General features: G+C 37.6%; 5 protein-coding genes and 2 long non-coding RNA genes across 31 annotated transcripts; 3 read left to right on the top strand and 4 right to left on the bottom strand.

Moving 5' to 3' along the window:
• The first annotated feature begins 7,962 nt into the window (after nt 1-7,962).
• On the top strand, nt 7,963-28,554 carry LOC139977090 (uncharacterized). The gene is made up of 5 exons (XM_071986129.1): nt 7,963-8,186; nt 14,491-14,575; nt 15,095-15,197; nt 16,304-16,400; nt 20,559-28,554. Exons 1-5 carry the CDS (start codon nt 8,048-8,050, stop codon nt 26,327-26,329), a joined length of 6,195 nt encoding a protein of 2,064 aa, XP_071842230.1. The 5' UTR covers nt 7,963-8,047; the 3' UTR covers nt 26,330-28,554.
• A 5,191-nt stretch (nt 28,555-33,745) lies between these two features.
• LOC139977089 (zinc finger protein ZPR1-like) lies at nt 33,746-41,664 on the bottom strand. Its single transcript, XM_071986128.1, has 11 exons — nt 41,491-41,664; nt 40,842-41,003; nt 40,190-40,280; nt 39,840-39,910; nt 39,187-39,264; nt 38,645-38,767; nt 38,162-38,336; nt 37,252-37,412; nt 36,526-36,726; nt 35,420-35,485; nt 33,746-34,072 (listed from the first exon to the last, which is right to left on the bottom strand). The coding sequence occupies exons 1-11, from the start codon at nt 41,602-41,604 to the stop codon at nt 33,962-33,964; spliced, it is 1,353 nt and encodes a 450-aa protein (XP_071842229.1). The 5' UTR covers nt 41,605-41,664; the 3' UTR covers nt 33,746-33,961.
• Nucleotides 41,665-48,118: 6,454 nt separating this feature from the next.
• LOC139977088 (mevalonate kinase-like) lies at nt 48,119-51,214 on the bottom strand. 3 transcript variants are annotated; one of them, XM_071986125.1, is made up of 2 exons: nt 50,942-51,214; nt 48,119-49,396 (listed from the first exon to the last, which is right to left on the bottom strand). In XM_071986125.1, the coding sequence occupies exons 1-2, from the start codon at nt 50,953-50,955 to the stop codon at nt 48,163-48,165; spliced, it is 1,248 nt and encodes a 415-aa protein (XP_071842226.1). In that variant the 5' UTR covers nt 50,956-51,214; the 3' UTR covers nt 48,119-48,162. The 3 variants fall into 3 exon arrangements, with proteins under 3 accessions (XP_071842226.1, XP_071842228.1, XP_071842227.1); XM_071986127.1 differs by having other exon boundaries at nt 48,120-49,396; nt 50,891-51,213; XM_071986126.1 differs by having other exon boundaries at nt 48,124-49,396; nt 50,711-51,212.
• Nucleotides 51,215-58,210: 6,996 nt separating this feature from the next.
• LOC139977086 (signal recognition particle subunit SRP68-like) lies at nt 58,211-71,071 on the top strand. 11 transcript variants are annotated; one of them, XM_071986124.1, is made up of 6 exons: nt 58,214-58,446; nt 61,218-61,320; nt 61,583-61,751; nt 62,743-62,893; nt 68,629-68,707; nt 69,908-71,071. In XM_071986124.1, exons 3-6 carry the CDS (start codon nt 61,695-61,697, stop codon nt 69,915-69,917), a joined length of 297 nt encoding a protein of 98 aa, XP_071842225.1. In that variant the 5' UTR covers nt 58,214-58,446; nt 61,218-61,320; nt 61,583-61,694; the 3' UTR covers nt 69,918-71,071. The 11 variants fall into 11 exon arrangements, 2 of the variants coding, with proteins under 2 accessions (XP_071842224.1, XP_071842225.1); XR_011796423.1 differs by lacking the exon at nt 69,908-71,071 and adding an exon at nt 63,750-63,963 and having other exon boundaries at nt 58,226-58,446; nt 62,771-62,893; nt 68,629-69,901; XR_011796422.1 differs by lacking the exon at nt 69,908-71,071 and adding an exon at nt 63,750-63,963 and having other exon boundaries at nt 58,227-58,446; nt 61,583-61,777; nt 62,771-62,893; nt 68,629-69,901.
• An 8,577-nt stretch (nt 71,072-79,648) lies between these two features.
• Nucleotides 79,649-256,968, bottom strand: LOC139977083 (rho guanine nucleotide exchange factor 11-like). Of its 13 annotated transcripts, none has more exons than XM_071986119.1 (40): nt 256,790-256,968; nt 234,362-234,456; nt 224,979-225,092; nt 222,284-222,333; nt 181,390-181,447; nt 180,411-180,544; nt 178,318-178,398; nt 177,301-177,435; nt 176,959-177,015; nt 176,156-176,371; nt 166,650-166,751; nt 162,776-162,928; nt 161,658-161,678; nt 152,272-152,379; nt 151,337-151,435; nt 150,233-150,278; nt 149,372-149,606; nt 147,894-148,050; nt 142,953-142,979; nt 137,377-137,488; nt 135,104-135,247; nt 133,802-133,891; nt 133,364-133,557; nt 131,739-131,785; nt 127,255-127,290; nt 114,862-114,939; nt 108,071-108,231; nt 104,355-104,581; nt 102,895-103,020; nt 101,751-101,868; nt 101,100-101,272; nt 99,875-99,953; nt 99,356-99,550; nt 98,261-98,486; nt 97,311-97,458; nt 95,809-95,887; nt 95,219-95,289; nt 92,586-93,645; nt 90,429-90,503; nt 83,309-83,445 (listed from the first exon to the last, which is right to left on the bottom strand). In XM_071986119.1, the coding sequence occupies exons 2-39, from the start codon at nt 234,393-234,395 to the stop codon at nt 90,436-90,438; spliced, it is 5,259 nt and encodes a 1,752-aa protein (XP_071842220.1). In that variant the 5' UTR covers nt 234,396-234,456; nt 256,790-256,968; the 3' UTR covers nt 83,309-83,445; nt 90,429-90,435. The 13 variants fall into 13 exon arrangements, with proteins under 13 accessions (XP_071842209.1, XP_071842210.1, XP_071842212.1 ...); XM_071986120.1 differs by lacking the exon at nt 90,429-90,503 and adding an exon at nt 86,830-86,869 and having other exon boundaries at nt 83,326-83,445; XM_071986108.1 differs by lacking the exon at nt 90,429-90,503 and having other exon boundaries at nt 79,649-83,445; nt 256,790-256,967.
• On the bottom strand, nt 114,940-124,588 carry LOC139977085 (uncharacterized). The gene is made up of 2 exons (XR_011796418.1): nt 122,080-124,588; nt 114,940-116,950 (listed from the first exon to the last, which is right to left on the bottom strand). It is a non-coding gene; the product is annotated as an uncharacterized lncRNA (long non-coding RNA).
• LOC139977614 (uncharacterized) lies at nt 217,550-220,707 on the top strand. The gene is made up of 2 exons (XR_011796612.1): nt 217,550-218,510; nt 219,068-220,707. It is a non-coding gene; the product is annotated as an uncharacterized lncRNA (long non-coding RNA).
• Nucleotides 256,969-270,095: the final 13,127 nt, after the last annotated feature.

The raw sequence follows: 270,095 nt of genomic DNA, 5'->3' as shown, positions 1-270,095 counted from the left end.
TTTCTAAAGGCGGGAACTGAAAAGGGGGAAGGGGTTAGTTTCTATTGTTCATTTGAACCTCTCCTCTAGTCATTTACGCGACATGTCCGTATTTCCAACAGAACTCAGAGCATCTCAACTGACATTGTACCTTAGATGGTGAGAAAATTTGCATACAAATGTTAGCACAGCGTAGGTGCTAGAGTCATTCCGGATTATATAGCTTAATTGAATTTTCAATTCAATTTCAATTTCTTTATTCCAGTATAAATGATAACATTTATAAATAGGACACATAAAAAAAGTGATACATAAAAGACGTAAACATGTACAAAAATGAAAGCATGAACAAAAACAAGAAATAAGATAGAGGAATAGAAGTTTTAAAGATTAAGGATTAAAAGTATTATAACAGAGATTCTAAGAACCCATTTTGAATATAAATGGCTGCTCTGTAGATAAATGAGTTCTTAAAAAGCATAATTCTAAAAGATGGCAAGATAGTAGGATTACGTAGATTGTACTTGCTGGTTCTATTGCACAGAGAGATCCGAACTCGGAGTGAAATGGGTGATCTTTAGAACTATGTATATTCTTAGCTAGTCTTATGAATTCAGCTAATTGTTTGTATAATGTTCCTAATTGTTTGAAGTATAGCTAATTGTTTGTTTTGTCAATGACAGATACAGATTTAGGACAATTATCCTTGTACATTAGTATTGAACCAGCTAGAAACATATATTAGGCAAATCAAGCAGTGTCGAGTGCCAGGTAGGACACAATGGACAATTACCATATCAATGTGTTTTATCGCATTTCACGTATACAACACTGTGCGCGTCCCCCGAACACGCAAATCCCGTTCGATGGAAAACTGCACAGACATGAACTTTGGGGAGCGCTCGTGTGATGTCGTACATGACTGATATTACTCAATACATGGATTTTCATGTGCACCCAAGTGTACACTACTGATTAGAGGGAAAAAACAATATAAAAATGAAAGTTTCAACATAGGGACCTGGATGAATTTCCATGTCATGTATTTGCAATAGGATTGAACTTTTGACCACGCGTTGTTTAATCAAAACTGTCTGGATTGACATAGTACATGGCTGACTGAATACATCATAGTGTAAACTAACCAATGATATCGTTTCTTTTACATTTCTGACACTCCTACATAGGGACCTAGTCAGATTAAAACCCTTGCAATAAAAACGCTCCAAAAATGACTATTCATAGATCACGCGCAATCCTCCATGTAGTTGTAGCAGTATACTATAACGTGGAGTAGCATGCGCTCGCATTGAATACCCGTCCACAGTGCATGTGCGTTCGTTTACGTAGGTGTGCGCGCGCTTGGTATCACTATCGCGTACGTACATGTATACATATGCAAACGCACAGGCCCTAACCATTCAACCAATCGGGATATAGAATGAGGCAACATATACATTATTCATTGGGTTGGCTTGACTTTTGACAGCTGTGAAATGGACAGTGGAAATGCGATTCTACCATTGAAACAAATTGATATGGCCCTCTTCCTCCTTTCCAATTGAAATTCCATGTATCCATTAGTATATATAATCAAAATGGGAATAAATTGGTCGTTATCCCATATTTACCCAGAACCCCAAATTCACATCGGTCAGGTAGCCAGTGCTGTATCCCCTCCCCCCCCCCCCCGTATGTACCCCTAATCCACCGGGCCCTTCCTCAGTATGTCACCACGACTCAGCTGATACCTTACTCGACGAATGCGATATATGGCTTTTTATAGCGCTATGCACGAAAACTAAGACACGAAATTTGAGCAGGTATACATATCGGTACGTACTATAGTACACAAGGCGACACAATGTGAAAAGACGGAAATCATGGTCAAAATGCCGTCCGTAGTCCTTATGCGACCTAGGGGGGGGGGGGGGTTAGACGCCGGCCGGCGTAAATATCTACAAAACCCTTTAAATTCTAGCCTCCGAATCCTTTCATCGCCCACCACCAGAAATGCATATGAAGCCTACCACCACTCATCGCCTCCCTTAAGATATTTTCCATTGCTGTCATCACGTTTCTCTCCGACCCGGCCCACAAAATCTCAATTTTTGTCAGTTCAATCAACCACGCAGTCTAAATTTTACCAGACGATGGGCTTTCGCCCCAAGCTCTCTGAAGCGCCTGACAAATCGTATCGTAGTTTGTCCCTTGTAGATTCTGTTACTTGTCATTCAGCCTCTGAAGAGGGTCCTGCTAGGATCGAAACGTCAGGCCCATATACTTTTACACAGAATGCGTAAGCATTAGAAATATGACTGTATAGGTTGCTTACTATCTTGTAAAATTCCAGTGATACAATTTGTTTATATGCAAGAAAAAAGAGCTTATACCAGTTGTATATTCATGATCAATCATAGAAAGTGGCATATTGATCAGATAGTAATGTGCACATTTAAACAGTTTTCAAACAGCTTTCAACAGCATCATTTCAAACTCAAGTGCAGCGGGTAAAGTTTGAGGAAAGCACTGTGTGTTGAATAGTGTACAGTGTGTGTTCGACATTTCTAAACGTTATAAGAGTGTAAGTTTTCTAAAAGCTATTCTTTAATTTCATGCAGCATTTTCCCAACCTTCAAGGTGCACATGATTTCGCATGCACCCTGATGTTTACTGCTGTTTATATGAACGTTATTAAAGTATTGATTTGATGTGTGCGTATATACGGTATCTATATGTGTGCGTGTATGGTTGGTAACCATATGCGTGGGGGTTAGCGTGTATGGGCGGGAGTGTGCGTATGTGTGTGTTTCTATTTATGGGCGCATGTGTGCAATGCGTGAATGGATACAACATGTATTCTACAGTTGAAAGTTAATGGTTATTGACAGGATATGATATTGTAGCTGTAACACACATAATAAGAAACAAATGATCTCTAATTGACGAAAGCATGTTTTAATTTCATTAAATTTCACGACTTTCTTTTATGTCCATTAGTATTATACTAATGTGTATAATATCTTGACGGTTGTTGGATTCTGCGTTATTGTTGCTTTGTATGGTTCATTTTAAATTTTACACTAGTTGAAGTTCCTTTTAGTGCTATATGGAGCTTCAATTGTAAAAAGTGATTTCTGGAAAATGTGGTTTCAAACAACGAATAGACAAAATAAAGGCTATATGATCAGCGTTAAATTATTTCATAAACTATATAAACATCTGCTTGTATTTGTTTACTTTTATTTATGGGTGTTTGTTTATCAAGTTAACCATTCAGCAAGAGATGTGTAATCATTTCCTTGTTATTGTTATTGTTTATGGTAAACCATAGTTATTTTTCCTAGTAAAACAATATTTCATCAGTCATTACATGTGTACAAAGTGCTGTAGCAAGTGCACCAACTGAGAGAGAAATTTTAAATTTCTTTGCGGTCAAGTAAACCTAAAAAAATGGTTAAAAACAGGGAAGGAAAAAGACTTTAAACATTAGTGAACCATTTACCATTCTGATAAAAAATATACTGTAGTTAAGTAGAGAGAAAACGATATTCGGTTGCAGCAACGATTTATGGGAACTTTAACCAGAAAACTCGCTTAATTGAACTGGTTTGAGATCAAAGTCATGCAGTAAACTTGCAATGAGAAAACAACCCGATTTGGTTGCAGCAACTCTTCACTTTTTTGGGGGGAAAACGTTTACCTTTTGTTTTTACAGTGTGGGCTCATTCACACACCTCCACCCTACTGGCAGACAGACAGTGTGTGTGTGTGAGTGAGTGTGTGTGGGATGTCTTACCATACGTGTGAGAGCTAAGTTAATACCCACCCCCCCCCCCCAAATAGTTCTTCAGAGAAAAGCAAAAGAATTCCCCCGAATATCTGTCTGAACATCCGTCTGTAGAATATACATATCTAGTGCATATAGTCCTACACGTGAAATGGTGTGTTACTACTCCTCACGGCTAAGGTATAGAGATTTATATTTACTGGCATTATACTTGGTGTCCATAGGTTACAGGAAAATACTATTGTATAAATGTCCTCTTCACAAACTTGTTCATGTACCTCAAATTCAGACTCTAAACCATGTTTTATGTAATCGTGCATCGCCCCCCCCCCCCCCAACCCCAAAACAAATCCCCACCGTTCGTCATGATGATTATTTTATATTAATTTGACCATCTCTTAGAAGTAGGAGGATGACAGTGAAGGTGTTCTTCTGACTCACTACTCCTCTGAATGTCAACAGAAAGCTCCAGGAAATGAATTCAGGAAACTTTTAGTAATTTCAGCAAGCTGGCGTTTTGCAACTCTACCTGCCCATACGAATTGCTCTGCTGTCATAGTAACAAGAACATGAAACGTCTGAGCACAGATACATCATACACAAATAAGCGTGAGAGCCATAGATACATGTATGTGTTATATGAAATATATGTGGCTCAGTGTAAACTCCAGAAGAGGGCGCTCTATTATAATATCAATCAGCGACATATCTCTATACACGGCTCTTATACCAAAGTTTGGTTTGTCATGTTAGTAATACTAATAGTACGGAAGCGTAGAAGGGACATTGCATTGACGCGTTACCAACTTGACAAAACGACAATTATCTGCAAATTGACGAGTTGACGAGATGGTAACGTGACAAAATTCAGAAAATTGACGTTTTGACGAGATAACGGATCTCGTCAATGCAACAATTTTCTGCAAATTGACGAGTTGCACACTTACTACCATCTCGAAAAGATGACAAAATTCAGAAAATTGTCGTTTTGACGAGATAACGGATCTCGTCAATGCATCAATTTTCTGAATTTTGTCATCTTGTCGAGATGGTAGTAACTGTGCAACTCGTCAATTTGCAGAAAATTGATGCATTGACGAGATCCGTTAACTCGTCAAAACGTCAATTTTCTGAATTTTGTCGTTTTGTCGAGATGGTAGTAAGTGTGCAACTCGTCAATTTGCAGAAAATTGTTGCATTGACGAGATCCGTTATCTCGACAACTCGTCAATTTGCAGAAAGTTGTCGATTTGTCAAGTTGGTAACTCGTCAATGCAATGTCTCTTCTACGCTTCCGTATAATAGTAACTTATGTATCAATTGAATATATAGTTTTGCTATATCTTGTGTTGTTTACGTACATTGGCGAAACCATGAGGAGACGTAAGGTCATTGAAATCCACTCCAATGTAGGGTGTTTGTGGGCTTTCACAAATAGTCTTTTAGAGATAAATAATAATACCCATAACTATAACAATAATAATAATAATAATATGTTTCACTTATAAGTGAGGTATATTTCGACTATTATATCTATATATTTAATTCAGACGTAAGTTGTGCAAATAACTTATTTCATTTTGCTTGTGTTGGGTTGAAAAGGATGAATGCCTACCCCACCGATCCCACGTTAATACCACTTGATTAGCGTGTCCAATAGCTTGGGTATAAAGTGCGAGGAAATAAGGTAGGTCTACAAACCTCTTTTACTCCACTTCGGCAGGTTTCGATGTTGAAATATTATAACAAATACTACTGTATCACTCGCCTAGACTAGTAAAACTTCATATGAAATTTCGAAACAAAAAACGATGATTCTTAAAACTTTCTCGAGACGATTTTTCGCATATGATATTTAAAGTACCGTACTTAAAATGTGTATTTATGTAAATAAGTTAATGCTAAGATTCGGATTAAGTTGATAACATCACTGACATCGCTCAATAACATTCACTTGTCGAAAAGAGGGGTGGGGGGGGGGGATCTGAAAGGGTCCTTTGTATATATTTCTGATTACCGTTGCAATCTGATTACCGTTGCAACCGTTAAAATAAATACAGGGAAAGTTTGATTCAACATGTTCACCAAACGGAAATTCCTTTTTTTAAAAGTGGTTTTCCTGTTGCTGACATGCAGTATGACACTTGAAGGGGAAATCAAATAGATTATACATTGCCACAGTGAAAACAACATATCTATATCAGTTATGTGACATCATCTTGAAATGTTCTTCGAAAGTTTAGACTTTCCTTTTCTAATATTTATATATTGAACTGAGGGGTTTTCTTGCATTCCGTGGAATGGAATGTAGGCTGATGTTTACTTCCCCCTCTACAGGTACCGCAACCACAATTAGAGTAGTGTTCATCCGCTCGAAAGGTTAACCATTGTCAGAGAAAAGAGGTAAAAGTACCTAAGGTAAAGCTTGTTTAAGCATATTATCAGTTACCATCATTGTTTGTTCTGCCTTTATATACAAGAGCATAATTTAAAGTACAGATAGTGTGAAGATAGGGACGATCGAATGTGATATAAACCATTTTATAAAATCTTGGTTAAATGTTGACATTACTCCGAGCGAGCAGATGGAAGGGTGGGGTTCAATATGCTAAACTTGCTCCTCTTCTAGCTCAAAATCTAAACGGTCATGATGGAAGTTTGCAAGTGCCATGATAGGCCAAGATCTCAGTTATCATGTGGTGGGTACGGAGGATATATCAGTTGAACACTTCTATCTGTGCTTTGACAGGTCTTGAAAGTGACGAGTTTAGTGTGTAAGTCAATGGAACAATTAATTGTGGTGCGAGAACTACAATGTGCCGGGTCGTGGCGAGGTCACTAAATACGGTAAAAAACTGAGTGTCAAATCACGTTACCCCCCGGAATACACCTTCAAATGAAGCACATGAAAATGTCAGGTCCAGTGGCGTGGTATGAACGCTATGAGTTCCCCTCCCTCCTCCCCCCCCCCCCATATGATAACTAATGGCTTGGGCTATCAAATCATATTCAACGTTTGTCTTCATAACCGTTTAGATTTTGAGCTAGAAGAGTTAAAACTTTAGCATAGTGCTCCCGGATCCATCTGTCAGCGCTCGCTGCGGAATCTTCATGCTTCACCAAAGAATTTTCTAAAATGCTTTAAATCACCGTCAATCCTTCAGATTTTTGGACCATCAGTAGCTTATTTCATCTTCTCCAATATCCAAACATCAAAATGAGTGATCATCACTCAGAAAATGGCCCCAAAAAACCAATACGTATTGGCAGTTTTGGGCTATTTTCCTACAATTTCAAGCGGGTGTGCACTGCTCTAATTGTAGTGTTATACCTATATAAGCACTCAAAACGTTTTTCAGTGCCAAGTAATATATAAATTTTCTGCTTTGAACTTAACCGAAGAAAATGTTGGAGATAGTTTGATCTTAGCTCCCAATCAACCCACCCCCAGATAGTGGGTGTGTGATTTGACTTACGGTAGAGCGGGTGGATGGGGGGGGGGGGGGGAGACCTACACATGTACCTCAAACTGAATGAAAATAATTTAATTATCCTCTGTGCCTTCCCTCCCGGCGTACCTCAAGTACCTTAGCGATAAACAATAGGACAATTGCATTTTATCACAAATGAAATGTTGATACTTGTTGTTACCCATAAAGTGCAATTTCAGTTACTAAGTAAAGAAAGGGCAGCCATTTGGGACCTTTTAAAAATAAAATAACAAAGTAATTTTTCTTCTCACAAACTTAATATTAGTATTGCTTTGTGCGTTAACACTGTTCAGAGTTAACTGCCATCAACACAAAACGAAACAGAAACCCAAGTGAAAGTAAAATATTTCACTTCCGCATAGAGCAGAATCAGGTACTTTCCTTCAACGTGATAAACTGTATATGTGTTTTATTTTGGTGGTTACTGTGCATTACCGGTGACTCCGTTATAAGATGTAGAGAAAATCGTTGGGTTTGTTCCTCCTTCCCACTTTCAGCCCTACAAATTCTGCACTCCCCTTACCCCTCACAAAAAAAAGTACCATTCATTTCCGATTTTAGCCGATACTCCCACACAACTTCATCGTTATACTAGAGCTCCCATAATAATAACGAACAGCTACTGAAGAGTGCAATGCAACTGTGTACACGTCCAAATATGTGGAACCCCGCCCTCTATTTGAACTTTCAGTCAAGGTCACAATAGGGTCATTGTGATTTTAACAAACATGGCGCTACTGTAAGCTAAAAAAGCGCAGGATTAACTCAACTGTGCGACACTATTTACATGGAAAATCAACAAAATGATATCGCAGTCGGTACAGGGATGAACGTAATTAACAATCAGAATTTATTTGAGAGATATCAAAAAGACACAGATATGACAGAGGCGATCCAACAAGGGACAAATGTAGATACCAGCGAAGGTTTGTATCCTAGTGTTATAAGTCCCTTGACAAGTCAGTGTTAGGTTCACGACAACAATGGGATGAAATGATTTTCTGACCCCAATCTGTTTCATTTTGCTTATTAATATATCAATGTGATGTTATACTACGCCTTGCCTGATTCAGACATCGGCTACATTTACATTTACGCAGTTGTTTTGTTGTACAAGCGTAATGGCCGTATGTGACAAAAAGCTTGCACAGTTACTGAATTATATTAGTACTAAGCTATAGGCCTATTTTGGCAAAGTAGGTGTAGGCTATAGTTAAACTATAGGCCTAATTTAAAGGCTAGGCCAACTCAGACTAAGCCTTGGGAGGCCTAACAAATATGTAAGACCTACTTAAGACTTAAATTATCAGATACCAGTTGGGCTCAGGCACCTGGATACTACATTCTACCATTGGCTAGAATAGATCATGTTAGAATATTCCTACAAAAGTAAATGGAATAGGGCCTACTAAGTACTAGGATCAAGACATGGGTCTCTCCCATTTGTACACACTTACTGACTTGGTATAGGCCTAAGCTATAAACTAGAGGAACCTTTAAAGCTGGCCTATACATTCACCGTCAGTTTGTCATTATCCAGGTACTGCATATTTTTTTACGTTCAGTGCTTTCTCTGCATCATCGTTGTAGCATTAGTAGCTCAATGGTTGGCCTTGCTTAGGCAATAGCAGCAGTATACATAACGCCAAGAACTTAGCATAGCCTAGGCCCTGTAATACAAAAGGGTGATTGCTTTTTTGCTTAAAATCTCAGTGGATCCAGAAGAAATATATATATATCCACAGGCCTCTGCTTGCCATGAGAAAATGAAGAAAATGCTTATTTTGTTTCTGAATTTGATCAAAATGGTGGCCAAATGCCTAATATTACATATAAGAGACATCTCAAACCCATTTCATTTCCTTTTCATAAAATTTAAGTCAAAACCTTTCAAGTTAAGGCAATCAAATGATGGTGTTTTTCATCTACTGGAAGTTTGATCAAAATACTTTTCTCTTCTTATGATAAATTTTGCAAGTTAAGAAATTCATTCAGAAATGCTTTCTTTCTTAGCTCAAAATGTTGTTGAGTCTGGTCATCTATTGCAGTGCTTATTTTAGTTATACAAATCTATCCATTTACTGTAGGTTTATAATGAGTTAGTTGCAGCTTGAAATTTGAACTAAACTAGATTTAAAATTACATACAGATGCACCACACATTTCATCATTACATTTTTTGAGACAGGTTGTGTTCTAAAAGCAAACTGAATGTATCTTGAAAGCTGTGTACTGTACATAGCCATGTGGTGATTTTCTCTTCATAGCAAGTTGATTTTTAATTTCAGCTAAATTATCCCCTGAGGCTAGGCTAAGTAATATCATACTATATGTTAACCAAGAAACAGTTTTGTTCTCTATCAGAAAATATTTTAAAAAATCAACATTAAGTAGTTAAAGGTCCCCTGCGAATTTTACTGTTGGTGTTAACTTTTGTACCTACCGTACAACAGGCCTAGTTTTTACAGTTTGACCCAAGGTTTAGTTTTCAAATTTGGCCTTGCATGGTCCCTAGGTCCAGGCCATGTCACTATTGTTTGGTTCTGTAGCTAAAACAGTTGCCCTCTCCTGTTTAAAGTTTGCATTTCATTTACAGTTTGACCCAAGGTTTAGTTTTCAAATTTGGCCTTGCAATGGTCCCTACTGTAGGTCCAGGCCATGTCACTATTGTTTGGTTCTGTAGTTAAAACAGTTGCCCTCTCCTGTTTAAAGTTTGCATTTCATTACTCCATCAGAGTTGTTGCAGTGTACATGCTGTAATATACTGTATACCAAGGTTTCCCTACCATTATCTCCCCCCCCCCACGAACCCCCTGTGGATGTCAGAGTTGTCCACGAACCCCCAACTATTCGAGACAAGATCTGAGTCATAATTATACTATAATACGCATTACAGTGCTTTGTAAAAGATCAAGTATCACATGCACGGTACTATATGGCAACATATATGCATATGGGCCTGAAAGAGTTTGTCGATAGACCTGTACGACTTTTTTATATGGCATATCAGATGTTAGCTCCTCATGTCCTAAACAGATAATCACAAACACAAAACAATTCATCTTACAAATTAAATTTTTTACTTCTCAAATGAGGTTTATAATGAGTCAGAGCCTTTGGTGGAAAGGAAAGGATTTTTAAAATAAATTTTATTTTTTACTGGTAACAATTTTAACAAAATTATTTCAGAGACAGACAGATAATTGTGACTATTATCCTATCGGTTCTTCTTTAATTACGGTCCAGAAAGATACATTTTATTAAATATTAAATCATATTGTAAGATACTGTAAGTAGAAAACAAAGAGTTCACTTCACAGCAAGCAATGAAAAGAGAAACCCCTTGAATGTAGGAAAAGATGGGTCTCGATTATTTTTTATATGAACAGCACTTCAAAAGGGGAAATAACATGTCGTTGTAGCACAACATTTTGTCAACTGACTTTTTGCCAAGAATTATCAGGTTCTCACTCTGTGTTGAGACTGTTACATCATGTCCATAGCTGCTACATTAGACTTGACAGAACCATTCAGCTTGATTCAAGAAAAGCTGTAATAAAATAAAACTTTCATAAACTTAAGTGTACACAACATTAATATTTCCTAAAAAAGAGACCTCTTCTGGCTTAGCAACCATAATTTTATTAATATAGCAACAACATATCATATGCAGGATGGATATATGTATTGATGAATGCTAGCTGGACGGACGAATATTGTGATGTTTCTTTTCACTGTATAAAGTTATTGGAGATGGCCCATTGACTAAACTGAATGTGGGGCAATCTTGTATTAATAGTGTTGCGTTTACTGAATAGGCTAATAGTCTGTGCATTGTCTGCTTATAAAATATGGTATTTTAAAAGTGGTTTTGAAAGAGGAATCGCAAGATATGTCCTATATTGATTTTGTAGCAGTGATTTTATATACAAAAAACAGCTAGACTAATGCCGACCCACGAGACTAATGCTGACCCACGAGGCTAGATGTAAGGCTATACCGGTACTGTGGAATACTCATAGGGTTGCATTACTTTCCGTGATCATGAAAAACCGGAGGTGCTTGATGATTTCGAAATGATTAATGAAGTAACATTTGGAATAGTTAGAAGGAGTTCATTATTTAGTTGACTTTGTTTTCTGTGATTATATCAGTTATTTTTTTGTGACTTTTAGCAATTGGGATTGAGTGCGGTTATCACAAATTTGTGACCAGAACTTATGAACATCGCAACGTGTGCGATGCATTCGTGGAGTTGAGCAGCAATTGCTCCATTTTGCTTTCCATTTTGCAATGCGATACCGGGGAAATGGAACCCTGCATACAGGTAGACTGTTTAAAGTTTTACTAACTCTTCATACACATCTACCTGCGACTACATTATGTAGAAGATACATGCAAAGAAGATACTATAGAAGTAGACAGTGTTGATGTACTTGAACTAGAATCAACATCATGTATGATTATATTTAAATTTGGATAAAAGCATATTTTGCATTTATGGTATGTTGTACCTTCTTGAAAGAATAGCTTCAGGTATAGACTCATTAGTTACTGTCAGATCTATCTGTAATCTATAGAACTTTGAATACAGTACCTGTGTGTGATTTGGCGGTACAATACATAGCTGGACAGAGTACTGTAAACTGGACTGGTACTGTATAAACAGGACCGGTAAAGCTTTGCAGTGTTCTAGGACTTGCCATACTAGTGTGGTACAATAAGACTACATAGTCATTGTGCCACTTGATTTCACTCGTAATACTGTAATCAAACATTGAATCATTGGGGACTGTAAGCAAATAGTTCCTATATTACCTGTATGTTAGTCCTATGTGGTCGCACTGAAATTGAAAGTTATCAACAAGGAGCACATTAGTGTAATATACAGCTATTTGTACAACATAGACAGGACTCATCACTTCCATCAGGGAAACATCACTTTCATATTTGGGTCAATAGATGATGGAACCATGCTGGTCAACTGCATCGCCAAAGCCCATAAGAGTGTCTTTGAGAAACGACCATTAAAAGAGTATATAATATATCTCAAAAGCAGTACATAGGAATTGAATGCAAATTTCACCAGAATGTTTAGATTATGTTCCTCTATAACATATCAAAACAGAAATTATGACCTGGACTATTCTTTTAAACACGTGTGGACTAACTTGTCATAATAAAAGACATCAACTAACATCATAAGCAATGCAAAAATGATTCAATTCCTAATGTAGGTATCTTGGCCCCTGATAACCTATTGACGTACAGTACTAATGTTTACAGATCTTATACTTTAAGCCAACAGAATGAGATGGCTCAGCAGAAGGTGGGCGGGGGGGGGGGGTGGAGGTGGGAGCGGTAGGGGGAGAAGGGTGCATACACATGAACCCATCAATCAACTATAATCGTACAAGCCCTGCACTTCATTTAAAAAGAACAGCACAATTTAGAGCATGATTAATCCATAAGTAAATCCGATATAAATTTGTGCAATACTCCCCGTTTGGGCTCCTCAAATCGGCAGAAATCCTCAGACAGTCAAATCAGATGTACATTGGCCTCAGAATTTTTGTCTTGGTAAGAATTTAGTCAAGCCTCACAATCAGTATACATGTACTAAAATCATAACCGTATCCTGTACCCCTAGAGGCTAAAAGGGAATCTTACGACAGGTCGTTTCATTGTCTGGAGCATCGAGTGTTAGTCAGGAAAAAGTAGGGAAAAGTATTCTTGACAGGAGCCAAATTCTATTTTTCTATTTTTTATGATTATTTTTTTTTATCAAGGCGAATTGACAATAACACAGTACAATTTGATACTTGTTTAAAGAGTACAGTTGAATAAGGTGTTAACGCAATCTGACTTTTTGTAAAGCTTCACGCTACAGTAGTTACAGTACAGTATCTCTCTGACATGCATCAGGGATTCTTTGTAGAGATATATAAGTATAATATAAAAATAATATATTTGGTTTTAGTATAGGTTCTGTTTCCTTGAAGGTTCTTTCAACATGTTCAATTCATGGCGATTAGGTGTAAAAATGTTCTAATTTTTCTTTCTTTCTAGCGTGTATCTTGATGAGTGTCAGCTTGCAGCCTTAGTTTCACGTTCTCTTTCTTTCTTGTTCAGCTTGTATTTTTCTTGCCTCTTTTGCCCTCTATAAAGGTACCGAAAACAACCAATTAAATGCGTGAAGTAATGAGTCACTGTTATCTCCATGATGCCATGGTGGATGTAATGATTTTCGTTCTTTTGAACTAAAATTTTGCCTGAGTTTTGGCATAGTTAGACAAGAGCAACTTACAGTTTTGCTTGTGTTGGGTTCAAGCCCGAGACAGAAACTGGCTATACGGTACTACTTATACCCCCTAATGCCGAATTCCAATACTCTGTGCAACAATACATTATTAAACAATGCTTAAGGATGCACAAAACCATTGGCTAAATAATTGGCATCCAATTAACTCAACACGGAAAGCAATCAATAAAATACTTGAGGAGGGGGGGGGAGGGTTTCGTGTTGTGACAACATGTTTGCAAGTGTTGAAAATATAAGTCCTTTTGTGTGAGTGTCAGGCCTTCACCTAGTTGTCGTTCTATGTGACTAAACTAGTATTGAGTCTGTATTTTAGCAAGAATATGACCCTTGACATGGCATGACAGTTATTAACATGCAATGCAATTATCAGAATTTTAACTTTGTTCCGATCTACAGTGTATTTTAGGTATTATACAGTAGACGAGGCAATTCTTAATGGTAGACCAGATGTCCAAATCTCTGTTCTGACAACCAGAAGCAGAGTTGTCGATCGTCCAGAGGATGACTTCGTCTCCTTCTTATTCTCCTCCTCCTCCTCCTCCTCCTCCTCCTCCTCCTCCTCCTCCTCCTCCTCCTCCTCCTCCTCCTCCTCCTCCTGCTCCTCCTCCTCCTCCTCCTTCTCCTCCTCCTCCTCCTCCTCCTCCTCCTGCTTCCTCTCATTCTGCTTCCTCTTCGATAAGGCACTGCAGAGCGACAGTGCTGCAGTTGTCAGGGTTAGTTCGTACCTTGTAAATTTATACCTGAACCAGGTAAGCTTTTGGGATATATCCTGTTGTTGCGACACAAAGCTTTATCAATTGATGTTCTGTCTGTGTTGCACTTGTGTACTTGAATGATAAGATATTAATATTGAGAGCTAGCTACACACTCACTTTAACTGTCTTGTTTTTTTGTTTTTGTTTTCTTCAGACCAATCAGTGCAATTAAATGCTATGACCATCCGGGCGAGTGGCTCCAAGGCATCTGAAGGAGACAAGAATGATGGCCATGTCCCGTAAGGATTCTTTCATCTTAGTTGTTTAATATTTTTTGCTGTTTTATGATGTTCAATCTATTTATGGCAATGTCCAGTAAGGATTCTTTCATCATTGTTACTTAATATATTTGCTGTTTATCATGTTGAATCTAGTGATGGGGAATGTCTACCCTGGGAACTCTGGGGATCTCTGCATGAAGGAACTGTGATAATATAATCAGCAGTTATTTTTACCACGCTTAAGCGACCACAAACGTGGGAGAAACCCGCAAGGGCTTATGGATTACAACTTACACGTCGGTGGCTTCCAATTCAACATTTTAACTCAAATTTGGAATCTTTTCAATTTAGAAAGTCATTTCAGATGGGAAAACCGTAGATTGCTCTTGGATGAAAAACCCACCTTACTATGACCCGGCCGGGAATCGAATCCCGAACCTCCCGATTGCTAAGCCTCATTGCTTGAAATGCCACCGCCTTTATCCACTCGGCCACAGCACCAGTCAATAATAACATGCTTTGCTGTTAATCTTTCAGGTCGCAGACAAAAACCAAAGCTGAGAAAGTTCGGAAGATGAAAATAAATGAGAACATCGATAGGTTTCTTGTCCTACTTCCAAATGACCCGAAAATAAAAATGGTGAGTAGGAAAAATATGAGATTTGCCAGAAATCAAATTCACGCCTCTCTTATCTGTCTCCATTCTACATATATGCACTCAACTCTACCTAGCCTACAAAAGTTGGTAACATTTTAGAACTGCTCCCACCCCTCACCCCCCCCTCCCCCTTCTGACCTACTTCATAGTCAATTTCCATTCTCAAAGTTTACAAAGTTCTGCATTAGATTTGAGTGCATTTATGTACAATGGAGACAGGTACAGTTATGAGAGGCATGAAGGAAATACCCAAACCAGTACATTTTGGGCAGTCCCAAGGTAAAGAATATTTTCTGTGTGACAAAAATTTAAATCACAAATTAGTCAGTACTTGAAAATCTTACATTTCACAGAACACATCTGATGCGTAAGCAGCACAGGCATTGACAGGGGTAGACTCACTGACACCTGTCAAATGTCTGCAAAATCGTGTGAAAGCTTCCAAGAAACATTTTGCACATGTTATGTTCGATTTATAGATTACGAGTGCCGACATATATTGTCTACAGTAGCAGCAAAGTATTTGTAAACATTACATATATATATTCATAACTTTGAACAAAACACCATGCTCTCCCCCTCCCCCCCCCTCCCCGCCCCAATGAGATGGAACTTAGGATGTACAGGTACCATGTGATCTTGGGAAAGCATTAGATCAAAAACTTTGTTGGGCCACTACCAAAAATGTTTGGAGGTCCAGGTTACAAACAAAAATGTTACTATGTGTGGAAAATTCCCCTACTTTATTGGGGTTCATAAAGGAATTTTTTTGGATTATTACAATGCTCAACTTTTGATGGGGGAGGGATCTTGATAGGACAGATGATGAACTTGTCTCATGATGATCAGTAAAACAAAAACAAAAATTCTCTGATTGTGGCAGTAATTTTGGCACCATGGGGTTACAGCGATGGTGGGCAGGTACCTGGTACAAACACTTCAGTAATTTCAGCATGAGGGACAGGTAGTTGACTTTTATCATATTGATAGTGACAGTACTGGTGAATGGAAGGTACTGTCATCTGTGTGTTACTGATCCACAGATTAATTAATTTATGCAAATTATCTTCCCTCTTTTGCCTTTGCAGAGTAAAAATCAAATTCTCGAGGCCACATACGAGTACTTAGAAGACCTTCAAGAAAAATGCCAGCGTTACCATAACATGGACACCCAATCCATTCATCGTGAGTTTTCATTTTTTGATTCCTTGCTTGGGAATATTGTGATATTGGGTAATGACATACAACGCTTTGATATTTCACTGAGCAAGGAACTATAGTACTCGTTGGGCTGTTATTTTCCTTTTTTTTCAAATTCAACTAATATACTGTATTTCTCCAAATTCAAACAATACAAGTACCCATCATAATTGTGACTTGGATCTTTTCATCAGACCAAATGTGAGCATTGTTTGCTTGGATTCGATCCTCATTATTCCCCAGTGAAAATAACTGAAGACACACTTTTATTACAAGTTCTTATTTTAGCAACATTCAGGGCATTATGTATATTGTTATATAAACAAAGAAACTCTTCTTTCACTATTTAATATACAAATAGCAGAGATGTATACATAGCAGTTTAACAAACTCCGGAGTTTTCGTTTCGATAAATATCTCTTTGGCAGCATTTAAAAATCTCTGGAAAACTCCATTGTTACCTTCATTCTTCTAAAATTTGTAAGCTTTAATTAAGTCTGATAAACCACAGCTTTGCAATAATTTCTCACTTCTCGACTTTGTCAACATAATAACTGATTCCTGGTATCTTCCTTAATATGATGCCGCATTAGTCAGTAGATAATGTAATCCTCTTCGTTATGGTGGGTACAAGTTCGTGAATATTAAACATGTATGGCTTACCACGCAACGAACATGTTCAGGCATCGGAACCACTAAACGTTTTCATTTTCTGAGTATGAATTGTTCTACATGGTTTTGTCCCAATATTTGTTTTGCTACTGTACTAAGATGTGTCTTCCAATGTTTCTTTTTGCATTATATTCAGTGGTAATATAAAATAGTTTAACTCATCAACACACCATGTAGTGTTTAGGATATTTTCGTCCGAAATGTTAAGTTGCCATCATAATTTACATCCCCCCCCCAAAAAAAATATATATATTCAATGTTCGTTGCAGGCTGTAAATTATCGTTGTGAAGTCATAGCTTATCATTTGCACCGTTTCCATTCAATATCCTAAACTGGTGGACATATTATTTTCCAAGGATTGATATTTTGTAACTACATTCTGTAACTACATTCAGTGCAAAATAAAGTGATATATATGCAACCTGCTGCACAAGAGAAGGGAATAATTGATTTAATGTACATCTTATTTAAACTGTTAGCAAGTTAGAAAAGTGTGTCAATATTGCGAGAGTGCATAACAGGGGGGGGGGGGCAAAATTGTTTAATATTAGTGGTCTTGTCCGGTGGATGTGACTGTGTCAGTTATTCTGTCTATTGAACTTTCACATTAGCACTGTACCTAGATGTACACACTACTATATCCGTACAGTATACAGTACAGGACTATCTTTGATCTTCCTGACATGGGACTTTCCCTCCTCCTCCACCATCCTATTTCAGTAATTCTACACATGTACAGTAGTGTTCATTCCAGTTTCAATTAGATTACCGGATGTACACAGTGCATTAGTTACAGTGCATTGCCCTCCAAACAATGGCTTTCATAGTGGTATTTGCAGTACACTGTTAGACAAAAGAGCATTTGCATTGTAGCATGGCACTTTTCTGGGTTACTAGTTTTCCCTCTTGTTGTTTACTGGTTTACAATACAATTTTTACAATTAACCATGTACAGTATAGCCTACAGTACTCTATGTTGTGCATTTGTACGACTATAAATGTATTAAACCATGTAAAACATGTACTTGGAAACCTTCTGGACCCCGGTCCAGGGAGAGTGTTCTAAATGACAGTGCTGTTAGAGGGTTTTGTACCTAAAGCCAACACTGAGGGCTGTACAGTATCTCCTGCTCATAACATCATGATGTATTGTGTAGAAAAGCCTATAGATGTCCTTGGAAACAGTCTCACTAATAGATCATAAAGTTTTTGCAATTAATTTCTCTGGTATTTATCTTAAAACCATTGTAAGAGAGTAATATGTAGTGCTCAGAATTCACACAAACTAAGTCTGAAATTTGCATAAAAAAAGGTGAAAACATTATTTATGTACAGCTAGTTTTTGTATAATGTCTTTCTGGTACAATGTTAGCTGACAAATGTCTGTTTTTCTTTGGCGTTAGTGCAAAACTTCACATCCAGTGGGATTCATGGATGTCGCATGAACAGTATAATGTACATTCAATCTAGTTGAGCTTCCTTTATTGATTCATGTTTGGTTGTTGGGTTTTGCCTGATCACTGTCTGTTCCATGCAGACAAGTAGGCAGATTATAGCCAATTTGCTGAATAATATCCTGTATATATCTATATATGGTACAGAGTATGATCAATGCATGCACTCAACATATTTACTGTTAGTTTTTAAGTACCTCATTTTTTCCCCGTCTGCGGTGTGACATTTTGCACCAGAACTTGATCACATGGTACATAGTGCATTGCGTTAATATGGTAGAATGTTACAACAAGGTGAATTTGTTACAAAGATGTAAGGAATAATAATTAATGCTCTCTGATCCATGACCACATGAGTATTAAAACTTACAGTGCTGTTTCATCATTACAATCATGTGGATGGTTGTTAGATTTAAACAACCATCTAGAAGTCTTTGAATAATTAAAGCTCTCTAATCATGACCATTTGAGTATTAAAACCTTCAGTGCTGTGTTATAATAATCTAGCATTTTGATGTCTACTGAACATGAAAAGCGCATAGACATTGAATTTAATGAAGCAAATAATTGTTATTGATATGAAACTCTGACAAATGTCTGATCATACTGTACTGTAGAGCTCCATCCACTTTTCCGACTACATCATTGTTTGTTTCTTTGGGCAAGCTAACAGTACATGTCACTAACAATTAAGTCAAAAATAGTTACTGCACAGATACTGTAGTACTGTAGGTACAGTATCACAAATATAAAACTGAATGTAATATTCTACCTTTTTTCACAAATTATGAGGTAAAGTGGTCAAATGCCTTATTTATTTTTTCTGTTGATTTACATAAATGACAAAAGTCACATGCAATGAGATTCATGTGCTTCTATATCTATGTTCAAGTTTTCAGTTACTGTATTGTATGTACAGTACTATGCAAGCTTCATCTACTACAGTACTTGATGTGATTTCTGTGATGTATCGCTGTCTGTTGAAATTGTTGGGAAAACTGTAGGCAGTTTTTGGAGATATTTCATATACATTGATGCACTCAACATTTATAAACTGTGGTTAGTTTAAGTACTGTACCTCATACCCAGCCTAAATTACAGTACTTTAATACTCAGTGCAATCAGTAGCTAATCATGGCATTAATGCCATGTATGGAACAAGGTCGGCAAGTTCGATAGAAGACACAAAGGAAAAAACGCAGGAATGATTGAGGAATTCTAGGTTAGGTCTTGCAAAATGTTCATCCAGTTAATTTTATTCTTTTCGAGTAAAATTGCTGTTTTTGGGGGGGGGGGGGTTCCAAAAGAGAAGGGCTCTGATATGAAAGTAAACAACATGTGTGCAGGCTAGCTCTAACTTACTACACCTCAACTTCTACACTCTCTATTGGGTCAAAGTAACGATACGTAACAATGCTGTAAATAATTGTTTCGGTCATGATGTCAAGGTGTGTACCTTGATAACCGACTGGAACTTGTTATTTACTTCGCTCCTCTCTTACCTGTCTCCTGCTACACTAACACTACTACACTAGTGTATTAGGAGACAGGTTAGTATGACCCTTGTATGTAAGAGATCTATAGTACTCTACTGTTAGTCCTCACTGTGTCATGAAGGGATCTGCTGATGACTTGTATTGTATTTTTTTTAGATCCTCCTGCAAGCAGGAACTTGCGAAGAAGCCATCATTGGCTTATCAAAGCCGCAAGCTGACCAAAGTCAGTCTTTAATATTCATATTTAACATCCATGATTATGAATTGTCAATTGTCACCAACTCTGTAACTGGACGACATACATTAATCTTGGAGTGACTCAAACATGGGACCTTATGATTGAAAGGCACCAGTGTTAACCACTGAGCTAACACTCCTAACTTGACTTGACAACAGCTTTTTTTTATCTGTGGTGTTGGTGTTGGCTATCATTTTGTGTATTCTTTGGCATGTTCGTACTTTAACTTTCAATGTCTGTAAGTTTCAAAGTCTTCTTTTTCCCTTTTTTTTTTCTCATCAGAAGAACGAATCAGTGACCTGCTGGCAGAGAACGACAGACTTAAAAAGGAGAACGAGTGCTTTCTTGAGATCTTCCGAACTTTGAACATCCAACCGAATGGGCTTCTAGAGATGAACCATCAACTGAAGAACGTTGCTAAAAGAGATAATGAAAAATTGGCCCAGAATCTACTTTCACCGACCCAAACCTTCAACCAAAATATGAGTGTGATGATAAGCCCACCTGGACAACCCTGTGACCCAGTGCCCCCTATCAGCCAGTTCACTGGGTCCAGCCTGCTCAGTCCAACCATCGTCAATGGCAACTTAGTATTGCCTCAGACCACAGATGGCTTTACCCTCGGTAATGGTTGCATGGACAAGAAGGACTCTGAAGTGGCTGCCAAAAATGAGTTGGACAGTCAACAAGCAGACGATATGGAGCAGGTACTTCAGGAGATTATGGAAGCCACAAACACCACACCATCGCTCATGAAGCAAGAAGAGGAAGATTTGTCGACAGATGGCGGTGGTGACATCAAGAACTCTGTAAACAACCCTGCCTCAGTTACTCTGACATCTTCAAGTCAAGCATTTGTGAATGTTTCCACACATCAACCGTCTGTCACTGCCAATGAAGCACAGCCAAAGTTGACTTCTGCTGCCACTACACCTGCAACCATGGTTACCCAGTCCCTCAGTGGACCTATCACTACTACAGCTGGGTCTGGTATCGTCACGACCGCTGGACAACCTGTCATGTTGGGACAGCCAACCACAAGTGTTTCTTCCGGCATGAGGGTTTCCGTACCGCCAGTAACCACTGTCTCTGCCAGCCAACCAAACCTCATGTTCCAGCAGCAGGGCCAGACTTTACTACTTTCCCTACCAGGAAGACCAGGCCTCATACCCGTTAAGATTGCTCCTCCAGTTCAGAAATCTAGCCAGCCAGTTCTATTGCCAAATCAGGGTCAGTGTGGAAGCTTAGCCAGACAGCTCAACACCAGCACTCAGAAGCGTAGACCTCTGAAGATCAAGGAGCAAGGGAAAGACTCAACAGGGCAAAGGTCTGCAGCCTCAACCGTGACTTTGCAACCACAAGTACTGCAGTCTGGACCCACAGGGCAGCAAACCATGACGGTTCGGTTGCCAGTCGGTGCCAACCAACAGTCTGGTAATGTAATGTGGAATTCGGGCCAGATGGTCATGCAACAAACTTTACAGCAGCCTGTAGTGATCAACACCCCAGGAGGTGGCCAACAAACAGTGCTAATGCCACTTCACTTTCAACAGCCAGTGGTACAGCAACCTCAACAGATGGTTTACATACAGCAAAATGGACAGTTGATACCTGTTGTAGTAAATCCTCCCCAGCAGCAAGTGGTTTCCAACCCTGTTATTGTTAATTCTGTCCAGCAGCAGAGCCAACCGATTCAAGTTCAAGCTGCTACCAGCAGTCAAACGACCATTTCAACCATTTCAACCAACTCAACTCCCTTTACTCAACCAAGCACAAGTGTTGAGTCTACTACACAAGGGGAAGGCCAAACTTTACAGCAGTTCATGCCTAGTCAAGATAGTGAAAGTACCAATGTCAGCAGTTCCTTACAATCCAGTTTGTCCAATTCAAGTCAGGCGAGTAAAGTGCCAACTGTTAATCGGAATGAAACCATTGGTTCTGTACCAAGGGAGACTCTTAACATTGATCGAGATTGTCTGCCAAACATGAAACAGTCCTTGACGTCCAATAACCAGCATCACTTTGACACAGGATTGGGTTTCGATGGAAAGTTGAGAGGTGTCGATCAACATGAGGATAACGCAGATCCTAACGATATCTTAGCACAGGCTGCGGAGCACATCTTTACCCCTGGTGGCGGTGGAGATGCCGTTCAGCACGTTGAGGGCCACCTTGGTATGGACAGCAGTTCTGCTCAAGAAGAGAATAACTCACACAGCAAACGTAAAAAGAAGAAAAAGAAGAAAGAAAAGGAGAAAGATAAGGAAAGGGGGAAAGAATCCAAGAAGAAGAGTAAGAAAGTTAAGAAACGGAACCACGAGGAAGATATGCAAGTTGAGATGAGCGTGCCTAAAGACAATAACTTCAGTGCCTCTAATAACCAAGCTCTTTTCGAGAGGCTCTTACAAGAAACTGAGCAGACCACTCTTGAGAATGATGCTGTCAGTGGTAGAGTGAGGCCAGAAGAGGAGACCAGTAGTACTCATGTTCCAGTCGATGTTTCACAGGGTGAATTCCTCCCCGAGTATCCTCTCCGGCCTCCCATTCCACAGGATGGCGGAGACAAACTTGTCAGTGAAGCCAACATGGTAAACTCAGTCAGTTCCATCAGTCAAGATCAAGCTGGAGATACCAATGATATCCTTAGTAATTCGATGAACTTCATAGGTCTTCCTACCTTAGCTGAGGAGAGTGACCAGCAGAGCCAGGAGAGAGGACCTGAATCTGAAAAAGAGGAACAGACGGGGAGACTTAACTTTGCACCCATGCATAGCAATGAACAGGCCAAGGTCCAGATGGAAGGAAGTGAGTTAACTGCCATTAATAACGGTGGTCAAGGTGACGATGATGATGACACAGAGGCCCACGCCTTCAGCCCTGCAGAGTCATTTGATCCTGAAACAGAAGTAGGAAAACAGTCACCATTTGAAGAGGTTCCAATCCCGTCATCTGAATCAGTAATACCCAAGTCCAACTTAGACGGACATGCGGGTTACCCTGCCGACAGGCAATCCGACTACCAGAAGGAGAAGACACCACCGCCTGCATATCCTACAGCTGTCAACAAGTCTGTGAATAAGGGATCGTCGGGCAAACCATCACCGGCAGCAGCAGTAGAAGGCAGAGATTCCTCGCAGGTGTTTGATATCCTCTCGCAGCCCTGGTTGACTCAATCTACCGCCGCATCATCTCAAAGCCTTGGAAACGTGGCCAGTGTCCTTCCTCAGAGGACAAACACCTCCGATCATTCTCAGAATCAGAATATAATGTCTTACGGTAATGTGAGTGGCTATCCGAGACATTCAGAGTCACAAGTATTTGACAGTGCCATCTCTAGTAGCCATTCTGTACCTCAGCCTCCTCCTGTGAACTTGTCCAATTTATACAAGCCCGTAGGGACCACAGAACCCCAGCTTTCACGTCCTAATTTCAACTTTTACTCCAGCGCTCCTTCCCAGAAGTCAGCCAGTGAAGCTCCTGCCAAGGGCCCAGTAGAGACAGTTCCATTTGAGCCCTTGGGTGTGTCAGTTAGCAGTGCGGGTGTTTTACCGACAGCAGGGAGGAATTTTATCCCTCAAGCGTCCGGTGGCACTCCAATGAGAGCTCTAGAAAAACCACCTCCCAACAAGTCTTTCACAAAAGCTAACATCCATCGCACCCTGACTTCGTTTGATAAGCTCGAATCGGAGAAAGAAGAGAAATGGGCGAGAGAGAAAGAGAAAGCAAAACTTGTCAAAGATGTCCCAAAGCCTCCTCAAAAGAAACCTGAAGTAGTGATCGAGGGAGAGGAGGACGGTGATCTCGTAGGCCATCGAGCACTGGATAAAGAACTGGTCAACAAATTCCCCTGGCTCGCCGATGAAGAGGAGGAAAAGGCCGCTAAAGACAACATGGGAAAGACACAACGAAACCCGACACCGTTTAATGTTCAAAGCATGGCACAGAGTTCAGCGCAGAGCTATAAAAGAAAACGGCAGGAAAAGACCACGGGTGCCGCAGGTGGCAAAGAGGCAAAGGTTGGGAAGACAAATCCTCAACAGGGAGATGGAGGGCCGTGGAATCTGTGGAATCCTTCCTTTTCCAAAGCCAACGAGAAACCTAGGAACGATCCGTCCCTGGAAGAGGTGACGATAATCAGGGAGCTGAAGGAACCTTTGAGTGAGAAACCACAGACAACATCCAGAGCACCCAAAAGTATTCCTCTGACTGATCAAACTTTGTCAGGGCTGGCAGAATTTAGTCAGAAGGGGAAAAGGAAAGCACCGCAAACAGTACCTGCACCGCCTCAACAGAACCTTGTCAAAAGTACCACAGATTTGGGTGGTGGAAAGGACACTAACCAACCAGTACAATCTACCTTAGAAAGTGCCCTTACCAGCTCCCTTCAGACACTACCTGCTTACCCTAACACGCAGGCACATCATATTCAGGTCTCAGAGGCTCTGAGCACTCCCTTCTCTCAATACAACGCCACAATATTTTCGTCAGACACATCTCAGGCCAGCACAAAACCATTTGTGACCAAGGCTTCTCTCCAGTCACCTTTCTCTAAGGTATCTCCTATGGACAGCAATGCACCAGCCTTGACTGCTGCCCAAGAGAGAGACCAGAGCAGTGCAGGAGATATTTTCCAGAGTCCCGATAGCTTAGATTTCTTTTTCGATAAGGATCAGTCCGATCTGTCCGAAAACATGGTCGATAGTCTCCAGCCTGAGCAAACTCCTGCCCTGGGCAAGCAATCATCTATGCAAACGATGCGAGCCTCACCATTCGAACAGGTGCCTGTGTCGAGCCCGTATGGACAGCAGAGCCATATGAGCGCAAATTTGAACAGGCAGCTCAGTCAAGTAACCCAGAGGATATCTACTCCTCAAACATCAACGAGACCTGCTTCTCAGCCCAGTTCCATGGGTGTGAAGAGACCTAGCAATCAGTTAGCAATGCAACCTGGCCACCCAAAGAGACACCAGAAGGATTCAGATCTCTTCCGAGGAAGCCCGATGTCCGATAGGAACCACATGGGAAGCCCAGAGACAGCGACCGGCCCCTATGGCTCACCTATGATGCCTACTGCTGACCAGCAGTCGTCTGGGCCTGGTGAGAGGCCATTCAGGTATCAACAAGGCGTGCAAGGGTTCTCGGGTCATCCCAATGTGTCCGGTATGCAGCCCGCTTACACCCTACCTAGAGGGGAGCAAGTTCCTCCGAAGAAGTCAAAGACGATGCTAGGACCAGATAGGAATCCTGAAATTGGTGATGTTGGGCAGTCATGGTCCAACCAGGGCGTCAGTCCAATGAGCCAGGGATCGAGTCGGAGTAATGCTAGACATCCCGACCGTACCTCCCAGCCCACAACATTCATCTCAGATATGCCATCCCCATCGGTACCCAGTGGATTCAGCCAAAACGACGTCTCTTCCAACCCGGGAAACGGTGGCCTAATATCAAGTTTGTCTCCCACCAGGCACCTCAGGCCCAATGAACTTCCAACTTATCTGCCTTCACTTCCGGTCCGAAATCCAATATTGACAAGTCCTCCATACCCCGGGAAGGGAAACTCAACGAGGGAACCGGAGATTTCATTTGAGAGTATGTTCACATCTTCGAGGTCAAATTCGTTACCTCTGAATGTGCCGCACAACTATTCAGTTTTCCCCGACCATCCTGCCCACAACTCTGGTCTTTCAACCGTCAAGCACGGACACGTGAGTCACGTGGGCAACTCGACGGGACATTTTAATTTCAGTAACATTTTCAACGACGTCCCTGTCAGTTCCTCGCAGGGCCATGCAAATCCTAGCTCGTCCCTCAACCACACTCTACACCCAGCCATGCACCTTGGAAACCCTCTCCAGTCTCCAGCGGATGAGGCGTTGACCCGAGGAGGGGTAAACCAGAGGCACAGAAACCAACAGCTTGGTAACACGGCTATGAGACTGGATCACCTATTTAGTCAAAATCCTTCGGTTGAAGGCAGGGGTAACTTCCCAATGGGAGTTGCCACTATGGGGGTACCAACCCACCCTTTTGTACCTGGTATGCCACCATATTAAAGTAACACAGAAGTTTGATATAGCAAATGGCATCTAGATTAATAGACATCTGTTGAAAATGTGTCCGCAACTCTTCAAGCATTCTCTAATTACCTCAAACCGGCAGCCGCAGCTTGAGTTTTGCCATATCTTGCAGTAAAGTCATATCTGGTGGAATTCTTTCTTTTTTGTAAATTTACCACTAGACAAAAATGGCAATACTCACCCTAGCACAGCATATCCGTTCAAATGTACGGCAGAATGTCTTGTCAATTTGTTAACGAAAGGAAGACAATTTTAAGTTTGTCCAACTTTGTTCTTGGACTTGCCTGAAATATCAGCTAGTACTAATAGTTGCTCAAATCATTGTGATGTAAGGTTACCAGAATCTTCAGGTTCTGAATATATTTCAGTTTTATGGATGTACCTCTTTGTGCATTAGCAATATGCCACTTCATATGTTGTTACCCAGTTAGCCTGTAGCGTAATTAAGTATAATGTTATAGATATTCAATAAACCTACAGATCTAACTTACAGCACAAAATTAAACTTGATATGTTGTAGAATGCTAACAACTACTTCCAGCAGTCCAGGTTGTATTTATATAACACTTTGAATTTTTTTTTTGGGGGGGGGGGGGAAATGATCCTTTAAACAGTTGAGGTTCATCAGGTTAAGTGACTGGACTATGTAGTCTATTAATACTGCACTAAGGAACTGTTATCATCATCCGGTTAGCCTTAAAGGATGGGTGGGGACTTGCTCAAGAAATGTTACTGGCACTACCAAATAAAATTGAGAAATGACCCTTTTAAATAGTTGAGGTGCAAAAGTGATTTTGGTATGTTATAGACCGCTAACAACTACTTCCAACAGACCAGGTTGTAATTCTATAAAACCTTTAAGTTTGGGGGGAATGACACTTTAAACAGTTCAACATTTCCCCCTTTCTTTTTTATGTTTTTAATTTTTTATCTATAACATATCAAGACAAAATTCTTCCTACAAGTTATCCTTTAATGACGAGTTTCTGTGAATTTCTGGTAGTATTTCTGGTAGTATGCTACAAAGGGGGGGGGGGGGGGGGAGGTGATATGTACTTTGATATTATGACTTTAATTATTTAAGATTCAACCATCTAATCCATTATTTGTCATATGTTTTGTGTAGGATATCAGACAATAGTTAAATATAATGTTAACAGATGTTTCTGGCAGTTTTGTTTTTGCCATCACATCTGGAGAATAAGGTTAGGGGTTCTGACAGTTTAGAAAGGGGTGTGAGTGGGGTGTGAGGAAACCGTGATACTGTACGGAAGAGGTTGGTTGTGATTGATAGACGTGTTATAATCAATATGCTAGGTTTGTGCCTTATTGAGTTTGTTCAGACTTCCAAGAAGTAACTTTAAATATTTTAGCAGCTGAAAGCCTGTTTCCATTTTAAGGCCAACTTCATTTGATAAAGTTTGAAAGTTTTATGCCCTCACCCCCCCCCCCTCCCCCTTTCCCAAAACTCTTCCATATTAGATAGAATCCAGCGCAATCAGCTCAGAGTTATGAATGTACAAAATAAAACCTGGATAGTCCAGCTGTTGCATTGCTCTGTGATAGGATTAAACATGGCATTGTATAAAAAAAAACTGAAAAATTGACCCCAAAAAAATTCAGCTCGGGAAAGCTGCTTTAAAGGAGACACAAACCCAACCAATCATCAATGATCTCTGTTGTAGATATAAATTGCAAACACCTAAGGAAAATCTGGTTCCATTTAGCAGAAATAACAGATTGAATGATCCTTCACACACAATGGCAAAAGACTTTATCAAGTATAAACATGACAGGTGGCAGGTGTTAATATAATATGGCAGGTGTTAATGTCAACCCTGCTGGCATTTTACCTTGAAAATATTCAAAGAAAAGAAAAACTTAAAGAGGTTCCCTGAACCTAGTGGCACTGTGACATCACAGATTTACAAATGGCAGCTCCCAGACATGACTTTTAAACTAGAATAACTCCCAAACGAAGCAAGACGTTTCTGAACTGTTGGGGGTGGGTGGGCGGGGGTGCTGGGGGGAGTTGTTCATGACAGATCTGTCAGAAGTCAACAATACCTGATGGTTAGATTTGAGTCATTTTTAAAGAAGTTTGGTGTGTGTGTGATGAAGGCAGTTTGCCAATGTTCTTTCAGATTGTATGTAAGTAACATGTTTGCCAGGTTTGCAAAACCCCCTCCCTCCCTCCCTCCCTCCCTCCCTCTCTCTTAATTTCCCTCTCAGGGTTGAGGAAGGAGTGAGATGTCATTTAGATGATGAGTTTTAATGAACTCATGCAGATTTTTCTTTCAACCAATGCAGTGTCAATTTCCCCTGATTTGGGGAATGATCTGTGACAATTATAAATTATATTGTTTTAAATTGGGTTCACTTGGTTGAAACAAGCAAAGGTTATCAACGTTATCATGTGAATGTCATTTTCTGACAATTTTCTTTTTATGAAATGTATACAAAAATATTTATGAAATCATTAATGACTGGAGTCACAAGATTTGTAATCGGACACTCTGGTATCGTAAACAGAACACATGTTCTGCAGTTGTCTGAAAGTCTCGCCCACAGTCATTCCGAAAGACATCATTTGAGCTGCTCTGGTTAAAATATGCACTGTAATCAGAAAAACGAAATGACAATGTGTCGTCATGGGTTGGATTGCTGGCTATGGGAGTAGTGCAATGTTTGAAGGAAAGTAAGGCTCAATTCTGGTTCCAACCCTTTGAAAAGATCTGTTCTATTTGCAGAAAATGTTAAACATGTTATGACATTACATAGTTGTGAGAGAATGAGGGATAGGGGGCATGGAGAGAGGGGTAGGGGGCATGGAGGGGGTGGGGGCATGGAGGGAGGGGGTGGGGCATGGAGGGAGGGAGGGGGTAGGGACATGGAGGAAGGGGATAGGGGGTTTGAAGACAAAATAATAGAAACTGAAAATAGACCCGACTAGTATAAATATTCATGGTGTATGAACTGATTATGTATTCGTAAAATAATCTATAGATCAATATATATTGCAAGAACTGATAGAGAATGGTATATTTTCAGAATTTAGTAATAAAGTATCATGCCTTTGCAAAATGTTTTTTTTTTCCTGATTTGGAAGGATCCTATGATGTTCCATTGAATTATGAGATCCATTTGTGTTCTGTTTGTGTAGTAGGATCATCAAAAGTCTCACCACAATATGGAACCCCTAATTTTAAGACAAAGATGCCTTTGTTTTTTTTCCTATTTCATGGTGTAATAAATCTTTCATTGGACAAGCTTGTCTACCGTGCGTGTTTACTATGATATCTTCGTTACCAGCGATAAGTAGATACAAAACTATCCCAGCAATTGTCTTATTAAATGTATGGGGCATATTTTCAAAGATTGAAATATTTCTTCGCTAAACATAGAGCTACAAAAGTCAAAGGAGAAACTGTATAAAATAAATTGTAAAACTAGAAGAAGTTAAAAGAGTCTGCCAGTATTATATATTTTTGTGTGTATGTTTGAATGATGATAATTTTCCAGTATTTGTTGATTCTGTCTCTCACAGCTCTTTAAGTAAATTGTCTGCAGGTTTAAAGGGAATGTGTGATAGGCTTGGTGCCTGCAGCAGTATAGCAGCCTCCAATGAGACTAGTTGCTATTACAGAGTCAAAGAGTCACTTTAAGCACTGCCATTTGTGTAATGCATCTTCTCATTGTTGTTATCAAGATATTTTTGGAACGTGTTACTTTTTATTTTTTACTTTTTTTAAAAAAAAATTTGTGCTGAGGAAAGATAATTTTTTTACACATGTAATACAGTGTTTTCTGATTATAGACAGACTCTGTGTATAGCATATGCTTCGGATCAACCCTTTATCAAGTATCTTGTGGTTCAACATTTTGAGGTTGTTAATGTGACAGCATACCGGCTTATAGATTAACTGCGGACCTTGGTATTAAGAGCTATTAATATACCGTGTGACCTCCTTGGAGGATTTAGATATACAACAGAAATCAGCCTTGTTAGGATACCCTCAGCATCAATGAGAGGCTGTTTTTGTCTGTACCTCACACCACACCTGTATTAATTCCAAAGTTAACTTTTGTGGATGACATTAAAAAATCAGAATATGGTCAGTTGTATGTTAGTCACAATTTATTCTAAACTATGACTTTTTTAATTTGATCTGACTTATTACAGATTTTTGGAATATACTTAATTATTTAAATACATATTATTACCTTTACAAAATAATTTTGTTAAAAAAGTGTTTATTTTTCTTTAAAACAATTCTCGATGTTCTCTATATGTGATGCGTCGTCTGACCTTGGCATATCCACAGTTATGTCAAGCTTCCTTGTAAAAGTTCTCACTAGGCAAAGAAATTTTTTGTGCTAGAATTCTCCGAAGCCCTCAGTAACAAGTTAAATTTATGACCAAAGAACGAGTTCTGTAACAAGTCATGACTCAAGTCATCAAATTTCCAAAGTGGATTGGAACCAAATCATAAAAGTTTTTTTTTCCTCAAAGAGATCAATACATATTTGATGTGACACCACTTGAGTTAGGGAAATAACTGGTTCTCATAATGTGAGGCAAGTGATATGTTACGAACTCATGTGATAGTTACGAACTCAAGTGATATGTTACGAACTCAAGTGATATGTTACGAACTCAAGTGATATGTTACGAACTCAAGTGATATGTCACAAACTCAAGTGATATGTTACAAACTCAAGTGATGTTACGAACTCAAGTGATATGTTAGAAACTCAAGTGATATGTTAGAAACTCAAGTGATATGTTACGAACTCAAGTGATATGTTACGAACTCTGGAAAGTACAGGCAAAGAACGGTAATAAGTATAACCGCGGTTAGTCCATCCTGTCTTAAGGTTTATTCTCAAGTCCAGGTCACTTTGTTTCTTCTGAGCATAGACACAAAATAGGAAGTAGAGACATATTCCTGTTCTTTGACAAAGTCTAGTGGCTAAAAGTTTAGCATGCCAGGACATTTTAAAGAGTTCAGTATTTGGCAATCCTTCCTCTATACGGATCTTAGGTATAAGTCACCATCACCGACAATTTACGATACACCAGAAAGTGATTTCTCTTGGAATGAGTTCACCGATAGATAGCGAAGCGTATTGCTGCCATTATATTTTACAGATATTTAAAAATCAAAGAAAAATATCTTCTCTTTTTTTATTATTCATTTTGGATATTTGAAATGAGTTTTTATGTGGCAGTAGGACACTACCGTACATAGTTGACAGTGAAGAAATGAGAATTAGACATTTTTCTCAGACTGTAAGGTATTCACAATGCATTTAGCGTCGCGTCGAATACTAGGGAAGCTTTCCGTGGCAAATATTTGTCTTGACATACTCGATTAACCTCGGTGTTTGAACCTGCCCCCCTCATGTGTGACAACAAAACGGATGATAAATGTTCATTTTTCACATTTAATTTCCAAGTTTACCTCCATTATACCTGGTTCAATAGTTGGCAGCAATGCCAGCCTTAACCTGTTTGTATTCTAAGAAAAATTTATGCAGACTTGTAAATATGTTTTTTTTCTTTTTCTTTCTCTTTTGTGATTTGTGAATAACAAGATGTACAGTTACCTATACAGAATCTGTATATATATGTAAATAATCACTATTTAAGCTGCTTAACTTCCAAAATCTGGAGTACATTTTACATTTGTGTTTAATTACCATAACTCGTTAATATTCATTACGTCCTTAGTTTACTCTTGATCTTTGTAATTTTTGACACTCTCTCTCTCTCGCTCATTTGCATATCATTTTGCAGAGTTTAGCGAGTGTTCACTTTTTGTTATTTATGATGACAACGAAAATTTCCTTGTCAAAATTTTCTGATCAAAATTGTATTTGTACAAAACAAATATTATATTCCAAGGGAAGTTGAAGAAACTACGAAACTTAATCTAAAAACTGTTGTTATCTCCTTTCTAATTTTTTTGTTAAAGTTAATTATGCATTTTCTCCTAGGGACATATGTTGAATTTCGCTGCTACCTCCCCCCACCCCCAATACCCACCCCATCCCAAAATGGTCAGTGGTAGTGCTGCGACAGGGTCTGGGCACAAGAAAAATATCCGAGCCTTGATCCACGGACATTTTCAAAGGAATGAAAGCTGGGAATGGTGTTCCTCTTTTTAATAATTTGTACCCCTCCCGTCCAATTCAATTTCTCCACTCATGACAAAAATATATTTGTAATTTAGGGAAAGTTCAACCATACCATTCTGTGAACTCTTATATGAAAGGAATTTTTCTAAACTGAGTCATTCACTACACCACAGAGTCCAATAACAGATTCTAGTTTGTACATAGAATAATTTATCGAACACATGACATCTAAGAAAGGTCAGGACCATCGATAGAGAAAAAATACTGGTAAATTCATACAATTTTCTAACTAAGTCTCTTCCATTTAAGGCATTGAAGACCCGCCCCAAACCGCATGCCGCGCTCTGAAAAAGTTAACTTTCCGTTGCTTGCAAGTGAAGTTTTTCTCTTGTTGCTACAAAATGCAGACAGTAATTAAACGTGATACCTTGTTATCTTTAGCTAGACCTGAGATGTCCATGGCTGTATCATTTGTACACAGCTGTGGGTATTGACCGCAGCTGTATGTACTGACTGAACACTAGTGTCTAATTACCGACGGTAGCAAGCTGTGTGTGTATTTTCTGGGATTGATGGTGGTGTCTAACACTTCTGTTACACCTCGTTTGAAACTAGGTCAGATTACCGGCATTAGATGATTTCTTTTTGCGAGTGTCTTCACACCCTTTAATGTGATAGTAATTGGTAATTCTTGTAACCATGGAGATCAGATCATCATGAATATTAAACAGTAAACCTGAACATATCCAATGAGTCCTATGTCACTGTCATGGCGAATATCTTATGTACGTAATACAAAGAATATAAACAAGTTATATTTATGGTGTGTATCTGTCCGAGGTCTCGGGCACTCTTTATTATTATATCTGGTCATGTTACACCCTTTAAACAAGTATGTTCCTAGCCAAACATTCTAAATGGTGATATATTTCAGCTATTTCAATTAATGAAATATATTATCTTTCTTTCTTACAAATGGTTCAACATTTTCAACTCCTTGGCAAAGCTGCACAACAAGTATACCACTGTCTAAGACTACTAGTGTTTTACAGTTAAATGTTAAGCTTCCATATTCTTTATACATTAAAACTGCACATTCTAAGGGAGGTATCTTAAGGGGGTCTCCTATGGGAGTCAATTTTTTCCAATATATTTATGGAAAAGATTTTAATTCCCCCACAAATTTGAAAGAGTGGGACTGAGCCCGCCACCTCCTCCCCCCCCCCCCCCCAGGCTTCCCTGCCTGGATCCAAGCCCTGTATTTAATCTACTTGATTTTTTCTACAACAATTTTGACAGCTCTTAACAATTGAGTTAATAGCAGTTCAATTCAGTATCATACAGCCCCAATGAAGTTTATATTCACCCTGCTGCAAATCAGGTGACCAAAACCAACAAATTTTTGCTTCTGGTTACCTTAACTTTTAAACACATAGATATAATACATGGTCTCATTTTCGACTGGTGTTAATAGTTTTCTGTCCGCATGTCGTTCAGCCCCAGTTCTTCGTTTTGTTCTTCTGTTCTCTCATATTCCTCTATCGTCATCTCAGGGTCCGGCTCGGGAGCGTATAAATTCTGGCAAGAGAGATATGAGAGGTACGGTAATGTCTTTCTGGAACTTACTACCAACAATTCTTTACGGAAGCTTATTCTGTCGACTTTCTTTGATAAAAGCAAAACCCTAAAACAAGTCGACGATCATTTGTAATGATGGAAGGCAAAGGTCATACAATCCAAGGAGGTCAAAGGAACAAATTTGTGCAAAACTGTCACAAACTCCTAAACCATAAGACAGTTGGTAACAGCTGGGGAATCTCGAAACAAGTGATGCATTTGGTTCCTCAGATGAAACTTACACTTTTGCGGACAATGTGCGGACGGATGGCAAATGGGATATCGTATGTAATGTAATATCGTAATGTATCGCATCAATCACATGGGATATGTCGGGTTACCACATGTCCCCACTTTTCCAGACATGTACTCTCTTTATTCTCTTACAAGATCAAGGGCTTCCAAATGAATTGCCAGTATTGCCTGCATTGTCCAGATTTTTCTGCACTGTCCAGATTTTCCGTAAAATCGCAGATGAAATTATCTCACAGCCAAATGTCACCAGCATTGGCCATAGAAAAGAGCTAGCTTACCTTCAAATCATATCAATGCATAACAGATCATTTACATAACATATCAAAATATATGTTATGTGTTATCAAAATCACATCAAATACTTATTACTACAAAAACACTATGAAATATGCCATCGTCATGACTTAAAGGCATTGAAGACTCGCCCCAAACCTTGTGCCGTGCTCTGAAAAGTTAACTTTCCGTTGCTTGCAAATGACGTTTTCTTCTTGTCGCTACAAAATGCAGACAGTAATGAAACGTGATACCTTGTTATCTTTTATATAGACCTGAGACGTCCACGCTGCTATGTACACTGCAGTGTTGTGGGTATTGACCGTAGCTGTATGTATTGACAGTACACTAGTGTCTAATTACCGACAGTAGCAAGTGTGTGTATTTTCTGGGATCGATGGTGGTGTCTAACACTTCTGTTACACCTCATTCGAAACTAGGTCAGATTACCGGCATGAGAGGTTTCTTTGTGCGCGATTCTTCACACCCTTTAACCAATGTTTTTAAGACAGAATTAATTGCAGCGCTGCATCTTGATCTGCCACTAACTTCAACTTTCTGTTAGCAGTAACATGATCACACAGCGACAAAAATATCACCATTATACATGCAGAAAACCCTTTACTTAACTTCAGATTGGGAGGATCATGTCAAAAGTAGAATACTGAGGGGGGCTGCAGCATGATGCAGCAAGGCTGCATATGAAATTTGCAGTATGGTTATAAAAAACCCACAGACACATATATGAGAAAAGTGACTGTAATTATGACATCACCCTACCTGTAGGTAACTGTTCCCTGCTGGATCGTCTAATATGATTGTGACTTGCATCTTTGATGCTAATATCTGAAACCAAAACAGTTTGAGTGGTAAGTTACAAATATTTAATCATTAGAATCAAATGCAAGCTAATTGACCTCTGACATTTACCATACAGTACATTTTACTTCCGACTGAGCTTGGAGGTCAATAACCACTACTTAAAACTATGAACTTCATACAGAGATAATGAATTCTTTGAAGCTTTCGAAAGATATATATAGCATCTAAAAACAAACCAATTGGTTGAATTATCAAATTTTGAATCAATGAAATCAATTAGTGGTTATAATCTTTCGGTTGTTAATAATTATGTCCTGGCAATATTGTTACTTTTTACTAAATATTGTTTAATATCCAGTTTGAACTACTAGAAGGTTTTCCCACTTGTCGTTGAGTTCACATCATTATACTGGTATATTGTAGAGCACATATGAATATTCTTGATGATGATTTCAAGTTCCTCCCTCCCCCCCCTCCCTCCTCCAATTATCCACACCTTTGCTTGCTAATATCCATAGGCAAGCTTCTAATATAAAAATAGAAATTGTAGTTAGTTGGAAAATCCAGAGCAGTGAAGAAACTTCCAGCCTCCACCAGGATTCTAACCCGGGCCTCCAGCTTTATATGCAGACACCCTAACCAACAAGGCTATGTATGCTGATTGTATGTCCAGAGGTTCGAAACCCATAAGGAAGGTCGTAATTCCACTGTAGGCGTTTGGCACCTGTATCCAACAATACTAGTTCTGTTTTGGTTACATATTTTGCCTTCACTAGAGATCAAACATGATGCTAACCAACTCGAAATCATTTGTGATTCCTAAAGCTCTCAAATTGATACTTTGAAGAGACTCTGTTAAATGAAATGGAAATAACGACACATATATATAAATATGCCAAGGAAAATTTGCTTCCTTTCTTCAAAACTTGCACTTTCCTTCAGATGGCATGAAACTGTTAAATGTTTGCTTTTATATGGTGATAGTTAAGTGGCATACATGAGCACGCCTGTATGTGAAGTAACAATTTCTTAAAGCACATCTGCATATTCATGAGGAGGCTCACCTGGTCAAGCTTGTCTGTGAATTCATTGACTTTTCTCTTCCGATCTTCCCTTGCGCTGTCACCGGACGTGAACGGTTGTCCCAGATTAAAATTCTCCTTGATGGAAGTGATCATGCCCTCCACTGTCGTGAATTTGCCGGCATCGGAGCTCATGTAGTATTCAAACTCCAGCTCGGGAATCCTAAACCCACAGGTCTCCGACTGCCACGGGCAAAGAATGATGTGGATGTAAATATGTAGTTGAAATAGGCAACTCTATAAATAGAAAACTGAGGAGATACCCTAAAGATACCTTTATCATTCTTCTTACAATCTTTCTCCTCCTCCTTACCCCTCCTCCTTACCTCTCCCCCTCTGTTGCCTCCCCCCCCACCCCACACACAAACACACAACCCATAATCTCCATTCCCCTTGAAAATACATAATGCAATAGTTTTCAAAATTATCAAGTGTTGGTCCATCAAATGAGATTGCAAATGATCACCTGGTTACCATAGCGATCGCCAGCACCACTCCATTCAATTAAAATGTACAGTTTAGGTAGCTAAGCGAACCTTTGATTTCAGAATGAGGGGGGTCAACATCAATATTGTTATGTTTTCGGGGAAAGAATGATGGACAGCTTATATTAAAATTAACAAATGTAAACAATTCCAGCCCTTAAATTAGCCTCTTCATCTTGTGATGATTCTGAGCCAAACTTAACTCTATTTCTCTCGAGTTTACCTTGAGAATATCCCTGTTCAAGTCACTGGGATCGGTTATTCTCAGCGTGATTTTCTTTCCCTTGGGTTCCACTCCCGATCCAGATTTCACCTCATTGGACTTACAGCCGCAGTGCTCGCAGTTTAACGACATCAGAATTATTTCCTTGAAGAACGGAATATCTTTAAAAAGAAATTATTAAGGAAATCTGAATACAGGAGAGAAGTCAACTTTTTCCAAGTAGGGTTGCCTCGTCAAAGTTTACATTGGAGAAACATGAGTTCCGGGGCTAGGAGACAAGATACTTTAAGGGAAAAAGGTGATATTACCCTTTATTTTAAAGTAGTGGGGGGGGGGGGGGGTGAAGTATGATGTTTCTCTTTCAACTATGTATACATGGCTAGACACTTTGCCATTGCTACATTAGCAATTCAAAGTCTTGAAATGTTGTAGATAAAATACGATTGTGGAAATCTTTACTTTTGATTGGTGAGGAATGTGTCAGTCTCTTGCATGCTAGAGTAAGCACAGTTGTTAACTAATTGCCCAGTCGAGTGAGTATAAGTAGCTCCTTGGTCAGTGCAGAACTTCGTACCTTATGTTACTTGGAATGATCAGCATCCCATTCATTCAATTTGCTGGGGAGCATTTTAGATGGTCATTGACCACATCCAAATAAAACGTAACAATTTTTTTCCCCGCCAAAACACTTTTGTGTATGGTACTGGTCACATGCGAAGCGAAAACCAAATAACAGTGGAAATTAGGCCGCCCTCCGTCAGTATTTGAAATGACACTCATCAAGTCAAGCTAATGTTATGTCTTTGTTTGGGATTTTAATATCGATATCATATATTGAATGTATGTGTGTTGAAATTAATTTGCAAGGCTTTCTTTTACTAAAACTCTGTCTCCACTATATAAAGGATACCAACAACTTTCATGCGTGACTCAGTTGGACTGTTGCAGTTCGAGCAATTCACTTGAAAAGTCAAGACCTCGTCTTTAGATACTGCAGCGCCCTCTGTTTGTTCAGCATCTTGGCGATCGCCGGCATTGCTCTGGTTTGAACCGGCCGCTCCAGACGGTTCTTCATAGGTGGAAGGCTGTTGGAAGAACAAACACACGTCTCTGCATCATGCATGCTATTAAGTGCAGCGAGATGTAAAATACTCATACCGTAACATTCTAACCTCTCTGCGGACCAATAAAATTCTTAGGATATGGCAATCAAGGTGATGTTAGCTTACGTTTACGATCTAGAGAAAACACTGTTAACAAACTTCTCATCTCAGCAGCCACACCTCATCACTGCTTCTCTTTGATCAGTTTTGAGGTTTAACAATCTAAGCTTCTTTACATTGAACTTCATGCTGTATCATTTCCCTACACCCCAAACCTCCCAACCACTTACCACAATTCCCAGTTGTTGGTCCAATTCAGGGGTCCGTTTGTAGGTCAGGACTGTCATTGCTGGGTCCACTGCAGGGGCAACCGGATTCTCAATAAAGCTGTTCCCAGTAGGGTCATCTAGAACCTGGTGTTAAACAGAATAAAAAGCAAAAGCAGATGAAAATCTTTGTTTTTTTCTTTTAAAATGAGAACATGTACACAAAATTTTCAAATTTTGACTACTGCTGGCTCCATGCAAACTGCAATGTCTTTGCACTTATGTGGATCAACATATCGCAGTATGAAGTTCATATAAAGATTTACTATTGCAGGTATTGTGCCTACAAGTTTTCAGACTTTGACCTCTGTTGAACTCTGACCTTCACAAAAACGATAAGGTAATTGCACTCATTAAAGTGGATCTGCATATCGAGTATGAAGTTTGATATCACCACCATTTACTTTTAGAGTTATCATGATTACAACCGATCAACATCGCTTAGATTTACTTTGACTTTCAGAAAGGAATCACAAATGGATATATAGTATTGATCTGTATCTTACCACTGTGAACGGAGGCTTCAGTGAGCTCAGCTTCTGAATAAACTCATCGATCTTGGTTGCCATCTCTGGATGTTGAATCTGGTGAATCAATGAAGAGAATCAGACAGTTACCCCTTTGAGGAAATGAGAAATATAGAGCGTTAGGGAGAGAAGAGGAGACTCAGTAAGATAAATTGTTGACATGAAAGTCATGGTACGGAGAGCCTTGTGGCTCTGAATGGGTACAAATCTTGGTTTCATCCCCCAACATGAACTGCTGGTACTTGTATGACTGTTATGTCACATTAGCATACTATACAAATCCTGTAGAGAGTAATGTTGAAAGTAAAGTAGGCCTACGCCAGTACTAAGTCAGGTCACATAATCTGTTTTGTAAGCTATAGTTCTCCTAGTTGCATAATTTGAAATATTGTATACATATTTATATCTTCATCTTCTTTTTTTTAATATCAGAAAATACTCTAGTGTTAACATATTGTGTATATATCACTTTTCAGGTTTGTAATTTTTTTTCCTTTTTTTCTCCTGTGATGAAAATGGTATGATTCGGTGTACAATAAATGCTATACATGTATCATTACATTCGTACCGTATTATATGAAATGGAACTAAGCAAAGGATTGTGATGAATTGCTCCATATAAATTAACTCACCCTCCTAAGCGGTTGATCTTGCTCCAGGCCCTCCACAGCTCGAGATATCAGGCCTTCGATGGTGGTGAACACTATTCCAAACAAACATTAAATATATTATGAAATGTTACGATGAATAATTTCCGTATTAGATGAAAATGTGTGTGTTATATGAGCAACAAATTTATCTAAGTATTCAAACTAAATGGAGCTTAATGGATATAACTGAATATTTATGTATATATCTGGATATTAATGTTAATAACTGATTCTTTAATGGTTAACTGTTCCTGATTTTACTCTGTAAAAGGTTTTACTACATATGTAGTATTCTTCATGTCAAAAAATGGATAATTATGTAATTTGCTCACCTCCCTTCTGAGAATTTGCTGGAATTTCAAAATCAAGTTCTGGGAAAACCACAGAAGCAGAGTCAGACTTGACTACTTGTCGACTCATATCCTGAAAACAAAGAAATAATCTAAAAGTCTAGAGATCATTGAAATAACGGCCTGATGAAAGATCACAAATTAATTACTCAAATATGTAAAACAATATTTCATTTATCTATTTGGGAACTATTCTTTTCACATGACTGGAAGAACCAATTAAATAGTTCCACTAGCAATAAAAAATACAAATGGGTGATACAAATGGGTGAAAAAATTTGGGTTTAGTGGACACTGCATCTAGGTTAATAATCAAATTGATGGTGTGCAGAAGGCCAAAAAGATCTCCATGACAATATTTAAATCAACTTGTCCCAGCCTACTGTATATATGCAAGCACACTTTTTTGTTACAGCTTTTTGTCTTCCTATGATGCAGATTTCTGTTGGAACACTCAAATTATCTTCAGCAATCCTTCGAGAGCAAAAAATGTCTATAGGCTGAGAAGCCCTCATATTACACCCCTTCACCAATATACATCTATTGTTCATTAACTTAAAAAAAAAATTACAGGTATTTACACCATACCAGGCTGCCTTTTACAACAAAACGCTATACTACCATGCATACAAACCTTTTCTGTTTTGATCTCTACTGTGTATTTAATGCCTTTGTCTTGGATAGCTCCACCAGGTTGCACTTCATTGTTTTTGTATCCGCAGTGAGGACAATCAAAAGAGGATATGATGACGTCTTTGAAGAATGGAATCTTGGTCAGAAGCAGTCTAGTTGTACCCTACAATGATGGGATGATGGGAAATGTGTTATGCTGATGAGATGTTAGATCTTTCACAGGCACAACTGCAGAATACAATGAAACTAGCAAACTTATCCATGTTGCCAGCTATACTGGCTCCTCTGTCAGCACAGAGTGGAAGGATTGTCAATGTCAGATTGAGAGAGGGCAATCCAGCGGGGCCATTGAGCTAGCTAACCTTGGATTAGAATATTTTTATCAAACAAATCCAGTACAAAATGCCAATATGTGAAAAATCCACCTGCTAACGTAGCCATTTCTTATTTCAATGAAAATTTATACAAAATTTTAACAAAGTAATCTGTTTAAAATAGACAGACGGAAAGAAACAGCGCGACTGCAGTCAGGCATCTCGACCTTTTGGGCCGATCTAAACACATACATTTCGCAAAACTACTACCTGTGTTGAACTTATTATGAACTCAATACGCAAGAAGAAAACATGATCAGCAGAAATGATACTCACATCTTCATGACAATTCATACACATGCTTTCCAATTCCGTTGCTTCCTGGTCTTCGAACCTATCTGCAGAGAGATCCCGGAAAAGTGGGACGTTTCCGTACGGTTGATCAGTCATCTTCGTAGGTTCTTATTTCTACACTTATCTACTAAAGGAACGTGTTGTGTTTTTAACTGTTGAAAAGCTGCCGACGTAATGACGTCATACATGATCAATGTATTGCCCTTTCTGATAAGCATTATAAGTATGTTATTCTGGAAGGAACATTATCACTTTTAATAAACTTGTGGTCCATTTGTCATTATTTAAGGACATAAGCAAATAAAGGAATGGTTTTCGGATGGTTCTTACATTTAGCCAAGCACTGTATGTTTCTCTGATAAAGAAGTCAATTCTTGAAGGTTGTGCAATGTCGAAAACTAAAATGGTTGCCGGTACATTCTAGAATTTTCTGCATCGTATCGTACTTATTGTCCAACGACCGCCGCAGATTTCCTGACCATAAAAATATTCGCCCACAGGAAAAATATCGATCACACGAAATGTACCATATCGCCTTCACTTTGCACTCTCCCCGCCCAGTTGTTATTAGGAAGCAGGCAAAATTCCTTCTCATGCATTGTCACCATGATTGTATACTTCGGATCATATAAACAAATTGGGATTTTTTTCACCTTCTCCTCCGTTCCCTTAGCCAACACTTGGAGCCTGCATTTGGATGGAAGATGAGAGTGATGCGGCAGGCTAATTGACAGAGACGTTGAGACACAAAAAACAGTCAGAAAGCAGACACCATGCCAACTATTAGTTTAGTTTAGTTTAGTTTAGTTTAGTAGAAAAAAGGATCAGGAGGGACACTTAAGTCCCCATCAAGGACCCTATAAAGAGAGGGAAAAAAACTGAAGACACAAACACTCAGACCCGATTACAATGCTTAAAGTGCTTGTCCAAAGCATTCTTAAACCCATTGACACTACTTGCAAGTACAACTTTCTCAGGCAAACTATTCCACTCATTCACAACCCTATTAGAAAAAAAGTTATGCCGAATATTAATCCTACTATGCGACTTTTGAAGTTTAAGACAATGACCTCTAGTACAACTACTGTTTGACATGAAAAAGTCGGTAAAGGATAAATTGTCGAAACCATACACAATCTTGAAAACCTGGATCAAGTCCCCACGTAACCTCCTAAGCTCCAGTGTGGTGAGATTCAACAGTTGTAACCGCCTATAATAAGGAACCCTCTTTAAGGAACTAATCATCCTAGTAGCCCTCCTCTGGACCTTTTCAAGTACTTCCTTATCCTTAGCAAAATAAGGGTTCCAAGCCTGCACAGCATACTCCAGATGAGGCCTAACCAACTGCTTATAAAGCCTAACTACGATGTCCTCTTTCAGAAAACTGAAGTTCCTCTTGATCATACCTAAAACCCTATTACCTCTTTTAGCAGCTTCAAGACAATGTTTGGAAGGTTGCAGAGACGAGTCAATGTAGATACCTAGGTCTCTTTCAACAGAGACCTCCTGTAACTCCACACCATCTAGATTGTACGTAAACTTTTGGTTACTACTACCAATGTGCATTACCTTACATTTATCAATATTAAAAAGCATTTGCCACCCCTGAGACCAGGAAAAAATCTTATCTAAATCCGCTTGAAATTTCTCAGAATCGCTTTTGGAAGAGACCTCAGAATACAATTTGGTGTCATCAGCAAACTTCTTAGCTGTACACAAAATATCTCCGTCGATGTCATTTATATAGGCAACAAACAACAGGGGACCTAATACAGACCCTTGTGGAACCCCACTAGTAACGTTCTGCCAAGAAGAAGCACAGCCATTAATTACCACCCTCTGTTCCCTATTACCAAGCCAATTCCCGATCCAAGACAGTAAATTCCCTATGACACCCATGCTCTTCAGCCTAAGTAAAAGACGCTGGTGGGGAACTTTATCAAAGGCCTTCTGGAAATCCAGGAACACAACATCTACAGACATCTGCCTATTTAGTGAGCTTGTTACATCTTCCATAAACTCAAGGATATTAGTGAGACAAGACCTTTTTTGACAAAAGCCATGCTGAGACTCTCTGATCAAAGACTGACTGCTGAAGTGACAGACCAAAGACTTTTTAACAATAGACTCCATGACCTTACAAACTACACTAGTGAGACTAACGGGCCTATAATTACAGGGCTTAGTCTTATCACCCTTCTTGAAAATTGGGGTAATATTAGCACATCTCCAGTCCCTAGGAACATAACCTTCATCCATAAATTTACTAAAAATCAACGAGAGTGGAACGCAGAAATAGTGTGCAAAAGTCTTCAACAAATACGGATGGATTGCATCCGGTCCAGAAGCTTTAGAAACATTTAGACGAAGCAGCTCCTTTAAGACAACGTCATCCGAAAATAAGACCGTATCCAGTTTAGGCCTATCACTGCCCCCCTGAAAATCTGGAATACTACTCGTATCTTCCCTTGTGAAAACCGACACAAAATAGTCGTTCAAAAGATCTGCAAGATCCTGACTATCAGTAACTATCTTATCAGCCTGTGGTGCTCTAAGGGAAACAATTGCATCTTTAACTTTCTGCTTAGACCTGACATAAGAAAAGAAGGCCTTTGGGTTATCCTTAATTTTTAGGGCGATGCTTTTTTCGAAATTCAATTTTGCATCAGAGACTAAGCATTCTACTTTCAGCTGATGAATTTTAAACTTGGCCAAAAGAGATTCAGATTTAGTCCTCCTAAACAACTTCCACATTCTACGTTTTTGCCTAATTGCACATCTAACTTTCTTATTCATCCAGTGAGGCATACTGCTTTTACGACGACGATTCTTCCACGGAACATGATTTTCCATAATGACCTTTAATTTATCAGCAAAACAAATCCAAGACTGAGAAGCACTCATATCACTAAACAAATTAATCCAATCTGTACCCTTTAGTAAAGTTTCAATTGCCTCTGTATCTGATCTCGAAAAATCAGGGACTTTTTCCTTGCTAATAGAACTTACGACCTTACAAACAACATCAAAAGCTAGTATATCATGATCACTAGTTCCTAGTTTTCCTAGACCGGTCAAATCAACAACATTGCTTGGATTAGAACTCAAAACAAGATCCAGGATGTTATCCCCCCTAGTAGGGAAAGTAACATGTTGATGTAAAAAGCAATCTTGCACAACATCTAGAAAATTACTACCTTTCCTACTACTAGAACCATCTATCCAATTAATGTCAGGAAAATTAAAGTCGCCCATTATAACAACATCACCTTTAGCAGCCTTTCTAATTGAATCAAACAGCACGACATCATTATCATCGCTGCTGTTAGGAGAGCGGTAAACAACACCTACAGTGATAACGTCCCTGGACCTCTTGGAGTTGTTTGTGGACAACTCGCACCAGACAGAATTAACAAAAGACCCTTGCAACTGAGATTTCTCAACACTTACAATGTCATCCCTAACATACAGTAAAACTCCCCCACCAACCCCATTATGAGTATCCCTTCTGTCCTGACGATACACAACATACCCCGGGTGAGAAACCTCAGCACTATCAATGTCCTCCCTTAACCAAGACTCGGTGATACCAAACACATCCGGTTTCAGATCCTCGAGAAGCACAGTAAATTCAGCAAAATTTTTACGAATACTTCTAGCATTGGTAAAGACAATCTTCAGCCTATCCCTGAAACTATGTACCTTAGCATGCCTCCTAAAGTTAGAACTATGACTATCACTTATTTTGCTCTCAAAACGCCTATAATCGCCTCCACTAGGAACATAATCCTTATCCAAACTAATTCCTGACTTCATCGCCCCCCAATTTAGTTTAAACATAGCTGTTCAACAGAGTAATTCACCATCCTACCAAACAACGAGGCCCCAGTATTAGCTAAGTGCAAACCATCCCTGGCGAACAGATCCCTTCTACCCTGGAAAGATGACCACATGTCAACAAATGTGAAGCCGAAGTCGGCACACAAACTATACAATAAACCATTCAAAGTTACAATCTTTTCTGACAGAACCTTGCTGTCAAATCTTGGCAACAAACTGCATATGACAACTTTAGCCCGAGTTGATGCTAGTCGACACATCAATTCGTGGTACCTAGACTGAATAATGTTTTGCGACTCCTTCTGCACATTGTTAGTGCCTACCTGGACTACAACCACCTCCTCATCTGACACGATTTTGTTTACCCTGTTACTGACATCCTGGATTTTAGCACCTGGCAAACATACCCTGACCCTTTTTGCTTTATCCGCCCTGCAGAACTCTCGGTCTACATACCGTACTAATGAATCCCCACACAATACCATTCTTCCTTTCGACTTCTCCTGTCCCCACTTACCGCTGTTTACAACCACACTACCATCTCCTATCACATCACAATCACCACGCACTTCGTCCACTACTAGCCACTCACTATTTCCCTCCTGGGAGACTTCATTCCCATCATCAACATCACGCAACTCCTCCACAGGTAACACGTCAAAACCATTACAAGTTGGAACAACCTCGCAACAATCCCTTTCAGCAACTGCACTACTCACAGCCCTACTATTCCCGACTTCCGTCCATACACAACTACAGCTTTTCAATAGCTCCTCTAATTCCTTAAGTTTCACACACTTATCGCAAACAAACACAATAGCTTCACTAGATGCTGATTTAAAATCACATTCCAAGCCAGAAATCTCAAACTCAATCCACATATTACACGCATCACAGCAGACTAAACGATCAGGCACAGCCATAACGAAAATACTAAGTCAAAGAAAAAAAAAAACAGCGTACACAGAAAATCGAACACACGACGGGCAGCTTAGGCTAACAGAGACTGTACACTGAACGATAGGATACAATGACGCTACAGACCTAAAACTACGGACAGAACTGAAACAAGACAAAAACAGCTCACATTGAACACAATAACATGCAGAATGAAAGATACAGACAATAAATAACGAATACACTAAGGCACAGAAAACCCACGAACACAGAAAATCGATACTCACGATTAGCAGCTTAGGCTTAACAGAGACAATATACTGAACGATAGGATACACTGACGTTACAGACCTAAAACAACGGACAGCACTGAAACAAGACAAAAACAGCTCACATTGAACACAAAAACATGCAGAATGAAAGTTACAGACAATAAATAACGAATACACTAAGGCACAGAAAAACCCGCGAACGCGGAAAAACGATACTCACGATTAGCAGCTTAGGCTCAACATAGACTATACACTGTACGATAGGATACACTGACGCTACAGACCTTAAACCACGGACAGCACCGACACAAGACAAAAAACAGCACAGATTGAACAAAAAATATGCAGAATGACAGGAACAGACAAAAATAACTCCAAATAAACAACAAAACGAATCACAAGGTGTTTGATAAAAAAAAACGATCCCAAAAATCCCAAAAATGAACGAAATGCAAGAGCACCGAAAAAGTACGTGTATACGCTTCAACGACCAAAGCTACACCAATTTTGTGAAGTTAATCAATTTTGTGAAGTTATTGGAGATACACATTATTTATTTTCTTATTCCTACATTGATGAGTATTGTGTATACCATTACATGATCCAAGATGTTTCTAACACTCCACCGATCAACTTACAAGCTGAAAATTATAACAGATGTAGAAATTGATAGTCTTTAAAACAAGTCGCAAGGGCCTTTATTTTACAAATTTTACAGTAACATTGTATGTTTTGTATGTTTCTTAGATCCTCTTGCAAGCAGGAACTTGTGAATAAGCCTCTTATCAAGCCTCTTATCAAAGCTGCGAGCTGACCGAAGTCAGTCTCTTATATTCATATTTAACGTCCATGATTATAAATTGTCAACAACTCTGTAACTGGACGACATACATTAATCTTGGAGTGACTCGAACCGGGGACCTTATGATTGGAAGGCACCGGCGTTAACCACTGAGCCAACACTCCTGAATATGGGGAAATTAATATGGGAAAAAGTCAATATTCCTTTTTAAAACTCTACCCTGTCTTTGAGAACATTCACATTAGAAGTCTTCCAAAGACAAGAGACTGTGAATGAAGCCAATATATAGCTATTAGCTGATAATTTGTTTTAAAACAGACACAGATGTAAATACCACAAGTGCAGTCATAAACGGCCATATTCCTGATTCAAAGTCATTAGTATAGCCTACCATGTTAGTGTTCTCCAAGTGTTTTCAAGGATACTCTCTTCAAAGATTCTGACCCACCAAATAGTTCCTAGTTTACTGCAGAATACCTGTTCAATTAGCCAATCAAATGTCTCAGTGTGAAGAAATGCTGGTTTGGCATTAACTTAATTCTTGAAGTATGACATTGAGTACCCATTACTCTGACTTTCTATCCTATTCTGGGGGCAATACTAGTACTGAAAACAAAATGGTCAGTCCAGTCATTAACCGGAGTTATTACCACCTCGAGTGACTGAGAGTCAAGTTACTGTACCATCCTCAGAGATTGACGAGTTTATCAAAACATTATATTTTGGAGAATCAGTGATTGCTATCCATGATTCATCTGATATTACACTTACAAAGAGTCACGTTAAAGATTGGAGCAAAGTACTTATGATTCCAAACCGTTGGGATATTTACTTATAGAATATCTAAATTGTGAAATTACTTGGCAAAGAAAATCCTTGTTTTTTAACATCCTCTACATCTGGGTGATAACACACCCCTACTCCACCTATAGAAGTGATCCATGAATCATAACCAAAGTCTTTAAGCTTAGCCATGACCTTCTTCAGAGTCTCCTCTGAGAAGTCTGGTCGTACGAGGGCAAACACACAACCTCCACCCCCTGCACCCGTCAGTTTTGAGTGAATATCAAATTCGGCGGTCACAGAACAGATATGTTCGATAGTTTGGTGAGATACCCCTAAAATCTTTAAGAATGATTGATTCATGTCGATAAGCTCTTCCATCGTCTGATAAAGTTCGCAACAGTTGCTGGAGTTATCCCGACTTTCCGAAGTGACGTTTTCGATCTTCCTAAGTGAAGCGAGAACGGACTGACATCTCTGTGATATATCCTCTATGGCATTGAAGACTGGTCTGATGACTCCAGGGTATTTCTCAAGTCTGTCTTTCACTCCAGCTACCAGCACCTTGGTACTTCTAGCTACATTAGTATTGACGAGCAAAATTTTCAGACTAGGCATTTCGTCCAACGGTTCAAAAACTTTTGCTCTGTATCGTAGAGCACCTCCGGACACGCTGACAGCATTATCTATACCCGATGGGTTACCATGGATAACTCTCTCGCCTTGATAGGCCCATCTGTTGATGACCTGGTAATGACCTTTGGTCCAATCGGTCCCATCCGATGGTACAGGAATGGTACCCGAGACTAGAAGAAGTCCCGCGGCCAGGGAGGAGGAGAAGGCAGCCGAAGAGCCAAGGCCCGCACCTGTCGGCAGGTTAGATGTAGCGAGAGCTTTTAACCCTGGCAACTCTGACAAGGACTTTGATTTGAAGATACAGATGTAGAGATAGAGAAAGGCTATGACTGCTAAGTTTTTCGTGGTTACATCGTCGCTGAGACCTGCAAACTCTTTCAGACTTTCCAAAGCTACATCGTCCAGAAAAGCATCGCCGTCGTCTCCGTACTTGACAAGCGCGGAGAAAGTTTCATCCGTTGTTTTACTATCCCAAGTCCCCTGGAGATCAAGATCTGGGAAGTTCAAAGTGATTGCATCTGGAGAGGAGATCAGCTGTAAGTACGATCGTAAGTTGAGACTAGAAGCCAGGGCAGTGGTTCCATGTACAACGGCATGCTCACCGTGAAGGATTATTTTTCCTGGAGATGATGTTAGCACAGTCTTTAGATCCATTGTTCTGAAAAATGATGAAAGTTAGATTATTAAAATTAACTTAAATTACAAGCTATTATATAATAACATTTATGTAAGTAATAAATGAGATAAGTTCAATACAGCATCTTATTGAGACAGGTAGGATCACTGTGTGTACAAAAGGAATATATGTAACACTATATCTTTGAACTATTGAGAAAAAAAAACTAGGTGGTCCAGGGCAAGTAATTCAGTAGTCATATTATGTATTTAGATCCTACTGCAAGCAGGAACTCACGAAGAAGCCATCATTGGCTAATCAAAGCTGCAAGCTTACCGAAGTCAGTCTCTTACATTCATATTTAGCGTCCATGTATATGAATTGCAAATTGTCTGTAACTGGACAACATACATTAATCTTGGAGTGACTCAAACTCGGGGACCTTATAATTGAAAGGCACCAGTGTAACTACTGAGCTAACACTCCGCATTAGTACTTGTTGAATGTTCGTTTAGTTTCCCAAAGAGTGAAATTCAAATGTTATAAAACAGAACAATGCAAAATATAGGAATACAGTGCTCCAGTTGGAAATATCTATAGCTCTAGGCAGTATTCTTGCAGTAAGCTGTCATGGAAACTTCACATCTGCCAACATTCGTTGGAGTTCAAATTCCAAGTAGAAAAGTTGGAAACAATTAATTTCATTATCGATTGTAGGTAATTACAGTATGCATTGCATTTAAGTGCAAACCATGAAATATTAATTGAGAATAATAAATGCAATACTCTGGTACAAATAATTCACTGAAAACTGATAGTTGTGCTCTCACAATTTATTTCTCTGAATCTTCACTTTAATAGATTACTAAGGAAAATAGGCCTAGTATTATGTGAACTGTGCGTATGAGCTTTGATGAGGTGAATAAGGCCCCTATTTTCATGCAGACCCCAGAAAGAATTAAAGGAACAGGCATTATGTATCTTGTCTTTCCCTCAAACAGCTATAATCCATGGTACCAACAAATTGTAGCAAATCAGCACACAATAGCATATATGCCTTCGGCTTTAAACTATAGTTTCCTGGACTTTTCATATGAATTATTCACCAAGATTAGTAATTTCAAGTACATTTTCACATTTGACAATTCAAATGATCCATACTACAGGGCACATAGCCTGTTCTAACTTTATAAATTACAGGATTATAATGTTCACATTACAAGCCTAACATAGGCCTAGGCCAAACTAACTGTGGTCAGTGTCTTTCTGTCACTGCCAGAGCTACAGTAAGTGAGCATTGTTACTTCTCAAATTTATGAAGCTTGGCTAGGCCTGATTATACTGCACAAAACAAACCTTTAGTTACGCTGTAATTTTAGACGTTAGTTCCTTGCAGATCTCAGAATTGACATTTCCCACGGCGATTAATGTGTAGGCCTAACCTACAAGAGAAGAATTGGCAAGGTCTAGCCTACACTACTATGTACTAAGTAATGGGACAGTCAAAATAACCGTGGCAGTAGGTTGTGCTGGTACCCTCAATTGTGGGCTGTTTCCTATTCCACCACTCGAAATTCTCGAACATACCGTTCAGACTGCATTTGTTATGCCACAGGCCATCTGCACATAGCCTTGGCCTATCTGAGACATAACTTGCAATGAACAATATGCTTAGGCCTTCGTCTTGTAACGAACAACGAGTGACCGACTTAGCACTTTCAATTTCACACAAACTGTTTTCTCGCTTATTGGGTACTTCGATGAAATGGAACAGTTGTCAGCATGAAACTTTTATAAAAGGTATTCAGAGAGTGTAACGCTTGTAGCGTAATGAAAATGGCACGTCTATGGCAAGCACGTCTATGCCATAGAAGTCACTGTTCTGTGTTCATATCATATATATAATATAAGTTCTTATATTCTGCTCTATGGTTCATATTGATCGTGCATGTATACTTACCAGTTTGATAACAGATAGGACCCTGTATTTAACCTGGGCCTAAGAATTAGCCGATTGCAGGATCGCATTTCCATTCAATATTGGGGTGCTAAGATGTTATGTCGTCCAGGGGAGGAGTCTAATTAAGAGGAGGGGTAGCTCGATCATTTCCTTTAATTCTGGTAAAATATTGGGCGCATAGATGAGAAATGGTGCTATTTTGCAATTTTAATACAAATTTTGAAGGATTTTCTTCTTGAATTTAAGTTGCACCACAGATACGTTAAAGATTTAAGTACTGTACACCCTGAATAGCCTTTTGTAATATTCTGTCTGGACCCCGGAATTACACCACCTGATCCAACGCAACAATAAGGACAAAAACAAAGGAATTACCGATATATATATTGTTTTTATTAATTTTTGAAAAAAAATCTTTTGCCTTTAAACAAAGTCGAATAAACACTTATTAATAATGGCAATTTGGTTTCCTTGAACGACGGGTTTTCTTTTTACGCTTTTTGGTTGCTTGGCCTGTTTAGCTTGATCAGCCATTTTCCTTGCTTCGATCTCATCAGCAAGACGGTAATTACCGTCTTGCTCAGATGGGAGAGGCCTTAAGGCCTCTCCCATCTGAGCTTGTAATCTGGTGTAGTTTACTCCACCAGTAAAGTCCTGAGGGATACAAAGAACGAGAGATTTGATAATATGAAAATCACAGGTCAAGGCATTCCATTCAAAAGTTAGGCTAGGCAGTTGATATAAATTATCTTTATTTCTGGTGTATTTGACATTCAGGAATAACGAAATATACAAAATTACTGCATTAAAAAAAGGGGGGCTGGGGAATATTCGAAAATCACACATAGTGCAGTGGAATGTAACCAATGTTTTTGAAGATAAGACAATGATCAGTTTTAGAGCTTGCAAAAATTAATTACATGTCGAACTTTCCTCTATTATAAACGTTAGCATAACTCACGTGCACTCAGACAGGGTCTCATGAAACTTCAAAGGTTGATCTGTAACCGAAGACAGCCTCGTTATAGTAGCATACACATATATCGGTGAATTCCCAGCCGTCACCCTGTTGGGAAAATAATATATTGAAGTCAAAGTGGCTAGAAATAGTCATTTCCAAGTTTACCCAAAACATTTGCAACCACATCCTACTCACATGTTATCTATATAATAAATCAAAATCCAATATTTAAATTACTGCTACGTAAGAACTTTGGAGAGAGACTGAAGCCTCAAAGTAAGCTGTTGTAATCAACGTAAACGAGGGCAGCAGAGGGATATTGGCACATCCGTGCAATGTCACAAGCAACTGTTCATGAAAAGAAATAACTTGTGTGACGATTGATGAATGACAACCATAATGACTATATCTATGTTACTCTTACCTTCTTTTAGACCAACCTGCGTTCTTTAGTTGGTAAATCACCTTAATTACCGGTGAGGTCAAGGGTCAATCCATGGAAAAAACTGAGCTGCGAGTTGGTATGCATAGTAGACCTATGTCTAGTCTAAAAATGAAATGGAAAGTTTACTTTAGTATGTTGATGTTTTTAACTTACAATTTAATAACCTTTTAATTTTACCGATATGTCGGCCAGCTACATATTAAATCAGCATTAAATTGTGTTTTAATATGGATATACTACGTGTGAAAAAAATCAACAGACAAATTTGTTTTGTTCTTCTTAAAACGAAACAAAACTTTTTTTCTGTAAGCTGACGAAACTCACCACACTGGGAGCTCAGGAGGTTACGCAGTGACTTGATTCAGGTTTTCAAGATTGTGTATGGTTTTGACAATTTATCCTGCACTTACTTTTTCATGTTTGCTAATAGTAGTTGTACCAGAGGTCATTGTCTTAAACTCCAGAAGTTACAAAGTAGGATAAATATTCGGCAATTTTTTTTTTTCTAATAGGGTTGTGAATGAGTGGAACGGTTTGCCCGAGAAAGATGTACTTGTAAGTAGTGTCAATGGGTTTAAGAATGCTTTAGACAAGTACTAAGCATTGTAATAGGGTCTGAGTTTTCATGACTTCGTTTTTTTCTCTCTCTATAGGGTCCTTGATGGGGACTTCATTGTCCCTCCTGATCCTTCTGGCTACTAGACTAAACCATGGAGCTATAAACAGAAGGTCTTCCTTGCAGGCTCGTGTCGCTACCAACATATGCTCATTGATTACTATATTATTTTAAGTCGGAAACTCATCAGTCACGTCAACTCGACGGTTTGGTAGGCCGGTCGGTCGGTCGTCAATAAAGAATTATTTCCTTTCTGGTTGGCGGTTAATCGCTAACATGAAATGAAACTCGTACTTTATGAATATCCCAAATGAAATAGATAATCTCATGTAACATATCCCTGGAGTTGGCATCAATGATTGATTAACGATAGCAGTAGAGCTTTTAAGTTTAATACAGAGAGCAATAATGTCAAGGAAAGGTACTCACGTGGTCAAGGTCATTCTAAGGTCAAAGGTTGAGTGGGAAAATTTAAAGAGGCAGATTGAGGACATTCCTTTCGGTATAATCTAGTCCTTCATTATGTGGAAACGAAAACGAAAAGGTTACAGACAGGAACATTTGTATGTGTTCATATGTGTCTATAGGTTATTTCCAAGTGCTGTAAAAAGCAGGGCGCTAAACATATTGTTTCTAATGTATTGGCTATCTGTTTGTCGGGAGAAAATAGAAGCCAGTGTAACTTCAAATCAAGGGGGGTGCTAGGACAGATATGAAGCGTTCATAATGTGGTTTAAAATATCTAATTAATTTTAGATATGGGGAATACATGTTTCATGAGGCAGGGAACTGGGTCTGGGGAGGGAGTTACATTAACATCACATCCATACATTCATGCGCTCGCAATACTTTTTTAATTTACGAAAGTGTAGGAAGTTTCAAACGAATGTGGGTTAATGGCTTTTGTTGATGAATCGGTAATAATAAACTCACCAAGGTTTCAAGAGGATCTTCTGATTCAGTTGTTGTTATTATCATATGTTTGTTCATGATCGTCTTCAGATAACGAATTTGTTTCTTTTGTCGAGAACGAATATTTCCTATCAGCAAAAAACACGAATAAACAAATAAAAATATGTAGATAACATGTAAATGTATTGCTATAAAAAAAGCCTTCAATGATTAAAGTCAATGATTAAAGAAAAAAGAAGAAGAAAAGGTCAGTATATACAACAGTATATTGTATGTCTGGAATCAAGTAGATATTACCAGCCTGTTAGGTCTTGACTTTTGTCTCAGTGCTTCTCTTAATTTTACGAATGGTGTATAGCGTCATCTCGAAGGTGTATAGCGCCATCTATTTAAGGCTCTGACCCTGACTACGGGTATCATTCCGAGTACATTTAATAATTGTTGTGGATACACTAAAGTATTATCTGCAAACTACATTTGCTGATCTGCAGTTACTAACCAAGTAACCCTGGTTACCATGGGCATTTGAAATTAAGGAAATCGGTAATGAATTAACTTACTTCGTCGGATCTGGCGCCTTAGTCCTCTCAACATCCTAACCATAGTATTCTCAGAGCCGTTTCCTTGAGAAAAAGAACAAAGACAAAACATGACATTGTTCCCATATATAACAACATAGTTCACAGACGTGCAACTAAACTAAGTAGTTGCATTTCTCTTATACATTGCTAAAGATGCAACCAAGGGCTCAATTGTGCAAACAATGGCCCTGCAGGCTTCACGCGTATAGAGTAACCTTTATGAGCATTATTAACCTTTATGAGTATTATTTATACTATGCATAATCTATGGTGAAGATATTCTACTTGGTCTGTAATGTTTAAACCTAATACATTTTAATAATTCGGCATAGGCTATGCTCTAAGACAATCACTCACCGACTTCATCTCTCCATTTTTCTCGGATCCAGATGAGAATTGCCTCAACGAGAGCAATAAGCAAGATAAGAACTATAGATAATAGATCAATAAGTAGTATCATGGTTAAAGCTCTTCGAGATCAAAAACACAACTAGATCGCTTTATGTATCATATGAAGTGATTATTCAGTGCGTGGTAAGTTTACTTGTACACAAAATGAATGATTTTATCTGTGACGTAATATAGGGTGCATTTTATGCGTGAGGTAAAATAACAATCGCGTTACAGTCAATGAGCTATTTACCAGTATATATTATGTAGCGTCGATGGTACTGAACGCATGACTTTTATGCTTCTTGCACACAAACATTTGCAGCAAGTACATTTTCAAGTACGATTTTCGTAATATGATATCTTGCAGCGCGTTTGTATAGACCTATACACTTAATGATGAAGCAAACTTGCGCGTATACGCGCGTATTCGGTTACCTTGGCTGGGCCCCGTTCCACAAAGACTTACGCTTGATCTTAAGTAGTTCAGTAGTTCTTCTATGCTTCCTATCTCGGCGATTAATCGTAAAGTAATTACTTTATTTTGAGACTTAATAAAGTTAACTAATATGTAGAACGGTGCCTGGGTATAGAAATTACAATGGAAATGCTTCATTGTCTAATTACTCCCTAAACAAGCCTTTCAGTCGGTTACCCCCCCCCCCCCCCCCCCCTAGGTTTGTTCGATATCACTGTCGTTTCGAATAACACTGGATACATTTGGTAATCAAAGCGGAATTGGTGCATAACCAAACGCAACACGCTGTGCAGCACGTCATATGTAGCCGAGTTGATAGTCTCAGCTTCTATATAATATGTTGGTTGGTAGAATGTTAAACAAGTTTTCCCTTGGCCAAGACTCGTATTCCGTTTAGTTCCGCAATATTCAGGGCGCTGTACTAATTGTACAAGACTAACTCCCGCTCTTTGTTGCCTCGACTATTCCATGGTATAAGGGCGTACTATAATATGTGTAGTATCGCGTCATATTGTGAACAAAAACACGTTATATATAATATATACAGGCGCGTATCCAGGGGGGGCGTTGGGGGCGCGCGCCCCCCGGGTAAGTAAAAGTAAAAGAGGAGAGAAAAAAAAAGAGAAGAAAAATGAAAAAAAGAGAGGAAAAAAAGAGGAGGAGGAGGAGGAGGAGGAGGAGGAGGAGGAGGAGGAGGAGGAGGAGGAGGAGGAGGAGGAGGAGGAGGAGGAGGAGGAGGAGGAGGAGGAGGAGGAGGAGGAGGAAGGAAGGGAAAAGAAAAAGAAGAAAAAGGAGAAAAGGAGGGAGTAAAAGTAAAACGCCAAGACACCAGGAAGAGAAAGGGGAACAGTGACATCATTACAGCGCTGATCCCTATTATATACACAGGTAAGCCAGTGACGGATCAATGATTTCGTAAGGGGCGTGTGACTCACCCCTATCTCGTATGTTATGTATTGTACGTTTAGTGTCAACCGGTAGCAATTAAAATTGCACTTTGGACCCTCAAGGAATGAAAAACAGATATTGAAGTATATATATATATATTAAAGTGCATTCCAATTAATGGCCGCATGTCCATGGCCAAATTCTGTAGGAATGTTTTTACAATTTTAGAAAGTTACCTTTAAATTACTTCCGAATTCATTGATATGTCAGCCTATTTAACACTTTAACTTGCGCAAATCACTTACGGAATTTTAGCCTAATCTAAGGGGAAATTTGCAATGTGGCAGTTATTTGAACACAATTGGTTTCTTGTGGTATCTTAACTATTTAATTGAACTGCAGAATTTTTTTTACGTGAGGTGGGCCCTTTGCAGAAGAAAATTTGTATTGCATTGGCATTTCTTTACTCTGTGGAATGTTACAAATGTCATGTCACAAGGCACATATATAGTCTGCATCAATATACAATTCATTAGGCCCATATAGGGCCGCATTGGACCACCTATTCTTTCTATCTGGTGGGACCTATGCAGAAGAAAATTTGAATTGCAATGGCAGTTCTTTACTCTGTGGAAAGTACCTTTGGATTTGATATTGGTTTTGTGTGGTACCAACTATGATTGATCATATCCCATTTGGGGGCCCTTTTTTTAGTGTGTCTGTTGGCCCCTTTGTAGCAATAAATTTGTCTGGCATGATGATTTCAACTGTAAGATCAACCCCAACATTCCAAACCGGTTTTATGGTGGTACCTTGCATATTTAATCTGGGTCAATGCTACGACAATGGGCATTTGGGCCATATTTGGGGCGTCTGGCGGGCCCTTTGCAGCAGAAAATTTGTCTGGCATGGGCCATTCAGTACTTTGTGGCATTCATGCGTTAAGTTGACATTGGTTTCAAGTGGTACCTCGTTCGTTTGATCAAATGCATTTTTAGGGGCCCTTTTGTGGCGTCTGGCGGGCCCTTTGTAGCAGAAAATTTGTCTGGCATGATGATTTCCATAGTCTGTAAGATCAACCCGAACATTCCAAACCTGTTTTGAGTGGTACCTTGCATATTAAATCTGGGTCAATGCTACGATAATGGGCATTTGGGTCGTATTTGGGGGCGTCTGGCGGGCTCTTTGCAGCAGAAAATTTGTTTGGCATGGGCCATTCAGTACTTTGTGGCATTCATGCATTAAGTTGACATTGGTTTCAAGTGGTACCACGTTCGTTTGATCAGATGCATTTTTAGGGGCCCTTTGGGGCGTCTGGTAGGCCCTTTGCAGCAGAAAATTTGTCTGGCATGGGCCATTCAGTACTATGTGGCATTCATGCATTAAGTTGACATTGGTTTCAAGTGGTACCTCGTTCGTTTGATCAGATGCATTTTTGGGCCCCCTTTAACCGGCCCCAGGGGCCACATGCAGCAGAGGGACCACGGCAGACATCCACTTTTGGATATACTGGGTTTTTCCACAAATGTTCCAATACTCAGATATTGGTACCTGGTTCGTTTGATCAAAGTGGCTAAGGGGCTACCGGGCTTATATGTTATTCGTTAGTTTATCTTCGGTCAGACGCTGGCAGCCTGGCACACGGTCGTGGTCAAAGGTTAAGCTAAGGAGCGCGAATTATGATCTGTATATTAAAGCTCACGAAAGGTTGTACGAGCAGTGCAGTTCGCCTCCTCGCAGCCGTTGGCTAACAATTCATACGTAATTGTAATTTGTAGCCTATTCTGTATGAGGAGTAACTGCCAAAGAATGGCAGATACATTCACCAGCTCGAAGGTTGTTCATTTGTTTTGTTGAGCAAGTTAGTACTTCACATTGTTTGAGTAAGCGAGCGTGAGAAATTAGGCTAGCCTATCATATAGTAGTAAAGCTTAGGCCTAACGATAGGCTAGCTCACGTAGTCACTGGCGTGTATAGTAAGTTGGAATGCTAACCAAGGCCTAATATGATATTCAGTTAGACAATTTACGTAAGTAAAGTAAATCACTTTATATCTTCCGACAAAATACTAGACCTAACTGGTTGGGCCTAATTACTTTCTGGCTGTGGCTAGTACAGTTAGGCAAGGCCTAACTTAATTAATTGATTGTCTTTAAATTCCTAGGTACCAGAGTAGCCTATTTCGAAGAAGCAATAAACCTTGCGCAAGATCGTGATACGTGGCGGAGGTTAATCACTGAGCATGTCGGATAGACGAGACTCAACTTACTACTACTACTAGAGTAGCCTACCATTATTATTTTTAGGGGTTGAAACCAACGTTTTTCAGGGGAGGAAAGAAAGACGGCTTGGCTGTGGAAAGAATTAATTTAGGTATAGTGAAGCAACTGTACGTAGTAAATGTATCTTGTGATTTAGGAGAGTTTGGTGAAAGAAAGGAACATATTTCAAAGAGACACTTGTACACTTGTAGTAATTGAAGAAACTGGTAAATGGGAAAACAACAATTTTAGGGGAGGAACCAAAGAAGGCATAACTATAGGCTAAAGTTTCTATGCTATTTCATTCCTGCAATGAATGCCATACAAGCTAACAACCCATTACAACTATGAATTCCACGCATGTAAATTACCCCATGTTAGCATACAATCCTATGCAAACAAACCGGCCTATTCAAAAACACTTTTTATCTTCCAATCACTGAACAGTTACCCAAGTAAGGTACCTGCATGGTCACATTTTCTATTTTCCTTCATACTATCACAACTTTCTATAGCTTAGTCTACAAAGCCTACAGAACAACATTTTCCTCCCTTGAAAATAGTATTTTAGATTCCTTAACCATGTTATTTTTCACCCTTAACGTTACCTTTCTCCCTTAAATATTTTCCCTCAGTTATTCCACTTTGCCTAGCCAATATGCCTCCCATGAAAAACCTTTAGTTAACTCCCCTGAAAATGTAAGTTTCTCATGAAAAAGTACTATGATGTAGGGGAGGTAAGTTACTCAACTTTTAAGTGGGAGGAAAATAACGTTGTTAGGGGAGGGAACAAATGGCCCCAGGCTAGGCCTACCACCAAATAAAAATGGGAAAACCTAGGCTAGCCTACCAAAGCGGAGGCTAGATAGAGATGAGGACGAACTAGCCTATCCTAGGCTTCTCATACAAGCAACAGTACTTTGTAAAATGAAATTCTTAATCAATAAGGCCTAGCTCTGTGGTCTAAGTATGTTGGTGGTGGTTCAAGTATGGAAAAAACTCTCCATGCAAGCTGATGTTACCTAGCATAGGCAACTAAATTGATATACATGTATTAATTTGATCAACTAGCATAATTTTGACCTGAAGCTTAGCTTAACAGTATTGGTCCAACTCTCGGCATATCTTTATCAGATCATAAACTTCTTTTGATGCCTAAGGCATGATTTTATGGTTGGCAGAACTGTTTCACTGAAACTTTGATTATTATGAAACCGAATTCAAACTTTGCTAAGTCGACCTCTCATTGTTGAGTAATTGTCTTTAATTTGGTTTTTAATTTGAAAACATTGATTGAAAGTTGTGAGGAACACAACTCATGGTAAACACATATTAAGAGTATTGAGAGATAAGTACAATATATAGTATCTCTGTCCTTGTTGATATAGAATATTATTACACATAGGTGCTAGAAGTCATGGAAGCACATGAGGGTTTTAATATACCAATATGTTGTTGGTACTTGTGTAAGGCTGAAGAGCCAATTTTCATCATTGCTAAGTGTACATGTTGTAGCTTAAGTGTCGGTCCTTATTTCACTTGTCAAGTTTCTTGTTTCAAGAATGATGTTTATTTCAGAAATTTTTCAATTTTCCAGTTCTTCATGAATGTGCTTGCTAAGTTTGTTTAAACTAGTGTGTCCATGCTCTCAAAAATTGTTTGGCTGATGAAACGTTCTCAAAATTGTGTTCAATTCATTCCTTACTTTTGGCTTGACCATTATAGTGAACAATGTACAGCAAAGTAAGTTTTGGCATTTTGTGAAGTACTCCATATGTAGGTTTGATAGCAATGTCTAGTAAGGTTCATTAATGAGTCATATTGCAAGTATTAAAAATAAACAGGCTGTAACAAATAAATAGATCCAGTCACGGGGGTTATTATTTGTTAATACGTTGAAGAGTTTATTTCTTTCAAACTTCAACGGAGTCTTACAAGAGAAATCGAAAACGTCTTGGCTTGTAAACTTAAATCACACGATAGATATAAAAACACGTCTTGACTTTATAACAACTCTGTAATAACTGCCTCCCAATCCATTCCAAACCCTCTTTAAAGAAAACACGCACCATTCAAACAAATCACGCACTCCAAGCCATACGCACAACCGAGGCACACACAAACAATCCCAACACACTCACTCACGCACAAATGACGCGCACACCAACTCAATCACATATTGTAACACAGGCACTTAGTAACAAAAAGAGGTACAGTACAGTTTATTCATGTTTGTAAACATTCATTGGAAAGGTATCTGCATACTCAAAATGGAAGATGATCTTATGTAAAACTACTAAAAAAAACTACTAAAATTTATTTCACAACATAGGTATATATATACATATTGCTTTTATATTTGTCTTTACAGCATTGCATTGGCCACACTGATTCACAAGAAGACTCCTTGAACTGTGACTGTAACATCCTGCTGGAGGTCTGAGACATTGAAGATTCTGTAATGCTCCATTTGGGTATGCAGTTTACTATAGTACTGTAACACAGAAATATTTAAGCTCTGGTATTCGTTTCGTTTATTTCTGCCATTAAACTGCAATGATATACATTTGTTTATAGTTATATCAATGAGGCAGCAGTCAGGGTTGTTTACTGTAGGTAGTCAGGGGGAGGGAGGGGAGGAAGGGAGGGAGTGTATAAAATGAGTCTAGTTGCAATGTCTACAGTATCTGCTTTCCAATATATGAAATCTTCTTATCTTTTACAATACTGTCTCAGGTGAAAGAAGCAGATGAAGAAAATGTCAGGAAAATTGTGAGTCTTGGATGTCTGTAATGAAGCTGGCTCAGGTTAAGAACAAGTGGTTGAAAGATCATTAACTCCACCAAATATGAGAAGATCCTTCAAGCCTGTCCTCTACAGAGAGATCTGGAAGTGTTATCTGGAGGTGATTTAACAGAAATTGGAGAAAAAGTAAGATTCAAGGGAAAAGTCAGTGTGAGCCAGTATCATGAACATCAGTCTTGTCCTCTCAACAGTTGATTGTTGTCAAGATCAGTGCTAAATGTAGGAGACACGGTGCCTTAGCCTGCTGGAACCAGTCGGTATTTGGTGTGGTCTGTTTTTGTGCTAAATGTACGAAACATGGTGCCTTAGCCTGTTGGAACCAGTCGGTATTTGGTGTGTTCTTGTTTCTGTGCTAACAGGCTGAACAAGTTCCATGATATAGTTTGAACAGAGTTACACATTCCACTCATTCCAAGCAACCATGACAACATCAAAATGAACCTAATTGGTGTCTTAGTTTAGTGGCATGAGATGCTAATTAATGCAGTCTGTTTTTGTGCTAAATTATTGAGACATGGTACCTTAGTTTATTGGTATTAGTTTTTAATTAGTGTTGTCTGTTTTGTGCCAAATGTAGGAGACATTGTGTCTTAGCCTGTTTGAACCATTCGGTATGTGGTGTTGCCTGTTTTTGTGCTAAATGTGTAAGACCTCAGCCTTAGCCTATTGGAACCAGTCGGTAATTGGTGTGGTGTGTTTGTATTAAATTGATAAATTCTGCCTTAGTTATTGATATGAGTTGCTAATTAGTGTAGTCTGTTTTGTGCTAAATTAATGAAACCCGTTGCCTTAGTTTGTTGGAATGAATTTGTAATAAGTATTTTGGATGTCTTAAGTTAATAAGACATTGTACCTAGTTTGATGGAACGAGTTGGTATTTAGTGAGGTCTTTTTTGAGAGTTGTTCAAACCAGTGTCCAATAACTTTGATCTGACCATATAATTCCATTTCTTTCACAAATTGCCCCTCTAGAAGAGTACACATCTTTTGTCTCATGGCTGACAGTTTGGTTGTTAACAGGGTTTAACTTTTTAACTTTTGCTGTTACTTTGAAGAAAAGTGACTAATTTGTATTCCTCTTCTTTCATCAGAGATCTGTGGCCTATGTTGCTCAACAAGCTTGGATCCAAAATGATACCGTGAGAGGAAACGTTCTGTTTGGTAAAGATCTCAACTCCACCAAATACGAGAAAATCCTTCAAGCCTGTCCTCAACAGAGAGATCTGGAAGTGTTATCTGGAGGTGATTTAACATAAATTGGAGAAAAATGAAGTTTCAAGGGAAACATCATTGTGAGCCAGAATCATTAACATCAGTCTTGTCCTCTCAACAGCTGATTGTTGTCAAGATCAGTGCTAAATGTAGGAGACACGGTGCCTAAGCCTGTTGGAACCAGTCGGTATTTGGTGTTGTCTGTTTTTGTGCTAAACCTACGAGACACTGTGCCTTAGCCTGTTGGAACCAGTCGGTATTCGTTGTGGTCTGTTTCGTGATAAATTAAAGAGACATTGTGCCTTAGTTTGGTGAAATGAGTAGCTAATTAGTGTGGTCTGTTTGTGCTTAATTGAAGAGGAGTGCTGTGATAATTTGTTGGTAGTTAGTGTGGTGTGTTTGTATTAAATTGATAAGTTCTGCCTATGAGTTGCTAACTAGTGTGGTATGTTTTGAGCTAAATTAATGAGACCTGGTGCCTGAGTTTGTTGGAATCATTTTGTAATTAGTAATTTGGTTGTCTTAAATTTATGATTGTTGCCTTAGATTGTTGGAAAGAGTTGCCAATTAGTGTGGTCTGGGTTGTGGTAAATTAAAAAGATAGTTGATTGTTGTCAAGATCAGAAAACTCAAAGATGAGCTGATTTGATGGAAAAACACTGGGCTAGAAAGCTGCAATATATAGTCAAGGTTAGTCATAAGAAGGAAAGGTTCCTTAAAATGTAATATATATATTTACTTATGTTTCCACCAGTAAAGTTTCAATCACAGCCTAAATTTTGTTGGAATTAGTTGCTAATTAGTGTTTAATCTTTTGTGCTAAATGTACGAGACTTACTCTGAAGATAACTGGCTAATTTCTTTTGCACTACTCTCCTTTCATTAGGGATCTGAGGATTATGTTGGTGAACAGTTAGCTTTCTGACATAGCGCCACCCCATCATCCTTCACTCTATTACTTACCCGCCATTTACAAAACGTACTCGTCCTTGGATACCAACAAAACGCTACCGAGTACACTTTCATTCATAGTGTGTCCCTTCAAAAGGAGTTCCTATACTTTCCGTCCGCTGTCTTAGGCTGGAGACTAATTCTTTCTGGTAAGTGAAGTCTATGATCAATTTCATTGTATAGAAGCCATTTAAAACCCGTAGGGAGGGGCTGTTTTGCCAATATGACAACCCCTTACCCACCTATAACCGCCCCCCAGTTGAAAACCTAAACCTCTCTGATTTTGACATAGACATTAATGACTGGATCCCTGTACAAAAATAGCAGAAAAAGACAACGTCCAAACTCCGTTGAAATAAACCCATCTCCTAACTCCAAACCAACCACCAAAAAGTCCGCTCAAACAATCATTGTATCAGGAATCTTACCAGAACTATCAAAAAACCCAATAACACTTGCTAAACTAATCAATGAAGAAAACCCAAATGCCATGATCTCAAATATAAACTGTCTTCGTAGTAACGACATCCTAATCACCCCCATGACCCTAAATCTGCAAATATCCTCCTGAAACCATGGACTCAAAAGACTAAACTAGGCAACCCCAAACCAAGAATCCCCCAAAAAGTAAGACAAAGAAACTTCTCTGTAATAGCCTGTGGGATAAACCCTGAAATTCAAATCAAAGATATTGAACAAGAACTCAAAGACCAAGAATACACCCCAATACAAACTAAAAGACTCATTAGTCATGCCACAAACAATACAACTTGGAAAGTAAAAATAACGTTTGAAGAACAAGAGCCTCAACAATCCCTAATCAAACAAGTTTTCTACTTAGGATACTATAAACACAAAACAGAAGAATACCACGAACCCCCCAAATCACTCAATGTTTCAAATGTCAAGTTTTTGGACACACCCACCATACTTGCAAAAATCAAACCAGATGTCTCAGATGTGGTGAAAACCACAGAGTTAAAGACTGTCCCAAACCAAAAGAAAACACAATATGTGCCAATTGCTCAGGGACTAATGTCACCCTTTACAAAGGATGCCCAAAATTTAAAGAAGCTAAAACTGAAAATAATAACAAACAACAAGAACAAGGAAGCTACGCAAATGTAACCAATTTTACCCCTAAAATTGAAATAACAAATAAAATCGTCACTGAAAAAAAACTTAATATCGCAACCTTTGTAATTGAATTAGTACAATACACCTTCCAAAAAGCCGACATTAATATTAAATCCTACGAACTTGCCAGTAACGCCACCGTGTTAACACAAAAACACCTAAACTTAAATATCCCAGAAACTGTAATTATGGAACGTCTCCACCAACCTTCAATATTTAGCCCTCCTCAGTCACTTACATGACAAGCACACTCCCTTCTTTGGTCAAGTTCCTCCACCTAAACATCAACATATCCTTCCAAAATTAAGCCTCCTACTTAGTATATTCACCAACCACTTCCCGGATATCATTTCGTTAAGCGAAACTAAACTAAATGTGAGTTCCCAACTTAGCATCCCTGGTTACCAACTTTCAGACACGATATCTCTCGCTCTATGAAGGAGTACTTATTGCTGAAAAAAACAACCTCAAAGCCACCCTCCTCCCAAACCCAACCCAAACAAGCAATCAATCAATTGAAATTGTGCTCGAAGAGACAATAAACCTCTCCACATTATTAGCTATTAGAGTCCCCAAATGAGCCCATATCCACAATAAAAAAGTTCTAATAAAAATACAATACTACTAGGAGATCTAACTGCCCACCACATCATTTTTGGTAGCACCAAAATATCTGAAAAAGGCATATCCCTCTTAGAAAAATGTGATAAACACAACTTAACAATAATTAACCAAAATACCAAAACTAGGATAAACCCAATTAACAATAATGCTGAACTACTTGACTACGCCATAACCTAAAACCACCTTGCAACTAAAAATCATTCGATTCAAATCCAAGAAGATGACCTAATCAGTGACCAATTTCCACTCCTTTTTGAGCTAGACATAAACCTCAGTCGCATCCAAAATAATGAATTAACATATAATTACAATAAAACAGACTGGACATCATTTAAAAGGGAACTCGTAACAAATTACACTATCCCCAATTACCACAACAACAAGCTAAATTACATCGGCATATATTGTGACAGCATTGCCCAACATATCTTCAATACCTTCAAAAAACACTGCCCCTTGAAAACAAAACAGAAATCGAAAACTAAATAGGAATATTCTTACACTAATTAACTCAGACGTCACCTACATAGAACCTATATGATCTCCCCAGGTCCAACTCTAAAAACCCAAATTAACCGACTTAAAAAACAAATAAATAGACAAATATCGGCGGTCGACCAAAACCGAGTCCAAAACAAATGCGATTCAATCATTAATGACAAAAACCCAAAACACTTTTGGAAAAATTTAAAAAATATCATAAACCCATTACAACCCCAAACACAGGTAATACAGACCAATGCATTAGAGATAAAGTAGGTAACCTGATCACAAAAACTCAAAAACAAATAAAGCTTATTGAATAGTACTTGAAAACTATATTCAATATCTTAGATGGCCCTCCATACGATAACAGATTCCACCACGAAATAGACGGTACAATTATCTGTAATGCAACCAGCATTATCCCTGACTTCTAAGGATGTCTCAACAAAAACATCCCTCTACTCAAAGAAATAGATATAAACGATTGGTATAGTGCCACTAAATATGCAAAAATGCCTCCTTCCCTGGTGTTGACAACATAAATGACCTAATGCTAAAAGATTCCCCTCCGTCGGCCTCCGATATTCATAAACTCTCATATTTTCTCATGATTTAACCAACTCCTCAGACTGTGGAAATCCGCCAAAATGATTTTAAAACCAAAACTAAGTAAAGACCGCACCAAAATTCAAAACTATCGACCAATTAGTCTCCTACCAGCCTTAGGTAAGATTTTCGAAAGAATTATAGATAGCCGCACCAGAACCCACCTAGAATAAAATAATCACTTTGCCCGTATCAATCAATTCCGCGCACACAAATCTACAATAAACCAAACTTTCCGCCTTTCCGAAGAAATTTGCATCGGCTTCATAAAAAACATGATACCACTGCCCACGATACCTTGATACCGAAAAGGCTTTCGACAAAACTTGGCACAATGGCATAAGAATTAAACTACTTAACTTTAATCTCCCCTCCAATTACACCAGACTTCTTTCCTCTTTCCTTGAGTGATAGCAATGCAAAAATATGCTACAAAAACCAACAATCAAAACCTATTCCACTTCGTGCAGGAACTCCACAGGGCGCTGTTCTCAGCCCATCCCCTACACCCTATTTGTTAATGATTTGAACATCCCCCCTCTATCTAAATGCAACTATAGTCAGTACACTGAAGACATAGCCATTTGGAGCACCAGTAATAATATCTATATGACGGAACTAAATGTTAAAAAAGCAATTACACATCTCGAAAATTGGTGCTCGATGTGGAGAACAAAAATAAATCCCTCAAAATCTAACTTGGCCAATTTCTCCATAATAAACTCAAAATACCATAACCATATTTCCAAAATTAATCTTTCAACACCTCAATCACTGCTACTCCTAATACAACCTTCCTTGGTACCACTTTCGATAGCAAATTATCGTATAATCTACATTGTAACAGAACTGCAGGACGCTGCTGGTCCCAACTTAAATCCATTTAAATCCTCTCACACAAATATAACTTCCCTCCGAAAACCATTATCCAAATCTATAAATCCAAAGTAAAACCGATTCTCAGTTATGGGAGCATATCCCCGCTTACCATCTCTAATCCCAATAAACAAATTTTAAACAGAATCCACACCACAGCTTATCGACTCGCACTCAAAATCCCTACCTATATTGCTACTTGTACGTTCTCCGTGCAGGAAACACAAAATCTACTTTCACCCGACTTGAAGAATTCAACACCAAGTTATACAAAAACACCTCGAGAACGACCCTTTGATTGAACTCCCCTTGAAATACAGAGGCACAACAACTCACTACCCAAAAACTAAACCCTTTCTGTTTTCACAATTGTTACTACTTAAAGTCTCATTCCATTAAAAAAATCCTTTCCTAAATGGGTCTAGGCCCCGACTCCAAGTATACTTATATATACAGAACAAAACAAACAACTCCAACAATGACCGATTGATTAAAACATAAAGTAGCAACCACTCCCTTACCAAACAATAGAAACCGCAACCACTCCCTACCCAAACAATAGAAACCACTCAATCCTCAGTACTTAAAAAATTCCTCTCCCTTAGAAATCCCTCCCTAATTGGCTCTTCGACTCCGACCTCGGGTATGATTATGGCTATCCTGTCCAATGTAAATATATAAGACTTCATTTACCAGCAATTCCCTGACTGAACATAGACAACTTTTCCAAGAGTAAACAAAAAAAATGTCTATTCTATAAAAACAAACTTATTATCCCCTGTAGGATCTCTCGCCAGGTCGACCAGGGGTTAAACTCCTTTTGATTCGATATCAACAACAACAAAAACAAAACTTTTACTCAAATTAATAAAAAATGTTACTAATTTTATTTATTTCATTTCATATATTGATTTTTGTTCTATCTTAACATAAGTATGACATATGACATAGAAGGAGATAAGAAACAAAACTTGTGAAAAGAAGTGTACTAAAAAAAACCTATAGGGCTTGTCGGGTAGTGACACTCCCTAAAAACTTAATGTGGAAGACATCATGATTAGATTTTGGTTTCATTTAATCAATAGGTGGAGGTAGAGGAATTGGACACTCTTGCACAAGATATCAACGGCTTGAAGTACTCTGCTCAGGTGGCCTCCATTCTAGTTATGTACTTAATAATAATATAATAATAATCATAATAATAATAATAATATTCAATTTACTGTGTTTGGAAAGAAACTTTTTGCTGCTTTGGATGAAGATTAAGGATTCTTGTTTTTCAAAAGGCAAAATGCAAGATGGACTATATATGAAAGGATGAATACCAAAAAATTAAGAAAAGAAATTGGGTGGGGGGAGGGGGAATCAGGCAGAGACCATCATGTTACTACCCTGTTAATTTTGTGTAGGACCCTGGTTAATTTAAAAGGAAGAAATCCCTTTAGTACCCTTGAGTTTCTGAAAGGGTTCTTCTTTGGGATAACGGTAGAGAGACATATCGATGTTCTCTTTTAGGTCTGATCGTCAGGAAAATGCAGAATAAACTGCCGTGTCCATTTGGAACCTGGGAATTGAACCCTGCTACTGGAACAAATGTTTTCAATCAGAGCATAGACAATGATTCAGAGAAACATGGCATTTATATTAATAATGTGTTGTTTTCTTTCCCAAATTTTTCTCTTTGGTTAAACAATGAATGAAAAGATTAATTCAGTTGGAAGCAGCACCGCCCCTTTTCACCCCTTTTTTTTGGGGGGGGGGGGTGGAGAGACCTATTAGCCCTTAGGGTGTGAAAATATTACAATAGGAGTATTGTAGTGGACAGGACAGACAACAGTTATTTTTGCTCGTAGCTGAATGTATGATGTCCAGGGATCACAAGGAAGTATCAAAAGCCCTATCAAAAATGCCGTTTTTTTGTACTATCGAAATTTGTCAGAATAAAGAAATTGAAAGCCAAAATAAAAAGAGTATATCTGGCCTTGTAGACTGCGATTGAACCAGTCTCTGTCTTCTCCAAATAATAGAAAGTGGGTATCCATTTCTGTTTGTGACAGCAACAACAAAAAATGACTGCAAATTATCAAGTTTTGTAAACTTTCTCTATTCAGGGATTCAAATCTCAAATTCCACTCCAATATACCCCCCTACTTATGAACTGTCAGGTAGCTCAAGCTGACAAACTTACTACAAAGATGAGAATAGGCCTTATGTGGTTCCTAATTGAATCACATTTCTCACAATTAATTGAATTGACTTCCCCCACCTTCCGACTACTCTCACCCATAGAAAATACCCTCCACCCAAGAATACTTTAAAAAAAAGGCCATGGCTTACCAAGAACCTCTTTGCATTAATTTTCAGATTCCAGTGAACCTTCCATCAGCAAAGGAATGGCGCAACTAGGTCTGAAGGACAATCAACCGCTGGTGGAAAGGCTGGACTGGTACAACGCCAACCAGCCGGACCTTGCCGCCAAGCCCAACTTCACGGCATTCCCACCGCACTTAAAGCTGTCACTGTGCAAACCGCTCTTCTTTGACATAGTGCTGAACCATATAGAGTTTCCCTCCTTGGACGAGAAACTGAAACAGAATAAATCGGCCGTGCAGGGGGGTTTGGGTGGGTTCCTGCATGGATGGTGGAGTGGGGGTGAAAAGTAACTCTAGATTTGCCAAGATGTCGGAAAAAGGATCGAAAGATCGCGTCTCTCTGGGATCAAGTGGCATCCCCAGTGGGAATGTCAGCAGGCGAATAGGAGTGATATCTTTTACCAACCATGTTATTTTTCCTTTTCTTACTCTCTTCTTTGGTCTTCATTGTTACAGTATGTATGTGTTGGCATTATACAGTTACATGATTATATCTGCATGTATTGCATGTCGTGGTTCGGGGTACATTCAGGTGAGGCACCCACAGATTGATATATCACATTTCATAAACATCCATCATAAGACCACAGGAATGACACACGTCAGGTCAAATGGGTTAGTCCAGGTTATTTGGAACTTCAAATTGGTGTAACTCCTTTACCCTTAATCTGCGTCCGTGAGGTCTTTTGTAAACATAAGCCGGTAGTATTTGGGAGGGCTCTCACTCTTCTCCTGCGTGTGCTGTTATCATCTTTTATTTAAGTTTTATTTGATTTTATTTGTTTTTTTAGTAGAGAAAACTACACCTTGTTGCAATGCAAACACAAAGATGGGGGAAGGCCAAAAAGAAATAACACTCACTTTTTTAACGTGGCTTGGCCAAAAAAAAATTGTAGAATATTCAAAATGGGAATGGGAATTCTATATATTTTGGATTTGGTGTTTGTGTGTTAATCTTGTTTAGAGAAAAAGAAGTAAAAAACAGCATCTTTATTTGATGGGGCTTTAAAGTTTAAAAATGGGTTTCGGTTGTTGATTTCTTGGTCTACAAACATTGTGGTGCTTGACCGACTGACACTTTATTGGGATGTTAAGGTGACTGAATTTGATATTGGCAGGAGTTATGGATGGTAGTTGGAAGGACCAGGGGTGGGGGGGGGGGGAGGGTGGTGAGGCGAAGGATCGAGGAGAAATGAAAGTGAAGAGGGAGAATCTTTGAATTGAATTTTCAGTTTGCAGTAGCACAGGTTTACTGATAAGGCTTTATTTAGAGAAATTTTCAATAATGCACTCTTCGTGTATATAATTTTGGGTGTGGTAGTCGGAGCGGGGAGGGGGGGGGGTGATTGAGACGGCAATGAAAGGGAGCAACCTTTCCACATTTATGTTGTTTGTGCTATGCTAGTATCCTTTCCTTTTTCAAACTGGAGGGCAAAAATGTCAAAGTTAAGAGTTATCTAAAACTAATTCAAAATCAGATTTAGTTAATTAATGAAAGTTAAAGAAAATGATATTGATGGTAGCAGGGGTGCCATGGTATTATTGTAAACTGAATCATCGATCATCCATGGAAGGCCACCTCCTTTTTATTGGGAACCTATTGTCAAGCAAACCTATGGATTCAAGCCCTGTCTGGCTGAAGTAAGATGGGGTTATTATTTTTATCTAGGAGAAATCCATTCTTTTTCCCCTCATGTGAAAATGGTCTTCCAAATGTTTAAAAAAAAAATGTCCAAAAAGAATGTACCCGTGTGAATTGGATAGCCACCTGGTGTGAAGTAAAAGGCCATAGGGCATATCCCATATGTACATGTGACTGCTTAGCATCATTTAATAACTGCCTTCCAGGCTGATATTATAAGTAATAGAAACATTATAGAAACTGTCTGTTGTCACCCAACCATCTCAATAGTAGATGCAGGTATCACTAAGAATGTTTATGAAAGATTTATTGCATGTTTTGATTAGTATTTGATAAGAGATAACCTGTTACTGGATAGGTAGTTGAAGGGTATTAACTGTGGTGGGAGGGATGAAGAAACATCCTGTCCATGAACTGATTTGTCATTAAAAAAAAAAAGAAGTTATTTCCAAGCATCTCTTTTCTTTGTACCTTTTACTGGAGTATTGTAAAAGGAAAAGCAGAGGTTGAGTTTGAGCCAGGGACCTTGACATGCAAAAGCAAAAGTCTTTACCACTAGACCATTAGGTGGGCCTCTGGTTTCAAAAGCTTTACAAATATTTAAAGATCCTGCTGTTTGGACTTAGTCGTTTTTGTAAAAGATTTTCTCCACTACTCCCTCACCCCCAGAATAGCTAGTCAGGGGGGAGGGGTGGCGGCGAACTTCATTTGTCCCCGCGTGAACCTTGTCAGGGGTGGGGGTGGCGGCGAACTCCACTTGTCCGCGCCTTTACCTTGTCAGGGGGAGGGGGCGGCGACATCACCTTGTCCACACCTTTCCCCTGTCTCCCCTTCGGTACTCACCTTATCCACCTGTCAGGAGGAGGGGGACCGCCCGCCTTCGGGATTCACCTTATCCACTTGTCAGAACTCCTTTTGCGAATACTCACCTGGGACTTGAACCGATGCAATCCAAACCAATCGCTTACTGAACGATGGAGCTACCAATTACACCATTTCGGTTCCCTCTGGAGAAACTTCGTTTCTTATATTTATACTTCCACTCCCTCCAGAGAGTAGAAAAGTAAAAGGCTCTGCCTGGACATGAACAGCAGACATGGAGCTTGTCTGGGAATCGAACCAGAGACATGGAGTTTGTCTGTCTCTCTCCAGTCCAGAGCACTACCAACTGCGCCACTAGAACTGTTGAGAATTAATGCTCGTTTCTAATATTTAAACTTCAAAGTCCAGAATGGAATCAGTAAAAGAGCAAAAATATAAAATGCTCTGTCTGGGGTTCGAACCAGAGACATGGAGTTTGTCTGTCTCTCCAGTCCAGAGCACTACCAACTGCGCCACTAGAACTGTTGAGAATTAATGCTCGTTTCTAATATTTAAACTTCAAAGTCCAGAAAGGAATCAGTAAAAGAGCAAAAAATCAAAATGCTCTGACTGGGGATCGAACCGGAGACACAGAGTTTGGCTGTGTCTCTCCAATCCAGAGCACTACCAACTGCGCCACTAGAACTGTTGAGAATTAGTGCTCGTTTCTAATATTTAAACTTCAAAGTCCAGAATGGAAGAAGGAAAAGAACAGAAAATCAAAATGCTCTGTCTGGGGATCGAACCGGAGACATGGAGTTTGTCTGTGTCTCTCCAGTCCAGAGCACTACCAACTGCGCCACTAGAACTGTTGAGAATTAATATTCGTTTCTAATATTTAATCTTCACAACATTAGGAGGCAAATAAATAGAAAATCAAATGCATCCTCTGGTGTTTGAACTCAAGACAAGGAGTATGTCTCATTTCTTTCAGTTTATTGACAATTTCTTTGTACAAAACAATAATAAATATGCAAAATTTTACAACATAACAACTGCGCCACATTAACTGTTAATTGAGAAATGATAGGTTTTTCTAATATTTTAACTGCAAAATGAGGAAAAGAAATACCAAATAAATACATCCTCTGGGAGTTGAATTCTAGACAGAGAGTTTGTCTTACTTTTTAAGTACATAGCACTAACCACTGTAACTGTTTAGAAATAATTATTAGTTATTTGATTTGATTTATTTATTTTCACGTGCAAATATACAATGTGAAAGGAAGTCTTTCTATAAAGCATACAATAGCCTAACAATGTAAAAGACTTTGGTCAGAAAAGCATTATTTGGACAATTGCTTCCCACCTGGCAAAGACATATCCCTAACAAACAGTAATCCAGCGTCGTAAAAGCGTTTTGTCATAAACAATGGTATTATCAATTCTAATAAAATTATTGGGGATTTGCTCACCCAAGTCTTCCGAAGGTTTCTTAAAGGTAGCTAAGCTTACTCAAAACCATACAAATTTGTCCAATGAAGGTATTTTCAAATACAGGAAATATCCTGAAAATTACAACTAAAAAGCAACTCTTTACCGGACGGCGACAGAGAGGAATGAAAAAAAGGAGCTTCCAATACCCCGTGTTGGCATTATTACAATGACGCTTGACCCAAGAGGTTTTGAGAGCACCAACAAAGCTGTGAACATATATCATTTTTAAACCCCCCTTTTCAATGGGGTTAAACAAAGTAAGTCTTCTTACTTTATCAGTTTTCCCGTTCGAAATAAATCAAAAATAGTACTTTGGATCTTATCAATAAAATCTTAGGCGAAATCGATTTTGAATCGATTTTGGTCAGTTTGGGCAAAAACTGCAAATCAGGTTTTTTGCCCCCTGCACGCCCCCACACAACACCCAATTCCAAAATAAACTTCAGATTCGTAATCAGCGTGTCGCGAACTACCAGAAAAGATACACATTTATCGCTTTTGCGACAAAAAATATTCACCTCAAAGAAAAGTAAGACCGAAAAGCTTTTACGACGAACAAAGGTTATCAAACCTTTTGTTGTCCCTAAAAGTTTTTCGGTTTTCTATTGTTCCTCTGAAGTTGCAAACTGAGCGAAATAAGTGTCATAAGAGGGTGCTCGACGCATCTTGCCAGTGATACGTGATTTCAAAGCAGTCAAATCAAACCTTTGTTTGTCATCTTGAGTTTTATCTTGACATTTATGAATAAATGGGTCAGTTTTGGCAAAAACTGCAAGAGGTGCGTATCCCTTAGGCCTACGTGTTTTTTAGGTGAAAAAACATTTGTCGCAAAGGCGATAAATGTTATCTTTTCTGGTAGTTCGCGACACGCTGATTACGAATCTGAAGTTTATTTTGGAATTGGGTGTTGTGTGGGGGCGTGCAGGGGGCAAAAAACCTGATTTATGAAAAAAATAGAAATCATATAAACAAAAAGCCTTTCCCGGTCAGATAATTACACGAAATTGGTGTATAACAAAGACAAGGGTGTCTTCTACTCCACGTCTAATTTTAATGTCGATGGGTGTTTCAGAGAGGACAAGTGAGGGGCTGAAAAGAGGGGGTTTCCAAATTGTGCACTTATAAAGAACACGTATTTCTATCGGGTCCTTTGGGACCACGTTTCTCCCGAACGGAAGCAGATATGGACCTGCGAGTTGCAAATTTGGGCTCCTGAGCATCGGTTAAACCCTGTTACGTCATTTGGGCGAAATCGATTTTGGATCGATTTTTGGTCAGTTTTGGCAAAAACTGCAAATCAGGTTTTTTCCCCCACGCACCCAACCAACTTAATTAGCAATAAACAGACAAATATTGGCGGATGAACAAAACCGCGTCCAAAACCAGGCGCGTATCCAGGGGGGGGGGGGCGTTGGGGGCGCGCGCCCCACGGGTAAGAAAAATAGGAGAGAAAAAAGAGGGGGAAAAAGAGGGGGAAAAAGAGGAGGAGGAAGGAAGGGAAAAGAAAAAGAAGAAAGAGAGAAAAGGAGGGAGTAAAAGAAAAACGCCAAGACATCGGGAAGAGAACGAGGAACAGTGACATCTTTATAGCGCTGATCCCTATTACATACACAGGGTAGCCAGTGACAGATCGAGGATTTCGGAATGGACGTGCACCTCACCCTACCCCTTACACCGACAACTCCATTTTTGACGTTCCATTTTTCCTCTCTCACTAATGTATATATTATATACTATATATGGTCTATCATAACACATGTGTGTGTGTATGGACGCCTTAAATTATTGTACAACTGTGCCATGAAACCAACTGTGGCTGGTCTCGAACTCGACCGAGTCGTCGGGGAACATTACGCATTTCGGGAAGGGGGCGACCACCCCCCTACCCCCGAGCATATTTTTTTTATGATATCGCTAGTAATTTTAAAATAGAAAAAGTGTCATTTCCAGCGATCTGGGAGGAATTTTCGGACAAAATGTTTTGTACGCTTCGCGCCGACTCATGGTCGCGCTACGCTTAGATAGTTTGCCTACAGTCTTCGCCCCTCCCTTGGAAAATCCTCGCTACGCACCTGTTCGAATTTGTTAAGCAAACAGCAGATATCATATCATATCAATGAGCATGAAAATGGCGTTCCAGGGTGAACAGCTTCAAAACTGTCTGTGTGTGTAGTCAAAGGCGAGGGAGCCTAATTTGATTTGGGGAGCTGTAACGACTTGCCCGAAAAATATATAACCAATATTAATCGCGCGCTCCGCTCGCGTTCAACATGTTAATGTCAATATCATATAAGCAAGCATCGGTTATTACATCGCATGCCATCGTGTACCGTACGGTCCCTGAAAGTTGCGCAGTACACCGCGGGATGCCCATCTAAACAACGAAATGTCTTATGTAGATGGAGAAAAAGCATCTTTTACATTAGTAATGGCTAATTAGTCGGCAAAGCTTAGAACTTTATTTTAATTAGCAAGGAGGTGATTTTTTATTAATTTTCTTTAGATGTAGCTATGTCTTGCAATTTATTTTTCTTTCAGTAGGCCTATAGGTGCCCGAAAAATTCTCATCATATTGCCCGAATTTTCAGAAAAAATATTTGACGTGGGGGGGGGGGGGGGGTGGCAGCCCCCGCCTCCTACGCCTATGTGTGTAGTGTTCGGTTTCGGAAATATCTGGTATTTGTTTCATTTCCTTCAACCAAGTTTTATAATAGCCGTTATAAGAGGTTTTAATATTTGTACACCAAGAAATGAACTGTGTCTGAATTTTCGAAAATTTCCTGACCAACATTCTTCATCATATTTTCCTCTACTCGTGCAATTTTGGCCGGTCTGTTAGGAGTTCAAGGAGGTTTTTCTATATTGGTTGTCCATAGATGATTTTTTTTGTGCAACATTATGGGTATGTTTTGAAGTGAGTTTATTCACGAGAAATATGAATTTTCAAATTCTGAACAAATAATGGGCTTAAAACCTTCAAAAGTGGACTGTCGGGTATTGTGGGCCGCGCGTAGAATCACCTACAAAAGCAATGATCCACACAACACGCGATGAGGTCGAACATGATGTGTGACTGGTGACAATCTTCAAAAAGATTATGGATGGGGGAAAAAAGCTATTGGGAAATACTTGGTTCTCAGGCAAAAAGTGTACATCTGGTTCGTCATTTTCAAGCCCGAAAAGTGCCATTTCCGGTGATCTGGGGGTATCAAAACCAGAAATTTTCTTGTACGCTGCGCGCCAACCGATGGTGGCGCTCCGCTAAGATAGTAATTCGTGCCCCCCGGGTTAGAAAATCCTGGATACGCCCCTGATATAAATATATATATATATGTATATATATATATATATATATATATGAAAAGGCTGGTGGGTTTAAAGAAAATGCAAGTTTTCACAAGAACAAAATAGTGCAGGGATTTTAAGGAGCGAATGGGTTATATTTACACAGGGGTGTGTGGATCGCACAGGGTGTCTCAATGTCAGAGCAACAACAATATTTTGTCTGTCAGCAGTGCCCCATTCTCCAACAGGTAGAAGAGACAAGTGCCTAATGGCCCTCCAGGTCAAGGGGTCCTAAGATCAAGGGGCCGCTGGAAACAAGTCCAGTAAATGTACCAACTTTCTAGTTTAGGCACATTTCACAATTCTTTGCAAAACATCGTCCATTGTGAAGGCTTACCTATCTAGACCAATTTCAACAAATGCACACAAGTTCTTTGATTCTCAAAAAGGGTAGAGTTTGGGTGTGTGATATTGCTTTACCCTGGAGGATTTTAACAAAAGAAAGAACAACAAAGGATTACCATGGAGACAAAAATATTTTATTTATTTTGAAAACCAATTGTATCTTTATTTGACAGGCAAGAGGGAAAAAATGATGGGGGGGGGGGGAGAAAAAAAATTGAGAAAACAACTTTGCCTTACTTTTATCTACCCTAGATATATATATATATATATATAATTATAAATATATTTATACTAAGAATACATTTGCATGATTGACGGTCACCTTTGACCTCTTGCGGTTCCCTTCTCCAATCAGAAAAAAATTGGTACGTCCACGTGATCCGGGAAAGATGGTCTTGCTATGTCATTTTTAGTTATTTCATTTATTTTTTTTGGTTAAAAATGAAAAAGGAGAAAGAAAAAAAAAGGCATTATAAAACCAGACATGTACAGTTAATGATAGCTATAAACTCCACTGCTCGGGGCAGCTAAACTTCACATTAATATAAGAATAATATCATCACAAGGAAACTAAAAAAAAATTATACACAAAGCACTTATGTTTTCCTCTTGTTTTACCCTCCTTTTTTCTCAACTCATTTTTGCTTCTTTTATTTCTACTTTTGAAATAAGAATGAATCGTTTGAACGTTTGGTTAGCTAGGAATATGATACAGCAGTACTGTCCTTTATAAAACAAACAAACAAACACTAAAACAATACAATTTCATCCTCCCATATTCAAATTCATTTTCGTCTCTTTCTGCCTACGGTGCCGTACAAGTTTTTACAAGAAGATATCGACAGATTCACCTACGAAACCTACGTTGTTGGGGAGATTGACAGCTATTTTAAACTGCCTTAAAATTTCCAGAATGAAAAAGAAAGAAAAAAGGAGTAAATAAAATAATCCTATGAGAAGAGCAGTAGGTGTTTGTAATATAAGGTGTCTCTTAAGGGTCATCACAGAATTGGCCACAGATCTTAGCACGCTAAAAAAGGCCTTCCAGAGTATGCTACTAATTCTCTGAGTTATTCACAGAGTTTGATGAGTGCTGAAGTAGATTTAATTAATTAATTTAATTAAAAAGTTCTCTCTGAGTGGATAACTCTACTTGTAAAGTGACTGTAAACTGCTTGTTGAAGATTGAACATGCGTGATATTTTTCTGGCTTCCTAGAATATTTCTAGCAATAATGATCACCTCTAAATTTCCATAAAATTATTTTTTATTCCCCTTTTGGATCTACACTCCATCCCCTCCACCCCCCCCATCCCCAAGTTTCATCATGACTCTCCATCTTATGACCATTTCTCCACCTTCCTACTTCTCTCTCACTAATCGTCAATATACACACAATATTCTACTGTATTCCTTCCTAACATACAACCAGTGCACCAGATGGCCGGCCTATACCAGTGTCTTTCTGTCCAAAATAAACCTACCATAATACTTCAAGTAAAAACACATCTTCTATCTCACAACAGCAGTGATATCCAGGGAATGTACAAATTTGACTATCCACTGCTATTACGAAAAACCGTTTCTAAAATTTACAAATTTTGCCTACCAGTTCACTATGTGGACCGTTTCACAAATTTCAGGTCATAGAATATTGTTGGTCAGACTTGACCTTTTGTAACAAAAGGTCAAGTGGATTGATGCGAGATAACTAGCAAAGAGTCACTTATTTCCATTTTGGAATTTTTTTTTTGGTTTGTTTTTGGGTGCCACTTTTTTCTAACTTTCAAAAAAAAAAAAAAAAAAAAATTATTATTGAAAGATATCAACTGAATAGAAGAAGCTAAAACAGACCTGAGCTAAACACAAGGCAATACAGCGGTTGGATATATCTTGAATTATAAATCTTGAATATATCCTGAAATCCATTTATATGCGAGCTCTAACATACTACTACCAGCAAACCACCAAAATCCTACCATAATGGTCAGGGAGATACAATACCCTGGAAGTTATGATACTCTTTAATACCAATGGCCCAATCAAAGAACTAAATACAGAGGCTCTCTTAATGCAATCAGCTAGCCCAACTCAAAATTGGAAAATGGGCCACACATTCAGATCACCTAATGACTTTGGTTCTTTTCTTGCCACCATAAATGGTTGTCTACAAAATACTGTGAAATTATGCCTTATAAGGGCATCGTTATTTTTTTCCTCTTTTTGTTATTCATCCATCTCAAACAACTAAATGCAAGATCTCCCCCTATTCATCATACTAGGTTAATAAAAAAGAAAACCACAGATTAACAAAATATACTGGTCAACTTTGATTATCCATATACTGTTTACTATGTTGAGCTTAAAGATAAAAGCAGCACTTCTTTACTGCAGCTTTGAAAAGTTATTTACAAGATGCCAAAATAAACTCAGGCAAACATTTTAGAAGGGGATAGTGTAGTACCACGCAGCATAATATATTCCTACTAACCATGGCACTTCTTGCTAGCGGTTATAATCCACACAATTATTTTGGGCCTATTCTGTAATATATTTTAACAGCTGTTCCTACTGAAGCTATAAATAGTGTCCTGATAGTCCATGCAACACTGTTTCCGTGGTTACTCCCGTCTTCGTATGTCGTGATCACCACGGACACAATCAGATGATCACGTGTAAATACACAAAGCCAGTTTGCCTCACAACTGTAAAAATTTGAGCTGTCATTTTAAGGTAGATATTTTATAATCGTACCTGCACCAAAACCACCTTATGTGTCAGAAGTAACCACAGAAAGGAAGATAATAAGCTTTTTGGTCACAAATGCCCCCAAAAAACCCAAAACTTTACTTATAAGCTACACAGAGTTGTGACAATTTCTGTTTTAGGCACTGTGTCCAGAGTAGGCTGTTGAGGTGGCTGCAGGGGCTGCAGCCTTTTGTACTGTGCAGTTTCACACACTGGGCACTGCCAGTCTGTCGAGATCATCTCTGTTCTTTGATTATTGATTCGGCCTTGCAGTACGGTTTCCTGTTTCTTTCCTTTTATCAGCTGCTGCAGCTTTTCGTTTTTGACACAGTTGCTTTTAAATGGATAGCATTTTATAGCATCATAAAAAAAATAAGTACCTTCTAGGGCCCCATACTACAATCAATCAACATTGGTCCGCTAACACATCATACATACACCGCGTGCATGAGGCCAGTCACGTAAATCTTTCTTTTACTAAACTCTATAAGAAGAATCTTACAAATCTCCACGACCAATGACATGTAGAATACACACTAATTGACCAAACCATTTTTGGAACGATAAACACTTCATAAACTCTGACCTTATCGTGGGGGTGTAAAAACCAATCTGTTATGTATTTGGTAAAACCCTAGAATATAACTCAGAGAAACATGCTACAATATGGATGGACAGATATGTGTAAGAGACTCGTTGCTAACTAACACATGAAATTACAGGACATTTTTGTTACAGGCTCCTCCACTTTAAGGGGGGGGGGGTGGTTGAAACACTTTCTTTCTTTCTTGAAAAACTTTCAGTGAAAGCTTAAAATCGATTACGCCCAAAAATTTATGTGACAACTGTACTGTACTGGTTGGGTTTAGGCCCCTCATATACCAACCCCAGCACCATTTCCTATCTACTAATGCAGAGGACCCCCATACCCACCAAATTCCAGAACAGTCCCTAGGACAAATGTAATCTGGGGACAATTCTGAAGACAGCTATAATTCGGGGGGACGTTACTGAAGTCTGGGGACTGTCAATGGAATTCGGGGGACTTCTGGTCACCTTATCTATTGGCTAGGCTCATATCATGATTTTACACTAGAATATAACCATGTCATAAACTTGCATTTATCAGAATTTGTAGTATCAATCTTTTCAGTTTTACATAAAAAATAATTTAAAGAAAAAAATCCCGAATTACCATGACAGCCAGTTACATTTAATACATCTGATACGGAAACTTCAATAATCTTGCAGAATACCATGTTTTTGTTGCCATAATAAGAAAAAGTTGATATGTACCCTAATAGCCCTCATGATCATTATTTTGCCCATTCATCTTATATTCATCACAATAACAAAAGCAGCATTGATGACAATAATGAAAAAAAAAATATGAACTGATTTTGTAGAATGTACTGAAACCCCCCCAAAAAAAACAGGTAAAAGAAATTAAAAACATAAACTATTACAATAAAACCAATATGCAATTCGAATAACATGGTTAGAGTCATACTTGTTGTCAACATGTTTAATAAGGCGATACAAAAATTAATGTTGATATTTACCTAAAGCTTATGTTTCTTGCGGACCGTTTTTCTTTTAGTTTTGAAAAATTCTCTTAACTTGTCTTAACCAATCAGAAACATGGAATAGTTTCTTCATACTTGAGTTATTACATAATAATAGCAAAATGATAACAATGTTCAAAGATCTTTTACCCCCCCTCCCCCACCCCCTCTTCTTCCCTCTCCCCCTCCACAAAGTTTGTATGAGCACCATAGCTTTCAAAAATAAATTTAAAGATATAGTACAATTTTTGATTAAGGTAAACAGTGGTTAAAAGTTTCTTCTTCGTTTTTTTAACAGTAATTTGTTGAGAAGAGTAGCAAGGTTCTTCTACTTGTGAATCCGTCTTTGAAGAAAACAAAGATCTTCATCAGGAATAAAATAAAATGTCATGAGAAATGAAAACCTGGGATCTGAAATGAACATAGAGCTGTAACATTGTGTACTGCATAGTACTCCAAGAAAAAAAAACTTCTTTCATGCCATCTTCCCAGAGAAGGAAAGGGAAAAAAAAGAGCTTAAAACTGTGGCGTTTTCAAATTTTTGTATACTCTGAAATCTCCCCCAGCCGCCCCCCCCCCCCTCTTTATTTTTTTTAAATATAAAAAGTGAGGTCCAAGCACCGCCAGTCTAAGAGTTGCTGAGAAATCATGGCTAACAGATGGTTGGAGGAATTAAAAATTGTAAATCGGAAAAAATAAAGAAATAATCTGAAATCAATTGGAGCCAACACTAAGAAGTTTTTCTGTCCCCAAAAAAAAGTCAACGCACCAAAATCTACAGAGTGGATGCAATTTAAAACCTTCTTTTTGAAACATTAAAAAGCGATATAGTTTTTCCCCTCTCTCCGTTGAACTTTCATTTTTCCAGAGTCTCAATATTTTTTTTCTTTATACAAAAGCTAAAGTAGTACTTGTCAAATTAAACAATCTGTTCGTAATCATCTTCGCTTTCAGACTCAAAGTTCGAGCCTTCTGTGACTTGCAGCGCATCGACAAGGATCGGAGACATCTCGTCATTTTTCACCTCATTCTCTTTGTGCACCTCCTTCTCCTCCTCCTCCTCCTCTTCGCTCTTCTCCTCCACTGACCCATTTTCCTCAACAACTTCTCCCAAACTTTTCCTCTCTTCCTCTGGTTCAAACTTCTCATCTTCATTTTCGACTTTTTCCTTTTCTGTCTTCGTCTGCTCCTCATTTTCCTCATTTTCCTCAACCTCCTCCTCTTCCTCGACTACCTCAAGTACTTCCTGTTTGATCGTCGGTGCGTCTCCTCCTTCCTCCGTGGCATTCAGATTGACGTCCACGCTCTCCGTCTCCTCGGCCGGGGTGTTTGATACTTCCGGCAGATTCTCCTCGATGATGAGCTGCAAATGTACGGGGTTGTCCACGTCTGTGCCAACATCCTCGTTGTCATCCTCCATGGCATAGGAGGAGGAGGAGGAGGAGGGGGAGGACGTGGAGGGTTGGAGTTGCTTGGTGTCACCATCTTTATCCTGAGTTGGAGACTCCTTGTCACCCTCGCCCTCCAACTGTAGAAGGGTCTCCGTGGACTCCACCTGCATCGTATGATCATCACTGTCCTCAGAGTCTGCAAAATTAGGAGGCAGAAAAAATTGACATCAAAAATGTTGAACTTTTTAAAAATCAAAGAGAAATATTGATGAAAGTGCAGCACGAAATGAGAAAACAATTTTTTGGGTATATGAACAATTTTTTTTGGGAGGGGGTGGGGGGGGTGTTCCGACAACTAATACAACTCACATTTTTTTTGGGTACAAAACAGGGGTTAAAAATGTAGATTTGGCAATCTGCCGTTTCATGTAGCTACGTAAATTTGTGCGTACACTTCTCCCAATAGAGAAATAAACTTCACAATGATATAATGGGTTGGTTAAATATATGAAACCTTTTTTCTCATTAGCAACAACATTTTTAGCTAGCAATTGATGGCCATATTGAAAACCATGTTGAAAACAGTTTTAAGCATTGTAATCAGGTCTGAGTGATTGTTTTTTTCAGTTTTTTTCTCTCTCCTATAGGGTCCTTGATTGGGACATGAGTGTCCCTCCTGATCCTTTTTTTATACTAAACTTAACTACACTAAACTAACCCCCGAAGGTGTGAGATACCAATCACATCTAACAATACGACAACAGGAAACGAACTAGATTTATGCAAAGTAATATTTACAGCTGCCATGTTTAAAAAATGATCGACAGATGGATAAAGCTACCACTCTGTAATGACATCATTTTTGAATTCCTGTTTATTCCCTTTTCCTGATCTACTGATTAGTGACCCATCCATTTATTGTTTAAATCATGTTTTTACCTTCATTTTTGATAATCTTCATTTTATACAATTTGTGTACCAACAATCATAACTAAATGTGATAATTCGACAACCATTTTTCTTTTTTATTCAACACCAAAAAATATTTTATATTCATAAAAGCTGATTATATCACAATAGAATGTGTCGTCACAATAAACGATGAAAAATCAAAATCGACTGTGATGTCACATAACCTACAGTACGATGCTAATTAAACTGTGATGTCACATAAGACTGAAAGGGATGGTTGCACGATGATATAGTGTGAATTATGATATGCAAAGATTCTACGTATGTAATCTTGCTATTGGTGAAAAGCAGAGAGACACCATATTGGGTACTTTTGGATGGTGTTGTGGTCTGAATTACACATTAAATTTTTTTGTGGAATATGCCAGTTATCAGTTGGTATCAGGGTCTGAACATGAAAATCATGTTACAGAAAAGCCTGCAGGAACAGCTTTATTACAAATATTTTTGGTTTCTACTGAAAGACGGGTGATCCTAAATATTCAACACTTAGGAAGTGAGTTCTCTTGTTTATGGAAATGCACTTTCTATATCATATGTACTTACAATTAAGCCTACAACTTTCTGTGATAGTAAGCTGCCTCTACTAGGCAGTCATGAATATTCACAACTGTGATAGTAAGGTTCCTCTACTAGGCAATCATGAATATTCACAACTGTGATAGTAAGGTACCTCTAAAGGCAATCATGAATATTCACAACTATAATAGTAAGGTGCCTCTACTAGGCAATCATGAATATTCACAACTGTGATATGTAAATCATTAATGAACCGTGATACACCAAATACTTTCATTTAGACGTGTGGGAGTTTTACCCAAGGGAAGCTGTGTAAGGTTATACAACAAACAAGTGCAGACAGTAATAATGGTGATGGTTATAGAAAACAATACACCTGAATATATTACATTTGCATATTGATATTAGAATATAGGATTTGATATGCATAAAACTTGTATAATTTGCATATGACTACTAATGTAGATACAAGATCTAACACAGACAAGAGACACATAATATGGACACCACAACCACTGCTTTATTAAAGAGGGTGAAAGGGGGGGGAGGGGTGTAGGGTATGGCCATGAGGTTATCATGTGATGTATAAAGATGATTTCAGTAATTTCGTTTGGTTGAGTAATATATAAATGTCCTAAATATTGGCGATGTTAAATGTTTTCTAAAATGAATTAAATTTTCACAAATATATAAGTAGTTTTCCAAAGTAATATTCATCTATCTTTCTAAAATTGTTAGCGAATCAGCAGATTGTCTTTTCACAAAGTTGGCAGGCTGACTACCTTACAAAACAAAACAGAATAAATATAGAAACATTATCTTCACTCAAATGTTTTCATTTTTCTTCGACCATAAAATATCAAGATTTAAAGTCTGTCTAAAGTCATCATCCATTTGTAACTAAGAATCAACTAATTAATTCACTTCTTATTTAGTTTCAAAATTGAAAAAAAAATGAAGAAATAAAGAAATAAAAATAAAAATAATAAACAACAGTTTAGTACTAGTTGTTGCTTGCTACTGCTATAATATCTATTCTCATTTCTCAATGTAGGTTAAATCAGTAGACAATACCAACACATCATCAGTATTAAAATGATGCATTATCAGTGCTAGTTTGATATTAACAGTGATGAATTATATCATCAATCAATGATTCATATCATCATTTGTATCATCAATTTGTTGCAGTGAAGAGTAATATAACGGGATATCTTTATAATAAAGTGGATGAGTCGTTGCAAACCGAAAGAGACGTGTGTATGTCAGGATATTTTAGGGTCTAAGGGTGAGATATGTATCGGAAGGAAATGAATATAGGGTATTGATTGGGCCACTAAAATGAATATTCATAAATGTTATGTCAATAAAACTCATGATTTGAATGATAGAGAAGATTTGGGTCTCTGACTATAACGGCAAAAGGTATGTTTTTGAACTCTCTATTGGAATAGGCAGATTGATTAAGTGATAAAGTTGTTAAAAATGCTGATATCATATTAGATGCTTAATACTACTGAGCAAAAGAATGCATAAATAAATTGTACTACCTTAATTGCCTTGTTTTAATAGGCCTTCACATTAGAAACTCAATACAATTGGCAGATTCAATTAAATTGATTTCTTGGAAGAATAAATATCTATTTTAGAAGCCAGTTATTCCATGCTGCCTATCCTACAAAACATGCGGTGAGGTACATGTTAACATACCTCAATTAGTTATAGATCAGCAATGTATGTAAAGAGGTGTTCATACTGCCGGTGCCATTCAAAGATATCATCAAATTGAGGTATACTGAGGTATATATAGAGAAAACCTCTCATCACTACAGGAGTTTATACAATTATGTTGGTGTATAGTTGATGGTACCTCATATACCTCAAGAAAATGTTTGCACTGACATATAGATTGAGGTAGGATGAGGTATAACAGAGAATACATGCATATCATGCACATCAATGAAAATGCACTACTGAAGACAGACTGGGATGTATAAACCATGCAAGTATAGAAGCCAAATTCACATGCAGAACAGAAATTATGGTCAAATGGTTTTGGAAAAAAAAAACAAATTAAATAAAACTTTGCCTGTTGTTAGTAAGCTACATTACTCCGCATTCATTGTTGCCTATGAGAGTGCAAACAGAAAAGAAGAAAAACAATGCATTTTATTGTGGCATTACTGGTTATTGTTGTTATGCATGTAGTATATGGGTGTGGGTATGTGCACTTGTTTGTATTCTGACCGAGGACTTTAACAAAAGAATTCCAGGTCCTCGGATGTGATTTCTAAAGAATCACCACGTCCTCGAAAGAAATTCTATTGTTATGGGGTATTGTTAAGGTTAGGATACGTGGATTTGAATAATGGAAAAAACAATAGGGTCCTCGTTCTGAATGTAAAACACACCTGTGTGTGTATGTAAACACACAAATGCATACACACATATAGGGCAAGCAGTTAATCAGTATACTTGCTCCTTCGAAGTAAATTCAGTGTTTGAGAATGTGCTGATATTTTCTCCTAAATGTTCCCCCTTTTCAGTTTCATTTTCAATGATGGAAATACTGTTCATAAAAATAAATAGAAGGAGGAGTTACAAATGTCTGTGATATTTTAGAAATTAAAGTCCTTCCTGTGCTTGTTACTGAGCCATACAAGCTTCTACTGAGCCATTCACTGGGGTGTTTTTGTGTAATGTGACAATTTGTACGAAAACTTCTCCGCCCTTGCATATGAAGAGTCTTTTCTTCAGAGCTTGCAAAAAGCTTTACTATAAATGTAAAAGGAAACTTTGGGCTTGTTTAAGTCTACATTTTTATTTTAAACTATCAGTTCTGCCACATACATGTCAATGACACTGTAATTTCTGTCTTTATATGTCATGTTACATATATTTCCATTCCCCATGTTGGCAGAGAAAGATGTAGAGGTGGGGGGGGCACAGAGAAGAGGTTATGGGGGGGCTGGGGGAAGAGGATGAAGAAGGTAATAAAGAGAAGGGAATCATAAGTTACCTCCCGAAATTTGTAAATTAGATCAAATAACATTCACTGACTGCCAAATCATGTAGACCTCACTGATCACAAGTTGTTATCTCCAGTTTTGGCCCGATAACATAGCCACCTAAAAATATCAAACATTTTACCCATTCCGTGTCATGGTTTGGTTTTTGATAAGTCTGCGACTGATTTATGCAAATGAGTGAGGAGCAAACTTCTTCGTTTTAATATCATGATGCTATTTCAAGCTATAAAAAACTATGAAACCAGCCATGGGTTAATAAGGACATCAAAGGCTGTTTGGACAAAAGGCTGTTAGATTTGCAAGTAGTGCAAAAATGCATGAAATGGCGCTTGTAAACAGCACTTGTAAGGGTTAATGATACAAAACGGACACAAAACAAAAACGATGATTCAAAGAGAGAGAATGGTGAGTTGTCACAGTCACTATCATGTCACAAAGACCAGGTCACAAAGATCATGTCACAAAGACCATGTCACAAAGATCATGTCACAAAGACCATGTCACAAAGACCAGGTCACAAAGATCATGTCACAAAGATCATGTCACAAAGACCATGTCACAAAGACCAGGTCACAAAGATCATGTCACAAAGATCATGTCACAAAGACCATGTCACAAAGACCATGTCACAAAGATCATGTCACAAAGATCATGTCACAAAGACCAGGTCACAAAGATCATGTCACAAAGACCAGGTCACAAAGATAATGTCACAAAGACCAGGTCACAAAGATCATGTCACAAAGACCAGGTCACAAAGATCATGTCACAAAGACCAGGTCACAAAGATCATGTCACAAAGACCATGTCACGAAGACCGTGTCACAAAGACCGTGTCACAAAGACCAGGTCACTTTCATCCAAGCTAATAAAACTTTGTTATTTCACTAACTTGATGGAACATAAAATAAAAAAGAAACAATTTATTTATTGATTTTCTTTTTGATGTATGTAATTAATAAATACACTTTGATTGTTTGAGTCAAGAGAAATCTCAAAGCTAAGTTTCCTTTCTTAATACTACCAAGTTCCTCGCATAATCAGACTGACCGTCAAAAAAAAGCCTTGAAAACTTGAAACGAAAGAAATTTTGACAGATGGTCAACTCGAAGCAATGCTCATCTTTGGTTCTTTTCTCTCCTTTTCTACAATAAAATTGATATATATTTGTCTTTTAATATGAATCGATAAATATGGTCATGGCCTGTTCAATTATTTCATTTATTCATTACAGTCCCTGGTTGAGAAACCAGTGATAACGAAGTGAAGTAACTAATCAGCAAAAATTCATCTTTCCTTCTTAGAAACAAGAAATATTTCTCGTAACATCAAGTTCTCGGGTTTGAGAGATCGGAGTGTACAAACTTACGGCTTAGTTTTCCTAGTCACTAAGTTTTTAGAAATGATTTTTTTTTGTAAACCTCTCTTGGTTTTCACAAGTTGTTGCAACCATTCTCTGCTCTCCACATCCACAGTAAACAAAAACAAAAACAAACTACAACAAACAAACAAAAAAACAAAGAAAGTCGTTGTAGGACAAAAAAAATATTGAAATTAATCTGTGTGAGTGTGACTATATGTTTTATGGTATGTTTTTTTATGTTGCATTTCTCTTATGTTACGATCGGTGAAAGTGTATTTTATGACATGATATACCCCAAGCTGAATAAAGGCCAAGCTGGTTCAATGCCAAAATTAATCATTTTGATCAAATTGCATTATATAAATGTTAAATTATTAGTACAATGTGATATATATAGATATATATATATATATATATATATACATATGCATGAAAATCACCAACCACTTTGTGTGTTAAGGCCATATAATTTAGCAGGTAGAAAATCTTGAAAAAACGTTACTTTGTATTAAATAGCGAAAGGTGAATTATTTTTCTACTTCTGTTGGAATGGAGGAATTTGTTGTACAATTAAAACCATTGTACAAACCATGTCAAAATTTTCCATTTTTTATAAAATATTACTTTTGTCTTGTTACATGTAAATTGCAACAGAAAATGTTGATGAAAATTGCAGCTTTGCAAGATAATGCCTTTTTTCCTCAGGGAGGGCTGATTTTGGTGGGATACAGCATTGGCTATTAATACACTAGACTGACTTTCAATAGAAAACCCAGATGTTCGGGAGAGTAATGCCTTACAATTCAAATCAAATCAAAGGAAAGAAGAACAATTAAAAGAAGCTGCTTTTAGATTTAACTAGTAAAAATGTCTACGACATGACCTTTATCACAAAGGATAATGACAATGGTTCTCATAGAACAATTGTTAACAAAGGAGAACAATGGTGGCAGGCAAGACAAAAGGACACTTTGTAAGAATTCAGATCTTGACCAAATAGTCTCCAATATCCAAACGGGGCACAAAATATTAAAGCCAATAATTATCAGACATGGTTTTGTAGGGTGCTGGAAGGGGGTTAGGGTGGGGGTGGGGTGGGGGTGGGGGTGGGGAAGAGTAGGTGACACGAAGGAGCAAAGTGGTTGGTTTTTCTCATGGTTATTCGATTGTTCTGTTTATATATCTATATATAAAAGCATAATTTGGTGTTTGTTTTTTTTAAATTTCCAGCATTGAATACACAACAAGGGGTACAAAAAAAAAGGAGGATTAGGGTTACCCTGAAAGTCAACAAACCTGACAATTAAACTAGGGAAGGAGGTCCCTTCTGAACTCTCTGGAAACCTTTGATTGGTTCCAATTCCAGCCAGTCTATGAATAAAACAGCCCAAATCTTATCACTTTTATTCCAAATTAACCAAGATGAAGGAAAAGAAGAAAACTGATCCAAAATTAAGCAATGCATGGAGAAGAAAAAAACAGATTGATAAATCTGATACATAAATTAAAAAGAAAAAAAAAACACTTTAACCGTCATACTAAAATCAAAACAGTAAAGAATAAGTCTGGTTTGATATAAAAAACTACCCTCTCAACTGCCAACCATGTTAACTGATAAAATGAACCCAAATGGAAGTGCTTGCCTGTACTAACTGGATGATACCACCCTCCCCCCTTCCTCCCCTTCTCTAACATATCGTGAAACACAATATCTATGAAACAACCACCTCTGTTGCTTACTGTTTTGAGTAATATCACCATTAGTTTGCCTTTTCAAATGATAAAGGTTAAATCACCCTACTGAGTAAGAGGTGCAAGAATGTCCAGGAAAAAGAGATGAATGCAACCCCCAAAAACAAACAGAAAGTGCAGTAAGGAACATTATAGTTATGACCATCCTACCCCCCCTGTCCCGCCCCTTCCTGATATTTCTAACCTCACCAGAAAAAAACGAGTCACTGAAATTTGTAAATAGAAACTACATGCAAATGAGATTTTTGCCTTTTAATATTCAACATGGGATGGCAAAGGGCACAGTAAATCTAGCACTGTACGCCTTCTTTAAAAAATAATTGAGTTCCTATTTTTTCGAGGAGAGGGCCTTTCAATGCTGGGTGCGGACCTTTTAAACCATTCCATGCCAATCGTAATGCTACTTGCTGAAAGCAAAAAGTTAGTCACAAGCACAATTTTCTCTCTCTCTCTTTTCCTTCTTGAATTTAGGCCAAACTTACAAAGGATAAGGTGTTGTCAAAAGAGACACAGCTTGTCTTCAAGGGGTATCCCCCAACACCCCCCCCCCCACTCATAGATGAAGAATAAGAGGTTCCAGTGACCCCCAATGAGTAAAGAGCAAATATTTATTAGGTTATATTTGGGTATCAAGAGAAAGTAAAGTTCGCTATATCTTCTAATGCCAGCTCAGCCAAACATATATAGTTCGGTGGGACAATTTGTCCGAATTTCGAAACCTTCCCACTCTCCCCCCCATCCCCCCACCCCCGGCACCACCATGATCTCATCCCATCCACTGTTCTCCTTATGCTAGAAGTGAGTCATGAAGCAGGTTAAAAAGAAGACTTATTATATTTGATTTGAAAGTACAGACCTGGGTATCATTTAAAAAAAAAAAAAAAAAAAAACTTTCACATGAATTCGGTCTTTCTTTAAACCATCATCTTTGCCATGCTTGTATTAATCAACAATTCTTTGCCAATGGTCAAATTGCTATTTCTCAAAATGAGGGTGCTTATAGCTTCAAACCACAGAAGGACAATTTTTTAATCTTTTAATAGAATAGAGGGGATGCCTTTGACTAACCACTATTAAAGACCATAGAAAAGAAAACAAAATTTGGAAACTAGAAAACAACAGATTCCAATGATTTGTGTCTCTACCACCTAGCAATGTTAGTTGTCCCCGAATATTTTTCAGAAAAAAAAAGGTATTTTATTGACTCACCGGCAGCCTACAGGAACATAGTAAACAGTTAGTTTGAACAAACAGAAACAAAAGAATTTAACTCATTATTAGTACACAATTTACACATACAAAAACTATTATAAACAACCAAAAAAAAAAAATAACACATTTAAAAAAATATGCAAGTGCTTAGTCAAAGTTATCAAACAAAAATGAACAACTGATGTTATCAAAAGGGCAAGATATTTTTATTTTTTATAAGAAGAGCATTGATAATAAACAGAAGGATGGAAGTGATGTTAGGCAACTTAATGGGACAAAACTAATTCTTCATGCAGAGAAAAGTAGCTTCTTTTACTCCTCCCTTCTCAGCTCACCAAGGGACCTTGGCAATCACACTTTAATACAGCTTCCAATTCTGATAAACATTTCCTAATTTTTGCTTCTGAGGAAATCAGCAATGTGACTTAATATCATTTTGATATATATTTTTTCAATACTTTTTCAAATAATAAGGGGGGTGTATATTACCTTTTCCTTCTTGTGCCGACTGTTCCCCTCTTTCCTCGGATCCAGAGTCGGCGGAAACCATACTTGCCGGCCGACTACCACTACTACTACTGTTACTGCTGGTGGTGGTGGTCGTGGTGGAGCCGCTCTCCTCGTGTTTGGAATTCTTGCTTCTCTGTCCCTCCTCTTCCCCCTCCTCCTCTAACGTGGCCCCGCCCTCCGGCTGACTGGACCTACCGAGGTCTACGGCACTGCTACTAGAGGTATCGTCAGCGTAAGAGCTCAGAGACTCAGCGGTGCTACAACTGAAGCCTCCGGAGGTTGCAAAGTTTTCAAACTGGTGTGTGGCCGTAGGTTCGGGGGTCACTATCGGCTCGACTTCCTCGTATTTATCGAAACCGGTGCTCTCCTCGGAAGATACAAACTGTTCGGGTTCCCCGGTGTGGGACTCTGACAGGGCCCAGTAATAGTTCTCCGGCTGTCGAATGTTGTCCGGAGGTAAATCGGCGAGATGCATGGAATCCATTTTAGTGGGAAGCTCCTCAACTAATGCACTTTCTTCCTGAATACAAGATGCCCTACTCTCCTGTTCCTCCTGGTTGACAGTAGCAGAGAGTCGATCTCCATCCTCGTCACCGCTACTATTCTGCACGTGGTAAATTTGAGTGTTCGAGATTTCTGGCGCCACCTGGGCCCGCACGCTGTGTACCTGCGGCTGCAGGGTATTCTCGGAACTATCTCCGCTGTTGGAACGGTCGTCACCGGGGTCCCGCCCTTCGGTGATATCCTCGTAGTCGTGGTGATCGTTGCCATCCGATTCGTCCGTCGCACTACTGTTAGAATCGGCGGAGTACGACAACCTATTCTTCTTGGTTTTGGACTCTGGGTCGGTGTCGTTGTGGTCCAGGTCGGTTACGATAGCTTCCCTGCTATAGTTGGTCGGAGGGGGAGATTCCCCCGTGTTCTGTAACTCGTACAGCATCGCTTTTAACCTCTTCACTTCCTTCTGTTGGTTAACCTTGGCTGTTTCTTCTGATGCGAGGTCGTACTCCAGACTTCTCACTTCTCCCTCGTGAAGTTTCTGGTATCGGACAAGCAAAGACAGGAGGAAAAATTATAAAGAATTTTGACACATTATTTACCAGTTGATGATGAGATGTCATAATTTATGACAAGATAATGAATTATGAATAACCAATGGAAAGAACAATACATAAACCCTTGCACTGTGGAAGAGATTGATCAGGACTGTTGGTTAGGTTCTCAGAATTAAGGTGTGTGGTGAGTGTGTAGTTGGTGTGTGGTGAGTGTGTGAGTTTGTGGTGAGTGTGTGAGTTTGTAGTGGGTGTGTGTGCATGTTTGTAGTGGGTGTGTAGTGGGTGGGTGTGGTGAGTGTGTAGTGGTTGTGTGGTGAGTGTGCATGTTTTAGTGGGTGTGGTGAGTGTGAAGTGGGTGTGTGTGGTAAGTGTGTGGTGAGTGTGTGCGAGTTTGTGGTGAGTGTGCGTGTTTGTAGTGGGTGTATGAGCATGTTTGTAGTGGGTGTGGTGAGTGTGTAGTGGGTGGGTGTGGTGAGTGTGTGGTGAGATTTTATTGGGTGTGTGGTGAGTGTGTAGTGGGTGTTTGGTGAGTGTGTAGTGAGAATGAGTGTGTGGTGAGAGTATATTGGGTGAGTGTGTATTGGGTATGTAGTGAATATTGTAGTGTGTAGTGGGTGTGTGGTGAGTTTGTGGTGGGTGTGTGGTGAGTGTGTAATGAGTGTGTGGTGAGAGTATATTGGGTGTGTGTGTGTATTGGGTATGTAGTGAATATTGTAGTGTGTAGTGGGTGTGTGGTGAGTTTGTGGGGGGTGTGTGGCGAGTGTGTAATGAGTGTGTGGTGAGAGTATATTGGGTGAGTGTGTATTGGGTATGTAGTGAATATTGTAGTGTGTAGTGGGTGTGTGGTGAGTTTGTGGTGGGTGTGTGGTGAGTGTGTAATGAGTGTGTGGTGAGAGTATATTGGGTGAGTGTGTATTGGGTATGTAGTGAATATTGTAGTGTGTAGTGGGTGTGTGGTGAGTTTGTGGTGGGTGTGTGGTGAGTGTGTAATGAGTGTGTGGTGAGAGTATTTGGGTGTGTGTGTGTATTGGGTATGTAGTGAATATTGTAGTGTGTAGTGGGTGTGTGGTGAGTTTGTGGGGGGTGTGTGGCGAGTGTGTAATGAGTGTGTGGTGAGAGTATATTGGGTGAGTGTGTATTGGGTATGTAGTGAATATTGTAGTGTGTAGTGGGTGTGTGGTGAGTTTGTGGTGGGTGTGTGGTGAGTGTGTAATGAGTGTGTGGTGAGAGTATATTGGGTGAGTGTGTATTGGGTATGTAGTGAATATTGTAGTGTGTAGTGGGTGTGTGGTGAGTTTGTGGGGGGTGTGTGGCGAGTGTGTAATGAGTGTGTGGTGAGAGTATATTGGGTGAGTGTGTATTGGGTATGTAGTGAATATTGTAGTGTGTAGTGGGTGTGTGGTGAGTTTGTGGTGGGTGTGTGGTGAGTGTGTAATGAGTGTGTGGTGAGAGTATATTGGGTGAGTGTGTATTGGGTATGTAGTGAATATTGTAGTGTGTCGTGAGAGTGTGGTGAGTTCTCAAACCAGAAGTCGGTTCTGACGTATCGGTACTTACCTGCACTCTTTGGAATTGTTCAGATATCCTTTCTAGAGTACTAGCGACGAGTGGTTCTGAACTCTTCTCCTCTGCGGATAGACAATATTAATCAGTGAGATGGTTGTAACTCTAGAGATATGCATCAAGGTACAGACAGAGTGAAGTGAGATAACACATGTTGGAACTGATCATTGAAGAAACATAGTTCTATCATTATAAGCTAGTTCATACATTGTTGTTGGATAGCATAGAATTGCATCGAAACATTATCAATATCAATGCACTTTGCTAAATATCAAATTTTGTGAAACGGGCCCTAGAGAAGTTTATATTGACTTTGAAGTAGTGAGTATGAAAAGAAAAGAATGTGTGCAAATAACAACAAACTTGCCTTTAACATATTGACATATTAACATTGAGTACATTACTTCAATCATTTCTTAACATTCGCTAAACATTCAAAAAGGAAGTAATCATGAAATCACAGGCACTGCCGACATTGTAAATAACAGCGATAAAAAATTTACTGTCAAGGCCAATATGTCAATTTCATATAATTGGGGGGGGGGGGCGGTGGGTGCTTTATGTAACAGGTTAAAATGACTTACTAATAACTCGTTGTGCTCTAGACAACAATAGACGAATGTGCTGTGAGGTTTTACGGATGTCTGCTTCATTGCTTATATTCTGCATAGAGAAAAAAGTCACAATGAAATTAACGTTGACAATTTTCAATAAAAAAGCAAACATGTAATAAAAATATGAAAATGAGATGATTAGTCTCCAGAGAACATACAGCTTTTGTCTTCATGAAATTGCACCTTGCCAGATATTTTTCTGATAATCCTTTGCTAAAGTAATGAATGTCCAAGTTTCTCTATGGATTCTACTCTTCAACGCATTCCGTTACCATCTATTCTGACCGTCCACAAATAACGGGCGTACGGCCACCCAAACGTCTTCCAGCAAGCTCTACAGTTTTCAGAGCTTCACCACATTCTTAGCATCGATTCTGAATGGTGGAGGATTGGTGGTTTGTGGATCAGTCTTCATAGATGTTCCTGGGCCGAACAGTTAGTGGACCGTTGGTTTATTCTATAATGTGCATGAGTACAGACTAACCCTTTGCTAACCTAATGAATATTCATTTTTCTCCATGACCTCTTCATCACTCATCATCTACTGTTCATGACAACGCACCAATAAGGTCACTCTTATTTGCATGAAGACATGCATATTCATACTGTATTAACTTCATCTGCATAACTATAGATTAAAGATGTGATCATCGAAAAAAAAAAAGATATTGAAAAAATGGAAAAGTCAAAGAAGCATCTTTAAACCCCTTTTCTAGAGATTAATGTGTTTGTCGCTAATATTAATTTACACATCAGTTTTTCTTCTATTTACACTTCAATCAATTTGAAGATAAAACAGATGTACTCAAAATATGGAGGATGTGGAATGTTTTTCACAACTAATGTCTCTCCAACCCACCCCCTCCCCCAAACAGTGAAAAATATGCACAAAGCTATTTAGTAGAAACTAATCTGTTGTCACAGGATTCTTGTTAGCTATGGGAGAAAACTATGGGGAGCGGGTTTCCCTCCCTCCTTTAGTTGCAAAATGGGGTTATACTTTGCAACTTTTGAAGCAATTTTACGTTCAATATCCCCCCCCCCTTTTCCCCCACAATATCACAAATTTTCCCCCAAAAATTTCTTGCTCACACTCAATTTTTTTTGCGCTTATCCTATGGTGACCCCCCCCCCCAAACTTTTAATAACACAGATTTAAGAGACAGAACAGCTCATTTCCATATTCGACTGTACCAGACTCAAGCATTACAGCAACCACTGGAATTAAACATGTATGAAAAGGTGGTAGAGGATACGTTCAACCACTTTTACAGAAACTTATCTTAACTTTATACAAAAGCTTATGAACTCAATAGACAATAATTTTTTTGTTGTTGATATTCTCAAACCGAACTTGAACGCCTTCACAAGCCTTTACTGATCTCCCTTATCGTCAAACGCAAACCATCCCAACAATTGTATCAAATGCAATAAATACAACAACAACAACAACAAAATTCAGGTGCCCTTACTTCCTCCAGAGCAGTCTTTAGGAGGGTTGTGGCGTCTCCTTGTTCGTCTGGTGTGGTATTATTGAACGGCACTGCCGCTCTGGTGACGACTTCGGGAGTTTTGACTATCACCTTGGTAGTTTCTGCACGCTCTGCCGGAGGGTGAACACTAATAGAGAAGAGAAACATTAATAACCTCTGACCTCTGTTGCCTAGAGTCTCTATTGTCAATCAATCATATCGCAAAAATAGCCCTACATTCTCTCCCAAAACGATACCTGACAGATGAGAAATGACCTCAAAAGGATCATCGTTGGTTTGCTAAAGAACACCTGCTAACTATCTGTCCCTATCAGACACAACCACCCCCCCCCCCCCATAAAGGCATAAAGAGGTCAAACATAATAGGATAGAAATATCCTTCATGCTTAAAAGAAAAAACATATTTTACTTATAAATAGATATATATGTATATAGAAATATATATGTATGTATATATATATATATAATTGAAAATCGTAATATATATATATGTATATATATATATATATATATATATATATATATATATATATATGTATATATATATATATATGTATATATATATATATATATTAAATATATATATATATACATATATATATATACATATACATATATATATATATATATATATATATATAAATATATACATATATATATATATATATATATATATATATATATATATATATATATATATATATATATATATATATATATATTAAGATCAAGAATTAAAGTTAGAGGATCCAAGAAGGTGTACACACCATCAGGAGAGAAGACAAGCTACTCTTAACCTGTTTCAGTATTACATCTTGACTTGAGCCACAGTCACCCTACTACCATAAATAAGGATATTGTCAGAGAAGTTCAAGGGTCGGCCACCGTAACCGATAAATTCAAGGTCGTCGGCCTCCACCGTTACTTACTTTGCATCTTTGTTTTTTTCTACATCTAACTCGTTCAGGTGGTAGTCTGGCCTCTGTGGGAGATTCATGCGGTTGGTGCCCTTCCCTGATGACCTACGATTGATATTTTCCTGGGCACTACCGATCAGGTCCATCCACGTCTTCCTCTCGTTGACCGACGGGGCCACAAGCTCATAAATTTGCGGGCCTTGGTGCGACGTGCAGATTAAGAAGAAGGCTTTCTTACCTGCAGAGAGGGGGAGGAGGGAGAGAGGAGGGAGGGAGGGGGAAAACAGATGACAATTGTCATATATTATGATGACAACATTGGAAGATTAAAAGAAATTGGCTGAGAGTTGCATGAAATCCCAGAAATGTAATATCGTTGTACTCTTCAATAACAACATTCCTCCAAAGTTCGTTAGCAAACTTTTTGAGATGGAGTTTTGAAAGATGACTGATAAAATGTCGATGATAGTACATCTTACCAATTACATAAAAATAGCTTCACTATGTTCAGTTCATTCAAACTCATGCCAGAAAAGTTAAAAAAAAAAATTTGGGTATTTTTCTGATTTACTCTCACCATCCGTGTAAACATTTACTCACGAGTTACATAGCAGAATCTTTTACTCACGAGTTAATATTCACCATGTAGTATAAATAATATGCTACCAATTTGAGGACAGAGGGTTGTTTTCATCAAATCTTAAAACCATATTATATTCAATAACTGCCTCAGGCAACAGTAACAACGCAATTACTCAAAAACCTATGACTATTTGTCTTACATTCGTTTGATAATCCCTTGTCTACTAATCCCCTTACATCTATCTCTTTGTGTTCACCATGCTCATTAACCTGTCTGTATTCTGTGCGTGTTTTTGACCCGTCTGTTACTGTAACTTGTCATTTAGCCTTTGAAGAAGATCCTGCTAGGAACGAAACGTCAGGCCAACTTACTTTTACACATTCTCTTAAACAGGCTCTCTAGTGGAAATGCAGTTTGCTAAAAGTTTTATTTTATTTTGATGAAAAACAAAACAATTTTCTTTTTCTTTTTTAAGAAGGAAGGCAAAACCTCGACATCCGGTTCGTGTAATCTGGGGTACTCACTCGTAGCGACTTGGCGACATAAGGTAGTACTGAGAGTGATAATAGGACTGTGTGTATTTCTTTTGTTGTTATTTACGCTGGTCTCCCCCTGTAGTGGACCGACGGCCGACGATGTGGAATGGAACTTTAGGATAAACTTTTCGTCTTGTTTTTGCAGCAGGACGACATATTCTTCTAACAGCATGGCGTGCATTTCTGAGAATGGAAATTTTGAAAGTAACGGGAGATATGAAGATGAAAAGATACATGTAGTCTGAAGAGGGACCGGACGCAATAGAATTCACTCAAATGGCATCATTGAACGACAGGAGTCTGTTACACACAAAATGAGTCGTGGTTTGGAATGCCTTGAAATGACATCAAATACCATTCACACGGGGGAACACTATTGGTCTTATAATTCATTGAAATTTACATCTCAGGTTTGTTACAATTTTTTAATTTTTTTTTATGGAATTTCATAAGATGCACAGTCCTAAGAAAGTGACCTTGTAAAGAGGTATCGGTTGGTTAACTCACCGAGAGATTTGCTGCGACTTAGTTTCCAAATAAGAGGACTATCATAAAGCAGCTTGTGAAAGATCTGGCTAGTATTAACCTGAGGATAAATGGAGCAAAATAATCAATGAATCAATTATCAATAAATTAATCAATCAGTCAACTGATTGACCAATCATCACTCAATACATAACTTTGGTCTATCAATTGATTCATCAATCAATCATCAATCGATTGACTAATTAATCGATTGATTAAGCAATCATTCCATTGAAAAATCAATCACCAATTGATTGATTCATCAATCAATACATAGTCAATCATAGATGGAAGATACATCAATCATAGGTACTAGATAGATACATCATAGATACATCAATCATAGATACATAGTCAATCATCAATCGATTGACTAATCAATCAATCATCAATCGATTGATTCATCAATCAATACATAGTCAATCATAGATGGAAGATACATCAATCATAGTTACTAGATAGATACATCATAGATACATCAATCATAGATACATAGTCAATCATCAATCGATTGACTAATCAATCAATCATCAATCGATTGATTCATCAATCAATCATCAATCGATGATTAATCAATCCATCATCAATCGATTGAATCATAAATCAATCATCAATAGATTGATTCATCGATACATCATCAATCGGTTGATTAATCAATCAATCAATCATCAATCGATTGATTAGTCTATCAATCATCAATCAATTGATTCATGAATCAATCATCTATCAACTGATTAGTTAATCAATCATGATGATGATGATTAAAGATCAATCATTCACTGATGTCCAAAGAACTTCATATAAATTTCTCTGCCACTATGGCAGGATTTTTTTGTACATTAAGATATCACTCTGTCTTCTTTCAACACTTCCATATGTCTGGGAATGATCTGTAGAGTCACAACCTCCACAAAATTACCAATCATATCTTTGTTTACGCCAAATTTACAGCACTTAAAACTTCAGACCGATTAAATAACCGTTAGGAAGACAGCCCTATTATGTTCTCTATACCTCACCGTTATTCTTCGCTCCCGAAGAGCGGCGTGTCGGATGTAATTTCAGACGCTTGGCAAGTTTTCAAAGTTTACGAACCTTGTTCATATCGACAGAGCTACTACAGCATAGTATAAAACAATCGCACAAAGCACAAGCCAAGGTAACGCAACAAAAAGCAAAACAAGACTTGAATAGAGAGATGACAAACCTCGTCCGGATTTCCCTTGGTCACTCTTTCGTAGGGTGTAGCATCCATTTTCTTTGATATTTCATGCAATCTTTGTCTGTTGTCTGCTTCCCTTACGGCTTGATTTACATACTCTAACAAATCTTTACAGCACTGTAATGCTCTGTCTAGTTGGGCATAGTCGTCTGTGTTAGCTACAAGAGATGACAAACAAAGTTTAAAAGAGTGAATCACAAAGAGAACAGACTTTAAAAATTAATAACTTGTGGAAAAAAACAAAGGAATCATGTTAACCATGATTGACAAACTATGACAACAGGATACATGTTACTATTATACCACCTTCCACCCACCTTCACTACCCCCCCTCTCATCCACACCAACCCCCCCTTCCCTCAATCTCACAAATACAAAACCAAAAATGGTGTTGCTGTTAGATTTGTAATCAAAACATTATGTAACAAAAACAGGCACAAATTGCATCTTTACCGAGGTCATCAGACATCCATTAAAATGTGGCATATTGCGAGATTATTTTAGGTGGAGGGTAAAGATACTGTTCAAATTGGATCCTGATGGTACAGGAGAAGGTAAGGTATTAGGACAGGGTAGAAAGGGGATTGGAGGGTGGGTAGTGTGGGCGAGAGAAGGCGAAGGAGAAGAATGTCTTACGTTGTGAGTATTTAAGTAGTTGTCCTATGAAGAGAGGATATTTGGTGAGCCTTTGCATCTGTGTCGATATAATCCCTCTTAGAGGGAGTCTGCGACAAAGCGGATTAGCTTCTTGCTCCTGTGAAGAAGAGAAAAACATGACACTCCAGTCACCATGGTGATAGAACAATTTTTTCAATATCCCAGTATGGGCTCTGCTTCCTTCCCAAATAAGTGAGGAGAAAAAAACACCGTTCTCCAAACTAACGTGACCGATATTATTATAAATGAGCAGTCGTTGGACTTTCACAGGCAGAAAGATTGACTTGCCTGGCGAAACATTTAGACAACTTTCTACACGTATATTTATTTTTTCCTTTGTGGACCATGTTAACAAACTTCTCATGACCTCAACTACTGTCCTCTGCATTACAAATTTGGTATAAACCAGTCTGTTAAAGTAAACTTGGAGAGTCTCTGCAGCAAACCTTCCTAATTTCTTCCTAAAATTCAAAGTGTCAAAGGAGGGACGATCCTTCACATGTAAAGAAATGGAGAATGTAACTTACAGTCTATTGATAAAGCTATTGTTTCTCTCTGTTTTTGGGAAGGGGTGGGGGGGGGGGGTTTGACTGGATTCGAAACATTTCATCACCAGGATAGCTTTCATAACTGTACTGCTCACATGAAGAGAAGCAAAGTTTCAAACATCTTTTTTTTTTAACTTTTAACATTCTCTGGGATTAATTCTCGGATATATAGCAAAAGGGATTAATAATCATGTTACAAGTTAGGGATGATCCATCTCGATGAGGATTATACCACATCTGAGCGATTATCTTGGGATAGGACAGCAGAGATATTAAGCCCACATTTTAAGGATATTCCTACATATCAACTTGAATGTCCCACTTGCAGGGTAATCCAAGTGGTAAGTAAAAGATCATCGAAATCCTCCCCACACCCCGCGGCAATGAAAGAGTTGACATTTTAGCAAACATTTAGCCGTCAAATATACTCGTATAATATTCGAGCTGTATTTCACGTGAATCTAAAAACTTAGACCGTTTACTAGCAGAAGAAGAAGGGGGAGCAAGAGGGAGGACATTTCATAGCATACATTCCCTCCAGCTCAAACAAAAGACGAAAACGATGAGTGAATTACCGAGATAAAGGCTGCTAGTTTAGGATCTTTCCTCTGTTTGGATTTTATCATTTCAAGGCCGTGACGTTGGTTGATGCAGAACTCAGCAGAGACCATCTTCATGGCTTTACCCGCCTCGCCATCAAACTAAAAGGAAGAAAAATTGACGCAAAAAATTGAAAAAAGATGGAAGCGAATCCTCGCCAGTAATCTCTCAGTTACCGCGGTAACAGCTTATTACGTTCCTTCATGATGCACACAATCAGGACTTCACGTGAGAGCCTTGTGGTCAAGTGGTTACGACAGTGAAATTTGTGATCTAAGAATTGCAGGTTCGAGTCCTTGCCAGATTCATTACATTGTGTCCTTGGGCATGGCACTCTATCTCCATTGCCTCTCTTCACCCATTTGTATAAAACGGGGACCTGTGAGATAAACTGTCAGCTGGACGCTGTTTAGCTGCTGCCATGTGGAGGGATTGTCTCTCTATGTTTGACAGGTTATCGTTGACCAGGGTAAATATTGCTAGGCGCCTTGAGCACCGTTATCGGTGGATTTGTCTGCGCTTTATAAATCCTGAATATCAGCATCATCATTATTATTCCCATTTTTTCATTTTTTGTGAAACTGAAGAATTCAGAGTCAAAACAAACATGAGTACTCTCAACATTAGGAGGCTGCTTTCTATTTTGACAGAAAATAATTCTGCTTTTACGATTTCCACCGGCCCAACAAGTTATACCGCCTGCACTTAAAAACAAGGGTTGATAAGACTCGATAAGTTACTAGGAACTGCAAAAATAAGTGTGGGCATGAACAGGAAGGAAAATTAGAAGACTGTTCATGCAAGAATTGGTAACAGTTCCTACTTTAATTCTTCACACATGTTTGACCTTGTGCCTTCTACTGACAATGGATCCATTCCACAAAATGTTTATGCTAAAAATCACACTTTTCATCAACACAAATTTACTGGTGGTAAATCCAATATCAAAGAGTGAAATTGTGTCCAGTGAAGCTTCAATTCCTGGAATCAGAACTAAGACTGTGTCCGGGTACGATGTTATTGAAAAATTTCCAGTTGGTGTAACATCATCAATTACAGGCAGTCTGGCTGTCATGGGCTCATATATACAACGTGTACTCTAGTTTTGGTATTTGTGATAAAACTGTTGGCTTTACAGGAAGAGTTTAACAACTATGTTTCATTAAGAACAGCAGGATTTAAATCTAAAAGCTAGACCAACTTTCATGTATAAAAGACAAACACTTGCAGGGTGCAGATTTCAGTCAGTTGGTTGGACGGGGGGGGGGGAGTAGGGGGAGGAAGCTTGATAGAACTACAGAGGGGAAGAGGGGGATTGAGAAAATGACGCAATGTTGACGAGCAATTAATCAGCAGGAGGAAAAGACAACTGAAAACTTAATCGTTCAAGTCCACCAAATACGATGGGCTTAATCATGGTTTTTAAGTGACTCACCCGCTGTAGAAGTAGGTTGCCGACGTTGTGGATGACGTGGCTGGTCTTTTTATCCTTCTTCATCTGAGTGTTCAGGACGCCGTGTTCCTCCACAAGCGCAGGAAGATTCGGGAAGAGGTACATGACAGTCTCTCGCGGTAGCACTGCTTCCTGAAGCATTGGCTGGTAGAAGACTTTATCCAGGACTTTCAGGTTGCGAACGTGAGTTCTCTCGGTGTGGAAGAGTTCTGAGCGATGATGATGATGATGATGCAAAGAGAGAGAGGATTGTCAGGCTGACTTGGAAACTTGCAAGTGGGTTTTTCGGCTTAAGAAAGACTCTTATTAGAATTATTAATAGTTATGAATCATGGTGCATGTGCAGGGAACAAGAGTTAATAAGTATGCTTATCTCAGCATATATAACACCAGTATTAATGCAGCTTTTCTGTGTTGAATCTACAGATTTGTGTTTCATACTAGAATCTCTTCTCAAATTTTTCATTGCATCTTGTTTTTTTGTTTTTAAAGAACCGTTCCACTTTCACTCCATATGATCCAGAAAATGTGTGGTTTCGTTTGTATTGAATAGTCCACCTGCTCCTCCCCTTAACACATCCCCTCCCCCCAAAACGAAGAAAGCAATGAAAAAGGCAACAATAACTGAAGTATAAACCCAAAGTATCTGAGTGACAAATTTGCAAAATCAAATGAAATCATTAATTACTATTTATTAATATCCCCTGAGTTCATGAGACATTGAAGAAGGGACAGGGCAAGGGACCATCTGGAGATTGAAATTCCATTCATTTTTGAAAAAGAACAGAAAAATTTGTGTCCTTCAAATATTCCTTCCATAATTTTAGATACAGAATTGGAGCAAAGCGGCATCACTTCTACTAGACAATAGAAATTTTGAAAGCAAGCTGAATCCCTCTATTCCTACTATTCCTTCTATCTCCCAACCCCCTTTCCTACTATCTCCCAACCCCCCTCCCCTCCCCCCTCCATGCTCCATCATACCCTTCACCCAAACTGCTTATTATACAGAGAACCACAATATTTGCACAGCTAGCATACCTACTCCATTAATGCCATCTAAATATATCTAATACTGATGCCGTACAAGGTCAAACTTAAACTGGCTGCTCTAAAATTAACTTGTCATCTCTGAGGGAGGAGGCAAGAAGAATTATTAAAGCAAGACAAAAAACTTTTCATATCCTCAGCCGCCACACGAATCTAAGGACTAACACAAAGGGGAATTGTATTTCCAAGGTTACAAGATTGTCACTGTACACTGGGAGTATTTATTTTTTGTCATAGTTACCTGCCTTAGCATATAAATCAAAGCTAATTTTATTTGGGACTGACCTCCTCGACAAAATTAGGAAACGGCGAATGACTGAACCCTTGGGTAACAAGCGATCAGCACGTGTGGTAATCAATCAGGACAAGTTTTGATAACCTGTAAAAAGCTATCAAGATCGGGCGGAAGGCGTGATAAATTAACGGGAACTTTACGAGAGTACTTTCTATACATCTCTGCCGATGTCTGATCCGAGAAAGTTTCCTAGTCGTCGTAACGACGACGACGTGAAGGAACTAGATTATCCAAGGTTACGGTTTTGTGTCTGATTGGAGATGATATCATCCACGAGGGATATCTACAGGAAGTAATGTATTAAACTTCATACCAAGATGGAGAACTGTCGTAATTTAAAAACTCTAAATATTAGATGCAGCCCGGGCAAAACCAGATGCAGTAGGTGATGACGGACACCATGGATGTGGTTTCTTTTATCCGCTAATATACCCTTGCCAGTCGATGAAGAGAATATTTTTTAGTCAAATTTTTTCATCAATTTTTTTTTTTTCTCGTCTTACTTTTGTTGGTTTTTCACATACATTTTTCAATCAAAACGGAGTTTAAAAAATTAATGATATTAAATGAAAAGCAAATTATGGGTCTTGCGAGGTGTACCCATATCTAATCCTTGACATATGATAACGGTATAAATGTGATACAAACCGTTGACAATTGAAATCTATTTGAATTTAGTTTATTTATAAATAACGTGTTCTGAAATTGATCAAATCCTTTTGGGGAGAAGTGAAAACTGGACATCCAAAAAAACGATTTTTAGTCTGTTTGACACACAATTGTCTTTTGTGAACTGAACAATGCAGAACTGTCTACATGAAAGAATGAACAATGATATAAATGTTGCAAACAATTTCTAGCTGTAATTAAATGAGTAAAGTGTGAATATTTACAAAGGTTGGTCACATTGATGCAATATTACAGAACAAAGCTTATGAAGGCAGTGTATGAGGCTTTCATTAAAGTAACACGACATTGCACAACAGTTTGGTATATATTTGTCTATGTCGAATGAAACCTTCTACAAAACCCAGCAAACATTTGACTATTAAACTCTGCGATTATATATGAGTGAAATTCCTATGACGAAATGGCTGACAACACAACAAACCGACCGGCACTTTCCTAGATCTATGCCAAGTTCCAACCAAGCATAGACCATGACTCATTTTTTCTGATGCACAATTACTCTTTATTCAGTACCGAGGAAACCAAACAGCTATTCTTTCGGTTTACCGCACCAAAGACGTTCGTGACAAAGTAGATCGGTGTCGACCCATTTGCAGATATTCCACGGATTAAAGACATCGTGTGTGCAAAACACTTCTCAATTTATGACCACTTTATACCCCTGGGAGTTTCTCACAAGTTTTTGAATGTAATATGATAAAAAAATGATAAAAAAATAAACTATTTCATGTCCTCTTCCACAAAACGGATTTTAACTTTTGTCTTTTTGGGGCAAATTTTCTAGGTGGGGAAAAATTACTCAGGTAAAAGAAACAATTTAAAATAACTCATTTTATAAAATTTCCATGACTTTTCACATTTTTCCTCATGTTCGCAGCTTTTCCAGGCCTGGAAATTCAAACTTGATTTTTTTTTAATTCCATAAGTTTACCTATGAACATGGGAACTGTGTTTACTCCCCCCCTTCCCCTTCCCCCACCATAATTCATGGTGCTCTTATAACGGCATGTGAAAGTTTATGCGGGGTTAACCTAACATCTGCATGTATCTTCACATTTAATCCCATACTCTAGGCCTCCTTTGGGTGCAAATAATGTGCTTTCTGTCACTTTTTCACTACTGCATCTTCATGTATCAATATATATATATTGAGATATAAATTCAGATTGAATATTTTGGTGATCTTTATCTGGAGTGTTATGTGTGTATTTGACATTAATATTTGAGGAGGCTTCAATCCCCTTCTTCTCTCCCTACATTCAATCCTTCCCCCCCCCCCCCCTCTGCCAATCAAAGCTACTTTTTGTTAGAATTGTCTTCCCATTTAATTCTGAGGAGTGTTAGCTCAGTGGTTAACGCCGGTACCTTTCAATCATAAGGTCCCGAGTTTGAGTCACTCCAAGATAAATATATATATCGTCCAGTTGCAGAGTTGTTGACAATTGACAATTAATAATCATGGACGTTAAATATGAATCTACGAGACTGACTTCGGTCAGCTTGCGGCTTTGATAAGCCAATGAGGCTTCTTCCCAAGTTCCTGCTTGCAGGAGGATCTAAAATACATATCATGCAACCATCAATCCACAAAATAGCGAGTCTTCCCATTTTTCTCTTTCTTCCAACTCTATCAAAGCTTCCTCTGTTAATTTTGTCTCCTCACCATTAATAATTTCTTGTTTCTTGACTTCCTTCGGCTTGAGTTTCTTGACGATGTCCTTATCGACTCTCTTCTGCCAGTTGGGGGTGTCCTGCTCTGCCTCCATGTCCGAGTCATCTGTGTAGGTCCTAGTCTCCGATATAGACGATATCGACTCCTGACTCCTGAAGAAACCAGATCATAAGAGTCACGATGGGTTAATAATTATTCATTTAAAAAATTTCATACTTTTCTCACAGAAATAGAAGGGGCAAAAACTGTTCTTAAAAGAGTGGGAAGGTTTAAAATTTTAAATAGTGATTTGTCTTTTTCTGATTAGGAAGGAGTTGAACAATCATCTGGGTGTTAAGCTGATTACTACAGTCGAGCCAGCTACTCCAGTGGAAGTCAAGATTGTAGTTATTGGGATAACTCCAAGCCTGTTTGGCTTCAAATGAATGACTTGTTTAGAATGCATTAAAATCTTTGGTTTACCTACAGATGGTGTTGAAGGGAGATCCAATGGTGCTTTCTCGTTTACATGAAGTTGAAAGGAATATGTTTGGGTTGAGTTAATTAATTAATTTATGAAACAATGGATTAACATTTAGACCTGCACTGAGGGGTTCACTTTCATCAACGAGTGGCACTTTGAAGGAGCATTTCAGCTTGAGCTCATTCTTGAAGCTGACTATCATTAAAAGCCTCGGTAACTATAGGAACATTACTAGCACTCGTCTTTATTCCCCATTCTTTCCTTGAACTATAATATCTATAAACAATACTTAAATTCGGCCTGAAGTCATCGTTTAAGGTTTACGACACATAAACGTTTAAAACCTAAGCACTTTAAGGTTAAATTTGTCAATTTCTGTGACCCTGTTGCAACCTCGCACAATTTCCTCGCACCAGGCCGAATTTGTTGGTTCGATATCAACCGGCTTGTGCTATTTTTGAGGGGGAAAGAAAATTGAATTGACCTTTCCAAAAATTCCCCGGCGTTAATTTCATAATTTTTAACTCTACAGCACTCCGATAATCTAGACATATCTGTGCCGAACCTATTCTCTGAAACTTATTCCTTATTTGAACACTGCATGGCCTTATACAATATGATAAAACTGAGACTAATAATAAAAAATAAAAAAATAAAATAAAAACTAATTTGACAAAATTGAACTTGAGTCATAAGCGTATACGTGTGCATTCTGGGCTTAATCATTTCAACCGTTAAAGTCAAACACAGATTTCAAAACTGCAACATGTCATCACTAAATTACAGTATGCGACAGGAAAAAAAAACCCAAATTAATCGGACAATACGAGACCAGCACGCACAAAGTGCAAAGCGAGAAGAGGAGTATAGAATTGATTTCATCAATGCGCTCTGAAGAAACATGTCGTCTTCTTTGGTGGCCTTTATACATGACTTTGTAATCGTTGTCAAAGTAATGATCAATGATCCTTTGGAATGAAAATGGAGGGGTGCGGAGGGGGTACAGAAAAGGGGACACTACAACAATAATAGCTCTAGTTTTTCTTGTGTGTACCTCATGTACTCATCTACTATAACAATCCAACAAGAAAAACAAAACAACACAAACATGTATTACATCAAAACAAATCCTCTGCGCACCTGTATCAATATTCATTGTTTTGTTGCACCCGCTCCCCCCCCCTCACCCCATCCCCTCTGGCTATTACACATCACTGACTTGATTGTCACCTTATAAAGTTCATTTGGGATGAAATTCTGTCAGACTACTCAGCCAGGTAGAGATTGAAAAGTTTAAGGACAAGCTCTTGGCATCGGGCTGTTTACGAACATCCGTAAATCGTTGAAGCTGTCCGATTATCGGAAAGGATCTTAAAATAATGTTTGCTCAATCGTAGATCTTAAAGGAATATGTTTACCAATGAAAAGTGTTGCCTGGTGTGAAATTTATCAAATCTGAGTATTGAAACTGCAGCTGTCATTATTAACCACCCCAATCACATCCTTGTGCTCCCTCAAGATGAACCATAATGCAGATGAATATATTCCCAACTCTAGTCCCTTCCTTTGTGGGTCCTCCCCCACCCCCACCCCAACCAAACCCAACCCTTTTCTTTCTATTCCATTTGCATTATAATATCGTGCTTTCATCGATGGATATATGACACCGAATTAATATTTTGTTTTTCTTTCCGATAACCATTCAACTCTGCCATGGTGCTCGATTGTGTAACCTAATGGTACAATTTGGTTTATGTGAACGCATATACCCGCAACCCCACCCCCCCCCACCCTACCTGATGGTAGAGAAATCCCACTTAAATGTAAGTATAAATTTGAACTGAACTGAGAACACACAAACATTACCAAGACCATCAAACTGATTGATTCAACTCCAAACACCATTTTTGCTTCTTTTTGCACTAATCACTACCCTAACCTCTAGGTTTCTCTCCGAGCATGAGAGGAGAGAACCATCTCAACTTATTGATAGATGGTAGAAATCACATCAATCATTTGTATTAAATGGGTTAGGAGAAGAATCACCAATCAGCCATACGCAACAGCAATGATTACTTATTTGAATTATCAGAGCACAAAACTGACCGAACTCTTTCTCTCTGAAGGATCTGCTCAAAAGCTATAACTCATCAAATTCCATCTGTGCAGGAATTTTTTTTCTTCTCAAAAATCATTTGGAGGAGCTTTGTTAATTTTCGAAATGGAACTTTCCATCAATTCTTTTTTTTTTTTTTTTTTTCCAGGCCTGCATTTCTTACAGAAAGTGATATAAGTCATCGAATCATCCCTGTGTTAAGAGTGTCACAATGATATATGTTTATGCGTCGTCACTTGAACTTTTCTTTTCATATATTCTTCTATTTCCATTCCAATTGCCTGGAGGTAGGTTATAAGTTATGGACCAAAGAAGAAATATAAGTCAAAAAATAAACAAAGACATCGAGAAAGGGGGAATTGTTTAAAGTTAATGTTTAGTTTTGTATTCTTTCAACTGATGGGTTTTGTGACAAATGTCATAAAACATGCTTGATGATTGCTTGCATGACTAACATTTGGCTGGACATGGGAATTAAGCCTACAAAACTCCTTGTTCACATTTGCAAACAAGCGAGAAGGACCGGATTTACCCTCAAGGGTGATCAATTGCATAGGGTGAAAAACTTCCCGTACTCGGGGTGGGGGAGGGGATGGGGGGAGGGATGTGATCTCTCTTTCAGGGAAGGATCCTAAACCCCCCAAGGACGATCAACATGATTGTAGTGTGAAACACATTGTAGTCTGATGCCAATGCAGCCCAGCAGGGATTGATAAAACTTGAACTTCAATACTGTCAAAAACAACTCTGCTTGAAAAGTAATTAATTAAATAACCATTTCCAATTATTACACTACCTATGTAATTGAGGACTTCTACATACAAGTTTTACTCATTTCTAGACCTACCTAAAACATGAAAAGTACTACCTAGCCAAATCTGAGGTCAAACCCATTGATTCATTGTGGGTAAATATAAAATAATATAAAAAACATGCTAATGATGTTAATGATTTATATTTTAGACGATAGCATACAGACCCAATCTTTAATATCTGTCTTTCCCCTCGAGACAGAATTCTGAAACTATTACAGCAAATCTAGCACAGCAGGCACATGGAATTTATGCTCTAAATATATATACCAGGGAGATTAGCAAATGTCAAAGCAGGAAAGAATATTCCTAATTTATGCCTTCTCTTAATGACGTAGTAAATCAGGCTAGGCTTCATATATACACAGAAGCAAAGATCATACTAATTCATCTATGGTTTAATATGAAACATTAGAAAAAGCTACGCACGGATGAATGGGATCAAACCTACAGAGAATAAAGAACCCGATTGGATGTTTTTAAAGCGATACTGTCAAACTACTGTAAATGTTGAAAATCTTTTGTCCTAAATAAAATTCATATTTATATCCTCTGAGATATATTATATTTTAACAGGAATTTAGTAAATTTATGCGTCAAAGCAGGAAAGAATACTCAATTTATTCCTGCACTTTAGATGGCGTAGTAAATCACAGAAAGAGGGAATTAAACTATAAAACTCTTTTACGGTTTATGAAAAAAAAACCAAAACAAATAAAAAACCACAGAGGAAGAGGAGATTATGGATGGTTGTTTTAAAGCAATACTGTCATAAACCTTAATCCTTGTAAATCTGTGCCCGGCAGTCCATCCATAGTTCCATACTCACTACTTAAAGACAGATGTGAGCCTCATGAAAGTGTTGAGCATTACAGCCACAGAAAGCAGTGTTGTTAGATCATGTCCTACACAGCCCCCCCCCACCTCCCACCCCAGCGACCCTTTTTTGACTCAGTGCCTAAGAGCGACTTTTGCATATGTAATGAGGAAAAGATTGTCAGAGCAGAATATCATGACAATCAGTGTATTTTGTGGAAAGTGGAATACAGTTAATATACTGTACACCGACTAGCAAAGAGAGTAAGCTATGATCTAATATCAACATAGTGACAGCCTCACATCATGGTATAGAACTGGCTTTTAAAACAAAATGTAATCTCTCCTTCTGGACGCCTCTTATACGCCTGAATGAAAACACTACTAAGGTCATTTCATATCCTGTCCGGGATTTGTGGGAACAAAATAAAAATATGACGATTTAATCTTTGAAATCGGCGTCTACTTAGCCTTGCAAATCTGTTCTGTTTGAAGATTTCATTTCAAATAATCCTTGAGGGAATCTTAGACAGAGGTCAAAAACCTGGCTGGTTTGTAGCCTTACATAAAGAAATCTGGACTTGCCTCAAGTCTCCTGCATAAAACTGAAATTAACAATTCCACTTCACAGAAATGACACATCAATCACGAAGAAGTATGAAGTTTCTCTCCGCACCGGATTTCATTCAGTTAAGCCATTCCAATTAATAAAAGACGCACTAGGTACAATTATTACCACAGAATGACTATCCTTAATTTCCTCCTCCCTCCCAACCCCCTCCCCAACCTCCTCTCTGTTCATCTCCTACCCATTGGGTATACTTTCCATGGTGAAGTGCTATTCTTTCATAACTACCATAACATTCAATATTTCTCTCAGCTAATTTGATACACCTTAATTCACCTCAACATTTTAATTCATTAATGATTCCATTCTAATTTATAATTCATTTTCTATATTTTTTTCCAAATGTCAACTATAATGCTAAATGACAGATTGCTGGGGGAGATGCCAATGTTAAACTGTCTGCAATGTTCTTCAGAAGAGGTAGAAACAGACTCTTGTTGCTACAATCACTGGTTCTAGCCAGCGGAAAAAGCAAAATCTCTCAAAATTTAATTGCTCTTTACATCTACAAATTTCAGCTCAGTATTGCAGATGACATTTTAAGTATAAAACATTGGCCTCAATTGGAAGGGCTATCACTGGACCAAACAAGGATTGAAAAATTAAAATAACAAACTTTAATTCATTCCAAGAAAAAATATACGAAAAAATAAGAAATTCTAAGAAAATATAACTATTGCGATGACTAATTTTATTCAGAGGGTCAAGTTAAAACAGTCTTTGCAAAAAAACCTCTATAGAGTTGCAAGAAAGTGAGACATTTAATACTACACCATTTTCTCTGAGCATATGAGCACAGAATTCTGTGTGTATAGTAGGCTTGACCTATATGTACATTTATTGTGTTAGTATTGTAGGCCTAGGCTGTATCTTGATATTTATATAGTGATGACAAATCCCAACAAATACTAACATTATATTCTATGTACTATATGTATTGTTACAGTAGGTTTGACCTATATATACATTAATTGTGTTAGTATTATAGGCCTAGGCTGTCTTGATATGTATATGACAAATCTCAACAAATACTATATTTTATTACATACGTACAAACATACTAACAAATGAACAAACAAACGATGAAATGTTGCTATGAATATCAGAGAGCCAACCGATCGAGATGCATGAACATCTTCTGCAATACTGTATGTAATAAACTTTAACTTATATATTTGGCACTCAGGATAATTGTCAAAGAGCAAATTGCCTGTTTTACTTGCAGTTACAAACACAGCTGGTGGAATAATGTTGGTTAATTATCATACTTCAGTTGTATGACATATATGCCATCTCATCAGTTTGACTTGCGGATATTTCAATCTCAAAATGAGTTTAAGATTATAACAAAGCATTCATGATAATTTCCGATGTGCTATGTTTTTGTACGAGATTTTAAAATAAGGCCTATTCTTTGACAACCAAGTTGAGTCCTTCATTACTTGCTATTAACTTTTACTTTGGTGAAGAAACAAAACCAGAACATTTTTATCTAATTTTGAATGATATAATATAAAGAGAGTTAAATAAATTGATGATTATATGTCAAATATAATTACTAGTGTATAGTTTAGTATTACTCTACGATCCTCAAATCAGCTACTGCTCCATGTACCTCAGTGGAAACTCAAGTCATTTGGTCAACGATCGTTTTCTAATGCCGCTCCTACTCTTTGGAACTCACTTCCACTGCACATCAAGTCGGCACCCAACGTTAACATTTTCAAAAACAGACTCAAAACTTATCAATTTTTGACTGCCTTCCCTGAGCACTAGCGCCACTGAGCATTGGTTTTCCTCTGAATATTGGCGCTATATAAATTTGCATTTATTATTATAATAAATATTGAACCTATAAATCATACCATATGTTTGAAATATACTGACATCATGTGAAATATTTAACATATATGTTTCTGGCTTTTAAAAGTTTGTTTGGGTACTTACTTTCCAGATAAACTTGACTGCGAGCTGAGGTGGCCAGTGTGAACGGCCATGACAGAATGTGGGTCCACGTCGACATCACTGTAATGCGAAGGAGAAACAGAACGATCAAAGGTGTTGCTCTTTGTTGGCGGATCAACGGGGGATATTTTCCTACGGATCTCGATCCAACCCGTTAGGTTATACCTGCCAAATTTATTGCTGTGCTTATCATGTTTCATGGTTCGTACAATCCATGTGTGGTTGTCAGCGTGATACATAATGGCCAGGTTTATCATTGGTTAGTATCAAGCAATATATCATGAATATTCATAAAGTGATTAAAATTGAACACTCGTGTCAAAGGTCAAAGGTCATTGTCCAACTTTTTTTTCCCAACGATATAACTTTTGAGGTAAATCCAAGAATATGACTGCAAAAAAGGACATTCCTGGTATATTGAAAGACAACTGACGTAAATGGCTTACTTTACTTAAAAATTGCTTTGCACAAATTGAGATTGACAAAGCAAATTAAACATCCCAGACGAATAAACACAATGTTTGTTTCTTTTTCTTTTCCTCATTCGGGTAAAGAACAAACGACCAAAACAAAGCACAGTAATTCCCTTTATAAAATACTACATATTCTGTTCATGGTCTTTGATCCTTTTGCAACAATTTTTGACAAATATATCTCAATTTTGAACACAATTTCAAAATGAACTGCATGAGATGAGAATGAATATGAACGATGAGAATGAATCCATTTGCCGTAACGAAACACGGCAACTACTACTATGTGGTCCCTGCTTCCTATCGATAAATTAATTTAAGATATTCCCAAACAATCTGTCACGACGAGATGACATTTTCCACATAGTGAGATTAAATCCTCTACAATCCAGACTAAGATTCCTGTGCACGTCCGACTTATTCTTCCTACCGGTCGGCTGTCAGAATATCGAGATGCAAAATCGTTGCTAAAATATCAACTCCTTATCACTCCTAACGATAACATTGCACTATCTAATATCATTTCTTGTTCTTGTGCTAAATTGCTTGTAGACCGTACCGACATTCCAACCGTCTCAAAAATTCTGTTTGATTCCGATATATGGAAAAGAAAGTCTCTACTCCAAGCCATGGATGAGTGAGTAGTAAGCAAGTGGGTATAGGTGTATTGACGACGACATGCATGCATGCATGCTTGTCAGGTTTTTTCCCGATAAACGCAAACTACTGTTACAATATGAGGATCACTCTAGCACGACATCTGGTGACACTAGAAACCATCTCCGTACGGTGAATAGACACATTCTTTCGCTAATGCGAAAATAGGAAACGGCATCAGGAAGTGACATTTATCAATAAATACAGAGTGTCTGACCTTGGGGGAGATTTGTAGAATTCTGGGACTAGCACATTATCGATGTCACCAGATAGTAGCTAAAACAGACAGCCAGGAATCTTTCAAACAAGTGTGAGCCAAAGCAACGATCGCAGGAGGAAGATGCAACGGACGTGCATGCGATCAACGAGGAATTCCAGGACGAGCATCTCAATTAAATAGCGATCGTACGGGTTTGAGAAATGTAAACTATCTTTGAAGACGACAGCGACAGGATAAAGAAGGAAGAGAGAAAACCCACATGAGAAAATGACGTGTTCGGTGAGAGAGTTTAGACACACAGACAATTTCAAACAAAGAGAGAGAGAAACGAAAGATGATTAACGGATCGAGGTATTAAAAGTCGCAAAACTTGTTGCCGGTAGCGACGGAACTGTCGACGTACATACCTTCCCTCTTGCATTATTTTGCGAGGAACATTATTAGTCGCTGAACATTATTAGTCCGTGAACATTATTAGTCTGTTATACACTACGGGCCGACAGAAATGTAAAGCTTGAATCAAACGGATAAAGATTAACAATAGGAGACAAGCTAAGGCGACATCCTCCGTCGAAATCTAAGAATTGTATCGGATTTTAAACCTTCTTGCAATCCGCGAGGAGTGCGTTCAGCATTTATCGTATCAGATTGGGTGTCAAGAGCAGTCACGGTCCACGATGCTTTGAAATGACTTCAGACGAGATGTTGAATCAGAACTTCACTACCTCAGCAAAAAAAATAAATATTGAACGTGGGAATGCTTTCTTGCAACCTGGTTAAACCCGTAGCTGTTATTAAGTGTAATGAATTTCTTCTACTGGTGAGCATCATTTGCATTGTAGCAAATACTAATAGTTCGTACAGAGGAGTAAAACAACACTATTTCAGCTATTTACCATCCACCAGGATGTCATATCCGCCTGTACAAATTTTACACACAAAATCCCAAACCCAGTATTAATTATTCAATCTCTTCGAATACACTCCAAAAATTAATTTTTTCGGCTCCTAACATATTTCCTTCTTTCTTCCAAACAATATTATTTTCCTTGCAATTATTTTCCCCCACTAAAGATATATCTGCTTGACGTGTCTTTCTTAACAACAAATTTATGACACTAGGGAATCGTAATGAAAGTGCTATTTTTTTGTATAAGTTTTAAAGCTAAACACTCTCGCTTGTGATAGCATCTTATCGTCTCGGACCCATTCCAAATGAAAGATGTCACCATATTTTGAGAATTACAGAAAATTGGCTAGTGAAAGATTACAAAATGTTCTACAGATGTAATAGATCTCTCGTGAAAGAATTTACCAAGAGATGCAAAATTATCTACTATGCAAACAAGCCTCCTCTCCAAGTTGTTTCTTCGTTTTTCCAGGACAGGGCAGAACCTGTCGAATAAACACCACCCTTCTTCACGTCGATCTACGGCAAAGAACGAGTGATTTACGCTAATAAGTGCGGCTGCATTAAACAAACGCTCTCTCGACAGGAGTGTGAGCAATCAACACACTTGTCCAGGAATAAGCCAAGCATACAGCGTTGTGACTGTTAAATTTCAATAATAAAAAACACACCGGCGAGGCCGCTACGACGACGTAAAGAGTTGAGATGGAGGACGAAGGACGCATAGAGTGCTGGGAAAGCCTTAGGGGGTGGTTAAGGAGCAACGAGTTTATTTTGAGATGATTAAACGGTAGATTATTGACAAAGGGGGAATGCCTAATTCGCTGGGTATTTATTACCGTTGCTAATTTTTTATTTTACACAATTCAATTATGAATCGACAGTCTTCGGTTAAAATTAATGTCCAAGACAGTAATAAAAACTCATATTTCATATTAGGTTAGACTGGTTAAAACTCAAATCAAGCGATTAATTAAGTAATTGAGGTTCAAGCAATTGAGGTTAAACTATCTTAACTCCTAAATAATGGCTTTTCAAAATATTTTCAAACTGTTCTTTGCTTTTTGTTTTTTTGACATCTTTTTGTCAATATTCAATTTCATTTCTTCTCTTCTGCTTGTTCTGATTTGATCCCTAACTTCCTCCTACAATATAAAACTTAAGATACTTTGGTAACCCTGCACTCCCCCCCCCCACTCCCCACCCTGGCACCACCACGATACCTAATTTTCATGCGCATAGATTGATGCATGGTATCTTATACCTTTTTGAAGGGCTGTTTTCACAATTGCAGGCCATTTATTTTATTCAATTGCCTTTATTTAGATCGTTTTCTTGTATATTTTATCATAATATTATAATTTAAAAAATGGATTTACAATTAATTAAATTGACAAAAGATGTCAGGCTGCTAAACATTCACACTTGTGTATTATTGCCATATTACAAATTCTCTAAGATTATTTCTAAATATGGTAAAATTGACTATTACAAAAACCCTAGAATACCTTTAATACCTAACAATACTTTAAACATACGTTTTATTTCTTCGAGTTACAGAGTTTCATGATTAAGAGTCGATGTTCTCCACCTCTATTTTCAAATCACTTCTCTTCCCCCCAACCATTCAAATCCATAGTCCTGGATGCACCCCAAAGACCTTTCCGATGGTTCTAATTAAGAACATTCTATCAGGATAAATTATGAACACATGCCACATTCTTCATATTACGAGCAGAAATGGAAATCGTGCAAAATCCTACTGAATCTAAGCAACCGCAAGCAATCTAATTTTTGTTTACGTCGTAGACATCAAAACAAAGGCAGTCATCCATGACACAATCAACCTCACATCGTATCATTGCTTGGCAGTTGTTTAATGTAACCTAAGAGACTCAAGGAAATTAGAGACAGCTAAATTTATTCTACATCTTTAAATCATCCTCCCCTCCCCCCCCCATCATTTTTTTTTTTGGTCTTCTTTTCTAATCACTTGATACTCGTTTAAAAGTCAGAAAAAATAAAAAGAAACAGAAGTTAGGGTAAAGATTTTTAACGACTGATGCTATTTACGATTAACACCTTTGTTGAATTGGGAAAAGACGTGACGAGGGGGAACAAGGGAGAGCTAGGTTTGCTTGGTCTTTGTGTCCGGTACTATTCTGGAAGAGCATCTCTTCACAAAGACGAGTAATTACGAATGTTGTTAATGTGATTGTCCTTAAAGGTTCTTCATCCATTGAGAATAGAAAATAACAAAAATTAAATTAGACTATTGGAAAAAAAAAAAAAATGAAAATAGAGTCACTGATTACTTGTCAAGTGACATTTCTTCATTCATAAATTTCATAAAAGTTGTGTGATCCTTCCCCCCCCCTCCATTCCCCTCCCGCTAAAACAAATCGAAGCCATGGAATATTTTTATTAGCTCTTTATGTCATAAAGAGATAAAGTTCTCTTTGTGTGATAACATTAAATTAAAGATTAATTAAATATTTTTGTTTTTCTTTATTGCTGGAGGGATGCTTCGAATGGGCAAGAGAATTTGGAAACTGTCGCGTGTGATGCTTGTGTTCCAACGACTGATTCTGTGTTCTGACTTTTCTGATATTTCATCTGTTAGGAGGACAAAGCTAGGATATAATCTAATCACAATCTACAGCATGGGAAAACTTGTTAGGATACACTGCAAGTTAAAAGAGAAAAACTAAATGGAATCGAAGCAGATGGTGCGTGCATAAACCATACTCAGAGACTAATTTTTCCTTTTTACCATGAAACTCAGCAGAGAGATCAACAAACTCACAATTCCCTCCAAGTTCCAACTACCATCTCTTGCTGTTGATTTCCTTTTCACCATGTACATGTATCTTTTGCTACTACCATCACCATCCTACTCAAAAGCTGTCCATTCCATCTATTTCCCTGCCCAATTTATTCATGTGTCCCTCATCCCCTACTATACCATACCATCCTCTCAGTTGCTACCATCACATTCTCACAACCTATTTATCTTATCCATTTCATGCCCTATCTATTCATGTGTCCCTCATCCCCTACACTATCCAAGTTCCTACCATTCCTCCATAGCAATTTATGCATGAAATTCAACTTCAATTAAGATTTGGTTAAAACAGAATTACAGCCTTCTCATGAATAATTCATTTCTATGTTGTGATATGTAAATGAGCCCTGCAGACCTGATAGGATGCAGGTCATTATTCCATTACATGAATGCACTACAAATTTTCAATAACTATTAAGAATAATAATTAAAAAATATTTTTCCTGAATCTTTAAATAAAAACTTGTCGAGAATCTCTTTTAGAAAGTTTCTAATTACCATTCCATAGCACGACCATGAAAACCTCTTTTAATTCGAGCAAGTAATGGCGCTATAAGGTTCCAAAAATATTAGTCATATTTGAAGACACAGAAAGAAAGCCACTAAGTAATCAAAACAGAATCATTCCTCCATTTCATGCGTGTCTGAATATATGTTATTACATTTCGCTGCATCAAGTGACTGAGGGAACATGATACCCCAAGAGGAGTGGAAAACTTTCCACGGAATATGTAATCGTATTCTCCCTGACATGTAATAACTTTAAACTTAATCCCATGGGATTTAATAGAGGAGTAATAATCTACATTCTAATCTCCCAGGATTTACAAAATGAGAATCTTATCTCATATGAACAGAACTGAAAACTACCGTTTGGTGCGGATATGCAACGAGGTGGTACGAGAGAGAATGGACTGCATAATAGCTGTCAGCTTCCAAACCGTATGTTATGTCTAGGAACAAGAGAAACTGGATAGAGGGGGGGGGGGGGGAAACGATCTTTGCTGTGTAAATAATCATTGGTTATTTTCTGCTGCTTCTTTTGTGACTAAAATATTAAGCACAACTTATTCTGCCTTCTGGAAATTATCAATCATGTTGGTGGGATTAATAACTATGTGAAAATTTGAAAAAGAGTAACGTGTATCCCTGTTACATGAGATACCGTGGCTTATGACAGGCACCCACCCGCAAGCAAAGAAATAGCTTAATGATCAACACCAGTTAAGGGCTGGGTATCTCAATGATCAACACCACCTAAAGGCTGGATATCTCAGGGATCAACACCACCTAAAGGCTGGATATTTCAGGTATCGCCACAAGTTATTGGCTGGATATCTCAGGGATCAACACCACCTAAAGGCTGGATATTTCAGGTATCGCCACAAGTTATTGGCTGGATATCTCAGGGATCAACACCACCTAAAGGCTGGATATTTCAGGTATCAACACCAGTTAAGGGCTGGATATTTCAGGGATCGCTACAAGTTAATGGATGGATATCTCACGGATCGACACAACCTAAGGGCTGGATATCTCATGGATCAACACCACCTTAGGGTTTGATATATCAGGGATCGACACCACCTAAATGCTGGATATTTCAGGTATCGACACCAGTTAAGGGCTGGATATATCAGGGATCGACAATATTAGGGATCGCCACCACCTAAATGCTGGATATTGCAAGGATCGACACCGGTTAAGGGCTGGTTATATTAGGGATTGACACCAGCTATATCTTTGCTACAGGTACTCATCAGAAGCCAAAGTACCCTGTTTTGACCTTGAAACCCGGGGAACAAACCCTAGTGTCATTTAATCCAACCAAGAATGTTTCCATGGAAGGGGTATCAAGTGAGAGTTGACTCTTTTTTTTTTGTAAAACCACTTATTTTACATAAATTAACAACAGAAGACTGACCAGGAAATTACCAACATTTTTGAGAAAACCGACAAGAATTATTTGGCTGCATGGAACTGGATATGAATAGGTGGTCTCCGGAGTTCAGAAAGAAAGAGATATTTTGTCGTGAAAATGGGGAAAAACCAAGTTGAGTAAACAGATCATTGAACTGGACCAGCGATATACTACCTGATGCTATGGATCTGGATCTGGATATACCAAGTGGTTGCACTACGACGCAGACCATTGTGGACTTTGGGACTATCACGATCTTCCATGTCGTTTACCGAGCCACGGATCAAATCGGTCCCTTGGCATCTCTCCTTACGCAAGTCTGAGAGGCCAATGGCTTATCCAAATGTAGACGAACACTCGGAATCAACACACCCCACTCCCTACGGCCGAGTTGAACCGACTCTTCTTCTGTTCAGGAGAGCTGCTGTGTTAAGTTGTCAGTGATGCTAATGACCGACTGACGACATTTAGAACAGATGGAGAAACCTAAGAGGAACGTCCCAGGGAATAGTACCGGATCAAAATGGCTGTCGTATGCATCCTTTGTTTGCCGTGGGTAACCTCAGACCACGCTGAAGAACCACTCGTAGGTGATTATAATCCAAACCGCAGAGAGGATTCTCAACTGGGAATCGTCTGCCACGGACAATCCGACCGAGAAATGATCTTGCAAAATATGACGACAACTGTGTCTGCTTCACATGCTGCCTCTATCCATATATGTTTCCATCCATCGATCAATCAATTTTCCAGCCATTCAATGGGATTCCTTTTACAGCTGCTTTTGGCATTTTTTCCCCCCACAAATCTTTCAAAGATTAAAGCCCCACGCAGAATAGATCACAACTTTTTCTCTTTTGGTTTCAATCCGTTCAATCGGTTGGGCGAACCCTCGGAAGTCAATGCAATGTACTCGGCCGAATGTAAAATCAGATATGAGTATAAACGACCAAAAGACAATAAGTGAAACGCTAACTCACGGGATCTACGAGATATAACAGGAAGTACTTGGAACTCCATAAATGACACTGGATGAAAATTTTGGTATAACTTACAATAGGCAGAACAAAAGTCAGAAGTAACATGATACCGAAACCCAGGAAGAAGACAAAGTTTCATGGTTTATGTTTGGTGCAATCATAACCACTAAAGTTAACACAACGAAACTGAATAATGAATACTATCGCATACACATGAAGTAGAGACAAAGGTGAATAAAGTCCAACAACTGCTAAAATTTGACAGAGTCTATAACCTGTCGATCTGCTTAACTCGCAATAAAACGACGATAATCAAAATAGCTATGGAGAAATAATATTTATTAGATGAATCAGATCTTTTCAAAAAGAATCACAACTTTGGGCTTTCCAAGTATTACAGGAAAAGCAGAGACATATAATCCATGAAAAGAGTGTTGGGTTTAGCTGACCAATCACAAATCCATTACAGGTCGTGAAATTTACATAGAAAATCACAAAATTTAGGGGCAGCTGGCCAACATCGTTCTTTTCATAAGGAGAGCTTCCATACTGAGGTGCCTAAAAATCGGTAATTTGCTTCAAAAAGGTACAAACACTGACGAAGTAAAAAAGAGAGATTAATGAACTATCAAAAGGGGAAATATGTTGGATCATCATTCCTATAATAATATCTATAAATAGAAATGAAACAAATTGTAAATTAAGCATCGCATACAAACAGAGGACATTTCTGAACAGTGTACTGTGGTGTGAGAGTACTGTACTGGATGTCTGGATATCGAAACTGTTCAGAATAAACAAAACAAACAAATAAATACATAAACAAACACAAACATAAACAGACAAACAATGTCTTCTTCTGCAGTATTACTATTTATAAATATGGACCCACAAATCAATCATGTTTTGCTATTTGATTCTCTCTCACTATCTCTCTCTCCTTCCTGTGAGAGAAGGAAACCCATAAACCTTGGATGAATGACCTTTGACCTTTGATTCGGAGTGTCTATAAACAAATGTTAATGAATATGCATACAAACATCACCATACAATGAGATTTAATGTAATGGAGACTATAAAATGAGCAAGAATGAATCACTGAATAATCATAAGAACAGAACAGAAGACCATGATTAGAATATGCAAAATAGCAAGCAAATGCAAATATTATTGAATGATTAATGAGATGAGAGAGTATGGCCAGTCCAGGGTTTATTTACTGATGTTTAATCCACCATCACCTACATTGGGGGAGGGGCCATTCCCCTCGCCCCCCTTACATTTGAGAAAAAAACACGTTCACAATAATTATGAATTAGTTGGAAAATGTTACAAAATTGGTGAAATAGTCAAGGTTATTTTTATATTTCTCTTTACAGTTTCAGTATAATAAACTGTTTTTTTAAAAAATATCATTGATAATAAATCAGTTTGGTTAATCAATCAAAAAATTAAAATAAATTAACTTCAAAAATAAACTGAAAATGAAATTGGTTTCCTTGAAAGATTTTTTTTTATTTCATTTTAGACAGATGCTGAATAGTCACACCATGTGGTGTTAATTCATTTCTGAGACTTTTGAAAGGTTTTCCAATTATCCAATGGTTTGCTCTCCTACTGTAGGTATTATGAAGTACATTGTCCGAGTCTGGAAAAGTACGAAGATTCCACCCAACCACCAAGCTCTCTTTGTTTTCTTCACTATCTTCCCCTTCCCCCCACCCCCCAGACCAAAATACTTAAACTCATACTGAAATCACTCCTATTCACAACATTTATGATCTCCCCTCCTCAATGACAACAAAATTCCCCCCCTTCACATTTTCTCCATCAATTTCCTACTTAAAAAACCTAATTACACCCACCCACCCATCCCCCTCCCCCAGACCATGCCATACTTACGTATTTCCCCCTTCATCAACCCAACAAGTTCTTTACATTGAACTGAACTCATTCTATTTACATCTTCCACCCTCCCCCACCCCTCCATTGTGTGGTAACTGCACGTTACAAAAACTGAATCCTACCCTTCCCTTACATCTATTCATTCTCTCCACCAGCCCCACTCCACCCACAAACCTCAACCATCAGCTGACTAAAAAAATTTAATCTTTACCTTTCCATCGATTTCTTCACAACCCCTCATTCATAACCTCTCTAAACAACAATGTCATCTTCAAACCTACCCCACTTACTCTTCTTTTCCTTTCCCTCTAATGTCTTATACATATAACTTAATTTTTACATATTAATTCATCCCCCTCCCCTGTTCCTCTACCATTTCTATCACATTCCACCCGTATTTCTATGGCAGGCGCCGTAATCATATCATATTACGGTGCTGCGAATGACACCCGATCCAGGCACCACATGCATTGAAAAAAATTGCTTCTCCCTGCTCGGGTTACCAACAAAACAGAGAGAAGAAAAAATTAAAGGAGTGAATCTCCCCGAGGAATATTTTATCCTCTGGTCATCAACTTTGCAAACTGAATAAATTTTCTGCCAAAGATTTTCGTATCGAATTGCAGTATGGTTCTCTCTGCCACTAGGGCAGCAGACCCCAATAGGAGGGGGAGGGGTGGGATATGGCATTGTTTTAAAGCAATGATGAAATGAATTTGCACAAAATGTCTTGTTTGCAGAGGGATGATTTGTAGTCTTACATGTTGCAAACAGAAGGATGAAAATTCCTCATGACAACTATAACATGCAACACTGTGCTTGTTTGTTCAACTCTGGACTATTTTCACAGTTCCTCTATACTTTATACTGCTTTTGTCGATCGAAGCCTGAAATTTCTCGCGGAGATGAACAATCCCGAAAACAGGAAGACGACATCTCATGCCATTGTTAACTATTTTAGTCTGATTTTCGAGCGGTGCCATTGAAAGGGCACCTTCCGAGAAACACCTAACTGACTAACAGATTCCCAACACTTGTAACTGTAACATCATCATATGGAACATCCTGTTATGTCTAATCCTTAAACACTCAAAAACACACACACATAAAAACTCTAAACAAAAACAGACATGTGAAGAGATTGCATCTTTCTGTCGATCCTGCTTACCATCAGATCCAGAAAGAACAGAGACAGTGAATAAAAGAGCGGTTATAGAAATTTTGTAGAAAAAAAAAACCACACCATGCAGAAACATATTCCGATTTGAAGCTAGTCACCAGAATGACGGGAGGTGAAAAGAGATGGAACCATAGGAAAAGATCAGCACCCAGCCATAGCAGATAAATAAAAAGGAAGAAGAGTGGTTTTGCCAAGAAGTTCATGTCTACCTACGGGGTAATGACCAATCTTCACCCACACCCCCCTCCCCCCCACTCCCATCTTCCCCTAGTACCTCTACAACACAACTTGCAATCTTCTAAAATATTTAGAGGAGGATAGCAGATGACTAGTAGGCTACATTGGTTCCACTCTTAATCTCTCTCTCTCTCCTTACTCACAATAGATTGTGTTTAATAGTACCACCAATTAGATGAACAACAATCTCTTACAACTACCTTATAGTGAAGAGCTGAAGTCTATAATATAACATCCCAGATCTATAATATATTTCTACAATATGTGCACTCATATCGACACCAAACACTAGGTTCCTGAGATAGTAACATGTGGAAACATGCTAAAGGATCTTATGCACCCCACTCCCTTCCTCCTTCCCTCCCTCCTTCCCTCCCTCCCAATCCCCTATTGTAGATAATTTTACCACATCTCTTAAATCTTCAACCCATACCCACCTACACCACCATCTGGGTGCTAAAAGGGCTGACAAAGTTAGATTTGCTTGTGTTGGTAATATGTAAAGCATGGTGAAGACTCTCTGTCTTAAGCTGTTCATCCTATCTAATCCCTGTTCCCTTTATACCCACTCGACAATTAGACCAAGTGCAAAAGTGCTGACAAGGCTTAGAAGTGAGCTGTGAAAGTAGTACGCAAGGCACGATTAGGCTTCTAGAGACCCCCTCCGCCTCTGCCGACCCCCACCCCTCACCCAAAACCCAGATTCTGTTCCCATTCTCATTTCTACACTCCTATCCCTGCACTCATGAGACCCTGCCTTACCCTTCCCCTCCCCCCTCCCCTCATGAAACCTCCAACTGGCCACTGACAGGACCCTGCCTTACCCTCCCCCTCCCCCCCCAATGAAACCTCCAATTGACCACTGACAGAATGGAGTGTCTTGTTGCTTTCAGAGTATAAAATTTTTGAAGGCATGGTATGAATATTGTAAATTTGTCAGATTTAGTCCCTAATCGTGGGGGAGAGTAAAAACACAAAACCCTGGACTGGCGTGAAAATTTGGTGAGTGAACGTTAAGAAACAAAAACATGAAAATGAGAAACTTACTCCTTAGAGTGGATTGAATCGGTTTCGTTTTGGCCACTTCATGGGTTAGAAATGAGAGAGAAAAAAAAAATAAAATAAAAGGAGAAAAATGCACTCATATCATACCAACCAAAGATCAAAAGAAAAAAGCAATCAACGAAAAGAAAAAGCATTCAAAAGAATAAAACCAGAAAGAAAACTAGAGAATAGCAAAATAACTGCAAAAACATTAAAAAAGTGAAAGAAAATCAAAACCCCAGTGCAACATGCAATGAAATTTGTCTAGTTAAAGCAAAAATTGTATACATTCCAAAGTTGAGATTAAACTAAACCTGGTTTTTATTAAAGAAATATTTAAAGTTTTGAAAAGGGGAGGGGGGTGGTAGGGAAAGGAGTTGGGGGGGTAGGGTAGGAATGTCACCTCCATTTTCAAATGCAATTTGCTTCATTTTCAGATCACTGGTTGAAAAGTATTGACAAATTTCTTTCTTTCTTATATCCTATTTTTTTTTTTTTTTAAATTCATTTTTATCAAGAAATAAAACTGTGTGGATTTTTATGTCATTTCTAATGATTTTCTTAAGACAGATCAATTAGAGCTAGTTCTTATTATTGTAATTATTATTTGTTTATTCTAACTTTGTAAACTATTTATTTTTATTCTAACTTTTAATTAATAAAAATGACTTCCCTCTTGGCAACATTTCAAGTTTTGTTTTCCAACTTGGTTTTCTTTCATATCACTTATTACTTTGGACAATAGCCTTTGTTTTTTAATTTAATTTTTTGATCAAATTGTTTAATTAAAAAGTTTTTTTAATCTTAACCTTTACATTTTCTACTACCATTTTGAGAATAAGAGCTCGCGCTTCTCCCAAGAGCTGTTTGCTTCTGTGTGTGTGTGCGCCATACTTGAAAATACAACAGTATCAAATGTTTTGTTTGCTGCACATCTCTGCAGGACACATTACCATGCCAACGTCCTAACCGCTGAATCCATACATCTTTACCACACTATTCTGCTATCCTAAATCTTGACTACCATTCAGTCTCAGTCAAGAAATTTTTGAAGCAACATTTTTACTCATCAAAATTCATCTTACCCTTCAACCTTGCTCACTTTGATGTTACTCAATCATCTTTTTTTCTTCTCAGTTGTAATTTTTTCAGATTCTTTTGGACTTTTTTTCTAGCTCCTCCTTTCACATTTTCTTGCCACCTTTGCCCTTTTTTTTTTACAGATTTCTATTCGAATGGTAATCGAGCATTTATTTACCCGGTAATGACAAACGTCAAGTATCTCCTCTTTGCCGTTTTCCAACTAATCACTCACACAGTTTCAGTGCATTCTATTCATGTTACGTTAAACTGAGGCAATTGCATTTTAATCTAAGATCGTATTTCGCGGCTCGACAGATGTTGCTTATCCGTTTGCCGTGGGTTGCGTGCACTGTTTTCCGCCACGCACTTTCGACTTTGATGAACTACTCCTCGGCTCTGTTATGCCTCTCATGTCGTCAAGGTGCCAGAGGATGATGATGATGATGACAAAAGCCACTTCAGATGTTAAACAGACGGTTTTGTTTTATATCTAAATCCAACATCTTTGTCCAAACATTTCACAAAATGTTTAAAAATATCACACATATTGAACAGCTCAGTTTGTATAAAAATTGTGGTAACTAACATGTCGTCTGTGTGTCCTATAATAACATTTAATATTTCAAACTCAAGATATCATAGTATTCATCATTACAAATTATTTAAATAAATTATTACCACCCATCAGAACTTTAAAATTGTTTATTTTTGTACTTTCAGTACTAGAACCATGTTTGTGATTATTTATTGCAAGAAACTTGGTTAATGCCAAATTCAATTGAAATGTTTCACATATTTTTGGTAGGATTTAAAAATTTCCAACTCTCATTTATTCATTAATAATGAAAATCAGCAGAGATTTCATTTTATTGGGTTTTATTTTTAATTTTCTTGTGACATTCTACACTTCTTCTATTGCAACTCTTTGAAGACCAACCTAATTTCATTAAAATATATTTTACACTATTTTTCATGTTTGTGGGAGTTTTTTTTATGGCAAGATTATATAGTTTTTTTCTAAATTATTTGGCACAATTTACAATATATGGATCAGGGAGGGACAAAGCTTAAAGTACACAACAATAATCTCTGTTGTATTGACCTATACCACTATAATTCTAAGAAAGCATTCCTATACACACTCATCAAACCTCTTCAAAACAATTAGAGACTTTCAAAATGATATTCTATTGGCTGAAGTTGATTGCTTTAATAACAAAATTGCTGAAAATTTCCTGAATCTGAAGAAAACCACATCCTAAATAGCAATTTTTTTTCCGTTTTGCAATAACATTATGAAATTCTCAAATTTTGTAAACTTATCAATCTTTGTTATTCTCTATAATTTGTCAATAATTTTCCCAATGAGGAAAAGAATATTTCTATAAAAAAGATACATTTTTGATGTAAATTCTAAGTACAGAGAATGTTATTAAGCAAACATTCCATATTTACGTGGCTTCAGGGATAAATCAACAAGAAGATTATCATAGCCCAGATGTAAAGCTATCAATTGAAAAACATATGCCCAGATGACATCACAAACCCTCTACTGTAATTCAACTTGCTGTTATTGAAGGTTTCATAGCCAGTCAAATAAGGTTACGTTCAAGCAACCATATTTTTGAGTTAGGGACAAGATATCAAGATGGAGGGGTTATCAAACTAGCAGTGTGGAATATTTTTCTCTTCAATATTAATTTCACATTGTCTGTCACCAGAATACTCCTTTCAAAAACTAGTCCACCGATCTATAAGCCTATGAAAGATTTTCTTTCCTCTCAGAGTTGCATTCCATTAAAAACATACGCAGAGACCGATGCATATCACAGCTAACGCTAAATCCTCTGTTCCAATTTTGAAAGGTTTCCTATATATGATGCAATATTACAATATGTTATAATATCATGACCAGGTACTTCTTTTCCATAGGGATTAGCCATTTTGTATGATATGAGCCAAATTTAAAGATATGTTTATAAACAAGTCAACGGACACAGGTTTTTTCGTAGGCAGAACCAGTTCCATGGTATAACGCTGTATGCCCAGTAACACACTAGAGAATCATGGAGTTTTTCATATATATGAACATATATTAATATATATATATAAATATTGAAATTGTAGTGAGATGGAAAATCCAGAATAGTGGAAAAACTGGGATTTGAACCAGGGCCTCACACTTTATATGCGGACCACCCTAACCACTAGGCTATAGACGCTGATAGTACGTCCAGAGGTATCAAACAATATTAGTTCTGTTTTGGTGACATATTTTGCCTTACTTTAGGGATCAAACATGATGCTAACCAATTCGAAATAAACATATATATATATATATATGCATATATATATATTATATATATAGCTTTAGTGACAAGTATACTCATATATTATTCGTTCTACCAATTGATATCAGGTAAGTCTCATTCTGTGTTCATACCCTTTTTTGGGGTTCTACTTGTTCAGACACATGCAATGGCAAGAGCGTGTGTAGTTTGTGTACGGCTGTACATATTGAGGTTAGTAGTGTTTGCCTGATACACTGTACGGGTGTGCTACATGTGTAAGGTATGTTTGTGAAAACAAAATACAGCCTTGTCCCTTTGGTTTGTCTACAACAATCAAAGGGACAAATGGCAAATTCCTGGGGAAAAGAAGTACCTCATTATAATAATTAGATTTTAGGAAAACCACATCAAAAACTGGAAAAGAAATTTTAGGATAAATCCACTTGTTTGCTTAATGGAATGCATAATCCGAATCAACAATATTAGCTGCTCTAAATATGATAACATTTTATTTCATTTCTGTCATTATAACAATTCTTTGATGATCAAGAAATCATGAGAAGACGGGTTCTTGTCTACGTTAAAGCAAATCTCTAAGAAACAAAATGGATCCCCTCCCCTTACCCCACGCGATCCCTTACCACCCCGCTTGGCCACATTATGTTTCCCTTATACTGATACAGCCATTCCGATAATGCAAGTTTATTAGAAACAAAAACCGATGCATTCCCTCTCCAACATGCATACCAGATAATTTGAAAGTGGAAAAGAAAACCCCCCACCCAAAAAAAACAAAAAAACTGGGGCAAAATTTATGAAACCTGCTTGATAAAGTCATGCATTGGGATGAGAAGATTAAAAATAGGCTTGAGAATATTTTGTTTTATTTAAGAGAACAAAGCCCTATTGAGACAATTACCAAAAACAACACTGTTTACGATACAATTTGTTGAAACTGATATAGACATGGAAAGAAGTAAAAGGATTTCAAACACAAAACAATGCACTCACTTTGTGACTAAAACAAAACAAGAAAAAACAAGGAAAACGAAGATATGACAAAATTCAGGGAAACATAATTCTTTGAGAGGTAACCAAAAATGAAAAAATTACCTCTTGGATCTTCGGTCATGGACTCGGACTTTAGTTCTGGTTTCATTCTGAAAAGAGATAAAGATTATAAAAATTGTTCTTTTGGTCTTACATAACTATAATCTACTGCAGTGAATATGAAATTGTTTGACTTTCATATCAAAAATCTAATTATAAGACCGACTTATTCTCCTTATTTTCTTAGCGAAAATAACGTAATGTAACTTTGTGAGATCGATACAAGAAAAGGGGCCATATTTTATATTAATTATTATAATAAACTTGCTAAATGAATATTTCATGTCAAATATTAATATTTTTTTTGGGGGGGGGGGCTAGGATTTTAAAGATTTCAAACATTCTTATCAACTAAAACTTAATGATAAGCTCGATATCATTTTTGTTCTTTCTCTGGTGTTCACAAAGAGGGAGCTGTCTTTAAGGGTCCTAATGCCTGATAACCTATACTGTATACAGATCTCTGGATCAAAGTAAACCCAATCAAAAGCTCAGCACTGCCAAAGGCAACTCAAACCTGCTGTATGTATGGAACCACACACGCCTTGTGTCAAAAGCGTACTTAATCTATGAATGTATCGCACGACACAACCCTCGTTGCTATTTGAATGAGACCTGAAGCCATGCCTGGGACACATACTTTATCACGCTCTTTGCATTGAAGTAGAGTAGATCGTTTGTTACAGTGTCCTGCATATGGTATCGATCGAGCAGAAAACATCCGTTGGTCGTGGACCGAGACTTTTCCAAATAAACTGTCACGATCATATCGTTAATGGCACAAGGTGGTGTTTGATCACGCCAGGACGGAGTTAAGAGAAGAGATATGCTTGATCGAGCGTAGAGAGGTTGCAAGTATCATCTGTCAACCGCTATGATAGTCTGTGATGGCACACACCCAATTAAACGTCACCACAGAGATACGAACGTAGGATAAACGATAACCAAACACACGACCCGCAGTGAGTGGTGATTCGTTCCGTCCTTGCTACTTAGGATTTTGTTTTTTTATATCCATGAAAAAGGTTTACATGGTCAGTATTAACATAGACTGTTGTGTGAATAGTAAATGGACTAGACCAAAGAGTTACAGAGGGAGGTCAAACTAGTGAAATAGAGATTGGCAGTGGATTAGGCTGTAATGTATGAAACCATTGGTTCTTTTCTTTCTGGGGAAGTCACCCCAGATAGTGCCCGGGCACGGGAAAAAAACCCAAACAACTTGATTTGTTTCTCAGCCCCCGTCCCATTAATGAACACACACGAAGGCATCCCAACCTTACTTCTTTGGTTTTGATGTGACATGCAGAGGTCAGACCCTGTAAAACACAAACTGTTCTAATTTTGTCCGTGTTGCTGGGTACAACAAACACTAGTTTTCCGTTCCAAGATATTGCCGTCACTAATATCGGATTTACAGAAACAACCAGGTTCAGTCAAACATATGCTGTTAAACTATTCATGGGACTTTTCCAATATACACCACATACTATGGTCCAAGTTCACAAATTCAGAAAATTTAGCACATTAAAAAAAAAAAGGAAAAATAAGAAAAGAACGAACCTAAGAATCAGTTTATTGCATCATAGGCTAAACTTGCCCAAATGCTCTCTACCCCCCTTGCTTACCCTTGCCTTCAAGCTGGAGGCCCTTGCTAGGTTAACTCTTGATCCTCCTCCCTCCCCATGCTGGTTCGGAGAGGTTTCATCCCCACTCTGGGTCGAGACTCCGCTATCCGTCTGTTGAGAGCTCACAGAATAATTTTCCGGATTCTTGAACCTAGAAACAATGTTATTCACTCGTCCTGAGGACTGCAGATGTTCTATAGAGGAGACAACAAGAAGGGACAAAACAAGAAGAGAATTGGTTTGTATCTCGATTCTGACAGTGAAGAGAAACAATTATCTTCTTCTTCTTCTTCTTCTGAAGGGGCCAAAAAATGTGAAGGGGAAAAAAATGTAGGTCGGGAACATTCACTTTAGTCGTACGGGTTCTCTGAAAATATTTCTTCTGCAAAATAAATACGAAAAATGTTACAAAGTGATAAAAACTGAATGTCTGCTTACTAATTTCATCATCTTCTTCCTCTAATCGCTCCACAATGGTGGGGCTGATGGCCCCGGGTTGGGTCACCATAGATTCATCATTTTTGCTTTCTGGAGAAAATAGAAAGAACATTTGTGAACTGTACATCCAAAGCAAACTGTTTATTATTATTATGGGAATTTTTGGGACATTAATGATCCAATCTGCAGCGATAAACTGCTATCGTTTGCAATAATATAAATAAGCAGAATATATGCAATAACACTGCATCAGTTTCGTTTCTGAAGGGGACTTAGACGAGGGGAGTTAGCAGAGGGTGGAAAGAAAGAGGTGAGGGGAAGGGGAGGAAAGGGAGTGGTAAGGGGGAGGGGAGGTAAGAGAGTGGTGAGGGGAAGGGAGGAAAGGGAATGGTAAGGCGGAAGGAAGGAAAGAGAGTGGTGAGGGGAAGGGAGGAAAGGGAGTGGTAAGGGAGAGGGGAGGAAAGAGAGTGGTGAGGGAGGAATGGGAATAAGGGCGGAAGAAAGGGAGAGGTGAGGTGAGGAGAGGCAAGGGAGAGGTGAGGGGATATGAGGAAAGGTTGAGGGGAGGGGATGGAAGGGGAGGGGAGGAAAGGGAGAGGTGAGGGGATGGGAGGGGAGAGGTGAGGTGAGGGGAAGGGAGGGGTGAGGGGAGAGGTGAGGAGAGGAAAGGGAGAGGTGAGGGGAGGAATGGGAGAGGTATGGGGTGGGGAGAAAAGGGAGAGGTGAGGTGAGGGGAGGAAAGGGATAAGTGAGGGGAGCAAAGGGAGAGGTGAGGGAATGTGAGGAAAGGGTGAGGGCAGGGGATGGAAGGGGAGGGGAGCGGAGGAAAGGGAGAGGTGAGGGGAAGGGAGGAAAAGGAGAGGTGAGGGGAGCAAAGGGAGAGGTCAGGTGAGGGAAGGAAAGGGAGATGTGTGGGGAAGGAAGGTGAGGGGATGGGTAAATGGAAGAAGATGGGATGCAGGGGAGCGAGTGGAGGAGTGGTCAGGGGAGGTGAGGTGATGTAAGGGATAGGAGGTGAGGAAATGATGATAGATATGCTAGGGAACGAAAGAAGGTTAGAAAGGGAAAGGATGGATGGAAAGAGAGTTGATGTTGTGTTCATAAAACATGTACCTATATGAGGGGTATGTATCTGAGAAGGAAGTACAAATGCCTTAGATCACTAAAACAATCGAAATAAAAAAGGTTTCAAAATGAAGACAGACGACCTTCTTTATCATTTGTTTGTCTTTATACTTAATATCCTTGGCATTTTTTCACAGGAAGAGAGCGACAAACTACTACTACTATTTCTGTACTCACTATTCTGTGGTTTTTTCTTGATAGGACCTGCTGGAATCATCCCGCGGATTGCCGAGGTTCTACTACTCTTGCGGCTGGGTTTTCCTAGACAATGATCTGCCCGTCCTAGACAAACATCATTCTTGTGTATATTCAGTTCACATTCTATCACAAATAGGGAGTGAGAGAGAGAGAGAGACAGGAAAATAAATAAAAGGAACCTATTTCAAAATCCTGTTATTTTTATACATTTGTGAACCTGATGCAACCAAATAAAAAATTTCTCACTCCTTTAGGTATTCCAAAACATATCTCACCAATAGCAGAACAGGGCTTTGTAATATATGACATAGTATATATGACACAGTAATATATATATATATATATATATATATGACACAGTACAATATGACACAGAGGTTTAACCAGGAGTTCAGGTCTTCAGAGACAACTCTCTTCTTGTATTTTGGCCAAATTTTTCTTGGATTGTTAAAATACAGAGAAAATTTTCAAAGATGTTGCATAGATCTGTATCCGTGATCTTTATCTGATTATATGAATATCTCTCTCTGGCGTGAAATTACCTACGACCTTGCCATGGTCGGAAATTCGACATGCCATGGGCAGTTCCTACAAAATTGTTTTCAGGTTTTTTTTCAAACTATTCACCTGACATTGAAATAGGCTATAAATTTAAGCTCCTTTATAACACAACCTAGAAATGAACATGTCAGCTTCTTAATAACTTTAAGTTTACAACCCAGCTGTTAAAATAAAATTCATTAGATGTTTTTTAAAATTCTTTCTTTCTTTTTTGAAGGGTCATATAAACATCACGTAGCGGCTATATCTTGCCCGATTGATTTGCATAAAAGCATTCAATATTCGTCAGATACGAGCATCGATCACATGAAGCCAAACGATCTGTCCGAAATCTGACAGTCGAAAAATAAGTCCGAACGATGAATGCACAAATTACATTTGCGACAACTCTTTATTGTGAATGAAGACTAAATATCGCATCTCAGTTGTATCTGTGGCGAACTGAGAAACATCAACATCCAGCAACAGAGAATTCAACTGATTTTATCACTTTAAAATCTCATCATCAAAGATGGTCTCATTTTGTATTATCTTTCAATAGAAATCCTCCTTCAAAGTTTATATTCACATCACATGACCGATTTCACAAACGATGCCAACAAAATGCCGGTCCATGTTTCAAGGCATAATTCCGTTGTTAAAGACTAAATACATAAAACAGACGTCAAAGAAGAAGAAGTGAAAACAAGGCCCTACATCTTCTGTGAGAAGGTCAAATCGAGTCTTCCCAGTTTCGTTCTGTTATTTTCCCCGCTACTTTGCAAACCACTTTTTTCTGACCAATGATATTTTGCACAAAATGGCCGAGATATTACAAGTCCCAAGTATTAGTAATTTAAACTATAAATCCCTGCAATGAACACATATATACAAACCTGAACACGGGTGCACAAGAATTCTGCTCAGCTCTAGGTAGACATCTTTCAGATATATTCATATAGGCCTACGTATATGCTAAAAGACCTAACATTCTCTCACAGTTCTATCAAATACATCATCACACTTGGGATTTTGTGGTGTATATATATATATCTGTATAAACATTGATCCTCCTTTTGAAGGAACTTTTTGTCGCAAAGATTAAATAACTATACCAAATAGAACCACAGGCCTTACATACGTGCTAAAAGACCAAACATTCTCTCACAGTTCTATCAAATACATCATCACACTTGCCAACAATTTTCTTGGATTTTGTGCTGTATCTGTATATAAACATTGATCCTTTTGAAGGAAACTTTCTGTTGCCAAGATTAAATAACTTTACAAAGAGAACCACAGGCCTTACATACGTGCTAAAAGACCTAACATTCTCTCACAGTTCTATCAAATACATCATCACACTTGCCAACAATTTTCTTGGATTTTGTGCTGTATCTGTATATAAACATTGATCCTTTTGAAGGAAACTTTCTGTTGCAAAGATTAAATAACTTTACAAAGAGAACCAAAATAAAATAAAACTGTTAGCAAACTGCTTATCCACTAGAGAGCCTGTGTAAGAGAATGTGTAAAAGTAAGTTGGCCTGATGTTTCAATCCTAGCAGGATCTTCTTCAAAGGCTAAAAGCCTTTGAAGAAGCCTTTGAAGAAGATCCTGCTAGGATCGAAACGTCAGGCCAACTTACTTTTACACACAAAGAGAAGCACACAGAAGTGTATACGAGAAATGCATTGATGCCATGTACATACCCTGACATCGTAAGCCTTGGTTTCCTATTCCCCACAGGAGCCCTTTACAGACACCACAGAAAGCTGTGCTGGTATAGTTAGTCTCCTGAAACTGATGGCCATTCACATGCTGCTGTGGATAATAAATAACAGGATGTGGAAGATCTAAATGTGAATCTGTTCTCAGACCCATGATGACTTCCTGTATGTGTGATTCCACTGAACCTACAGACCACCATCGTTTCAACAACAGTCACAGATAGAGTGCATATGTACCCTACAACCCGGAGCCAACTTGATATAGTTATTACAGAAAGTTAATAGCTGTACTACCAGGCAGATACAGAAAATTTATATTGACTTGCTATTCGTGTAGTAGTAAAAATGTTATCCGCTATGGTTAAAAGTTGTAGTTGACGAATGAAATTTAAGATTTTACTCGTTTAGTCACAATGATACACCCCCCCCACCCCACCCCCGATTGGGTCGATATGCTACCAGAAAGATGCAAAATTCATGGATTGCAAAGATACTCAAATGGTATAGTAACCTTTGAAAGTACTACACTTGAAGATTTTTAAGATTTCAATATTTCATCACAAACGAAATTGTTTGCCACACTCAAAAATTTGATACTCAAAATTTGACAGTTTTATCCAAATAGAAGTCAAGTGTTTAAATCAGTCAGTATTACATATTACTGTACTTTGTGCCATCTGAATAAACCACCGTAAAATGTATTTCAAAAAATATTTTCTTTTATTTCACTAATAAGAACATGTCAGGGACAACGACATTACGTAAAAACCTTACAAAAACTTTGAAAATTATGACATGATAAACAGTTGCATTAATTTTGTGGGACACAATTTTTTTTAAATTAAATTTTTGGTCACTTTGCAGTGAGGGTTTTATATCCACTTATATTACATGGTTTGTTCACCCAGAGAGGCACCCAGTTACACGACAATGCCAAACACCAGCTTCTAAAGCTGAATACATTTTTGTTTTTTCATTTTCATTTCACTTCAAGAATCAAGCAAAGAGACACAAACAGTAATTAACATATCAAACAACATGCATATTCATTAATTCATTGGTAGAAATTAATAAATTTCATTTCAGATGTCAGAGTATTCACTTCCAGAGAATTTTAATGAATAGCCAGGGTATGAAAATGAGAAACCTCATTTTATTTTCCTCAATATTCCTTCTAGATTTGTCAGATAAAACTGACTTCCGTCGAAGTTCATTCGATGAAAATCATCATCAGTTCTATGGCCCACATCATTGGAAATACAAAATTAAATCCTGCAGGTTACTTTAAAAAACCAATCTGTTATCTGTAAAAGAACTCAGTCTGTCCAAAATTATTCAAATGGATATGTGAAAATAAAAAAAAAATAAAAAAAACAAGAGGGTAAAAAGGTAGAAAATTTTGGAATAAATAGTCTGAACTGTTTAAAAAAAGTGGCAAATATAATTATGGTGCTATTATTATGCGTAAAACATAAAACTCCAAAATTTTGTTATGAATGAAAACGAAATATCTCTTTGAACTTGAAGAATGTGTTCTCAGGCGATACGTAGAAAACAAGTAGGCAGAAAAATAAAAATAGTAAATAATTAAGTAAATAAGTAAATAAACTAAAAATATGGGGGAAAAGAAAATATTGAAATTTCATGATGGAATGCAGTATTGTAGTATTGGGTTTACTGTCAATTTTGGTGAATATCACCCTTTCTTCCATTAATTGCTTTTCTGTAGCTATGATTGCCCCCCAAAAAATATTGAATTTTTTCTTCTTGTAAATTTTCTTTATCTTCTGTTTTTTTTTCACATTTTATTTTAAGAGAAATATTCATATTAAACCTATCAGCCGATGATTTTAAATTCAACCACCAGTAACATTAAATAACTTATCTCATTTTTTCCCTTACTTTTTCATAGTTTTTTTTTTGATTGACGCAGATCCACCCACCTCCCTTTGAAAGAAAAACATTTGTCTCCCAAAGTGACTATTAGATCGAAAGATATATAGATGGTTTCATCAGGACATGCAGATGAGAGTCAATGATGAAATGGAAGATGATGACTAAAATCCAACTAATTAATATCTTAATTAAACAATAAACAACTAATTGAGTATTAAATTTGAACCCATTCAACCAAACTTATCTACAGTCCCCATGTACTAACTACCATATTTTGGTTCTAGCACATCTGGATGCCGAGTACATCTGACTTTCTGAATGTAGAAAGCTAACACAGGTAGGTTTATGGGTTAACAGCAAGTAACTGGGGTGGGGGGTGAGGGGGGGTTGGCTGCAGCTGGTAGTAAAGCAAATGTTGTGTGTCAACGTGAGTTTTGAGATGAAATGATTAAATGAGTACTAAAGCGCAGCGGTGAGATGAATACATGAATAACTGCAATTTAATGTGTATGTGGGTAAATACAGCATATAAAAATAAATGCAATCTTTTATGTATCTGTCCATTACTTTATGAAATAACACACCAACTTTCAACAACAAGAAACATGGACAGTATAAATATAAAGGAATTTTTAAAAAAAATTTTTAGAGCAATTAACTGTTAAAGCCCTGCATGTCAATCATTATCTATTACTAGCCATTTTACTTTGGTACATGATTATCCTTAAAACTAAAACCCCTCCAGATTAGTTTCAATTGTGAGATAATTACCAATTAACATTTTAGAACAGGAAATGAAAGTATAGGAACTTGACTACAAAAACAAACACACACACCATAACCTGGGTGTATTCAAAACACATTAATACACACCCTGAGTGTTGTAGTAAAATTCAGGAAGCAGATTCACATGTTTATCACCAGCTGAAAGCAAAAGTGTCCACCACACCCAAAATGACCTTGACTTCTATGACCTTGATACAACCTACGTTATATCAATTATCCTTAAAATTTAGTTCTTCAGTACAGGTAGTTTACTTTCTCTGTTTACAAAATCCTTGAACAGATTTTTTGATTTTACGATTAAAATAATAATGACTAGCCTTAATACAGCTCATTGTTTTAAGCTACAGTAGAAAGTGCTACTAGTTTTTGCTGATTTTATTTATATATTTTTTATTTACAGGGGTATGGGGTGGGGGGGGTCAACAATGTTGGTTAGATCTACTGTATATGCATCAGAAACTCTGAAGAGAACAGAAACTTTGACTGTCAGTAACAAGAGATCAAACTATTGAATTGACAGAAATAGCATTTGTACATTGTGTCATATGGGAAGAACAAAAAACTTATCCTAAGATTGAGGGGGGGGGGGAAATGTTTTTATAGTTTTATTGAGTGACCTGAGTTTTAAGAGATGTTGCAGTAGATCTGTTAGATAATTTGGGCTTTTCATTTGAGGATGTTTAGGAGACCTCACAACAGACTTTGGTTTATTTATTGAACTATTGCGGACACATCAGGAAAGCCTCAGACTGGATACCAGTGAGTGAATAAATGAAATGTCACATTTTGATAGAGCACAGGTGGGTAACTTATTTATGCGATTGTTTAAATAAAAAAAAGTTAATCTAAAAGACCTCACAATATCTTTTGTAGAAGCTGCCAGAAAAAAAAAATAAAAAAAGGAAAAGTTTATGGAAAATGTACTGTGTATTATTTAAGTTTCCATATTAATAATTCATTGATTACTTTTGATTCAGTCAATTGAACCATCTGATATCCATGACAAAATAGTTTGGTGCTAAAAGCATGAAACGTGCACAATTTTTTGTCGAAAAATGGACAAGATTTTGGATCAGTTGTTCTTGTGGTCAATTGTTCCAGTACTTCTAACTCTACTCTGTTATTTCGGTTTGGGAGTGGTCACACCCCCCTTCCACCACCCCCTTCCACATTCCTTCCATCACCCCCTCCCCTCTTTCCCCAGGATCTTCACTTTGATGCAGGAGTGACAGCATATTGTGTTTGCTTAATCACCGTATGTATATTAACTAAATGTTAACTCTACATTTATTGGAATCAAAACACCTCACTTTCCAACTAACATATCCAGCTATGGAGACAACCATTCCCTACTTCAGCCCACTATCAGGATGAGAAACATTCTAAGTAAACATCAAAAAGGCAAATATAATCGCCTGCATCCTGAAAATTTGTGGACAAACCTTCTATAAAAATATCGATGTGGTTGCTATTTCAAGCATGAACCACTTCCTATGTGCTTATATGCAATTGGTGTCATCATCATTGGTTGGATATGAAGACACAGATTCCTAAACACCCGGTGTCTATGAGAGTTATTTATTACAATGAACGCAGGTGTATGTATTGCATGCATGTTTTTACGTACGTACGTATTTAAGTGTGCAGGTATACAGTATGTGTCTCGTACGTATATATATATACATATATATATATATATATTATATATATATTTGTGAGTAAGTTGTCTGCATGATGGTAAGGCTTAGAACTAGAAAATCTACCACAGTGTAGAAAAAGGTCTTCGCTGGAATTTGAAAGCAGGCCCCCCCCCCCCCCCCCCACAAACTAAAGAATTAAATTTGTTTTGTACAACCTTTGTTTACAACAAGACCTGTTTAAACAAAACCAAACAGAAGGTGGTGCATATTTGAAGAAAAAAAAAATCCCCAAAAAGGTAAGAATGCATCAGATTTGATACAAGAAAAGGCAAGTGTGTAGTGTTTCAATTTTGAAAGTTTACAGAAACAAAAAGAAACTCTAAAGCGATTTATCCCTTGCCAATGGCAGTGACACTGTGCACAGCAGTGATGTGTGAAACATGACCCTATTTTGCCCCTTATTGCTAGCTTTAACAATAAACATGGAATGTCAAATGAAGGCCATTTCAATAATCAATCAAGCACAATATGAATCCATATTTTTGATATCTGACACACACACACACATCTGGACGATGCTCGACCAAATTTCGATTTATACATTTGCTTTCAGGCATTTCGAACAGTCTGATATGAAAGTGTGGCATGGTAAATAAAACAAAACGTTTTAGTGAGCTGAGTGAACTATTAATATAGCCAACAGCTTAATGGTTGAAGAACCAAAAGGATGAAAAGTAAAAAGTTGACCAATTTATTATCCCCCCTCCCCCATCCCACCCCCACCAAGAAAAAATAATAAGGATGTAAAATATCTAGGGCTGGATCTATCCAATAACCTACATGAAGTAAGTGTCAAGGCCAAGAAATAATCTTGTAGGATTTCTACTGAATAACATTCAAATATAAGAAGGGAAAAATAAAATCAGTTAGCTTGAGAAAGACAGAAAGAATAAATTTCACTTCAAAAATTTGACTACTATTGCATGCATTTATCACTTCATTCATGTTTTATTTCTACTTATTCTTCTTTTGATTGTCTTTCATTTTTTGTTTTTATTACCCTTGTATTACTGAATGACAAGAAAATGAAAGAATTTCAAAACTTGACTCTTCTTTATCTCTGTTAGTTTTGTATATATAAATAAGTTGTGATCTCCCAACTAAAGTTAGTCCATTGCAAGCTTGGTGCTAAGCAAATTACTGTTAGATGCAAATTAATAGTGAAAAAGCACCCACTTTGTTCCCTCGGCTCTGTTGAATCTTCTGCGTAGGAAGTAAACAGAAAGAAGAAGTGGACAGACCAGAGTTAAATGTTAGCGACAGAGTCCCCTTCTAGCCCGTATGGAATAATTGACATGCGAGGTAAAAATGTCATTGTATAAAAAAAAACTATTACCAACCAATACTTTGTTTAATACACTACAACCAATTGTGAAGTATACACTTCACTCTAGACCATAGACTAGATAACAGATCAGACTGCTAAATAGACTATAATCTTGACTACACAGTGGACAGTTAAATAGATTATAAAACAGATTATAGACTAGATCTGACAACACACTGTGCAATTATAGACTAGGCTACAGGATAGGCGATGAACTATACAACACACTGTGCAATAATAGACTGGGCTAAAGGCTAGGCTGTAGACTAGACAACACACTGTGCAACAGACTAGGCTACAGGATAGGTGATAGATTAGACAACACACAGTGCAATTATAAACTAAGTTTCAGGAAAGGCAATGGACTATACAACACACTGTGCAATAAAAGGGGGCTAAAGGCTAGGTTGTAGACTAGACAACACGCTGTACAACAGAGTAGTCTTGAGGATAGGTGATGAACTATACAACACGATGTGCAATAATAGAGTAGGCTACAGGCTAGGTCATAGATTAGACAACACACAGTGCAATAATAGAGTAGGCTACAGGCTAGGTCATAGATTAGACAACACACAGTGCAATAATAGAGTAGGCTACAGGCTAGGTTGTAGATTAGACAACAAACTGTACAACAGAGTAGGCTACAGGATAGGTGATAGATTAGACAACACACAGTGCAATTATAAACTAAGTTTCAGGAAAGGCAATGGACTATACAACACACTGTGCAATAAAAGGGGGCTAAAGGCTAGGTTGTAGACTAGACAACACGCTGTACAACAGAGTAGTCTTGAGGATAGGTGATGAACTATACAACATGATGTGCAATAATAGAGTAGGCTACAGGCTAGGTTGTAGATTAGACAACAAACTGTACAACAGAGTAGGCTACAGGATAGGTGATAGATTAGACAACACACAGTGCAATTATAAACTAAGTTTCAGGAAAGGCAATGGACTATACAACACACTGTGCAATAAAAGGGGGCTAAAGGCTAGGTTGTAGACTAGACAACACGCTGTACAACAGAGTAGTCTTGAGGATAGGTGATGAACTATACAACATGATGTGCAATAATAGAGTAGGCTTCAGGCTAGGTTGTAGATTATACAACAAACTGCAAAGGGATTAGGCTAGAGCATAGGAGATGGTCTATACAACACAATGTGCAATAATAGAGTAGGCTACAGGCTAGGTCATAGATTAGACAACACACAGTGCAATAATATATAGAGTAGGCTATGGCTTAAGTCGTAGATTAGATAACACACTGTACAATAGACTAGACTACAGGCTAGGACATAGATTAAACAACACACTGTGCAATAATAGATTCTGATAAAAGCTTGGTCATAGATAAGAACACGGACTAGGCTACAGGCTAGGTCATAAACTATACAAAACACTGTGCAATAGACTAGGCTACAAGGTGCCAACTATAGAATGGAGTATATACCAGACCTTGGCTACACAACAGACCAGACCATAAACAGAAGACAAGACACGGACTAGTTCATAGAGTAACTAAACAACTGAATATAGTAAATAGTGTTAAGACTAGGTTAGAATACAGACTAAATTATAACTAACACACTAGACTAGTAAAGACTGGCCTATTAATGTAAACATAGGCTAAGATATAAAGAGGACTATGACTAATTACAAACTGTCAACTGACAATATAGGCTGGCATAGAATGACTAGACCACAGACCAAGCATAAAACTAAACTTGACTAGGCTGACTTAAATAGAGACCAGACTACATTTAACAAGTTTACCCTTCAAAGTAAGGACTGACTGAAGACAGGCCTACAAAATAACCAGACCATAGACTAGTATATCGCTAAACAACAGATCATAAAACATATTAAAGACACCTGGAATGAATTGTTTCAAAAGACATGACAAAAATAGAGTTACTTAGTACTTAAGACCGTGGGAGAATAGGACACAAAAAGATGGCTCAAAATATAGGATTTGTGGTACGTGAGTTATAGCAACAACAAGAAACACCATTACAAACAAATTAAGCTCTACAGGGCAGAAAGGGATAACAATGTTCCACAATATATTTTGTACTGTCATGCAGAGGTACCAATGTTTTTAAAGATTTCTAGCTATTACAAGAAATAAATCTCTAAACTCATTGTACATTTTTCATCTAAACTCAGATCCACCCCTGCCTCTTCCCCCCACCCCCCCCCCCCCACCGCCTTCCTCCCACACCAAGGAAACTATTAACAACTGAACTATGGTACTGATTTAGTATGCATGCATGGCCACACAGGGTGCTTGGACAAGTTGACAACAAAAGTGAGACACACATGATATAAAATCACAAAGTGACTCGGGATAACTTTGGATTTTCTTCCTGGTCTAAAAGTTCACTGCACTTTAAGTGTCAAAAAAAAAATTGATAAAAGTTTAAGTAAAAGGACGGCCAAATTCTCTTCAAACTTGAAGCAAAGTACAGAAGATTCAAGACAGAATTATTTAATTCTAAGTAAGGATATTTAAAATAAAAATTTAAGATGGGGGATTCAGCCTACTGTTTTCAAAGCCCAATTTCTCATTATTGGCCTTTGGCCTTATGCTCTCATCAAAATTGAGTAGATTAATTCCAAACCCAAAGAATGTTAATACCACCGCTACAAGCATACCATGCATATATAAAAGACAAACAAATATTAGGACACAGATGGGTTGATAAAGAAGCAATTTCAAAGATTGTCAAAAATGGGATTCACTTGAAATTTTTGTTAAATATTTTCATTGTTTTCTCTCTATCCGCTAATGAAAATGTTACTTCCTTTAACACCGCAAAAATTGGCAAGCTGCAGTCTATGTTGTTACGGTACATTATAGTATATACAAGTTTGTAATTATTGAAGAAGAGATCTTTTGAAACATATTTTCCAAGTTTTAGACCCAGCTAACTAACTATTTCAAGCACCATAACTTGTGTTTTCTATAATTGCATGTTCTTTAGTTACTTGAAACTGCACACAAGTGAACCTTCGAACTAGTCAATCACCCTGCACATCAGTCTGCAAGTCCCTCAGGCCTGTTCGCAGTTTGTAGGGCGATCTCACTGGATCGTGTTTAGTAATTTAATTTGGAGGGATCGTTAAAAGGTACAGATCACGCACATTAGGACCGATATGACATCGTCCTCTCTGACAACTCTCGAGAGCACCCATTTTTAAAGTGTTGACTTGTTTTTTATATCTTGCTTTAGTTTATAATTCACTTGTACCCAGATATGTTGAAACTTTCTAAGGTAGCATTTCAGGGTCTCCTACTTGTGATAGTAGACTGTATCATGGAGTTCTATAAGTCATATACCCCTTAGACGTCAGTTTGCTCAGAAGATAAATGTTCTCAATCGTCGGTGCCAAAAGTTTTTGCATCTTTTTATTCTTACAAATTAAGATTGGCTGATGGATCTTCTGTAGTTAGATGCTTTTTATAACTATGTAGTTGCTTCATTATGATTATATTTAACCCTCCGTTCAAATCACCCACAGATTCAATTTTTTTTCTATCTTTCTTTCTCCTTTTGTTTAGGGGGGGGGGGAGTGCGGGTTGGGGTTTCAGCAATGTAGATCATATTAATGCTGTTTGAGAAGCGCAGTTGCCTGTCCGAAATTCTGAAACTATCAACAATAGGTTTGACCCAGTGCTGGTACATAACTTAAACCAGCTGCCACATAAATAACCTCAAGGGTATGCTTCATTGCGCCTCAATACGCCTAGTTGTATGAGGACCGTTAGCAGCCTTGTTCTAAATCACTTTTGAGCTGAAGAGCTATTTGATAGATTGAGGAATGGGGGGGGGGGGGAGGAAACAGGGCAAGAGGTTGGGGACCAGAGTTGGCCTGTAACATTTGAGGGAGTAGTGAGAGGTTGTGCTGACAGGTTGACAATTTCAAAGGCGATAATAAGAGTGCAACAAAGGTGTCTCGACGGGTCACAGAGAATTATCGGAATATGGAAAGACACATTCCAAGTAGAGTAAATTAAGATTATATGTCCACAGTTTACTTTATTTTAGTTAGTGAACCCACCGGTTAGACAGACCATCCGCTGGTGCACACAAGATCCTTTCCGTGCGTTAATGCTCAATGAACACCAGGCTTGTACTAAGGCTCGGACTCTCCTTATTGAGAGTTCATCAAACGAAAAAAAGCGGATTGATTTTTTTCCGTTGCATTCCTATTCGTGCTACTGGCAGCAACAGATTTACATTGCAAATTCATCAGCCAAAGGCATCACTCAGACCGTGCCAAAAGTAGGGTTGTGAAATGAGGTCTTTCGACGTGTTACAGGGTCTTTGGGTGTAATCACAACAGACAGACAGACATGATTTTGTACAAACGACATCTTCTTTTCATTTTATATAAGACATAATCCGAAGGCATCAAACACGTGATGAAGCTGGTGGAAGCAGAAGCTCTTTTACTGTTTTGTCTACTTCATAATTCGCCCAAAAAATGCGGTTCCTTAAAAATTATATTTTCTCTCGTTCTATGCTCTTCTAATTTTCGAGTAAATTTCCCGGCATTTTTTGTGAGGGAGGCAACTTCTTCGTGGTGCACATTTTGCTTAATTTTCTTAGGCATTACGATGATTGATGATGGCAGTTTAAACTAAAATTTGAATGAAATGTTGCTTCCCAAAATGTTTCATGAACTATTTTTTTTTTACTCTCCCTTTTTTTTCTTTTTCTGTCTCTCTCTTCGCTGAACATCCGACGACCTGCGTTGCATTAAAGTTTCAAATTACCTTTTTGGATGGCTTTCCCCGAGTCTTCTTGTCTTTGTTGGCAAAGCTGGGACACCTTTCCAGGGAAGAGTTTCCTTGAACTTTGACCCCTGACCGTCTCAAGAAGGTACTGAGGGCAGAGGCCAAGGCACTATTCCTGTCCTCTGGGTTCTTGATACTGGACGGGAGAAAAACAGGATCGATACAAAAATTCCAACCAAAGTCTGATTTACTGTATGTCCAAAAAATATATGCCTATGAAGGGAATCTCCCTCAAACACCCCTTAAAGGAGACGTACACCCATTAAAAAAGAGTTAAACAACTGTCGAATGGGAACGAAATACCAACCATCATCTTTAGCTTATATGCCTGAGAACTTTTTATTTTAAGCTGTAATAATTTTAAATTGTATTATTGTATGCCACATTGTGAAGTGCTTTGAAATCATTCTTTGATGTAAAGCACTATATAAGAATAAATTTATTATTATTATTACTTAACTAAAATACCTGAACTACATCAACTGTTGTTTGTGAGACTGTTTTGTATCACTGCATGAATCATGCCTGGCTGTCCACAAAAACTTAATGGCCAATGGTTAGCATGACTGAATACAATATTTCTACTCTAAACTGAATCATTAAAATATAATATTATTTAATTAAAAATAGAAATAAAGGTTTTTAAAGGGTATAGAGTATTTTTGAAACATAGCGCTGTTATTTGAATTGTTTTGAAGCTTTCGCTGGGCCTTCTGTTACCAGCAGTAGAGTGTCGGTACCACGTGCCGATCGCTACATGCAGATACAAGTCTGTTCCTAAGTCTTAAAGAAGAGATCTTATGACACATATCTGTGGTTTAGAGTCAAATTCACAGCTTTATGTACCTTTACCCTTATGTTTTATATAACATGTTTTTCTTTTAATTGCACAGGTGCAACCTCGACCAGCCGGTTGCCCAGATCTTGTGAGCGCTTTAACGGTATCGAGTTGCTTTAATGTAGAGATCTGTCTTCTGTCCTTCCCCGCACCCCACCTCCCCCAACCACAATTATTCATTTCATAAGCATTTTCACAAACGTCACATGAATTAATTCCTTTCTTACTTCAAATCACCCACAGATTCAACTTGTTTAATTCTTTCTTTATTTCTCTTTTTGTTTGGGGGGGGGGAGTGCAGGTTGGGGTTTCAGCAGAGTAGATCATATTAAAGCTGTTTGAGAAGCGCAGTTGCCTGTCCGAACTTCTGAGACTATCGACGAAATGTTTTGACCCAGAGTTGGTACATTACTTACACCAGTTGCCACATAAATAACCTCAAGCGAATGCTTCATTGCCCGTCAATACGCCTAGTTGTATGAGATCATAAGCAGCCTTGTTCTAAATCACTTATTGAGTTGAAGAGCTATTTGAGGAGAGGGGGGGGGGAAGGAAATGATGGGGAGAGAGCATTAAGCATTATCCAAAACGTCACATGAATTTATTCCTATCTACTTACTTCATTATCCTAGTGAGATGGGGCATCAGAAGCTGTTCTACTATTCCAATTTCTTGGTGCCTCTCCATACTCTCTTGGACCCACTGGTCGCCAAAGATGGACCCGAGTCCCAAAGATCTATTTCTCCTGAATTCTGCTAGAAGGTCCAACACCTCCTGGACTGCCTGGCTCTGTGCGGCCACAAACAACTGCTTCATCTTCTCATCTGTCAAGTTTGAAGCGGACATGTCGGCCTCTGATCGAGGGAATCAAATCAAATCAAAAGATATATTAAATTAAAGCAAAATACATGTGTGTAGAGCGCATTTAACTCTCCATTTCAAGCAATCCCAGAATGCCTCTTTCTGTCTGTTCTTCCTTTCAACATTCAAACTTGAAGTCAGCTCTTCGATGACTTTTCTTTTTTCCTTTCAAAATTGAGAATTTGCAAGCAGACTTTTGTAGACCGTCCAATTCTCTTGCACTCATATCTGTATATTAAGCTCATAAACCTTGCATTACACACAACGTCAACATGATTCGGTCCTAAATACAATCAAACTAACCATCAAATACAAACATAGAAACAAATTCACTCATGTACTTGCAACATTTTTGGGGAGGGGGGGGGGGGCACGCTCATCGTACCCATCTTAATTCTAGCTGTGTAATTAAGAAAAAGTCACTTATATTAAAACTTATTACTAATTCTTGACTATCATGCTCTCACTAGATAGCTCTTCTACAAGAGGAGGGGGAGGGGGAGAGGGTGGAGGGGGAGAGGGTGGAGGAGGAGGGGGAAGGAGGAGGGGGAAGGAGGAGGGGAGTGACGGACAAGGAAATAGCAGTTAGCTAGGATTTTATCCTACTCATAAAACTCACCTATATTTTCCGCAGTAGCCTTGGTAATGCCTTCTACTCGCATTGGCTGAAAAAAAGGGAGAAAAAAAAACAGAATTATAAAAGTTGATTTTATCTGCTGAATGTATATTGATATTTCACATGAAATAGAATTCCCTTTCAGAAATAACTACTACTGCCTTAAACAGACTGCTATAAATGAGTTCATTTTGGTTCACACCCCTCTCCCACCCCTCCGGGGACCCTCCCTCCCGGCTCCTACTGTCAGATTCACATGATATCGGACACTGCTTGCCATAGGGGCATATTTGGCTCCACTAATCCTTAAAAAGAATGGGAATTTCAGTGTAAAGACAATTGCTGTAACACAATACTTCATTGGTGACACAAAATCTCCCTGAAAGTGTAACCTTATGTATTGCTTGGTTGGTGGTACCTAGGAGGACAATTTCTGTGTATTTCCAATATACAAGTCCTCATATACTGAAAGCTGTATAAAGTTGTATTATACAGGCAACACTGCTGTTCAGTGTAAAAACAATTGCTGTTACACAATACTACATTGGTGACAAAATATCTCCCTGACAGTGTTACCCTATGTATTGCTTGTTGGTACTTAGGAGGACAATTTCTGTGTATTTTCCATACACTAGTCCTCTTACTCCAAAAGCTATACAAAGTTGTATTAGGCAAGGCTAATGGTAAGATACATTCTTGTTGTATCAAACAGTTGTTTTGTTGTTTTCACTTCTTTACTTTTGTTTATTCCCCTTCCTTTTCACTTTTAAGATATCTTTAATAAATTGTTATTGTTGCATTTGTTTAAATTTACATAATTGAGTTGAAAAAGCTTCAGAAAGGCTTCACACTGCAAAAGCATTTCTACCCGATCGATATATACCACTATTGTTCATATTTGCGTACAAAATCGTAAGTCTAGGCTAACAGTCTTTTCAGCGATGAATGACGACAATATTTCATAGCTCCACTTGTAACCTTGTTTTTATTCCAAATTGAATTGAAAAAGCTTCAGAAATGCTTCAAACTCAAACAGTATTTTAACCCGCTCGATACACCCTATTATCGTTCATATTTTGCACCCAAAAAGCTAAAGTCGAGCCTTACGGCGTTTTCGGCGATGAATGACGAAAAAATTTCATAACTCCACTTCTTCATTTCTTTAAGACTCCCAGCCTTGTAGTCCTCCGTGACGAGGTAGAAGAACTGCGATTCAAGAAGAGAAAGTGATAGCAATAAAGATGAAAGATGGGAAAATTGATAGAACAAGCAACAATAAGGAAATAAATAGAAACTATGCCATGATAGAAATAAAAATATGCTACATACCAAGATATCAAGGTTGATTTTATTTTCTCACTTGATTCAAATTTTTTTAACCTTTCTGCATTTTCGCAGTTGCATCTGATCCATATTTGAGATGCATTTAAAAAAAAATCTTTTCTTCTCTCTCCACCTCTCTCTAATATTCATAATGCATTATTGAGTGCAATATAAGACTGGTTGATGACATATCAAGCTGGCCCACACCCCATGCCCAACTGAACTTTAGCTACCTCAACTTGACCAACTTGGTCAAACTTGACCATTGGCAATCAGCGGTGTGTGCCAGTCCTCATCTACACCTACCAAATTATAACAAATGTTACTAATCATAGCAAAATAACTTTGCAAGTATTAGCTTTAACAATTAGTACTGGTCACTATTCAGAACACAGTATTTGTGTGTGCTAGAAAATTGTTCCATATGCCGAGGGGGTGGGAGATGGCAGATGTATGACTATGGGTCTTGACAACTTTCATAAACCCTAGGTCCCAGTCCTCATCTACATCTGCTGAATTTTAACAAATGTTACTAATCACAGCAAAATAACTTTGCATGTAAGCTTTAACAAGGACTGGTCACTATTCAAGTCGGGCTCGGATAATGTTTAGCCTGGGTCCATCCACAGTACGTCCTCACAGTACGCACTTTCGATATCAAGGGCATGTACCTTTGCCCTTTGACCTCTGTGATAAAGTACAACCCAATCCAGACTCACCATACTAGAAGGGTCACTATTGGATATTAAATAGTGCAAGAAGACCGCTAGATGTGCTGGTTTCTTCTCCAGCTCTTCCAGGCTATCGAATGGACCGTGTTCATCGTACTGCAAGAAAGAAATAAAAACCAAAAGGTAAGGATCGATGTCAAGTAATTCCCTAAAAATAATACTTCAAGGCATCCCGTTACTCGGGTCTCCCAACTGGCCTTTACTATAAATAGATTGTAAACTACCAGCAAGTTTTACGATTACAGAAAACCGATGAATCGTGCGACACGACCCGACTACAAAAGATAATTCTTGCGGATCTAACGTAATGATGTAAAAGTGTTACGTGAAGCATACACAGCGTGTATCTCTCGTGTGAAACAGGGTACGACAAGGGCAAACATTTAAATCCAAAGTCTCCATAATGGGCCATATGTGCAAAACCAAGAGATCACAAAATACACTTTTCCTTTTCACTTGCCTTCCTTTTTTTTTTTTTCGTTTTTGTTACTACCAAATTTGACTCTCATGACACTTTCATAGACGTTCACGTTTTGTTTTACAATACAGCAAATAAACGCTGACAATGTTTTAAACATTTTGGAAGTTTTAACTACAAAAATAAAACTAGAAGCATTGCTCAAAACCTGTTTAATACTTCAGTGTCAACTACTGCATTGATCATAAAATTTGAAATTTAGACATACTACAGTTTTGTCAAATATCTTTGCCATATTATGTGAACTTTGCTCTGCATACCTGTGGTAACCATATCCCATTATTCCATTGTAATTTCAAAAACCTCAAAACTAAAATTCTTCTATGAATCTCCGTTTCATGTTAGTGGTTTCATGTTTCAAGGTTTCATGTTAGTTTTTTTCTATTCCAATTGAACAACATTCATCCACCAACATGGATTTTTTTTGGTTTTGTTTTTGTTTCGTCATCCTAGATTTCTAATTCTATTTTCTAGTCAATATTTTCATTCTTTTTATGCCCTTCTGTTCCGTATCAATTTCATGTAATTTTAGCTGACTGCAAAACTTGATGGTATATCTAGACTAATATAGTCCACTGCAACATATGCTCTACAACAAAACTGAAAGTATCACTGTAACAAAGAAGATTGACTGTAACAGACAAAGAATTCAGACACAATTACAACATCAAACAAATTAAAACATAAGTCTATGGCAAATAGACAAAATACTAATGAGGTGTTCTTTAAAAAAAAAAATTGAAACGCAATAAAATTGGTTATCTTTTCCACTTAAAATGCATTGGCATATTGCCTACTAGACTTGCCAATTTGGCTGTGTCTTTATTGAGGTATATTTTGGAGTGTATAAGCCATGAATTAAATATCAAAAAAACTTCAATTCCTTCCAAACAATTATCCCAATGTAATAGATTATCTAGCAGTGATGCAACATCAAGCTACATTTATTTGGCATCTAAGATTCCTATTGTCCAAATACGAAAAAAAATGAACAATAAATTAATTTTTTCCGACAGAAAGGGAAAAAAATTTCTATCGTGAATCCAATTCTCTGTTTTTCATTTGACGTGAATATAATGTGACAATTGGGCTGGTTTTGATTTCCAAAATCACACTCGAAAATGGCTGTTATTTCTTTTTTTATTTTATCTTGCTAACCACATTACCTCATCACCAGCTAGTACCAATTAATGCATATTCATTAACTAAGTGCACCTAAAATTCATCATTTATGATGCAATTCTGCTGCAATAGCTACTTTATTGGGTTATTAATAGCAGAAATACAAGTTCTTGTTTCTATATTACATGTTTCATCAGATAAAGCCCTGTTAGTGTGGGGTTTGGCATGAATTACATGCTAAGCTAATGAAAACATTATTCAGCATTTCAAAGAAGGGTCTTTTCATCACTATGCATACTAGACAAAACATTTCCTCTAATGGGTTAGGCTAAGTATGAAGGTGTTAATACACATGTTATGCAATCAGAAATCAGGGCAGGTCACAACTTATGAATATTCACAGCCAAACATTCCATATCACAGCCAGGTTGGAGAGTTTTCTTGATACTAATACCACTCTATACTGTCCTCCCATATCATGCTTCAAAGCACTCATACTGATAGTATGAACAGTTCCTAACCTTTATCTGATTCTAATGCTAATACCAGTCTATACTGTCTATCATATCATGCTTCAAAGCACTCATACTGACAGTATGAACAGTTCCTAACATTGATCTGATTCTAATTGCTAATACCACTCTATACTGTCATCCCATATCATGCTTCAAAGCACTCATACTGACAGTATGAACAGTTCCTACCCTTTATCTGATTCTTATGCTAATACCATGCTATACTGTCCTCTCATATCATGCATCAAAGCATTCGTACTGACAGTATGAACAGTTCCTAACCTTTATCTGATTCTAATGCTAATACCAGTCTATACTGTCCTCTCATATCATGCATCAAAGCATTCGTACTGACAGTATGAACAGTTCCTAACCTTTATCTGATTCTAATGCTAATACCAGTCTATACTGTCTATCATATCATGCTTCAAAGCACTCATACTGACAGTATGAACAGTTCCTAACATTGATCTGATTCTAATTGCTAATACCACTCTATACTGTCATCCCATATCATGCTTCAAAGCACTCGTACTGACAGTATGAACAGTTCCTAACCTTTTATAATCTGACAGCTTACTTGGCTTTTATACTGTTCAGTATTGTCAGCATGAATGCTTTGAAGTTGGACATGAGAGAGCATAACAAACAAACTGTCCCAACTAGGTGACAGGTCAATATTTGAGCACTATTGGATGTGTGATACATGTACAAATCCTCTTTTGTCAATGTTATCCTACTCTATCCAGCTTGCGGAAATGACAGCAACAATACTACGTGTCCTGTGTATGAGAGAGCTGTACTTCTTACATTGTATATTGCTTTATATATAGGGTAAATAAATAATATAGTTCCCCTCTTCTTAAAGCAAGACTCAGTGCTAAACCCCATGTTTTTTGTTAGCAAACTTTTTGGGTTAGATCCGAAGGGTGAGAGTTAACGGCAGGTGGTGACTAAATTTTAGCTGTACCACAGCGTGAAGAAGAATCGCATGGTTTAATACGAAGAGTTGTGAGAATGATTATCACAGATTTGTCAAATAAACTGCCCGTGTAGAACGCACAGAAATATCTTGCTAGAACTTAAGTATCATGAAAGTGTACACTGACAGACCAAAACGACAAGGTCCATTTATGCTGCGATACCATGCATAGCTATAAAACAAGGTGGAGGGGGGGGGGGACGACCCTATCCATTCTCTATGCTCCCTTAGTCTGGGTGACACTGACATTGTTGTTAAAGTAGCCAGGACATCTCTTTCAATATCAATTAAAAATTCTCTACATTTAAATAGCGTTGCAGGTTTCTGACATTTTCATTGGAAGACCCGTCTCAAACAAGAAATCTGTGTCCAGACCCTGCCCAGATCACTATCCAAGCCTTAACTCTGACCAGCTTTGATAGAGGCAGCTTGCACCAATGGGGGCCTCCAAGAAGCTATGCTTCCATAGCTCTCTAACTCTCTCTCTATTGCTTGCCAAACTACCTTTGGTAGATCAGCCGCAAGATCTAGTTCCGGACCTATTCGGTCGATGGATTTCAAACATTTTTGTTATAATTGCCAGATAGGTTAAGTGTTAAGTTGAAGCAGCTGGTATTACATGCCATTCTAAGCAGGGGGGCTCTGTTATCGAACTGACTGGGAGCAAGTAATTATATACCAGCCTAAGTTCAAAGGCTCTAAAATACCAAAGCATTACCAAGATAATTCATTTTGAAAAAAAAATACAGGATTCACTATACTACTGTACATGGGTGAGACAATAAAAAAACACACAAAAAAACGCCACGTCTCCAACATGGGTGAGACAAAAAAAAACACAAAAAATAAATGCCAATGACTGACACGTTTCCAACATTTTCAGTAACAATGACATTCACCCCCCCCCCCCAAATAACATTTATACACAACTAAGACCAAGTCAAAACAATTTTCAAAAGCCAAAATATATATATACATATATATATATATGTATATATACATATATATATATATATATATGTATATATATATATATATATATATATATATATATATATATATATATATATATATATATATATATATATATATATATATATATATATATATATGTTACATAAAGACAAACTTAAAGCATAAAAGTAAAACTCTATAAATGTACTACTATAACATATCCAGGCACCATTTATTTTGGTTTGATTTTTTTTATCTAGTTCCCCCCCCCCCCTCTATTTTTGTTGTTGTAAGAATGACCGAGGAAATTGAAAACCTAATACTGAACCAAAAAGAAAAGGAGAGAAAAGCAAAAAAAAACACATTTTCTTTGCAACTGTGAAATTCTTCATCCTTGTACCGGATAATATTCAGCAATTCTCCAGATTAAAGTAAATAACTACTCTGATAAATCAGAAATGGATTCCTTTCACATGTGTATCTAATTTTGTTTTTCTCTAGATTCAGCAGTTTCACAAGTTCATTAAAAATCGTTGGTGAGACTAATGAGGAACTTGGTCATGAATACCTTCATCTTTAATATAAACAAATAATTATCAAATAAGTTTTCATAACTTATTTTGTATAATTCTGTCCCGGTACGTGAGGTATTGACAAGACCATATGGGAGTCACTTTATCGTTGACGGAGTCGTACGAATCCATCAGAGAAATATCACTACTTTATTAAAAGTGTAATACAAATACAGCCCTGAACTGATAGCTGTCACAAATAAATTTTCAACACAAAAATACAACAGTGACACTATTTTTTTTTATTTGAAAGACTGCCATTCCCTAGGTTTTAATGAGAAACAGGTCCCTCCACTAACTATAACACAAGTTTACCACACATTGAACCATTAAACATGAACATGGTTGAACACAACACGTACACATACTGTGTAATTTCGTGGGCTGCGGGTGGGGGTAGGGGATCCCTAAAGTGTTTTTCTTAAATCAAGGACTAATGCAAACATTTTAAAAGGAAAACAGATAACAAAGGGACCGTCTAACTTGAGAATTTAATCTGGCTGATTATTGTATCAGAAAACTTATGAAGTATACATCATTAAATCTATGTTTGCATAAAAAAATATCTTTCTTGGGTGGACAAAAAAAATAGAGAATGTCTTGTTTTCTATTCCCAGTAAGACTCGATAAATGAAACATGAAAAAGTGAAACTTTTGGAGCAAAATATCGGTATGTCCTATTTTGGTAAACACTTAAAAGCGTTATTAGGTAGCTCAGACCTCCCTGCGTAAGTTAGTTCTAAGGACACGATAAGATTTCAAGAAGTTTTTCTACGACGGTTTTGATTATGACATTTCCCCTCGTACAACTACAAAATGGAAAGGAAGTATGAAGGATACGTTTCACTACTCAAGGCAATTCTGTGTTCTTTAAAAGGGTTAAAAATCACTCTGTGATTATTCTACTTTATGTGCTAGACATCTGGCAAAATATTATTAAGTGAAACACTATGTAACTATGTACTGAGATTTTTTATATATTTGTATAGTGTATTTTTACCGAGCGTAGTGCCGAAACGAAAATACAACTTCCCCTGTAGATGAACCATAAAACGAGAACATGATTGAACACACACGGTAACTTGTTATTTTGTCTAGATTTCCAGGGGGGTGTTCCCTCAAGTGTGTTTTTCTTAGGTTCAAGGACTAATTGTAATTAAGATTAAAGGAACACAGAAAAACAAGGACTGTCTAACTTGAAAAATGAACACTGGCTGATTAATGTGTTACAAGATGTTTCACACCTCAAGACAATCTGTGTTCCTTTCAAAGGATGAAAGCTTAATTTTTCAGAAAGAAAAAAGAGAAACCACAACATTTCAGTCATCGTGAGCTTTGATAATTTCAATGTAAGTGTAATACAATGATCAGGAAACAGTGTTTGATAGCCCGTAGTGCAGGTGTAATGTAACAGCATACACAAGGTACACCCTCTCTGTACTGTAAGAAACACAGAGGTCTTCACTGGTCTGGCGCCACCAAGTTTCATTGGCTAATAAACAGGTTGGATTGCTTTATAAAAAATTTCTGGAAATTTTAAATTTTAATAGGAATGCAATAATACTGTTGTGTTGGTTCTTATTACTGTACCCAACCGACAAAACAGCTTTAATGAAAGTGTTGTACCAATAAGGAAGTAACGACTGTTTTTGAAAATGAAATGTTTGGATGTTTTGGGAGCGTTACCGACACGAATTACCAAAGGTCATGGATTGCTTACTTATTTAGAGAGAGATCACATTTATTTTAAACTTGATTAGTAACAAGAACACCTGAAGCAAACAGGATCAAATCTGAAATTGAGAGACTTCAAAGTTTTAGAAAAATAGAAAGATCTTATGTCCGCTATAAATAGATTGAAAAATTGCTAATTTCAGGATTTCAGGTGAAACTATTTTTCCTCCTTTTCTATATTTCTATACTCAAATATACTGTGTCTTATGTCCGCTAATAGACTGAAAAATTGCTAATTTCGGGGAAACTATTTTGTTTTAGGGATAGAAATCTGCAACTCCATGGAATGCCTTCTCATTTAGAGGGAGCTCACATGTACTTAAAAAACTTGATGAATAACTAGAAGACCTGAAGTAAACAGGTTAAATCTGAAGTTGAGAGACTTGAAAGTTTCAGAAAAATAGAAAGATTTTATGTGCGCTATAAATAGATTGAAAAATTGCTAATTTCAGGATTTCCGAAAAACACTATTTTGTTTTCTTCTTCTATCTTTCTATACTCAAATATTAATTAATTAAATAATTAATTAATTAATACACGAGAATATCCTGTGTAGTTCAAAAAGAGTTAGGTATCATTCTAATTGATTGTAGGGGGAGGGGGGGGGACGATTCTTCCATTCCAATAGATTGCAGGGAAAACAAATTTCTTTATGTATTTTACATTGAATCATATGACAAGTTTTTCAGCAGACCATTAAGACTGACATTCAAGAGAGAGGTGCTGGTCTGAAGAAAGTAAAAATCATTGAAAATCATTGAACATTTTTGAAAAACGCACACTGCAATAAGCCTCTTGGTTAATTAAGCCTTAGAAAAGGGAACCTTTCCAAAGAAGTTCAATAAGTATCTCTGTATTTTAAAACTTCAAACAGAACTACAGTTACTACGGAAACGCAGAAAGTAAAAAAAAAGTTTGATGACCACTCCAAAACAAATCTTGACGTAAAGCAAGAAGGAAAAAGGAAAAAAGAACATTTTCTTTTTGCCAGAGTAAAAAGAAAATAAATGTTCACAGATAGAACAAGCAAACAGATACACTCACAGCAAGACGAGAAACATAAATCTACAAGGAATTGACACACAAACGGTATCACCCACCTTATCATAATTCTGTAATGGTTCCAAAAACAAGGTAAATAATAAAAACCACAAGAAATTAGGGAAATTCAATTGAATGAGAGAAACAAATTACATATTTCTTAGAGAAAGTTTAAGTGAAAACAAGGGAATAAAAAAACCGATAAGTCCATCACATATACTCTATGTAGCATTTTCCGTTAAAAAAGTTCCCATTGGTGCTTATTTCGGTATTATCCTAAAGAAATATAAACCTTAACAGGGAAATAATGGCACAAACAGCTGACGAGCTGATTTTTTATGAAGATTGTAGCAGGAACGTTGTTCCTATGGTGCTGTCCAAATGTCAATGTGATTTGTCTAATAAAGAACACACATCATGGAGGGTTTGGACATGCAGATTTGCTTTACATAAACTGGATATCCTGACAAAATATTTCAAACTTTATTTCTATCACCAGTCGTCCCTCAAAACATCAAACAAACTTTCCCACATCGGTTCTGTGATGCAAGACAAGGAAGTCAAGTTTTATCGGTTATGATACTTCTCCACTCTTCTCTCCCCTCTCTCTCTTTCTTTCTTTTCGTACGATCGTTAACTTTTCAAAACGACGGCTTTAATGTTGATATATCACATTTTTAAAGGTTTCTAAAGTACAGTAATGACATGCCCATAGGTCATGACTCTTTGGACGTTACACCGAAAATCCTTGTGAGAAAAAAATGGTGGAATATTTTTCACAAAAAGTTTGTTTAACATTTTGTACGGTTTTACTTTGCTGGTTTGCTCATTATCATGCAGGGAGTAAGAATTACGGTTACAAGAGTATGAATAGCACAGGCAGTTTTATTGGTAGGCAAGCAGAGAGATATATATAGTACAGGCTGGATGAGATGTTGAATAAACAAGAGTTTGGAGGAGGTGAAGGGATTAGAGAATGAATGACTGTGAAGAAAGAGGATGAGGGAGGGAGGGAGTGGGGAGTGGGGGTGGGTTTGGGGTGGACTACAAGACAGCCTTCAAGATGCCTTAAACTCACACACAGAGATAACATTGATGTGTTCATTTCTATTTAATATTGTTTTATCATAATTGCAGTATATCCTTGACAATATTGTGAGCAGACTAATATGGCTAAGTACCTTGGAAGGTTTTTCAAAAGAGGAGGATTTAAAAAAAAAAAAAGAAGTTTTTGGAAGTGAATTTGATACATCTTCAACTGTACCAGATAGATATCAGATAGAGTTCATTAAGTGCCTTCCTCCCCCTCCCCAACCTTTACCTACCCCTCCACTAAACTGTATTCATCCAACTCATCTCCAACTGTCATCATGTCCTCTCACCATGTACAATTCAGAGAGGTCCCCCCATTGGAAGTACTCCCCACTAAACCAAGAATAAGGATGAAGTAAGAAAACATTTCCATATACATTTTTTACTGGTTTACAGGAAATCCAAAGCCCCCCCCCACACACCCACATATCACTTTCTTTAATTGTATTGAAGGCATGGGGGTTTATGATGGGGGATAAGGGGAGGGCTTGATTAAGCCACAAATGATCCCACCTGCCTTTCCCCTATATCCCTTACCCCGTACTACTCATGCAGGAATAACCATCAGTCACCAAAGAGGTTGCACAGATATCTTTCAAAACAATCCCTTATCACCTTGAGCAATCCCTTTGTTTGTTGTTTCCCCTACCAGTACCATTACTAATACTAATTCATGCAAGCAGTATAAATTGACTACAGCTCAACCAGGTGATAGAGGGGGTTCTACTACTAATACACGCCAGTCTGGGGTGTGTATGTTTGTGTGTTTACATGTAGGCTACATATTTCCCTGTGGTAGGATAGAGAGTAGTTATATAACAGAAAGGTAGCAGCAGCTTAAAAAAGCCAAGCAAACAAGAGACAAGGGGCAAAACGAGACTTACAGTTTGCTCGACATAGAAGACCTGTTGTTAGAAGAAATATCAAAATGCAATGTCGGGTCAAAGGTCAGAGGAGGAAAAGAGGTCACAGGTTAAAATAACATTCAAAAGAATAAAAAAAAGATGGAAAATGTCGGGCGTGACAGCGAGGGGGAAATTTAACATTTTTACAAACGAGAGCATGAAGTCAGAAGGCGAGAAGATGGGGAAAAGATCGGCGAGTCACGTTCTCATGGTGATAAGATCGTTCTTTGACAAGATGATTAGCATTTACGATTGGAATCAATGCGGTCAAGAACTAGTGCAACCAACCCAGCTGAGGATGGCCAACGGTAGAAAGAGCAAATTGCTAAAAAAATGTTACCATCTTGTTGAGAGGCAGGGGAAGGGAGGTGGCAATGGGGCAGGAAAGGGCCAAAGCAAATACAAAAGTACAATAGGTGTAAAAATTATTCATGAAACATGTTTCAAATAATTAAGTTCACTTTGCTAATACTTATCGCCTCTCCCCAACCCCCACCGCCTCCTCAATTTATAATTTATAGTAAACATCACTCACCCCTCTCATCTAAAGTTCTCTTCAGCTAACTACATAGACTTGTTCCAATCTAATAACTTTTTCATTACATGTTATTTAGTTTAAGTCGACGAGCAACGGAACAGAAATCTGACAGGGAAACTAAGTTTAATAACAAATTTGAATAAGCTCGCAAAAAATGTCTTGGCTAGATTGGGTGGGATTCTAACCAGTGACCTTGAGATTATCAGGCCCTTGGATGGTTTATATCCCCCCTCACTTTCCCCAAACTACATGAGCAACCCCACACGCCTCCACCTGGACTACCCTGTTACCAGTTCGCCCTTCAGCTAATCACAAAGATTTGTTTCTACCTAATAACTTTCTGGGGGGCGGGGGGGGGGGGCTATAAACAAACTTGTAGAGAGCAAAAATCTTCTTTTTTTTTGTTCTTTTTTTTGGGGGGGGGGGGAGAGGGGTAGAACAGGATTTGAACTACAGACCTGAGGGTTACAGGAATGGCTTGCTTTGTACTCGGAAGAGTGATTAAAGGGAATGAGAAGATTAACCGGATGTAGAGATTGATTCAAAGAAGAATACGTACTGTTTCTGGGTCCGACTGAAACTCGTCGTCCATGGCGATGATCTGCCGACTGTTAAGATACTGGTTATGATCTCCCATGGGGGCTGGGGCAAATATATTATGGGCAGTACTGGGGACTGGATTAAATAGATTCATACTTTTTGGATCTGTAGTCTGTAAAAGAGAGAGAAAAAAAAAAGACAAACGGATAAAGAAAAAGTCTTTCCTAGAAAGTCCATCTATGAGAGATTTAGCCATGAACATAGCTTTTCTGAAGGAATACGCGAGTAACTTCTTCCTCCCACCTTTGACTTTTCTTGCGGATATGGGGTTGGGAATGTTACGTGGGGAAGCTTAATCATGCTTGAAATAGAAAAATGGTAATCGATAGAATAGACGAAAAGCTGTGTTGATTTGAAATTAGAAGTCATTTTCAATTTTCAAATTATATTCTGAAAGTTTCAGCATTTTGATAACCTCATTTCATAGATACAATACCTCCCATCTACCTAGCTCTAACAACCTCGTTTCATAGATACATAATTGTTAAAGAGGGCTATACGTTTCTCCATTTTGTTTAGCAATATGCCCGTTCTTTGTTTGGCAGTTCGTCGTCAGGGTACCGGATAAATGACTCACTGCCGAAAGCCAGTGACAAAGCTAAAGATGTTTTGGCTTTATAACTTTCTTAGGCCAAAAAAACAACTCTATCATCACCCTAGGATAAAAACAACAGAACATGGAAGAGGTTCAGCCATAAATGTCAGTACTAAAACTATCAATGCCCGGTCTCAGGTATGCCAAACGAAAAAACCCCGGTCGACCCAAACCATCTCCCGCATAAACATTGTTTGCCTCTACTGCGTAGGAAATTAAAGCCGACGTGTGTGGACGAGAGTAAATTAAGAACCTTCCTGTTCTGGTGAACTCAATTGCCGAAAGTGACAAAGGAAAAACAGGGTTGTTGCATATGTGCTGACGGGGGTCATTATGTGTCAAAAGGGTGATGAGAAAATTTGTATGGTCCGAATTTAAGTAAAGAGTAGTAGACTTTGTCATAGAAATGACAGACTTAAGTTGGGAAATGGACGATATGATCAATTGTTTGGGGTTAGGCAAATACACAGCGCAAATATATTGAGTCATGACATAAACCAGCTAGAGTCAGATGTTTGTGACGTGCTTGGTATCCCTGTCACACTAAAGAATGAATACAAATGATTTCTGTGTCAAAAAAGGTAAAGCTGCAAGCCGCGTCGACATGAAAATCCTACTCAGTGAGGATGAAGCAATATCAAACAGTCGGGATTGTCTAGAGCCGCAGAAGTGCAGCCTATTTTACGAAACTGTGTGAAAATCATTGTCCCACACAGCCTGGCTGCAGCCCCCTCAGTATCCTAATTTTGACAGGGTAACTTACACACATATATATATATATATATATATATATATATATATATATATATATATATATATATATATATATATATATATATATGGTCAATTCCATGATAAGGTCAACATCATACCAAAAAATTTAAAATCATTGTACATTAAAATTGTATAAGTTTCCAATAAATAGAATACTTGTAGTTACTAAAAATAATTTCTTCACCCCAGAAACATCATTTGTTTGATTATGGGGTCGGTAATAACAAATGGTTCCCGTAGTAACTAAATTATGAAAAATACAGTGAAATTTCATTTTGTGCAGATTTGTACATATTAATCAAAGGTATCATCAGTGTTTTGGACTAATTATATTTGCTATAGCATAGTGCTCACTTAATAGCTTCAATTTTTTTTCTACATCAAGGCATTAGACAATAGTGGTGAATTGAAAACACCCTCGATTTACTGTCACGCGAGTCACAAAATTTACTGTTTTTGTTTTTTTTCTCCTTGCCTGCACAATAGTTTTACTCCAAATAATGAATATCAAGTCTTCACATAGATACCAAAAGGATTACTGAATTTTACTTTCCAGAAGATATTTAAATTTTGTGGAAAATCACCCTTTACGAATGTCACGCGAGTCACGTCACGCGAGTCACGTCAATTCAAGATAGTGTTTCTACCTATTAACTGTGTGTTGGACTAATTATATTTGCTATAGCATAGTGCTCACTTAATAGCTTCAATTTTATTTTGACATCAAGGCATTAGACAACAGTGGTAAATTGAAAACAGTAAACACCCTTGATTTACTGCCACGTGAGTCACAAAATTTACTGTTTTTGTTTTTTTTCTCCTTGCCTGCACAATAGTTTTACTCCAAATAATGAATATCACGTCTTCACATAGATACCAAAAGGATAACTGAATTTTCCTTTTCAGAAGATATTCAAATTTTGCAGAAAATCACCCTTTACGAATGTCACGCGAGTCACGTCACGCGAGTCACATCAAATCAAGATAGTGCTTCTACCTATTTACTGTGTGAAATTTGCAGGGATGTTATAGTTTGATGAATGAATCACTGATTAAAGATATCATATATGCATTCCCCTTTAATTAGGCAACTTGAATAATATGGGCACACATAATGCAACTAATTATGATAATTTCATTTGAAGTATCAGAATTTAAAATCATGAATATTTATTTGCAATATAATGCCTATTTTATCACCACATTTGGAAAGTTAGCACTTGTCTTTGATTTTTAAGTAAGATACAAAAACATAATCTATATTTGTATCTGGCAATACCATGTGCTATGACTTGACAACCTTAAGGTTTTAACTGCTCAATCATTCCCAAAATCCTATGAGCGAATGTATCTTCTCAAGTATTACACTTTTGGTTTATTCAAATATGACAAATGAGAATGGTAATTTGAATCACATTTTGATAGATGTCTTTCTTCTATAACTCTCAAATGAGTGACTTCAACAGACTAAATGTTGTTACAAATATTAATTGACAAGATATATTGCCTGAACAACTGTACTACCCGTACAGTATATTACCTACTGTCTGCAGTCATGAAGGTAACTCGGGGACATAATATCATCTGGACATTCCCAAGGGAAGTACCTTTTGGACACTTTCTAGACCAATGAATGTTATATTTCACTGTGCAAGAGCTATACCTTTGATTCACTACTGCATTTGGTCTAGAACTATCCGAAAAGTGAACTAGTCACGCGAGTCACGTTTTCTTGTCACGCGAGTCACAATACATCTTCATCGTTATTTTCATGCGTTACAACATTTTTTTCAAAGTTGCATAGCAATTGAGGTAGAGGTGTTTTTCAACTTCGGTATGATTACAAAAAGTGATTGGAAGTATTTTAATAAGACATAAGAAATCGAACATTTGTGTGTGCATTCTGATTTTTGCTAATAGTAACTGTCACGCGAGTCACGTTTAGTTTTTCGCCAATTTCACCCCCAATACTTGAGGTATAAATATTTTTTGTCTACTGTTGTAAGCATTAAGGCTTACCTTACTGACTACATGAATGCTTTTCTCCCAGGTAATTTCTTTATTTGTTTAATGATATTAAATAGAGAGGAATTTTAGTAAAAATGTCACGCGAGTCACCGTGGAATTGACCATATATATATATATATATATAAGACATCTGAAAGATTTAGGAATGACCAAGCTCAAAGTCTGCTAAATGTCTCCACTACATAAATTATTTTGGACCCAACCATAGTGTAGTTTACTTTTATTCCAAATTTCAAAAGGTCAGGTCCACCCAAAGGTCCCCCTACCCCTGAATTCGACCCCCCCCCTCCGAAACTCTTTCACTGTTACCTGTTTCGACCAGCTGTTTATTGCTCATTCAGAAATGACATACAAGCAATACTGAAATAAAAAAGTCAGTAAAAATTCTTTATTTTTTTTTTTTTGGGGGGTTTGTTGCAAAATTGAGTATTTTTACCGAGTTTCCAAAATTTTGCATTGGATCTAATGTTACGGCTCGACTCCTTCTCTCATCTCTGTCGTCCTCGTGATCCTCTGAATGCACCGGGACAGAATGAGCCTGGAGAAAAAAGAAAGAACAGGGGATTGGATGGGGTTACAAAAGCAAAGTAAAAATTGTATAAATAATGGCCTAAGACACCAAAATATATCAGCAAAATTAAACCCTTCTTTTTAACACTTTTTTTTTTTTTTAACATTTTTATATAGAGTAGGGAAGTACTGTAGTAATGGTTTTTGACATCAAATTGTCGATTAATCTGAGTGCTGACACTTGACACATGACTGTTGACACAATGCGGGGGTTTCTTTGATGTCGGTGCAAAATCGTTGTGAATTGTTCAATGACAAAAATGCTTGAATATTGTTACAACAGTTTAAGTAGCTTGTGCTCAAGACAACATAGATGTCATTGAAGGGTGTCCCAACTAAAGCTAAAGCTAAAGCTGAACACTCTACGCTTAAGAATCCGTCGGGGATTGGATGGACTCAAAAATGACTTGTTCGTATTTCGGGTGACCTTTTCGAGTGATTCTTAAGCGTCTGGCCGTGAAGACATTTTCGTGAGAGGGTGATGAAAAGAAAATTTGAAAATAACTTTTTGAAGTTAGAAAGAGCAATGTTTTTTCTCCAGAACTCGGGAGTAAAAGTCGTCTTTAATAAATTGTATCACAGACTAATCGTGTCATGGATGACGAAACGTGAAAACAAATTTAAATTATACTCTCCACAAATGAAATTTACTGCAACTTTTATGGGGGTTTATTTTGTGAATGAACTGTGGTTTTTTTCATAGAATAGGTAGTAATTTATAACTTCCAATTTATAACTTCCAATACCTGTTCAAGAGGTGTTAAACCAATGTAACAAAGATATCTTTAGAGTGACCAGAAACCAATGAATTGACAGATGAGAAGAAAGATCAAGAAAAACTTTCTGACCAAACCAGGACCAATATAAACTCAACAGGAAGTTATCAGGGTACTCTGAGGTACTCAGCAGGAAATTATCAGTGTACTCTATTATGTGGTAACAAAATATAAATTAAAATCACATAACCAGAGTCAATCGAGTTATCAGACCAAGGTTTCTTCGAGAGAGGGGGTAGTTATTACGTATCGTTCATTTCATCTTAAAACCTGTCAGTAGAGCTTGTATAGAGTATTGTCTGACCAGTTTATGCTAGTATCAAAGTCCAGACTTGGTATGTTCATAGCAAGTTCAGGCACATCTGTTACTGAACCTTGTAGGCTGCCAAGGATTGTTTCCAAAAACCTCTTTTGCTTTGTGAGCAGCAAGACATCCACAAGGAAATTAAAAATTACTTAAAAACTAGATTCATTCCAATTATCAGTATTTCTTCAATACAGATAGTATTCCATATTTCTTTTCCTTCAAAAAATGTAACTAGGTTTTTAATTAAGTCTTTTTACCAATCTATGTAAGTAGTAAGTCCAAACTTGGCACGTCCAGATTCAATTCTTACGGAAAGAAAGATATGCTGGCACATCATCCGTTCAACCATGTAAACCTCGGGGGGGGGGGGGGAAGTTTCTCATATTACTAAAGCTTTTGAAGTGATATGAATGCACAGAATAAACAATATTTCTAAAACTTTTTGGACTGTTTTTGCTTCTTCGTTTTTTCTTCCTTCTTCTTCTTGTTCTTTGTTCTTTCATTAATTGGTGATCAAGACTAAAGAGTTGGAAAGCAAAAGATACTCAAATCACAATCTGCTGTTAATAAATAACAAGTACTATCCTTGTAGACCGGGAAGTGTTAATGCAGCGACTCTCAGATCAGCAACGAGATATCATCCACACACAAACAGATTCATCTACACGGTAAGATACATTCTGTCCTTCAAACAGAAAATGAAGCCCAAAATTAATAACTTCCTGAAGGTGACAACAACATTTAACTGCAATAGACAGGTCAATACCTGTACATGTACGTTTAAGTAACAAATCAGTTCATACAATATAGACGTACTTCTTTTTATGTCGTAGAAATTTTTCAATTTGTATACATTTTGGTATTTTGTATTTCGTCTGTTGCAAAGACATTTAAGTGTTTTCTTATCAACTAAACATTTTACAATGGTGTCTATAATCAAAATGGAAAATCTGTATATTTCAATGTCTTGTGGCTCAGCAAACTATTCGGGAAGGTGGGTGGGGGGAGGGGGAAGGGAGATGGATGTGCAGCAGAAAGGGAAGGTATGTGGGAGTAGTAGAAGGGGCAGAGAAATGGACAGGGAGGGTGGCAAGGAATGGGAAAGCCTCACAAGGAAAGGAAAAGGGGGAGGACAGAGGTAGGACAGGAAAAAGAAAGTGTTAGGAGGGAGGGGAAGGGGAGTGAATGGAAGGGGGCGGTAGGGAGTTAGGGCATGCATTGGATGAACATTATAAGTTTAAGTAAACTCAGACAAAAGCTAAAAATCTTCTCAATGACTTATAAAACTAAGTTTTACTGGTTGCTACCTTTCATAAGAGTTTCTTTTCTTCCTTTATTATTATTATTATTTTTTCTTTATTTATTTATCTATTTTTATGCTAATATTCTTCATAGTTTATTTTTTCTCACTGGTATAAATTTGTGATTTTCTGTGACAAACATTTTTGTTTTTCCACAACTAGTTGAAAGATATTCCCTTTAACTTTTCAAAAGCTTTCTAAATAGTTTTTTTCCACTCAATAAAGTACTTAAAAAATATGTCAAGTTTTGTTTTAGTGGTGCACTATTAACGTCATAACAAAAAAACAGAAACTCTCTTCTCTGTTAATGACCTGTTTCATGTTAATGAGTTACCTAAATTAGTCACAAACAATAGCTGTCACAACCATTTAGGACGGTGCTTTGGGTGAAGTCACCTGAATTTAGTCTCACACATAAACTCAAAAGTAGGTTTCAACAAAGACTTGCATTTACACCTTATTTATATGGTCTAAATTATGCCTTAGATTGCACCATTCCAGGTCTATAATGTTTCTCTTTTTCAGGGACAATTACCCAAGACCAGTCTTCCTCAACCACCCCCCCTCCCTAATAAATGACAGGGTCACACCCCATCGTTTGGTCCCTGGATTTAATGGAAGATAATTGATTTTTCAGGAACCTGGTGTTTAATTTTGCAAAATTTCATTTCCCAGACCACTTCACTAAATTTACAAGTAAACATCCGCTTCAGGAACTTTTAATACAAAAGTTCTGACTCTTGTCGAGAAAACATAACAGTTACCATCTAAACAACACCTGAACATTTAATAACACATGTATACGCAACATCGGCCTTGATTCTTCATGAAAGTACTAATACAATACATCACTCTGCTGTGAAACGTTTGAGGGGTCTAGGGTGTTATTGTGTTCATGTTCTGTTGTTTGTTCTGTTTCTTTGTTATTTGTTGTTGCTTGTTTTGTTTTTGAAGGTGCCTGTTTTTTTCCCATTTATATTTTACACATCTGCACATCTACAGTATCTGCCTATAGTGTGCCATTCAGTGTGTGTACTTTATGACGGGCAAATAGCAAAACTTTCTGCTTTAAGTCATTTGACCTTTGACCTATCTAGCGGGTTTTTGTTTCTCACAAACTTTATCCTCTTCTTAACGCCAACCAATGAAAGGCAACCCGACCAAAATGTCACACTTAGCGTGACTTTAATTACTTCCCCGCAGTGTTCCCGGGAGATTTTAATTCTAGACCCACGGCAGGTTTCTTCCAAGAGGATACAATTAAAGAAACAGCCTCTCTCGTTCAATTTACCTCCGACCAGGGTTCGGCTCCGCTGGCTCTCTCTGTTAAAGTTTCTCGTTAATTTAACGAGATTAATAAAAGTTGACGAATTTCGGGAGTAAATGATACTTGCATCTACCCATTTCAAATCAGTTTTCAGCTCCCCCAAAAACCTTGGCAGGGTTTATATTTTGTGCACATAATAGGCAGTTTTCTGTTTACGTAATTAATAGGAAAGGCACATTGTGAAACAAATTGAAATACATGTGTTTTCAACCACAAATGCAACCAGAGAAGGCTTAAAAATTCTCACAGATGTATCAAAGCTGCAAACATTGAAATAATTCCCCAAAAATATAATTAACATAACAAACTGTTGACATAATTACTGGGTATAACTTATCCCGGTACCGCGTCCCAAAATGCAAAACAAGATTGTATAAATTGCTATAAATATTTAAAAAGATGTACATCTCCAGGGTTTTGTAACACAGGAAACATAATAATTTATATAATATTAGCTAGAGATCAAATTCACAGCCTCCAAAACTGTGATACAAAAGTTTAACACTTAATCATACCCTGGTAAACAGTGCTGTAAATTATCAGTGGAGGGGGACGGGTGGGGTGGGGGTGGGGGGAGGTTCTTTCATGTGTAGTGTAGATCACTTGCAATAATGTAAATGACATAACATGATACTCTACTAGATACAAAACTCATATATACTACATCACCTGCACCAACTATTAGTGCAAAGCTTACTGCAAGAGCTCTGTGTCCACTCCCAAGTCCGATGTGACCTATTTTCCTCTCTTGCCGGGAAAAGTAGAAAAAAAAGCTCAATCAGGATGTGACTCATTTCCTAACAACTTTTTTTGACAGTTTTTCTCTCTTTCCTCATTCATGTGACATTTCCAAGTCCTTTCAATTCCCTTCCAAATTTTGCATTTCCAAACAACATCTCTCATTTTTCTCTTTTTTTTCTTTTTTTTTTGGTAACATTTGATGAGCTTCCTTGACATGCAAATGTTTTTTGATGGTCAGAAAAGGTAATTAGCAATAGCAACCTAATTTGCTAGAAAATCTAATAATGGTCAGTTATGTTCCAAAACTTGTAAGAGCATTTTAAATGCCACCCTCATATGACACTCATCTACCTACCGGTTAAACCCCCCGAATATGAATATCCTTCAAATAAATGGATGTCAAGGAAAGTGTTTAAGTAAAAATTGTTGCAATCATTTTTCTTGGCAATGTAAAAAATTGGGAGGAAAGACTGTTAAACAAACTCCTCTCCTATAACTCACAAAAATGCTTGGTAAACATGCTATGCTTGCTAACAGTTGGAGTATAGTGAAGGTCCTTTCAGTGCCTGTATATATAGCCAGTTTTAATATTTGTTATATTATTTTGGTTAATACCCAAGATTAAGAAGTATTATATTGACGGATATTATGCTCTTAAATGCCCTGCAACTGAGTTCCATGCCTACAGATCATTTTCATACATTTCACGTCAGAGTGCCACGAGCTGCATTAAAAATTAATCAAAACTGCTGACTTTTCATTCCTCTTATAGTCTGCTTCCCTGCATTTCTCTTCCCTCGGGCAACAACAAACCATGAGTCATTATCACAACATTTTACTATGAGACAAAAATACTGGTTTAAAGGAAAGCAACTTAGTGCAAACATTTCAATATCTAATGCCGGAAAAAAAAAATACAATGACAAGATGAAAAAGTACTGCCTGTACTAACAGGAACCACAAACACCGATCTTGAAGTAACCACAAACCCAACCAACATCATCGCTCTAATGTGATAGAGGTAAAATTCGAAAAGTACTGCCTGTACTAACAGGATTCACAAACACCTATCTTGAAGGAGACACAAACACAACCAACATCATCGCTCTAAGTGATAGAGATAAACTTGAAAAGTACTGCCTGTACTAACAGGATTCACAAACCCTGATCTTGAAGGCGCCACAAACACAACCAATATCATCACTCTAATGTGATAGAGATGAACTTGAGAAGTACTGCCTGTACTAACAGGATTCACAAACACCGATCTTGAAGGAACCACAAACCCAACCAACATCATGGCTCTATGTGATAGAGATAAACTTGAGAAGTACTGCCTGTACTAACAGGATTCACAAACACCAATCTTGAAGTAACCACAAACCCAACCAACATCATCACTCTATGTGATAGAGATAAACTTGAAAAGTACTGCCTATACTAACAGGATTCACAAACACTGATCTTGAAGGAACCACAAACCCAACCATCATCATCACTCTATGTGATAGAGATAAACTCAAGACGTACTGCCTGTACTTACAGGATTCACAAACACTGACCTTGAAGGAACCACAAACACAACCATCATCATCACTCTATGTGATAGAGATAAACTCAAGACGTACTGCCTGTACTTACAGGATTCACAAACACTGACCTTGAAGGAACCACAAACACAACCAACATCATCACTCTAATGTGATAGAGGTAAAATTCGAAAAGTACTGCCTGTACTAACAGGATTCACAAACACCGATCTTGAAGGAACCACAAACCCAACCAACATCATCGCTCTAATGTGATAGAGGTAAAATTTGAAAAGTACTGCCTGTACTAACAGGATTCACAAACACCGATCTTGAAGGAACCACAAACACAACCAACATCATCGCTCTAATGTGATAGAGATGAACTACAAAAGTACTGCCTGTACTAACAGGATTCACAAACACCGATCTTGAAGGAGCCACAAACACAACCAACATCATCGCTCTAATGTGATAGAGGTAAAATTCGAAAAGTACTGCCTGTACTAACAGGATTCACAAGCCCTGATCTTGAAGGCGCCACAAACACAACCAACATCATCCCTCTAATGTGATAAAAAATGAACTACAAAAGTACTGCCTGTACTAACAGGATTCACAAACACCGATCTTGAAGGAGACACAAACTAAATCATCATCATCGAGCCACATGTGCCTCAATTGCATATATTTTTCTTTCTTTTCTTCTTACAATGTTTATTTTCTGTAATTGAGATTGGTTTAAATAAATCGCTGACCGTTACATATTGAACCTCTAACATGAGCTAATGAGGGCACTGGGTTTCTGTGTCAACACTGTTACTACAAATGAGAAAGTAAATGGGTTTCAGATCCTAATGGAACAATCTGAAATGACTTTCTAAATTGTAAAGATTCCACATTTTAGTTAAATTGTAGAAGCCACCCGACGTGTAAGTTGTAATCCAAAAGCCCTCGCGGGTTTCTCCCACATTTGTGGTCACTTTAAGCATCGTAAAAATAACTGCCGGTTATTATGATTATTATGGTTAACAATGATATAATGGATTCCAAAAAGTGACAGCCGCTTGACCTGTTTACACCTCTCTAGAGGGGGTGGGGCGGTGGGGGGGTTGTCTATCTTCACAAATAGCTCAGTCATAAAAGCTAAGGATGATGGTTGTGTGAGATGGGTTTTTTTGGGTATCTCCTTTTAGAACTCTCTGACAAAGGCCTCAGTTAAAGAGTTGGTCAAGCTAACTAAAACTTAAGTTCAAAAAGACTTAATTTACAACTTTTATGGACTGATATGCTGTATTTATTAGAAAACTACATTATCCAAAACAGTTGGACTGCCTTAACAACTGCACTACAAGAAAATTACTCAAACGTGCTTTGTCATTTCCATTTATAATGGCATGTTTCAATTCTGGTTTTAGACGCACTGCAAATTATGGTAAATGCGTACTCCTACAACTCTGATACAGTTCCATACACAACATACATTAATGTTGCTACAATTTTAAGTGTATTTTCAGTGTAGCGCAAAAGGCTGCCTGTGCAAATAAAAAATAAAAATAAAAAAAACCTCTCTCTGTTAAGTAGATTACTGTTTCATATGATTTTATGGTAATCTAGACAATTTTTGTTATTGATCTGTTTTTTTCTCTATATTACCCTATTCCAACTTGTAATACAATATAGAAATTGGATGATCAAAAATCAAAGGCAGGGAAAAAAAAAATTTAAGTTATGTAGATTACTGTTTCATATGATTTTATGGTAATCTAGACAACTTTTGTTGTTGATCCATTTTTTTCTCTATATTACCCTATTCCAACTTGTAATACAATATAGAAATTGGATGATCAAAAATCAAAGGCAGGGAAAAAAAAAAATTTAAGTTATGTAGATTACTGTTTCATATGATTTTATGGTAATCTAGACAATTTTTGTTGTTGATCCATTTTTTTCTCTATATTGCCCTATTCCAACTTGAAATTGAAATTGGATGATTAGAAATTGAAGAAAAAAGAAGATATTGCTTGTACCCACCACACTCAGTTTGAGAGAGAGTAATCTTTTCACCAGTATAGTCCTGTTAGCTAGGGTCCTTTCTCCCATTTAAGAGATGACTGTATCCAATTATCAAGGATAAAACATTTATCCCATAACAAAAGACATTCCCAGGAAACAGTATTAATCCATAACCTAGAAGCCAAAAGTGTTGAGAAAACTGTTGTTTTCAAAATTGGATACAACCCCCGCTAAAGCAGCTACGAGTCCACAGAGATCCTGACCGAATGCAGGAACTAATAGAACGGCCTATTTCCCTTTCACACTGGCTGTTACCTGCTGAGTTTTGTTCGAGGAATGCTATACGAATCATTTCCTCGTTTCTGATATTATGCTTGGGCGGCCTTAACGAAACTACGTGTAACAGCAATCTCACTCAATTGGCTTCGGGAGTAACTTAACCCGCCTGAAATCAAATGGGCTGCTGGTATGCCTGCTACAAAAAAAGCAACGCAATTAATGCCAACAAGAAAATTACAGACGAGGAAAAAATTAAGTTTAAAGGAACATGCCATTGTTCTTCTTGTTTTCTTTTTATTTATTTATTTTCTGATTTTTTTTTCTCCCTTTTCTTCTCTCTCTCTCTCTCTGTCTTATTTTTAAAGAGTCATAGTCACAATATTTTTTTTTTTCGTTAACCATTTTGTCTTTTACCAAGGAGTATAGACTTCATAGAAGACCAAATTTTGTAACCATAGTAACCGTACATCTGTACATACATCTCAGTGATAGGACATCAGGGTCTGTATAATATGAGAGTTGTCACTACAGTGATTTTTACGAAACTCCGGACCGAGTAGTCACTGCGTGGACCGTGTAATAATTTTATTGGTCTATTCCCCTGGTTACCGTTCCCCTGATTACATAACATGAGATGCTGTAGCTACACCAGATTATTTCTCAAATTTATTAAAATCCCTGCTTGTGTAAGTCGTACCATCAAAGGAGTGGTTAAATAAGTATTTCTTCCACAATTTTCCAGACTACAGCTCAAAATTCTAGGACTTTCTAGAGAGTAAGGAGACCCACATTTCTCCCCCCCCTCCCTCCCCTCCCCATATTGTTCCCATTTTCTTGACCAAGTGAGAACCATGATTTACTGTTTTCATTGGAATAAATAAAACCATTTCTGTTTTCTTAAAACAGAAAACAGGAAATTACCCCCCCCCCCAAAAAAAAATGAATAACTCTTTTAAAACGTGAAAACTCCTAAGTGCCACCAAAGGGAAGACACTTCTGGTATTTATTTTTACTCCCTTGCCTCACCACTCTTTCCTTAAATAATTGGTAACAAGTCTGTGGATGGAGGAAAAATCGTGACGGTTTTTCGGCTTACCCTCCCTGCAGCTTGCAACTCGTGGCTCCTCCGTTTCACTGCGTTGTCTCTCCGTGGACCCTTTGATTTACGGTTGCTGTCTTGGGCGTCTGATCGGTTTCTTTTGACTTTGGATGACACCCTCTCCTCCTCTTCCGTCGGAGGGATCATGGAGTAGATCACCGCATCCGGGTTAGAAACCTGACGGGTGTGCTTCGACGACACCTGCTGTTGATGCTGATTAATGAATTATTAATAATTAATAATTGTCATTTAGCCTTTGAAGAATATCGAAACGTCACGCCAACTTACCTTCACACATTAATAATTGTTAATAGATTAAACAGGCTATTAAGCAACACTCGAGACCCAAACTTCAGATCATTTCAGATTCAGATATATATAAAAAAAAAAAGGGGGTCTTTGTGCTTGAATTCCAAACAGTCTTATTATTACGTGCATCAACGATTAGGGGGGGTGCTTGGACTCTATTTTCATGATTTTTCCTCAGTTTTCTGTACCCATTTGGAGTTTACTCGGATGCAAGAGATAAAAGAAAATACTTTGAGGTCAAGATAACATGACTAAGTTAAGCTTTTAAAGGTTAGTCAGACGATCAAGATCTGTTAACTTGTATTTCTTTTTTTTCTTTTTTATGAATAGAGCAAAGTAAAATATATACGTTCATTCATTTACAGAACATTTATGTATACTCATCTTTATTTAAGATCTGCGATCAATGACGTTTGCTAAATGTGGATATACATATATATACATATAAAACATGACTCAATCATCACTACTAGAAAAAAAAAAGAATGTACCCAGTCCATGTGCCTCCTCTCTAGAATGTTATCATTTACGGAATCGGCGGTCGGGTCCTGAAAACAAACAAAATAAATAAACACAATTAGCGATAACTTAATAAATTAATTAATTACAATTATCCAACCAGACTGCCTTGAGCAGACAAAAGATGTAGTTATCATCTTAGACTTGTATATTGCCTTTGTCATGCGTTATTATGCCAGCTTGAAGAACATGCTGGCTGTAAGCTATCTTCAAACTAGTTCCAAGACTCGGTGCACATGGGATTAATGGCATGAAACTATACCTTGATTATGTATCTGTTTCTACACAAGAAACAACAAACTAACATTACATACCTTCTTGATGGGAATCGTAGCTGTTGCCTCAGAGGTTTGAAGCTGTTTCTCTAGCAAATTCATTCGATTTCTTGTGCTCGCTAATTCCTTCTTCAATTGGTCGGTGGGATTTTCGGCATATCTCTCTTGAATCTCCTGTCACCGCAAAAAAATTAAACATAATTAATAAATTAAACATAATTTATTACTTTGTCCCTCCACTGTTTATCTCCTACCTCTCCTCTTCCCTGTTGCTTTCTTCTCTCCATCCCTTGTCTACTAATCCCCTTACATGTATCTCATTGTGTTCACCGTGCTCATTAACCTGTCTGTATTCTGTGCGTGTTTTTATCCTTCTGTTACTGTTACTTGTCATTTAGCCTCTGAAGAAGATCCTGCTAGGATTGAAACGTCAGGCCAACTTACCTTCACACATTCTTTTACACAGGCTCTCTTGTGGATAAGCAGTTTGCTAACAGTTTTATCTTATTACAATTTATTACCGTAAAACTTTGTCTTCCATCCATCGACCCCTCCATCTCACCCACCCCTATCCCCCACCCCCTGGCACCCAGTCTTTCCATGATGTAGCATCAATGTCACACCGAGAACCGAGCTAGACAGATGTTAAATAAGCAAGGAAAGAGAACATCTCTGACCAAAGATTGAGAATTATAGCATCTAAAGTAGACCTATTCCAATCCATGACAGGCACAGAGAATGTGTGCATTGCTTTTGGACTAGTTCAAAAATTGAGAAAAAACAGCAAAATGCTGCTGTATCATCCTTCGAATCACCACTTGCCTCTGAATCCCTCCCGACACCTGCCAAACCCACTCTACTCCTCCCACTTCCCACTCCCCTCTCCCACCCCTACTCCCCTCACACTTCTTCCACAATACCTCCAATATAAAACTATATGCCAATTAGTCAAATGTCGGAACGGATCCTCTCCTAGATAGAACGGCAATAATCGTCACGTATTACTTTGGTTGTCATGACAACAGGTGGGATTGATTATCCTTTTAAACTACTCACCACGAACGTGCCTTTCTCTTTTTCGAGCATGTGCTTCAAAGTATCCAATCTGGTTTGGGAGCATTGCCTCGCAGTATCATCCTGTCAGTAACAATAGAAAGTTAAAAAGACACATTAAATAAGTAGATCCTGCATAAAACTTTCCATAGTCTTACCCTTTCTTTCCCCATTAAAGATTAACATATCAACTGCAGGGTAAGCTGCTTTATGGATCACCTACACGATAGTAACTCTAGGAATCTGAGGAAACAATGAAACACATTGTCTTTCCAGTCAGGGAATGACCTGAAGTGAATACTAGCGGTATACTATAAATAAATGCAGCCTGAATGTGAATTTCACTGGGGGCTACTAGTGACATACATAGCTTTGCAAATAGTGAAATAGCTGTATTGACTTTCCTACCAGGAGTGACCTAAAGTGATCTAAGGTGAAAACTAGTGGTATTCTAGAAAACACTGTACATTAGTTAGCATCAATATCTGTTGCCATGACACTCCATAACTTGGAGTAGCCTGAATGTGAATTTCACTGGGGGCTTCTAGTGACATAGTGAAATAGCTGTATTGACTTTCCTACCAGGAGTGACCTTAAGTGAATACTAGTGGTACGCTATAACTAACTGCACATTAGTGAGCATCAATATCTGCTACTATGACATTCAAAAAGTAGGAGTAGCCAGAATGTGAATTTCACTGGAACTACCGATGACGCCAAGTTCTCAGAAAGTGAAGAAGCTGCGTTGACTTTCCAACCAGGAGTAATTTTAAGTGAAAATACTGATGATAATCTTTTTCATATGAAATGTGAAGTGATATTCCAAAATTTGGAATGACTTTCCAGGCAGTTTCCAGGGAAGTAATTTAGGGTTCAAAATTTTGTAACAAGACTGCAGGCTTTGAAACTTTGTCTCTTATATAGATAATTTGGTGGCTTAAAAGTGATTTAAAGCAAATAGTAACTGATAAAAGTATAAATGACTACGGATTAAGGAGAGCACTGTAAGTAGATCTGCAATTACCTTTCACGACCAGGAGTAAAAATCCGAAATGGAATTTTTAAAATTAAAAGAAATTTCAGGCACGGATGTTTAGTCTTGATATGGGATATTCCACTCAGGAAAAAGAGAAATGTGAGCTCTGGTAAATGTAGATATTTTTAGTTCAAAACTATGCTTAGTCTGAAATGCTCCTTTAAAGACCACCGAATAGATGATGACGTCAACTCCTGGCTACAGACGTGAATGTTGATGTTTATACTCCATTGTTTTAGAAATTCTAATAACTCAACAAAACTCTGTTCCTTTTTAAAATATTTGCAACAGAGCACGGTCTCATAGATTCATGATAATTCAACATCATTTGTAATGCCTTGTTAACATGTTATTTCAGTCAGTCACTGAAGTCCTTATTTTGCCCACTGAGGGGTTTGTGCTCCATCTGAGGGGAACTGAACCTAATGTGTTGTGTGTTAGACTAAGTAGTCCAGCCACTTTCATTGATGTGCCTCGGAATGTTTAAAGGGTCATTTTCTCAACAAAAAAAATTGAAAGTGGTATCGAAATACCATCTGCAGCCGATTGCAATGGGGTCTAAGATAGTCGGCAAAATATCAAAACTTTTAATTTTGTGCCTAAAGTCAGCATTTAAGAGCAATTTTAACCTCTTAAACTCAGCTTTTGAGGGCCTAAAGTAGAACAAAATCTTATACTTCTGGAATACTAATTAACAACTCCACGATCACAGAGAGTAGCCTGACGGCGAATGCGGAAGAGCGAGAAATCCCTCGTCGTCGACTTGTTTGGAGTTTTTCCTTAAATTAAGACATTCCACACTCCATTCATTATTCTTCATAATTACCAGGAATAGGCAGTTAAATCACATGAAATATAGAGTACTGTATTCAACATATCAAATGTCCAGATTGTTGAACTGCTTGGAATGTGCATGGTTACTTCAAGTTGGGGGGGGGGTACACTATCCAGATATTCCTTGTTGATAATTCAAATTGATTTGACAACCCATCTTAACAACCAAACTGTAGATAGCTGCCTTTAAAGACTGGGGAAACAAAAAAAACTGGTTTGTACAAACCGAAGCTGGTTTTGGGGCAGTAATATCTCGGCTTTTCTCCTCCATCTGTTGATGTGTGTAGGGCATTGGTGGAACGGTTCCTACGGGGTGCGGTTGTTTGCCGAGTAAAGTTAAGGCCACGAATGATCCAGCCGCTGTCAAAAGGAAAACATTGTTAATATAACAAAAGGCTGAAATATAATCTGAGATCAAAAAAAACTTTATTCAAAGTTTGTTTCCTAAAATCAATTCCTTTTCTGATGTTTTACAGGAGATTTCCTTCTTCTTTTATTTCTTTTATTTTTCATTTTTTCTTCTTTTTTCCTAAAACAGTAATCTCCAGTTATTAACATTCACCCACGAATACTACAAGAACCTAAAGAATAAACTTTTCCTTTCCTCTGTTGCTCTTCTTGGTTCTATTCGTCATATTGTTTTTAAGATTGATCATCCAAAAACAAAATATCAATTAGTCTTGTACCAAAAGGAACTATTGTAAATTCCAAATTTGCCGTTTTCCTCCTTTTTCGCCTGTTACCATCGAGGTCCAGATTTTCAGCCCCTCCCCTCGCAGTACTGTTCCCTAACAATAACTATACACAAGACTAAATTGACAGGGAGACATGCTAAGGAAGGAATCGTTTTAAATTTCAGACTCATATGCAGGCATTTCAAGGCTACTATCGATCGATAACACATGTGACATTTTCATGTTAAAAACATCTTTACAAATGTTTACAATCCAAAAAATGACTCCAAAGGGTTATGAAAGTAAATTTGATAGAAGGTTTAACCTTCTATCAAATATAATCAATTAATAATCAATAATATGGCCCATCAAGACAAAAGATTGTTCAAACAACGAAGATCTGTCATTAAACTGTAAGCCAGAAGATGATGATCGGGTTTGAGTCGCCTCTCACACAAAGAGGATGGATGCTACTTGAACACGTTCGTGGTACCAACAAAACAGACATCAAGACAGATATTTTCAAATTACCTTTGATTAATTTGACAACTTCAGCATGGTTGGAGCTTGTCACCAGCGTTCCGTTCACCTGAAAGATACAAGAGGCGTTTGAAACATGAAGACAATGTCTTTGTACCATTACGATAATATATCTGTGGAACAATCTGTATGTCGACATACAACAAAGGATTTCTACACAAAGAGTCAAGCCAGTTGTTTTCTTGCTTAGGGGGGTTTTTTTTTTCTCGTTGTTTATCTTGCTTTTCGTTTCAATTGCAAATGCATAAATGTAACACTCCATCAAGTCCAAATTCTGAGAAAGGATCTGTTTACATCAATACCTCAAAAAAAAATATTCACAAAATAATAATCATTTAATTTTGTAATCAACAGAATGAGGGAATGAGATGAAGCAGAGGGAGGGAATACACGAGGCAGAGTTATCAACTAGAGAGGTGGAGTTATCAACTAGTGGGTGGAGTTATCAACTAGTGGGCGAAGTTATCAAGTAGAGAGGGGGAGTTATCAACTTAGAGGGCCTAATTATCTGTAAAAGTTAATAGTTAACCCAAACATAGGAATTCTTCTTGATAGCCCTAGAGGATATGCATTCATACTTGACAGGTGGACCCTTTCCCAATCATGCTGTCTTCTCCCCCCACCCCTATCCTTCCATTCACCAGCATATAAACACCATCAGGTACAGTACATACATCAACTGTACATGGTCAATAATTATGCCAGTGCCTACATACATTATTATAATTAGTTGCCTGCCTGCCTGACATCGACTGGTGGGCGGTGACGACGACTGCAGTAACAAGCATGTATGTCAGATAGTTGACCTTTCGACTGTCCCCGTCCCAGTATTAAAGGGCCCCATTCATGGAAAAGTCCAGCTAAACAACATTAACAACGCACAGCAGGGACCCTCCCAATCAGGCCCGGAGGAGGAAAACGACACCAACATTGATGAATAAGATGAAGGGAAGGATATGGATGTGATAAGGGATACTATATTGAGGAAGACACAGAATCAACGATGTAGTTAACAATACATACAGACAGCAGTAAGCTATGCTCAACTATGTTTAATACTGGCAGTCTCATTTTCTTCTTAATCTCAATATAATTTGAATGTTTTTACTTATAAAACATGATTTGATCTTTGAAAGATGCGGATTAATGATCACTATATACATATAGCATAGGTTCTACTTCTTATAGAACTTATAAGACAAGGAGAATCTCAATTATTGAAAGAATTGAAGTTTCTTGTAATATTAAACACAATCTGGGATTGGAATAACATGAGCGATAGAGGTGTATTATGAGCAATGTACGTATAAATATATATACACAATGTATGTATGTACACAACCTATGATGGTATATAATGGTTAAAGCAAATTTTGCTCAGGAAAATGGGTAGCTTCCCTCTGGAATGATAGATTCGGTAGGAGGTGTATGTGGGCGGTGCCCAGGGAGCGAGGGCGCAGTGCTAAAACGTTCCAATGTGTAGTTAGGTAGATAGGAAAGTGCAGATGTGGATTGGGAGACAGGTAAGAGAGGAACGAAGTAAATCAATCTATTTGAATGTTGGTGTGTGTACAAATTTATCAGAAAGGTACCGTTCGGGCCCAAAATATGAAAAAGCGAAAGTTTCTTGAAGACAGGATCCAAAGAAAGGGTTGAAACACGATCGATACCAACTGAGCACCCTGACTTCACTGATTTGAAATTGATTAAAAACCTTATACGTTTTTGGATCTTTCAAAATCCAATTTACAGTAGTTGACGGGGACATCTCTGAAACAATTTTCACATAAGTATGAATCAACACCTACAGTCAATTGAAGATTGAGGAGGGAGAGAAAATGAAGCAGGGTAGTGAGGGTACATGGTAAATCTGTTCTGTTAGAGGCACTTTGGTGGGGGCATGGGGGGGGGAAGGATGGAAGAGGAGGGAAGATGGTTCCATGGTGGTATCATGGAAACAGATGAAATTCCATGATACAATAGTGTACACTAAAACAGCAACAGTATTAAATTCACTCTAGTTCAATCCCATCATTCTTTTTAAATACCATTTCCACTTATGCAGAAAGTGTGTCCGTATTTTTATTTCGTTTTTATATATTTCCTTACTTTTTTGGTTTGTTTCCCTAGTAACTGTAATCACCAAAATCACTTTAACTCTCAGCTGTACGTGACAGTAGAAGGCCAAATCTTTACAGTTTCCACAAATCCCCAGAGAGGAAATCAATTGTCAAATAACATCAAATATTGATTTTCGTCGGACGACTCCAACAGTTGTAAAGATGAGTCTCTTCTGTCGCTTAAAATGATATTGACTGAATTAGCAGCCGGCACACAAAAGTGAGTCAAAAAGACTGACTATTTGTCTTTCTACCTTTTTTTTTCATTTTCTAATTCCTCCTTTTTTTTTTCTCTTTTTTGTCTCTTTTTGTCTCTTTTTTTAAAATGGCATGACAGGAGGATTACAGACATGCATTATGCATCATTCAAATTATATCCTTCTGTCTGTTTTTTCCCGCTATACTGTTGACTGACAGCAGAAACATATAGCATTGCATACCTTTGTAGATTGCATAGCATAGCATAGCATTGCCTAGTCTACAAAGGTGTAGCATTGCATACTTTTGTAGATTGCATAGCATAGCATAGCACTGCCTAGTCTACAAAGGTGTAGCATTGCATACTTTTGTAGATTGCATAGCATAGCATTGCCTAGTCTACAAAGGTGTAGCATTGCATACCTTAGTAGATTGCATAGCATAGCATTACATAAAGGTCTATAAAGGTATGGGGTTACCTAAGCTTCTACTTTCAATTCTACCTCAGTGTGTTTTCATTACGGTTATAATTGCAGTTTCAATTTGTTTTGTGGTGTGCTTTAATAAAACTTGTATGAGAGGGAGACATATAGGTAGGTGGCAACAATTTTTTGGGTAACAGAATTTGTTTTCATGTGTCAGAAAATTTATCTACAATTTTCAGGGGCTTACTGGCTGAGATTGACTAAGTTATTCTTTGAATATGAAGTTCATAGTCCAAGCTAGCGGTCATGCATTCTGAGCATAGTTTCTGAAGGGTGGGTAGGGGGTGGGGGTGGGGCAGTTTGGTGGGCTGTGGCTTAGATCCTAGGTCGTGACCCTAAAAGGTTGCGGACTACAGGTTTAAATGAGGCATCCAAAGATGTTATGCCTTAATAAGGTAGTCTGAATACATTTTTATTGTTAGTAATGCAACCATGACACATACATAAAGCACAAAGGTAAAATGAATTGTGTGTAATATCTATATGTTTCCTTATAGGAGACAATAACCTCTTCCAATGGCCTCATGATGACTGTATTACTCACTGTGTACAAAATAACAGCTGGATTAATTACACAAAAGATCTGTGAAGTAGATCCTGGTGGTACGATATATATCAACAATACAGTTTAACATGATGGGAATGTAGGCCTACACTGTACACACTGTTAGATAGTCAGATACAGTACCACTATATGACAATATGAAACTGAATGTCTATTTATAACTATTATAACCACAATAAAAACACTCAAACAGTGCAGAAGACGCCCAACAAAAATTTAACAGCACACAATGTTTGATGTAAACTGCGTGACTGTGTGTACTTTGGTATATATCACACACGCAATGCTACCGCGATGTGTTTATCAACAGATGTCATCAACAGTGTTTTCAACAGTTCTATGTCATTTGGCTGCAAGATTGCAAAAGATATACAAAAAGGAAAAATTGCGTCAGCAGTTTTACGTACCCTGCGGGATCATCGTAACAGTAAAGAGTAAATAATAACAGATACGTAAACCGACTTATCTATAGACACATCGCCAAAACAGGAGATCACGGAAAGGGAGAAACAAAACTAATTGTGTAGGCAATGTCAGGTTACAAAACAGTCTTCCCATGAGATTATACTGTATGTATACAGAAGTAGTATTTAGCTCTTACAGTCAATTTATATAAAAAAAAAACATATGTTTTTAGTTGTGGAGACAATGTTTGGTTACAAAACAGTCTTGCCCATAAGATTGTGTATATATATATATATATATATATGTATATGTATATATATATATATATATGTATATATATATATATATATATATGTATATATATATATGTGGACCAGAAACAGTACTTAGCTCATACAGTCAGTTTAACTAAAAACATGTGTTTTTAGTTGTCTAAGTTTCAGCTAATAAGGTTATTCCACATATCCTGGTTGAATATTAAGATATTTTCTTAAAGGGTGGATTCATAATAAAGTACAATATCAGTTACAAGTTCTCAAACACATTTGCCCTTGAATGATTTTTTTTTTAACAATAATTATAATTTTTTAATTTTTTTTTTAATTTCTCTAATAAATTGTCGTTCCATCACAGTTCCATTTTTATATGAACACCGTTATCAAAATTGTCCCTAATTGAAGCTAACGTATTGATTGAGTGCTGTATACTTAAAAGAACACATGCAATCAAGCACATCTGGCAGCTATCAGGGGAGGGCACTTCCACACGACTACAGAGTGAAGCAAGAACAGTTAGGATTGATGGTACAGAGCTATGGTGACACTTCCTCTACTAAAACATAACACACTATAATCTTGTTTACCATAATGACTACCTCAAAATTACAAAAAGAGTGCAAATGGATACTCCAAAACTGTAAAAAAAAAATTAAAACTAATACCACAAAAAAAAGGCAAACGTTTTGTTAAAATTGTGGATTAATTTTATAACCAGGTCACAGCTAGTACAGTAGCATATCTAGCAATTTTTGTGTAACAGATGCAGGCCATGTTAGCTGCGCCATGGGCAGTAATTCGTTTCCTGGAGTGGCGCTATATAAATCAACATTATTTTTATGATTATTATTATTACTATTACTACTATTATTATTATTATTATTATTATTTGTATTATTATTATTATTACTATTATTACTATTGTTACTATTATTACTATTATTATTATTATTATTATTATTATTATTATTATTATTATTATTATTATTATTATTATTATTATTATTATTATTATTATTATTATTATTATTATTATTATTATTATTTGTATTATTATTATTTGTATTATTATTTATCTTGTTTTTTTCTTTCCATGATTAAAGTACCAGTTGGCATTGATATATTTCCAGTAAGGGATGCACCGGATCCAAATTTTTGGATCCGGCCGGAACCGGATTTTGCCGGATAGTACGTGAAATCCGGCCGGATAAAATCCGGCCAGAACCGGATTTTTTCATTACACAAAAGAAAATCATTAATAAGAAGTAGAAGTATGAAACAAGGAGCAAATCTTAGGTGAGGTATATGCATATTATAAAGAAGGTGAAATTAAGACCCCATTTATGAGATTAAATATGACTTGAAGTGGTGTAATCTACATTCTTTAATAAAATAACTACAATATTAAACTGATGAAGGCTGCAAGAAATGATTTCACTGCAAACTGTATTTGTTGTATATAGCTTCATATAATTACAGTAGTTGTATTATTTTGGTTGATCTTTAGAAACAGTGGGTCAGACCATTGAGAAAATTAAATTAAACTTGTTAAACCTAATTTTCCTTACTTTGAATGTTTTTATTAATTTTTGGAAATAGTTTACATTGATTTAAGTTAATACCAACACCTTTTTAAGGGATGATTCAGGCCAGATTTTGAAAAAGATCCGGCCGGAACCGGAACCGGATAATTTCTCACTATCCGGCCGGATAGTCCGGCTGGACCGGATATCCGGTGCATCCCTATTTCCAGTATTTAATACACTCACTCCAGTGCACAAGTGGATGGATCTACTGTATATATAAAAAGAAGAATCTTAATATAGTAAGAAACAAACATTTCTTTTATTACTTGTGCAGTGCATGTCTACACTAATTGGATATCTTCAGGGGGTAACATAGCTGGCACACTGTTGGTTACCAAAGTGCGTCACCATAAAAAGCTGGCCCCCTCAACCCACTGATCAAAAAGCTAAATTGTAAAAAGTCTGATAAACAATTTCTTTCCACTTTTCCTTAATTAAAGAGAGCAGCTTTATGTATGACAAAACAAACCCATGCATACATCCACCCGATGGCGATCGATGGTCGGTTCCCGATTGGCAGGCGATATGATCTTACGTTCTGTGACTACTTTTGCGCCGATATTTAATAGCAAACGCATACATGTACGATTGCACTTAAAAGACTATGCATTCCAGACGGGAGAATAAGCGCTTTCCTCAGCGTGCACGCTGGCGTATACCTTGCAGGTAGGAACGGGACAAACTTTGCTTCCCCTAAATATTTACCGGTTAATTGACGAACGTTAGGGGGCGCATACCTCTCCCATCGGATCAGAGAACATCGACAATAATGTCCCGGGCGGGATTTCAATACTGGAATACGCAACCTTTAGATTTCAAGCAAATTCCTGTGGCAAGCGACTTCCAGAAATGAAATTGAAATAATTATCCAACCAGAGTAAGCATCGAATGCCATACATTTAAGCTGCGCGGCGAACACAAATAAATTAACTCTCGGCCATCGGAATGCCCAGGTAAAAGAACAAGCAACATATACCTCATACCTACCGACCCACAAATGTCGTAAAGATCGGGTTGTCGTCAATACAATTAGGGGGGAAATAATGGAACCGTAAATCCGTGGAGCGGACATCACACACAAACACATATATCTGTCGCATTTGATTGCAGCATGGAAATGTGAGATGTCCGATGTAATATGTGTCTCTAATGGGAGCGACGGTAGCAAAAGCAGCAGCAACGCTGAATTTTAGCAAGAATTACAAACCAGAGGAGGAATATTTTAGAACTATATATGTAGCTAGATGGCAATAAATACAAGAAGTTTGATATAAGTCAGTAGTAAGAATGTTGCATATAGTGAGCGAGAAGCTTATCAGGATTGCCAGAGATCATGCTACAAAGGCAAACAACAATGGTCATCTATGGTCAAAAAGTCCTTCATACTTAATTTATCAAAATTACTTTATTTAATTATTTTAATATTTAAAATTACTTTGTATTGCTCAAGTTATATTCAAAAAGGCTTGGTTAAATGGCTGGAAACTGCTGAAAATATTTGCAAACAGCTCACTGTTTGTTACCTTAATTCATAATTATAATAATTAATCATGATATTCCACTTTTATGTAGTGCTTTATACCAGCAATAGGTCTCAAAGCGCTTTACAGATGATATGTTACCCCTGGTCAATGATAAACTGTCCCAGAGACAATCCCTCCAGGCGGCTGCAGTTTTATACTGTGCCCAATGACAAGTTACCTCACAGGTACCCATTTAACCCCTGGGTGGAGAGAGGCAATTGAGATAAAGCATCTTGCCCAAGGACACAACGTAGTGAACTAGGCAGGAATCGAACCAGCAATCCTTGGATCATGAGTCCGACACCTTAGCCAATCGCCCACCACGCTCTCTAATGAATGCTCTTCCCATTCGAATTAACAGTGCGGCATGCACACTGTAAAAGAACATGGCTAGCTGGCTTATTAAATTACACCCTAATCATCCAATTTGTTACTTTTTTTTTATCATGTTGTTAGACTAAATTATGTAACATGTCAAAATTATAAAGCCATTTAAACAAAAATATACAGAGCATTACAATACAATAGGATAGTACAGTATAGTATCTAATATAGTAATCTACATGAATTTGTACAGTATAGTGTACAGTACCGTACAGCACAGTAAAACATTCATACTAAACAGTATAGCACATAGTAAAGTACAACACAGTACAGTGTAGCATACTACAGTACAGCACAGTATTCAAACTACACAGTATAGTACAGTACATTGCAGTGCAGTACAGTCAAGTATACATACTACACAGTATAACACAGTACAGTACAGCACAGTATACATACTACACAGCACAGTACACATACTGTACAGTATGTATGTACAGCATAGTACGGTGCAGCACAGTACAATACAGTATACACAATATAGCATACAGTATAGCACACAGTACAGTGCAGCACAGAACAGTTCATATATTACACAGTGTAACACAGTACAGCACAGTATGTACAGCATAGTACAGTGCAGCACAGTACAATACAGTATATATAGTACAGTACAGTAAACATACTACACAGTAGAGCACACAGCATAGTACATTACAGTATGTCAATACAGCACAGTACAGAGCAGTACAGCACAGTACAGACTACATACTACGTTATCCTACACTAAAGTACAGTACTTATAACACACCTTTCTTCGTACCTACCTTCAATAGAAAGTGCTTAGGAATTGCTTAACCTTACAAATTTTCCAAATGATGAACTGTTTCTTCCAAAATTATAGAAACGGTTCCAAATAAGATTTGACACTTACAGAAATCTGCTATAAATCTAGACAAAACTTTCAAGGCAGTATGTTTACTTTGAAGCAAAAAGTGCTACCGCATTAACATAACACATACCTATTGAAGATCACACACTGCAATACTTACTAATTATCGGTAATTCTCCATAATACATCAACAGGAACTCATCAGGAACTCATTATGACAAAAATTTCATAGACACACCATTACCCTCTAGACCATAATGATTGTTCCAACATATTGCAATCAGAAGTTCCCCTTAAATGGTCCCATCTGACTCTGTATAGTTCATATTCATCTATATTTCATAGTTCATATTAAGGTAAATCGGTGTAGCATACAGAATAGCTTGTAAAATAATTATCCACAGATGTCTGGCTTTCAATTTAAGTTATTAATACTGTTACCTTTTATTTCTACAATGTTATCTGGAAGATAATCATGCCAAGGAGGTACAATAATAGATTGGTCATCAGATATACAAGGAAGGACTGGCCACTCTCCAGCCATTGATCCAGGTAAATGTTCCCTTAAAAGAGCTGGATGATATGAATTTGGGAGAATGATCGTGATTTGAAAACAACAAAGTTGACTTTGTTTTGAAGCAACCGTGTGTGTTGTACAGTAGTATCCTAATAAATGTGTGAAGTATTTGTTTTTTATAGTCCAGATGTGGAAGCATCTTCAACGTCAAGCATAGTTCCTTTCACATGTTCATGACAATATTGTTTCTCTCATCCTTAACAAATTTTGTAATTATAAACCAACACTTTATTTCAGTAATTTAAGGATGACTTTACTCAGAATGTTAGTCTTGATAATTATTATTATTTACAATAGTCCAAGGAGAAAAGAACCAACTTGAGTACTAGAATATTTCTAACAGCTAATTCTGGTTACCAAGATATTTATCCATCATAAAAAATATGCTAAAATTCTGGAATGTTCCTTTAAGCCTTTAAGGCCATCATAAGTATATGGTTGGTTCCTCAGTGCAGGAATATAAGTCAATGTTGATCCACTGTTCGAAAAATTCTCAACACTCAACAGAAACATGTTCTTGTTTACTTCACAACAACAACAACAACAGAAAACCTTAGCATGACCTTCAACAACCAGTTTGTCCTTGAAAAATTCAAACTACATTGTAAACATGTCATCATCTGAGGCCATTAACGAATTATGTTTTTCCCATCGAGTTTGGTGTTGTATCTGAGGAGTTGACCTAGTGTGTCAGTGTAAATAGACTCTATACTCCAGTGACTTTAATTGAACTGTTGTTTAAAGGCATTGAAGACTCGTCCCAAACCGCGTGCGGCCATCTGAAAAAGTTAACTTTCTGTTGCTTGCAAGTGAAGTCTTTTTCGTGTCGCTACAAAATGCAGACAGTAATGAAACGTGATACCTTGTTATCTTTAGTTGGACCTGAGATGTCTATCGCTGTATCGTTTCTACACTGTGCTGTGGGTATTGACCGCAGCTGTATGTTAAGACTGTACACTATTGTCTAATTACCGACGGTAGAAAGCTGTGTGTGTATTTTCTGGGATCAATGGTGGTGTCTAATACTTCTGTTACACCTAATTCGAAGGTCAGATTACCGGCATTAGACGTTTCTTTTTGCGTGAGTCTTCACACCCTTTAAAGGAACATTTCTAAAACACTAAATGGTTAGAGAAATACAACCAGAGACTGAAAGCAGTGTTTTTTTTTTTAAGTCTACAATGTTTGTGTTAAACTTCATTTTGTTGCTCGTGTATCCTGACCGTACAGAGGCTTGTAAATTGTTGACATTGCTGTAGCAGACATCGTTTACTAATTCTCTTTATAACGAACGTAAGGATACACAATCCATTTCATTAACAAATCTCTCAGGAGACGGCAGACCGTCGGACGACATAGATCGTAATTACGAAACATAAAATATTTATAAATAATTTGATTTCACATTTCTCAGCAGGGGGTGTAGAGCAACTATTACTCAAAACCATTGCCTCTATAGGTCGACAGAACCGTTTTATGCGATAGGAAACTTAAGAACAAAACAAGTCACATTGGGTACCGGGCTACATGAATGTTTTTTTTTGGGGGGGGGGGGCTGTTGATGAACTCATGCTGTGTGGGTTAATTTGGACAGAGTTACCCTTGCATGAGGAAAACACTGTACTAATGATGTTGGTATTACATTTAATATATATTACATGGTATATACTATATAGGCCTGTCATTGGATAGTCTGGAAAATTTATTTACATTTTATTTTACATTTTATTCATAGTTAACATTGTTTACTCTGCCAAGCTACTTTCCAAAAGATGTGTTTGGAGTTCAGCTAGAACTGGTAAATTACATATAGGTGGCAGTATTTAAATATTCAAGCAGGTATTAATTGCATGATGGTGGTGTTATGGGTTAAACATCTATAGATAGCATTTGTACTAACAGTAGTACATATTAAAAACCTTATCAACCTAATCTCTCCATATTAAATCAGACAGGGCTAATTGTTTGTCGCCAATATTATATTTATAATAATATATGATATTTAATACCAGCTGGATGAACATTGACATCTTTTTCTCTTCTACTTCTTAACTCCTCACAAAGATAACAATTTGAATGTAATAAGGGCAGTAAACTCTTGTTCATACAGACTATTCCTGGTGTGGTTAAATAGGGCTGTCAATTTTGGCTTGAAGGAGACACAGATTAAATCATCATTATTATTATTAATGTATGTGATAGGGATAAGTACTATAAAATGTGAACAACAACTTCCCCTTTAAACAACTCAGAAAAATATTATTCCATTTGGGAGATTTCACAGATTTCATAAATGTGTACAAGTATGAGTACCAGTGTTGATTGTGCAATGGTCCCTACATATTAGTGCAATAGGAGTACTTCCTCTTGCCCTTAGTACCGGTAAGTTATCAAAATGCTACATGAATGAGTACCAGTGTTGAGTGTGCAATGGTCCCTACATATTAGTGCAATAGGAGTACTTCATCTTGCTGTTAGAACCGGTAAGTTATCAAAATGCTACAAGTATGAGTACCAGTGTTGATTGTGCAAGGGTCCCTGCGTATTAGTACAGTAGGAGTACTTCATCTTGCCCTTAATACCGGTAAGTTATCAAAATGCTACATGTATGAGTACCAGTATTGATTGTGCAAGGGTCTCTGCATATTACAGTAGTACAGTAGGAGTACTTTATCTTGCCCTTAATACCTGTACGTTATCAAAATGCTACATGAATGAGTACCAGTGTTGAATATGCAAGGATCCCTGCGTATTAGTACAGTAGGAGTACTTCATCTTGCCCTTAATACCGGTAAGTTATCAAAATGCTACATGAATGAGTACCAGTGTTGATTATGCAAGGGTCCCTGCGTATTAGTACAGTAGGAGTACTTTATCTTGCCCTTAATACCGGTAAGTTATCAAAATGCTACATGAATGAGTACCAGTGTTGATTATGCAAGGGTCCCTGCATATTACAGTAGTACAGTAGGAGTACTTCATCTTGCCCTTAATACCTGTACGTTATCAAAATGCTACATGTATGAGTACCAGTGTTGATTATGCAAGGATCCCTGCGTATTAGTACAGTAGGAGTACTTCATCTTGCCCTTAATACCGGTAAGTTATCAAAATGCTACATGAATGAGTACCAGTGTTGAGTGTGCAAGGGTCTCTGCATATTACAGTAGTACAGTAGGAGTACTTCATCTTGCCCTTAATACCGGTAAGTTATCAAAATGCTACATGTATGAGTACCAGTGTTGATTATGCAAGGATCCCTGCGTATTAGTACAGTAGGAGTACTTCATCTTGCCCTTAATACCGGTAAGTTATCAAAATGCTACATGAATGAGTACCAGTGTTGATTATGCAAGGGTCCCTGCATATTACAGTAGTACAGTAGGAGTACTTCATCTTGCCCTTAATACCTGTACGTTATCAAAATGCTACATGAATGAGTACCAGTGTTGATTATGCAAGGGTCCCTGCGTATTAGTACAGTAGGAGTACTTCATCTTGCCCTTAATACCGGTAAGTTATCAAAATGCTACATGTATGAGTACCAGTATTGATTGTGCAAGGGTCTCTGCATATTACAGTAGTACAGTAGGAGTACTTTATCTTGCCCTTAATACCTGTACGTTATCAAAATGCTACATGAATGAGTACCAGTGTTGATTATGCAAGGGTCCCTGCGTATTAGTACAGTAGGAGTACTTCATCTTGCCCTTAATACCGGTAAGTTATCAAAATGCTACATGAATGAGTACCAGTGTTGAGTGTGCAAGGGTCTCTGCATATTACAGTAGTACAGTAGGAGTACTTCATCTTGCCCTTAATACCGGTAAGTTATCAAAATGCTACATGTATGAGTACCAGTATTGATTGTGCAAGGGTCCCTGCATATTAGTACAGTTGGAGTACATCTACTTGTCCTTAGTACAAGTACGTTATCAAAATGCTACATGTATGAGTACCAGTATTGATTGCGCAAGGGTCCCTGCCTATAAGTACAGTATGAGTACTTCATCTTGCCCTTAGTACCCTTACTTTATCAAAATGCTACAAGTATGAGTACCGGTCCTCTGGCAGGCACTGTACACGTCGGTCCATGAGGACAAATTTGAGTACATGAATATCTATATATAGTAGAAGTTATTTACAAGAATGAGTACAGACACACAGTGTACTCGATATATAGTCACAATACATCTTGTTTCCCACAGACACACACACAGGAATGTTGATATCCAACATATCAACACGTCCAAAAGGTTCAACAATTCATTTTTGTTATTTAAAATAAGAAAATTATATTCCGATTTAAGCAAGATCTGCAACCACTTTGTGACCTATATGAAACATGAAACCATTCGGACCACTTACTATGGCTCACAACACATGAAAGAATTGGGACTATACCAAATAAGTTGGAAGTGTTCTTAAGTCTCACATAGTTTAAAAACATGAGCAAATTTAAAATACAAATTAATCTTGGACTGTAAGAATGCTTTATTTCTTAATATTGAGGATACAACAAAAGTGATTTGTCTTAAATTATTCAGTGACAATCAAAACCTGTCAAATTAATTAGATTATAAAGTGACAATCGTACAGTAACTGCTCAATAGGAAGACCACGTTACTGGATATCAAACTATGAAACAAGCTGGACTGCTACGTACCTCTGTGCCGTTCCCAGAATTATTATTATCAGCATCAATCCCGCTCCCATCCTCCTCAAAAACATTATCGTCACCTTCATCTACCTCTGACATTACCCCCGGCCGACGACTCCTCTCTTCCGAGAGAGAGACACGATAACAGATAACCACAAAAATTTACAATGACTGCAGACAGACTTTTCTTTTATCACAAATGTCTGTAATTTGAAAGTCCTGTCTTTAATAAGAGGATATATCCTGAGAATAATAATTCTCAAACAACTAAAATCTGAAAGGATTTAATCCGATGAAAAATCATGTCAATCCACCTCTGATAAACATAGTGTTAACTGTCATCATCTTCAGAACAATGAACTCCATACCATCTGACTCAATCTCCGTCCTTCGCCAAAAATACCGATACGACGACGACTGCTTTGTTTTTTGTTCGTTGGGGAATATAGGATCCGTATAGTCATCCAATCAGCTGGTCACAGTGCACGGTGTCACCTTGACGCTACTCAAGGACCAATTATAAACACCGTCAGTTAGACATGACAGCAGCTTTCCACCATCAGAGACGAGTGAGAGAGAGAGAGAGGGAGATGGGGAAAGAGACGCAGATGTCTGCTCAGCGGATATCACCGATGACGACGTCAAGAACACGACGATAACAATAAGAGTCATTCACAGATTCAGACGGAGATGCAGTTACAGTATGAGGAGGGAGACAGCGACTAGCTATTAAACAAAGTTGTAATTAATCTCTAGGCTCGAGAAGACTCGACGGAATTTAACGAACAATGGGATCGAGACGAGGAGTCCACGTGAGAGACATTCGTATTACCCAATCACAAATACCTCCACACAAAAACATCCGTCCGCCGGCCGTAAAGATCGAATGATGGGGTTTCTCCAGCGGAGAGATTTTCTATTATTACAGAATGTCAGTTCCTCTTCTTCATTTTTTTAAACCAGTTATGAAAACAAACAGGGTAGTAATTTAACTGCCGGAGAGAAAGAGAAAACTTGGAGGACATTGTCCTTCCATCTTTCATCTCTTCCAATGTTTACATATATGTGAGTTTCATTCCGACGCTTCCACAAAACTGCATATTAATCATTCTAAATTGTTTAACTGCTAAACAGTAGGGGAAAAATCAGCTCTCGACATCGTAAATTCAAACTGAGATACACATGTCACACCTATAAATATATACAGTAGCACTTACTATATAGGATGTGTAAGACACAGATATACAGTACTGTAACATCAGCTCATGTATGGGATAAAGTTTGTACAGTACAATGAATGGGGAAGGTCCTACCCCTTCTCATTTCTCTTTACACATACACCTGGCACAAAGTGATGGGTATTGTCCAAACATTTGCTCCCAGGTACCATTTCATCAGGATTCAACCTTAAACCCAACTCGGGCTATACTATAGGGGCTTACATAAGCCTAATGTTACTATACATGCATGCTTTCAGTCATGTATATATGGTAATACTGTAAACAATTGTCCGTTTGACCTGTGAACTGATTTATACGAGAAAGGCAGCATATTTATATTTTCGACTCATATCGGAAAATTGCTGCCTTAAATCAACACATGCAATGTTTGTCCCCTAAATGATGATTTTTACTGATCTACGAAAAGTTTTCATAACTTGCAAGCGTGCAACTGTTATGGCCTATCAAGCCTACCAGTGTAATGTCTCATTGAACGAATTACATGTGAAAATGTTTTTTTGTGGTTGAAGAATTCCTGAAAGCATTTGTTGGGGTATATTTGCATAAAATTGCTAGAATTAAGCAATGGGAGACAATTTACAGTATATTTTGCAAACCAAAAGTTCCTAACAGAAAGTTATGGCACTTTTAGGGAAGAGCGATAGCATACTTGCATTCAAAAAAACAAAGTTCGGAAGTGCAAAGCCTTTGTGATCAGAGTTCCTTTATTGTCTGGCTTTTCCGTGAGATGCAGGTGCTACCCATGACGAATCTTTCTGAATCGGTAAAAACAATGACTGTTTTATGAGATTGAAATTAAAATGATGGAAGAGTTCTTTCCATCAGCTTTATTAACAACTTACACAGCTTTGAGAAATGCAGGATATGTGCCACGGTCAAATTTTACCCAGGTCAATGTTTTCTCAAATTGCCGATACTGAGCAAGTTGGTCATCTATCCTATCACTGACACTTCCATCCATTAACACGTCTCAACGACAGATCACCAACCGGCCCATACCTTTGAACCGAGATTTTTTTAGTTTATATTGACCCCCGTGAAAAGTTAAATTCCAATTTAGATTCGATCACCGTGATAAATATGATCTCTCTCAGATATAACCTGTGTAATAGAAAGTTATATAGCATTCATTAATTAACAGTGATTTTTATTTAAAGTGGTGCTCCAAACTATGGGAGACAGTGTGGGATCAAGTCTCGCCACAGTTAATAAATGACACTGTTAATCGTTAAAGATCCATAAACTCTCTACAAAAGAACAAAGAAAATCTCTTTGCGTTTCGATGTGTTTGTCCTACATGATTTAATGTTCTTACAGATATAACTGATTCTACACTTTAAATGTCTTAAAGAGATGACATATTTAAATTTTTTTTATACTGTGTCAAACATGTTTGAAAGACTTCAGTGCCCCTTTAAGTAGCTGTGAATGAGTCTAAGAACCGATGAGACATTTATGCAGTGAATGGAATGGCACATTGCAACCCTTAGAGATAAAAGAGTTATTCTTAAGTCATTTTTATGATTATTTTGATCCTCTATTCTTAGCATCCAAAGTTCTTAAAATAATTATGCAAGGGCTCATTAACTTATTTTTGAGGGACACAGTCAGCACGTCAAGGGGGGGGGGGGGGAGGAGGAGGACACATAACTATTAACAAAGAGCCCTGGCATAAGGAAACTAGGGACTAATAGTGCACAGAGGACACTTTATGTGTTTAGTATACAGTTAGTTTATAATGCCAGTTATTCCAAAGTAATTTCTTTGATTATTTTGATCCTCTATTCTTAGCCTTCAAAGTTCTTAAAATAATTATGCAAGGGCCCATTAACTCATTTTTGAGGGACACAGTCAGCACTTCAAGGAGGGATGGCGGGGAGTGGGGGGTAGTAGGACATATACCTAAAAAAGGGTCCTGGTATAAGGAAACTGGAGACTAATAGTGCAGAGAGGACACATTCTGTGTGTTTACACAGTTAGTTTACAACGCACTTAGTGATCAAACATAAACCCCAAAACTTACTTCTTTGGGTAATTTACGAATGACAATACTAACCTGTCCCCTTTAAATACGCACTCTGATCTATATATTACATATATGCAATTAATCAAATTAAAGCCGAGCTATTTTCACTGAAAGATTGCTTATAATTAATAACTTCATCAATTCTTCAAGTTTGTTACAAAATTTCTCCCATTGAAATGCATAGAAAAATTGAATATATTTATTTCATTAATCACAAGCAAGCCCTAAGTTTTCTTGACCATCTGAAACAGACTTGAACAATAAAAACAAATGACCTACATTTATTGTCATGGGATCAGGTTACACCATGTTTTATCTTCAATATATCTTAGAAACGAACCGAAGCATACTACAGTATTTCACTTTCCCACCTTTGTCGATATCAACAGCTTAATTTCCGACAATGTAACGAGATGAGCATATGGCTTGATCGGCTTCAACAGCAAAGATAAAAGGTGGGTACTACCACGTTTGTTTACTACTTAAAGGCCGGAGCATTTATTAAATCAATACGATCTGTACCTTCCACATCAAGGGAAGAATTTTAAAGGTCAGCGAAGGGTCATTAAGAGGTAGTCGCTCCCCAGGATCAACTGGGTGAGGTATATCAAATAGTTAACTTATAAACAATCATGAAAACAATGTATGCCAAGCTATTTGTTAGATACGACAATTCCATTGGCCAACTGAAGGCGTTTGAAAAATGCTACAATTTCTGTCGCGATTAAAAAGTCAAGTAAAGAATCATTTGAAAGCTGCGGTTGAAAACCAGCATTGCATATAATAGTTGTGAGGATGGTCTCCTGGTTTCAGAACATATATGACAAATGTATCATATGTAGTACCTACATGTACCTATAAATGTACACATAGGTGCATATACAGTACCACAATTAAAAATTTGCTTCTTTATGAATCGTGATACTCAACTATGTCTCTGATACATACATACTCTGATCAAGCTTACCACTGGTAACATTCTTACACTCACACCCAATATTGTAGTGTCTGTGATAACATTTCTGTTGATATTGTGCACTTTAAATTAAAAAATTACCAAAAATATATTATATTTTTTTATATAAATTTGATACTTGATATACTAGACTAGCTTCTAAGGATACAAGCTGCATGGAATATCACCAACACTACTATATTTAGCACTATGCACCATATATACATATTATTTCTTGCTATATCATTATGCAGAGACCTATAGCTAACACAACACATGAATAGAGTCAGTAGAGAGGCCAACAGAAGTACACCACCAGGTTCAATACAACTTAAATCACACTAACTGCCAGCAAGTTCTCGCAACACCAAACACACAGTAAAGGAAATAAATCATTAAGTGTAAACATTTTGCATTGTTGAAGGCTATGTACTTTTGTCTCTTATAAAATACTATTGTTCCTCTCTGTACAAAAAGTATCTCTGCACTTGTAGAGCAATTTGCCCATTTTGTATAGCATTTTGCGGTACTGGATAAATTAAAGAGGATGTACACATATAAACTGCAGTACATGGTGAACTGCACGCAAATTTAATGTACTATATTCTACTCACGACTTGCGTGCAACTTTTGAAGAGTGAGTTACGATCATAAAGCATTAAGAAACCCAACCAAGTAAGATTAAAAAAGAGAAACCTTCCTTTAGCTATGGTAAAATTGATCTAAAGAATTTTTAGCTAAAAGAAAAGTTTATATATCAAACTAATTGTAAGCAAAATGCTTTTGATATCAGATGGCATTTAACTAGAAATCTTTATTTGAAGTTTACTGATTTATTGGTTTTTGTGGATAATATTGACTAATGGTCATAAAGTATATGTTATTATGAACTGAACATTGTTTGGATACTTGATGGAATGATCATAAAAAAAAATAAAAAAATAAAAAAAATTAAGAACCCAACCAGCTAATTTAACGGACCTGTTAGCAGATGTTTGGTGGACATTACCAAACGTCTGCGGTTTGTAGGACTTAACACACATAATCAAGAATTTCCATTTGTTTTAAGACTAGAAGGCTAATTTAGACAACCCATTAAATTGTGTCACCACTGAAATGAATGGGCCGTTTGCAGAACATAAGACATTTCTTGCATAGACTCAGTGTAAAACTTACCAACAGTATTAGTACTATCAAAGATAACAAACCTGAAATAGATAGAAGCTTTGAAGTGATTATTTACTGTTAGATATTGGTTAGAAACTAATCAACAATTACTATCAAAATCAACACAAAAAGACTGCTTTTGGCATAAATGTGACTTACCAAAGAAAGCAAGGCAAGAAAAATCTTCAAAAGATGCAAAAGTAAAGATCAAAGTCGCAAGAGAATTTGTTAAGTTGGTTCAGATACATCTGCTTACAGTTCCTGTTTAACGGGAGTATACTCTTCGTGTAACATGTACACAGAACTTCATCCTATTTTAGTGTTATACACACATAGGTCAAGTCAACACAGTTACACAATGGTCAATAAAATTTAGTTCATGCGAAGGTTGTAATTGTGGCCACTTCACACATACTTGTCAAGTTTCACACACCAGTATATATATAGCAGTATTTTAAACAGGAATATTGTCTTTCATGCCTTCAGTTCCTCATGTAAACTGTGTATATATTTTACGCACAAAATCTTCTTTCATTGTCAAAGTTTTGCAACAATGTCTATTAAAAAAGTCAAGGATGTAAACTTTGTAAATGGCAAATTGCAATGATCACAATGGTATTACCCTAGCTGCGATACAGATGGGTCAAAAGTTACTCAGCAGAAGGCACTGTTCATTAATACTTAATGACTGCGCACATGAAAGGAATGAATTAAACATACTGTAACATACAAAATATTAACCACCTGCCATTGCTTGAAACATATATTTATTTTTTTCAGATACCCCAAAACTTATTGACTTCCACACACACAGGCACATAACACTAGGCTAGCCTAACCAACAGAAGTACTGCACTTTCACAGAACCAGTACTCATACAACATACAATACACCGACAGAGTCATTGGCAGCGCATTGCAAGAATGTTAGCAGTTCTTATAAAGCTAGGGCAGATCGGCAAAGGTATACAAAACAGGAGAGGAATCAAGTAAGTAAAAGTGTTGTAGTGAAGTTGTTGGGTTTTGAACGACCTTAAAGGGTATGAAGACTCGTGCATAAAGAACGTCTAATGCCGGTAATCTGACCTAGCTTCTAATGAGGTGTAACAGAAGTGTTAGACACCACCATGGATCCCAGAAATTACACACACACAGCTTGCTACCGTCGGTAATTAAACACTAGTGTACAGTCAGTACATACAACTGCGGTCAATACCCACAGCACAGTAGCGATGGACATCTCAGGTCCAGCTAAAGATAACAAGGTATCACGTTTCATTACTGTCTGCATTTTGTAGCGACAAGAACAAAACGTCACTTGCAAGAAACAGAAAGTTAACTTTTTCAGATGGCTGCATGCAGTTTGGTGCGATTCTTCAATGCCTTTAATTTTAATTTGATTTTCATAATTTCACGTTAATATACCCTGTGAATTAAACTTAAATATCCTTGTACATGATCAACAATTAACATGGTGATCTGTTTTCTGTATTTTTTAAGCCAGATCACAATTTATGGAAACCTCTCTCAGCTAGCTAATTATGAAGCTCAGGTCACTTCCGCATAAACGCTGAAACCAAGCAACAGGACGAAGAATTGATAACCGTGTTAGGTGTGTACAGAGTTGGCATCGTCCTGACAGGGTTTGCTTACACCCGTGGATCTTGGTAAGATAAATCGCCGTTGAGAGATATCTAGAAGTTGATGGGAACAGAGCTGTCCTTGGAATGTGAAACTGGGACAGATAACGACACAAAGTCATCTTTGACCATCAATCAGAAGTTTTATGGGCTACGAAACAGTTGTCAAAAGTTATTAGAGGGATGCCAAGGTAAACCAGTTAAGAAGAAGGACAAGGCCATTTTATACCTGGTACATCTGAAGCCATACGGCCTGATTCTCTCCCCGACTGATGCCGACCTGGATGAATTAACCCCTCCGTGACCTCACGCAATATTTCAACAATTATTTTCTATCGGATTGGGCACTGGTAAGAGAGTATAAAGCGAAATGGATCACTTTAGGAGCCTTGCTAAGTGACACCACGGTAGGTCAGTATGATGGAAATGCCGAACTAAAATAGATAGTTGCTTGCTTGCATCAATTATCCAATGTACACAAGAGCAGGACTGATTGGGTTTTTTTCAGTTTGGTACAAGACCAATAAATTAATAAGGTATAGCCTTAATGCATTTAGTTTGTGTTGATACTAAATATATTCTTAAAGGAGCCCAAACTTTCTAAGAAGTAAATCCTCTGTTAATTATGACACCAAATGCGACACCATGTAGCTATGTATTTGAATGGCATGAGGCAATACCTCCCAAATACACCCTGGTTGCTTTAAAGGTACATGATACACTTGGTACAAGTCAGCTTAACAATTAATAACTACAAAAAACTGATTGGTCATGCACGAACAGAAAAGTTTGCATTCCAAGAATTTAATGTGATGCTCCTTTTATTGCAATATTGGCAGATGTGAATTGAGTTTATGACTAATATCGATGCCTATATATGAATCATGAAGGAAATCATGCCCGAGCATATTGTCTACAACCACATATATGTATGAAGATCTACACAGTGTAATATTAATTAAGTGTGCTAATGTATATTACATAGGGACAAACAGCTGTTACTATAATAGTCTAACATAGCTACAGTATAGAACACAATAGAATATATAGAAACTTATCAAATATATAAGAGAATGAAACAATATTCTTCCACATCTGGGAAAAATCTTTAAAATGTTAACAAAGATGCAGGCAATCAAAAAGAACCCCCCCACCCAAAAAAAAATATATATATATATATCAAGCATTTATAATTTAGGATGATACCTTCTCTAAAGTTTCTTATAATTCCTGTATCTCCTACAGGCTGAAGAAGAAATCTCTCAAACAATTAAATTTTAATCCTGTTTTACCTGTCGTTAGATTGTTTGGTTGTTAGGAACACACTGCTTCGATTACTATGATCTGTATTTGATCTAATGTAAACATGTATTGCCTTCTCTGTACATATAGTTTCTCAAACTTCCTATAGAGATACAACCCACTCTGACCATACAAACCCAACATGCACACTTACTGTACTAGAGAGTATCTCCTGCCCTGATGATGCAAACAAATTTAATCCCTTGTTTTACCTGTTGACTGATTATTTGGTTGTTAGGAATACACTTCTTCGATTACTATGATCTGTATATTAAATCTACTGTTTACATATGTGTACATGTTGCACTGTTCAGACAGTATTACGAAAGACAGCCCTGGAGATACAGAGAGCGTGAGAGAAATTAGTGGCGCAGGCCATGAAGATTAGGGCATGGTGAGGGTAGGAGAATATCATATTTCAAAGTTACAGGTATGAAACACTCTATTACAATATATTATTGAAAATACAGTACTTGGAGTGTGGGATGATGCATACATGGTACGATGTAGGAGTCAATATAACATTACATACATAATATTTAGCACTTACAGCAAACCTGTATCAGGTCAGACAAACAATGTATGATATATACCATCAATGGGTAATGTTTGGAAGCAGGAACCTGTTTTTAAGGTCACTCACATGGTGGCACTTTGAATTGCTGCACATATTGTACATTAATTATACACAATTAAAGTCATAGCTTATATTTGAAATATATCATATATAATTAGTAATAGTACAATAGATTCTGACGAGCTACGTAGTTTGGGCTGTATTTTCACAAGAGTATATATGAAAACAATCTAAAATATGCATACGTGTGGAGGTGTTTGATATTAAACAGTGGGTTGGGGGGGGGATAGAAGGGGCTTGGTGTCACATGGAGGTGGGGAAGAGATTTTGGCCATAGAGGAATAGAGGAGAGGCAGCAGTCAGATTGTAAAATGGTCTATTCATCGGGCCAGAACAGTAAATATCATGACCTCATCCTGCAGCCCTACAATAAACAAAGATATACCTGTGTGGCTATGTGCCTATGACACTGTGTGAATATGTTACCAAGTGTTGCAATTAAACTACTGTTCATTCATACTTAGTAAAGATTCCTAAATCCTATTGGTCCATTCAGGTCAGCTGACTGTGGTTAATCCTGTTAGTAACGCACGGTAAAATTTCGGGGCATCACTTTAATAAATCTTTGGTTATATGTAACCAAAAATGTTTTGTTTTATGATTTTTCCCCCACACAAATGGTAGTGTATGAATGAACGGGGGTTAATCAAAGGTCTAGCGTGCGTTACTCACATGATTAATGCACTCCGGGTGTTAATGCTATCGCTGGATGCACTCGGGCTCCGCCCTCGTGCATCGCTTGCATTATTCCCCGATCGTGCATTAATCCTGTGAGTAACACACGCTACACAGTTGATTAACCCCTTATTCGAATGGTGTGTGTATTTACATTAGACCCCAAGCACTGTGTACGATTTGTAACATATAAGTTCATCTCCAAGTTAACCCCGGAGCGGTGTTAAGTACATCACATTGCTAATGGTTACGCACCTAATCCTATGATATAAAAACACCCTTCACCCCACCCCCTCCGCCCTAAGTTCTGTATGGTGATCACAAATGTGGGGTCTAATACCGAAGCACAGGGTCTAATTTAATCGCGCAGCAGTTCACAATCGATTGATGAGTACTGGATCTGATCTGAATTGTAACACGCAGCCAAACTGAAACACTACACCAAGATGCAGTTAGACATATAATGTGATAAATCATGGAAACAATGTACACTTGTAAGAAAAGAAAAAAATTATACATTGCATTTAAGCATACCTAACAATTAATATTAGGTCTACAAACTTACCTGGCTCCCTTTAAGACAATTGATGATGACAATTTAATACGTTTCCAAGAAAATTAATATTTCCAACTTTCTAAGTTAAGTCAAAGAAATATACTGTACCATTTGTATAGCAACAGTTCCTAAACAGAATGCAAAATATTTTCTACATATCTCTGTTCATGTCTCTGCAAGCTATTTCACTTACTACAACATAATATAATAAAAAAAAATTGCCCCTTTTTTTTTTCTACCTGCTTTTGTCACCTTATGTTATGTATTGGCAACCTTGTATTGAACTGACAAGTCAATTTGCTTTCTATATTAATATAAAAGCTCAAAAGAATAATGATCTGGCATGACGTGCTAAAAATCAATCGTCCCTCGTTAATAGAATGCATTCAGCTGCATTGCATAATTGACAAACGACTTAAATTTATTAGATTATCTGACGACTTTGTCCATCAAAACTTTGACGTAAATGTGTAAATTGCTTGATAAATGTGCAAAGTTCTGCATCACATACCTGATCAACGACAAAAGACTATAAATGTTCTCCAATTTCGAAGAGACGCATACTAGAAACGGTACCGTACAAAATGTGTTACGATGATTTGGGGGGGTTGGTCCAATTATTAACAGACGTGAAAAATTCAAAATATGTGTCACGAGGCGGTGACACCTGAAATTTACTGCTGTCGATATGCGAGCGTACTTTTATGTGTCGATGGTACGAAAGCTGCACTCGGTGAGATTTTTTCGACCAAGTACTCTCAACAGTTTGGAAGCAATTTTTGAAAATGGCATGCTCTTACATGAGCAAATAGATTAAATTTCCACATATCAAAGGGAAAACTGAAGCTATAAAGTTACATCTCATCTTTATAACTTGTCACAAGCATTTCTGCTGCTGCTGCTTGTTGATATGGAATTCCACCGTTCTGATGAACTGTAACGAAGGGCATTACGGAATTACTGTGCGTATCAACAGAGCAATTATAATAAATACTTGAGAAACACCGAAGAGATGCTTTCATGGAGAGAAATATAAGAGTGAAGTAAAAAACAAAAACATGTTTCCTTTGGGCTCAAAAGCTGTGCTGAACCATGTTTTATTTTTTTCGGCAGAAGAATCCGAGCATTTGATGTCTGCAGCAATTTTTACAAAACATACAGTTCTAAATATTACCTTCTAACAGACCTGTATATTAACTATGCAAAAATTATGTAATTTATTTTATTTCACAGTTCTGATGATAATTTTGTGACATTGATCTGTGACATCATCAAAAAGAGAGGAGTCAATTGGCAAAACAACATGTCACGCTAGAGCGACACAATTTATAAATTATATATCACTTCTAGAAAAAGGTCTGTACAACAAACAACAGAGACACTTCGGGAGGTACAGTAGGTTCATGGGGTAGGTTGACCGGAGCTGGGCCGTCACAGTGGCAGGTCAAGAGTTCATCTAGGTTACCAGGTCACTCTAGACAAGTGTACAGAGTGCAATAGTGGTAAGGGGACAAGTAAGTGATAAAGCAAATCTAAATTATGTAATCACTTCAAGATTAATTGAAAAGATATTTAATTTTGGGTATGTTGGTACTATGTAATGTTATAGGTTAATACAAATTTAACACTCTTAATTCCTAACCAGACTTTATTCAGCAATATTATTGGATAAATTTTTTGATAATTGAGGAAGAGCAAAAAATCCAAACATGGTCTATTTTGATAGATCTGAGTTAGGTTTTATGTTCCCTCATACAAAGGACAGAAGATTTGATCAAGTATAAACATCATATTTGTTGTACCATATCTGCTTGACTATTTTAATAATCATTTATTGATTATATTTCTTTGGTTCGATATTTCTTCTCTTTTTTTGGTGGATGAATGTATAGTTTAATTCCTAGGGAAACAGAGGTCAGTTCAAATCTTTCAGGTTTTTTTGGGCTATAACACACCAAGACTACAAATGCTGCCTTAATACCATCCTTCAACTAAATTAATCTCTACAAATTTATAAATTCATTTATAAATTCAATTAAATTTCAATTTTTACCATCTTGACATTTTCTTCAGTACTGTTTCACCTTCATATAAGTAAGTAAGTAAAACTTTATTTCATCCCAAATGGGAAATTACAAGCAATATTAATAAATTATATATAAATTATAAGAATATTACATATCAAATAAATTTTTTCTCCCAAAATTCTCAGAAATTAATCTATATCTTTCTTCATTTCAATTAAAACCTGGACTATGTTCAACCAACATACAAGAAGGATTTTTTCTTTCATGGATTCTACGAAACACAGTGAAAACATTTACCAAAAGGTCGATACACAAGAACTTGTTTAGAATAGCTGCAGGTGCATTTTTATCTCCGGTAAAGACCGAACAGCTCCCTCATTGCCGCGGGACACCTTGCTTCGGGGGTGACTATTTAATCAAGTCTAATTACCGACGATAACACTCGCCACAGCTGCTCAGTAAATGAGATTTATTTAGGGAGCTGGCCAAAATCATTCTGCCTAGATCTGTTCACTGAAGGAGCAACAATATTGTTTTTTGCTCAATCTATTCATCAATTTTTTTAACATATCCGATCATCACCCATTCCAAACACCTTTCTTTGCCAAGTTCATATTTCTCACCTGGATAAATTTAATGTCAGAGAAATTGAAGAGCTTTTTCTTTTTCTTCTTGTTTATTTTTTTGCAAAGAGAAAACCAAGATGGGATAATTGAGTTTATTCTACTACCGGTGCTAATCTTCTCTATTTATAACATCTTTTTATGAAAAAAATATAAAAAACTGACCTTTTACCACAAAGTCATATTGTATGAAGAATCTATTAGATATAATTTCACTAGCTGTATAGGGCCTTAAGTTAAATAGGGATAGCATTTCCAGAATTGAGATGTGTAATAATCTGATGTCATACTTTGATCAGAGGATTGATCAGAGTAAGGGGGTTGGTTAGGGTGATGGTGAGGGACAGGGGTAGTTAGGTTTCGTGGGAGAGTGGTGGAGAGGGTGGCGGGCGAGGCTGATGAATGGCAGATTTGTGATGCATTGCCTTAAAATGTAAACATATCATCTTCTTTCAGCCTAACAATCATAAATGTCTAATGGTTGGTTGTCAAAAGTTCTTTTCTGGAGGTTTTTACTATCCAGTATCCAGTATACCCAGACATTGGGGATTGTTCCATTCAGACAATTACCTGCTTGAAAGTTAGCAGAAAACTGTTTAATAATAATAATAATAAATGAGACTTATATAGCGCCAAATCAGTAAACAAAAGTTACTGCTCAAAGCGCTTTACAAAGAAAGTAAATTAATTTACAAAAGAACAAGTGAAAAAATGGGTCTTAAGTAGACTTTTGAAAGTAGAAAGTTTATAGCATGTACGAATGTGATCTGGTAACTTGTTCCAGAGATAAGACCCAGAGTATTGGAAGCTTCTGTAACCATAGTTCTTCAATCGTGGTTTTGGAACAGTTAAAAACAGTTTGTTGGAGGAACGAAGTGTGCGAGTTGGAGTATATGGCAAGAGAAGTTGTGACAGGTACACAGGCCGTTCAAGATGATGAGCACAGAAGGTGAGAAGAAGTATTTTATACTGGATTCTGTAGCTGATAGGTAGCCAATGAAGTTCCTTCAGAAGTGGGGTGGTGCGGCACTTTCTTCCTTTCCTTTTCACAATACGGGCAGCGGTGTTTTGGATCTTTTGGAGTTTCTTGATGGTCGAATCAGGAAGGCCAAATAAAAGTGAATTAAGAAAATCAAGCTTTGATGTCACAAACGCATGGACCAGTATCTCGCAAGTCTTATTATCGAGGTAATTCCTCATCAAACTGATTTTCCTAAGTTGCCAATTTGCAGAACGACAGAGATTAGTAACGTGATTTTCAAATGACATGGTCTGGTCAAAATATGCACCAAGGTTTCTAACAGTTGAGGAGATATTAATAGAGTCTTTACCAACAGTAAGTGGTGGAAAATTAGGTGTAACTTCAGAGAAACGTGATCGAAAAACAATAAGCTCTGTTTTATCACAGTTTAGTTTCAACTGATTAGTTGTAAGCCAAGTGTTTACAGCACTTATACAGGTTTCCATTTTATGAAAAGCATTTGGCACATCATCCTTATCGAAAGCAAGAAGTAATTGAGTATCATCCGCATAATGATGGAAATGAACACCATGGTGCCGAATAATACCACTCAACTCCGCAAGATATAAAGAAAAAAGAACAGGTCCAAGTACAGAGCCCTGTGGAACACCAGTAACTAATGGACGAGGAGACGAGAGAACATCTTCAATTTTCACCTGTTGATAACGCTCAGTAATGTAAGAATTGAACCAGGATAGAACAGTACCACCTAATCGATACTTTGACTGCAGTCTTTCTAACAAAATGGAATGATTAACTGTATCAAAAGCTGATGATAAGTCTAAAAGAACTAAAAGGACAAAGCAGTCTTCATCAAGCTTGGATGTAATGAAATTATGAACTGCATTGAGGGCAGTTTCCGTACTGTGACCAGACTTATAAGCTGACTGGTATGGTTCGAGAAGATTCTCCTGTGTAAGATAATCCATTAAGCGAGATAAAACTGTCTTTTCCAAAACCTTTGAAACGAAACTCAAGTTCGAAATAGGGCGATAATTTTTTAAACAGTTTCTATCTAAGCTGGTCTTTTTAAGTACAGGAGTCACATGAGCAACCTTAAAGGAATCAGGTACGGTTCCTGTTGACATAGAAGTATTGACAATATTCGTGATGAGAAGAATAATAGTAGAAAACTGCTTGATCAAGTCTCAGGAAAAGTGACCATTAATGGACTTTCTAGCATATTCGGAGGCCATACTGATGACCTTTGACCACTATGTATATGTAACATATATCTTCACAGAAGAGTAACAGTGATAACTATAGCCAAGATGACATTGAAAGATACTCCTGGAGCCAACCCACTTCCACAGCCCAGTTGGTGGGGCTATGACAGAATTTTAATCTATGTATCATCATCATTACCATCCCCCTGTGCAATCATAACCAACAACACACAACACAGTACTGGTTCTCCTAGCCAGCTGGATAGACTATAAAGAGGGCAGTATGCAGAAATGCTAGCTTCAAATTAATAAGCAATCAGATTACCTTTGTGGTTTTTCCCCATCTGGTCTTGAGAGACAACAGAAACTACAGGGGTCAAAGTACTCTTGTGGCATAACACCTTGTATACATTCAGCACACTAAACAAGAGTACAGCACATGCATACATGTACATGTATATGCAGGCTGTACAGTGCATTGACTATACTTCACTACAGAGCCTATCAAGCAATGTCACATGGGTTACAATGGCATCTGTATGTAGTTGCTCCCGGGAGCCTGGTGGTGCATGGTGTTATTCACAAGTACATATATGTTCTTTAAGGTACATACCTCCCTATGTGTTTGCCCTTCTCTGTGGGTGTTCCACGACATTCTCGGCGGGCTCTATATTTACGCTAATTAGCCTGTTAGCTGTTGATGGTGTGTCATAATTATACTAGTTATTTATCAAACATTGACAGGATTTATGACTATATTTGTGAACATTATGGGCTACGATTTAAAACCCAAAACTTTTCAAATGAGATTGTTATAACAGTCACAAATGCAATGTTTAAGAATATGAAACCTGTGTTTTAGAAGACCCAGTTACAAGCATGACCATTGACGGCATTATTGTCTACATTTGGACAATTTTTACATTACTGCACACAGTTTCGATTCAAATAATCATGAAGTTCTGACAGAAATAACTAAAAATTGTCACCATTTTGTTAAACAAGGGTTCTCGTCAAACTGAATAGTATTTCCTGAAACAGTTCACAAAAACTATCTTTTCATAGCTGAACACACTCGTCAAGTACTTGCGAGTTCAATTTCCCTCCAGGTCTACTGTCTCATGACCTAGTAACCAGGAAAGATATTCCTTATTCTAAAACATTAAGATTATGTCGTCAACAAAATTTGATCGAAACAGCAAGTTACAAAACCAAGGGGACGTTCCAGTTTGAACGAATACGGCAGGTTAATGTGAGATCGGCGGGCACAGTGATAAGACTTTACCAATTTATTAATAAGTTAGGTAAATGAAACAGTGTATTTATGCACTGTTTCATATACCTAACTTAATAGTGCTAAGAAGACTGGACGGTTGGGTAAAGAGTGAAGCGGAATAATACAGGCAACTGACCACAGTGAATAATTTATCCAAAATACTACACACTCTGAGCCAGGGGGGTAGGAAGCTTCCAAAAAGTGGGGGGTGGGGTAAAACATCAGAGGGGCGCTTTCTCATTTCAAAACCACCACTTGGTATGCTATAAACCGATACACACCGGCCATATCACTTAAATATATATGATGTGTTAGTATGCTATCAATACTATTATGGTGCATGTGAATAATTCAAATAAAATATTAAAATTAACAAAAGCTTAAAATATCCAAAAGAGAGTTCTTCATCAAAGGGGCACATCTTATTGGCCAGTAGGGCACATTTGCTATTTTGGAAAAAAAGTGGGGGGCATATTGCAAAGATGTATAGCAGGTAACATAGGAATCATAATACTTTAATATAAGAGACAGAATTCAGAGACAATAGACTTCAAAACTGCTTCACAAACTAAGAACACTAAATTATTACCCAAATATGCAACTATAAAATAAATTCACTGACCAGTATAAAAGTTAAAAAATCTAAAAACAAAAACAGAAGTGAAAGGGCATACTGTAGCAGTAAAAATAACCCCTAATAATAATATCGTTGTGTGAGCATTTATAAATGTTAGTAACGTCTGCAGATTATGGCATCGTTTCCTTATACCATAATTTACCACTCTAACAAACCTGACCCCAATCTCCACATCTGAATAGAACTGACACAATGTCATTCAATATGTATTACTTCCTACAAAAGATATACCATACAGTGTGAATAATAAAGAGAGTGAAAATATAACTATAGGCTAATAATATAAATGTATTGGTATACAATGGTATTGGTATACAAATGGTATACAATGAACAATGCGAGATCATCAAAATGTACAACGGTTTGCAAAAATGTCTGATTACTCCAGAAAACAACTCCAAACCACACGACCTATTTTTAGCAGTCTTTAATTCTCCCACCACCCTGGTATGACTATATATGGATATGGCTTGTAATTCATGTCAGATACAAGTTTTTAAATTTGCATGCTGTCATGATTTCTGCTACACAGAAGAAAGAAAAAAATTCAAATGATCTGTTAAAACCAGAACCACTAATACCGACTCATACTTAAGTTTGTCTCTTTGAAAGTGCCAAAAACTTAACTTTAAAGTGAGACTAATAAACAAAGAGGTTGGTTAGCTAGGTCATGCTCTCATACTTCATTTGAATGTATTTATATATATATATATATATATATATATATATATATATATATATATATATATATATATATATATATATATATATCTGAACAGATTATTTGAAAGTCACTGTTACCCCTGCCAACTTTACATCAGTTTTATTAGACCGCAAATTTGGCCATTCACTGAAACCGGGAGTATTTAAAGTGACATCTTCTCTATTACATTCTCATTTTTAAGCATATATATCATCTCATTACTTTTCAAATCTAAACATACTACTCTGTAAGTTAAGAGTATAATCTGATACCTAAACTAACACTTCCACAAAAAAGATTTGTTAAAAAACACAGTTTTATGCTTTGGACAGAGAATCCAAAGTTACCCAATATTATGCTGATTTCTAAAACCGGTTCTGCCGATAATGATCGCAAATTCACAATATATTTTACTGATTCTAGTTTGAAAGACTAATAGACACTTCACTTCCAGCTGTCTCTCTGTGTGCTTTTCTCTTCTACAAATCCAACGCCAATCCCCAGAGCCTTCCATAGTCCATCCAACACTGAATTAGCCATTATCGACAACGGGCAGAAAAAGCTATGACAATGTTGATTTAAGCAATGTAGGATAAGATCTAGGTCAGCCGGCTTACGGACGTGGATTGCACGACACCTCGCAGCTAACAGAGAGGAGGAACTTCATCAGATTAAGAGACGGGGCTAGAGAAAGAGCAGCCATCTCGATCTTGACGTTATCTATAGACAGACGAACGGCACTAAAAGCATCTTCAGGAATGACAAGACCGAGCCGCTACTCAAAATGATTTGCAACGAACTGTCATTTATCGGCATATGATTCTGTCCTCCTTCAAGTGACATGAACCTCGTTTCGTTTGGTTAGCACTTTTCCCTTTTCTTTTTATCTGTTTTCTTCCATGTTTTTGTTTTTTATTTATTTCTTTCTTGCCTTCTTTCTTGCCTTCTTTCTTGCATTCTTTATGTATCGTTGATTTATTTCTCTTTATTGCACAGTAAATAGCTTTGTCGAAATGCATTCCGCATAATTTATGACGGATGGATTTTTCATTATCACATGTTTTTCCAGATTTGCAGTAAAGGAATGATTGATCAGCACTTCATCGCAACACTAAAATGCTATACACTAATTAGCATACTGCTTTATCATGCAAAGATTGTATAGCGGGTTTACATAGGGATCATAATTACTTTATTATTTGAGACAGAATTAACAGACAAAATTCACAGACTTCCAAACTGCTCCACAGAATATGAAATTAAATTAAATTATTCCCTGGACAGATACCCAAATGGGCAGCTATAAAACAAATTCACTGACCAGAATAAAAGTCACAAATATAGCTATAACATCACAACACAAAACACTATAGCAAAATGGGCAAATTGCTATATATATACAGGTGCAAAGAAAGTATATAAATATACATAGCAGTTTTTTTTATCATAGAAACCATGTAGTATTTTATACGAGACAAAATTAAAAAGAATAAATTTATTCCCTCTGCAGGCATTAACAGTGTCATTGAAGAGATGATAGAGCTAAAGTGATAAGGTTATCTTAGCTATAAGTGATAAGGTGGTGAGGAGACAGGTAAGCAAGGTGGTTTCAGTGCTTCTATATTTTCATATTTTTCAATTTCAATTTTTGTCCCCCGACACTTTGCAAATTTGTTATCACACGTATGTAAACAGTAACTGAAAGGTGTTCATAATTAATTAATTAAAATAATGTTTTGGTTTTTTTTATTTGTAGTTGCTTGTTTGCTAAGAATCACTGTAATAGGAAACTGAAATTCACTGTAATACAGAAATTCACAGCTTTCTTTTTCCTTTTTCTTTGTAGTTGCTTGTTTGCTTAATAGAAGCAATGTAAGAGGAAACTGAAATTCACTGTAATACTGAAGTTCACTGCACCATTCAAACGCTACCTAAACTAATCTAACTCTACGATGCTCTGAAAGTTTACATTTTCATTTGGACTTTGGTTACAAAAAAAAAAGAAAGGAAACACTCATTCTGAAGTATGGGAGGTCAAAAAAAAAATACACAAAAAAGGAAGGAAATTAATTATCTTTAAAGTAAAAAAAAAAAATGAGACTACCAGCTAGGAAAATGGAAGTTGATGAGAAAGGGCTGTTATCTATTTTCAAACATACTTGACCTAAAAGCAGGTCAAAAAAAAAAAAAGCCTAAAACCAACAAATATTGCCTTTCCTGTACAAATTTACTGAAAGAGGTAAACTTGTCAGCAAAAGCACTTCAATTACGATCTCTTCAAACGATCGATAAAGCCAGCTCTATTGAAAGTTGTACATAATTTTAGAGAAAGTTTTATAGTGAGTGTTGTTATGTAGGTTTATTACATTAAATGCCAATACAAAAATGCACCCCAGGTAAAATCTATTAAAGTTGCACATATAGGGAAGCTCTGTTACAAAAATGTTTTCCATTATTACAAAAGTATTTCTGGCAACTTTAATTGTGTGCGGGAGAATTTTAAATATTGCGATGCATTAAAAAAAAAAAGGGTCACCCACATAAAGGACTATCAATTGTTTGGAAGAAAACTAAAATTAGGTCTGCACCTACACATGAACACAGTTCTAATACAAGTAATCAGTATTAGAGAGATAAACTACCCTCATCAAGCAGCCAGCATGTTATGTTGTATGTAAGGGAAGCTACACAGTTAATGACATGATGCTTACACATTTGGTTGAAATTGTTCGAAATGGTCATCTAGTCAAAGTTTTAACTTATGTTACATTTTTTTCTTTACTCATTTTCAAGGCCCATTTAAGATGGGACAACCATTAAATCGCTTCTGCTTTAAATGAATACTACAATAAACTGAACCGTCACAAGAAGGAACCCTTTAGTCATAACACCCTTAGCAAATACCCACCACCACTTGAAATTGAAGACTCTGAAGTACATGTACACAAGTCCACAATGCTTACATGGCCTTATGTAAATCCCAAAGGCTTAACTTTGAACTCCACAATATCTCCCTCAATTTAAATGCTCATTAACTTTGAGATTTAGTTTGCAAAGTCTCCTAATTCCCCAGACATAAGAGTACTAAAAGTCATAAACCAGTGCAAGCTCTGTTTATTTTTGCGAGTTTTTTCTTTTCTTCTTAAATGCCAAAATACAAAACAAGACTTCACCAGAGTATATCTGATTTACGGATTGAGAGAAAACCCTATCTGAAACTTACCACAAGTTCCAACAAACATTTTTCAGGTGTTTAAACTTCTTTTTTATCGGTTGAGCAAGGTAACACTAGAGTTTCTTAGAGTTATCTACCACTAATATATGAACATCCTCTGGACTTTTCTTTCAACTGATTCAGTAAATTAACTAAAACAAAGTTTTGACTTCAATATGATTCTAATAAATTGTTACCTGGTATATTTCATTCTACACCAGTGCCCTGAAACTTTAAGATAAATCATGCTTTAAAAGTACCAATGCCTTTTTTACGTAGCGGACCACTTCGATTATCCCAACTAGTGTTTGACACGAAACGAATGCACACATTTTTATACGATGTAAAACCGTCAAATGGAACCTGGATTGGGTGCGTGGTTTACAAGGAAATAATAGAGTACAGAAGGTATAACAAATTAGGCCAGTGTCTCCTTAAAAGTAGTTTCTGGCCAGAGTCTCCTTAAAAGTAGTTTCTAGTGTTTTCCCCTTGTTGTTATTTTTAATATTTTTGTTATTAATTTTTTTAAACTTTCCTTTAAAACTTTCCTTTGATGGTTGAGTATGGAACTACGAGTCTGATACAAATATGGAGTAATCGCATCGTTCCAAACGCTATAATTCCTTCGAAAAGAAAAAGTGGCCAGAGTTAGGCGACGTTCATTCTGATCATCTTGTAAATGTTTCAGTTTTAATATCTACCGAGACATCTGTTCGTACTGACAGCGACAAACGCAGCCACTCTGCTTGGATGCACATCCGTCGTCGCAAGTGACAGACCAGCCAAGCATTTTATATTACTCTTTTTTCTTCTTTTTCTTCTTTTCCCCAACCCTTCAGTTCTTGAAACTGAACACTATTTGATTAATTCAGGTGGCACCTTTTTAGAAGATCTGTTTATTAAAGCTGTAAAAGCTAAAACAGACAAACCTCTACTGGTGGCTAAATAATATCGCGCGGTTCACCAAACACTGGATCGGCTTATTCTGTAAAAGCCGAGAGGAACGCACGTCGTCGTCGTCGCATCTAATGAGGCTTTCATGATCAACTTGGAAAGGCTTAATGCAAAATACAGGCGGTAGGTAGCCTCTTGGAGGTCATCAAGTCTTACCCCCAAATATGCTACGAAAACAATGGATGGTCACTTTACTGTTCACAATTGAAAAAAAAACAGTTTGTTGTCACCCTTTAAAAAGTGTTACCTCTCACAGAGCCATTTTTAATTGCCTAATATAATTTGTCTCCTTGTCTGGGAGTGACTTTTGAAAGGGTCAACACTTCCAGGAATGTCCTTATGAACTCTTTTAGTAATAAGTTTAAAACTGCTAACGATTGAGGCATTTTGGTGACCCTATGAGCCAACAATGTCAAAAACAGCCACAACACAAAGAATTTAGCAAAACACGACAGATTAGACTCAATGACAATGCAGAATGTCACAAAAATTAAATTTAAAAGGGAAAAACAGAAAATGTGTTTTTCAAAATTAAATCAAAATGGAAATTTTTAATTTTCAAACATGCACTTGCTATAGTATCAAACTCATCTTTTCTTGAAAAGTTATTTTATATTAAGTTTCTTTTCTGCAAGCAGGTTTTAAAATTGAACTGGGACTTTTGTTTCTGTCAAATGCCCTGTTTAGAAGTGTCACCCCCCCTCCCCTTCCCTACCCTCAGCCCATAATCTTTCTTTACCTTGTCTGAGGGCCAAAACAATGAATATCACCTTTAGTCAATAGGTAATTCCTAAATCATGTCAGGGGTGGGAAGAGAAGCCAGATGACCCTATGACACCCTGTAACTACCTCCTAACAGCACCAGGTGTAATATACTATGAATAACCACCGTACAACACTCATTCTTAGTAAACAATTCCTTATGTGTTATGACATTGTGCCTATGTAAACCCATCATTTATCACTGCTGCAATTGTATGCTCAGAGTGTGGATTTAGAGGCAGTGTACAGCATTACAGGTGGTGAGAATGGGCCAATAGTACAGTAGGGTAAGAGGTGGAGGAAGCGGGCCATAGGAACAGTTGACCTGACAGTGACCTTTTGGGGTTTCAGCATAAGTAGAACTTACATGTTAATAGGTCATTAAAGGCGGGGTAAATTGTAAATGGTATTCTGGTCATTGGAGACTATACAGACAAAATCTGTGGAGGTTTTCTGGTGGACGACCAGTTGTTTCATCAAATTCGGATTGCATTTTAAGTAAAAAAAAACACAAAAAGGTATAATGGTAAATTGGTATCTTCCACAACATTGGTATTCTATTAACTAACCAACACAGCTCTCCTACAATGTACATATTGGTCTTTATTTTACTACATTTTGGGGGGCAACCAAATTTGCTGTTCGGACTGAAAAAAAACCTACAAATTTTCATGTTACTAATACATTTTGTTGTGTATAAATTAAACTCAGGACTATCAATATCTGAGCAATAAGTTTGAGTCTCAAAATCTCAAGGAATTTTAGGTTTTGATAAGTCTAAGCAAATTTGAGCATGCTAAAATTTCAGGCAGTACTGACTGTCATTAGGTATTCTATACCACAGTTGATATGACATTTAAAGCTGACCCATATTTCCTCAAATTTTGCCACCCTAAAATGACTCAATAATTCGGCAAATAGGTAAAGTTCCTTGCTTAGGTGGAGCGTAGCGTAACCTAGCAACGGTAAACAAGGTAACGCTACGGGGTGGCCTAACAAGAAAATGCAAGCTGAAACGTGGGGAGGAATAGGGCGGGAACCTAGGCAGTTTCGCGGAACTGCTAACCCCGCCGCAAACCAACCCGAGGAGGAAACGCACTACGAAAACAGTCCCCAAAACCCTCCCTTTTTGACAAAAAGGATACTTATCGGTCAGGAAAAGACTGTTAAACTTCTAAAGATCCGAAGCTAAAAAACTTCCGGCGATCGTCGAAGAAAACCAAGACAATTTTCCAAGGAAACTATCCACAAGAAAAATATGCGTGTAGGCACTTGGAATGGTAGAATGAAAAAGGAGGAGGGACCGGAAGGTGGGTCCGGTCATAGAGGGCGCACAGTGTTATTTATTTACCAGGACTTTATAGGCACGGTAGAATGAGGTGCTAAGGTTGTGAGGAGACAGGTAAGCGAGGAGCGAAGTAAATCCATATTTCCTCAAATTTTGCCACCCTAAAATGACTCAATAATTCGGCAAATAGGTAAAGTTCCTTGCATGTAGTGTTGAAGGTGTTACTGCAACTTGCTAGGTTGTTTGACATCTTTTGCCATGAAACAAACATTTCCACAATTGTTATTGAATGAATTGATACGCCTGAAAACTACTGATTTAACCATACTTGGCAAGAAAAAACCAATACAAATAGTTTGCAAGGATCGAGCAAAGTTTCTGGAGTGACTCAGATATGGTGATGTAATTTTTCTCACTTGGAAATCCTTGATCATTAATGATTCACAAACTAAATTGTCAGTAATGTGCTATATATAATTGATAATGTTATTTTACTATTGATACCCAAACTCATTAATGATGCAATATGCCTTATTACCACACTCCCTATCTACGTATCCTCTTACAATAACAATTTTTTATATCAATTTGAGAAAACAGACTATTTTCCATATCATCACCGTGAATGTCAACATTGCAAATTGGAATATGAAACAAATTTCTGCTTCACACATTTTGCGCAGTGTTTGTAAAACTATATATATATATATATATATATATATATATATATATACATATATATGAACAGTTACCTGCAGCTTTTCTCCTGCTGGCAAATTTTATGACTTTAAATACATCTGGAAGTTAATTCATGCATTCTTATATCAGGTATGCCAGAGGCGTGTTCATTCATGTGGCAAGGGGAGGCGTCTAAAATGATCAGAATATTCCAATAAACTGAGCAGGATTTGTTCTAATGTGTGGATACAGCTAACGGATTAAAGCAACACAGTATCATCATATTGGTCTCAGAGATATAGAAAGCTTTCAAGACTTACACCGACAAAAGATATCTTTTCGGAACGCGACTTATAGTTCAGTCTGTTGTATTAATGTAAATGTAATCTTTAATAACTCCCAATGGTCTACTACCGACAGAAAAGATGAACATTTTGAAAGGAATACAGAATGTATCCAATTGGTAGATTGGTGATATTAATAAAAATTAAAAAAAGTTCATTTTCCAGTTTGTTTCTTATTATCTGCAAATTGCTCACAAAATGAAAAGGCTCAGAAATAATTACAAGGTAGGAATATAGAGGTTGTTGACGATTAAATAAAAATTATACTTCTGTCCCAATTCTGATAGAAAACATCAGCTGTGTAAATGTTGAACTTATAAGTATATATATTTTTTGTATGTTTGTCTATACAGCATGGGTTCTCAATGGGTGGCATTTCCACTCACAATGTTACACAAATCGAGACGATGGGGTCCCTTAAGGCCTGGCGCTGGGCCACCTCCTGAGCCTACCCTACACATTGCTCAATTTTGACACAGTGAAATTTTGATTCTGTCTGGCCCCTTTTGCTACGACTGACGTTTTTCTCTCGCCCTCGTTGAAAAATTAGCTGAGAATCCCTACTATACAAAGTAGCAGCCTTTCATTAGATGCAAAAGTTATTTGAACAAGCAGCATGTTTTGAAGTGTACAGGTCCCGCAAGGTGGAAGGCCTTCAAGAGATTTGGACGGCACCATGTTGTAAATACACCACACTGCTTTGAACATGGAATGGAACTCTCAAATATGGTGAGGAGATATTTTATGTCAAACTGGTACTATCACATTTCATCTATCTGAGGGAAGGGATATTTTCTTTAATTGAAAATACTCTCAATTCAAAGCTTAAAAACAGCCTCTTTGCCTACAAAATCTCTTAGGAAATGATATTCGATGCCAATTTACAACTCCCCCCCCCCCCCCCCAAAAAAGCTATAATTTTTTTTTTTAGGTTTTCAAGCATGGATTCCCAAGAGTAAATTAAAAACTCTAAACTATGTCTCCAAAGATGGAGCATACAAATGTGAGCTTCAGATTTCAATAATTAGGAGATCTTCCATTTATCATTACTGACATAATAGGACCATCATGAATTATCACATGATTATTTGGATCTAGTTTATGATGAATTACACTTCAAACCGATATATATATCTTCTGAATGTACTGCATCTACATATCTACTCATCCGAAGTCTTTCGGAATTGATTATATGAAAGGGGAGCTAATTGAGCTCGGCACGGCATGATTCGCCGTTTCCCCATAAAAATATGATCAACCGATAAAAATCCACCCTTGGTCTAACTTTGTGTACAGAGCAGATGTGAAGCTAAGGGGGGAAAAAAATTTGCTAAATTGTTTCATGTCAATGTTACTTCTACTTTGGGCAATTCTACCTGCATAAATAAGTATGGCTTAATGGTTTAGCAAAGCAACAGGGATTCACAATTGTAATGTCTAAGACTGGCATTTTTGCACAAATAATGAAGAGACTGTAAATCTAATCAACATAAAGGATGATCAGGATATAGGCAGGGAGTTGGTCACACCGGGCAGCTGCATCAAGCAGTTCTGAATGCCCCCAAACACAAATAGTATTTTATTCATATCTGCATTTTCTGCATTTTTGATGATTAAATTTTAACAAATTTAACCATTTACCAAACTATGGGTGAATACTTGGCACAGAGGGTAGCTCCACAATAGGAAAAAAAATCCATTTGCCATCTGAGCATACTTCATTTGCCAAAATTTGTCCAAAGGGGAGATGGATACCCCACTCCTTAGACCCCTCCCCCAGGATGTCGACGGATGACACTACTCCACAAATCCACCACCGGCACTCAAATATTCCTGAGCACATCCCTTGTATATATTCATTCTCCAAAGAATGACATAACTGCTAGATTCTGTACAAATGTTGCCTGAAAGAAATTAGTATGTGTTCTCCCTTACAATCCCATCAAGAAACCCTCCCACCCGCCCACCCCCCCTCCCCCCACCCACTCCAACTCCCAACACTTGCTAAAACCTTAACCTCAAAGTCAGAAATGTTTCTTTATTAACAATCTCTAATACCATTGTTTTGTGAGTTGACTGAGACAAATGGCACATGCACAAGTACCACTGAAAGTCTGAATAACTGACTCTGAAGAATCATAAGCATCTGGGTCGTCAGGGAAAGATTTTTGGGAAACACTGCCCTGGGTATTTCAAAATGCCATTGGAGCATAAGGAAGTGACATTATATTCCAAACTTCACTGATGCCCCCATTTAATGCCTCTAGAATACACAGTCAGTGATCTAATGATCTTGGGAGACTGGCATCTTATGTTTGCTGGCAGATACCTTCACTCCTGGGAGTATGTAGATCTTGGACAGTTCTGCGGAAAACAAAACTTACCTTGATAATTGTGTCCCCTTCTTGTACCCCACCTTTGCTAGCAGGACCGCCTACAATGGCAAAGAAGATAAGAGATATGTAAGTAGAACAGTGAAATATTCCAAAACTTACTGGTTTGGATAGTTACGAGTGATGAGCTTACCTGTCTCCCAACAACCTTAGCACTCTCATTCTACCATGCCTAGAATGAACTGGTAACCTTTTGACACTGTGCGCCCTGAATGACCGTCCCATCTGGTCAATGCCCTTCCTACTCATTGTACCACCGCATAGTGCCAACATCGATCATTTTTTGTGTGGGTTATTTTTCGACTGAATTTGATCGGAACGGTTTCCTTGGACTCTTTATTTGCCATAAAACTGGAAACAGGAGTACATATTACCAGTCATGGGCAGCCCGATTAGTACAGTACCGCCAATAAGTAACTTGGTATAGATTAGCGCGATTCAGCGCAAAACGCAGCTTAACTGTAATTAACCCCGCTCCAAATAAAGGAACGCTACTTTCCCCGCACTCCAAATAAAGGAACGCAAATTCCCCGCGCTCGCTATTCACCACCGACACAATGGGAGTGAACCGATCAATACAACGCTATTCATAGCGTGGAGGTAGGGCTGGGCGATATTTGCTTTTTACCGTCACGATAAATAGTTCAAAAGTTATCGCGATATTTCGATATTTACGATAATTTCCCCCAACAGAATTAGCGTAAATGTCGAGCTATGAGTGGACGAAGAAAGAGAGATATATGGAGGGGACATTCAAAGAGAATATCTGAAAAACCTTACGATATTTTTCACAAATACTGATGCTTAGATAAGTGCTTACTCACTATCAACGAGCCTCCCCGAAATTCGCTCCGCTTACGTAAAACTTACATGTATATATATATAACACGTGGAAAAACCCGAGTTTTTACACACATAATTCCCACTGACATTGGTCACAGAACATAAGTAGGTCATCGACATTCGAACTTGGCAACTTGCCCAAGTTCATCGCACCATGGGAACGACACAACACATTGAACACAATGTTACATTTTCCCGCCGTCTGAACGCCGAGTGTAAATTTGGTGTAATATGCAAATTATGAATGGAACTGTGCTGCGCGAGTAAAACTTGTTTTAAACGAGAATCTGGTTTCGTGTTGAAGGGGAAAGCCTTTCTTATACATGTTTATTTTATTCCCCGATTGTTCTGGTTATCAAAAGTAATAAAAAGCAAGAAGGAAACTTCGTGCCTTATCCTTTCGGGGTAACATATCATTTTTAGTAGTAACATCAGGCCTTGTGTTTTTTGTTGACTTTAGGCTAGGAAACGTTGCACTGATTTATAGAGTACTCGGTGCATTGGATATTGTTCGCTGTTTCGCTATGTATAGACGTTCCACTGACAATCGTTTCTTGGCGAGTTGCCAAGTTTAACTAAGAACAAGTGTTTCACGCACTTTGTAAGAATGTTGTACATTACTGTAGCATGCAAATCATCAGACGACAGCCTGCTGTACCAATGATTTTCCTCGTACAGGTAAAATGTGAATTCCTTTTTTTGGGGATTTATTGGTCAACTATTTTGGGCACATATTTTGCGCGGACATTTGTATTGTAGGTTGAATTTAAACAATTTAAGATACATGCTTAACACTATCCCTTCTCTTGACCGAGTATAAACCTTTGGTCTTCCTTCTACCAGCGACGATCGATATTCTTTTGTTACCGGATTGGAAGGAATTAAGTAGGATTACAGCCATTGACCGTCTGACGGTAACAATGAACTTCACACTTCTAGCGGGCATGAATAGAATTAGGGATGCCTTCCGACGGAATCTGCGCTCTAATAAACAGTTCCCGCAATTACCCGCATTTTAATGCGGGTTTTAACAAAAGATAGAGCGCGGTTAAATGCACTGAGCGCAAAAAAAGAGCGCGATTTACCAAGTTACTTATTGGCGGTACTGTATTCTTTTTTGTCTAGGGAAGGGTTTTGAGACTGTTTGAGAAGCAGTCCCCCCCCCTGGCCCATTCCATAGAAGTGTTGCAAATTGCTACCGTTAGTTTTTCTGCCCTTTTCCCTCCATACATTGCATGTTGTAGTTCGGTGTTATTGCATTTTTGTACTTCCCTCTTCTAAACATTCCTTTTGTTAGGAACAGTGAAATACAAATCTTTAAACAGAAAATGTCGAGTGTAAATGTTAGGTCTACGCTCATGACAAGTCCCAAAGGTATTTACAAAATAATAAATATGACTAAATCATGAATGACACACTGACTTGTGAATTTTAAATGAATCTCAAAAGACAAAAGAAATTATTGGGTACAACAGGATTTGGATCAGTGACCTCTGGATCACAAGCCTTGTGCTTTACTAACTGAGCCATCTAGCCTTTAGTTGATGGTGATCCGTAACAGTAGCAGAGATTGTCACCAGATAAATATATACATTCATTGAGTACTATAACAGTCGAGTGCTACAAGGGGAGCACGTCATATGACCTTCCATGGTTGGTACATTTTCGTACTGTAGCGTGCTCCTTCCCAGGACAATATATATTTGATAGTGACAGGTGGATATGGGAGCACTGTGCTAAACATGTTACTAGTTCCCTTCAGACATGGTGTCGATGTTGTGAGGAGACAGGTAAGCTGAGAAGCGCAGCAAACAGAGATATTTTACTGAAGTAGTATACTGACCTGGCTTGACGCTCTGAATCCGGACTGGGTTGTCTCCGCTTACGGTTAGGCCGTACCCTCTTTCATCCCGCTGGACGATGACACATCTTTGTGTCATTAAAGCATCAGAAGCTGCTGTAACGCAAACAAAGGACAGAAGTAAATACGTACGTAATATTATGCAACAGGTCAGACGAATGGTACACCGGGTGTGGTCAAAGATTTCACCATTCGTTCGGTCAAGCATTTGTAGCTGTATATGGCATTGGTAGAATCCTTTGCACAATTTGCGAAATCTAAGGAATTTGACATTTGTTTACTGCTTCTTTTCTCAAGAAGAGGATTTTTTTTTTTTGGCAAAAAGAATTTTACATATTCTCACATATTCTCATATTGGTATATATGGGCACCAAACGCTTGCTTTGTCAACTGCTAGATTCATATTTTTACCTACTTAACTGAACAGTGCTGTCTAAGATATTGTTTTCTTCCATCCTAATTGATACCAAGGAAGATATTCATTAATTAACATTATTTAAATTCATTGTTGAATATTCAGCATATGTCATCTACATATTAATTACCCTGACAAAAAGCAATTGCATGTGGCAAATACATGTAATCAATATTTAAATCCATCTACTCTTGAGTAAACAGATGTTTTGTTTCATGTTTTTTTTTTTTTGCTGTAAAGCATTTTTTATGTTCCTTAAAAAGTTGACTTAAATACATGTCCAAAATTTAGAATTTCCTGGAAAAATCACCTCAAAGCACTGCAATTACACTAAAGTAAGCTCACTGCTGGTCTTTTAATAAAACTAGACCTCTTGAGTAACACCTCAAAAGTCAAAAGAACAGATTTAAGTCCTTGTTTGTCATGCCCTTTGGATAATAAATGAGTACAGTTGAGGGGGAAGTCTTTCTGTGTGCAACACACTGTATAATTACAGATACATACAGCTCAATCTCTATAGTGTAAACTCTATAAGCTATAAACTGTGTCAATAAAGAACCTCAAATTTACAAGGACACAGTTTTCATGCAATCAAATCAAACTTGGAAGTAATATTTTGATTTGGTGGTCAATGAAATGACCTCACTCTGTCTGTACACTTTGTTTGAAATCATTTTTCATTTCACCAGTGGCAACAAAAAAAGAAAAGGAAAAAAAAGGGGGAAAAAAAGAGTTTGTGGTTACACTTGACTTAACTTCTCAAAAGGTGAATCACTTGACCTTCAGATTTCAGGGTCACAGAATGTGAACACCAATTTAACTACTGTGAGAGGCATTGTGTATATATATGTGTATAGTATAGGGAATGAACAGTATATACTCAAGCTGTGATGTCTTCTGTACATGTGCACTACTGTACATAATATATTATTGAGAATGTAAAAAAACAATCTTTCCAATATCTACATGGCACTTAACTGAAAACATAAAAAGAGTACAGGTTTTTAAATGACCTTTTCATTATTGTTCATTGGTTTCTAAAAGGTGTGACAATTTATACATTCTGTACTCAACTTATAATAGTACACACACACACATTCATACTTTCACTATGACACAATGAGAATAATACTGTACATAGTGTCACACAGTATATAAGCTTACAATAGAGGTATTAAGCACTGGGTATTATTGCTGTACACAATAGTAACCACTAAACAGATTATAAGTAGTATACTGAGTCACATTACAGTACAGTACATGTCTATATATACAGTACACATACATATCCATGGGTACTTCAATCAACTTTAACTGCAAACATCTGCTCAGATTCAGTTTCACCAAATAGTAAGTAAAACGGGGACGGTCCCCAAACTATGGGATGAGAGCCAAAAAGAGACTGCAAAACAAATTTTCAGATCTATTTCCATGCAGACATCTGAAAATATGTCTACAGTTTTTGGACCTTGCTGAAAAGGATGAATTTTTTTTTACTGTCGAGACCTTAGTTCAAGCTACGTTACATTCTGAGTAACCATTCTAAGGTGGGTACAGTCTTCATGAAGATCCTGAGCCATGGGCCTACAAGTTTGCGGACCGCTGTAGTAAAATACTTAACATAAGATTGTATTTCAAAGCACTAAAACATCCTAGCACCGGACCTCTTTGATCTTATCACCAAGTGAAGTTTAACAGAGGATACCAATTTAAGATGATCCTTAACAGACACACCTTGTAGTATCTATACCATAGAGTATCATATATCCCTTTGATATGATTCTTAACATATGCTTCAACCTGAATAGAGATTCTTCATATTCATTTAACAGACGGAACTTTCAACAACGCTGAAAATTGGCTCGAAGTATATCTAAAATATATTAATTCATTTCCACATATATATGGAGAGGGTGCAATGAAACATTAAAATCTCGCAGTCAGTTGAATTGCTCAGGGAGTTACAGTATAAAGATCTCTTGAAGTTTGACTACTTGGCCATTACTTGGCCGCTGTGATTATCTTTTCTCTTTTTTAGTTTTAATTTCCCTCTCATTCTCTCTTTTTTTTTGTTTTCTTTTGATTTTTGTGTGTTCTCATTACAGAACTATTGTATATATCAAACATGTAACCACCCACTAAAAGTGTACATAAGGGGGCGGAAACTGATCCCCAAAACCCCTCCCTATGCAAAAAAGGATACTTATCGGGCTGGGCACGACTGGTGAAGCAACTTTAATATCCAATGGATTAAAAAACTAGAACACTTTGAACGGATTCCATAGAAAATAATCCTGACGAAAAACGTACGATGCTGGCACTTTGAATGGTAGAATGAGAAGGAAGGACATTGACTGCAGGAGCCAGTCATAGAGGGCGCAGTGTTAAAAGGTTACGAGTTCATTGTAGGCACGGTAGAACGAGAGTGCCTAGGTTGTGGGGAGACAGGTAAGCGAGGAGTGAAATAAACGTGTATATTATGAAGAATTGGTTGATGATGACAATTTAAATATGGGGGTACTTTGTTTCCCAGTTTTAATTAATTAATTTGTACACCCATCATAATAAAACATTACATTCACAACTTATGCCTTCTATAGAATTCATAATCCAGGTTGGATTATTATGTTTTACAAAGAGCTCATTTTACTTCCTGCTTACCCCTGGGACTGGTACCTCAATATATTGCGGTTACGGCGGCTGCCGATGGCTTACAGCGAACACGTCCAACCTTTTACCCAGTAGACAAAAAGCCCAACGAACCTTGTACATGGATCAATGGGCTTCTAATACAGACATGTCCTTGCATTCATTTACACAAGTGTCGAAGCCAAGAAAAAAAACAGGTCGAGAACATGACAAAAGAGTGTTTTCTCACCTTACCAGATCTCCAATCAACTTTGGTTTAAAAATATATCGGAAAATTCAGGCTGTATGGACCGAGGAGATCGTGACATGATGTAAATACATGGCATGAAAATAAAAGGGTCAAGTCCCTGGATGGGTAATATTGATAGCGATTCTGGGTATGTATAGCAATTTGGATAGATTAATTTGATTAAATCCTTTTGAGGACATAGGAACAAAAAAACTATAATGTGTGACATTTCCACGTAAACAAAACAGAGAAAACAGAAAGAGAGCTGGACGGATCGTGGATGTGGCTAACACCTTGCATCATAGTGAAATTGCATAGATGTCTTATTATACATATGGCTGGCAAAATTGCAATCTGAGCTGTTGAGATAAAATGTGTAGGATACTAGCTTACAGTATAAAGTGGAATGGAATGGAAGTTTTTTCTCCTCCATCAAATGACTTTTTTTTTTAGCTTGGGATGGGTGGAGTCTCTGGTGTCAGATGGGGGAGGGGGGTGGGGGTTGAGGGAGGGGTTGCAGTGCTCAAGTTTCCAGTCAGTATATATAAGGTAGATGAGGAAAATGCACATGGAGATGGGTAAGAACGGAGCATAGTTAACAGAGAATGACAAGCAAATTTGAGGATGGGGACGGGCTAGGAACCTTGGTGGCTACATTGCTTGTGAGGTTCAACTCGTTGACCAGGGATGGGACAGACACTGAGGGGTTTTAGATAGCTAGTATAGAAGGGATCCTCTTTGGATGGGTGGTGCCCAAAAATTTGTCTCTCTTTACCACTAAGGCTCCTGATTACTGTTTGATTTTTAGACATTTCCTGCTTCCATCTGTAGAAAATAATCGGTCCATCGATACCATACTACATGTTTCTAATATTTTGTCATTTTATGATATTGGTCTCTAAGATTACCCCTCCCAAAGGGGCTGCACTTTGGTCCAACTTGAAAGGTCAGTTCTGATGTTTTCTGTTGTCCACTGAGAGTCAGATTTATATTGTCTGTGTAATCACAGTAGTTTTCATTTAAAATAAGGAAACAGCAAATGTTTAAAAGCTAACATATATTTGGGAACAAATTTAACAGTCATTGAGTGTTGAGCTAACCTATTTAAATTTGAATTTAAGTAGAAGTTATATGACTACAATGCAAACTTGCTTGCAAGTATCAAGTGCAATGTATGTGCACCTTTAACCTACAACTAAATGTTCTTCGTTTGTGTATGGGCAAATACACAGTAAACCAACACGAAATGATAACATGGAGGTTTTCCACCCCTAAAATTGATATTTCCAATGTTCTGTAATGTTCAAAATTACTCATTTGAAGCAAAGAGCTAGAGTAAAAAGTTTCAACTTCCTACTTGAATTTTGAAAAAATGGCCCATTAGAATCCTATAGGAAAATAACGGTTGAACATTGACATACGGCAAGAAAATACAACGGTTGCAAATCATTGACATACATCACATAGATGGCAATTTTTCATAAAGTTTGAAACATACTTAGTCTTTGACCTTTTCCTATGATGGCATACAGTCATGTCTAACTCACAACCAAATTAGAGTAATATATGATGTATATATCACGTTCAGTACAGCATGAAATAGATAACGGGCGAACATGTAAGAAATGTTCGACCGTTATACGTTAAAAAATGGCATAACTCAAAAGATTTGAAATGTATATGATCCATGTTACTGCACTCAGAATCTTAGCCAGTAGTGGTTTATATAAACACTGAAAACATCATTTTTTGGTGCACAGGGGGCACAGGTGGCAAATTTTAAGAAGTTTGACATACAAAAATGTAACTCATGTGTATGTCAATCTTTTTCAAACGTACCACTATACCCCCATGTGCATCATCAAATGAAGTTTCCATGGTTTTTATAAAATATTTAATGGTAGGAATCTGTATACACAAAAGGAACTACATGCACTGTATACTTTTTGAGTTTCGCAATTTTTTGTGGTACATTTATAACGGTCGAACATTTTTGACATACTGTTCGACCGTTACCTATTTCATGCGCTACTAAGCCTGATATGCATCACCTATTGCTCTCGTTTGGTTGTGTGGCAGGTATGACTATATGCCATCATAGGAAAATGTCCAAGACTATATATGTTTTAAACTTTATGAAAAATTGCCTGCCATGTGATGTATGTCAATGTGTTACAACCGTTATATATTTCTGGTGTATGTCAATGTTCGCCCGTTATTTTTCCCATAGGATTCCAATGGACCAAAATTTCAAAATTCAAGTAGGATGTTGAAACTTTCTATGCTATCTCTCTGCTTCAAATAACTAACACTCATCCTAATAGAACAAAGAAAATACCAATTTCAATACTGAAAACTGCATGTGTTGATTTTCATGTTGGTTTACTGTGTAAAGGCCTATATCTCTATTTGCTTTCACTTTTTGCATTGCAACAAGCATTAAAGTATTCATGAATATATACACATTTGTGCCGTCTCCTAGCAATATATCTGCACAATAAGTATTACATACTTCTGTCTGACACAAAATCACACATAACCAAGTACAGTGACTGTGCTTTCAATTTCAAAGTTTCTGCATTGTGTAATGTACTGTACAGGACATGTATGCAAAATGTTAATACATTTTTTTTTTCGTATCGACAATGCATTACACAACAACATTCAACAATGCAAGAAATCCCAAAACTTTCCTTAAGTTTGTGTCATTTTAAGTTTAAACATTTACATAATACATTCTTTAATTTTAGTTACAGCTAGAGTATGAAATCGATAACAATTGACATATAACAAACATATTAACTAATTTTTCTGTCTTTTAGTATTTTTTTTATTATTTTTCATTATTTTTAATATATTGGAACTCCTTGATAGTGCAAAATTTAAACAGTCAAACAAGCCAAATTGTTATGGTGAGTTGATAGTTTTTGTCAGAGTGATAAACCTACCTGCCTCTTCATGTAACTATCAGAGGGTGCACAGTGCTTTTATGGTTACCAGTTCATTCTAGGCACTATATAGAACGAGAGGGCTAACTGCCAAGGTTAAAAGGAGATAAATAGACAAGAGAACTATGTGAATACTCACTACCCAGATTGATCATCTCCAACATCCCATCTTGTGAAATCCTTTTTAAAGCAGTATTTGGAATTTTGGGAGGGGGGAGGAATTTGGAAAATTTGGAAGCCTAGATGAAATCGGTCCAATATAGACACAATCCAAGATTATGGGCCAAATAAAGGGTAGGTACTTTGTCAGTCATTCTAACGAAATTTTTGATTCTTCTTTTCGATGACATATAATACTTGGACTCATGTTAGTTATGTACGTAAAATGCTGTAACATGCAAATTGGCAAAGTTCGCATTTTTCGTTTTCTTGCATTTACTTCATCACTGGAAATGAAACATTTGAATAATTATTCAAGCTGATGAAGTGCATTGCTATGTAGATAAATCTAATTACACAGTGCATATTATCAAGAAACTCAAAACAGCTGCTTCTATGAAGTGTACAGAGGAGACCTGTCTGGGTACCTATATTCCTAAGTACCTAAGTGACCCACTAAATACTGACCTTATGATTGTCCTTTTCTATACATAGTGTTAAGAGTGAACAGGGATGTAAAACTGTGCATGTTGCAAGTTGCACTTCCCTTAAAAACAGTTCTCTAAATTCACTTCTGAATCCTACCGTATTCCTTAAAGCAGCTGGGTAATATTCTTCTTTTTTTTTCTTTTCATTTTTTTTTCTTTATTTGGGGGGGGGGATATTCAATGTTACTGTTTTTGTTGACTTTGAGGTTTTTTTCAACATAATATAAATACAATGGTGAATAGTTAAATTACAAGTGGGTGGCAGGAGGACTGAAGAAGCAGTTAGCTTTTACGAGCAGTTCCCCTTTAAAAAAAACAATAAACGAAAGAATACAAAGGATATAAGTAAGAGGAATAAGAAAAGAAAAAAGAAAAAAAGGAATTAACATAATGTCTATATGGGAGCATTAACATCAATAAACAGCTTAATGCTACCTGCATTAAAAGCTATGAACAAAGGTAGCCTTTATAGAACTAACATACAGTATATGCCATTGTAACATAAATGATCCATTTTATGGGCAGTTATGCAGCTATATAGTACATACTGACCAATAAATGAATAAATGCCATAATAAATTCATATAAAGTACCATTTGCTGATTATTCCACACTAATATAACATGTTATACACAATGAACAAGTGTTTATTAACATGGTACCCAGTGCATATAACACAGTACAAGCTCACACCGAACTTGAACCAGGGAGCTGCTGCTGTTTCATGCTTGAACAGGGAAGTACACTAACATACACTGTGGGGAAGAACAAGGTTGAACATACCAAAAACTGTACACTTTGAAACACTGACACCAAGAGTCTGTGTGATTTTGCTGTAAACACACGACTTTACACAACCTTCAAGCAGTGTGGACATTGACAAAACAACAAGTCAGCTTACTCATGCAGATCACAGTAGGTAATTATATATCAGCAACACTATTTACAGTTATCAAACAGCACAATGTACATACTCAGAAACTGCTTGGCGCAGGTGACAGGAATCCATCAGCTATTTACTGCACATCACTATACTCACATGGATTAATACACACAGACATATATAAATATATATATATATTTTCACCTTGTAGCCAATTACAGACATCAATTTTTACTTGGAAATTCCATATGTATATATTCTGCCACATGTATCTCAAGTGTATACGGTTGGAAGGAAGGACTTGTTATCAACAAAAGGGCATGCTGGGTGACGGAAGGTTAAGGCCATATTCCATGCAGAACTAACAAATCCTCCACCCACACCCTCAACAAACATATAATGTTAGTTTACACCACAGTAAAGAAAAGGGGAAAACAAGACACCTTGTTTAGATGCTGTGTATAGTGTTTTGTCTCAGAATGATGGAAGTATGTGGAACAACTACTGGGTTATATATATACTGTATTTATGTTATTGAATAACTAGAGCTGTAATATTAAAGCTCAAATTTATTATGGCTATTTAAAATGGACTTTAGAGTGGATCTTAAAATATATAGCAGCTAGATCGAGCTTCCAAAACGTGTTTGCTAATAGTATACATGTAATAAATTAAATTGTTATTTAGCAGTTCAAGACTTTCCCGGACCTGGGGAAATGTTGCATTTTATTACCTTATAATGGTTTAGTTGGTTACCATATTTTATCTGAAAAAAAGGAGGACCAACTTGGGAAGGCCTGGAAGAAGGGGGGGGAGGGGTCTAATTTGAGGGGTTCCCTCTCTTCTTTGTGGAGGCAAAAAAAAAAAAAAATTGATTTTGATGAGTACCTACATGAAAATGGAACCATGTCACAAGTTAAAAGCTTGATCACAATTCAAAATCAGACTAGTTGCAGGACTTCCCTTCTATTGCCTATTCTGCACTCAAATAACTATCTGTTCATTAAATTACATTTAACCTTAAGTTTACAACATTTAAAACAATATTGATTGTAAACATTTTGCTGAACCTTCTATGCGACTTTAAGGATCAATGGTTTGGTGGGGTTTTTTTTTTTTGGGGGGGGGGGGGCTAGAAGAGAAATGATAAAATATTTAGTACAGAGGAATGTTACATTATGAGTAAAAGGTTTGAGTCACCCTAATCTATCTCAACGACCACTCAGAGATAATAACAAAAAAAATTAAATTAAAAAAAAGGTGGTTGATTACCTGCTCACTTACCATGTAACAGACAGAATGACAAAGAAATGAAATACACAAAATAGAACAGGAATTCAAAAGAACAGTAGAACAAACAAATTATGCAACACAGTAAAAACAAGGACGGCAAATAAGACAGCTTAACTAGATTAAAATAATTTGGACGTTTTTTTTTTTTTTTTTCCTCTTTAAAACACAGTTGGGAATGCATTGTGGGTTTATAATTTGAAGATATGGTGGGATGAGAGTTCAAAGTTTGGGATGATAAGGGGGGGTGGGGCTAGGATGGGTATGATAAGGGGGATGGGTTGGGTGGAGTAGGGGGACTCACCATAATCCTTCGAGTCTGCCTCAGGCTCCATCATGGGAATTACTATCCCCGGTCTTCATTAAACCCTGATGTAGTTTCCTCGTTTCCAGGAAAACCTGCAGCAAGTAATGAAACAAGTATATTTGTCAATTATATATTTAAACACACAATTGTCTGGTGAAGAATATATGCATTTGCATATAAATTTAAGACCAGTTAAGTAGGAAGTGGTCGAGTACTGCAAACATACCTGGTTATCGATTATACTTACCTGCGTAGGGAGCTGCTACCGTGACATCTGTATGTACTGAATTTAGGAAATAAATTGGTAGCATTTTAGCATGTACAGTACTGGACCCTAGATAGCCAATTTTACAAGTTGAAAAGTGAAGTACAAAATGTCATGGCAAGTGATGACTTTGTCTGTATCAAAGAGTCTACCCTGACTGGTTGGAATTTCTTCCGAGAGACAGGAATTTCTTCCGATGGACAGATGGATTGGAAGTGACCAGTCGTAGAGGGCAGTGTTTAATGAAAGGTTAACAGTTCCTCTTAGACACGGAACAGTAAGAGTGCTACTATCGTGAGATGACAGGTGAATGAGGAATCGACATAAATCCTCCATTTTGTTTTCAGCATGACGGTCTACAGTAGCGTGTGAATCGTGGTAGGAATATCTTCCAGTGAGAAGAAATATAAATAGACAGGTTGCAAGTTATAGGGTTCAAGACCAAAAAGAAAAAGTTTTTTCAGGACAGTTTTTAAGCAACAATTTGATTTTACTGTCTCTTTATTATACACTGAATCAAAGAAGAAACGACTAAATCCTCCATTTTGTTTTCAGCATGAGGGTCTACAGTAGCGTATGAATTGTGGTAGGAATATCTTCCAATAGACAGGTTTGCAAATTATAGGGTTCACGACCAAAACGAAAAAGTTTTTTCAGGACAGTTTTTAAGCAACATTTTGATTTAAATGTCTCTTTATTATACACTGAATGAAGAGGACATGTGTGTGTGGTGAACCTGAGCCAAACCAATCATATATTGCTTTAAACTGAGAACAATGGAATATAGGCCAAATTTAAATATAGAACGAGTTAACAATAATTGTTTTTTCTCAGTTTCAATTCCTTCTACAAGCTCTAGTGCAACAGTGCATACGAGAGACCGAAACAACAGTCAAAGGGATGCTTAACCGAGACTCATTTGAACCGAGGACGACGTACTGCTTTGCTCAGAGCCTGGAATGTCATATGTCTTATGATCATCATACAAAAGTAAATGAATGTGCTCTACAACATGAGACCCTCAAATTGCATGCTACATTATCCAACCATTTTATTTTATCTTTGGTAAATCGGTTATTTACCCTGTAAGTCAATGAAGCCGTTATCAGAGCTGACTTTCACGATGAATATAGACTTCGTCATTCACATAAGATGTTCTTCTAGATGCGTTCACTTGAGTTATTTTTGTTTGTTTTTTTTCTCCCCATTTTCCAGCTATGTCTTTAACATCGTTTTAAGGGATAAAGAGTAAAAGCTTTGTCATTAGAAAGAGTATTCTGATATTTCAAGGATGTTGCCATGACAACATTGATCAACAATTTTTTTATTCTTTTTCAGGAGTATATACTCATCTAGCTGAAACATTTTGTGAAACTTGTGCGTGAAAGAGTTTCAGGCCATCTGGAGATGTAGGAACTCATTTATGGTGATATATACATCTGCTCCCAGTGACCTGGATAAAATTGACAATGTCTATTGTAGGTCGTTGCATATTTATAGAACTAGGGGAAGTTTTATAGATCTAGTTATGGGTATGCAGTCTACTCTTCTTTCTACTGCCAGTAATCTGTGGAATTCTCTCCTTATGGAAGCTTCAGAACACTACTACTTTGAAGTGAAAACTGAGGTAAATTGATGCTGAAATTCTAGCTCAAAATTTCCACTTTGGATATATAGTCAAGCTGACATTAGCTTTTAGGTCCTGCATATTTTCTTCAATATATGGTCAATTCCATGGTGACTCGCGTGACATTTTTACTCAAATTCCTCTCTATTTGATATCATTTAACAAATAAAGAAATTACCTGGGAGTAAAGCATTAATGTAGCAGTGAATGTACGCCTTAATGCTTACAACAGTAGAGAAAAAATATTTATACCTCAAGTATTGGGGGTGAAATTGGCGAAAAACTAAACGTGACTCGCGTGACAGATACTATTAGCAAAAATCAGAATGCACACACAATGTTCGATTTCTTATGTCTTATTAAAATTTTTCCAATCACTTTTTATAATCATACCAAAGTTGAAAAACACCTCTACCTCAATTGCTATGCAACTTTGAAAAAAAGTTGTAACGCATGAAAATAACGATGAAGATGTATTGTGACTCGCGTGACAAGAAAACGTGACTCGCGTGACAAGTTCACTTTTCGGATAGTTCTAGACCAAATGCAGTAGTGAATTGAGGGTACAGATCTTGCATAGTGAAATATAACATTCATTGGTCTAGAAAGTGTCCAAAAGGTACTTCCCTTGGGAATGTCCAGATGATATTATGTCCCCGAGTTACCTTCATGACTGCAGACAGTAGGTAATATACTGTACAGGTAGTACAGTTGTTCAGGCAATATATTTTGTCAATTAATATTTATAACAATATTTAGTCTGTTGAAGTCACTCATTTGAAAGTTATAGAAGAAACAGATCTATCAAAATGTGATTCAAATTACCATTCTCATTTGTCATATTTGAATAAACCAAAAGTGTAATATTTGAGAAGATACATTTGCTCATAGGATTTTGGGAATGATTGAGCAGTTAAGACCTTAAGGTTGTCAAGTCATAGCACATGGCATTGCCAGATACAAATGTAGATTATGTTTTAGTATAATACTAAAAAATCAATGACATGTGCTAACTTTCCAAATGTGGTGATAAAATAGGCATTATATTGCGAATAAAAATATTCATGATTTTAAATTCTGATATTTCAAATGAAATTATGATAATTAGTTGCATTATGTGTGCCCATATTATTCAAGTTGCCTAATTAAAGGGGAATGCATATGATATCTTTAATCAGTGATTCATTCATCAAACTAGATAACATCCCTGTAATTTTCACACAGTAAATAGGTAGAAACACTATCTTGATTTGACGTGACTCGCGTGACGTGACTCGCGTGACATTCATAAAGGGTGATTTTCTGCAAAATTTGAATATCTTCTGAAAAGGAAAATTCAGTAATCCTTTTGGTATCTATGTGAAGACTTGATATTCATTATTTTGGAGTAAAACTATTGTGCAGGCAAGGAGAAAAAAAGCAAAAACAGTCAATTTTGTGACTCCGTGACAGTAAATTGAGGGTGTTTACTGTTTCCTATTTACCACTGTTGTCTAATGCCTTGATATCAAAATAAAATTGAAGCTATTAAATGAGCACTATGCTATAGCAAATATAATTAGTCCAACACACAGTAAATAGGTAGAAACACTATCTTGATTTGACGTGACTCGCGTGACGTGACTCGCGTGACATTCATAAAGGGTGATTTTCCGCAAAATTTGAATATCTTCTGGAAAGGAAAATTCAGTAATCCTTTTGGTATCTATGTGAAGACTTGATATTCATTATTTGGGGTAAAACTATTGTGCAGGCAAGGAGAAAAAAAAAAAAAACAGTAAATTTTGTGACTCGCGTGACAGTAAATGGAGGGTGTTTTCAATTCACCACTATTGTCTAATGCCTTGATGTCGAAAAAAAATTGAAGCTATTAAGTGAGCACTATGCTATAGCAAATATAATTAGTCCAAAAAACTGATGATATCTATGATTACTATGTACAAATCTGCACAAAATGAAATTTCACTGTATTTTTCATAATTTAGTTACAACGGGAACCATTTGTTATAACTGACCCCATAATCAAACAAATGATGTTTCAGGGGTGAAAAAATTATTTTTAGTAACTACAAGTATTCTATTTATTGGAAACTCATACAATTTTAATGTACAATGATTTTAAATTTTTTGGTATGATGTTGACCTTATCATGGAATTGACCATATAAACACAGTGCAGCATAGGTTGTACCTTGGGAGTGAACGAAGTTACATATCCAGGGGTACCATTTTTACCTTAACTGCAGAAAACATTGACAACTCAAACTATTAAATCTAAATGTAAAATTATGAGCTTTTTTTTCAAAGGTCTCTAGGCCAATCCTATAATTGTGAGCTGTGTATTAATACTGCACATGTTTACATGTTGTCATTACACTACCCCACGCCATATTGTTTGGCTAGAGAGACTTTTATCTGATCCTAAACTGAAAGAGAATATATCGTCTGAAGGCAATGGGAAAACGTTTGACGACGAAAAACAAATAAAACAAAGCGAAAACCAAATAAAGGCAACTCGGGTACAAAGTCTAAATTTTAGCTTTCAGGGCTTTTTTTCTTTACATTCATGATCACACAGTAACACACAGACCTTTTACAACAGCACCATTGCTGTAAAAACATGTGAGGCTGCATCAACCACGTAGGAAGACTTGTACTGCTGCATGGCTTAAATTACATATGAGCGCATTGTTTGAAAACAAGCTGATGTTTCACTGCCACCTAAACAGTATCAACCTCCCCCTGTCCGCCCCTCCCTCCGCCCCTCCCTCCCTCTCTCACATCAGTTAGCATGTTACAAGTTAACAACTGCAGTAAATAATGGTGCAATAATTACCAGGAAGTTAACAAAGTTGTAGCCTTATATTTACTGTAGTAACACACAAGTGGATTAATGGATCCCCATATTTTGTAAAACCAGTGTATTTCTCACATTTTACTTAACACCTTTTCGTTTTGATCAGGGTAAGTAGGCCTACTTAACTAATAAACACAATGGCAATGGCCACGTATTTAACCACGGTTCATTTGGCACTCATTTAAACTTTCGATCAACAGCTACTGGTTTAACAAGAATATCTCATAAATAATGCTTCCACAGACCCAGTTGAGTCAACTGTTTTTTTACAAACTGTACTTTCAGGTCATGCTTTAAAGCACATGTACTGACAGCCTAATGTTATATCTAGGCTATGTACGGTAGGCCTTCACCACATTTACTGTATATGGCAAGGCTGCATATACTACCTATATACATCCTAAACTTGCTTAAAATAAAATCAGTACATGCAGTATTTTTCCCCAAAGATGTAGTTTAATTTAAACAGTCTATGAAATTTTTTTAACATGCAAGGTTTCAACTCTACAGCCTTTTAAGCCTATAGGGAGTGTAACATTTGAATGAAATACTGTGGTTTGTGTGATTGTAGAATTCTTTAAAGCATTTTTGGGGGTATATTTGTATAAAATTGCTAAAAATTAAGCAGTTGGGGATAATTTACAGTAAATTTTGGCTATGTCCAAAAACGTTCTTACAAGAAAATTACAGCACTTAAACAGCAATGGGATATCATACAGTAGTTGCGGTAGGCCTATCCAACCTTTTCTTTCATTGCTGTACACTATGGCTAGCACTCCAGGTCCTGGCTATTTACATGAATGCTCAAAACCTTCTACTATTCTCTGTTTCCATCACACTCTGAATCACTGATGTTGCCAACAGTCTATTTATAGAATATGCCAAACAACCATCTAAAAAGTTCAAGTTCATGAAATGTTCAAAGGAGGGTGTAATATTTAATGAAACCTTAATTTGCCAATTCCAGGATAATTTCAGATGTTGACAACACCCTTTGTAGTAAATGATGAAAACTATAAGTTATTTGAAATTTTGCAGATAACAAAAAAAAAACACAGAAACATTACAATAAATAAGTAATCTGTATTTATATTTGTTTGCTATCAAAATAAGTTACTTGTGTACAGAGGAAGTAATTTGGTTGTATGTTTAACATAACACTGGGAAATATATATTGGACAACAGTTATTTTAACAAGGAAGTCTTAATCTGAGTATTTTCCTTTTCCTTTCCTCATTGCTGACAGCTTGAACTTTGGATTGCTATTCAGACAATTAGTGGTAATTGTTAATTTTGCTAATAAGCCTAGTAGGCCCTAATGATGTGACCAGCTTAAACAATTAAATATATCTAGGTTAATTTTAAAAGAGCAAAGAAATGAACGGCTGGAATAAGCAATCTTTTCCATGAAGTGCCCAGTCAGGGGCCACTGTACAATAACGGTATCCACGTATTAAATCAGGAAATCATCCTCCTTCCGCCTCCACTCCCTCCTTGCCCCTCACTCCATCCTTCCCCTTCCACTCCCTCCTTCCCCCTCCACTCCTCCTTCCCCTACACTCCCTCCTTCCCCCTCCACTCCCTCCTTGCCCCTCCACTCCCTCCTTCCCCCTACATCCCCTCCTTGCCCCTCCACTCCCTCCTTCCCCTCCACTCCCTCCTTCCCCCTCCACTCCCTCCTTCCCTCTCCACTTTCTCCTCCCTCCCCCCTTCACTCCCTACATCCCCCTCCACTCCCTCCTTCCCCTCCAATTCCTCCTTCCCCTTTCACTCCCTACATCCCCCTCCACTCACTCCTTGCCCCTTCATTAAGTGCAACCTGGACAGTATTGGGAAAGGAATTTACAAGGGAATTCCAAATTGTTGAGATCTATAAAGGAATGAAAGGGAAAATGCTAATGAGGAATTTTGAAAGAGAAACACCGTTTGGCTAGAAAGAGATACAAACTCCTGACTGACCCTAGGATTGCAAGTCAGATACTCTACCTACTTATATCCAACCCAAAGCCTGAAGCTAGACAGTCCAAAGCAACCCGGAAAGCAACCCGGAAGGGATTGCAGGAGAAGTTTATCTTTATATGCTGGGATAACAGCTAGTAATTCATCCATCCTTCACAAATTCAGGTTTTCCACTGATTTTGATACTACTATATGTACAGTACACTGTAACAGTACACTTATACATTGATAAACTAAACACATAACAATACATTAGTTCAGTATAGTACACTAGTACTGTACAGCACACAAGTACAGTTTATTAATACAGTGCACTTAACAGTACACTAGAGTACATTAAACTACACAAGTGCTATGTATATATACACTAAATATTGTACTAATTACAATACATTAAAGTATATCACATCACACTAGAACAGTTTATTACAGTGCGCTACTACAGTAGATTAGTACAATTTCTTTAATAGTACAGCTGATAAAATGCATCACTGTAGACCAGTGCACTTCTGAAGTACAGTTCATTGGTACAGTAAACACCAAATACAGTACACTATATACATAGTAAACACAGTATCAATTGTACATTGCAAAAGATGCAAACCTCTTTTCACCACATGAGCATACAGAATTTGCACGTACAATTAGTACGGTACACTTCTTCAGTAAAGGGCTGTAGTAAAGTATTGTAGTACATTGCACTGGTACAGTACACTGATTTGGTATGGAACTGTTGCAGTGCATTGGTGCAGTGCATTGACACAGTACATTACTGTAGTACAGTACTGTAGTAAAATATTGTGATACAGTACACTGGTACAGTACATTACTGTAGTACACTACTGTAGTAAAGTATTGTAATACAGTACACTGGTACAGTGCACTGACAGTACAATACTGTAGAACAGTACTGTAGTATTGTAGTACAGTACGACTGTAGTACACTACTGTAGTAAAGTATTGTAGTACAGTACACTGGTACAGTGCACTGACAGTACGATACTGTAGTACAGTACTGTAGTACAGTACGCTGGTACAGTACATTACCGTAGTACAGTACTGCAGTAAAGTATTGTGGTACAGTACACTGGTACAGTGCACTGACAGTACAATACTGTAGTACAGTACTGTAGTATTGTAGTACAGTACGCTGGTACAGTTCACTGATTTGGTATGGAACTGTTGCAGTGCACTGGTGCAGTGCATTGACACAGTACCTTACTGTAGTACAGTACTGTAGTAAAATATTGTGATACAGTACGCTGGTACAGTACATTACTGTAGAACAGTACTGTAGTATTGTAGTACAGTACGCTGGTACAGTACATTACTGTAGTACACTACTGTAGTAAAGTATTGTAGTACAGTACACTGGTACAGTGCACTGACAGTACAATACTGTAGTATTGTAGTACAGTACGCTGGTACAGTACATTACCGTAGTACACTACTGTAGTAAAGTATTGTAGTACAGTACACTGGTACAGTGCACTGACAGTACAGTACTGTAGTATTGTAGTACAGTACGCTGGTACAGTACATTACCGTAGTACAGTACTGCAGTAAAGTATTGTAGTACAGTACACTGGTAGTACAGTGCACTTATAGTACAGTGGATGCTTTCCACTTTGTACAGTACAGTACTGTAGTAACGTATTGTACCACAGTACACTGGTACAGTGCACTGACACAGTACATTACTGTAGTACAGTACTATAGTAACCCTACTATTTTCTTCGATGAGCATACACGATTTTGCACCCATCATTTGGGATCACTATTTTAGTCCCTTAAATATTCTAATGCTGCGGTATTTGCTTTGTCTGGATTCACTTAACCAGTACAGTACATTTCATATGCACTTGCGAGCCATACATGCCGAATTCCTTTCATAATAGACCAAGGCATTCACTTAAAAACAAATTACTGTTCTCGGTGTCACTATGACAACAGTTTGTAAATTTCGGAGAAGGCTGCTGTTGTCTGACTTGTATGACATGTGATATCGTTTCGCTCAGGATTTAACAAATTTGAATAACTCAACATGCAACCAGAATTTCTTCCTTTCAAGTTTCATTCAGGGAATCTGCTGTGATTTTTACATGTTTAAGAGTGTTTATGAAAATTTATCTTACAACTGGCCTTCAGTTTTTCTCGCATACCTCGTCCTTTATCGAGAATCAGTAAATATCAAATGTAATATAATTAAATAATAAGAGGGAGAGGCGGAGGGAGAGAGGGATGGAGAGAGGGTCATCAGGGGCGCAGTGCAAGAATGTTGACAGTTGTTATAGGCCAGGTAGATGTATAGTGTAAGAGACAAGTAAGAGAGAAATTAAGAAAATCTTTCAATAAATGCCATCATATCTATCTTCATTGAATGACCCTTCTCCCTCCCCCTACCTCTCCCTCCCCTCCTGTCCATCTCTCTCTCCCAAATAAATTGTTATTCTACCTACACAACATATAACTTGCCCCATTTCAAAATAACTGCAAGCCCTGTGAGGGGGGGGGTGTATTACCTAAATAAGTCTGCACACTTACCTTTGAACAGTCACAGTGCTACAGTGCAGACTTAGTAATTCGCAGGGAGTCATATACACACATATGTTTCAAGAGCACAACACATCAACAAGTACTGTACATCATTGTCTTTATAATTCATTGAACTGTAAGCTAATATAAACAAGCAGAGTTTCACAAACAAAACAAAATTCCAAGATATACTCAAATTCAATATCAGGTAAAACAGGAATTATTTTTAAGCTAGAAACTGTAAAATTAGCCATCGATACGTACAGGTTTTGCGCATCAATTCCTTGTCTTTATGTAATTTTTGTTTCCCTTTCTTTTGGCAAAGCTGACCACACTGCCACTCTAGCCTGACCATTGGAGAAATGATTCAAAACTTTCAAAACAAATCCTAGAAAACAAATATGGATGATACTTCCTGTTTTCATTGCAACTGGTAAGCTCCTTTAATAAAAGGTTCAAACCAAAGGTCACCTTAACACTATTCAGTGTTGGTCAAAATTTCTCCCATTGGACTGTTGCCACCTTCCCAACATTTGTTCTGACCAATTTTTTTATTTTTTATTTCACTGTTCATTGATAATGAATTGATGTCTGCGAGTCATTTGACAGTTAAAACTTTCGTAAATCTGTTTGGGAACTAGTAGTTATTTCCAGTCAATTTCTTAAGTTTGATGGCAAATTTTGGCAATAACTTTTTTTTTATTTATATCATATAAGCAGAATTTTACAATCAAAACAAAATTCCAAGAAATAGTCAAATTCAATTTCAGGTAAACCAGGAATTATTTTTAAGTTAGAAACTGTAAATTAGCCATCGATATCATAGTTGTACAAAGGTTTGCTCATCAATGTCTTGTCTTTATGAAATTTTTTGATTCCGTTTCTTTTGGCAAAGCTGACCACACTGACACTCTAGCCTGACCATTGGAAAATGATTCAAAACTTTCAAACAATTCCTAGAAAACAAATGGATGATACTTCCTGTTTGCGTTCTGGTAAGCTCCTTTAATAAAAGGTTCAAACCAAAGGTCATCTTAACAATATCCAGTGTTGGTCAAAATTTCTCCCCTTGGACTGTTGCCACCTTCCCAACATTTTTTCTGGCCAATTTTTTTTTTCACTGTACATTGATCATCAATTGATGTTTGCAAGTAATTTGATAGTTAAAAAGTTCGGAAAACTGTTTGGGAACTATTAGTAATTTCAGCTAAATTTCTCAAATTTGGTGGCAAATTTTGGCAAGACTGGTGACCTATATTTCATATTTTAAGGTCTCTTTGATTTGAAGAAAACAAGGGCGCAACAAAAACAACATGCAATGATGCAAATATTTATTTATTCAGACTTTGAACAAATCAACGTGTGTTGATTTTTTGTTTCTAATTGAATGTAATACTGACTAACATCAGCAGCTGTTAGACATGTATGTATACAGTAAATTTGAGAGCTAGACGGTTGACTGTCAAAAAATAAGTCATTAGCAAATTAATATTAATCAAAATAAAAATAAAAATATTTATAATATTAATCAACATCATTTCCATGGTAACAAAGCAAAATATTGGTGGCTGTGTGAGGAGAACTAAGCCATTTTGGTATATACAGCAATATTGTCAACTTTTTCACCAAATTTTAGGACAACAATTCACACATTTGTTGGCAAAGCTTAGGTCTCTCTTAACACATAGTTTGAGCTGTAGTGAAGTCTCTCAGTCTTTTATCAAAGAATCTTGCATAAATTAATGCAATTAATTTAGAGATCAATGCGCTTCAGTCCAGACTTGTTACACATGAGAGTTGGTAATCCTACTTGTACTCAACTTGGACATTTTAGACTAATTACTCATAATAATGGATTTGTACTCTTACGTGTACTCAGCCAACTTTAAATAATAATAATAATAATAAATGAGACTTATATAGCGCCAAATCAGTAAACAAAAGTTACTGCTCAAAGCGCTTTACAAAAGTAAATTAATTTACAAAAGAACAAGTGAAAAAATGGGTCTTAAGTAGACTTTTGAAAGTAGAAAGTTTATAGCATGTTCGAATGTGATCTGGTAACTTGTTCCAGAGATAAGACCCAGAGTATTGGAAGCTTCTGTAACCATAGTTCTTCAATCGTGGTTTTGGAACAGTTAAAAACAGTTTGTTGGAGGAACGAAGTGTGCGAGTTGGAGTATATGGCAAGAGAAGTTGTGACAGGTACACAGGCCGTTCAAGATGATGAGCACAGAAGGTGAGAAGAAGTATTTTATACTGGATTCTGTAGCTGATAGGTAGCCAATGAAGTTCCTTCAGAAGTGGGGTGGTGCGGCACTTTCTTCCTTTCATTTTCACAATACGGGCAGCGGTGTTTTGGAACTTTTGGAGTTTCTTGATGGTCGAATCAGGAAGGCCAAATAAAAGTGAATTAAGAAAATCAAGCTTTGATGTCACAAACGCATGGACCAGTATCTCGCAAGTCTTATTATCGAGGTAATTCCTCATCAAACTGATTTTCCTAAGTTGCCAATTTGCAGAACGACAGAGATTAGTAACGTGATTTTCAAGTGACATGGTCTGGTCAAAATATGCACCAAGGTTTCTAACAGTTGAGGAGATATTAATAGAGTCTTTACCAACAGTAAGTGGTGGAAAATTAGGTGTAACTTCAGAGAAACGTGATCGAAAAACAATAAACTCTGTTTTATCACAGTTTAGTTTCAACTGATTAGTTGTAAGCCAAGTGATATCTATGTACACATGCTGGAACTTATACTGTACCCGTGGCTTTGCACTCGTTCTTAGGAACTTTTCATACTGATCAATACTTGTACACAAGGATATTTTAGGGTACTCATAATAATGGATTTGTACTCTTACTAGTATTGATACTCAGCCAACTTAAAAACTATGTACTCACACTGGAACTTATACTGTACCTGTGGCTTTGTACTCATTCTTAGGAACTTCTATTCATACTGATTAATACAAGGATATTTTAGGGTACTCATACAGTAGTCATGGATTCCTACTCTTACTGGTATTGATACTCAGCCAACTTAAAAAATATGTACTCATACTAGAGCTCACACTGTACCCATGGCTTTGCACTCATTCTTAGGAACTTCTATTCATACTGATCAACACTTGTACTCAAGGATATTTTAGGGTACTCATAATAATGGATTTGTACTCTTACTAGTATTGATACTCAGCCAACTTAAAAACTATGTACTCACACTGGAACTTATACTGTACCTGTGGCTTTGTACTCATATTAGGAACTTCTATTCATACTGATCAACACTTGTACTCAAGGATATTTTAGGGTACTCATAGTCATGGATTTGTTCTATTACCGGTATTGATACTCAACCAACTTAAAAACTATGGCTTCCCCTTTGAGGAAAACCTTTTCTGTATGTTGCCGTGTTGAACGAATCTAACCGTAATAGTAATTACAGACTTTGCGATCCGCGTGATAGTCTTTGCCGACCTTGCAATCTGTGCATGGTTCCCCCCCCCCCCCCAAAAAAAATTCTGGAAACTAAAAGGCAACAAGCTGCTTTAAGTTGCTGTAAGTGAGGGTATGAGACTGCATGCTGAGTTTGATGTGTCTCAACCTCAACACTTTAATAGCTACATAGTACATGTACTCTCTAGCACACTGCAATAATAGAACTATCTTTTAAATGGTCTTTGCAGAATCGGTCATAAATTTTACACCAGTGCAATTCTATACTATGAAAACTCAATTAAAACAAGTTCACAGATTGGTGAATGTCTCTGATGAAAGGTTAACCTCTTTAGTTATTGTTGTAACCATGGCAATAAGTTAAATACCTTAGTCATATTATAGTAAGGACAAGTTTCATAATCTGATAGGTGCGCCAAACCAAGAGTAAAACCTTCAAACGAGAAACAAGTAATGAATGTGCAAAGCGATTCAGGAAATGAAATCATATGAGCATAAAATTAAAGAAAGCATTTTTCAGATATTTTAGTCTTTATCCTTGGTTCAGGCTGTGTAAATTATGTAAAAATAAAAGCTGTATTCTGCCACAAAAAAGGAGATAATTTAATTTACTACCCTAGTTTGCTAAATGAGTAAATTGCCTACTATCCTTTATGTAACAGACCTTGTAGTGATATGTTTAACTAAGGAGTAATCAACAGTGCAAATGAATGACAATGGTCATATCTTTAGTTTTTTACAATCTAAATGCCAAACACAATGCACAAGATTACACACATAGGCTATGTAGTGTACATTGTATGCCTATAAGTATATACATATAGACTTACTGTATTCATGTACAATTTTGAGTAAATTCAAAGAATGTAGGTAATATGTCTATTGTTTGTGGACCTATCGTTAATACAAGAAAGCCTCCAAAGAAGAGCCTGGGTACTACGAGAAAAATTTGATCCACTCTCATCTGTTGTAGCCCCCCTTACATCAAGGCTGTACCCATTCCATCATGACAACTTTTAATTAACAAGCTTTACTTCGTGTTTAAAGCACCACAGTGTTACAGGGGAGAGGGGGGGGCCTAAGCTGTACTTAATAAACTACGTTGCAAGGCTACATATTAACCAGCATGGATTCATCTACAGAAGTGAGAACTCGTAATCAATATGTGGAATGTAACTTTAACCTAGCCTAGGCCTACAATTTTTGGGGTGTGATAGGTACATATATTAAGATTACATTTACCAACCAGTCGGTTTACTTAAGGCTGTATTTTGAAAATTGAATGAAATTAGATTTTGATTAATTTACACGATATTTATGGTTTCTGTGATTTTCCTTGGGCCTTAACCGACATGTTTCTGGCTTTATAAACACATTCCACTCTCATGAGTGAGCTAGGATATCAGCAGCGTAACATTAGGAGGAATATTTTTAAATTATATTTTCATCAAACCAGAAAATATGCAATGTTCAAAAATAATTTGATATATAAACAGTGCCCAAGTATAACACATATGCTACACACTGTAGGCCTATATAGTATGAATATGTATGCATAATTTGAGTACGTATTCAAATAACACGTCTTCTTTGAAACTGTCATTAAATACATGTTGGTTTCCCGAAAGGGATAACGGGTCACTCTTAACAACCTTGCAAAATTGTGAGGGGGGACCGTGGATTGCAAAGTCAGCATTAACTATCACGCAGATCGAAAAGTCGGAAAATACTATTACGGTTAGATTCTTCCAACACAGCAGCATATAGAAACGTTGTTCTCAAAGCGAAAGCCAAAGTGAGTTAATCAGGTCACACATCCCCGAGTCTATGCATGCAAAGTTCTTCAATTCCACCCTCATTACCTCTGGGGAAACTTTTCATAACTGTAGTTTTGATTAATAAAGTCTGCATATATATAGATAAACCATGGGCACTAAAACACCAAACAACTAGTCTTGTTAAGACCCTAGTATCATGAACAGCCTAGTGTACCTTTCTTTTTCACAAAGCTATTTTCCTGTATCTATTTGCTGTACTGCCCAGAGAACACCCCCAGTATCGCTTTCGATTGATACTAGGGTCTTGCACATTTCTCATAAGCTATCGTATGTTTTCCTTTCAGTTTGGCAGATTTGCTAAGGAAAAGCAAAGAAGCCAATCAGGTTTGCCAATTGGGCCCACTTCCCCCAAAATGTTTATTCAAGCCCTGCCTCCCACAGTGAACAATCACCTCAGATTGGCCTTAGATTGGTTTGTAAACTGCGAGATGGTCACTAATTGCTGTGGAAGGAACATGATCTAACATGACACGCAATTTCATAATAATAATATGAATAAAGATTTTGTGGCTTTGCATAAGTTCACGCCCCTCTTTGGAGAAATGTCCAAGAGGTAGGTATCGGACAGAACCTCGGGCATGTAAAATACAGTGGGCAAGTACATTCGTGGTAGGCAGACAACAGACTCTGAGGCATGTACAGTTTGCATGTGAGAAAAAAGAGTAAATACAAACGACTTGACTAAGACTACCACACGACTTGAGATACTGTAGTTACAAACCTTTCAAAAAATGTAGAAACTTTTTATTGAAAGCAACTTAAACAAAAAGTTGTACTTTTTTTCTTTTTCTATATAAGGAAGCATTTGTGTAGTTTATGCCTTATTTTCACTTTATTACTGTCTCTCAATATAACATCTTAAAAGTTACCTTTGACAGTTGAGTGTGATACCACTAGATCAGGGGTGGGCAACCTTTTTGAATGAATGGGCCAGATATAAGGAGTGAAAAATTGACTGGGCCGCACCTAACCAACGACCTACTGTTGATTTCAAACCTTTGATTCCGAGGACTTTCAAGCAATAGGTGTGTGTACTGTAATCTGCATTCACAAAAACATAATGTCAATACAGTACAGTTGATAATTAATGGGGATAATAGGCCTACATGACAGCATCATTAGTGCTGATATATTCTAAGCAGCTAGCTCGTTTTTGTGATGTTGTAAAATATATTGATTTTTTTCTTTTTCTTGAGACATCTCACGGGCCGTAAATAAATCACTTGAGAGCCGCATGTGGCCCGTGGGCCGTAAGTTGCCCACCCCAGCACTAGATGATGGCGGCAAAGGGCTGAGAAGTATGATGGTGACTGCACAATATCATCTGTATAAACAGTACAATATACTTGACAAATGAAGATTTAAAGGGACTCTGTTGATACCGACAACTTATGAGTTTCCCTACCAGCAAATCAAGATATCCAGATGGTAATTAACCTTTGAATGACTGTTACCTAGTGCCCAGTGTATTAACTGTACCTGTTGCCAAATTAGGATCTATGGGAAAAAACAATGAAATACTCGAAAAACAGTAATATTGTATCTAGTAAAAAAAATGAGGCATTATCAGTGTGGAAACATTTTGCAAACTTCAATGGTGAGACTGCAGAGATTAAACACTGACATAAAATGAACAGTGCCTTTTTCTTCGTTTTTGGGGGGCCTTTTTGGTTTCTTCTTTTTCTTTTTTGTTGCTTGTCTCTTCTCCTCTTTGTTTTTCATTTATAACAAATTGCTTTGACAATTATTTAAGTAAGTACTGTCTCATAATACCCTGATAGCTTTGTTTACTTCCCACAAAACTTTCAAACTTAATTGAAAGAATTCACCCTTCAAATGCAATTATTTTAAGTCCAAGATCACTAATAATGAAGAAAACAACTTGAAAAGTTAACAAATTGTCATCTCATAATTGATGAAGCCTAAACGGTGGAAGTCTACTCTAAAACTCTCTACAATTTAAACTCTCATTCATTGTCTACAGCAGTTTGTATTTGTTAGAGCTATTCTTAGCATCGGTTGTTCTTCTCCTTTCATTCAGTTGTCATTGAACTCTATACTTAATCATTTGCGTACGTCAGGACTTAGGCGTTCTCTTTCGCATAGAAGTAACGATCTTTCTACGATCCTTTTCATCACATTACAGAGTTGCGTAGAAAGCCCAGAGCTCCCCGGGGTTTCTCTAATCACCGTTAGCGAGAACATACTCAAGAGAGTACCGCAAACACAAGCTGACATTAAAGTCCGATGACAAGGGTGAAGGGCAGGATAATATTCAGGCAAACCTACCAAAACAGGGAAGCCAGACTGAGTAGTACAGGATACGGACTAATTAATTACTTTGTCCCGCTGATATGTGGTTCACATCCAACACCTCAGGTTCATGAAACTTTTCTCACTTGCTCAGGTGATGAATGAAGTGCACATTCCACATGTTAGCAAGTCTGTGATCATAAGTACATACTGTACGGAGTACCAGACTGTAGCACGAGTACATCAGTGTCAATACGAGTCCAAGTTGAATTGACCTTGGTACAGGTATATAAGTACATAGCTCTACACAAGAGAAAAATTGCATTGTGTCCTAAAATGACGCGATAACAGTAACAAATTCCAGGGATGTCCTCAGGAATATTTGAGTGCCGAGCGGATTTGTGCAGTGTGTGATCCACGTCCTGAAGGGAGGGGTGGGTGTTCACCTCCCCTTTGGGAAATCTTTGCAAGTAAGCTTGGATGGCAAATGTTTTTCTTTTTGCCTATTCTGGAGCTAACTTATGTGCCAAGTAGTCACCATATATTGGTAGTGGTAAAAGTTGTTGAATTAATCATCAAAAATAGTGCCGGGCAGAAACGTTATAACACTGTATGTAATGGGCGACATTCAGAACTGCCAGGGCATAAATGCCGCCGCCACCCGGCATGAGCAAATCCCTGACATTTTTAACTTTGCTAGAATATGAGTCATGGTACAGATTCACTACCAGTCTGTTGAGTAAATAACCGTAGTTTTAATAATGTGAAAACCTGTGAGTGAAAGTTTGTTATTTGATGCAATAGTTATTAAGTTTTGCAGTGATGTACTTGCACACTTTCAATGCGACAAAACTTGACCTTTGTACTCTTGAGCGGCTCATAAGTTTAACACTTCCATGTCTGATTTAGAGGTACTGTCCAGTCCCACAAAAAATTTGAACAGAATCAAGCAACATGTGATTGGTTCATAATTACACATCGAAAACCATTTAACAATAAGGGTTTTTAGTATCTAAGCTGCAATGGGTTTTAAGCTGCAATGCATAATGATTGGGTACCCAAGTGAACGACCGATATTAGCAAATGGGTACCCGGGAGCAAATGTTTGAACCGTTCCCATCACTAATTGGAACTATGATTATGCAATTCACTGTAGGTAACTTTGGCAAGTCCTTTTCTTTAATTTTTTTTTTCTTTTTTTTTTTTCGCGACGATTTTTAGTTATCCAATGAGTAGTTCAGTTATATCAGACCAGAAAGTAAATCCTTAAAATCTAACATATAGGTATGTGCACCATACGGTAGGCCTAATGCACGTAAAGCCAGGTTTGACATGCACTTAGGAGTGGATGGAAATTCAACCCAAATATCAGTGGATGGCCATCGACAATCATAGAGGAAGAACAGTCTCAAAATGAAGAGGTTTGATCCCAACTATAAACTGGCATACATGTAAGTTTCCTCTGAATGGGTAACAATAACAGATGATATTTACTATCATGACAGCAATTCACATCTATCTAACAAGAAAGGTCAGATTTTGCACTGTTGAGGTTTTGCACATGTACAGTATGAACAGTGCAGTATGTATCTTTACATTCCTAAATGCAGATGACAACCTTTCCTGACACTGGCAGTGCTATTAGATCCTATATAAATATAGCTAGTGTTCGACCGATTGTATGACAATCGGTTTTACCGATTACCGATTATTTCCTGTGACAATCGGCCGATTGCCGATTACCGATTACCGATTATTTCAAAATTTTCGTGGAACTGGCCCAATGTATGATTAAGTGTTATGCATGATTACCAACTTCTAGGCCAATACAATCAAAGATGAACGACTTAACTTTTCACAGTAAATATTAATGGAGCAAGTAAAGAACACTGTAATACATACATAGGGCGATGTACGATTATAACGAGGAGTCGCAATATTGCAATCCCGCCACAACACAGTACTGTACAGACTACAGAAGGGGGGAAATAGTAGCCATTGGCTACGAAATGAAAAACAAAAAAGTTAGGGACAGGTTCTACAACTGCTATTAAAACTATTATCAGTGTTGCAACTCCAACGTAAATAAAGTTAAAAGTATATCCCACGTAAATAAAATATTCGTTATTTCGTTAGCTGATATCGAAATATATAATCTGATATGAAAAATTCTTTAGTGGATAAGCAGTTTGCTAACAGTTTTATTTTATTATGAAAAATAAAACAATCCCGAACGTTTGCTTCAAGTTTTCAATGATTACCATCTGCGCGGTAAAACTTCCGATCGAACGAACGTTGTTTCAAACGATCATACACAGTAAGTCAATAGCGCTTCTCCATTGACTTAACTACATGTGCGGTAAGGAGTTTAGTTACTGTAAGCACGTATGGTACATGCGGCATAGGAAAAAAAGTTCATCGGGCTTTTCGTAAAAATATGCGTAAGAATGTTTGCCTAATCACAAAATACTGTTATGCAGTAGAACTTCTGAGGAATGTCGCCAAACGTGTTTATAGATTTTTAGGTGTATTTGGAGCCTTGATTTTATCATTTTATGCCATTTGTAAAATCTTGGGCGCATTTTCAAACTTAACAGTTCTGAAGCTCAACCACTAGCCTAATGTACGTAGTTCTCACAATGAAAAAAGCCTAATGTTATTGTTTTCACTTTCCAGTTTTTCACCTACGGTGAAACGGCCAAAGTGGTTCAAAAGTATACTTATTTGGTGATTATATTTAGTATAGACAATTTTTCTTTCTTATCAATCGTTCAACATGATGACAGGTGGTTTTGTTAGATGCAACAAGCGAAGTAAAAAATACGTCGTTCCCCTAAGCTTATCGCGGGTATACTGTGTGATCATGTTACGCGGGTATACTGCATGATGTTAACTGCCAAAACTAGATAGTGTATCGAACAGCATTTGTACAAACTCGCGCGAGGGACTTACGATACCATTCCCCGGTAGATTAGCGCACCTTCTCCGGCTAAGAATAGCATTGAATCGAATGATAATTTTTTTTTTTCCCCGTTGTGGTTGTGGTGTATCAAAAGCGCGGAAAATACAATCCTTTATGTGGAACGTAATAATCGGTTCCAACTAATCGGTAGAGCAATGGATTTTGCCGATGCCGATTATTTACCGATTGTCTGATAATCGGCCCGATGCCGATTGTCTAACCGATTATCGGTCGAACACTAAATATAGCTATGTTTTTGATGCTCATTAAAAATTCAGTTCTGCACAGTGAGAGATGGATTGGGGGGGGGGGGCAGGAAAGGGTTCCTGAACCAACATTGTTTACAGTTTTATCGATAACTATATTTAGCTTACTATATGGCTAGTAACTAGCTTCTAAGAATCTGAAAACTTTTCCCAACAGAAATGCATACATCACTGAAATGTAGCAACATACAGTAGGCAACCTCAAATGTGAGTGATCTTGCTATATGATACTGCTATAAATTGCAAGGTGGGGTTAAAGGTTAGGCATGCCATAAATGTTTTTCAAAGTCTTGCATCTTACTGTATGAAAAAGTATATAGTTTCTATTTCACTCAAGTATGTAGAAAGTTAATTCTCCTTTTCTTGGAAATACATCAAAGTAGATCCATCTTCCCATCATATGTTATTCTGAAACTAATAGTATTATGTGTGAAACAATTAAACTTGAACTGTGAAAGTCAGTGGCATTCTGTTTTCCATTCTATTGTTCATATCTTCTCTACATCAATACAGGAAGTATTGTGATATTTATAGAACTTCCTAGAGAAGAAAAAAATCTGCATGCATGACAACGCTCATAAACCTGTAGAATTTTTTTAAAGATTTTTTACACAAATTTCACACAATTGTCTAAAATAATATATAAATCAATTATATTACAGATGTATTGCACCTTCACTTGAAATTGTCTCATGTTTTTTTATATCCTTGGAACAGAGTGGCTGACCCAATGTTTTCAATCTCCGATCAATTTCAGTAAAGTCTAACATTTTGCTAGGAAGGCTTCTCCTTTGCTCTGTTAGGAGTCAAAATTACATTGCACTGGCTAAGGAGGGGTTTTTGGAAACAAAACAAAGTTAAAGAAGCTAAATTTGAGGCCTTTGCAATTGTTTTGGGCAGTCTGAACAAAGTGAATCTATAAGGTCAGAAACATGTTCATACTGCTCACATTTTGGGCAGCTTGGTGTACTTGTTCAAATGTCATTGTCTGCCAAGTTGTAATTCAGATAATTGATATATGCTTTATCATAGCAGCATTTTAAATTTTACTAGTTACCAATGCCAAATATGAAGAAAATGTATGATTTTCTTAATTAATAAAAGTCCAGCTCGTTTCATGTTGTAAAATTCAAAGTTTCTGCATCTCTATTATATTTTTTATTTATAGTTCTCAATATATTTCATGTGCTTCAGGGCTCAACAAAAGTGATGGGAATAACAGCTTTTACCATCAATGCCCTTCACTATATCTGCAAACTGCAAATTATGTCATGCCCTGGTTTTTGTGATGTTCCGGATCGGTGTTACAACAATGATATGTGAAAGGTCATCGACTCTTACACCAATTCAAACATCCTTATGCAGGATATTAGGCTAGGCATATGCTTACGGTAGAAAACTACCACTGGTTGATATTGATTTTGTGAGAATTGAGATAAGTGGAAAGAACAACAATCATAACAAATGAAAATTTAACAAACAATGTAATATTATGTGACAGCAATATTGGTAAGCATGGCAACTAACTGCTACATTTTATGCATAACCTTGACACATTAGTCTGCATATTACAATTAGCTAGCAATTTTAGGAATATGATATTGTACATAGGCCTTACTATGATCTGATCAGCTCCGGCTACGCCTATACTGCATCTATCACTGTAGCAGACTTTTGCTATGCTTAACGATTAATGTTTGTCTACAATGTAAAATAATGACAATTGATATCAATGTATGTGCCATAAACTATTCTAACTAGCCTAGGCCTAATAAAAGCCTTGGCCCAGGCTATACGTAGGCATAGCCTAGGCCAAACTGCTTAACATGGCCTTATAACTAAAAGTAAAGTTTCCCCACTTTAACAGTATTTAGTGAACATTTTAAGTAACACAAAGGCCTGCTGTGTTGCATAAAGTTAACCACAACAACACTTTCCTGGTTGCTTAGGCTAAACCTAAGTTAAGTTTGGCTAGATCTACCCTACCATTGTACCAAACTACAGTAGCCAACAACTTACAAGTTAAGTTTGCCTAGCCTAGGCCCAATGTCAATGGTAAAATCATTCAATGTTGGAAGTTGGACCAAAGGCATGTAGAAAATCAACATTTCGCGGTACGAACCGTACGATGAAAGCATACGGTCACACAAATACTAATTAAGGTATTCTTGGGAATGATTTGCTCAGCCGAGCCTCGCCTTCTTGAACAGACCTCTGCCTACGTATTATAATACTATTACTTAGCCCTGGGCCTAACTTACAGTTAGGCTATGTGCTGACTGTTATTCAACTGTATAGTGGGTATCACACACTGTAATGGTAAACCATAGTGTACAAGTTAAAATGCAGACAATGATACACCTTTTACCAATAATATGTATTAACAACTTCCGGGAATACGTACGCTTTTAGAGCAAGTGACTTAAATCCGTAAAAACTTCAGATGATCTTAATAAAATCGTCTCAAATTGAAAACATGTCGTCGTAATCCACAATTATATCCTTGCCATAGATTTGATGCTGAAATCTTGTCGCGAGCTGCAGTTTGTTAACGTTAGTACACTAGCACGTAGTTGTATTGTGTGCATACTTGGTAGGCACTGTAAATTCCATATCAAATTGATCAATAGGCTGCCCTCAGTTGGGCTTTTTTTCTTCTTCTTTTTTTTTTTCGGTAGAAACTTCGATGAAACGCCGAAGTTTCTATAGATAAGGAGGAGGGAAGGCAGAGTTTACAGAGTCGTGATTCCAGGACTTTTATAAATTCCCAAAGCAAAGTGTGTTTTCCCCTTAGAGATAACAAACTTGTTGAAAGAGCATATAAATGTTAATTCTGTGTTTTCATAGCATTTCAAGAAAGGTGCAATGTCTGACCATATCCTTTAGCTGATGGTTTGTTGAATGTTGGTGGCTGTTGTAGATATTAATGTTCTGAGGGACTTGGAATTTTCTTCTTTTCCTATATTGTACCTAGTCGCGTGCCAAGGATTTCAAAGGTGGGGCAGAGGTTGGGCAATTTCTAAATTTCCTCGTCTAATTTAAGAAGGAGAATTAAGCTTGGGCAAATGGCTAATAAAGCGTTTTGAAAAGGAGTTAATGTGGCCCTGGTGTCGTTGACGCTATCTTACATGTGGGGATGTTTGGAGGTCGTCCCCAGAAACAAACAGTTAAGACGTCGAATGGTGCATTCAGATGCAACTTTATGCCATTAATTGGGTATATAATTAAGCCTAAACTCAAACTTAAACTCTAAACTCAAACTCAAAACTTATCTTGATCTAGATGGCCTATTCTTACGCTTTTGATGCAAACATATCAAATAAGTAACTTGGGGTATTAAATTTAATAGCACGGAATGCCAAAATGAGGAATTTATAACTTATGCGCAGATTTAAATAGCTAATCAATAGAGCTATTTCAGTTTTGAAGTAATGGCAGTGCATATTTATTCGCTCTGTGAACAATTCGAGCAGCCGTTTCCTGGATCTTTTGCAGCCTAGATAATTGGGTACAAATTGCGCCAGCTAGTAAAGAATTTGCATAATCAATCTTACCTGAGATTACTGCGTGGATAAGTTTTTCAGTTGCAGACTTATGAAGATAATACGAAGTTGACACATTAGTATAATATGATAAACTTTGTCATTGTAAACTTACATATATTATTAACTTGCTAATCCATAGTAAGGTAGTTTATCCAAATGAACACAAAGATTGCGTACAACAGGAGTGGTATGTATAACTTTATCACCAACTGGAGTGAAAAGATTCCTAAATTCACATCCGTCCGTGGACCGACTGAACACAATTACCTCAGTCATAATATAAATTAACTTGAGAAACTTTTGTGTATTCACAATCTAACCAATCTATCATTTGGATCAAAGGTGACATAGAGTTGACATTTTCAGCGAAAAATGATTACTTATATCTCTTAGAACATTTCAAAATTTACACTATACTGTATGTACTTTATGTACGATAGAGTTCCATGATTCCCTGAGTACCGTGAGTACAATTTCAAAAACGGCAAGTATATGAGTACAATCTAAAGTATGCATGGGTGTACAAATAGGTATATGACGGACTCGCTACCAAGTCTGTTCAACAGAGTGTTAACCACAACACGAGATATCAACATAAGTGTCAACTCATGCAGATACGGTGGATTAATAGAGACATAGGAAAGAAAAAAATTGAGATAAAAAGTCAAAATTTTGAGATAAAAAGTCAAATTTGAGATAAAAGTCACAATTTTGAGATTTGGGGACAGTTATTAGTTTTTCCTATGTACCTATTAAGCCACCGTATGCATAATAAGTGCTGGATAATTTTCATTTCTGCCACGTATGGAATTCAACCATAGAGTATGTACGGAACATTCATACGAAATATAAGGCCCCAGACAGACAAACAGTTGGTTACACTGTACACCAAACTGGAGAAGATTGCATTTCAAGTTGTTGATGTTAGTACTTGACTTATTTCGATTAAGCGTGCTTCCTTTTGAAACAAAAATGTTGCGAATGTCTTTTCCAATCCATTAAGGGCTCTTTGTCAATTTCACTCGGGTAGCAGTAGCCGGCAGAGGCCTACTATATGTCAATAAACCACATACTGAAATAAATTAGAACCCTAAAGATGATCACGAATATTGGCCCGTATTCTGATGCTAAAACGTGTACAATTGATTACAATTGCCTTTATAAGGACGGAGGTTTCTAACCTGAAACTTTATGCCCATCAATGAGGCATGTATGCATGCGTGGGGAAAATAATTTTTAAGGGCTTGGCATGTAATAGGCTTGTATATGTCACCCACCCCAGCTCCTGAATTGGAGAAAGGAGAGGGTGACAGATGGTATACTGATGACGTAATAATGACGATTTATTGTTCGCGATAAGACCTCCTGACCAAACCCCCACGTGGATTTCGGCTAAAATGCCATCATTGAAAATGCGTAATTCGCAAATGAAAGCAGCACACGCAAGTAAAAAAAGAAAGTAAATGCGCAATATTTGTTAATGGTGGCTATAAATCGTCCGGCCCGTCACACTCTCCCCTCCTTGAAAGAAGTCGTCCTCGACGTTGCTTCTCCCTGAACTCAAATGAAAAACATAGGGAAACGGTTAAACATTTAACAAACCTATGTACTAATTTGAAAGATTCCTTGGTGTGATTGAAAATTCAACTAAGAAGCGTTCAGTAAAATTCTAAATGTCTTTCAATATCTAACAGGACTATAATGTAACTCCTATATGGAATGATTATTCCAAATTATCAACTCTTGTATATAACACTGCATCGGACATGGATCTCTAGACTGACAATTTTTCAATGTCTCGTAATAAAAAAGTGGCTATCCTCTCAATTTACGGCAAAAAGAAGTCTTTTGTAGCAGAAATCTTAATCACGATCAATACTCTAATAACATCTCTACTTCATAGTACTTTGGTAAATTGACCGTCAAGGCATCGGACTCTGTCAACTCCCAAGTGACCATGTTCACATGCAGGTCTGAGTAGGCTCTATCTTTGAAAATAGCTGGCAAATCTAACTGGTGCTTAGTTGCCGTCTTTCTGTAGAGTAGTCCATCAACACCAATGTGTAACTTATTCCACTCCCTCAGCAATGAACGGGTAGCGATGCTTTCCCCTTTACACTCCTCAGAATTGGGTCTCCGATATTTGTTTTTCAGTTTGATAACCCTTCCAATAGATTTAACTTCCAGCTAGGCATTAAGGATCTCCTTGGTACTGAACTTTGGTAGGTCTTTCTCTGGTGCACACAAAGTCTCTGCCATGACCCATGGCATTCATGAATCTTGAGCCTGGAATTGTACTGAGGCTATCATTGCCTTAATAGCACATAACCTCGTCAGAACATTCATCAATGTAATCTTCCATCTGTAAGGGTATCCTTGACAGTATATCCGCATCAGCATTACTTCGTCCCGGACGATATCTGATGGTAAAATTGAAGTCCGATAATTTTGCCACCCACCTTTGACCTGTAGCATTGAGTTTAGCTGAAGAAATCAATACGTGAGTGGGTCATTGTCAGTGTACACCTGGAAGGATGAGGCATAAAATAGATAGTCCTTAAACTTCTCTCACATGGCCCATTTGAATGCCAAAATCTCAAGTTTCCCAGAATGCAAGAAATAATTCCTTTCCGCTGGTGATAGGGATCTGGAAGCGTAAGCAATTACCACGAGTTTACTTTTTTGCCTTTGGTTATATAACTGCTCCCAACCCATCCTACGAAGCATCGGTGTTATAGCACGAATGGCTGGGAATAGTCTGGAAATACCATAACGGGTGGTCTCACCAATTTATCTAACAGCATTTCTAATACTTACTGGTGACTACTGGTCCATTCCAAGGGGGTCTTGGAAAGCCACTGACCCATTTTCTTTTCTCCGGTATTTTTACTCCCTTTGTTTTTCATGTCTTGAGGTGACAACAGATCATACAGTGGCTTAGCCAGTCGTGAAAAGTCTTGGATGTATACACGTCGATAATATCCAATAAAACCCATAAGTTTCCTGACATCACCGACAGTGCTCGGGGTTGGCCTCCTTCAATGCTTCAAGTGCTTTAGTTTCACTTGGATTTACCAAGTGGCCTTCAGCAGAAATTACACGTCCCAGATCATTCACCTTTCGTTTGAACAACCTGCATTTGGCAGCCTTCAGTTTCATACCATACTGCTGGATACTCTGCAAAACCTGTCTTAGCCTCGAAAGGTGATCCTGAAATGTCTCACTGTAGACAAGGATGTCATCTAAATATGTCACACATATGTCATTATTAAGATTATTATTCCATGCACCTCTGGAAAGCTGCGGGTGCATTCTTCAATCCAAAATGGTATTCTGACCCATTCATATAGACCCCAGGGTGTTATAAAGGCAGTGAGGTGTCGGCTGTTATCATCAACAAACCCTTTGTGATATGCCTTTCACTGATCCAAGGTAGAAAACCATCTGCTGCCCCCTCATGAATCAAGTACATCTTGAACTCTAGGGATGGGTTGTCTATCAGGAATTAGCGTTGAGTTGTCGAAAGTTGATACATAGTGTAAGGCTTCCATCTTTCTTCCTGACACAATCCATAGGAAATGAATATGACGATTGTGACTTTTCCACACAGCCTCTGCTTATTAGATCCTTCGCATACTCCTTTACTTCCTTATACAGAGGTTGCGGCACAGCAATGTATGACTTCTGTACTGGAATGTCATCTGTAAGATTTATTTTCATCTTTAAGTCTGGAATATTTCCAATATCATCTTCTTTGAGGGCAAATGCAGCGCATTAATCAGTTAGCATGCTTTCTGTCAACTCTCTTTGTTCAGGAGTCAGCTCTGACAAGTCCACATTCGGAAGCCATTTTTCTTCCAACGGAACACTATCAATGGATTCTGCCTTGACTTCATTAACAGCACTGGTTGACGTGGTCTCTGGTTTGGAGCTACTCAAAAATTCCCCATGGCAATACAGCACGTTTACCTGTCCCATAAGAGTACGTCCTGGCAATATTATGTCTTTCATGCCATTTTGTAACTGGCACTTCAACTTGGCATGAATTTCCTGGCCTAATAGTCATTGGTGTGGCAGATCATTCTGATACTGTTGGACCTCATCTGGTTCAAACAAAGCAGTTACTTCTGCATTTACACGGGCATGTGTCCAACATTTTACAAGCTTGGTCTCCCCAGTCTTGATGGTCACCAAGTTAAGCTTCGTCTTGACAGAACAAATTTCATCTGAATCGGTACCATGAAGTACACTCACAACTCTGTTTACCTGCGAATGATTCATATGGGGCAACAAGGTACAAAATTGTCTCTGCATGGCTTGCAATGGATTCCCTCGTGCCATCTCTTCACTTACATTAAACCCAATGATCGGGTTTTCCAAACTCTCCTCAGTCACCAACATTGGTACAGTCATGTCAACATCAATGGTCGTGTTTGCTTGTGGAATCTGAAACTGGACCTCAATCCAACCTTTATCTCCAATGGGAGTACCTGTTACAGCATTCAACTTTAATCCCAGGCAGTCCAACAGCTCCTCCACTGGTCTAATTGTGATTTCTGGAAGATGTCTCTCCGCCCATTCCTCTGAAATTAGTGAAACTTGTGCCCCAGTGTCACATAATGCAGCAGTCTTTACTGTGTTGAAGATCTATAGGCCTGTTTCCAATTTGTCCTTCCCTCTCTAAAGTTCTTGAGAGAGTCATAGTTAAGAGACTTTCTGCCCATCTGAATGCTACAGGAATGCTGAAGTGATGCAGTCCGCTTACCGCCACGGACATAGTACAGAAACCGCTCTTGTTCGTGTACAAAATGACCTTCTTCAGTGAATTGATTCACAAGGAGCAGCCATCCTTGTTCTTTTAGACCTATCAGCAGCGTTTGACACTATCGACCAACCGACAGTCTTAAGAATCCTTCGACTTAGATTAGGCATCGCAGGAGATGTACTTGTTTGGCTACAGTCTTATATATCTTTACGGTAAAAATTAATGGTAGTACATCACAAAAAGTTCACCTGCAATATGGGGTTCCCCAAGGCTCTGTCCTGGGACCAGTGTTGTTTACCATCTATACTCCACCTCTTGGAGATATTTCTCGAGCGTACAATCTTTCATACCATCTTTATGCGGATGATACACAACTGTATCTTGCTTTCAAACCACAAGATTCCACCTCAATTGAGAACACTTTCAGTTTAATGGAAAAAATAATGCGTCAATGATATCAAATCATGGATGACTTGAAATTTTCTTAAACTGAATAGTGAGAAGACAGAACTGTTGTTCATCTGTTCAAAATCAACTCAAGACAAGTTGATAATTCCATCGTTTGAGATCGGAGAATGTGTAATCGAACCAAGTCAGCAAGCTCGCAACTTGGGAGTTGTGTTTTGATTCGTCTTTATTTGCTGACGTCCATATTGCTAAAGTATGCCAGAGAGCATTCCACAACATCAGGAACATTTCGATGATTCGACAGTTTATTAACTTCAAAACAACTGCCACTTTGGTGCAGTCGTGTGTTCTGTCAAATCTTGACTATTGCAATGCTCTTCTCATTGGATTACCTTAACATCTTAATAAGCTTCAACGTGTGCAGAACTGTGATGCTAGACTTGTAACAAAGGTAAAAAAAACATATAACACCAATTCTTAAAGATCTTTATTGGCTTAGAATTGCGGACAGAATCAATTATAAAATTCTTGTCCTTGTGTGCAAAGCAAGGAATGGTTTAGCCCCAGTTTACCTACAAGAGCTTCTCCAAGAATACAGACCTAGCAGGGTGCTTCGTCCAAGCGTACAACATATGCTATATGTTCCTACTGTTCGCAATTCCACCTATTGGGAACGTTGCTTTGCTAGATCGGCTCCACAGCTCTGGAACAGTCTCCCCTTACATCTGAAAACAATCCAGCATGTGTCAACTTCCCAGAAAGAACTCAAGATGTTCTAATCATGAATGCGTATCCATTTTCTGTTGTGTCCATTTTGGGTACTTTGCTCCTGCAGCGCTTCTGAGCAGTTTTTCTTAACTGGATAAAAGCTCTTTACAAATTCTTACATTAAAATTATTATTATTTTACCTCACTGAGAGAACAAAATATTAAACATTTATTTCCCACCAGTTTTGTCATCTTCTATCTCTTCTTTGAGGCCATCACCTCTGTGCCCTGGTTAGGTTGGTGGGACTGTGTCATTGGTCACTCGATGTCCTTCTCGGGTGGCCCTCTCAAGTTTCCCCGATTCTTGTTCCTTCCCTATTTACATCCTCTCTGGAATTGCTCATTACTGGCACATTTGAAGCAATGGGTACACTCTCTTCCTTTGCCCATTCGTCTACAATTACTGCATCCCCAGTCTTGTAGCACCATCCTAGGCCTATCTTCTGAAGATGATTTCTGCTGCATAGCATTGATTTCTGCCCTGATGATCTCCCTTATGGTAGACTGTAGATCATCTAAACTGATCCCTGCACATGTGTGGGTGTTAGGCTTTGACGGCTGAGACTTTTCACCTTCAATAGAGTTGGGCAAATTTTGCTTGGTGGATGTTGTCATCTGGCTGACTCCTGACTTTTTCATTTTTTCAACCTTTCAGTCTCCTGGCCAACACAAATGGAGAGAGTTTCGAGGAAAACTTCGTCAGAAGTAGACGTTTTCTTTAGTAGGGGTTGAAGTTGTTGACGGACATCATCACTTTGCAGTACTGTTGACACTGCATGGAGGAACATTTGTTGTGCTTGGTCATGGGGGGAATACTACTCCCGCACCTGTTTCTTGTGATGCAAACAAAACTTTCTGTCTCAAGTCCATAGCCCTTAGAACGAAAGAGTGTGCTGTCACTTTGGGTCCCTGAAACACAGTTGATAATTCCTGGAAGATAGTTGTTGCCTCTTTTTCCTGGATATTAGCCCTATTTATTCGATGAAGTTCTGGGAGTGTTATGTGAGTACGTCCCTCTAAATAGTTTCGGAGACGTGAACCTGGGACAGCTGCCTTGATTACAGCAACTACCACTTCTTCTGGGGTAAAACCCTGTTTGGTACCTGCTTCTATCTGTCGGGCCAAACTAGCAACATTCAGGCGATCTTTCTGGCCAGGCTCGCCTATTTGCCCTGATATTTTGAACTCCATCTTCCATGGCAAATAGCCGGCATGGTTACTCTTTGGTTGGGGTATCTATTCAGAGGTTGATGGTGATTGATCGGCAATAATGCCCTGGATATTACTACACAACAACTAAGCCCACATTAAAAGGATCTATTTTAGCCTTTAACTTAACCAAAATATCCTTACCCTTATCAGCTGGTTCCCCCTCCAACTCTTCACTATGGAGATATCGATTCAGAATGTAAAGGTAGCTCTTTCCTTCTGCCTTGGCTTTTTCTACCTCTTGCAGCTTTAGAAACTCCTCCAGTGTGAATACTTGTTCCTCTCAGCACCTAAGAAGGGCCAACTGTACCGCTATGATCATCTCGGCTACATCTGCTGACGTCATGTTAATTTGACCTCACACAGGACTGCTACTGCTAAGCTTCGTCTCTTATCTTTCTATGATCCTCGGTGAAACAGACTAGACTGATAGTGCGCCACCTAGAGATATGGGTTGGCCTGGCCACCTAGCACACCATCCGGGTGGAGCCTCCAAATGTTACCCTCCCCAGCTCCTGAATTGGAGAAAGAAGAAGGTGACAGATGTTATACTGATGACGTAATAACGACGGTTTATTGTTCGCGATAAGACATCCTGCCATCATTGAAAATGCGTAATTCGCAAATGAAAGCAGCACACGCAAGTAAAAAAAAAAAGTATATGCGCATTTTTTTTAAGGGGGGCTATAAATCGTCCACCCGTCACATATACAGTGAGTCCGTGTTTGTACTTGTATATGGGAACATCTTTGTATGTAGGCCTAATCGTAGGCCCTACTCGTTGTACTCGGCGTACTCATGGAGTGTACTCGTCAGTAGGCCTATTTATACTATATAGTAAAAGAAACTATTACAAAGTTAATTATACAAGTACTCGCACTTAGATTGCCTTGTTCTCCCACTTTTATGCTTCCTTTTAATTAAAAGTCACCCAAGATAAACCCGGTGCCGGGTAGGAACTCCAACAACCCCAGCTGACCCCTTACGTCGAGACAGTTACCGTGTGTTTATGCTCGTGTTGCGTCCGAGTGAAGTATCAAGATTCTCTTGGCAAGGGAATTACAATGGCCTTATAGTGACATAGGGTGGGGGGGGGGGGGGTGGGGGGAGTATGCACAAGCCGGAGTCAATTCAGAACATGGCCCAGCAAAAAATATTACCCATTATATTTGGCCTGTGGAATATTAATAATTCCACTGCATATGCTTAGGTGCCACAAGGATCTTATATGTCGTGCGTTACCAATGATATTCAACAAACTTAAGAAAACGGCTGGTTTTTTATATTTTTTTCATAAAGATTGACTATAAAGCTAGAAACAAAAATGTTGCCTTACAGTATGAGACATCACAATGCTTTGGTGCGAAACATCATTTGCGTGATTTCTGATATCATTTCTTTTATTCAACATATTTTGGTGAATTTGATCAGATTAACAGATTTGACTAACATTTCCCTCCAATGAGACATTTCTCATTAAGTTATCACAATTTGACAGCCTGTTATTTTAATTCATAGACAAAGCGGTCTTTCGACATAGAACATAACATATGGTTTTGAATTTGACCAACTGAAATATTGTTGAAATGTTATAACCCCAAAGTTTACTGCAGCCAGAAATGTTAAATTATCAACATATAGTTCTCAAAGGGTATTGATGAGCAGGAGTAGGGATTGGGGGGGGGGGGGATGGGGAAGGATAGCAGTCGGTATCTTTTTGTTACTTTATAGATGACAGAGCAACAACGTAGGTGTAAAACAACAATTAGAAGATGCCATCAAATGTATATTAGTCTAGGACCGGTGTTAAGAGGTTGTGTTGTATTTACGCACCCAATACCCGACTTCACTACACTGTCCTATTTAAAGTTTCGCACGATTGGATGCATGAATTTCCGAAAGTTCACTTCCTGTTCCTCTCAGTCAGCTAGACTGAACTCCGACGCTACTGAGTTGGAAGGGAAAATTCGGTAGATGTCACTATATACATTTTAGGTTGCAAGCGCCTCTCAGGTTTTCCTTCGGCCAATTCCAAATTATAACAACTATATGCCAAATATAAATCTATGTGGTGGATTCGGAAGACTGCCCTCTATTAGTTTAACTGCATAAATGCACCGACAAAGTTACGTAAAATTCTATAGATCACACAAACGTATATACAGGCACTGTCAATTGTCTGAAGTAAACATATTTAACTATGTACTGTGTGACTTTGCCAAAAAGTTTCATTATATTCCCCTTCTCCGGAAATCGTGGTACATACCTGACGATGATCACACAATCAGTCTCGATGCAAGGCGACTGGGGTTGCGCCTGCGGATCAGTCGTTCGGTTGTTTGGTTTTTCGTGCCCATGTTCTTTCATGGGTAACTTTTCTTAAAAAGTATCCTTCTGGGGGAATCGCGATGCACACCTGACGATTATCACTGCACGGTAACAGTTTCTATGCAAGGGGACAAGGGACGAGAGCGGATCCGTCGGATCGTTGTTTGGCTTTTCATGACCAGGTTCTTTCCTGGTGACTTTCCAAAAAAGTATCATTATGTTCCCCTTCTAGGGGGAATCGTGATACACACCTGACGTCGATGATCACACAGTCACAGTATTGATGCAAGGAGACTGGGGATGAGAGCGGATAAGACGGTTGGCATTGTTTGGCTTTCGATGGACAGGTTCTTTCCTGAACGGTGACTTTTCTTAAAAAGTAGCTATAATGTGTAACATAATGTTCGCCTCCTAGAGGAATCGTGATACATACCTGACGATGATCACACAGTCACAGTCTCGATGCAAGTTGAGTGGGTTCACAGAGGAGCAGTCGGTTCATTGTTTGGCCTTTCGTGCCCAGGTTCTTTCCTGGGTGACTTTTCTTTGACTTTGTTTCTCGGCCTTTTGGCTACGATAATGTGTACTGTGTACACCCAGTGTACCGTGTACTGGGTGTACTTTAGAACCCTGTCGACAGGGTCACCCCCTGCATGCTTCAGTACACTTGGTGTACTTCAGCACCCTGTCGACAGGTCGCCCCCTGTATGCTTCAGTACACTAGGTGTACCCAAGCACCCTGTCGATTCACCCCCTGCATGCTTCAGTACACTGGGCGTAACTTAGAACCATGTAGACAGGTCGCCTTCCCCTGCATGCTTCAGTACACTGGGTGTACCTATTAGGTGTACACTGGGTGTACTTTAGCAACTGTAGACAGGTCGCCCCCAGCATGCTGCAGTACACTGGGTGTACCTTAGCACCCTGTAGACAGGTCGCCCCCTGCATCCTTCAGTTCATTGGGTGTACCTTAGCACACTGTCGACAGGTCGCCCCCCCCCCCCCTTCTGTATGCTTCTTTACACTGGGTGTACCTTGACATTCCTGTAGACAGCTTTCCCCCTGCATCCTTCAGTGCACTGGGGGAATCATTTAGGCAGGTCGCCACCTAGACTGTCATCAAATATGCAGACGACACAGCAACCTCTGTTAGAATATCTTAATCATCACATAATTGGATAAAGTAATTATGAATCTGTGGTATCTCATGTTACTAGTATACCAGTGCCTGTGATAAAAAGAACTTACTTTTTTACCCAAAGAAATGTAAAAAGATCATTTTGGAAATTCCAGTGTACTGGAATTTTAATATTAAGGGCCTAATCGCCGCCAAAGCGAGGAAAACTTTGATACAGGGTGTCGAAGTTGACCGTACTAAACAGACGATGTAGTTAGGGGTGTGTATAAACGATGAGCTTAATTTTACGTGTCATGTTTCAAACATTTTAAAGAGGGTTTATTGTATCATTTCTGTACTCTATCTTTCATAGCGCCATATTTTAAGTTAGACATAAGAATGGAAGTTTTAAATACCTATATTATATACGCTGCTCCTGCCTGGTACCATTTTTTACTTGTAAAGGATCAGAAAAGATTAGCCTTGCGTTGATGTATCAACATTTTAACCCTAGATTTTAACACCCTTGTTAACCAAGTTAACAATGCAGCCATGAGAGATTTTAAAAGCCTGTCTCATAAAATTCAAAGAGACGAGAAACACCCACTTCATAACGAACTGAAGCCACTTCTTCAACACACTAGTTATAATTTGAGAAATAGGACAATCACGCCAAATTTCGAACAGGTACGTTTTAAATATTCTTTCGTTTATAGGGTTGCCATATTTATTCAGGGTGTTGTTCCACAAAACTTACTTAAATTTTTGTTATTTACTTTTGATTTTTTATTTGTACATTTGTTCCATGCTATTTTAATCTTTATAACTCTTAACTGTTTTTCATATCCTATTTATAAATATGTACTTTCACGTATTTATACTGGATTTTTAATAAACTTGAAACTTGGTACGAGCACCTCGTGGTAAGAGTAGAAGCACCTCCTGTTTAGGGTAGCAACGCCATATGTGGTCCTTTTGGCGTTCCATATGAATGGGGATTATTGATGCTCATTGCTGGGTTACCTGCCGACCCGGTCTGTGGTCTAATGGTATGACATTATTGTAGTCACACAACCGTTTCTTTGAACAGCAAACAATAGTCGTGATAAGACGACACCGATAGTGTACACTACACCACGGTAACGATGACGTCAAATTTACCTGATCTAAAATGCAACTTGCATTGCGTTGTAACATTTTGTTCAGTGAGATTCTTACGCAAGCGTGGTTCAATCAGTAACAACTCCCTGGTTCAATCACGTACCTGTTTAGATGTTTTTGTATCTTAGCCCAGTTTATTCAAACATAATGCTGTTTCGAAAGTGTTTACTTAACAAGTAACAACTTCAATAAATACAGAAAAAGAGTAGCAACAAAATCAGGGTTAGTGGAAAGTAGGGAGAAGTTGCGCAAAGCCTGACTAGAACAAGATAGCGATGTACAAAGTAATTATATAATTTGTTTGACTTTCACTCGTCACCTCTGCATGTGTATACATAGTCTATGTAAAAGTAGATGTCGAGCTAACGTTAGCGCTGCAGAACACAGTGGCATAAGCATTTTATACGTT

This window comes from Apostichopus japonicus, chromosome 12 (genome assembly GCF_037975245.1).
Source record: "Apostichopus japonicus isolate 1M-3 chromosome 12, ASM3797524v1, whole genome shotgun sequence".
Classification (NCBI taxonomy): Eukaryota; Metazoa; Echinodermata; class Holothuroidea; order Aspidochirotida; family Stichopodidae; genus Apostichopus; species Apostichopus japonicus.
Note: the sequence above shows the minus strand (reverse complement) of the source record. Positions and strands in the feature narration are given on the sequence as shown.

Coding starts and splice junctions, on each gene's coding strand:
- LOC139977090 (XM_071986129.1), top strand. CDS start 8,048: ATGGAAAATCAACAAAATGATATCGCAGTCGGTACAGGGATGAACGTA. Junction 14,576..15,094: donor AAGAATGATGGCCATGTCCC/GTAAGGATTCTT, acceptor TTAATCTTTCAG/GTCGCAGACAAAAACCAAAG. Junction 15,198..16,303: donor ATGACCCGAAAATAAAAATG/GTGAGTAGGAAA, acceptor TTGCCTTTGCAG/AGTAAAAATCAAATTCTCGA.
- LOC139977089 (XM_071986128.1), bottom strand. CDS start 41,604: ATGACTGATCAACCGTACGGAAACGTCCCACTTTTCCGGGATCTCTCT. Junction 41,004..41,490: donor GTATGAATTGTCATGAAGAT/GTGAGTATCATT, acceptor CCATCATTGTAG/GGTACAACTAGACTGCTTCT. Junction 39,265..39,839: donor AAGATCAACCGCTTAGGAGG/GTGAGTTAATTT, acceptor TTGATTCACCAG/ATTCAACATCCAGAGATGGC.
- LOC139977086 (XM_071986123.1), top strand. CDS start 61,695: ATGAGAAGATCCTTCAAGCCTGTCCTCTACAGAGAGATCTGGAAGTGT. Junction 61,752..68,628: donor TCTGGAAGTGTTATCTGGAG/GTGATTTAACAG, acceptor TTTAATCAATAG/GTGGAGGTAGAGGAATTGGA. Junction 68,708..69,907: donor TCAGGTGGCCTCCATTCTAG/TTATGTACTTAA, acceptor ATTAATTTTCAG/ATTCCAGTGAACCTTCCATC.
- LOC139977083 (XM_071986108.1), bottom strand. CDS start 234,395: ATGATGGAGCCTGAGGCAGACTCGAAGGATTATG. Junction 178,399..180,410: donor CTGCCCCAAAACCAGCTTCG/GTTTGTACAAAC, acceptor TGTTACTGACAG/GATGATACTGCGAGGCAATG. Junction 101,273..101,750: donor ACTACTTAAATACTCACAAC/GTAAGACATTCT, acceptor CATCTCTTGTAG/CTAACACAGACGACTATGCC.